The 288,358-nt window shown below is 44.2% G+C and overlaps 2 protein-coding genes across 8 annotated transcripts; both read left to right on the plus strand.

The window, feature by feature from the left end:
• Window positions 1-2,431: 2,431 nt before the first annotated feature.
• On the plus strand, window positions 2,432-136,542 carry UBA6 (ubiquitin like modifier activating enzyme 6). 5 transcript variants are annotated; one of them, XM_053260684.1, is made up of 34 exons: window positions 2,883-3,033; window positions 7,932-7,982; window positions 15,910-15,969; window positions 18,010-18,104; window positions 18,940-18,968; window positions 28,586-28,680; window positions 33,364-33,475; window positions 36,509-36,589; window positions 43,481-43,603; window positions 47,395-47,518; window positions 48,315-48,418; window positions 50,534-50,596; window positions 52,584-52,660; window positions 60,854-60,920; window positions 63,739-63,882; window positions 67,151-67,218; window positions 68,222-68,300; window positions 70,197-70,277; window positions 71,412-71,489; window positions 73,723-73,904; window positions 88,214-88,319; window positions 89,200-89,289; window positions 90,114-90,194; window positions 99,533-99,661; window positions 101,609-101,660; window positions 101,761-101,824; window positions 103,799-103,868; window positions 117,856-117,927; window positions 121,833-121,950; window positions 122,777-122,970; window positions 123,652-123,779; window positions 125,568-125,655; window positions 127,322-127,416; window positions 132,412-136,542. In XM_053260684.1, the coding sequence occupies exons 3-34, from the start codon at window positions 15,929-15,931 to the stop codon at window positions 132,545-132,547; spliced, it is 3,066 nt and encodes a 1,021-aa protein (XP_053116659.1). In that variant the 5' UTR covers window positions 2,883-3,033; window positions 7,932-7,982; window positions 15,910-15,928; the 3' UTR covers window positions 132,548-136,542. The 5 variants fall into 5 exon arrangements, with proteins under 5 accessions (XP_053116657.1, XP_053116660.1, XP_053116656.1 ...); XM_053260682.1 differs by lacking the exons at window positions 2,883-3,033; window positions 7,932-7,982 and adding an exon at window positions 2,432-2,703; XM_053260685.1 differs by lacking the exons at window positions 2,883-3,033; window positions 7,932-7,982 and adding an exon at window positions 2,706-2,788.
• Window positions 136,543-145,733: 9,191 nt separating this feature from the next.
• On the plus strand, window positions 145,734-211,884 carry CENPC (centromere protein C). 3 transcript variants are annotated; one of them, XM_053265747.1, is made up of 18 exons: window positions 145,734-145,779; window positions 150,221-150,264; window positions 152,479-152,546; window positions 153,615-153,709; window positions 157,208-157,304; window positions 177,138-177,210; window positions 189,441-189,641; window positions 190,780-192,003; window positions 193,129-193,167; window positions 195,468-195,544; window positions 196,515-196,580; window positions 198,621-198,725; window positions 201,594-201,680; window positions 203,257-203,349; window positions 203,942-204,096; window positions 207,034-207,124; window positions 207,799-207,871; window positions 211,726-211,884. In XM_053265747.1, the coding sequence occupies exons 1-18, from the start codon at window positions 145,738-145,740 to the stop codon at window positions 211,739-211,741; spliced, it is 2,646 nt and encodes an 881-aa protein (XP_053121722.1). In that variant the 5' UTR covers window positions 145,734-145,737; the 3' UTR covers window positions 211,742-211,884. The 3 variants fall into 3 exon arrangements, with proteins under 3 accessions (XP_053121722.1, XP_053121723.1, XP_053121721.1); XM_053265748.1 differs by lacking the exon at window positions 145,734-145,779 and adding an exon at window positions 146,023-146,175; XM_053265746.1 differs by lacking the exon at window positions 145,734-145,779 and adding an exon at window positions 147,057-147,224.
• Window positions 211,885-288,358: the final 76,474 nt, after the last annotated feature.

The following is a 288,358-nucleotide window of genomic DNA, read 5'->3' on the forward strand; positions in this document are numbered from 1 at the left end:
TGGAGAGGCACACAATGCAAGATGCTTGAAGTCCAGTGTGAAGTTTCCACAGTCTATGTTGATTTGGGGAGCCATGTCATCTGCTGGTGTTGGTCCACTGTGCTTCATTAAATCTCGTCTATCAGGAGATTTTGGAGCACTTCATGCTTCCTTCCGCAGACGAGCTGTATGGGGATGCTGACTTCATTTTCCAGCAGGACTTGGCACCTGCCCACACTGCCAAAAGTACCAAAACCTGGTTCAATGACCATGGGATTACTGTGCTTGATTGGCCAGCAGACTCGCCTGACCTGAACCCCATAGAGAATCTATGGGGCATTGCCAAGAGAAGGATGAGAGACATGAGACCAAACAATGCAGAAGAGCTGAAGGCCACTATTGAAGCATCCTGGTCTTCCATAACACCTCAGCAGTGCCACAGGCTGATAGCATCCATGCCACACCGCATTGAGGCAGTAATTGCTGCAAAAGGGGCCCAAACCAAGTAATGAATACATATGCATGCTTATACTTTTCAGAGGTCCGATATTGTTCTATTTACAATCCTTGTTTTATTGGTTTCATGTAATATTCTAATTTTCTGGGATTGTGGATTTGGGGTTCTCATGAGCTGTACGCCATGATCATCACAATTATAACAAATTAAGGCTTGACTTATCTCGCTTTGCATGTAATGCGTCTGTCTCATATATCAGTTTCACCTTTTAATTTGCATTACTGAAATTAATGAACTTTTGCACGATATTCTAATTTTTTGAGTTTCACCTGTATATTCCTAGAGAAGGCCTCGTTTGGGGTCACCACCAAACTAGCCAGTGATAACCACAACCGGACCTCCCCCAGTGATCTTAACAGGCTGCAGGGATCATGAAGAAGGGGGCACTCTCTTAAATACCCTGGGCCCAAGCCATGCAAAGCTACCAGCTTCACTTTAGAAACAAACTGCAGTTCCATATGATGAACAAACTTGGGCAATTGCAATTTGTTCTAATATATTTAATAAACCTAGATATCAAATGATGGTTCAATCTCTGTTTACTTTAACTATAGTTAGCACAAACCGCAGTTTCTGAAGTTTTATATAAAATTGTAGTTTATTTTTACCTTTAAGTGGAAGCTTTAAACCTTCTCCTCCTGCACATAAGGAGAGAAGAGAGAATATGTCTGCTTGTTCCCCTGGCACGAAATGATGCTTTAGCATCACATCTAAACAGACCTATGAGTAATGAGCAGTGTGGGATTAAAGATGATGATGATGGATGATGATGATGAACACCACAATAATGGTTGCTCCTGCTAGGATGTCTTATTTGGTTGTGCATTTGGGGAGAGGCAGTTCAAAGTGTTTGAGGATACTGTTTTGCTGGGTTTTTAAAAAGTGTTTTTTTCTATTACATTTTACGTTTTAGTACTATTTTAAAAACATTTTTTAAATTTTGTTAGCCACCTTGTATACTGTTCAAAGCAAGCCAAGACACATATTACTTTTCAAGAATGACATCACTTTCCACTTAAGGGGATGAGAAAAGAGAGAGGGGACCGGACCAGCAATCTCTTGTTTGCACCTTCATATGCTAGGAATAGGGCCATTCCTTAAAATTCGGCTTGTGTGCCTTTTTCTTTCCCCGCTGCCCCCCTCTCTCCACCCCATCCACCCCCCTTCTTGATGGGACTTAAAGAATTAAGTGCCTTTTGGTTGATTGTTTTGCAAAGTACCTTTCAAAGTACCTCCAAAAACTTCAAAGTACCTTTGAAAAACTGGTTTCGGTGCCTTTGACAAGCTAGCCCCTCTGCAAATGAGTAGAAGGGTTGGGGGAGAGAGGGGGGAGCAACCAACGATGAAGAAAGAGGCAAGAAGAGCTGCCGAGGGAAAGCGGTTGGTTCGGGTGAGAAATCGAGGAGAGAAGAAGATGCTTACCGTGGGGCTGAGCCAAGCCCGGCAGCAAGAGGGAGACGGCGAGGGCAGCAAGCGCCTCCCATAGGGAGCAGCCCCAGCGGTCACGGCCCCCTGTCCCGCCTGCTGCCAGCCGGAGTCACTTGCTGCTCCGCTCCCTCCCTAATTCGGGCAAAGGCGAGGGAGGAGACTGGGAGGGAGGAGGGCTGGGCCCAGCTCTGCCCGTCCTCCTCCCAGGGAAGGAGGAGGCAACTTCCTGCTTCCCTCTCTCTGTTGACTAGGAAGAAATCGGTGAAGGCTCATAGCAACTCTATAGCAGTACTTTCCCCTGCCCATCAGCGAGCCCGGCCCGGTGCATCTGAGCATGCTCATAAGCATTGGAGCATGCTCAGTAGGGGCAAATGAAACTCCTTTTCGTTTTCTGACCAAAACCCCTCTGATTTTCAGTCCTGCATAAAATATCAAAGAAAGGCAATCCAGGTTCTGCAGAAAAACATCAGATGTGGTTGTATGTGTAATTTTGTAAAAACTACTCTGAAACATTAAAGAATGACTCCAGTAGTGCATCCAAAGGACAAATGTGAATTTCTGTGAAATCCCCGGAGAACTGGCAAGAAGAGAGCATGCTCAGTCTCTCCAGTGAAGCCAGTGCCCTTACCCTGAAGGTCAATTCCGCTCGTTGATGGGTAGGGGAAAGTGGTGCTACACCGGCGCCTTGCTTGTTCCTGCTTTTTCATCCCGAGGCGTGCCTGAAGCGGGCTCCGCTAGTGCCTCCCTCCAAGGCCCACGAGCACCCCAGAGCAGCCACGGTGAGGAGAAAGAGCGCGCAGAGACTGGCGGCCGAGGCGGGGAGCAAGAAGGAAGCCGTTTCCATGCGGCGCTTGGGCGATAGTGGTGAGAGCTTCCAGGCAGGCCTGGCCGTCCGGCGGAACCCCGGTTCCTGGAGGCCGGTCCTGCCGCTTTCACACTGCCTTCATTGCTGAGGAGCGGGAATCAGCGTCTAGTCTTTGTTTATGCGAGGAGGAAATGAATGGGGGCCCCCCGCAATTATTGTTTGGAAGGGGATGGAGGGGGGCATATATGGGACGGAGGAGGAGAAATCATATAAACGGGGCGTATTTCCTACCCATGAAGAAAACGTGAGTAGGGGATTTCCTCATGTTCATTTTCAGATCTTAATCTCCAGAAAGATAAGAAATACGCAATAATAGTGCCTGTGAGCAGATGCAGAGCACACCGTCTCTCATCGCGTTTCCGAGACTCTCCGTATACCAAGAGATCACGGTAGCAGTGATTCCCAGTTGTGCTGGAGGACCACTATTAAGTGCGCTTTGGTTAAAGGCTGCCGGAAGTAAAATACCCTCTTACAGGGGAGGCTGCTATGGCTCTGTACGAGTCCCTCATCAGGTTCTTTTTTTCATGTAATCCGCTTGCTAATGGTGATCCTGCTGCTGCTCTACATTGGAGAAGATTGATTCATGTGGTCACTCCTGATGCAGGGATGCAACAGTCAACCTCCTTGGTGGGCAGGCAGTTTTACTGTATCTATGCACAAGTCACTGCTCCAGACTTGATGGGGGTGGAGGGAAAGTGTTAAAAGATTTAAGCAAATAAAGGCTTCATCTTGCACCAAAAAGACATAGCAGTCAGTGCCAAATGGAGCGTTTCTTTTTAAACAGAACTAAGCACTAGGCGGGGAGAAGCTTGATAGATTTCTTGGAGCAGGCTTTGAAAATGGGATGAATAGCAGTGGAAAACCAAGGCTTTCCTCCAGGCCTCTGGACAAATTGGTTTGTTTCTTTTACATCTCTCTCTTATGCATGGCGGGTAGCCATTGGGCCAGTTTATGCCTCTTGGGGGCTCTACTTGCCTATCCCTTGGATTAGAGAGAAGGGATGGTGTAGAGATGGTTTGAGATATGCCAAGAAATTCTATGGAGGAGGAGTGTGAAGAGGACATTATGGAGGTGGACTTACTGTTTTGAAAGGAACAGGGGAGTCTTGGGGCACCTTTGTATTTCGGAGAGAAAAGCAATATAAACAGTAGTAGAAGAAGTAGCAGAAGAACAGTAGTAGAAGAAGAATAGTGACAGTTAAGGTGGACAGAGCAGCCCTGATCAGTAACTAGTCTTCCTTGCCAGTAATAACTGTATTTGCTTGTGTTCATGGCTCTCTTTTTGTTACCCTTGCCTCTCCCTTTCTTTCTTTCTCTCTGTGGTTTGTAGTGGCGCAGCGGGGAAATGCTTGACTAACAATCACAAGGTTATTGTTTCAAATCCCTGCTGGTACTATATCGGGCAGCAGCGATATAAGAAGATGCTGAAAGGCATCATCTCATACTGCGCAGGAGGAGGCAATGGCTCATCCTACCAAAGAAAACCACAGGGCTCTGTGGGCGCCAGGAGACGAAATCGACTTGACGGCACACTTTTACTTTAGTCAGGGGCATAACTAGGTTGGAGTCGGCCCTGAGACAAGATTCTTAAATGGCCCCCCCCGTCACCGCTTACCTCTCCTTCCTCTGGCCCGATGTCTCTGCTAACTATCCCAACTAGTTGCAAGGTATAGATAACACCTTGGGGAGAGCCTCTGAGGGGCCCCTCCAAGGGTGGACTCGCGGAGACAAACAACAAGGAAATAGCGCCAGAACAAGGAGGAGAATTTTTTTTAATGACTTCAAAAGGAAGATCGGGTGGGGGAGAGCCTCTGAGGCCCCCCCCAAGGCAGGGGGCCCCAAGACAACGGCCTCCCCCTGCCTAATTGTAGTTACGCCCCTGACTTTAGTTCACAAGTGACATTCTTCCCACATAGATATCTCTAGTGAGAAAATATATACATGATCACTGTCATGTAAAGAACATGCAGTAGAATAGGCAGAGGGACCTGTTCTGCTGTATATTTATGCAATGTGTTTTCACTTTGAAATATGCAATTGGTGCATCTTTCCATTTGCATAAACATTAAATATAAACCAATGCAACTTTCCATATGCATATATTCTGCAGACATATGCAGTCGGCAAAATAGACTTGTGTCCTATTTTCAGACATGACAGAGCCCATGGTTGTAACATTTCCTGGTGGCGCAGTGGTAAAACTGCCCCTGGTGGAGAGCCCCTGGTGGCGCAGTGGTAAAACTGCCGCCCTGTAACCAGAAGGTTACAAGTTCGATCCTGACCAGGGGCTCAAGGTTGACTCAGCCTTCCATCCTTCCAAGGTCGGTAAAATGAGTACCCAGAATGTTGGGGGCAATATGCTAAATCATTGTAAACCGCTTAGAGAGCTCCGGCTATAGAGCGGTATATAAATGTAAGTGCTATTGCTATTGCTATTGCTATTTCCCCCATTTTTGCTACAGCTGTGTAGCAAAAATGCCATATGGGAAGTACCCTTATCTCTCCTTCCTTCTCCTTTTCTATATCGCCGCTTCCCCCTTTGTTCAAATATAGATTGTAAGCTCCTTACTGAGCTTACAAAAAACAGAGGCCTGCCTTTTGGGTTATGCATTGTATGTACTGATGGTAATTCTTGCAATACTGGGTGCCAAATATACTATAAGTAATTATTGCAATACTGCTCTTAGTTTGAATTCATGAGTCAATCACGGTTCTAGCCTGGTTTTGAGATAGAAACAACCTTGGTTGTTCTAGTGGACAATCTATGATGGAAGTTTGACAGGGGAGCGTATCCCGGTTGATTCTGCTGGAGGTGGCTTTGGGTACCATCAACCATAGTATACTTCTGGACTGCCTGGCAAGAGTGAGACTAGGAGACCCTGTTTTGAATTGTCTCTTCTTTCCTGTCAGCTAGGCTTCAGAAGGTGGTGGTGCTGGGGCATTTCTGCTTAATGCCATAACTTATGGCTTAAATGTCCTATAGGGTTCCATTCTGTTCCCCATGCTCTTTAACATCTACATGAAATTGTTGGCAGAGGTTGTCTGTGGGTTTGGTGTGGGGTGCTACCAGTATGCTAATGACACCCAGTTTTACACCTCATTACCATCCCCAGCTGGAGATGCTTGTTCGTTCTAAATAAATATCTGGAGGCCATGCTGGGATGGACAAGGGCTAAAGCTGATACTAAATCCAGTAGGGGTGTGCAAGATTCAGAGGCCCCCCGGACCAGCACAGGGGGGGCCTGTCGCTTTAAGCGGGGGGGGTGGTAGTACTTACCCCCCCCCCCCGCCGCTCTTCCCCCTCCGGCGCTGTTCCGATCAAGGAATCTTCTTGGGGCGGCAGAGTTCCTCTCTGCCGCCCCTGCCTGCCCCTGTCGTTGTCTTAAAATGCCTCCAATGCTGCCCTCGTCATTCCTAAAGCCCACAGACGAGCGCTAGCGGCGCGCATGCGCCCTGCGCGCCGCGCACTCGTCTCTGACGCTGCCGCGCGCGCCGTGACGTATGCGGCGCCGCATATGTCACAGCGCGCGCGGCAGCGTCAGAGACGAGCGCGCGGCGCGCAGGGCGCATGCGCGCCGCTAGTGCTCGTCTGTGGGCTTTAGGAACGACGAGGGCAGCATTGGAGGCATTTTAAGACAACGACAGGGGCAGGCAGGGGCGGCAGAGAGGAACTCTGCCGCCCCAAGAAGATTCCTTGATCGGAACAGCGCCGGAGGGGGAAGAGCGGGGGGGGGTAAGTACTACCACCCCCCCGCTTAAAGCAACAGGGCCCCCCTGTGCCGGACCGCCGGACCTCCGGGTCGATCCGGCGTTCTATGGAATGTTGCCGGACTGAACCGTGCACACTCCTAAAATCCAGATAAGACAGAGCTTCTCCTGACTAGGAGATCTGCTGACATAGGAATGGGATGTTGGCCTGTTCTGGATGGGATTACACTTCCTCTGAAAGAACAGGTTTGCAGCTTGGAAGTGCTCCTGGACCTGACTTTGCTGCTAGATCAGGGCTGCACAACTCAAATGCTCTAGTGGGCTGGAACCATTCACAACTTGGCGTGCAGGGACCAAAGTCAATTTTAGCACATTACATTAAAATTAAAAATATTATTAGTTACTTGTGGATCTATTTCCCCTGTCAATGGACCCATAGTTTCAACCAAGGATAGTGGCCAAAGAATAGATCCTGTCCCTGCTCAATCAGTGGGGTCCCTGGGGTGGGGTCCCTGGAGTGCATGCCAGCCCCAAACAAATGCCAAGTCTTCTCCTCTCCCTAAATTGTCATTGCTTTCAGGCTGCAATCCTAGGCATGCACACATGGGAGTAAGCCTCACTGGGAACACCATGGAACATATTTATGAGAAAACATGCATAGTATGGCACTATATGGTAGTTTCCAGATCCTGTGTTGCTGCAGGATACCTGGGGGCCAGTAAAATAGCCCCTGCAGGCCAAATCTGGCCCCCGGGCCTTATATTGTGCAGGCCTGTGCTAGATGCTCAGCTAGTGGCTGTGGCCAGGGTTGCTTTTGCCCAGCTTTGGCTAGTATACCATGTGTGCCTATTTCTGGGACAGGCAGACCTGGCTACAATGATCCATGTTCTTATCATCTTGTATTTAGATTACTGCAATATGCTGTACATGGGAATGGCCTTGAAGGCCCTTTGGAAATTACAGTTGGTGTAGAATGCTGCATTCTGCACATGTAACAAAACTATAGTTTAGGAGTCGGGGTGGATTTCATATGGTAAGGGAGTGTGTGATTCCATTGTCTGTTAGAAATCTCTTAATCATGGTTAGTGGCTGGATACAGTGGTCCCTCTAATTTTTTTCATCTATGTGTGGAATGAGTTTTGTTCTGGATAGCAGTATCAAGGCACTATGTGCACACATGCATTCAGAGTGGGACCTGCCTAATTCAACCTGAGCGGGATCTAAAATTAACTGAGCGGACCTCAGAAAACGTGAAGCACGTGCATGTGCACACCCCTTAGAGGGAACAGTGGATGGATAATGTGATGTCTACCCATCGAGGTCCAAATGACTATGAAACATTCTATATCACAATTCCAGTTTTCAAGAATTATAGCAGTGGTGTTCAATGTTTCTGTCTTCTGAGAACACTTTCTGTATCAACTTGGCTGTCTAGAATCCCTGGGTCTTGCTGAGAATTCTGCACATTGCTGTCATCCCACGTGAAGTGAGTATACAATGTATACAGTCCTGCAACTGCATATTGTGGGAGAAGTTCAGTAGTAATGAGAACACCTCTTTCAAGGAAGCTTGTCTGCCATTACTTACCTTCTTACAGGGGGGCTAGTGATATACTTCTGAAGGTTTGCTAGAATGTAGAATCACTGTAACTGATTGACCGAAAATGAAGAAGTACTCCTTTTACTATTAACACTGTACTCTGAAGCTTTGAAAGAATACCAGTAGTTCTGAGAGCATGTGTAGAGAGCCAGTGTGCTGTAGTGATTAGAATGCTGGACTAGGACCGGGGAGACCCGAGTTCAAATCCTCATTCAGCCATGATACTAGCTGGGTGACTCTGGGCCAGTCACTTCTCTCTCAGCCTAACCTACTTCACAGGGTTGTTGTGAAAGAGAAACTTAAGTATGTAGTACACCGCTCTGGGCTCCTTGGAGGAAGAGCGGGATATAAATGTAATAAAATAATAATAATAATAATAATAATAATAATAATAATAATAATAATAATAATAGTTCTATGTCTAATTTTGTTTCAATTTTCCTGGTATTTACTGCCCTATCCAGTACTAGCAACTTATTTGGACCAACTAGTCCTGCATAAAAATTGTACCATTCCTCTCAAGTAAATCTAGCAAAATTGGTCACAGTTCTCAGCAGTCATTAAGATGATGGAATTTTCAGCAAAACTATATTCATGCTTGGATTGCCTAAGGGGGAAGATCTAGAAATATATTTCTGTATGTTCTAAAGATTTTAGTAGTAATTAGCTTTAACTATTCTTAAAATGCTGATTAGAAGAAAGTATTAATTAATGGAGGGGAATAATAATCATAATAATAAGATGTCAAGGTGTACATATTACAGCTGAGGATGTTTGTCACTGCTCATTGTGATTTTGAAATGGTAGATGTTGAAATCCTACGGTGTATACTTGTGGTCCTTAAAGACTGATGCTGGTATTTAAGGACTTTACGTCATTTTTCCTAAACCCCTGCATGATAGGCTTCTAATTTGAATTATTTTCCCAGTCCTGCTAGAAGTGATCAATAGAGGATGCTGCACTCTGTTACTGCTTGATGGTTTGTCAGGGACAGAATATTAGCGTTATTGCTTAGCTGTATTTCATCTCTACTTGTAAAGTCTCCCACATATCTTTTTAGTCTAAAATTGACTGAATGGGGACTGTATCACTCCAGTGTCACTATGTACTTACTGTGTTTAGCACATCAGTCACTGATGTGTAACTGGGCACATAGCTCAGTCACAAAGCCAGCGGTCTACACATTTTGGTTAGTGTTGCTGACCATCCATAATATGTGGTCACCAATTGTACATGACAGAGAATTTGGGGAAGGAGAGGTGTGGTGTTGTTGTGTTGGGCTTTGGAGCACATGGAATCAGTCCATCTCTTTACTGCCTCTGGTTACTTCAGACCGCAGCAGTTGACATGAGATCCCTCCTTCTCTCCCTTTATTGGATTAAGGGTTTTCTCATGTTTTGCTGAACAGGGGTTCTCATCTAAGTTACTGGAACACTGGTGAGTGGATTTGTGGAGCCCTGAGTTTAAGACATGCCATCCTGACCTCCCCAAAGACTGTCTGAGTTGGTATATTAGAGTGGACAGTGGTACAAGGCAGGTACTCATTTGTTGTACTACTTGGTACAAAGCAGACTCATTTGTTGAAACAGAGTGCAGAAGTAGTTGTTTAGCTCTTGCTCTGACCCACTAGGATCCCAGCAAAAATGCTCCTTGGTCTGCCTGACCCCTCCATTTTCTAAAATAAAAAGGGGGTTGTGTGTTTAGTGATATGAATTGAATTAGTAAGCTTTTAGATCCTGGAAAAGCTTATATCAGATAATGGGTTAGAACAATGGAAGGTTCTGAGATGCATTGAAGGTTTAGCACAACAATGAGTGCATTTGTCACTGCTCTGGATGAAACCAGTGACCCACTTTAATTATATACACAGTATTGAAAATAACAACTATCAATGGAATAGTCCATGCAGAACAAGATCTGGTATTTAAATGTCTTGTGATGTGAAACCCGCTCACAATGATGTGGGGTGGAAAGATTGCCACTACTTTTTTTTTTTTAATGGAAATTTTTCCATTTCTAAAAAAACACAATTTTATGAAACAGTGCAATATAATGAATGGATGCTAATACAACATAAGTTGAATTGGGCAGTTTGAAAGTTATAACTAACTTCTTTCAAGTAATTGCTATTAAGTAATTGCTATTTCAAGTAATTAGCTAGTGCAAAATGTGGTATTTCAAGTAATAAGCTAGTGCAAAACATGCTATTTCAAGTAATAAGCTAGTGCAAAACGTGGCAGCTAGGGTTTTATCCAGAGCTGCTTGTTGGGAGCACATCACCCCCATTCTGAAAGTTGAACTGGCTGCTGGTTCGTTTCCGGGTCCAATTCAAGGTGTTGGTTTTGACCTTTAAAGCCCTTAACGGTTTGGGTCCGGGGTAATTGAGGGACCGCCTGCTCCCAAGGGTTGCTGCCCACTTGACGAGGACATCTGAGGGGGCCCTGCTCCGGGTGCCGACAATGAGAGAGGCCCAGCTGTCGTGCACTCGGGACAGGACCTTCTCTGTTGCTGCCCCCAGACTTTGGAATGCTCTTCCAGTGGCCATTCGCTCCTCAGACTCCATCACGGCTTTTAGAAAGCTTTTTAAAACTTGGCTTTTTATCCAGGCTTTTACATAATAGTTTTTACTGCTGCTTCTGTGTGTTTTTATCTGTTGTATTGTTTTTATGCTTGTATTTTATAGATTTTAAATTTGGTTTGTTTTTATATTTTTTAGCTTAATATTTTTATTGTCTTTTTATTGTATGTTTTAACTTTTGTAAACCACCTTGGGGTTGTCTTGTAACGAAAGGCGGTATATAAATGCAACAATAAAATAAATAAATAAATAATCTCCAGGGAGAGAGAGAGAGAGAGAGAGTGTGTGTGTGTGTGTACTCAATCTCCGCCCCACCATTGCTTTGTAATTGGGAGAGGGGTAAAATTGAACAAAATAATCCAGTGATTGTACTGGGACCAGTCCTTTTTAACTTCCTTATGAGGCGGGGCTACAGCATCTTGGGCTTTTTCACCTGGAAAAGAGGTGACTATGGAGAGACATGGTAGAGGTGTATAAAATTATTCATGTAGTAGAGTGAGTAGACAAAGAGACATCCCCCTCCCCCACAGCACTAGAACCAGGGTTCATCACGTGAAACTGAAAGCCAGGAAATTTAGGACCAACAAAAGGAACTACTTTTTCACACAGTGCATAATTAATCTATGGAATTCTCTGCCATGGGATGTGGTGGTGGCCACTAGCTTGGATGGCTTTAAAAGGGGCTGAGACATTGACTCATGGAGGACAGGTCTATCACTAGCTACTAGTCTGGTGGCTATGGGCCACCTCCAGCCTCAGAGGCAAGATGGCTCTCAATACTAGGGATGTGCACAGAACTGGTGGGGGAGGTCACTGTTGCCAAAACCTAAGGGGTATACTTGTCGGTCAAATGGGCCGCAACCCAAAATTTGGCTTTAAAAAAGCCAAATCTGGCAACAGAGGGGGAGGTTCAAAGGGGGGGGGGCATACCTTTAAGGGCAGGTGCCCTTACCCCTCCTGCCACATTTCCCCTGCCAGTGCTCCATTTTAAAAGTGTCCAGGGCGGCAGCGTACCTCCCTGCTGCCCCAGTGTCTGCCTCGCCTGGAAGTACATGGTGCACATGGGTATATATAACATAACATATATATTTATTTAGTTAAATGTTTCTTCTTTAAAATAATGCTCAGAGTGGCTCAGAAAAAACTTAAAACCCATACCTTAAAAACAAATACATCCAACAATATAATTGGAGGCAGCAGATCATCAAAGAACAAACTCCCCCACCGTCTCCCCTTCAATTTGGAGCAGAGATGATAGTGACTGAGCAGTAGTTACTCTTCCTCGTTAGGGATTTGCAGGGGGCTCTGCAACTACTGTTTGTTCTGCTTCTTGTGGCCAAGCTGTGGTCCTGCAAATCAAAAGGGTTCATGAGCATCAGCAGAGAGAGTGGAATGCTTGGCATTCACCTCAGAAAGCTTACCTACATCTGGGTGTGAATAACCACCAGTGCTCCCTCCCACCTTCTGCACAGTCCATGCGTACCCTTGTGTCTGTTGTTTGGGAGATACTGTTACTAGCTGCTGAGGGAAGAACTAAATGGTGAAAGGGCAAGGTGAAGAGCTATGAGAGACTTACGACGCGGCCACACTTTGAGGCAGGGATTCTCAACGTGTGGGTCCCCAGATGTAATTGGACTTCAACTCCCATAATTCCCAACCAAAGGCCAATGGGGCTGGGGATTATGGGAGTTGAAGACCAAGAACATCTGGGGACCCACACGTTGAGAAACTCTGCTTTGAGGCATAGTATCACTCACTTGTTGGTCTTCATCCTCAGCTGGGATAGAGGAGTAGAAGTTCTTGTTTGTGTCTGGCATCTAGAGGAGGAGATCTTATCAGGGTTCTGAGAAGAAAAGCATGGCCACCCCGCTACTGAGGCTCCGTGAAGCAGCTGGCTCAGGCTGCAGATTGGCCCACTGCCTCCCCAAAACCCCACCTAGTGGCTGTGTGTAACAGCCGCGACCACCGCCACCCTCCTCCTCCTCCTCTTCCCTTCCTGATCTTCAAAAGGCTGTGAGTGGCACAGAGCAGCAAGAAATGTCCTTGAAACTGTTCTGACTGCTCCATTCTCTGCTTTTTGTAGAGCAAGTGCAGTGACTCCTCCAGCATTTTTAACCAGGAGATTAACCAAATAAGGGGGGGGGGTTTCGAGGGGCAGAGTTCAGATTGTGGGGATTGAATCTGGCAGGCAGTACAAGCTTCCCACACTGTGGGGGCAGAGAGCAAGATTGGGGAAAGGGAAAATGGCATGTCTTGTAGGGGTAGAGGGAAAAGTGATGCACCATTGTGTAGAGCAGTGTTTCTCAACCTTTTTGGACTCAAGGACCGCTAAATCATTTTTGCAGAGTGTCAAGGACCGCTACATTCTTTGTGTGCAGTTTCCCGGACCAGCAGTTAGTAAAGGGGTTGCAAGTTTAATTTTATGTTATATATCTAACAGATATAACACCTAACATTGCAATTAAAATAATATCATAAAATAAAATTTGTTAAACAATAAACTGTATTTTATTTACATACTATTTACATACTCATCAAAATGCACACAAGAAATTAAGTTAATGTGAACATTAAAATTTTAAAACTACATGTTTACATGCTACTTGTTTACTTAACCTTTTCCGATTCTTTTCATCGTGTGTGCATCATCACTTATCGGGGGGAAGTCCCAGGCGCCCGATATTGTTGTGCGTGCGCGGAATCTTAAGACTTTCCCCTTCTTTCTCTGTAAAGGTGTTTGCTTGTTTTGCTGGGACGGGAAGGTTACACTGACGAGGCGATTGCACATGCAAGGGCTGGCTCGCTGTGGCGGCCCCAAGCCAGAGGAAGCGCGGAGGGGGCGGGACTCAGCAGAAATGTCCACTCCAGTCCCTGCTGCTGTAGTAGCTGCGGCTGAGGCGGGGCTGGAGAGCGGGGGAAGGCGGGATGGATGGCTATTGCTAAGAGATGAGGAGAGGAGCCGGGCTTGTTTGCCTTTAATATGGAGACTTTGAGGCTTAAGAAAAGGCGGGGAAAGGTGCTCCCCTCTCCTCCTGGCAGAAGAGCTCAGGGAGGTGGTGTGTGGCAGGAACCTGCATTTTGTCCAGCTTGCAAAGGGAGAGAAAGGGTGCCTTTTAAGAAGGTCCCTGGAGGAGGAGAGAGGGGAGGCGGCGGGCGTGTGTGGCGCTGTATAAAAGCGAGCCGGCAGCTGCGCGCACCCGGCAGTGCCGCCCCTTTGCTCGCATCAGGCGCCGGCTGTTGAGAAACACTGGTGTAGAGGGCAGTTGGCAGGCTGGGGGGCAGCAGTTAACCACATCGCTTCAGTTCACCAGGTCTTGGACCAGGCCTGAAGACAATGTTAGCATGTTAATAATCTGCGCTTCCAATATGTGTTCTGAAGTCTGACTGTGAAAAGTACATCTTTTTGTGTGCACAGTACCCTTCTTCCCTAGTTCCCATCACCAAAGCTCCCTTTTGTGTGCTCTAGTCTGTGTACATTAGACCAGAAGGATGCCTAGTCTAATGTAATGCTGATTACCTTGCCATCTGTGTTATGGGCTCCTTGTTGAATGTGTCTGCTGCTGTTGGTATGCTGTGATCATGTGTAGAATAGATCTGACTCTTATGCTTGGGAGAGGAGTTGTGGGGCTAGTGTGTTTTGATTCTCCTTTGAGTTCAGTACATAGGGAACTGCCATATACTGAGTCAGACCATTGGTCTATCTAGCTCAGTATTGTCTTCACAGACTGGCAGCGGCTGCTCCAAGGTTGCAGGCAGGAATCTCTCTCAGCCCTATCTTGGAAAAGCCAGGGAGGGAACTTGAAACCTTCTGCTCTTCCCAGAGCAGCTTCACCCCCTGAGGGGAATATCTTGCAGTGCTCACACTTCCAGTCTCCCATTCAGATGCAACCAGGGCAGACCCTGCTTAGCTATGGGGACAAGTCATGCTTGCTACCACAAGACCAGCTCTCCTCTCCTGATATTGTGAGGTGTGTGTTCGGGTAGCGGCCCTTGTGGACATCGTGCGTAACTCCAACATTTGTAAGCTGTAGGCTTTAAGGCTTGTAACTTAGCCCTCGCTTTCCTTCTCCTGTTGCACACGTACTCTTTTTAGTCCCATCAGTCTTTTTGGGATAGCTTGATCTCCTTGCCCCTGACCCTTGCTGCAGACTAAGCCTGCTCCATCCCTGGCATGTCTCTGCTGATGATGTAGCTCTGGCATTGGGGATATTCTGGCACAGCATCATATCTATCTAACATATTTCTGTTCCGCCTGACATGTGCATCCCTATGCAATGTACATTTTAAAATACAATTATTTCCCAGTGCCAGTGTGTCATTGTTGGTGTGGAAGACTGATTCTGAAAGGTGCAAGCTGGTGTTAAATTGGGATAAGATTGTGCTCCAAGTTAATCGTCTTCTGGTTTTTATATCCAATAACTTTATGTACATTAATATGCTGTGTAAAGAGTGAATTAGGGGTACCTTTGGTTTCCTAATACAGAATCTCAGTATTCGTGGCGGTTCCGTTCTCTGCAGTTAGCATGGATATGGAAACAGCAAATACTGAGTCATTGGGGCAATAGGATTGTGGGGTTTAGGTTCCCGGAGGCCTGAAATTTGCCCCCAAAGGGAGGAAAATGTTTAAAAGGGCAAAATAAAGTGCCATTCTCTTCAGGCCTCCAGCGATCCAGCAATGTCCAGCGATCCAGCAATCCAGCGATCCAGCAATCTCCAGCGATCCAGCAATGTCCCCCAGAACTTGGGTGAGTGACACCCAACCTTGGCATATGTGTAAAAAACCCCAGCCCATAAGGGGTTAATTCCACATATCTACGGCAGCTGGAAATTACCATGGAGATCATTTCTGGCTGCCATTTTGGGCAACAGAGCCGTTTTTGGGCTCATTTACTTGAAAACCCTCACCAAAAAAATTGCAGAAAATTTTCTGAGTTCTAGGGGGCATTGCTGGATTGCTGGAGGCCTGAAGAGCAAGATAGGGCACTTTATTTTGCCGTTTTAAACCTTTTCTTCCTTTTGCGGGCAATACATGGATCCGCTTATAGCAAGGTCCGCCTGTAGTTTGTTTTCTTTGTGCAACTGTACAGTATGCATTATATCAATTAGTCTTTCTTCCCTTAACCACATTTCTGTTCATATCTTTTAACTTATTAGTTCTGTTAAGAAAACAAAGTTGAGCTATATGGTGCTATTGTGTTCACTAAAGAACTTGCCTGTGTTGTAATTTGTCTTCCAGTCAAAGAAAATATATCATAATGGCAGCAGACTCTATGGAGATTGATGATGCTTTGTATAGGTAAGAGTTCTCACAAAATATTGATCTGTGTTAAATGTGCTTTCATAATAGTACCAAGTGTGGATTGGGCTTGCTTTCACTTAAATTTGAATGTTAGGGCTTCCTAATTCTGAGACTTTAGAGAAAGAAATTTTGCACTGTGTGATGGGCACATGAAACTTGACACATACAAAGGTTACCTACACAGTTCACATGACAATTGGGAGGCATGTCTAATCATCTCCAATTTCCAAATGGATGGTGGAGGTTGGGGGAGGGCTAGTTATTGGATGACTTTCCAGAAATTTTGAACATGATTCCAGCAGCTGGGTTAAGGGTGCATTTGCACCCTTAACTTCAGCTCAGTCAGACTTTGGCACTGGGTTTGGTGCTGCGGCACTGCTTCCCAAGCCCAGATTTGGACTGCCAGTGAGAACTAGTGGAATCCCAGTGGTGCCATCCCAAATCCCAGCTGCTGGCTGAGGTTAACCTGGCTGCTGGGATTGGGTGTCAGCATGGGCTGTTTGCAGCTCACGTTGACACAGAGACGGGGACCTAGAGTGCCCATCCGCTGGGGGAATCCCCTGGTGCACTGTGCTTGGTGTGCAGTCAGTGTTCCCTCTACTTTTTTAAATTAGTGAGTGGAAAGAGTTTTGTCGTGGGTGGCAGCATTGTGGCAGTGTGCACACATAACTCATGCACATGCACAGACACACAGAAAGCAGTTTGTTGTTCAATTTTTTACCTTTTTTCCCCTGCCAGGGGGGAGCTGCCACAACTTCCTGTCTTCTAGGGGTGTGCACGGAACTGGCTGGCCTGGTTTGGTCTGGCCCCCCTTCAAACCATCCAGTTCATGAAAAAATATATATAAAAAATTTATATATTAAATATATATATAAATTCTTAAATACAGTAAAACGGGCCGCGGCGGTGATTACTGAGGCCGGTGCGGGGAGGGGGAACCTTCACAGACTCCCCCGTGGTCTTTAGGAACCCCTCTGAAGGGACTAGAGGCACAGAAATTACTAGAGACTAGGGACTACTTTACTAATTATTAGATTACTAGGGACTAGAGGCACAGAAAGAACTGGAAGAGGAAGAGGCCTAGGTGGGGGGCGGGGGGAGGGAGGAGGAGGTGGTGGCATAGCGGCAGCCCAGCTGGGGAGAGGGGGAAAGCTTGGCAGTCTTCCCAGGAGGGGAAGTGTTCAGGTGGCACGGTGCAGCAGAGACTGTGTGCCTGCCAGAAACTTCTGTGTGGGGGCCTGCCAGAAACTTCTGCGCCCCTTAGAGGAACAATGTGCTCGGTCCACTGTGGGATATTCAGCGGCTGAGCTAATGAGTCCTGGCCTCAGAGCGATTTGCACTGCTTTGTGCTGCACAGAGCAGCGTGGATCGCGTGGGAGCATGCTCTGCACTCCCACCAAGCACAGGGTGATTGTCTGGGAGGAAGGCAAGGTTTGCAAAGCTGCCCACCTGGTAAATCATGTGAATGGCCCCAACAGTTTTTACAAGATGTTGGAAAACCTTCAAGAGTAAAGTGTGCTGGATCTCCACAGGGGTGGGAAAAGCTTCTGCTGCATGGCCAACAGCTGAGCCTCCAGAGGAAAAAGCACATGCAAGATGGGCTTCTCTGAAAGTTCTCACAAGATGGGCAGATGGGAGGAGATGGCCCTTCAAGTACGCTGCTATGAAACTGTTTAGGACTTTGAAGGTCAGCACCAGCACCTTGAATCATGTGCAAAAGCAAACTGAGAAAGGTGTGATATGTCCAGAGACTTGCTTTTGTCAAGACCCTTGCTGCTGCTTTTGGACCAATTGAAGTTTCTGGAGGGTCTTGAAAGGCTGGTAATGCTGTTTGTTGGCTTCAGTGTCAAATCTTGATACCTTGCAAATAATGGATGATCCTTATTTGCCAAGCTTCATTATTTCATTATTAGTGGTTTCTCGGGGTCTAATTGTGTTTTTCCCTATTGCAGTCATCTTTGTCCTGCATGAAACTTTCTACAGATTAAATTTTGCTGCTGCACACATTTTATGGCAATTTACTCTTTTCTTAATTAGTCGGCAGAGGTATGTTCTTGGAGACACAGCAATGCAGAAGATGGCTCAGTCCCACGTGTTCCTGAGTGGCATGGGTGGGCTGGGAGTAGAGATAGGTAAGTCAAGAAACCCTTATTAAAGTTGTTTTTCTTGTTGCATATTGTATAGTGTCAGAGTGTTAGCTCAAGCAGTTCCTGATGTTGCTGTAGTCCCCTCAGCCTGTCAGAAAGGTGTTGCCAAGGGATGCAGCAATGATGTGAGCTGCATCGTGAGTGACCTCAGGGGTAGAGGGGAGAGCCTGGGAACTGGGCAAGGTATGCCTTCCTATAGCAGAGCTCCACCTCGTTTCTGAGCTCTCCTCCTCTCCCTGTATCCCATGCATAGCAGAATCTGTGTCATTACTGAGGGTCTCTTAACCTTTGGCGATGCCTTTTGGGCAGGTTCAGGAGGCTGCAAGAGTGTCAACAATTGCTTGCTTTAACTCTCTTCTTCTGGTGGACTTACTGTGTGTAATTATAAATGTACTGTGTTGTAAGCCTCAAATTTAAATATACTCTGTGCTTAAGCCATAGTTATGCTCTTTGCTAAGTATAATGTGCAGGATACAGAAATGCAGTTTGTACCATGAGAAATGCTCCCAGGCAATGCAATTGAAGAGAAGAAACTATCTATTTATGCTTTCATCAATCTTATTATCTGAGGAAGGAATATGAGTCTGGTCCAGGAAATGCCTGAAATGGCCAAATACAGGCATATGGTATCAGAAGCCTCCCTAGGACCTTCAGCCTCTATTGCTGAATTGAAGCAGCTATGGAAGAAGTGATAGTTGTGTAATTCACAGGTGTAAAATGAGAAGGAAATACTGCTTGTGGAAGAATATGGAACATTAATAACTGAATTCTTTAATAGGAATCTTTATTAGAACTTCATACTGTTTGTTCTTTGTTTCAGCTAAGAACATCGTCCTTGCAGGAATTAAGGTAAGGATTTACTCCAAAATATTTTTTTTTTAAAATTTGTACAAATGTTTCCTAAATACTTTCATGGATTGAGCAACTCACATTTTACTATTAAAATGTTAACAAAAACTAACATTTATTTTCAGTGTTTTATGCTGCCTTATCTGATTATATCTTTGGAGAGGCAGGATGATAGATTTGTTAGTGAAATATGTTACTTGTTTAACACACCCCATTCTAAGCACTTACATGCAGGAACAGAAAGTTGTAGCTGTAGCGGATTTAACCCAGCCTTTTTCTCAAAGCAAGCTCATGTGAGGGGAAGTAAAAGATGCCGAATCTTCCCCTCTATGCTTTCCCCAGCAAAGGCTGTTCCCCAAAACATTCCTGGTAGATAATACGCTGCCACCACACCCTATTAACAGAGTTTATCTCTCCCATTCCTGGCTTGGGTGAATTTCCAGGGAAACTCTCCTTCTCTTACTATTGGAAAAGTACAAAAACCTTTCACGTGCAGCATACACGTGGTGAGAAACCTGGTAGAGTTGCTGAACAATCAAATTGAGGCATGTTTTGCACCAGAGACAAAAAACCCTTTCCAGCCTCCTTGTCGTGAGTTAAAAATCCACTCAAGAGGCTGGTTAAAATTGCAAAGAACAGAAAGAAAAATAAACTTCATCCAAAATACTACAGACTGCTTCCGTCTGAGGCTTTCTCAGCTTTTAGTTATAGGTAAAAGGAACACTCAGCAGCTATAAGAATACTTCAAAAAGCACCCCCAGATGATATTGGGGTAGCACACTTTAAAAATCATCATTACCCAGTTGCAAAGAACATAGATATAAGAAAATACAAAAAACACCTTTAAGAGTTTACAGAAACATGCAACGCCCTGGTTGCAGAGTTGGGCGCAGGCTATTGTTTCTTAGGCCTTATGGGGTTTTGTTAACTGTGGAATTTAGTTTCAAGAGTTCTGTCATGGTAAAGGTAAAGTGTGTCATTGAGTCGGTGTCCACTCCTGGCAATCACAGAGTCCTGTGGTTGTCTTTGGTAGAATACAGGAGGGGTTTACCATTCCGCCTCCTGAGCAGTATGAGATAATGCCTTTCAGCATCTTCCTATATCACTGCTGTCCGACATAGGTGTCTCCCATAGTCTGGGAAACATACCAGCGGTGATTCGAATCGGCAACCTCTGGCTTACTATTTGTTTATTTATTTGTTTGATTTTTATACCGCCCTTCCAAAATGGCTCAGGGCGGTTACTTCTCAAGTCATTTCCTGCTATGACATTAGGTGGCTTGTATTTTAATAATATAACAAAATCCTTTAGTAAGAATTACATTCACTATCCAAATAGAGCTAATACTCTTAGAAATAACCAATATCCATAAATGTTTTTAAAGTAGTACTAGCTGACCCTGAACAGAGCATCTGTGTGGTCAGGCACTGAGCTTGTGACATCCCCCCCACAACTCTCACCGCACCCTACAACTAGATGCAGGCATAATGTTTTGTGAATGAGGGCTGGAGAAGCATGGTGTTAAGAGTAAGAGAGTGAATGCTTTGCTTTCACTTTAGAACAACCCAGTCTTGTTACATGTGAACTGAGGGCATTGTTTGTTGAGTGTTTGAAAACGAGCCCAGATCAAACCATACATCTTTGTGGTGGTCCAGTATCCTTCACAACTTGGGTTATCCACCTGTGCAGTAGCCCCCATGGAACGATTTTCAAGCTCCCCAAAGCGCTCTGTAGCTCTGCTCTTCACGTGCCATGCACACTTGATACCTTCAACGGCGAAGCACCCTTCTGCTCAGTTCCTTCTCAACCGCTTACGTGTGCTACCCTCAGGATTAGCTCCTTGGTAATGTTTGGTTCCTGAAATAAAAAGATTCACAGTTTGAATCAGTTTTTTGGCTACAGTTTGCTTTATCTCTACTCTTTGCCTTACAATTTGGATTAGTTTTCTCAGTATTTGTACTGACGGACACTAAAAAAAGTTCAAGAGGTGTTCTTCGTGCCATGGAACGTGTACCTCATCTAACAAATATGATAATCCATCCATCCATCCATCCATCCATCCATTTTATTGATATTGTCAGAGACCAGCAAATACTCAATACAGAATAAACAAAGTAAGCATAATACAGTAGCACAATTAATACTGTATCTTACAATGTCCACCTGCTTGTTCTCCATCGTATTTTCCAAATTACCCTTGGAAAAAAAGGTACCATCCCTCACTTCCTTCATACTCCTTGTATAGAAGGAGGATGGACTGTTGGAGCTCATCAAGTGCTCTTGATCCAGGCTTTATCAGAAGATTAAGAAGCTTCAAAGACACTTTCCATATGCTTTTGCCTTCACTACCTTATGACGATAGAGGATTCAAACTTTGGAAACCTAGGAAGATGAAATCTGCTTTTAATTCACAAAATCAAGCCATCTAAGGAACATAATTCCTCATTCAGGATTCTTCAGATTTGCAAGATCATCTATTCTGCCATACTTCAGGAAAAATCCCATGTTCCTGAAAGAGAAAAATCAGATAATGAATATATGTCCACTTCTATTTCAGATGACAATTCTACCCACACAGAAAATCCATCAGACCCCTTGCCTGATGAAAATGTTCCCAACAACCCTTCTAATCTTCCCACAGAAGAGGCAAAATCCTATTGAATCTAAGTGGCTGAATTGGCCAAAGTCCTCGGTCTGGAACTGAAACCTCCAGCTCCTGAAGTTAAAGACACGGTGTATAACGTCATGTCTTCTATGACTGCCTCTCATCCTGCAGCCCTCCCTATGCTGCCAGTATTAGTGAACTCAGTAAGGTCAGCATTGGGGTGTGCCATCTACCTACACTTCGACCTTCGAAGATTTGCACATTTCTTTTCAAACATCCTGCACCTAATTCCTTAGCAGTAGATTGTGCTATAGATCGGGGAGGGGTGGGTGGGGAAAGCACTCCACCCCTGTTGAAAAAGAGGGCAGAAAATTAGATTCTGTAGGTCGGAAAATGTACTCTGCCTCTTCTTGATCCATAAAAACAGTCAATTGCATGGCCAAATACCATCTGATTTGGGAAAATTTCAAAAAGGATATTAAGGACACTCCAGAAACAATTAAATCTAAATTTAAGAAAGTCCTTTCCAAATCTGCAGATATGACTCGCCAACACCTGAGTACTGCTGAACACCTCACAGAGATGGAATCCCGCAACTTAGCAAATGCTATTTCTTTACCTGGCTCCGCTCTTCCTCTCTCCAGATGGATATGAGAGACAAAATAGAAAACCTCCCCTTTGACGGGGAAGGCTTATTCAGTTTACAGATGGATGAAACAATGGACCAGTCCAAACAAAGCCTTTGACTGCTTGTATCTTTTACCTACTTTTGGGACTTCTACCACCATCAGGCTTGCCCCTTTCACTCTAGCTTGGCATCACATTACATCTGACGTCTGGGTGCTTAGTATAATCTCCGCTGGATATACAATAGAATTTACCACCACCACCTCCGTTCATGGGGGTAAAATACGCTCACACAACTCCTGCCTTACTAGCAGAAGTGCAAGATCTGTTGGGAAAAGGAGCAATAGACCCTGTCCAAAGACCAATGGAGAAAGACCAATACTATTCAAGATACTTCCACGTCCCCAAAGTGATGGCAGTCTCCACCCTATACTGGACTTGCATTTCCTCAGTGACTTAATCCACCCAAGGAAACTTCTACCCTTCAAAATTCCGAAGGCCCTTGCGAGGTTGTCTTCCTCTCTTGGCAGAGGAGGAATGGCTTGTTATCCTAGATTTGAAAGATGCCTATTTTCTTATAGGAATGCGTTCAAAACACAGAAAATACCTTGGGAGGTCAAGCTTACTAATACACAGTTCTCCCATTTGGCCTCTCCACAGTGCCTCAAGTCTTTACGGAATGTATGAGCGCTGTTATTGCCCTTTTAGAAACCAAGGTATTTTGATATTTCAATACCTGGATGACTGGTTGGTGACTTTGACCAACAAGGACTCTCTAGTCACATAAAATCTATCCTTTCACTTCTCGAAAACCTAGATATTCAGGTAAACTGGAAAAAGTCCAACTGCAGAAGCCAGTACTCTACATAGGTACCATTCTGGATACCCAGATGAAACGGGCCTTCCTTCCATAGGAAAAAAAGAATCTCAGTTGTACGCTTAATCTACTCATTCAGAGCTAACCCATGGCAAAAGGTGCGGACCATCCAAAATCTCTTAGGTTTGATGGCATCTTGTACAGCCACCATAAGATAGGAACAGAGGAAGCTGCTGTATACTGAGTCAGACCATTGGTCTACCTAGCGCAGTATTGTCTACACAGACTGACAGTGGCTTCTCCAAGGTTGCAGGCAGGAATCTCTCTCAGCCCTATCTTGGAGAGGCCAGAGAGGGAACTTGAAACCTTCTGCTCTTCCCAGAGCGGCTCCATCCCCTGAGGGGAATATCTTACAGTGCTCCAGACTCTGAATGAGATGGCTTCAAATGTGGTTTCTGTTGGTGTTGAAAATAGAACATACCTGTGGCTTCTGATATACCTGTGGCTTCTGATTCATCAAACAATACTAGACTCATTGCTCTGGTGGACTTTCCAGATAACCTTGCAATGGGCATTCCCTTTCAACTTCCTTCTCCAATGATTACTGTAATAGACACTTCTCTAAAAGGATAGGATGCCCATTGTGCTGGACTCCATGTGCAGGGCCTGTGGAACCGTCGCAAGTCAGCTCTACATATACATGTCCTGGAGCTCCTGGCTGCTATTCTAGTGCTCAGATCTTTCCTTCCTCGTCTCAGAAACCAAATGGTTCAAATTCTTTTGTACAACACCACAGCCATTGCTTACATCAATCAGCAAGGTGGGGTGGGGAGGCAGTCTCCTCCAGATCCCTGTGCAAGCTAGCTATTCAGCTTTGGGACTGGAGTATACCTCACCAAATATACTCACTGGCTCACCAACAACATGCTTGCAAACAGTCTGAGCAGAAAAACAGATTCCTTCCATCAGCACAAATGGGAAATAAATCAAGACGCTATCTTAGATCTCTTCCTTCATTGGGGAACTCGCCAAGTGGATGTCTTTGCATTCACTACCAACAAGAAATGCATCAATTTCTGCTCAAGAACAGGTGTGGGGAGGCCTGGGGGATGCCTTCCAGGTGCTTTCTTCCCCTGGAGAAAACATACATTCTATCTGTTTTCTCCCTTCTCTCTACTGTCCAGGGTTCTCAGCAAAGTCCAACACAAGACAGGGTACATCATACTTACCCTGTAGTGGTCCGAGGCAACCTTGATTCCCTCTCCTACAACTATCCCAAAGATTCCATCGTCTTCTCCCTCAGTTCTTCAACCTTCTGTCCCAAAATGATGGTCAAGTCCTCCATCACAGTCTTTGAACCTTGAACTTGGCTGCATGGAAGTTGAACTTAGAGACAATATTCTATTGCATGAGAGGAAGGCTTCCACTAGACAAAATTACAAGTATAAATGGAAAAAGTTTGCCAATTATTCCAAGGTCAAAGACTTTAATCCCTTACAAGCTTCTCTACAAGTCCTCTTATATCTCAACTCGCTGAAATGCTCAGGCCTATCCAATTAATCTTTTAAAGTCCATATTTGAGTTCTCTCTGCAGTTTATGCAGGCTGGGATGCTAAGTCACTATTCTCTCATCAGGACTGCAAGATATTTCTTAAGGGAATCAACCTCTTCTCACACATTAAATCTTGGAGCCTCCCTCTAGAGCTTTCTATGCTAACTGCTCTATCTTCAACACCCATTAAGTTGCTGTTTTCATTGCTATCACCACAGCATGACGGGTCAGTGAACTCACTGCTTTGAGGACAGATTCCTCTTTCATGAAATTGTACCGACCCTTCGTACCTAAAGTAGTTTCTGACTTTCGTCAGCCAGGACATTATCCTTCCTGCCTTTTTCCTTTGCCCCCTGCTAACTGTGCAAAGAGGCACACTTTTAAATGTGGCGATTCTCTTTATTGAGCAGGGGGAGAGCAACTGGCCATATCTACCCCCAGCACAGCATCCCTCCAGTGGCTGTTGCTGGTGTTGATCTTGTGTTTCTTTTTAGATTGTGAGCCTTTTAGGGGGACAGAGATCCGTCTTATATTTATTTAATTATTTATCAATGTAAACCGCTTTGGACACTTTTGTTAAAAAGCGGTATATAAATATTTGTTGTTGTTAGTACTACCACTCCTTTGGAGTGCTCTCTCCAGTCCTTAGATGACCATAGAGTACTCTTCTTCTATATAGACAGAAGTAAATACTTTAGAAAGACCCGTAGGCACTTTGTTGCCTCCAGGGGCAAGAGCAAGGGCCAACCAGTCTCTAGGCGTAGACTTTCTAACTGGTTTGTTCAGCTTATTTTCACTTGTCACAAGAAACAAGGCATACAATCACAAAACATGGTTAACGCTCACTTGACCAGAGCCATGGCTACTTCTGCTGCTCACTTATCCGGAATAAATTTTACTGATCTCTCCAAGGCTGCTACTTGGTCTTCCAACTTGCCTTTTGTTAGACGTTGCCTTTTGTTAGACATCCTTAGACTTCAGCTGCAGCTGAGGCCAACTTTGAGCAGGCTGTGCTAAAGAAGGTTCTTTCAGAAACATCCTCCAGCCCCACTCCCTTCTATGGGGAGCTTGTTAACCATCCATGTTGGGAAGGATATCGGATCACTGCAAAGATAAACAGGCTGCTTACCTGTAGCAAGTGATCTTTTGGTGATCCTGTATCATTTACAACACCCACCCAACCTCCTCGCTTATCGGCTGTTTCTGCTTAATGTACTTACCTCATCATTCGACTGAAGAAGTTCCATCTTTACAGCGGTCATTGAAGAACTAAGCAAAAGGGCATTCTGATGCTGAAGATACCAAGTGTGCTTGATGCGCAAAGGGTGGAGCTATAGAGCACCTTGGGGAGCTTGAAAATCCGTCTGCAGAGGCTATTGCACAGGGACTTAACCCACATCTGTGAACAATACCAGATCACCAAAAGATCAGCTGTTACAGGTAAGCAACCCTTTTTTGAGTGTTCTGTTTTAACCTGTTGGCAGCTGGGCATACTGCTACATGCAGGTTCTTTCAAACATTTAGAGCCTGCCCATATGTTACTTTTTTGTAGTTTAAAATTATAGCTTTTAATTTTTTTTACCATGTAGCTGTATCTGGGACAGATAGACACAACAAAGGGAAATTAGTGTATGCTCTAGAGTGGGAGAATATGGTCATGTGAGAGATCTTTGTTTTTTGAAGACTTCCAATGGATTTCATATCTGCCCAGTATTTCACTGAAACAGGATCCTTTCTTTTGGGACTTCTGCATTTGAACTCTGTTCACTCTCTGGACTTTAATTCTGTCCTTTGCACTGGAAGATTTTATTTATTTATTTATTTATTTATTTTTAAAGGCTTCACATTATTCACTCTTTCTAGGTTATTAACTTTCATTATTGGATGTGAATTCAGTATATAGCCTTTCTTGACTTTTTAAAAAAAGGTAGTATCTCTAGTAAAAACCATGTGTATATAGGCTCTTGACATACTTAAAAAGATATATCTAGTAAGAATCATGAAGAAAAAATGTTCTATGGGATAAGGATGATAGAAATATAAGACATTAACCATACAAAATTAGTTTTTTCTGATACAACAGCAAAAGCAAGCTTCATGTTTCTAAAGTGTAACTGTGTGTGTAGGCTGCTGTGTAGATCCTGAATGGAGCAGCCTCTCTAGCCTTCTAACATATGAAGAAAAATTCTTATTTGTGAAGAAAAAACTTCTATACTGAGAAGGAAAAACACCTTAAATTTCAGAAAATGTATACCATCCAATATACCAGCAACAAACATAAGAGCAACAAAAATAATTTTTGGTATGGTAATGCGACCTAATCACTGAGGACTCATTACTATGCTATAAAGCACTGAGCAAGCATGAGCTGTGCTCTGAATTATGTGGGAGAAAGTGATGCATGGCTCATCAATACAGCTGTACCTTGTTACACGCAGATCCAGCATCTGTGGTTGTAAGTAACCCCTCGCAAATAAGGGTTAGTTCCATGTATCTGCAGGTCCGGGGTGGTCAGAAATGACCTTGGAAGTAGTTTCTGGCTGCCATTTTGTGGAGGAGAGCCATCCTTGTTAAACAACAACAACAAAACAAAAATGTGATTTTTCACACAATTTCTGTGGTTTGGGGGGGCATTCTTGGACTCCTGAAGGCCTGTGGAGCATGGTAGGGCACTTTATTTGGCCTGTTTTCACATTTTTGGGGCACTTTTTGTGTATTTTTTTAGAGTCTGGGAGCCTAACCCTGCAATCCCATAGACTCAGTGCCTCATTATCTGCCGTTTCGTTACCTGTGGATAAATGTGGGAATGGAACCCCTGCGGATAATGAGATACAGTAGGCATGTGCCCGAAACGTTTCGGAGGCCATTATGAAGGCCTCCAAAACGTTTCAGTGCTGGGGGCAGTTTCGGCGTTTTGGCGCCGGCGGGGGTAGCGCTTTAAAGGCGGGGGAGGGTGTACTCACCCCTCCCGCCGCATTTGCCCCGCTGGTGCATGTTTTTTTTAAGCCCCTCGGGGCGGCAGCGTTCCTCCCTGCCGCCCCATTTCCCCCATCGGCCGGAAGTGGCCAGAAGTCGCGAGTGCGCATGCGCCCGTCGTGCACGCGCTCACACGCAACAGGCGCATGCGCACTTGTGACTTCTGGTCACTTCCGGCCGACGGGGAAAACGGGATGGCAGGGAGGAACGCTGCCGCCCCGAGGGGCTTTAAAAAAATGTTCCGGCGGGGGAAATGCGGCGGGAGGGGTGAGTACACCGTCCCCCGCCCTTAAAGTGCTACCCCTGCCGGCGCCGAAGATTTCCGTGCACATCCCTAAGGTACAGCTGTATACTGAGAAGTATTTATAGTGTCGCTGTTTAGGATATTAAGAATCCCAGGGCCAAATTTGATGGTATGTGAAGTGCATACCTGCCATCAAAGCCAGCAGCGTGCACCTAGCTTTCCCCTGTCCCTCTCTAATATCTGACGAATTTACTTATGTCACGATATTCTGCATTTCTCCATTCCCGCTTCACTTTGACTGGCAAAGGGCACGTGAATCAGGGCCTGGGTAAACTCTAATACAGTGGTTTTCAAACATATTTTCTTGGAACCCAACAGTGGTGACACACAATTTATTCTCATACGAGTTTTATAAAATCACGGTAGGGCAGTATATGCTATGTACATTTACCTGACACATTTAAGAGACTATAACATTTTTGATTAGAAAAAGATTCAGTGCCTAATATCCTGCAGTCCAGTATTGTGTTGTGACTCATACTTTGAAAACGTTTGCTCTAATATATGTTATATAGAGGAAAGGGAGACTAGACTCTGATTTGACTCTAGAGTCTACTTGGACTGTAGCTGTTGCTGTTTTTGGCTGCAGTCTTGTTTTCAGAATAATTTCTAGTTTGGCTCTAAGTCATGAACTTGATAAATGTATATTGTTCTCTTTTAAGCCATAATTACAGGAATGTTATATAATTGCCACTTCAAATAAATTTTACTATTGTCATCTTGATTCTTTTTAAAGGCTCTCACTATTCACGATACCAAGCAGTGCAGGACATGGGATTTAGGAACAAACTTTTTTATTCGTGAAGATGATGTTCTAAATCTAAGAAACAGGTCTGTACAATTATTTTAAAAATACTTTGCCATCTTTGAGGTCCCTATCTCACTATAGAGAATTTGCTAGATTTTAAAACTCCCCCCCCCAAAAAAAATTAAATGTCATTTTGAGTTCCTTTCTTTAAAGGATTGGATTGTTTCTTTGTATGCCTATGATGTTTTAGCTCTTACAGTTAGTACCACAAATCCAGTGAGTGTGACGATATATATTTAAAGAGATAAATTGCACATCACCCCCTGCTAACTGAGCAAAGAGGCACCTTTTATGGATGTGCAAACCAGTTGAATATCAAACAGGTTCAATGTTGAACCAGTTTGGTTCAAAGGTTCGGTCCACTGCTGGCCTTTATGCAAAAACAGCCCCATTTCCCCCAGTGCCGTGGCCATTTTGGAGGCTGCTGCGCCTGCACAATGAGCCTCTGCACGGCCTTGGTCATGACCCAGCCCCACTGCGCATGTGTGGCAGCTTCCAAAATGGCCACCATGCCGGGTGGGGGAGGGGCGAAGGGAAGGCCTGAACAGGCTGAATGCCTGAACAGGGCCATTTTTTTGCATAAAGGAAGGCTGGCGGGGATAGGGGGAACCTTCACAGTACCCCCTGCCGCCTCAGAGAAGACCCCCCCCCAACTGAACGGAACCAGGGGGTGCATTCAAGTGGGCCTACTAGTTCCATGCACAGCCCTAGCACCTTTTTATAGTGGTAATTCCCTTTATTAAGCAGGGTGAGAGCAACTGGCCCTATCCATCCCCAGCACAGCATCCCTCCAGTGGCTGTTGCTGGTGTCTATCTTCTGTTTCTTTTTTAGAATATGAGCCCTTTGGGGACAAGGAGCCATTTTATTGATTTATTTATATCTATGTAAACCGAGAGAAAGTGGAGAGAGAGAAATTATTTTCCCTCTCACACAACACTAGAACCAGGGGTCACTCCATGAAATTGATTGCCAGGAGGTCTAGGACCAACAAACGGAAGTACTTTTTCACACAACGCGTGATCCACTTGTGGAACTCTCTGCCACAGGATGTGGTGACAGCCAACAACCTGGATGGCTTTAAGAGGGGTTTGGATGACTTCATGGAGGAGAGGTCTATCAATGGCTACTAGTTGGAGGGCTGTGGGCCACCTCCAGCCTCAAGGGCAGGGTGCCTCTGAGTACCAGTTGCAGGGGAGTAATGGCAGGAGAGAGGGCACGCCCTCAACTCCTGTCTGTGGCTTCCAGCGGCATCTGGTGGGCCACTGTGTGAAACAGGATGCTGGACTAGATGGGCCTTGGGCCTGATCCAGCAGGGCTGTTCTTATGTTCTTAAACCGCTTTGAGAACTTTCGTTGAACAGCAGTATATAAATATCCATCGTATTCAAATCCAAGAGGACCTTTTTAATCATGAGTCCAGCACTCATGGTTTCATGTATCTGTAGTTGGGTAATTGGCACCCAACTTCGTTACATGTGAGGTTAAACCAGCACAAAAAGGGTTATCTCTGTGGATCACAGGCAGCTAGAAATGACTATGGAGGTTATTTCTCGCTGCCATCATGGGTATAGGAGCCATTTTGTGGCTCGTCTTTGTTTTTAAAAAGTCTGTGGTTTTTCTTTGAGTGGGGGAAGGATTTTGGTGCTTTTGCGGGGCATTGCTGGGGTGCTGGAGGCCTGTGGACTACAGTAGGGCACTTCATTTTATTCCTCCCTCCATTTTGGCCTGTTTTTATTGTGGTTTTGCAGCCTCCAGGAACCTAACCCCTGTGATTGCATTGACTGCAATGACCCGGTATTCACAGTTTGCTTATCTGCGGCAATGTCAGGGAACGGAACCCCGTGAATACTGAGATTTTCCTGTATATTTTTCAAATGTGTATTGAAAGAATAACCAGCACACTCATGCTGCCCAATTGCAGAATTCCCTATTCCTGAAGAGGAAATCCCATGTCATTTTCTCTACTGACCTGCTGAGGTGTTGGGTCCAAGCAGTTACAGTAACTGCCACCTTTCTACAGTAATATTTTAAGATTAGTAGTTTGAACACTTGAAGTCTTCCAGCAACAGCACACCCAAACAGCTGTTGTCTATAATAATTGTATTTGTAGTTTAGTACATAGCAAGCACTGTCTCAGACAGCGGCCTCTTAACCTTTTTTGCACCTGTGAATCCTCAAGAGCTTCAAGTATCATCCATGGACCTCTAACCCATTTATAGAATATATTTTCTTAAGGCTCCAGTAAACTTAGAGGAAAAATAAATAGTTTGGATGGTTATTTTGGTTCACCAGGAATCAAACTACCACCTGGATCTCCCATGTGAGTGGACCTCCCATGAACCCCAAATGGGTTATATATCTAGGTTAAGAACACCCATTCTAAGATTAAATCTCTGTGGTAGACATATTTGTATTTATATAAGTAGAAACAGAAGTACCAGGCAAAGAAATTGATGCATCAGTGCTATCATTTGACTGAAAGCTTTCAGTTAATTATTTTCTTTCATCTATAATTTCATAAATGATCTTTTTTCTTCAGTACATCATGCTGACTGATACGCCAGAAAGACTGTTAGGCCAGATAGCATGGAAAGCTCTTTCACAGGGACAAATCTGACTAGAACCCAGTTTAAAAATCCCCATGTGCAAATTCTGTAATTGCAATGATCAGTCAGTGAAATTACTTTAAGTTCTGCAAAAGATCACTTTTGTGATGAACATCACCTTTGTACATACAATTCATTGAAAGGTCAGAAAAACAAGTAGCCAAGCAAAAAGTTCTGTTAACTTTGATTAGGTTAGGTAATTACATTTTTCAGAATTATCACATACAGTGAGGGAAATAAGTATTTGATCCCCTGCTGATTTTGTCCGTTTGCCCTCTGACACAGAAATGACCAGGCTATAATTGGAATGGTAGGTTTATTGTAGCTGTGAGAGACAGAATAACAACAAACAAACCCTCAAAAGCCCAGTGCCCAAAAGTCAGCGATGGATTTGCATTGTAGTGAGGGAAATAAGTATTCGATCCCTTCACAAAAGATGTCTTAGTACTTGGTGGCAAAACCCTTGTTGGCAATCACAGAGGTCAGACGTTTCTTGTAGTTGGCCACCAGGTTTGCACACAACCCAGGAGGGATGTTGTCCCACTCCTCTTTGAAGATCCTCTCCAAGTCAGAAAGGTTTCAAGGCTGATGTTTGGCAACCCGAACCTTCAGCTCCCTCCACAGATTTTCTATGGGATTAAGGTCTGGAGACTGGCTGGGCCACTCCAGGACCTTCATGTGCTTCTTCTTGAGCCACTCCTTTGTTGCCTTGGCTGTGTGTTTTGGGTCATTGTCATGCTGGAATACCCATCCACGACCCATTCTCAATGCCCTGGCTGAGGGAAGGAGGTGCTCACCCAAGATCTGACGGTACATAGTCCCGTCCATCGTCCCTTCGATGCGGTGAAGGTGTCCTGTCCCCTTAGCAGAAAAACACCCCCAAGGCATAATGTGTCCACCTCCATGTTTGACGGTGGGGATGGTGTTCTTGGGCTCATAGGCAGCATTCCTCCTCCACACACGGCGAGTTGAGTTGATGCCAAAGAGCTCGATTTTGGTCTCATCTGACCACAACACTTTCGCCCAGTTCTCCTCTGGATCATTCAGATGTGCATTGGCAAACTGCAGACGGGCCTGTACATGTGCTGCCTTGAGTAGGGGGACCTTGCGGGCACTGCAAGATTTCAGTCCTTCACGGCGTAGTGTGTTACCAATTGTTTTCTTGGTGACTATGGTTCCAGCTGCCCTGAGATCATTGACAAGTTCCCCCCGTGTAGTTCTGGGCTGCTTTGTCATCGTTCTCATGATCATTGCAACTCCACGAGGTGAGATCTTGCATGGAGCCCCAGACCGAGGGAGATTGACAGTTGTTTTGTGTTTCTTCCATTTGTGAGTTATCGTGCCAACTGTAGTCACCTTCTCACCAAGCTGCTTGGCGATAGTCTTGTAGCCCAGTCCAGCCTTGTGCAGGTCTACAACCTTGTCCCTGACATCCTTCGACAGCTCTTTGGTCTTGGGCATGGTGGTGAGTTTGGAAGCTGAGTGATTGCTTGCTTCTATGGACAGGTGCCTTTTATACAGGTACTGTAACAAGCTGGGATTAGGAGCACTCCCTTACAGAGGGTGTTCCTCATCTCAGCTCATTACCTGCATATAGTGAAAAGACACCTGGGAGCCTGAAATTTTGCTGGTTGATAGGGGATCGAATACTTATTTCCCTCAATACAATGCAAATCCATCGCTGACTTTTGGGCACTGGGCTTTTGAGGGTTTGTTTGTTGTTATTCTGTCTCTCACAGCTACAATAAACCTACCATTCCAATTATAGCCTGGTCATTTCTGTGTCAGAGGGCAAATGGACAAAATCAGCAGGGGATCAAATACTTATTTCCCTCACTGTACTTTAAAAATCTGTCTTACGTTACTGAGTTTGTATAAACCTTTGTAAATGACTACTTGGCTGGTTGTCTATGATGAGTAAACCTCTCGTCCAGACAAGGACATTGGTAAGAGAGTTGACTTCATGTCCCTCCCCACCCCGTGTCTGTCAGTTGCTAATTTGGTGATAGATAATATGAACAGGTGGGCTGGTAACATCTATGGCATATTTGCAACGTTTAAATGTTGAGCTTGTTAATATAGTTAGAAAATGTATTTTAGAGCTGAAGCAACGCTTCATCACATTGCGGAGCTGAACCCATATGTCCAGGTGACATTATCGACTGACCCACTAAATGAAACTACAGACATTTCGTTCCTCAGACAGTACCAGGTATGTAGCACATGTATATGAAACATCTGTTGAAACACTCTGTTCACTTATGAGGGGTCCATACACTTTGATTGGATTTGGCAGCCAATCATTATTTGTGGTCACCACTGACCCTATCTTTCTCCTGCTACGAGTTCTCTTGCATGCACAAAGGACTTGGAGGATGTGAAGTGCCAGGCTATGAATTTATGTCTGGGATTTAAAGGGATTCAAAAGCAATAACAATCCCTCTTGCTGCTTTCTGATTTGTGGCACAAAGTAAGCGGCTGGCCCCTCACTTCCTTGGAGTTCTTGGTGCATGCAAGAGGACTTGGGGAGGAAGAGGGTCTGAATATTCCTCCTGTCATGAAGTGAGATCCCTTCCCTTCTTCTGGTTCTCTGAAATATGTGGAGAAACTTGCCCGGGGTGTGTGTGTGTGTGTGAGAGGGGATGTCTCACCTTGTCCTGAATTTCGATGAGCAGTTGCCAAGAGTGATCTGGCAGCTGCATTTGTGAAAATCTGTCATTCAGAAGATACAGATATTGTGTATAAACAATAAGAGTTTTCTTTCAATTTCTGGCCTGTGAGACCTTCTCCCATGTGTTCCTCCTTGCTTTGTATTCTGTGCTTTAGGAATTTTAGTATGAACTATGAGGGCATGTAGTGGAATCTTTACAGTTGTAGCACCCACTTTCTGGAGCTCTCTGCTGAGAGAACTCTGGTTGGAGAACTTCCTGTATATATTTTGCCATCAGGTGAAAGCATCTGCTTTCCTGACGTTTCCATACTTCTTTTAATCTACATTTCTTTCTTTTTTCTACCTTTTTAAAAGGGGTGTTTTGGGGTCTGTTTTTAGATGTGGTTTCAATGTTTAAATTGATTAAATTGAATATGAGCCCCGGTGGCGCAGTGGTAAAACTGCCTCCCTGTAACCAGAAGGTTACAAGTTCGATCCTGACCAGGGGCTCAAGGTTGACTTAGCCTTCCATCCTTCCAAGGTCGGTAAAATGAGTACCCAGAATGTTGGGGGCAATATGCTAAATCATTGTAAACCGCTTAGAGAGCTCTGGCTATAAAGCGGTATATAAATGTAAGTGCTGTTGCTATTGCTATTGCTAATAATGCTGTTTTATTGAATCCTTTTATTATTTAATTTATTTATATTTTATTTACTTATTACATTTATAGACTGCCCCATCCAAAGGCTCTGGTTGGTGCACAACAAGTTTTAAAATACATAAAACAAACACTGTCTAAAACACACTGCTTAAAACAATATAAAAACCGTTTAAAAACAATTCATAACCATTTAAAAGCAATTAAAATGCCCCCAAACAATTTAAAAACCTTCCAAGGACAGGCCAAACCAGTAAGTTTTCAGGGCTCTCTTAATGGCCAACAGCGAGCCTAAACTGTGGATATCTGCCGGGAGTGCATTCCATAGGCCAGGTGCAGCTAAAGAGAAGGCCTGGTTGAGAGTCACCACCAGACATACTGGTGGTAACTGGAGACAGACCTCTCCAGATGACCTCAATGTGCGATGGGGATCATATAGAAGAAGGAGCTCTCTAAAGTAGCCTGGACCCAAGCCGTTCAGGGCTTTAAAGGTAATAACAAGCACTTTGTATTTTGCCCAGAAACATATCGGCAGCCAGTGCAACTGTTTTTTTAAAAAAAGGCATAATATGGTCTCTCCGGGTTACCCCAGAGACCAGTCTGGCTGCCGCATTTTGAACCAACTGAAGTTTCCAAACTATGTACAAAGGCAGCTCCACTGATGGCTGATGCACCACTCTTTTGAGATCATTCTCTTCAAGGAATAGACACAGTTGTTGAATCAGCTGAAGTTGATGGAAAGCACTCCTGGTCATAGCCTCCTACCTGAGATACTAGGGTAAGGCCTGGATCCAAGAGCACTCCCAAGCTGCGTACCTGTTCCTTCTGGGGGAGTGTAACCCCATACAGCACAGTAAGATCTAACTCATCCCTCAAATTCTGATCCCCCACAATGAGCATCTCTGTCTTGCTTGGATTCAGCTTCAGTTTGTTATCCCTATTTGTTAGCCCATTACTACCTGTAGGCAGGCATTTAGCACTTAGCAATAGCACTTACATTTATATACCGCTCTATAGCCGGAGCTCTCTAAGCGGTTTACAATGATTTTAGCATATTGCCCCCAACATTCTGGGTACTCATTTTACCGACCTCGTAAGGATGGAAGGCTGAGTCAACCTTTAGAAAGTGAATTTAGAACTTGGAAATGCAACCAAAATGATTTTAATAGTACAGTTACAAAATGCAAGCTTTTGATTGAGCAAAAATTGCTCATAGACCTCAGCTGGCCCAATCTCCCTAAGCAGGCAGCTGTCTGGCTTTAGGCTCATCGGACCTTGGTGATATCAAAGCAGAAGACCCATTGGTAGTTGGACTGTATCATCTTTGGGACTGTATCATCTTTGTGCATCTCTGTTGCAAATGGCCTTCCAAGCATGGTCTAGGTGACAGTGACTGCTTGTTGATTCACTGACAAGGATAACATCAGACCAGATCAAGCACTGGAATCAAGAGGGACAAAACAGGCAGAAAAAGATGGAAGTCCAAAAAGTGAATACTCTTAGATATGAGGGTGAGAACTGTAGGTGGGAGGTTTGGTGACATGTACTCAAACCTGAGTGTTCAAGTAAGTTTCAGAGCTCAGGTCTCCTGAAACAAGCAGGTCAGAAGAAGCTGAGATTAGTGAGTTGTACATCACAACAAATCTCGGCTTTTCCTGACCTAGAAAGGAAGTAGTCGCTTGTGTGGGAATGGGAGGGGATGCATTCCTGAGACTGAGGGGTGTTGCCTGGATCGTGGTATTAACAGAGGTTATATGCAGTGTCTGAAGCTGACCATAGTGATAGCTGAACATCAGAAAAATGTAAATCCTTTTTGGGTGTGGATATTTAAGTTACAAGGTGAAGAAAGTGGAATATTAGTTAAGTCTGTAAGTTTATAGGCTATAAACTTTCTTTGGTGGCCTAGAACTTATTTCTGGATCTTTCCTTTCAAAAGTGTGTTATAGTAACTGAGATGAAGCTTTCACTGCAGAAGAAGATGAATGACTTTTGCCATGCCCAGCACCCACCTATTAAGGTAAGACTAAACAGTAACAGTACAGTATATTAGATAAAATGTTTACTGCCGATCTTCTTTGAAAAATTTCCATAATCCATTTTGCCTTCTCCAGTGGTCAACACCATCCTGGATGGTGTTGACTAGATGCAAGTTGAAATTAGTGTCAGGCAGGCAGAATTATTTTTTGTGTTTCTTGTGCTGGTCCTGAATACATTGCACAGAATGCCACAGAAAGAGGTGTCTGAGCTTATGTTTCTGTTGCCTCCCAGAAACTGGAAACCTATGTAATTAGCAAAATTGAGTAGCTAAAAAGAAATAGGGATTTGGAGGAGTATAGAGGAGCATGTATGTGAAACTCAGAAGACAAATGTTTGCCTAGAAGAGCCATTACTATCATTTTTTTAAAAAAAGCTAGTGCTGATCTGAACCTCACCTGCCCACCTGGCCGTTTATGTTGCCTCTTTCTCAGGCAGTGAAAATGGGAGCAGATTTTGTCACTAGTGGTGACAGCATCTTCATTCTTTTTACAGAAAATGCTGCACTTTTTCAGGTGGTGGTGGTGGCAGCATCCATCTCTTGCCAACTGCCCCCCACCCCCGGAATGCCCCAGGAAATGATGCTATGTCTTTTTGATATCATTGCTCCTGGTGCCTTTGGGGGTAAAATAGCAGCCAAGAAGAGCAGGAGCACTTACAAAAGTGTGGCATTTACTGGGGGCGGGGGGCGGGACGGGACGGGGACCAAAAAGGTCCACACTACTGCTGCCAGCTAAGCCCCAACCTGTGAAGATGTAATCTCCTTGGAAACATGCCAGATTTCTTCCATCTCCAACTCTTCCTGCGCATCATGAAATTTGCTTTGGTGACTATTTCAGGTCATTACTAGTTCTAGCTGTATACTGATTTGAAGGGTTCTTGGATGAGGTCCATGTTTACTTTCCAATATAGTTGCACCTTGGTTTAAAAGCAAGCTGTTATTTGGGATTAAAAAGGAGAATAGCTGTGTTAGCTAACAAGTTAAACTATCCAGTTAGGGGTGTAACCCAGTATTTTAACTTGTTTTTCAATGTTTTCTAAATTGTTTTTAGCTTTTGGAAGTATTATGTGCTTGAGGTAAATATTTTAGGATAAGGCTAGCAATTGTCTTTAAGTTGATAGTATTTGCATTTTGAATCAACTTTTTAGAACTGACAGCCATCCAGTTTTTCATTCTATCTTGTGAAGAGTCCTATGTACAGTAATTCAAAACCTTGCTCAAACTGGGAAAGGGGGTAGTTAGAGTTGTGGGTTTTGTTTTGTTTTTAATTCCCTGACCGAAACCCCATTTTATTTATCTGTCCCTCAATGGGTCAAACTATTAAAAAACCTTGGTGGACTACTGCTATCGAGCTTTCATTAGTTAGTTAGAATGCCTTGTTAAAATCCTATGGCACAAGATATATATGTTTTCGGGCGCTCTCATGCCCGAAACCTGGGTTAAGCAATGGGCTTCGTAAGCGGGCTTGCCACCAAGCCGACACTGGGAGCTGCACAGCTCCCGTTGCTGCACATGAGCAGCAGGAACCAGGCTGGACTCCTTTAGCCTGGTTCCTGCTGCTTGTGAGACTTTTAGCCACTTTTAGCTTCTCTGTTCTGTGAGGGGAGCTAAGCCCTTCTCTGTTGCTGGGGTCAAGGACATCTCCATGGGTTATGCCCCTCATGAGCTCCAAGGCAGGACAGTTTTGATTGGTTAATGTAGAGAAAAACATGCCTATTTGAGCCTGATGGGGATTACTCTGCACCAATTCTTTCTGTCCTCGTAGCTCCAGGCAGCCTTAAAATCTCTCTTTTCAAAATTTTACTCTTAACCTTTATCCATTTACCTTTTTATCCTAAATACTTCATTTATCTTCAACTTTCCATACCTTCTTGATCTATATTTACACACACACAAACACACACATACACCCCTTCTATCGTATCTCTCCTGTTTCTTCCCTCTCCTTCCCCTGCTATTGTTTTTTCTCCCTTGTACCGTACATGATTATACTTGTACCAAAAGCGAACAGGCACAAGAGGGAATTTGCTGAGGAGACCAAAGCATTTGGAGCTCCTCTAACAATTCGGCCTCCGCAAATAGTGTCAGCACCGGCCGCCTTGGAGCCGCCCGGGCCATTCACTGCTGGGACCGCAGCGAGTCTTGTGCCAGTTGGCCGTGAAACTCACAGTATGGCGACCCAGTGCACCTTGCAAGCAGAGCAGACATCGGCGCGTGAGGGACGCTCGGAGCAGCGGTCAGTCTTTGCCCTCAACAAGGATCGGGTGCTTCCCCTGCCAAAGCCTCCCTCTTGTTGTGGAGGAAATCAGGGCTATTGGAGCTCCAAGACTTGCAGGCGCGATGGCAATGGCAGCAGCTATGCCCCACAAGATGGTGCGGGCTGCAGGAAATAGTGCTGTTTCGGTGCAAAAACCAGAGCGCTCCATGGAGGAGGGAGAGAACCTGCAGAGAGCCCTAGCACCTTTGTGGGAGGTAACGGGGGCAACTGGGACCAGAATATGAGTTTGGGGGGTAGCAGGGGGAGCTTCCCCCCCGGAAACAAATCCCCAGCTTGGTCCATCAAAAACGCTTGCAAGTCTCTAAATCTGTAGCCCCCAGTGACAGGCCTGGTTTAAAAATGCTATCATAGACACCATTCACCAAGTCAGGCTTCATAAGGATCAGAAGTCTAGAAAATATAGGAGGGGGTATTCATCTTCTGATAAATTCTCTTCTTCTGAATCAGCCAGCCTGCCTCCCAGGAAGGCAAGGCACGAAAAGAAACATATTGATGATCATAAATCTGACCAACTGGCAGGCTCTAAGAACTCAAAGCGCAAATCTAAGGGGTTGCACTCATCTGTGGCATCAGAGCAGGATTCAGGGGACCCTGATGTGCTTATCTCTAGGCCCCTGCTGACCAAAAAGCATAATCAAAAGGCTACCCCAGTTATTGAAACTGAGGTGGACCCAGAGGAGATAACTGGCTTAGACAGGGATAATTGGGACCCTGACACCTTTCCTGATAACTAGGAGGGGGAATGGTCAGGAGGGGAGAATACTGAGTCTGGAAACATCTCTCAACGTTTGTTTGTCTCGGAGGACTTTAACCCCTGCATGATTAGAGTTATTGCTACAATTGGGTTGCAAGTCAAGGAAAACTCAGGGTCAGCACCATCTGCAAAAGGGGACTTGGTTTTCCCCAGGGCGGAACCTAAAGACATGCTTTAACCTATGCCTGAGTTATTTATAGAAGCTGTCAAACAGGAGTGGTTGCTGCCCACCACAAATAGAAAGCCAGTGGCTTTGGCAAATTGTTTTTATTCTTTTCAACAAGAACCATCAGATTTGTTGAGAACACCCAATGCAGATACTCCCATAGTCCAACTGGTCTCTGGATCAGTGGTGCCTAGAGATGGAGAGGTCACTCTAAAGGACCCTGCAGATAAAAATGTGGAGTTTGCACTTGAGATTGCATGATAATGCTTCTTTGGCCACACATGCAGCAGCTACGGCTTCCATGGTAGCCAGGGCATCACTCTTATGGGTGGATGACCTATTTAACGATCCACCCTCTAATCCTGTCAAAATGAGACAGCAATTAGTAAAAATACAGAAAGCACAGGCTTCCCCCGACGGGGTTCCTGGAACCACCCATGTAACACCTACAGAGGCACTGGAGGTTACAAGCAGCCATTCATACAGAACAAGCAGGCCAAACCTCAGCAATGACTTAAAGACAATCAAGTTGGGAGGCCACATGTCAGTCTATTTTCATGCTTGGGAGTCCACCACCATGGACACATAGGTCCTGAATGTAATCCAACTGAGGTACAGGATACAGCTGGACCCCCCCCCCCCCACAGGTTTCTTCCAACTCTCAGGTCTTGCTGTTTTACCAAACATTCAGAGCTCCTAAAGGCGATTCAGCATCTAGAAGATATCGGAGCAGTGGAACCACTTCCTGCCTGTCAGGAGGGGAGGGGCGTCTTTTTAATCTTGTTCACCGTCCCAAAAAAGGACGGGTCGAGAAGAGCCGTGCTGGACCTGAAATATGTAAACAAATGGGTCAAACACGAATGCTTCAGGATGGAGACGTTGAGGTCGGTGGCAGAGGCACTTCTCCATCTGGACTGGCTGGCATAGATCTCAAGGAGGCTTATCTCCATATACCTATTTATCAGAGCAGCCGGCATCTTCTTAGATTAAAGTATATGGGGCGGCACTACCAGTATGCAACCCTCCCATTTGGACTCTCCTCAGCTCCCCGCGTATTCACAAAGGTGCTGGCAACACTTATGGTCCATCTATGTTTACAGGGAGTCCAAATATTTTTGTTTCTGGATTATCTCCTTCTTCAGTTGCACTCAAGACCTTCAGCACAACGTGACCTAGTAACAACCATCTCAACGCTGGAGAAGCACAACTTTCTAATCAACAAAGAAAAAAGTCAGTTAACACTGGCACACAGGATTCAGCATCTTGGTGTGATAAAAGATACGGAAAGGGATTGCCTGTTCCTTCCTCAGGACCGGTACTTGACCATCACATCAGAAATAAGGCAAGCACTTGCAGCACCGACAGTATTACTCACCACGCTAGCAAGGATTTTGGGCCTGATGGTCGCTACATTGGAAGTTGTGCCTTGGGCAAGGACCGCTGTGCCCTTGAACACAAGGACATTTCGGCAGCTCACACAAAGTTGCCGAGGTTCATGTCGAGGTTCCCCTGGAGGGAAGCAGAGAACGTGAATGCACTGACAACTCCATGGCCAGACAGCCTATTGTATGCCTTTCTGCCAACACCCTTGCTGGTGAGAGTGTTGAGAAGGATCATCCTGTTGGGTGCAAGGGTCATTCTGGTGGCCCCCTTTTGGCCCAGTATATGGAATGCTCAGCTACATTCAGAACAACAGACTCATTATTCGTCTCCTTCCTACCTGGATCCATGGGAATGGCCGTTTCATTGCCTGCAATTGTGAAATGGATCAGCCATGGTGTATGAGACGCAACATCTCAGACCTCCTACACACGTAGTGGTTCACTCTACAAGAACGGCAGCAACTTCAGCTGCATTCGCCACAAATGCTCCTGTACAGGAGATCTGCAGGGCAGCAATGTGGAGAAGTCCATCTACATTCACCAAGCATTACAAGATAGACTCTCATACTTTGGCCCAGGCAGCCTTTGGTAGGAGAGTTTTACAACAGGTGTTTCCCCAGGAATAGACAAGTGCACCCCCACCCTAGTGGGAGCAGGGGCATAACTATCATAGGGCAAGGGGAGACAGTTGTCTGGGGGCCCACTGCCTTGGGGGGCCCCCCAGAGGCAAGTCAAATGACTGACTCCCCCAGCAGTGCCTCCACCCGGGCTTCCTTCAGTTGTATTCATCCTCCAAAATTGATGTGAGTGTTAAGACCTGGAGCTACCAGAACAGCATGTCTTTCTTGAGTACCATTCAATGACTTGCACCATCCACAATTTACAAAACCTTTTGCAAAATAATTTAGGGTGATGTTCTATTGTGGCACGTAGGAGATAGACAGGTAGGTAGATTTTACTATGCTTTTTGTTACCACTATTCAGGCTTATTTAAGATTTCTTTACTTTGTGAGCTGAGCTTCAGTGAGTGGGGGGCATTTTTAAATCTTGTCTCTGGGCCCACTCCAGCCTTGCTACACCTCTGAGTGGGAGTCAGGCTGCGGTATGTCCCATGGAGATGTCCTTGACCCCCGCAACAGAGAACGGAGCATTGGTTCACTTACCGTGAAGGCTTCTTCTGGTTGCTGGAGCCAAGGACATCTCAGCCCACCCAGCTTGGTGCGCTTGTCTGTTCCTGGTAAAGAACATCTCTTCAGTACCAGTCGTTTTAATATGCCTAGTGCAAAACTTTATAGAACATGTGGTTTCCTACTGTGTTACTGTTTTCTTATCTCGTTTCATCTGTCATGATTGCCTTTTCTTAACTTGGTCTGAAAGAATGGAGTTATCCCTCTCAGGCTCAAGTAGGTGTGTTTTTTCCTACATTAACAAATCAAAACTGTTCTGCCTTGGAGCTCGTGAGGGGCATAATCCATGGAGATGTCCTTGACTCTAGCAACCAGAAGAAGCCTTCACAGTAAGTGAACCAATGCTCCATTCTCCTTCTCCTGAGCCTCCACCTTTTCCCTGCGTGGTCAAAGCTGACCAAGTTCCTTGCTCCCTCCTGACTCACTCTGCCCCTGCAAAAGATCACCCCGCTTTCACAGCCCTTGTCTTCACTGTAAGATTTTATCTAGGCACCATGACCTGTAGGCAAGGTTGCAAGATGGTGACCAGATTTATCCAGTCCTGCTGCTTTTGCTGCTTGTTGGTAGGGAAGGGGCACTTGCCGTAGGCAAGGAGGCGAGTGGGTTTACTGAGACCTGCCTCCCACCAACAAGAAGGTCTCTAGGCAAAGAGAATATCTGCTTTTGAATTTACCTGTGTTTTTTCTTTGTGATAGCTGATTCAATCATAATGGGTAGAAGGGACTTTTTTTTGCCAGTGAAGGAGAGGATTGGCTAGTCTTTCACTTTCAGAAGAATGAGCAAATAAGTTTTTCAAGTCTTGGGGGTGGGAGAATGACTTCATTGCGGCTACCTGACTGAGAATTAGCATCTGCGTACTCCACAGGAAATTGACTGTATAGGAGTGTGTTCAAGCAGGCTGTTTGAGACTGGGACGTTTTTGAGTTGTAGACAAAAATGGAGCTGGTCAGATTAGTTGACAAGAAAGCCAGATGCTGCGGGACAAGTCTGCCACTCATATAAACTATAGTGGATTACCTTCCCAGTTTTTCTCTTTTTGCTTAAAATGGCAACAAAACTCTGTATCCGTCTTGTGAAATCTATTTAACTGTTTGCCTCTCTTGCAGTTTATAAGTGCAGATGTGTATGGAATATGGGCCCGTCTATTTTGTGACTTTGGTGATGAATTTGAAGTTCTGGACACCACGGGAGAGGAACCAAAAGAAATCTTCATTTCAAATATAACACAGGTTAGGACAAAGATCTTCATTACTAAGTCTTGATTACTTTGTTTTTAGAATTAATGATCACTTTATAAATGTTTGCTCTTGCTTAAGTCAAGGTATTGGTATGTTTTTAAAACTCACAAATCTAGAGCATAGTGGTTAGGGCCATGTGGTATATTGGCAGCTGAATTGGTTCTGGATTGAATTAAAGCTACCTGCTCCGATTCACAACTGTCTGATTCAGTTGCAGGGCATCAAAGTGCATCTGCCCTGATTTGGCCCTCTTTGAATTGAATCTAATTTCAAGAGAGGAAGGGCACGGAGCAGGAAACACTCGCCTAGCTTCCCAGCACCAGCAGTATCATACTAGCTTCCAAGCTTGCTGCCACAACAAAAGGAACAGCAGAAGCCCCTTCAGCCAAAGAGGGCTGAAAGAGAGAGTTCAGTTGATGGTGCAGAGAGAGTAATATGACAATTTGGCTGTGTGGAAGGAAGTAGAACTTAAAAACAAAACTTTAGAACGTTAAGCTTTCAAACATGTGAAATTGACCTGTGCAGAAACCCCCTGTACCTGTTTTTTTAAAATTGTTAGACATCATGACCTCAGAAGAGACTAACATCCCTGCCATTATCATCCCATTCTGCCTTAAAACAAAAATGTTATTGGGATACGAGACCCTGAAGCTGGAAGGTTTACCTGAATAGGGACTCCTGCACTTATTTGTCTGCAATATGGGTAGCATGATGCCCTTGGAAGGGGCTACCATCCCTGTAATTTTCTGACAATAAATGAAGAAGCTATAGGCATTTTAGTTATTTCCTGTGGCCAAGGCTTCGGGTCTGAATTCTAACTCCTGCCCCCATCCTCCAAAATGGGACTGAACTGAAGTGCAACGTTCAGTTGAAGAGATGAATCAAATTCATCTGAAACAGCTTCCAAATCAATTTTTTGTTCTGTTCCGAAGCCCTAGTGGTTAAATACAAATGTTTATCCTCTCTACTGCAGTGATACATATGCTGAGACTTTTCCCTGTCACAGGGAATAGTTTATTACTTATGGAATGCTCGAAGTGGGGGTGATACAAGTTTCATGTTCAGCACGTAGAAAAACACACCGTACAGAACATAAAAGTGACATGGTCTCTGTCCAGAGAGCTTATTATTAGTATTAGAACAATACTAATACCAGCATTAGTATATATTGTTGAACAAGGCAGAAGTGAGGAGGGGACCTAGAAAAGCATTTGAGAAAGGTGATGGAGAAGGATTAACTAATAGCAGAAAAAGTAATGCCAAAGTGGATTTGGAGAATGTCTGCTTTGTCAATTCTTAAAGTTCCTTAAAAGCATTTTGCCTGTCAGCAGCAAACTGAGAAGTCATTTTAATATTTTCACATTAATTTTATTTTTTGTCAGTTCTGCTTCACTGTGGGTGAATTTATGTTTAAACCTTACAACATGGTTGTTACTGGAAGAATCACTTCTGCATGGTCTTGTCTCTGCATTGCTCTCTTAGGTGGGATTGTGGGGCTGGCTTGGTTATTTTAATGTGCATCTTCCTGGGGACTGTTGGTGCTGCTGTGGGTACTTGCTGCTGCAGTCCTACCAGTCCAGTGTGCAGACCAGGCCTACTCAACTTTGCCCACCCCCACAGCTGTTTTTGTACTACAACTCCCATAATCACCAGCCACAGTGTCCAATAGCCAAGGATTGTGGGAGTTGTAGGCCAACATCTGCAGGAGGGCCGAAGTTGAGCACCTGTAGACCTAGCGACACACAATCTACATGGGTTTTATTTGCATTAGTCATTAAGACCATAGCAAAGCAAAAACTGATAAAAAATATACAGCATAGAATAAAGTCATACCATTCATTAAGCCATAGCCACAATAAAATAAGAAGTTAAAACAGTAGCAATGAAACATAGCAACTATAGCCACCAATCCTCTATAATAAAAAGCTAAAGCGTGCGCCCGTGTCTTTCTTCAGCCCGTGTCTTTCTCGGCCGTTCTGGACATGCGTGGAGTGCATGCCCAGAACGTCCGAGAAAGATACGGCCGCCCAGACACGGGCGGCCATGTTGACGACGTGTTGCCTATGGGCAAAAGCGACAGCAGGGGGACTGGGAGGACAGAGGCAGCAGCGGGGGAACCGGGAGGGCTGAGGCGGCAGCGGGGAACAAAAAAAAAATGGCGGGGAGAATAGAGAAGAGTAAAAAGACGGGCCCGCGGGGGGGCTGGGAGAGCAGAGACGGCAATGGCGGAAATCAAAAACTGAAGTGGTGGGAGGAGGGGAAAGCCGGGTGAGCGGAGGAGGAAAAGGCCGGATGAGAGGAGGAGGGAAAGGAGGGGCGAGCGGAGGAGGAGAAGGCCGGACGAGCGGAGGAGGAGAAGGCCGGACGAGCGGGGGGGAAGGCCCGCCGGGGCCTTGGCTGGCTGGCTGTTGGTAGGCAGGTAGGTGAGCCAGGCCGGGCCCCGCGCTTCCCTCGCCAGCAGCGCAAGAGGCCAGACACAGTGCGGAGCTCCCGGAGGCGCACAGGCTAGCCCGAAGTGGGACCCAGCTGCCGCCGCCGCAACAACAGCCAGAACCGCCCCCCTCAGCAGCTGTGGGTTGGAAGGCAGCGGCAGCGGCGGGCAGGGACGGGGGAGCGGGAGGCAGGCACGCGGCGAGAGGCAGCGGCGTGGAGACCGGCCTGGCTCACCTACCTGCCTACCAACAGCCAGCCAGCCAAGGCTCCGGCGGGCCGAAGAGGTCTCGCTCGAAGGTCGGGCGGCCAGCAAAGAAGGCTCCTCTCTTGCGGGGGAAGGCTCCTCTCTGGCGAATCCCAGGAAGTGGGGTTGAAAACTCAACTAGCGCCCGTTAATTTGAAAGAGAGACAAGGAAGGAAGGAAAGAGGGAAAGAGAAAGAAAAAAGAAAGAAGGGAGGGAGAAGAGGGGGAAGGAAGGAAGGAAAGAAAGAAAGAAAGAAAGGCTACAAGCGCCCGTTAATTTAACGGGCTGGAAAATACTAGTCATATATAATCAGTAAGGAAAGCACATACTGTAGAAGTAAAATAATGCTATATCAATCCAATCAGGTGAAAATAAATAGTCTATATTATTAATTCTCCTGGGTGTGCTTTGGAATGTGCGTCCCAGAGCCCAGCTGATTGGCTGGGCAGCGGAGGCGCCTGATTGGCTGAGGTGCACTCAGGAGGATTGGTTGCAGAGGATTGGCCTCTGCCAAATAGGAAAACCTAAGAAACAAGAAATAATAGAATCATACAATCCTAAAATAAAACCACAACTCAAATTTCAGAATCCTTCTGGCAAGCACAGCATTTTCTTTATTAGCACAAACAAGGGAGTGCTGGGTAGAAACAATGCTGGAGTGGTAATGCTTTTTCAGTAGGACCTGTGTGTTGGTGTATGAGATCTACCCAGTCAAGAGAATGAATCTTCTGCATGTTCCCTCATAATCTTTTACATAAATTGAACAAACTACACAACGCAAACACTTGATAGTGTTGTGTGCTTTTTAATTTGAAGCTGAGAAAATACTCCTATGTCTTGTTAGGTATAGAATGCTCACCTAACATTGGCAGCAATCCGGTGCATGAGCAGCATCCAAGTACCTACCAGAGTTATTTGGTGAGCTGCCTAGGAACACAGGAAGCTGCCATATACAGAGTCACACCATTGGTCTGTTTAGCTCAGTATTGTCTCCGCAGACTGGCAGCAGCAGGGAAATTATGCAAAGGCTTGAGAATTATTGTGGTCATCTTAATTTGTATTAGATCCCCTCCTCATTTTATATCTGGTGGATTATAATTTCAGTCTAATCCTGGTATCATCACCTGCCTTGACAATAATCCTCATAAATTTGAAACGGGACAGTTTGTAACTTTCCGGGAAATTAATGGGATGTCGTGTTTAAATGGATCCACACATCAAATAACTGGTAGGTTATGTTTTGTATAGCTTCCTTGTGTGTATAGCAACATTTCTTAACACTTAGACATGCATTTTCCTTTAATATTGTTCTGTTGCATTTGTTGCCCTAACTGTATTGCCATTTCTTCATAACACTGATCTTCATTATTGCTCCATGTCTATTCCTGGTGACATTCAGTAATCTTCTCAATTGGAATGTACTAAAAAGTCTATGAACTTTTGGGACTGAGAAATAAATGTATTCTGATATCACCCTGAAAGTTGAACAACTAGGAGAATATTAACAGGACTATGGATGATCATTCTGGAATTTAATTTTGGGCACGGTCCCGATTCAGTATTCATTTATATGAATACCTTGAATTGAGAATACTGATTTGAGTGTGTGTGTGTGTGTGTGTGTGTGTGTGTGTGTGTGTGTGTGATTATCTTGGTCAAATTCTGAAGTGCATGTGTGTGTGCGTGCGAGAGAGAGAGAGAACAGGATTGTTAATGGTTACAGGCAGAAAGGTTATGACCTCATAACTAGTAGGATTAAAATAAATCATGCAAATATGTTACATTGCCTAATGTATATAGGTAATAGAATTCAGCTTTTTCTGGTACAGAACTGAAATATTCTTTTAAAGCCCAAATATTCAGTCCTTTTATGATACCTTCTAGTGCTGAGTCACTGAGAGTCAATTAGATGTGTAGGTTTTGTACACAACTGAAGCATCTTTCTGGTCTGTTCTTATGTTTGTTTATTTAGCTACCTTTCCCCAGTAATTTTAGACTTCTTCTTTTCTCTCCTTCCCTTTCAGTGTTATCACCGTATTCTTTTAGCATTGGGAATACTTCAGATGTGGAACCTTACTTACATGGTGGCATAGCTGTTCAAGTAAAGACACCTAAAATATTTCATTTTGTAAGTTGTGGAGACTTGAAGCTTGACCGGAGTTTGATAATGAGTAAAAGTCTGTTCTCACTTCATTCCGTATGAAATAACTACATAACATGCTCTTAAATGGATTGATGATCATTTTTTGTTATGCTGAAATATAAAAATCATTTTTGGATATTGGAACATTGAATCAGGAGCCCACAAATGCATTTGCTATACTCAGCATGACAAGTGTCCCTTGCTCCTTCTTCTGAGCATGAAAAGATGCTACGCGGGGAAAAGTTGGAAGATTATTCCCATGTCATGTTTCTGACATTGCACTGTGCTTCAGAGGTGTCTGGAGCCCTTTGATTCAAGATGAGGGTCCACAAATTTGGCTTGGTGTTTGGCTCAGAGCACCTCTGAAGCATACTGCAAGGTCATGGAAAATTCTCCACCCTTTCAGTTGCGCTGTACTTTGGAGTAATTTTAGTGCCTTGGAAGTGCAATGCAATATGGATGAGCTCTGTCTCTCCTCCTGAGCCAGAGAGGGGAGCTCCATGTGCCTCTAAAGCTTGTTGTGATAAGATCTTGCCCTTCCTCTGTACAAGAATTGGCAGGGACTTGGTGAACAGGAAGTTTGAGCTAGCTACCAAGGCCTGCAGAAACTTGAGGACTATTGCATGAATTGGAGCGAACCATTGAGCCCAGCTTTATGTCTGTGGCCAGGATCTACAGATCAGACTCCATAACTTTAACCATGGTGTGCTGCTGCAAGCAGAGAAAGAAATGAGAGATGCACTGTTCAAAGGTGCCTACAGAACAGACAGTGGGCACAGGACAGTGCATGAAGGAGTTATTTAAACTGAAGAAAAGCATACTATAGCTTTGTATTTACATTTGTAGAGATCAAATATTTAGGCCAATGGTTTGTACATATAGAGTTTGATTTCTGAAAGTGGTTTGACCCACTCAGTGTTGAGGGCAGGTTTTGTTGTTACCACAGCATTATCCTTGAGTATAATGCTTTACCTTTTCCCATAAAAGTGAATGGCTGTTGTTCTACTACTATGACAACTACTAAAGGTGAAGTGTGCCGTAAAGTCAATTTCGACTCCTGCTGCCTACAGAGCCCTGTGGTTTTCTTTTGGTAGAATACAGGTGGGGTTTACTATTGCCTCCTCTCTCACATTATGAGATGATGCCTTTCAGCATCTTCCTATATTGCTGCTGCCCAATATAGGTGCTTCCCATGGTCTGGGAAACATACCAGCAGGGATTCGAATCAGCAGCCTTCTGCTTGTTATTCAAGCATTTCCCTGCTGCGCCACTTAAGGTGACAGCATGATGACTATTAGTAGTAAATATTCTTAATGAAGAAGAAAAAGTACTACTAGTTGTAATACTTGTACTTCTTAAGAATCTTCTATATATTTATTTATCCTAGGTGTACCCATCGCTAATCTCATGTGTAGCAGCTCTCACGAGAGTTTGCAAGCAGCTGCCGATTAGCGATGGGGAGAAAACAGGCGGGGCAGTGGCAGGCTGGCCAGAAACCGCGGGGGGGAGGGAGAAGTGGGCTGGGTGGAGGCGCAGACGCTCTGCTCCTGGCCCAGCTAGAATTTATATATTGCTATTCAACAAAAAAAATCTTTTCGCTCATGCTCTCTCACTCTCACTCTCTCTCTCACTCCCTCACCCTACTACTATAGTTACTACTACTATTTACATACTAGTTTTAAGCCAAAAATGTCTCCATTCTTACAATAAAAAATAAGATGGTTCTGTGTCCCCAAAGGGCTCATAATCTGAAAAACCTTTACATGGGAGAAAGTAGAAAGCTACATTCCTTGAGATGATAGCTAAACCCTACTTGCTTCTATACTGGTGTCTCTAACAAGGGCAAACTTTGCCTTCACTCAACTGTCTTAGCTATCGAGTCTTTTTTGTTTGTCTCATGAGAACTATGGGACAAGGATCAGGTTCCCCCTTTTCAGCTGTGTCTGCAATTGCATCCTGCTAACATTAGGGCAAGTTATTGCTGTCAAGAGCAGCCTTGGAATTATCCAGAGAATTTCTATGGTGTTCATTTGTATGTACTACTTTTAGTCCTCTTTCTTAGAAAGTGTATGTAAACGTCACTTTTTCTTCTTCTTCTAGGAACGGCTGGAGAAGCAGTTGATTAACCCAACTTACCTTGTTGCAGACTTCAGCAAACCTGAGGTTATTTTCCTTCAGTTTTAAAAACAAGTATTATAGGTGTAACCCTTTTTTTGTAACTACTCACCATATCTCAGAAGGCAGAGACAGCTGGAGGGGGACCTTTGAAGACTATCTTAGTGCACAGGCAGGCTGATGGGAGCAGTTGTTTCAGCTATAGGAGGCATCTTCAGACTAATGTCTGGACTGGGTTTTAATTATTTTTAAAACTGGGCTTGTAAAATCATGAGATATAGGCACTCATATGTATCAGGTTATGCAAAGGAATATGCAGAACAGTTGATTGGTGTAACTTACACCGTTAATAACAATTTATATATTCTTTTGTGGTCTTGCTGTTTTGGAAATTTTAAATGTTAAGGGACTTGCAGTTCAGGTGTTGCTTGATGGTATTCCTTTTGTTTTGTTAATATGTTTGTTTTGTTAATATGTTTGTAATACCACCTTTGGGGAATTTTATAATCAATAATCCTTGTTCACTTAAAAGTAGGTTTGCTTTTAGTTCAGTGGAACTATATTTCCTTTAAATAATGTTGTTTGTTCAGTAAAAAATACTGAGGGACATGACTCAGTTTTTATCTTCCCCTCTTTAGAAGGATTTGATCGGCTTCGTGTTTGTCTAAGATTTCTCAGTTGTTAATAACAATAGTAATAATACTTAGCATTTGCATAACATTTTTAAGTGTGCGAAAGATGTGCATGTATTGTTAATCTCATATTGCAGCCAGTGTTCTCTCTAATTTTTTTTCATCTGTGTGCGGAATGAATTTTGTTCTGGGTGGCAGTATCGAGGCAATGTGCACACACATATAGAGTGCAGAGTGGGGCCGTGCTGATTCTATCTGAGCGGGTTCTAAAATTAACTGAGTGGGCATCAAACAACCTGTGTGTGCATGCCTTAGAGGGAACACTGCTTGAAGCTGAGACTGAGAGAGAATGACTTGCCTATGTCCACCTAATGACTTCATAGCATAGCTGAGATTCAAAGTGGGTCATTCCCGATTCCTAGCTCAGTTCCTTAACCACTACACTACACCAGCTCTCTCAGGTTTCCCTCAGTAATAAATGCAGATATGTATTTGCAGACATGCAGATAACAGTGTGAAGATAATTGTTTAGAAAGGAAACTGGACAATGGCCCATACACTGTACACTGTCACTAGGGCAATGCTGAACTGCTGACACTCCTGCAGGCAGCTAGCAAAGTGCTGGAAGTCTTGTGTTCTTGCACAAGAGTGTAAATTTGCGATCTTCACTCACTTTGCGGCAGGGGCCACTGGTGCATGCTCTCCCGTGGCACCGTTTGCCACGAGCCTGTGCTTGACCCAGCAGCTGTTCCAGTGGCATGTGCCCCAGTGGTGAGCTGGGAGGGTGTGCGCTGAAGGGGTTGCCAGGCACCTTTCTGTTTTCCCCGCTGCCACTGCTTCTGTGGGCTGGCAGCAGGCAGAAGGCACAGGAGAGGGCACGTGCCCAATCAGGGACTGCCACGGGCTGCCTGTGGGCAGTGCCATGAAGAGGACTGGTGCAAATACTTAAAGTAGCAGGCACCCAGACTTTTGGAAGTGCTACTTTACTCAGAAACATGTTGCTTGACTGGGATATGTTTCCAATCTAAAACAAATTATTGACAGTCGAACAACATGTTCTTGATCAAAATAGTGCTTCTGAAATCAGGGCACACTACAATAAAGACCCCTGGTGCTCTGCAGCAGCCTGGGTGGATGACACTGCCCTTATAATGCTGCACAACATATGGGTCAATACCTTTAAATTAAAATATATAGTTGACAAAAATAAGTGTGTTCTGGCACATTCAGGACTAATAGATTTAATGATGTAAACTTAGGCAAGAGCCCACTTTATTCAGGCACTTCCGTATTATTCTGAAGGATACATCTTAATTCATCTGAGGAAATGGGCTCTACTACTACCGGGATTGTGCAATTTTTGTGCATCTTGCTGATCATTGACTGTTTTCTTCTCTCTTCAGGCGCCTCTGCAGATTCACATTGCTATGTTTGCCTTAGATCACTTCCAGGAGAGTTTTGCTCGCATGCCAAACATTGGGTAATGTATCAGTATCAGAAGCTGCATAAATTTTATGCTAAGTGAGTGCAGTGTTAGAAGTAAAGAGAAGCAATCAGCAGTCTCTGCTGGGTCTATTAGCAAATTTAACTGACTAATTTGGGCTGTGATCCTTGCACGCACTAGGTTGCTTAAAAATCTTTTTTTCCCAAATTCAATTTTTATTAATTTTAACAGTAGTAATATTATCATTCATTGCAAATACACACAAAAAGGTGGACTTCCCGCACACATCTCTTCGTGAATCATCAACTATAAAATTTACCCTTGCTATAATAATAATTCAAAACATAAATTCAAACCCTTACAAACATAGCTAATCTACCCAACCTGCAGTTCTTTTACTCATTATAAATCATATCCCAATAGGCTTTAGCCTTCCCACAGGTCCACCACATATGAAAAAAGGTGCCTTCAGAATTTCCACACTTCCAACATTTGTTTGAAACATTTTTATACATTAATGCCCATTTTTTTGGTGTCAGATACCATCTATACATCATTTTATAATAGTTTTCTTTTATAGCATAATATGCAGTGAATTTTAAATCATTTTTCCATAACTTTTCCCAGGCTGCCATTTCTATATTACGCCCCACATCTTGAGCCCACTTTATCATAGTCGTTTTAACCACTTCTTCTCTTGTCTCCTCCAGAAGCAACAGTTTATACATTTTAGAAACTAATTTTTCATCATTTTGACATAGTTCCTTCTTAAAATTTGTAGTCTGATCCTCAAATCCAACTTTAAAGTCTTTCTTATATATCTCATTTAACTGATGATACTGAAACCAATCTCTAACCAAATCTTGTATTTCAGTTAAACTTTTTAACTTACAATCTTTTTCCTGAAAATGTAACAAGTCCCTATAGGTACCCCAACACATTTGCATATTAACTTCTTTACATGATAAGGCCTCAGTCGGAGATATCCATAACGGAGTTTTAGGTTCAAACCAATTTTTGTATTTTAACCACACCCTCATTAAACTCCTTCTCACATAGTGGTTCAAAAAGTCTTTATGTATTTTACTTTTTTCATACCACAGATATGCATGCCATCCAAACCTTCTGTCAAATCCTTCCAAATCAAGAATTCTAGGGTTCCTTAATATTATCCATTCTTTTAACCATGTCAAACAGACAGCATCAAAATATAACTTTAGGTCTGGCAAGGTAAGACCACCTCTTTCCTTTGCATCTGTTAAATTCTTAAAATTAATTCTTGGTCTTTTCCCCTGCCAAACAAACTTAGTTATGTCCTTCTGCCATTGCTTAAAACAAGTTAAAGTGTTAATTATGGAAATAGTCTGAAAGAGAAACAACATTTTAGGCAAGACATTCATTTTCACCACTGAAATTCTTCCCATTAAAGACAAATCATTTTAGACCATCTTTGTAGATCAATTTTCACTGAATTCCATATTTTAACATAGTTGTTTATGAACAACAAGGAGTTGTTATTTGATAACCAGACCCCCAAATATTTAACTTTCTTCTCCACTTTCAACTCACTTATTTCAGAGAATCTGTCCTTGGTTTTCTGATCCATATTTTTAGTTAAGACCTTGGTCTTAGTCTTATTTATATAGAATCCAGCCAGCTGACCAAATTGTTGTATTTTATCCAAGAGTCTTTCAATCTTGTCCATTGGATTCTCTAAAAACAGCACAACATCATCTGCAAAGGCTCTCAACTTGTAATCCTGTTTCCCAATTTTAGGACCATGTAATTTATCATCTTCTCTGATAGTTCTACAAAGCACTTCTAGAACCAATATGAAAAGCAATGGGGAAAGTGGACATCCTTGTCTAGTCCCTTTTTGTATTACACAATTGTCTGATAGTTCCCCATTTATAACAATCTTAGCATATTGCTCCGAATAAATTGTCTTAATTGCCCTAATAAAATTGTTGCCAGCAGTCATTACCTCTAGTAATCTCCACATAAATTGCCACGAAATATTGTCAAACGCTTTCTCTGCATCCAAAAAAATCATCGCCATCTGTTTATCATTATGTTTTTCATAGTACTCCAATACATTCAAGACTTTTCTGACATTGTCTCTCAGTTGTCTCTTTGGCAAAAATCCAGCTTGATCTTCATGAATAAAATGCCTTAATATAACCTTCATTCTTCTTGCCAAAATGGCAGCAAAAAGTTTGTAATCATTATTTAAAAGTGAAATTGGTCTATAATTTTTGACTGATGTTCGGTCTTGATCTGGTTTTGGGATTACTGCAATATTTGCATACTTCCACGAATCCGGCATAATCACTTTTTGTAGAATATCATTCATAGTCCATTGAAGAGGTTGTAGGATTTGATCTTTAATTGATTTATAGTACAAAGCTGACAGTCCATCAGGCCCTGGGGCCTTGTTGGGCTTAGCTTGATTTATTGCTTCTGTTACTTCCATAATTGTTATCAGAGCATTCATAATTTCTATTTGTTCCTTAGTGAGTTTTGAAATATTTTTGGTCCTGAGAAACTGCTCAATTTTTTAATCTTCAACTATTTTGCCTTTATATAATTCTGAATAATATTTTAAAACTTCCGCTCTTATTTCCTTTAAGAAAACCCATTTTTTGTAAATATTTTAGATATATAATTTTTCTTCTTCTCAGATCTAATTTTCCAAGCTAACAACTTGCCTGGTTTGTTTGCAAACTCAAATGTCCTTTGTTTAACATATTTCAAATTCCGTTCAAGTTCATTTGCTATCAACATAGAAAGTTGTTGTTGCAACAATTTGATAGCTTGAGTGACCGTCTTCTTATCTTTAGCCCATAATAATTCCCTTTCCTTTTTGGAGATCTGCATCAATAATATCTCTTTTTTCAATCCTCTTTGCTTTTTAAAGTATGAGTTTTGCTGTATAAAAAAACCTCTCATAACCGCTTTACTTGCATCCCAGACAATTTTATTGTCCATTCCCTGGTTTAAATTCAATTCAAAATAGTCCTTTAGTTTCTTTTTAGCTTTCTCCACAACATCTGGTTTTTTCAAGAGGTATTCATTCAATCTCCAACAAAATGAAGTCGTTCCTTTCTTCTTCCATGTAAAACGAATTGGGTTATGATCTGAAAAGATCCTAGGTAAAATATCCATCCTTTCCATACATGGTGTAATAGCTTTAGATGTCCAAACCATATCTATCCTTGAATGTGATTGATATCTTTCAGAGAAATAAATATATTCTTTTGCATTGGAATTTTAAATTCTCCACAAATCATAAAGATCCATGTGTTCTACTAAGTCAAATAATACTTTGGGAAGTTTACCTTGTAAGTTCCTATCCGAAATATCGGATTTTCTGTCCAAAGATGTCGAAACAACTCCATTAAAATCTCCCAATATAATCAAATTGACATTCGATAACTCCGCCATCTTTTGATCAAAGTAGTTATAAAATTCAACTTTCTTTTCATTAGGGGCATAAATTCCAATTATCACTGCTTTAATCCTGGAACTTAGAATTTCCAATGCTAATAACCTGCCTTCTTCATCTTTAAAAATCAATTTGGGTTCAAATTGTTGTTTGACATAAAATACTACCCCTCTTTTTTTTTTCCTTATCTGAAGAAACAAATTCTTGTCCTAAAGCCTTATTAACCAAAAATTTTCTATCTTGCTTTCTAATATGGGTCTCTTGTAAGCACACAATGTCCAAATTTTGTTTCTTAAGAAGATGAAAAACTCTATTTCTTTTAACTTTTGAATTTAAGCCATTAATGTTCCAAGAAAAAAATCTGTAATTTCGTTTGTAATCCATGTAGTCTAGTTCTAATTATGTGTTGAGGAAGCAGAGTACTCAGGGGATAAGTCTTTTTTGTATTTCCGCCAAAATTCTTGCACTTTAAGAAGCTCAGTGAATCTATTCTTCTTACCCTTGTAGAAGAAAGAAACTCCCTCTGGTAGTTCCCACCTAAAACGTATTCAGTTGGCATTTAATGCATCAGTCAAAAATTTGTAATCCTTACGTTTTCTTAAAATTCTAGCTGGAATTTCTTTCAGAATTTTTATCTGGTGAGCTTCAATTGTGAGAGCTGTAGCAAAGTGAGCCTGAAAAATTCACTCAGTAATTGATTTAGAAGTGAATTGCACCAAGCAATCTTTTGTTAATTTATTTCTTGTAGCGAAATCTGAATTTAGGTGAAAAGCTGTCTCAATCTGTGCCTCCATCTCTCCAGCTATAATTCCCAAAAGTGATGCAAGTTCTTCCCCAAGTAATTTCTTAATATTCTGGTCAGCTTTCTCTGGGATGCCCCTGAACCTTAAGAATCTCTCTTTTTGTCTTAATTCCAGCAATGCCATTTGATCTAATAGTTTTTCTTTGTCATCTTTCAGTGATCCCACATCCTTCTCTAAAGTGTCAACCCTTGATTTAAATTCTTTATTATCTTGTGCTAATTTTTTGACTGTTTCCTCAATATTTGATTCTCTATCATTTATTTGCAGCATGTTCTGTTTGAGCTGAGTCATATCCAAAGTAACTTGTTGGAGAACATTAGCGTTTGACTGAAGAATTTGTTTCATTTCTGACAGTGTCTGATCCAAATTTGCAGACATTTTGACTTCCCCCACACCTGGACTTGGAAGGGAAAGTTTCCTAAGCTGTGGATGTATCTGGCTTTGGTGTAGTTTTTTTGACATTATCTTTCTCTCTTTCTTGTTCTTTTTTCCCCCTTCTCCTTCCCCTTTCTTAGAGGAGAGAGAAAGGAGTAAAGCACTTTCACAGCAGGGTTTAATGTCCTTGATCTCAAAAGAGAAAGTAGAAGCCTGTAGTTATTTTCCAAATATAAACAGTTCTGCACCACAACTCGTATATCTTATCACTAGCAGTTCAGTTTTCTCACGGTGGCGTGAAACGCCTTTTGGCTGTAATTGGCTGAATCAGTAATAGACAGCTTGAATGGCAAACAGCAAATCTCCTCTTCCATAAACTTTTTCAAACAGCAAGAAAAATAGTTTCCACTAATAAGATCTTTTTCCAATACTGAAAGCTTTTAAACATCAGTTAATCTCTTAAGTTCCAATAATTGGCAAGAAGATTGGGTTCTTCTCCTTAATTATGGCCAAAAAGAACTTACAGCAGCGTCTTGTAGCTATCTTCCCAGTAAACGCAGGAGGAATTCCAGCAATTTATCATCAATCACGTTGAAAGGTGAGCTTCTTAAACTTTAGCAATTAATTAGATCCAAACCGTAGAAATTGGCTGCCAGCCAGCTTTGGTCAAAGAGATTTCTGCAGAAGAAGACAGCTTGATTTACATCCAGCACCCGCCGCTCTTTACCTAAGACAGAATTGCGTCCTTTGGCACAACTCTGAATTAGTGAGCTGGCAAAAGGGGGACAGTGGTTTATCTTGAGTCAACCCTTAAATCCAGGGTGAGGTGGGGGGGTTTTGAAGCCTCAAAACCCCCTTAATTTCTTCTTCTCGGTCCTCCCCTGTCAGGGAGACATGCAGCTGCGTTGGCAGTCCAACTGGAAGTCCGGTTGCTTAAAAATTTTAATGACTTTAGTGGGATTTAAGCTGCCTAAATGTGTGTAGGAATGCATTTTTGATTTTCTAGTACTTCTTCAGCCACTTAAAAATTCCATTGTTTTCATCCACTTAAAAATTGCACACGCAATTTAAGGTGCCTGCAGACCAAAATAAATTACTTCTTTTACACAGATCACAACCCACTCTCACAGTGTATTAATCTGGGTAAACCTATGTGTCCGTCATCTTTACTCTTCTACGTGTCAGTTTATTGCTGGAAGAAGAATCTGTCAAGGGTACTGGTTTACAAGCATTGGTTGATACGTTGCACAATCCAATGTGAGCGCTTCTGTGCATGTGAAAGGCAGCCCAGGCAGTGTTGCAGAGGCAGGTAGTTGTGCAACGACTTAAAACAGTGCGTGGGCACTTCTTCAGTGCTACTTGCATTGTTTCTAGATCAGTAGCTGGGAAAGGGTCTGCAGAGGGTGGGGAGGAGATTTATAATAGTTTCTGTGCATCTAATGAGGCTTGTGCTTGGAGTCCACACCCCCTTTCTAATAGAGTCCAATGGTGAGAGAGTAGCTGATAAAACAATACCTTGCCAGCAGCAGGGCAGGACAAATCAAGCTGGGACAGAATCAGCGCACTTCATGGGAGGGCAGGATCCAAACCAACCAAAATACAACTAAGCAAGCCAAGTTTTGAGAGTTATCTGTGTCACCAGTTCTGGTTTGTTAAATCAAACTACATGAAAATAAACTTTGGCTCAGTGTGATATATGAATCAGCCCAATTTGGAGAAGATTGGTAGTGTATTTGGAATGCTAAGAAGAATCTAAAAATAGAAAATTGATTTCCTTTGCTGTAGATACATGTTGCTAAGTTTTATATTGGTATGTTTTGCTGATTTGGAGTGGAAGGGGGAAAGATCAAATCTAAATGCACATGTCTACACATACTGAAGTTGAGAACTTTGTGTTCATTTCCCCCTTGCTTGCAGATAGGTAATTCAGTATTAAGGTACCACCTCCTGAGACTGGAAGTCAGGGCTAAAATAATTTGGTTCATCTGATATCTAGTTGGCTTTCTGCCTTGGGCAGGGAGACAAGGTCTTGAGGAGCTCTTCAAGAGCTATACATATGCCGCAAGCAAAGAGAGAAAGGGATGGAAGGGGATCATCACTTCAAGCAACAGTAGAATCACAAAGTTAGTGGGTACTTGACATCTTCAGCTCTCCCCACACTTCACTCTCTCAGGGCTGGATGAGATGGGCTGAGGAGAACTCAGCCTTGGTGACTGCCTCTCAAGCACTACCCCTTGTGCAATGCAGGGCAGTTGACCTCTTCCCTCCTCACCAGTTTTGGGCAGCATCTAAGGTAATCAGTGCACCAGTTCTAACAGACACCAAGGCTCACAGAAATGTCTTTGGGGACAAGTTGCTCAGTTTCTCTGCTCCACCTTTGCCTACTTTGACAGAACGTACTTCCTTTGGTCTGTTCCACTCTTGCTGCAATAAAATTGCAGCTTTGTAACCTTTTTCTGTTACAAATCTGGAGCTTGGAGGGTAGTCCTACTTAGGAACATAGGAAACTGCCATAAACTGAGTCAGATCATTGGTCTATCTAGCTCAGTATTGTCTTCACAGACTGGCAGCGGCTTCTCCAGGGCTGCAGGCAGGAATCTCTCTCAGCCCTATCTTGGAGAAGCCAGGGAGGGCACTTGAAACCTTCTGCTCTTCCCAGAGCGGCTTCATCCCCTGAGGGGAATATCTTGCAGTGCTCACACATCAAGTCTCCCATTCATATTTAACCAGGGCAGACTCTGCTTAGCTATGGGGACAAGTCATGCTTGCTACCACAAGACCAGCTCTCCTACTTCCCAGCAAATAGTTCTAAGTCTGCTTTCCCACCCTCGAGGTGGAACTTTACTCAGTATTGAATGATTTTCTGTCTGTGAAAAAAAAGATAAATTCACCAAGTAAGAACTACATTTGTTTGGTGCTTGAATGTCTTGTTGGGTTCAGTTCTTAAATTCACAATTCCAGATTTAGCAAGATGTCAATATATAAATCAAAATACTCATCTAAACAGTATTTCTTGAGAATCTTCACTTTTAGAAAGTGAATTTCCAAATTGTGTTGCTGACAATTAAAAATAATTTCTCAAAACTGATTTGCTTGCCTTTGTACCATGGTCTCAGTGACCAGACATTCTGAGAAGGTTTTTGTGGTTCAGCTGTGTACAGAGAGAGTCAGAAAATGTCTCTGAATCTGCTGCTGCAATCTTTGTTTATAGCTTTTAAGAAGTCACAGGCTCATATCATATAAGGGAGAAAGGAGGAATGCTGGGAATCATGTTGATTATTGTTTTGCGTGCTCTCCTTTCTACTTCATTTATGTTGCCTGCTGCTACATTAGCCCCACCTAATTTTCCCCATTGCCACCTGTGGCTTTAAAAAAAGGAAGGCCCTAGTGACATCAGGATGGCTGTGGAGACAATCTGCTGACATTGTAAGCTTCATCTCACAAGTGACTATCCCAGGGGGATAGCACCCTCTGGATTTATCTTTCAGAGCATCTGATAAAAACTGGTACCGCACCTGGATTACATTCATATTTTAGTACTGTCTTTAAAGTTTCTTAGTTTTAAAAATGGTATTACGCATCTAAGGTATTTTTGTTCGGTTCTAGGTGCCTTCAGGATGCTCAGGAGATGTTGAAGATGGCACTGTCATTAAGTGAAACATTGGAAGGCAAAGTGAGTATACTTTCCCTGAATAACTGTTGTAATATCTCTATTATTATGAGTTAAATCTAGAACAGAGTATCATGAAAAAAATTTCTTGCATCTGATTTAATTTTTATCCTCCATCCTGTGAGCATCTTTCTGGTACACCATAGTACCTATGGTGTCTCCATCTTTGTGATACACAATAGTGGATATAAAAACTTGTTAAACTATCATTCATAGAGCCCTTTCAAATGTTGCACAGATCCTCTGCTTATTTCAAGTAACCTAGGTTATTTTTTTTATCATCTGAATCCATGCCATAGGACTAGTCATGGTTTATTTATGCCTGTCTAACCAAATTCTGAAATCTAGGTTTGATGTTTATTATAACTAGATTAAGCTTATCTATAGTTCTGTGTTACTTACCCACATTTTGGAGTAAACCACAGTTTGTTTTGTTTTACTCCTCGTTCCAAGACCTGCTGTTCACAGAGATGCTAGCCCAGAGCAAACACAAAATATGGCCGCCCTAGGCTGCAAGCATATCTTACTGGTGCCCACTCAAAAACTCTTCAGTCTGCTTCATGACTTTTTAAAGTCATCTCTCCATGCTTTGCCTAGAAGCAAAGTTGCTGAATCAATTCACCATTCTTTTTAAATTCAGAGGCTTTTAGACCTCTGCCCAACAAGCACATGCAAACAAATGCAGATGAGTCCAATGCATCCCACTGTGATTTTTTTACTCTGAAACAAAGCATCACAGAAGGCTTTATCAATCAAGTATTCTGCTGTGTTAGGAATGGCTCCCATTTTAAACTCACCCCCCCCCAGTACCTCTCACAAAAGGGGCAGAAGTTTGTTTCTGACAGACTTGCAGTCAGTTTTTGCTGCCTTACAGAAAGCTACTCTCATCAAACTCCCCACTAGAGCTGAAATCCAGCAGCAGTCCATTGTCACTGTAATGGACTGTCACTGTCACAGTCCATTGTCACTGTAATGGCACTGTAACTATAAAAACAATTCAGGCTGTGCTGTAACCCAGCCTGGCTGGCTCAGTGATGCCTAAGAGAGACTTTTGTGAAGCTGTTGTAGAGAGGAAGGTTTGATAAACCTTTTAGACAATCCCATGGCTTCACAGCTGCATGAAAACTGGGAAAAGTCCAAAGGAAAAGTCCAAACTGGGAAAAGTCCAAAGGAAAAGTCCAAACTGGGAAAAGTCCAAAGGAACATGAGGAATTGATACTCATGAATGACGGTTCCCCATATGGGCCACCAACCTTCTTTCTTCCTCCCATAGTGCTAACACTTCACAATACCCCCCTCCTCTAAAATCCCCCTCTCTTCCCAGTAGCACTGCATCCACAACAAATTTCATCTTTCCCCTTCCACTCTTGCAACTCTACCTTTTCTGTGTTTCCTGTCAGGCTGTCTCCCCTTTGCTCAGGTACACAATTACTGTCAGGTTGTCTGTCTTCCATCTTTTGAGAATGCTTTCTTTTGTCTACTCTCTCCTGCCATTTAAACCTTGATCACCAATTCACAGTTAATCCTCTGCTTCCAATTCTTCACTCACTCTTCTGGTCCATGTCCTTGTCCACCCCCTCTCTGCTCAAATTGCCCACTCCAGGATCCTTAGGAACATAGGAAGCTGCCTTCTGCCATGTCAGGCCTTTGGTCCATCTAGCACAGTACTGTCCACACAGACAGGCAGTGGCTTCTCCAAGACAGGAGTCTCTCCCAGCCCTATCTAGAGATGCCAGGGAGGGAACTTAGAACCTTCTGCATGCAAGCAGGCAGGTGCTCTTCCCAGAGTGGCTCCATCCCCTAAGGACATCCCTCTTGCTTGCTAGTCTCTCATGTCTTTCAGCTTCCCCGTTTGGCATTAGTGTTGCCAGTGGAATAAAATAAGTGGAATAAAACTGATTTAAAGCAGTTTTTGGGGAGCAGTTTAAAGGGAAACCCAGGGCTCCAGCTCTTTCCATACAATTGCTTTCAGGAATGCAAGTGGGGTGTGGAAGGACACCACTGTGCTAGTGACTGGAAGGGCCTTGGGCAGAAGTGGCACCACCTTCTTCTGTACATGTTGTTTGCACAAGCTATGCAGTACTTCCATTCTAAGTCCATAAGTTTGCTTCAAGTTACTGTACACACCTAACGGCTGGCATGAATTCTGCCTGAAATACTGGTAAAAATCTTGGACTGTTTGGAGAAAGAACTGTTTATATTCTTCTTCTAATGTAGTTTTGTATACAGCTCTGAGTGTACCCATTAATGGAGTCCCCATTAATCCAGCTTGCCATATCCTCAATGTGACAGACATTGCTAGAGCATTATTCTGATGCCATGGTTTCTTGGGCTGCTGTGACTGCTTTATGGATTTTGTGACTGCAAGAGCAAAAAAGATAGAAACTAAGAAATTTGCCTGGGGAATGAACTCTCACCCCGATATATTTCTATTGCCTACCTATGTGCTTATGTAGCCACCAATTTAGTGAGCAAGCTACTTTGAAGAATTTAATTTGAGATCATCAAATGGTAGTTAGAAATATAAGATGCTGCCTTATACTGAGTCAGACCATTGGTCCATCTAGCTCAGTATTGTCTACCCAGACTGGCAGCGGCTTCTCCAAGGTTGGAGGCAGGAGTCTCTCTAGCTCTATCTTGGAGATGCCAGGGATGGGACTTGGAACCTATGCTCTTCCCAAAGCTGCCCCATCTCGAAGGGGAATATCTTTCAGTGTTCACATTTGGTCACCCAAATGTGGACCCTGCTTAGCAAAGGGGACAATTCATTCTTGCTACCACAAGACCGGCGTGAAAATTCTTACTTTGTTTCAAATTGCAGCCTCAAGTTAATGAAGACATCGTGAAATGCCTGGCGAGGATGGCTCAGGGATCTATAGCACCTCTCACAGCAGCACTTGGTGGTGTTGCTAGTCAAGAAGTCTTGAAAGCAGTGACAGGAAAGTTTTCTCCTCTGCAACAGTGGGTCAGTTTTCTTTGGTTTAAGCAATGTTCATATTTGTCAATAGGTTTAGAGAAGAGAGCATTGTGCTAATATGACACTGAGTTATTTGAGATGTAGGCTTGCAAATTTATTTATCTCAGAGTTGTCTTGCTTGTGGAAAATGACACTCATTGGTTTGGAAATAGATAATCTAAGTGTTACTAAATAAGGTATTTTTTTTGTTCTCTCTCTCTCTCTATTTGTTTATCTATTTAACATGTTTATATACCACCCAAAACCTGTGTGTCTGTGTTACTGTTTGCCTTTGGCCTTATCAAGGTGTTCCATCAGTAAGATGGAATGCACTGTTATCCTGAATGCACATAGATATGCTTATTGATCTGAATAATTGGTTGTCTGGATATTAATGTTCACAGTATCAAAGAGTGGGCGAACACTTTAGGAGAAAAACCTCTTCAAATGAGAAATAATAAATTTTGAGACCTAACACTACTTTGATAGTGTAGCATATTGTATGATATCAACTTGTTTTGCTACATGGATACTCGCAGTTTTTGGAGTAAGCAAGAGCTGATCTACACTTTATGGGTAATGAAGCAATAGATGGAAGTAGTAGAACTTTGCACTATATCACTTCTGATAAAGGGATACTGGATACTTCCCTTGGTAAAAAATCCCTGCTTGCGTTAAACTAACACACGGGAGATAAATGTTAATGTGGCTCTTTCCCCAGTGTGTGGGGAAATTTTGTGTGGGGAGAGTGTTTAAAGGTATGGCCCTCTCATCTGCAGTTTTCCAAATTGAACTTTTGACAGGGACTACTATTTTCCTTTTACAGTGATGGGCAAAACTCACTGAAGTGCCTACCAGTTTGAATTCTCCTGCCACTTTCCCCCAGAATATCTCCCAGAATGATGTCATGATTTTATATCTTTTGGGGCATTATGGGAAGAAAACACATGACAGCCTCCAACCAAGAGAAATGCCAGTGCATTTCACCCCCACTCTCAAAAATCATCAAAATGCCTTCCTTGCTTTTATGGATTCCAAACTGAGCTATGCAACTGTGAGAAGGAGAGTACTTTAACCTTTGGCACCACCCAAGTTTACCACCTTGTAAAAATACATCAAATTGTTTTTAAGGCAGAATGGTCAAACGGCATTCACTGTAAGGCAAAATGGTTGATCAATGAACTACCACTATACAGAGTGGATATTCTACTCCTTATGAAATCAAGATTCTTTGTTCCCACCACTGACAAATTACAGAGTAGGGATGTGCACGGAACCGCGGTGGGGAGGCTCGAAGGTGGCGGAGGTGCACAGGCAACTTTCGGTCATATCTGGAAGATGAGGGCAACGGGGCGGCAGGGAGGTACGCTGGGTCTTGAAACACACAGACGCTGTTGGGGGGGAAAGCGGCGGGAGGGGTAAGTGCACCCTCCCCTGCTCTTAAAGATAGACCATAAAGGGTCTCCAAACCGGTTCCATGCACATCCCTATTACAAAGTGAATCTGCACAGTGAGTGCTATAAGCAGACCACATTTTAAAAATCAGGTTAAGAAATGGCAGGAATGCAGCAGTTTATTTTCTTCTTGTATAATTTTTACCTGGTCATGACAGTTTTTTGCACAAGCAAAATATACCTTCCTTTTCCAGCTTAGAACTCAAAAATTCAAGAAAATAACAGGGATCTTGTCTTTTCTTGGTTGGTGAGAATCTGTTGGATATTCATAACAATATGAGGTTTTAAATTTCAAGTTTAAGATAATAATCTAAGTAAGGACAAGTTGTGTTGCAACACAAGCTCAGTGAAAGATTGACTCTTCCTTTGTGGAGTCTCTTCTGCTTCCCCTGTCCCCAAAGATGGTCACTGCCAGAGTGAGGAGGCTTGCAGTTGCTAAAATATTTTTGTTGGTGAAGAAATATCCTGATAGTTGGGTTGTGTAAAAGGCCTGTGTATGTATTTGTCTAATGGACAAATACACAGGGATTCTCCCTCCTCTTCCCGGATCTTACAGACACGCAAGCACACACTATCTCCTTCCATACCGACACTCAGGCACATAGAACATTTATTTTATTGATATAGCACTGACTTGAACGCCAATATTCCACTAACTTGCAAAGGAATAGGATTGTGATTGAAAGAAAAAGGAGCAAGTGTGATGTTTAGAAACTAAGTTGTGAGACTGAACACAAAAAAACACTATTTGGCACTGTAGAATGTGCTCTCTATTTTCATAGCGCAAACTTAAGACGAGCACCTTAAAATTTCCATGTATTTTGATGCATGACTGAACTTGCAAGTATCTTAATGGTTCTCTTAAACGGAAGATTTGAATAATATTTTTTTTTCAGGTGACATCCTATATAATAAAAGGCTTCAGCGTGATCCCGTGCGCCCGTGTCTTTTTCGGCAGTTCTGAGCATGCGCTCCGCGCATGCTCAGAACTGCTGAAAAAAATACGGCTGCCCAGACACAGGCGGCCATGTTGTCCAAGATTAGGGGAGGGAAGAACGGCAGCGGCGGAAGAGCCCTGCCTCTAAAATTAATGTGGGGGGGGCGGGAGGGAAGAAACGGCAGCGGTGGAAGAGCCCTGCCTTTAAAATTAATGGGGGGGGCGGGAGGGAAGAAACGGCAGCGGCGGAAGAGCCCTGCCTTTAAAAGTTAATGTCGGGGCCGGGAGGGAATAAACGGCAGCGGCAGAAGAACCCTGCCTTTAAAATTAATGTCGGAGGACGGAAGGATGAGAAGAGGGGAACGGGGAGGGAAGACACGGCAGCGGCGGAAGAGCCCTGCCTTTAAAATTAATGTCGGGGGGGGGCAGGAGGGAATAAACAGCAGCGGCGGAAGAGCCCTGCCTTTAAAATTAATGTCGGAGCCGCCCGGGAGGGAAGAAACGGCAGCGGTGGAAAAGCTCTGCCTTTAAAAGTTAATGTCTAAGACCCAAGTATGCACTAATCACAATCCCCCCCCGCCCGCCCAAACACCCGTTAGCCAACACACACAAAAAGAAAACAAGTGCTAACACACTACACTCCCCCCCCCAAAACAAACAAACAAACCCAGGAAAAAGTCCCCTCCCCCCACCAGTCAAGGGTGGGGGGAAAAGAAACGTTAATTACGTATGCGTAAAAAACAAAAAAACCCCTAGCGCCCGTTATTATAACGGGCTGAAAAATACTAGTATTACAATAAAATGTATGCTATTTGTTTTTTTGTTTATTATATTTGAACACTTTAAATATCAATTACGGATTATGAATTTCTCTCTCCTTCTCCAGCTATATATTGATGCATTAGAATTAGTTGCATCTTTAGAAAAAACCAGTGGTGAAGAATTTCTTCCAAGGTAAGGATTTTTTAAAATGGCACATTAGAGCTGCTTGTGCTCTCTCTACCACTCAGTTTTGTGGGAGGAATATGTAATTTTTAATAAATTTTAAAACAAATTAAGTTTTAACTTTTTGACCCATTGAAAACCCTGTTCAAAGCAGGAGAGGTACTTCCATATAACACAAAACCATCTTCAGTTAATCACTTCTCGGGTGGGGTTAGGGTGTTTTTACTATAAGTAGCTATGTCATTCTGTTTATAGTAAACACAAGTCTTGTTAAGGTGCAATTTTTTATGGACTAGAGCCCTCTTCAGCAGATATGAAGTGCATCATTTGGACGGACACACACACACACACACACACACACACACACACACACACACACACACACACACACACCATGAAGTATAAAGGATATGACAGTTGATCTGTAACCCTCTTCACTTTCCCTTACCAACTTGTATACTATACAGAGGCCATACCCCGTTGTTGGTGCACTCCGTTGGCCACACCGCCAACTGATCTTGTGAAAAAAAGGTCTCTATGCATAAAGGAGACTTTCGTGCAATTAGAAACTTTTTACAGTTGGGGTTTCTGATCTTGTGGAAGCTCAGCTCACTTCTCACTCATCCAGCCGAACAGATGGACATCTGACTGTATAGCTAGTGGGCACAGTCCACTCTCTTTCTTCTCTTGTTCAGTAAATGTGTAGAGGGGAATAGGGATTATATGAAAGTCATAATTAGTTATTGGGGGGATGTGGGGAGTTAGCTGGGTAAACCTTTATGTTTTACATCCTTATTAGTGGTGTGCACGAACTGCTCAATCCCGAACCAGGCCGCACCTAAACTGGGCCGGTTCACCGTTTCGATCACGAACCAGTCTGGAGGCAGACCAGCAGTTCAGTTCAAATTTGAACCGAACTGCAAATTAGGTTCATGCACAAAAATTCCAGTTTTCTTCCTCTCTCTTATTGCCGTTGTAATTTCCTTCTGTACCTTAAATCTATCTGATGTAGGGGAGATAGATATGATGCATTGAGGGCCTGCATTGGAGACTCCTTGTGCCAGAAGCTGCACAGTTTGAATGTTTTCTTAGTAAGTATGTCTTGTAGGATAAGTCTTTCATGATGATTTTGTAAATCAAAGAACACTGAATTATAATTGGCCTCTGTTGAATAATCTATTTTGTACTACAGGTGCAAAATCCAATGGATAAATAACTTGGAAAATCCAATTATTAAAATGTATAATCTGTTGTTATGTGAAGTGGTAAAATTTAACAATGGTAAAGTGGGTACAAGAAGTAGGTCATTATATTAATCTAGAGGTCTGGGAGAAGCGGTTGAAGAAAGATTTCAAATTCACAGTGTGCTATAATGTAAAAGAAAATTTGATAAAATTGATGTATGGCGTTTAATACCTAAGAAATTACCTTTAATTTCCAAAAATGTATCTAATAAGCGTTGGATATGTAAAGAAAGCGAGGGGTCCTTTTATCACATGTGGCAGTCCTGCAGAGAAGTAAAGAGGTCTTAGGATGTGACTTATGATGAATTTAAAAAGATTCTCAAATGTATGTCACAAGAGACTTGAACCCTTTCTGTTGGGCATAATCAATGAAGAAATCCCGAAAGAAAACAGAAATTTCTAAATTTATTGTATTAGTAAGAGATGGCCATTTAGGAAGTTTTCTAGAAGAAGACTGGAAACCCTCTTTGTGGTACAGGAAAAACAATGTAAATTAGGATTTATCAATGGGGCTTGAAATATAAAAATAACAGTTGGGGAATTTGTTTGAGTAATGAAACTAAAGGATTATGATGGTAAAATATGAAGAAAATATTTATATGAGAGCAAATATAGATGTTACAGTATAACTATGTTGAAAGATGAACTGGAAGTCACATTGGTATATAGTAAACTAATAAAAGATATAAATGTGAGATAAATAACTTGGAAATTCCTGTGCTGGTTGGAACTTTGAGCTACCTCTCCCTAAAGCAGGGGTGGGGAACCTTGGCCCTCCAGCTGTTTTTGAACTACAACTCCCATCATCCCCAGCCTTATTGTGGCTGAGGATGGTGGGAGTTGTAGTTCAAAAACATCTGGAGGGCCAAGGTTCCCCACCCTTGCCCTAAAGACTTAGTATGTATAGGGCAGCATCCAGACTAAATTAGTCAGGTCTCTCATTGAAACTAATGAGACAAGTTAAGTTGTGACTAGTCTAGATGCTGCAGTGTCTGCAGCTGCAGCAAGTCAGTATTCTGCACAGTGTGTAATGTGTGTTGTTGCAGTCTGCCATTTAGGGCAGTGTTTCTCAACATTTTGGAGTCATGGACCAGTACATTCTTTGTGCACAGTTTCCTGGACCAACAGTTAGTAAAGGGGTTGCCCCCCTCTCCCCCTCCCCTAGGCACCCCCCCCAAACAATTTCGAGCCGTTGGGGGCTGCCGCCAGAAGCTCTCCGGAGCTCATTTCTAGGTAGGCAGACCTTGCTGCTGGGATAATGCTCATTTTTCTTCCTTGAAATGAATGTAATCCCAGCAGTGAGGACTGCCTACCTAGAAATGAGCTCTGGAGAGCTCCTGGCAGCAGTGGCCTCCACCAGCTCAAAACTGGGGTTTTTTGCTGGGGGAGGGGCATAATTCATCATGGACCAGCACAGAGTGTGGAGTGGCACTCAGCTCCTCTCATGGACCAGTCTGCGGACCAGTGGTTGAGAAACATCGATGTAGGGTATCGGTGTAGAAACATCGATGTAGGGTACGGTGGTTGAGAAACATCGATTTAGGCTATCTTCTTTTTTTCTTTTCATGCCTTTAAAGGCTGTCTAAAGTTTTTCCATCCATTTGAAATGACTTTACTTGTCAATGTGCCTTTGTGGCCCTGACAATTTAGATTTTTTTTACAAGTATTTGCATGTTATCTAACCAAAGTTTGGCTGCAAAGAATTAAACACATAATATCCTTCATTTTACTTTAATTTTATAGGTTGGTTGTGGTGCAATAGGCTGTGAAATGTTGAAAAATTTTGCACTGCTTGGTGTTGGCACTGGCCAAGAAAGGGGTGTGGTACGTTTTTAATATTCTTTTTCTTTTACTATATTTGGATGTGTATTCTGCCAAGATCTGATGTGCTTTGTGTAGTGTAAACTGCATCCTCCTAAATTCCCCATATAACAGAGTGCTTTGATAGAACTACTCATTTTGATTACACCATTTTCCCATTCAGTTAAATGCTGTTTTTGCACTTCTGTAGTAATTAGGGTATCTTGGACTGTGCGTACTAAATTTCAGGTTTCTAGGTAGTGTTGAAGTACTCCCAACTATTTTTATGCCCCTGCAGTTCAGTTGGTTGGTGTAATGGCCCAGAACAGCCTTCACTTAGAGCAGTAACTTTGGGTCAGATGCTGAGGATGCAAGACCAGTACTAGCTCAGGCTCTGGATTATGATACTGGGCAAGAATATGAGGAGAGAGAACCAGCAATAGCCCTGGTGAATTATGACACCAGATTAGAACCCAAGAGAGCCCTGGGGCTGGAGTCCCCTGAGGAAGCTCCCTTGAGGCCTAGGCTTTCTAAGGCAGCACTGGTGTCTCCCTCAGAGCTAGTGTATCCTACACCATCCCTCCTCCAATATCTGCATGCCATTTCCAGCAATGAACTCAGCAGCAGCAGATAGAATGGAGGAGGAGTGCCAGACTCCAGAAGGCTGCCTTTTTAAGGTTTATATTCTCCAGGCAGAGAGGCAGAGCTCAGAAATATTTAAGAGCTCAGTCTGGCTCTGACTGGTGTTGTGTTGAGTCAACTCCAAAGTCCTGCAGAGTGGCCTGACACAGCCTTGCCTAATCTTGTGGGAAACCAGGACAGTCAGTGCCTATCAAGCTTTTCAGTAATTTATCACAAGTAAAAATAACTTTGAATTCATGTGACTGCATAGTCCCATTAGTTGGAAAGAGTTATGATGTATCATTTTGGATCAGGCTCTGGGTAGGAATGACTATTCAAGACAGAATGACTTATGCCAATTAGGGAGAAGAGATGGAGCACAAAATACTCTAGGAATATTCTGCATTAAATCTGAAGCATTTAGTTGACCAGGCTGAGAACTTCATGGGCTGATTCTAAATTTGGAAAATATTCTAGATTTTATTGTCTTAACCATGGCTTATAGTTTCAACCATATTTTTATCCTACCTCTCATAGGTTACAATTACAGATCCTGACTTAATAGAAAAATCCAATCTAAATAGGCAGTTTCTTTTCCGGCCACATCACATACAGGTAGGAGTTCTTCGTTGGTCATAGTGATCAGTTCTAAGAATGCAAATGCTGTTATGTGGATTTTTCACAAAATGGCAAGTGTGGTTATGGAATGAACTAAAGCTATTTTAATATATCTGGAAATATACTAATCCTGGGGAAATGCATTGAATTTTTTTTCTTTGGATGCTACAGTTGACTTTAGACCTGTGTCTATGGGCAGGTTCAGATATCATGCAGAACCACAGTATCTTTGTCATGATCCATTTTACATTCTTACTTCTGGGTAGTGTGCCTGTGCGGTACTCTTGTGGGTGGAAGTTCTAATTTCTTTGAGTTGCGCCAATCTCCACCCACAGTGTGACCATTATAATCAATGGTTTGAGCGCCTAACACTCAGTTCCTTTTTGTCTGCCATTGCATTGTCCTTGTTGGCCAAGGGCTTCTCCAGTAAGCTTGGTTCATTGTCTGAGAAAGAGAGTTTGTCAGATATTGAATTTTGACCCTGGAACAGCTTTGATTACTCCTAATGGACACTTATATTCTGTAGTACACAGTACATTGAGATGGGGAGGTAGGCAGACTGGAATGATTGTCCAATCTTTCAAAGCTGGTTTGAGCCCATTGGTTCAGAGAGGGGAAGGTAGGAGTGTGCGGCTGAGGGGCAAAGAAAAGTTGCTCTATGAAGCAGGTACTAGATGTAAAAATACTGCCCCTCTTTCCTAATGTGTATCTCTATATATCATATGCACCATGGACTGAGGTGGCTGTTAAAGTGGAAAGGGGGTGCATTATAATAAGAAAATTAGGAGCTGTAAGGAAATACTATCTTCTTTCAAAATCAATTCCCATCAAAGCTCCCATCAAAGTTGGTACTAGTTGACATTTACAGATACTTCAAATGCAGCCCCACATAGAGCACACTACAGTAGATGGATCTAGATGTAACCAAGGCATGCAGAAGTGTGTCAAGATCCACCTTCATCAGGAAGGGCAGCTGGCATGCCAAATGAAGCTAGGCAAAAGCACTCCTAGCAACAGCCTCCACCTGGCTGTCCCAGGAGCATCCGGGAGTATGCCCACACTGTGAGTGTGATTCTTGAGGGGGAATGTAAGCGTATCCAGGCTGAACACCTTATGCCTGGATTTGCCCTTCCATTAACCAGCAATGCTTCCATCTTATCTAGGTTAAGATTCATTTTGTTTTGCCCACATGCATTCCCTCATTGATCTCATATCAATCCCTTCACAGCCTCCTTGGAATCTGATAGAATTTTCGTTCACTTTTTGCATAAAACTGTACTCAAGGTGGCTTACAGTCAGATAGAGACAAAACACTTATAAATCAACAGCATAATGTACATATGTAAGCACATGTGCACGTGCACACACGCACACTCCAGTAGAATAAAACAAATTCCTGCAAGACCACTTAAAAAGATCTTAAAAGTTCACTTATAATCTTAGAAATAGAGATAGGTGTCATTGAGCATATTGATGCTGCTGCACTACAAATCTCCAGACAACCTCTCGCAATGGTTTTGTGTAAATGCTAAACATCATGGGGGCCAAAACAGAATCCTATGGAACCTCACAAGCCATAAGCTGAGTAAGCAGTACCCCAGAGCATTTTCTGGAATCTGCCCTCTAGAGAATCTGCCCTGCAATCAAACGGTGCTGCTAAGATCCATCCAGTCAGGTGGTCCAGAAAGGTACCATGTTGGAAGCCTCTGAAATGCTCGGTATAACTAAAAGGGACACACGCCCCCAACCTACTTCCAGATATAGGTTGTCAATTGGAGTAACCAAGACTGTCTCAGTCTCCAAACCAGCTAGATGTACAAACGGTCTTCCTGAGAATACAATGGCTTCACATTGATACGTAAGTGAGCAACAACATGTTTTAGACAGTTTAAGCTTCAGTATAGAATTTGTGCAGCTATGGAGAACAACTTTTTGTGCAGCTGTGGAGAACAACTCTTGCAATCCCAAATTACTGTAAGTACAGCAGAAATACAGCTTTTAGTCCTTTAACTTTCCAGCACTGAAGAGCATGACATTGTAAAAAAAAAAATGCTTTGTACCCTATTTCTGCTCAAGAAAACTGCTGTCAGCACATAGCATATTTCATGAACGAACTGATACTCGTGAATGAGTCCCCCCCCCAGTATTTCTGAAATTAGTTTCTAGTACATGATTATCTCCTGTTTCCAGTAATAATAATAACAAAAATGTAAATGTTTTAACTTGTTAGAAGCCCAAAAGCTGTACTGCAGCTGCAGCAACGCTTAACATCAATTCTCAGATGAAGATAGATCCATATCTTAACAAAGTGTGCCCAGGTACTGAGAATATATACAATGACGACTTCTATACCAGGCAAGATGTTGTTGTTACTGCACTAGACAATGTTGAAGCAAGGAGATATATTGACAGGTAAATGTGTGATTTGCGGGGAGGATCTGGTGGTAAACCTTTGTGTTGTGTTTCCTTTGCTCTGTTCCCCTTGACTCCTCTTCCACTACAGATTACTCCAGTGCTGGTGTAACACTGTAAAACCATGATTCTCTGTGTTACACAGAGAAGTGCCATCCTTCTATAGCAATTCTCCTCTCCCCTTTTTGATTCTAAGCATAGTTTTGTATTATATATCCACCAATGAAAGCTCTGGCTAGCTCATACACATTGCCTCATAAAAACAGGTTGCTCACCTGTAACTGTTGATCTGGAAGTGATCTGTTGCAGTCATAAGAGTGGGTTCTGTGTCTGTGCAGGACTATTCAGGCAGAATTGACTAGCTCCTCAAAGCGCTTAGCCCTGCCCCTTGCGCGTGGTGCGTTTTCTCAGTTTGGGCAGGCTAGCATTTTTTCCTCAGATCCTGGAGCACTGACATTGGAATTCAAACGTTGTATGGAAGCAGTGTACATTTCCACATGGTAAGTAGTGTCTTTTCGTATACTGCAGCGGGGTCGGTGGGAGGGTCTTATCACTGCAGCAGATCATTTCCAGATCAATAGTTACAGGTGAGCAACCTGTTTATCTGGATTGATGATTCCCATGGCTACCCAAGTCACTCCACCTCCAGACCTGCCTGCTCTGAATGCGATGTCGACTCGAGTCTCGATGTTGACTCAGGTCACCCTTTTGCCACCACCAGCTCCCTCTGTGACTTCAACATCGATGCAGGTTACCACTCCAATTTTAGAGGCGGGCACGGTATTGAAACATCCTATTTTTACTCTCTTGCATCTCCATGTGGAGGTGCCTCGACTTCAGAAGAGTCAACCAACTCAAACTAGTCCTTGGCACAACTTTCTCCACCACTCAGACAGTGTCTAAGAAGAAGGTCCCTGTCCCTTCTGGACCTTGTACCATGACATTCACGGAAGACTATGACTCTGATTCATCTACATCTTCAACCTCAAGTTCATCCGACCATCTTGATGAACCGCCTCTCAAAATGGTATCCTCCGATAATGCTTCTAATGAAGAGATGCATTTGTACCATTGTCAAATTTCTGAATTGGCATCAACACTCGGTTTAGAACTGAAAAGGCAAGCTGAAGACGTGGAAGATCCTGACTACAAATGTTTCAGTTCCATGCTTCAACACAGCCTGTTTACCTTCCCATGCTGCCAGTTATATCCAAGGCTGCTATATCTGCAGGGCAAACTCTACAAACCTCTGCTCCGATCCCCAAGTGAAGGAGAATTTATATAGAAATCAAGAAGAAGATTTCCTCTTAAAGCATCCCTCTCCCAATTCAGAGGTGGTGGATTGCGCATCCTCCCCCAAATCTGGGAGACGACAACTACTCTAGGGGACAAAGAGGGGCACAAGTTGGACGTCTTAGGATGTAAAATTTACTCCACTTGTGCCTGGCAGTGAAAATCACTAATTATACTGCATGCTTTGCTAAATATTCCCATTCCCTTTGGGATGATCTCTTCCAAGAGCAAGCCGACCTCTCGCCAGAAGAGTTCCTAGCAAAATTTAATGATCTGGATCGTGATCCGTTGCATTCATAAAGAATGGGTTCTGCGCCTGCGCAGGGACCTCACGGACCGATTGACTAGCTCCTCGTGCCACCTACAACTGCCCTGCACATGATCGTGCTTCCGTTAAACAAGGCAGTTGGGGCATTATCCTCTCGGTTTCTTTTAGACCGCCATTGCGTCTATACCTCGGATCAGTTTGCTCCTCGGAACATATATTTAAAATAAAGACTCTTCAGTAAAGACTCGGAACAGATTAGGACAGCGTACTGGTACTTGACTACGGACTGTATTTAAGGACACGGATTTGGATATTCCCTAATAAACACGGTGATCAGTGAGTCTCTCCTGAATTGCGGGAATTTGCTACCTTGCAGTCAGCCATCTGGCTGGTCGGGGACTATGGCGTCCAAACCGGCAATGAAGACAACATTTAAGAGATGTACTAACTGCCGGGCTAAATTACCGTCTACCGACACACACAACACCTGCTTGCTTTGCCTGGGAGAACCACATTACCCAGCCAATTGCAGGATCTGCTGCTCGTTCTCAAAACAGGCTCTAAAGAATCGGGCGCTGAGATTGCGGGCGGCGCTTTATGAAGACGCACTTAGACCCCCAACACCGAGACCTTCGACGTCGAGCTCAGTGTCGAGTGAGACGATGTCTTGTGAAGCGGTGCCTTCGTTAGTGGACTCTGCAGATACACAGTCAAAAGCCACTACGGAGCAGGAGTTCAAGCAGCCGTCTGGAGGAAACGGCACAAGCATAAGAAGCCTCGTTACTCCTCCACAGATGACCAGAGCGGCTTGTCACCACCTAGAAAAAAGGTCAAAAAGACACGAATACACAGTAGAACTCCTTCGCCAACTAATTTACAAAAGGAAGCTGAAGATTGGGATACCACCTTAAAGGTGACGCCATCCCCTTGGGTGCTGCAGAGTTCGCTGTTGTCTGAGGGCTCGCCCTCGACGTTGAGGTCGGCGTCAAGACCGACGGAGGCTTTGGTACCGATATCGGCATCGGTGCCGGGATCGGCGTCGGCAGGGGCTTCGATACTGATCTCGCCACCAGAACTGAATACATTTTCGATATCGTGTTCGACATTGAAGGCACCAAGTGCATCAGTATCGACAATTACCGTGTCAAGAGGGCTACAACCTTCGATGCAGCATCGTTCAGCAGTTAACTTGACTCCAGCAAGGACCCCCATTCAATCTCCAGCAGCAACGTCTCTGCGTACTTATCGCCCAGAGGAGTTTATGGACTTTGGAGAGGGGGCATTGGACGAGGAGGTAGCGCTACCTAAGGCAAGAACTTCACTGATGGCGCTCCTTGAATCTAGTGAAGACACACCGTCAGGTTCAACCTTTCAAGGCTTCACTGTTCCAGAGACGGCGGAGCACTTGATCGCTACTGAAGTGCTGAAAACTCCTTTGCTGTCGCCTGTGAGGGCAGGATTCGAGCCGCTTAGTGTCTGCTTCGACGAGTCCAGTTAGGCTTTTGATGGCCCCGGCAGCAGAACAACATGGGCTCACGAGGCCACTGCCTATTTTTACACGCCCTACTGTGACTTACCCGACTTATTCAGCTAAAGCCTCTACTATGTGAGGTGGTCATATTACACACACTTGTGGTTTCCGGCATAGTCCTGATGTGATTTACCCACCAGATTATGCAGAATATAAAGTTTGGAAGGCACAGCAAGAACTACGGTGTTACCAACCAGTTCCGCTGCTGCAGCACCCAAGAGGCGAACAGCTTCCATCAGAATCTTTATCGGCCACTGTCCCAGCACCAAGGACTGTTTTGCAGGAGAAGTCAAGAGCATTGTCCATGGTTCCATGCGATGAAGCCCCTAGGAATACTGCTGCCCCTGGGAGCACTGTCGCTACTCAGAACACCTCGCCAGAGGGTAGTGACACGGACACCTCTTATCGGACTGACACTGAGGGGGCAGCGTACCTGAACCTAGGGAGCCTGACCCCCTGGCAGACGTGGCACCTAAGACTTCCATTTCTCCAACAGAGGAGTTGAAAGCGTATCACGCTCAGATACGGCACATGGCGGAGGCTTTGGACCTCGAGATTAAGCTGCCTGAATTGGATCTTAAGGATCCCATATATAATATGATGGCGAAAGCAAAGCTTACCCACCCTGTATCCCTCCCAATATTACCAGCGATTTCAAAGGCAGCACAGTCTGCATGGGAAGTACTGCAGACTTCTACGGCTACTTTGAGAAAATTGGAAGGTTTATATCGGATACAAGAGGAGGAGAATACCTACCTGGTGAAGCACCCAGTTCCGAACTCGATGGTTGTAGAGTACGCATCTTCGAAAGGTGGTCAGCGACACACAACTTTCGCTGACATAGAGGGTAGAAAGCTTAATGTTCTGGGGCAGAAAGTGTATGCCACATCTAGTCTCGCTGTCAAAATAGCGAATTACTCTGCTTGTATGACGCATTACGTGCACCACCTCTGGGATGTATTCTTCCAGGACTCGCCAACAGTGTCCTCTGATGATTTCCAGAAGGTGCTGGCACAAACCTATGAGAAGGCAACGGTTGTCTCTAGACACTTGCTTAGTACTTTTAAGCACCTGGCAGAACAGAATTGTGGGCCATGGCCACGGCTGTATCTTTACGTTGCCATGCATGGCTCAGGTCGACAAGCCTACAACCTGAAATGAAGGATAAAATAGAGCACTTACCTTTTGATGGAAAGGGATTGTTTGCAGAGTCTACAGATGACACGATGGAGTCATGGAAAAAAATCAAGTTCATGGCCAAGTCCTTCATGGCAGCTACAACTTCGACAGGACAGCAATCCCGTAGTCGCACCTATGGGAGACAACAGAACCGATATTCTTATCGGCAGGATAGGAAAGAGTATAGAAAGCAGAATAGACCTTACCAAAGAAATAAGCCCTATTACCAAAAATCAAAGGGCCAAAAGACGGCCAGAGAGCAGATGAAGCAGTCTCTTTGAGGTTCAAGTCCATCCACAGCACGAGCACATGGTAACACCAAGTTCAGTACCTGGGGCTCCCAACACCAGCCTCGTGACAGCCAATGTATCCATCAAGTTGGCAAGCCATGCCCAAGCATGGCACTACATAACATCAGACAGTTGGGTGCTGAAAATTATAAACTCTGGTTACACAATAGAGTTCAAAGCTTTGCCACCTTTTCAGGGTGTGAAATACACCAAATCAACTCGGGTGTTACTGGAAGATGTGGAGGTGTTATTCGAAAAGCCCGCAATTGTGCAGGTGCAGTGGATGGACAGAATGAGGGGGTTTTACTCCAGATATTTCCAAATCCCCCAAAAGGATGGGGGGATTCGGGCGATAATGGACTTGAGAGATCTAAATGGCTATATAGACACAAGGAAGTTCAGAATGATCACTCTGCAAGGAATATTACAGTTCCTGACGAGGGAAGAATGGGCTGTCACTTTAGATCTGCTTATTTCCACATAGGGATCCGGGAGAAGCATCGAAAGTACCTTCGGTTCACGGTAGGTGATACATGCGGTTTTGCTGTTCGGCCTCTCTACAGCCCCGTGTGTATTTACAAAGGTGATGGCAGTTGTTGTGGCATTCTTAAGAACAAAGGGCGTTGTGGTATATCCATATTTTGACGACTGGCTCATTGTAAACAACGGCAGAGAAAAGTTACTTTCGCAGATACATCTTGTCTTACAGCTCCTGACCACCTTAGGAATCAGTGTAAATTGGAAGAAATCAAACTTGGTCCCTCAAAGAATGGTGGATTACATAGGGGCAGTACTGAATATGGAGGGAAAGAAAGCTTATTTGCCAGAATCCAGATACCAACAGATCAGAGACCTGGTGTTCTTGTTCAGAAGAGTGCCACGACAACCAGCAGAGTCCATTCAGAGGATGCTAGGGTTAATGGCGTCTTGCAACACGACTGTGGCCAATACCCATCTTCATATGCACGACCTCCAGTTGTGGTACCTCCGAAATTTTCGCCCGAACCTAGACAACCAAAAGAAGTTGTTGTTCATTCCAGATCATGTGTTGGAATCACTCCAGTGGTGGACGCAGCGCGACAACCTACATGCGGGGATAGCGTTCCAACCCAGGGCACCAATGCGATGGGTCACGACGGATGCCTCCCTTTGGGGTTGCGGGGCACACTGTGGCCCTCATCAGGTACAGGGTCAGTGGACCCAGGAGCAGAAACTCAAACATATAAATTACCTGGAGCTACTTGCGGTGTTCTTAGTGTTGAAGGCCTTCAGACCCCAGTTAAAAGGGGAAATGGTGCAAGTAAATCTGGACAATACAACTGCCATTGCTTATTTAAACAAGCAAGGAGGAACGGTGTCCCGCTCCCTGTGTCAACTGAGCCAACGAATATGGCACTGGTGCATTGCACAGCAGGTAACGCCCACAGCACTACATATCAAAGAGGAGGACAATATTCAGGCGGACGACCTGAGCATTAGGTTGCATCTCAGCCAACAGCACAAGTGGGAGATGAACTAGATGTACCTCAAGCCAGTTTTTCAAAAGTGGGGCTGCCCGGAGATGGACTTGTTTGCAACTGCTGCAAACAAAAAATGTCAGAGGTTTTGTTCGCTTGCAGGACATAGCAAGGACTCTCTAGGCGATGTATTCCAGCATCGTTGGACCACAGGCCACTTCTATATGTTTCCTCCGCAACCACTGATAGCCATGGTACTGTTACAAGTGCTCAGGGATGGCATGAGGGGGATCCTGCTGGCGCCATGGTGGCCCAGACAAGCATGATTTGCTCTCCTACTAAGGCTATCTCGCGGGCAATAACACCGGTTTCCAAATTACCCGGACTTGTTGAGTCAAGCCCATGGGATGATACTGGACCCTCAGCTAGACATGCTAAAGTTGACAGCTTGGCGGATAGGTTACTAAACAAAGTATTACTTAATAATAGAAACTGTCAACCAGGCGTAATTATGCAACTAAGTGGCAAAGGTACAAGATCTTTGCGAAACAGCAGGGATTCTTCCCTAGAAGAGCTTCAGTCAGACAGGTCCTGCTTTATATGACTACACTGAAAATGTCGGGGCTTGCGAACGCCTCTCTCCGAGTACATTTGGCAGCTATCTCATCGGAGCATAGAGGTTGGGATGGGACAACAGTTTTTTCACATCCCATGTGTAAAAAGTTCCTGAAGGGGCTAAATAACTTATTCCCGCCGTGGTGGCGCCCCTTGCAACAGTGGAACCTGACATTGGTTTTGAATGCTTTGACAGACCAACCATTTGAGCCTCTAGCTAAGGCCACATTGCAGATAACTACATTAAAGGCAGTGTTCTTGATTGCACTTACATCGGCACGAAGGGTAAGCGAATTGGCAACAATGCATGCTGATCACCCTTACACACAGATATACCCACAGAAGGTAGTAATGCGCCTAGACCCAACTTTTAGGCCAAGATTGTAACAGACTTTCCTATAAATGAGGATATTGTTCTACCTGCGTTCTTTCAGAATCCTCACTCACAATTGGAAAGCTGCAAGCACTCCTTAGATGTGCGACAAGCATTACTGTACTATCTACAGGCTACCAAGTTGATACAGAAGACAAACAAGCTATTTGTACTTTACAGAGGAAAGACCAAGGGCGCTTCAGTTACATGACAATGTCTTGCCCAGTGGATAACGAGAACCATAATGATGGCGTATAACTCTCAAGGGGTTAAACCCTCGAGTTCCATCAAGGCCCATTCTAAAAGAGCATATGTGGCCTCGGCTGCGAATCTGGCAGGGGTTCCATTGCGGGATATCTGTAGGGCAGCTACTTGGACATCATGTCATCCATTTGTGAAGCACTATGCACTGGACATTTGGCAGATGAAAGATGCAGAGTTTGGCCAGAGTGTTCTAAAAAGAGTCCTGCCTTGATGACCTGCCGCCAGGGGGGAGAGCTGGCTAGTCACCCATTCTTTATTAATGCAATGGCTCACGATCCAGATAAACAGGTTGCTCATCTGTAACAGATGATCTGGAGGTGATCCGTTGTATTCATAATACCCGCCCAGCCTCCCCGCAAAATCAAGGCCAGAAACACAACAAAGAGATACAGAACAGATCGCCAGTAAGGAGACAATCACTGGCGGTCTGCAGAAACTAAGAGGATAACGCCCCAACTGCCTTGTTTAACGGAAGCACGATCATGTGCAGGGCAGTTGTGGGCGGCACGAGGAGCTAGGCAATCGGTCCACAAGGTCCCTGCGCAGGCTCAGAACCCATTCTTTATGAATACAACGGATCACCTCCAGATCATCTGTTACAGGTGAGCAACCTGTTTATATCCACACCAAAGTGACACTCCTCACTCGACAACAGTAATCCAATGCCAAACACTTGGCAGAAACAGAGTCTCGGGCCCTAGCTGATGCTATTGTATTGAGGAGGAACGCCTGGCTATGCTCCACTGCTCTACAGCCCGACATGAGAGACCGAGTGAAAAATTTGCCCTTTGATGGGAAGGGTCTTTTCTGTGAGATGACGGGCTCCACTATGGAATCCATCAAGAAATCAAAATCCATGGCAAAAATATTTTTGGCACCTGCCCAATCATACACTTCTAAGTACCACCAATATGGTCCACAGCAGTACACTTATAAGCAGAATGACAAGAGAGACTTCTGCAAGCCTTACCAACATTTTGGAAGAAAGCCTTTCAATCAAAAGTCTAGAGCCTCACAGGGCCAACGTCCTAAACCTGCTGATTCTAACAAACAGCATCTTTGATCAGGGAGTCAGTACACCAATTCACCTCACCCAAGAGTCACCACCATCAGCTTCTCTCCAACCTTCCATCTCAGGCTGGCAAGTCATGCCTTCACATGGCACAACATAACATCAGACAGTTGGGTCCTTTGCATAGTCAAAACGGGCTATGCCGTAGAGTTTGAGACCCTACTAGCATTCATTGGGGTCAAGTACATGCCTGCATCCCCATTTCTGATGGAAGAAGTTCAGACTCTCTTTGACAAGGAGACCTGTTCGGTGGACAGACCAGTGGCAGGGTTAGTTCCCCAAATGAGACGTGGTTTTCGTTTACCACCAGTACAATGTTCTACCATTTGGACTGGTGACGGCACCCCGTGTATTTACAAATCCTTCCAGCTGTTATTTCTCTGTGTAAACTGCTCTAAGCCATTTTTGGAAGGGCGGTATAGAAATCGAATAAAATAATAATAAATAATAATAATAATAATAATAAAATGTATGGCCGTCATCGTGGCTCACTTTCGGGCACAGGGCCTAAACATTTTCCCGTACCTTGACTGGCTCCTGGCAGGAAGACAAAAAAGCGAGTTAGCTTCTCAGATCTTGACAGTCCTGAGTTTACTCGAGGATCTAGGCATTCAGATCAATTGGTCGAAGTCCAGACTAGAGCCTGACAAGTGCATAAATTACATAGGAGCAGTCTTCGATGCACAGATGCAGTGTGTGTTTCTACCCGAGGAACACTTCCTTCACATCAAGGCACTAGTAACTTCTTTCATGATACAACTCAGACAAAAAGCCCATGAAGTTCAGAAACTAACTCCCCTGTGCACTTTGCCAAACTATGTCTCCAGTTTCTTCAACTTTTGATTTCTGTCTGTAGTTCATCCAAATGTGGACAATGCACAGATGCTCTTAACAGTTCCACTGCTAATCCTTGTGTCCCTGCAATGGTGGACAAAATGCATCAACCTGCTGTCCAGAGTCCCCTTCTGGGTACTCCAACCTTCTGCCTGGTTGACTACAGAAGCATCCTTACAGGGCTGGGGAGCCCATTGTGGAGATCTTCAAGCTCAAGGCCTGTGGTCACAGAGTTAACGCCATCACAGAGTCAACGCACATCAACTTTTTGGAGCTCTTGGCAGTGTTTCAGGTTCTCATATCCTTCCAGCCGTCCCTGACAGGCAAGCTTGTCCAAATCAGCCTGGACAATACTGCAGCGATCACCGTCAGGGAGGGACGGTCTGCTGCTCCCTTTGCATGCTCAGTCTGCAAATTTGGAATTGGGCCATAATACAGCAAATAGACCGCAATCCACATCAAAGAAGTGGAGAATACCTTGACGGATCATCTCATCAGGTCCACACTTTATCTGCAGCAACATGAATGGGAGGTCAAACTTCAGTACCTCCATCCGTTGTTCCGGGCATGGGGTACACCAGAGATTGACCTTTTTGCAATGCTCATGAACATAAAGTGCCCCCTATATTGCTTGAGGGCTGGAATCAGCTGTGATTCCAGAGGGGATGCGTTCAAATTCACCTGGGGTCGAAGGTTTCTATACATTTTTCCGCCTTAACCTCTGAACAGAGTTCTAGCAAAAATCCTTCAGAAATCTGCAAACTGCATCTTGATTGCTCCATGGTGGCCCTGGCAGCCATGGTTTCAGCAAACATTCAGATTGTTGAAAGGTTGCCACAGGCATCTGACTCAACATGAGAATAGTCTCCTGCAAGAAAACAGAAGCCTCCGCCTTCCTGACCTAAGGACTCTGAACTTGACTGCAAGGAGGATAGGCTCCTGAGTGACATCCTTCTCAATGGCAGAAAGAAATCTACTCGTGTCAACTACAACAGCAAGTGGAAGCAGTTCAGACTTTATGCTCAGGAACATGGTTTCCTGCCTCGTTCTGCAACCTCCTGGGAGGTCTTGCTTTACCTCATATCTCTGAAGCACTGTAACCTGGCCAGTGGTTCCATCAAAGTTCCCCTGGCCGCTATTTCTGCTTGCCATCCCAGATGGGATGGGAAAATTGTCTTCTTTCTCTGGACTCTTAAGAGATTCTTTAAGGGGTTAAACAACCTTTAACCTCCTATCCGGCGGCCCACTGATCAATGGAGCCTATACATCGTCCTATCAGCCCTGATGGACCCTCCATTTGAGTCCATGGCTGCGGCACCTCCTAAATTAGTAACACTGAAAACAGCCTTTTTATTAGCCATAATGTTGACTCGCCATGTCAGCAAACTAAAAGCTCTTCGAATAGAAGTCCCCTGTGCAAAGTTTCATGAAGACAAAGTGGTGCTTCGCTTGGACCCTGAATCCAGGCCTAAAGTGCTCGCTGCCGTCCATATTAACAGTGACATTATCTTGCCTACTTTCTTCTGGAATACCACGACGCCTCTTGAGCGTTCATTGCATTCCCTGGATGTGAGACATGCTCTCCTCTTCTACTTGAAACTGACCAAGCCCTATAGAAAGACAAAATGGCTTTTTGTAAGTTACAAGGGTGACGTGAAAGGTTACCAAATATTAAGACAGAGACGCTCCCACTGGATTGCGGAATTGATTTTTCTGGCTTACAAGCATCAAAAGGTGGACTCTTCTAAAACCATACAAGCCCATTCTACTAGGGCTTATGCTACTTCTGCTGCCTATATGGCAGGAATCGAGCTCAGAGACATCTGCACTGCAGCAACTTGGTCCTCTGAGCATATCTTTTGTAAAGCATTTCACATTGGAAGTTGGCTCGGCAGCTCAGGCCAATTTTGGGAGGGGTGTGCTGAAAAGGGTTTTACCTTAGCATACTATACCTGCTCCTTGACTGACAGCTCGTTAGTCACTAACTCTTACGAGTGCAACAGATCATGATCCAGATAAACAGGTTGCTCACCTGTTACTACTGATCTGGAAGTGATCTGCTGCAGTCATAAGGCCCTCCCAGAAGCACCTCTGCAGTATGCAAAGTGACAATATGTATATTTGCAGAGTTAAAAAGACATTACTTACCTTGTGGAAATATACACTGCTTCTATATGACATTTGAGTTCCAATGTCAGTCCTCCAGAAACTAAGGAGAAAATGCTAGCCCGCCCAAACTGAGAAAATGCACCACGCGCAAGGGTCGAGGCTAAGCACTTTGAGGAGCTAGTCAATACTGCCCAAATGGTCCCGCAGAGGCTCAGGACCCACTCATATGAGTGCAACGGATCACAATCCAATTTCACAGTTTACAAACCATGAGTTCAGCCTCTTGGTTTATATATATATATATATATATATATATATATATATATATATATATATATATATATATATATATATGCTATATTGATTTATTTAATATATATATACACTGCTATATTGATTCTAATCTATAGATTATCTGCTATTATTGTAAATATACCTTGCATTGTTTCTCTAATGTGACAATTTTGTGTGAGGATGCCATGCTCAATAGTGTTTTTGCCATTTCTTTTACTACTTCTGTGAATTCTTGTCCTGCACCTTAAACTGGAACTTAGAATTGATTAAGAATATTAAAATGGTAAATGCGATTGTTTATAGCTGCACATGTCTCTGCAAGTAAGGTCTTATAATCAACAGTTACAGTATAGGAACATAGGAAACTGCCATATACTGAGTCAGACCAATGTTCTATCTAGCTCAGTATTGTCTTCACAGACTGGCAGAGGCTTCTCCAAGGTTGCAGGCAGGAATCTCTCTCAGCCCTATCTTGGAGAAGCCAGGGAGGGAACTTGAAACCTTATGCTCTTCCCAGAGGGGCTTCATCCCCTGAGGGGAATATCTTGCAGTGCCACACATCAAGTCTCCCATTCATATGCAACCAGGGCAGACCCTGCTTAGCTAAGGGGACAAGTCATGCTTGCTACCACAAGACCAGCTCTCCTCTATCTTGCATTTTATTTTACATTTACAATTATCAGCACAGGTTCTGACTGAGCTTCAGGTGCCTTAATGTGTTTGATCTTATCAGAGACAAAGGACTGGTTCACACGTGGCCAGGCCTATAGATAAAACATGTGCCAGGATTTGAAAGCAAGTTTTGGGCTTATGTGCCCTCCCCATAAAATATGTAACTTTCAATGTAAACTGCGTCTATATGCAAAGAACTGTCTGTGCAATCTGTCCTCCAAGAAAAGGTGGTGTAGGAGCTAGGCATTGATTTACAAGACGTTTAAATCTTGCCTCTGCCATGAACTCACTAAGAACTTTAGGCAAGCCTCTTTTTCTCAACACCTCACTATAGGGGTATAATAATACTGACCTACTTTACAGGGGTGTTGAAGGATTGCAACAATATGAAGTATGTTAAGTGCTTTGAATACTTGGAAGCTCTCTGTATAGTCTAATTGTGGTTCAGACACATTGTATGAGATCTTCGTATTTGATAGCCAACATCTTGTCCCTAGTTCAACATGTATCCTTTTACTTGATGTTTCTCAGAAAAGAACATCATTTTAAAAAATGTTTTAAAATGTTTGTGATGTACTTTATTCTCTGATATAAATATTCCTTCAAAGTACATACTTGCTCTTTTTTTGTAACCCTGCCTCCTCCTCCTCCTCCACCTCCTCCTCCTCCTCATTATTATTATTATTATTATTATTAACAACAGTTATTGTATATATATATATTGTATAAACCCCACTCCCGGTATATATTGGGGGTGGGGTCAGTTTGTCTTTTAATTCTTCTGGAATCCAGAAATTTTGAAATTTTATTTATTTATTTATTTATTTATTTATTTATTTATTTGATTGATTGATTGATTGATTGATTGATTGATTGATTGATTAACATATTTTTATACCGCCCAAAACAAGCAAACAAAAAGCCCCCCTGCTAACTTGGCAAAGAGGCACCTTTTAACGTGGTGATTCTCTTTATTTAGCAGGGGGAGAGGAACTTCCCCTACCCACCGCCAGCACAGTACCTCCAGTGACTGTTGCTGGTTGCTGTTGCTCCAGTGACTGTTGCTGGTGTCTATCTTATGTTTCCTTTTAGATTGTGAGCCCTTTGGGGACAGGGATCCATCTTATTTATTTGTTATTTCTCTGTGTAAACCGCCTTGAGCCATTTTTGGAAGGGCGGTATAGAAATCGAATAAATAAATAAATAAATAAATAAATAAATAAATAATACAACATTCGTTTAAAAAATGACAACAAAAACTTAAAACAGTAGTGAGAACATTTTAAAATGTTGTTTTAGAATTTGAGTTGTAATGTTTTAACTGTTACTATATCATTTATTTTGTTTTAAAAATAAATGATATAGTAACAGTTAAAACATTACAACTCAAATTCTAAAACAACATTTTAAAATGATGCTAAAACTGTTAAAACAATATTTAATTAAAAGCCTGGGTGAATAGGTATGTCTTTAAAGACATTTTAAATGTTGTCAGAGGTGGGGAGGCTCTTATTTCAGCAGGGAGTGCGTTCCAAAGCTTTGGGGTAGCAGCAGAGATGGCCCGTCCCTGAGTAGCCACCAGACGAGCCAGTGGCAACTCCAGACGAACCTCTCCTGATAATCTCAATGTGGGGTGGGGTTCATAATGAAGAAGACGTTCTCTTAAATACCCAGGGCCCAAGCTGTTTAGGGCGTTATAGGTTATGACCAGCACCTTGTATTTTGCCCGGAAACATATCAGCAGCCAGTGTAAATATGTCTTGCATAAGCATTTATGTGCATAAGATCCAGTTTACATTGAAAGTTATACCTGCAGTATGCAAGCCCAAGGCTCGCACCTGTACCCCACAGCATGTTCTATTTTCTCTTTAGTGTTGCTATAGGCATTTTTAGTTTCATTTTAGGAGTTTTTCACAACTGAAATCCTCTGTGCTAAACCTGCAACATTAAATGAAGTTGCAAAGCCATTTCATGTTTTATCTGTCCCCCTAAATTCCGTAGGATATCAACTAGGGTTTGTTAATAATATATATATAATATTTTGCTTCCTCTGTGTAGTCGCTGCCTAGCAAACCTGCGCCCTCTATTGGATTCGGGAACCATGGGGACTAAAGGACATACTGAAGTCATTGTGCCTCACTTAACAGAATCGTACAACAGTCATGTAAGTGTTCTAGCTACAACATCAAAGTACTCTGGGTTCTGAACCCTTTATCTCCTTTAAAGCTGCTAACCCTTTTGAGCTACCAAACATTCTACTGCAAAAACCAACTCAGTTCATTTGCCATGTTATAGATACAACATACATTCACAGAGCACATCCAGGAGTGTGGGCATGCTCAGTGTAATCTCTTTTAATTCCCCATCCCCCCAGTTTTTTAAAAAAATGTTTTCAATGGCAGATCCTCATGCCACATTACAAACTGCTTCTGAAAGTCACCTTGGATTTAAAAAATGCTTTCCATGTACCATGGACATGCAGAACTTGTTATCTAGTTCTTTTGGATCAGAGCTATAATTTTTAGGTACTTAGACCATTATTTCATTACTGTTATTTGCTATTAAATTAAGAATAGTAATCTGATCAAGCCAGAAATAAACTGTGAAATTTGACCGCTGGCTAATCTTAAGTACAAAAGGAAACTGTTGTTGTATTTCGGTGTTCCACATTTTGGTGAAAATACAACTTGGAATTGATGATTTTTCATGAGGCTATTACGACAATATGCTATTGCTGTATCCATACAGTATTTGTATAAACTTACATGACAAAGTCAAAATATGAGCTTGACTTTCTGTGTGTAGTCACTGTCTTGAATCTGTTTTATTGGAGATATTCTTTGAACTTCAAATGTGAAAATAAATACCATTCTTAGGGAAAATAGTAACTTGTGGGTATCCTATACTTGGTATCTGCTGAAAGGGAGTACAAAGGGGAAATTATCAGATGATAGAAATAAATAAGATTAGATTTTTTTTAAAAAAAAAACACCTCTTAGCCAAATGTGTATATCTGATGTAAATACTTCCTTATTTACATATAGAGAGATCCACCTGAAGAAGAAATACCATTTTGTACTTTAAAGTCTTTTCCAGCTGCCACTGAGCATACAATACAGTGGGCAAGAGACAAGGTAAGTTTATTGTGAGCATGATACATCATGGTTGTAATTCAGTTATTGTGAACATGAAACACTGTTGCATAAGTTTTCTATCTATTGTTTTATCTGTTTTCATTTTACAGGCAAACCCCATATCCACAGGGGTTCTGTTCCACGGGGTTGGGGATGGGGGGGTGGGGAGCGTGGATGCTGAAACAGTGGATACTGAGGCATTGACTCTTTTGGATGGAGTAGGTTCCTGGAAGGTGGAAAGGGGGCAGAAATATGAGTGTGGGGTAAGGTCCCCTACCATGCTCCGCGGATGTCCAGCTATCAAGGAATGTGCCCTCCAGGCCCAAATTCCCTGTTTCCTCCCTGTGAAAAATCATAGGAAAAATGCTTTTAAAAAAAAGAAATGAACCACAAAATGGTTCCTCCTGACAAAATGGTGGCTGGAAATGAGTTCAGTGGTCACTTCCAGCCCTCTAGGAACCACAGATATGTGGGTTTTAACCCTTTCGTATCAGCAGATAATGAAATCGGGTGTCAATTAGACACCAGTGAATATGTGAAATCGTAGCTATAGAGTCCATGTATAACAGGGCTTGCCTGTAACTGTATTTTAGATTTTTTTTTTAAAGTATGTTAAACTGCCTAGAGAAGTTTTATTAGGAAGTTTATCAATTTAAATAAATGTGTGAAGTTTTTCTGCAATGGGACCATGTAAATGAATAGGAGCTGTGCAAAAGCACAATAATACATAGAATTCAGTAAGAGTGCTGAACTGGTGTCCTGTGTGTACTGAAGTGGAAGGGTGAATATAGATCTGTTTCTCATAACCTTTCTTTTTATTTTAGTTTGAAAGTGCTTTTTCACACAAGCCTTCCCTATATAACAAGTTTTGGCAAACCTATCCATCAGCAGAAGAAGTGTTACAGGTAACTGAACTTCATGATAATTATTGCATGTGAAGCTTCTCTAAGGGTGTGTTAAACTCTGTTAAACCTTATGTGCCACTGGTAAGAGACTGGAATTAATGTAGTGCAGTGATCTTCACTATTTTTCAGACAGGAGCCACTTGGGGAAAAACCCTTCAGTGGGAGAGCCATTTCCTACTGTGCTGATCTCCATAACGTACTGCACTTTTCTCAGTGCCTTTTAAGAAAGACAGAGCCCTCACAGGCCCAATAGACAATTAGTTAGGGAGCTACTCTTTGGGGCAGCCCCTGGAGCGTATCATGAAGAACACTGATGTAGTGATAAAATCCTCTGTGTCCTTTCATGTGTTGAGTGCCCAAAGGTTTGAACTAGAGTTGCCACTGAATCCTACCCAAAATGAAACGTGGGGTGAATTTACAGTTTAAAATAACAGTAAAAACATATACAACAAAAAGACAATTTTTAAAAAAAGATTTAAATTTTAAACAAAGTAAGATAAATCAGCAGCAGGTTTAATGGGCTCAAACACAAGACACGGTGGACAAGTTTTTTTGCTCATTTTTGGAAGGCAGCCAATTATGGGGCTGAGTACCCTTCTGCAAGAGAGTATCTATCTATCTATCTATCTATCTATCTATCTATCTATCTATCTATCTATCTATCTATCTATCTATCTATCTGTCTCTAGAATTCTCTAAGGCATAGCCATGACTAATCGTGTGTGTGGCAGCTCTCGCGAGAGTTTGTGAGCAGAAGCACCGTGGTGATACCATATGCAGATAGGAAGAGCCTGTGAGAGCAGAAGCACCATGGTGATTGGGCAGTGGGGATTCCATATGCAGATAGGGAGGAGGAGCCTGTGGCACCATGGTGATTCAGCAGTGGGGATTCCATATGCAGATAGAGAGGAGGAGCCTGTGGTGGTTAAGGTCAGTTGGAATGCAACTGTTACTGGTTGGAAGATGTTCTTGATCGTAGAAGAGAGGAATCTTTTTATGTACAAGGCTAGTGGGCAGGGGTCTGCGAAGAGAGGGGTTGTGAGAAGGAGGCTGCTGTTGTGTGAATTAGATGAAGAAACAAGATGAACAAGATCTGTTAACTCAGGAAAGGGAGGGAGGAAGGGGAAGAGTGAGTGGAAGAGAGAGAGAAAAGGAAGGGCGAGGGACAGGCCCAAGCCTGTCAGTGGTCTGAGGAGAACGAGCCGCCATGGCGGCAGCAAGGAAGGGCCCAGTCAACCGCTGCTGCTCTGGGAGAGCCGGAGTGGGGCTCAGGTGACGGTGGGGAGGTCTCTGGGGATAGGGGGCTGCAGCTTTGCCAACAGGCGCTACAACTCTGCAGCCGCAACCAAGAGGGGAGAGGGGGATGAAGTAAAGGGATGGAGGAGTAGCCAAGAGGGGTGAGCTGGATGGAAGCAACGGGATGGAGGAAGAGGAGAAAGAGTGCGGCTCAGGTGAGTGGGGAGAGATCTCTGAGGTGAGGGGAGCAATCAGCAAGCAGATGCTCTGCACGGGTTAAGCTAGTTCTACATTGTTGAATGACTATTGAGAAGGTTCTGTTTTTCATAGAAGTCAATCTGGTGTTAGTAAAAAACGGAATTTGAGCAGAGCCTCTCTGGCAGAACTAAAAACATGGATGGTGATGGGGTGTATGGTGGCGATGAGCATGTTCACTGTTAGAAGTAATTGGGGGGAAAACCTTTCAAATCATGGTATTAGATTACAAATTATTCTATTAGACTAGTATTTTTAAGCCCGTTATAATAACGGGCGCTAGCTTTCCCTCCCCCCGCCTTTTTTTGTGTGTGTGTTTCTTTTTGTCCCTTCTGGGTTTTTTTTCACCCCCCCTTGTCTCTCTCTCTCTCTTTGTGGTTTTTGCTCACTGTCTCTGGGTCTATGTTTTCCTGCACCCTTCCCCTCCCTCTCTCCTCTCTCTTGTCTTGTCTGCTCTCCTTTTTGCCCCTGTTTCTTTGACTTTTTGCCCCTGTTTACTTTCCTCTCCCTTGCCCCTTTTTTACTCTCTCTGTTTTGTTTTCTTGTTCTTCGTTCTCTCTTATTTTGTTGTTACATACGTATGAGGCTATGAGGCTATGTTTTGTGTAATAAGTATTATTTATTTTTCTTGGTTTCCCCCCCTCCGCTGTTATAGTATTTCTTTATACACCACATTCTTGGTGAATATTTGTTCTGAGTCTGGTATTAGTCTTCCTTGTTCTGGCCCTTCCAGCACCCTGACCACGACGTCTTTAAAACTTTGCACTCTTGATAACGCGACATATAATTGTCCGTGGCTGAACACGGGTTCAGGCAGATAGATTCCGACCTTTTCCAGGGTTTGTCCTTGTGACTTGTTGATTGTCATTGCGAATGCTAATTTCACTGGGTATTGTCGTCTTCTTAAGGTGAATGGCAGGTCCGTGCATGTTGGTGCCAAATCTATTCTTGGGATGAAGACCATGTCTCCCTGTGCTGATCCTGTAATTACTTCTGCTAGTATGATATTTTTTTCCAGGTGTGTGACAATCAGGCGGGTTCCATTGCATAAGCCTTTTTTTGTGTTCAGGTTTCTTAGAAGCATTATGATTGCGCCTTCTTTCAGGGTGAGTGTATGTTTTGGCATTCCTGCGGGTGTTTGGTCATGTAGGAATTCTGCTGGGTAGTTTTTGGCATCTTCCTCAGTGGTGTCATCTATGGAGTCTGAGCTGAGATAAGTTATTGGTTCACCCTCTAATATGCGGAGCACCTGGTCGTTGATGCTGTCTACATCACTGTTTTTTGGGCAAAGGATGGATCTTTTTGCTATGTCGTGGATGTTCCGCACTTGTATTTTTTCTCCGAAAATTTCTTTCACGATATCTGTTCTGCATATGATGCTTGATGGGATCTCAATGATGTTTTCTTGTAATCCCTCAATGTGTGGTGTCTCTCCGTTGCCTACTGTAATTAGCCACTTACTGAATTCTGGGTCTTTTGATCTTATATTGTTGTGAAGTCTCAGGATCTTGAATGTGTTCCACAGTGTATTGTTTTTTATGCAGGCCTCTACAATATGGGTTTGGGTCCCGTGCGGTACTACGGGAAGTGTCTGTCGGAAATCTCCTCCAAGTAAAAAAAGCTTACCACCCATGGGTTTGTTGTTCTCCATGATTTCCTTCATCAGTTTGTCTACTGTTGTTATTGCTTGAGTGGGTGCCATCGTTGACTCATCCCAAATGATTATTCTGGCTTTTTTGATGTTGTTTGCATCTTGGGAATTGAGGCGCATGTTAGACACGGAGTTTTCCAGTATTGGTACTGGCAGTTTGAATTGTGAGTGATATGTTCTGCCTCCTTGTAGAAGGTTGGCTGCTATCCCTGTGGAGGCTACAGGGAGCGCGAGTTCATTCTGGCCACGAATTGTGTTGAGGATGGTTTTGTATAAGTATGTCTTTCCACTGCCTCCTGGTCCATCCAAAAAAAAGCAGCGGTGTTCAAGCTCATTGTTTTGGCTAGCTGTTAAAATTTCTTCCATGGCTGCTCTTTGGTCATCATTGAAGGTTGTTGACATATGTTTTGCTGTTTGGTTTTCATAGGCTTGGTCGTATGTTTCTGTAAGGTGCTCGGTATTATGCTTGTTGTATATCAGGCCGTAGTCTGTGCATCTCTTTCCATGGAGTGTTAAAATTTTTCCAATTTCTTGCAGGGCGAGGTCACGGCAGACTGTGCATTCTTTATTGTGTTGTAGATGTTTATGGGCATAATCCTCGATGAGGTAGTCTTCATATTTTGTAAATAGCTCCTGCATGTTTTGGAGGGATGCAAAGACACAGATGTAGGCGAAGAGTTCTCTGATTTGCGTGGGCATGTTGTACTGTGCTGCGTCTTCAAGTGTGCTGTCCCACACTGTTTCATCGTTTATGAGTCCTCTTGCTTTTGCTGCTTCTTGGAAAGTTGGGTATTCTTTTCCATCCACGCTTCTGAGGTTTCCATAGGATGTTGCTCCTGACACATGCAGCAGTAGGAGGCGTAGGCAGTAGCGCTCCTGGTCTGTTTGTAAATTTGCAGAATACATTCTGCCAATCATTTTTTCTGCCCCACGCTGTCTAATTTTCCATGTGCTGTTTGCTTTGTCAAAGACATAATATACTGGGATGTCTGTGTATAATATGTGTCTTGCCTTCTCATCTTGCTGGTTTAATTTGAACCATGCTGTCAGTTGTGTTTCATGGCTTGCTGCTCTGTCGGTTGCTGCGCCAATGTCTTCTGGGTTGAAAATTACTGCTTGTTCGTCTGGGAGATGCACTGGCAGTCTTTGTACTGTATGGGATTGGTAATGCATCTCGAATCCATTTAGTCGCCATGCTGCCTCTGGCGCGCTGACATACCTTGCATCCATGTAGGTTGTGATCTCATCATGGTTCAAAGTGTCTGGTTCTAGGATTTCCACTTTTGCGCAATCATGGCTTTTGTATACATATTTGAATAAGTATTTGACACTTCTGACTGATGCGCAGACTTCGACATTGATGTGGCAGTTATACCTTAGGGCCAGAAATGGATTATAGGGCACAACCCATCTGTTATCTATTGGTTTTCCTCTCTGTGTTTTGCTGTTTCCAGAGTTTCTTCTTCTGTATTTGGGGTATCCGTTGATGTTTGCAATAGTCTGGTCTTGGTACTCTTTTGGGAATTCTTTTGTACATTTTTCATTCGACATACATGGTGAATGTCGATTGTGAGTACCACATGGACTGTGGATCATATGCTTTGTTACTATTGGATGCAGACGTGGTGTTGTTTCGATGTTCGGGATTTCTGCAGATACTATGTTATCGATGGATGTTTCAGTCTTTGGCTTATAGTGTTCAGTTAGGATGAGCAATATGTGGGCATGTGGCAAGCCTCTTTTTTGGAACTCTATGACATATACAATGGCTGTTGGTGGGCCAAATATATGGTTTTTGCAGATGTCATCAATTAGGGATCTAAGTTTCAGGTGAAAGACTCTTGCCACTATATCTGGTCTTGCTGCAGCATTTTGGCCCTGTTCTAGGTTGTCTTCTATTTCATTCCACTTTGGGTTGCATGTCATTGTAATGAAGAGGTCTGGTTTTCCGTATTTTCTGACAATAGCCATGGCATCCTGATAGTTCTGTAGCATATTTCTGGGGCTACCTGCAAATGAGGACGGCAAAATAAATGTCTTTCCTGGGAGTTGGCCTGTTGTATTGGCTGTTTCGTTTAAGTGGTCCATCAATCCTGAGTATTTTTCAACTCGCAATTTTGGTTGATTGTGTCGGACGAAATTGAGTCTATTGGCCTCTGTTTTTACATATGCATCAACCATGTATTGCTGCGTTAGGCGGCCTGCATTTAGGAAGGCGTTAAAGTTGTCTCTGATGGATAAACGGTGGCCATAGTACTGCATCTGGGTGACTCGTACTCTCAGTGAACATGGTTGCTTTGATAAATTCTTTAAGGCTTGTGGCCTCAGTTGTAAAGGTATGTCTATCCCCCAGCTTTGTTCTCCATTGGGGAATAGTAATGGGTATACCATGGGTTCTAGGTTGGGATCGAGGACACTTATTCTTTGTGTAATGTTATGGTCTGGGTTGCCTGCTCTAGGTTTACAGTGAATTAGTAGGTCTCTTTCCAGTGGTGGCTCTCCGTCATTGTTTTTGAATATAAATGCGACCTCATTATGCTGGGGTGCATTGTAACGTCTTTGGTCATTTTCTCGGTCTTGGACTATGGTCATGGTTACTTCCCTAAGTGCTTCGCCTGTCTGTTCTGCGTCCTCTTGGCACTCTGTTTCTACTTGGTGTAGCATCTTGCAAGCCTCAGCAAAGGGATTGTTTTTTGAAAAATGTGTACTTAGAGCTTGCATAAGTTGTGGGTTGATTTTTGTGTTGGATTTATTATGTAATCTTCTTTCTTCGGCCTCTGTGGGGTCTAAGATGTATAGTTGTGCATATTGTCTGTCTTGGCCCTGCTGTGGGTGCAGTGTGCCTGCTCGGTGGCAAATTGTGCCGTGTATTCGGAAGCAGTACGGCCCGTGGCCTGGTGGTGGCACTATGTTTGCTCCCATGGAGGCAAATGCTAGTGCACTGTTTATAGATCGGACATTCTCCATGAAGTTCTTGCTGTTTTCATGTTGTCCCGTCATCAGGTGCTGGATGAGCGGGTCGGTTTTAATAGGGGCAAGGGTCACTTTTCCCTTTGAGCAGCACTGTGTGAATTTCCGGTCTGTGGGTCTTTCTCCTTTGAAATGTTTTGCATTGCAGAATTCACATCTCTGGTCTAAATGTCCACATGTGTGTGGTTGGATGTTGTCTTCCTGGATGTTTGCTGTGTTGTTTATTGGTTTTGTTGTGTTTATTGCTGCACATATCAGTTGTTGTTGTTGTTGTTTATGTTGGCTTGGGGTTTTTATTTCTTTCCTCTGTTTTTTTTTTCTGTCTGCGTCTTGTTTGCGTTGTAATTGTTGCTCCTCTGGAGTCTGGCTTGCTCTCTTTTCTCTTCGTCTTTGAACATTTCTTTGATGTTCTTTTTTTTCTCCTCCATGGTTTTATGTGCTCTTCTTTGTTTCTCTCCTGAGTTTTTTTAATTTTTCAGCTGTTCTTGGTGTTCTGCTGTCTCCCTCTCTCTTTGTTGTGTGTCTATGATTTCATGTTTCCGTCTTTTGGGTTTGGGTTCTTGGTCCTCTCTCTGTGTTATGTCAGTGTTTGTGTTCTGCTCTAAATTTGGACATGTGTGTGTGGCAATGTTGTTTTTAGTTTTTATTGTTATGTCATTTGGAGATGTTGTGTGTTGGGGTGCACTGTCCTGTTCCCCTTTTTTCAGGTTTGTTTTTTGACGTTCTAATTGTTGCTCTGCAGCAGTCTTTTGCCTTTTTCTTGCTCTTTCTGCTTCTGCGTATTGCTTTTGCTTTAGTTCTCGTTCCTCTGGACTCTGCTCTTCTCTTCTTTCTCTGCGTCTTGCCTTGGCTCTGTCCTTTCTTTTTTGAATCTCCTCATTTGATCTTGTTGCGCATTTTTGTTTTTCTCTTGTGGCCTTATTTTTTCTATGCTGCATCTGCTGCGCTATTATTTCTTCCTCTATTGTTTGGTTGGCTCTGGTTTGTTTTGGTTCTTGTGGTTTGACATGTTTGTCCTGTTTCTGGTTTTTGTTGGCCATATTTGTTATTTTTTGCTGGATTTTGTGTATTTTATATTTGGCTTATGTGTAAATTTTCTTTCTGGGTTCTGTAATGCTTCTGCAAGATGTTTTGTTTGTTTGTTTGTTTGTTTTATTTGCTACTTCCTTGGCTGCTGCTTTAGGCTGTTTTTTTTTTTTAGTGTGGTTTTCCCTTCAGAGTTTTTTCTTGGTGTACTCAGCACAGCAGTGTCAATTTCTTTCTGTTTGGTTTTGGGGTTTTTTTTGTTTTTTTATATATATATAATTGTTTACTTTGTTAGTGGCTTGCCGGTAGACAGAGTCAGTCAGGATGTTGGGGGTGGTCTGTATATGCTATCTCTCGCCTCACCTGAGTGTGTCAAGACTGCCTTTTTCTCAGTCTTGGCAGCTTTGAGGTATTTGGGTGGAGTAGGGCTATTTGCAAGAGTTTGCAGCTCTTTCTCTTCTCTCCGCTATGTTGCTCGTCTGCTGTGTGCTTATAGCACTGTAGGAGTGATCTGTTGGCGACCGTTACTCTGACAGTCTGTGGGTGCGCGTGTAAATAACGGGTCCCCCCCCTCCCTGGCTGTGGGTGGGGGACTGGCTTTGATTGGTTTGTTTTTATTGGGGGGGGGGATGTGGGGACCGCCAGTGGCCGCTGCTCTATTTAGTGTATATCTTTTGCGTTGTGTTGTATGTGTGTAGGGTATTGTGCTTTGTGTCACTATTTTTTTTTATTTGGTTTATTGGGGTTGTGGTGTAGTGCTTGATGTAACTTTATTTATTTATTTTTTGGTTCCCGGAGCTGTTCGTGAATAGGAAGTGAGGAGCTTGTGAAAAGAGTTCCTCTCTATGAGTTGCTGCTGCCCAGTCTGTTGCAATGGGCGTGAATGACGCAATAGGCGTCCTTCGTGTCCATACCGGCAGTCTGGGCAGAGGCTTACCACAGGGAGGAGCTCTATCTGTAAGCTCTTCCCTTCTTCTTGGAGGTTGTCTGTTTGTTTGCTCGATGCAGTGGGTAAGTTGGGTTTCGGCAGCTGGTTGGGCGGGAGGGCGATAGGCGGGGGCGATGCAGTTTGCAAGGGGTTTTTGATCCTTAACTTGTGGGGGGGGGGAAGCGGGGGAGTTGATTTTCGGCACCTTGGAGCATGGGTGTGTGAGGACTATTCCTCTGGTGCATCTTGTTTTGTTTAGCGCGGCAGGTCTCATTGGCGGCTTCGCCGCCCTCTCGCCCGGCTTCCCCGCTCTCCTTCTGTTAATTGGCCGCCTTGCCCGTCCTCCTTTTTGTTTTGTTCGGCTTCCCCGTCCTTATTTTTGGTTTTTCCCCGTCGCCATTGCTCCTGGCGTATTTGGGGCGCCTGCCTCTGGCCGTCTCGGTGTTGCCCGGCTTTCCCGTCCTACTTATTGTTTATGCCCCGCCGCCATTGCTCCAGGCATTTACGGGGCTGCCGTCTCTGGCCGTTTGGCGTTGTTTCGGCCGTGCTGTTAGTGGCCGAGGCGGCGGCAGAGCTCCCCTCCACAGAACACCAGGCTTGGTGCTCCCCTCCGCCGCTCACCCGGCTTCTTCTGGGCGGCCGTTTTTTGGGCGTCCAAGATGTCCGCTGGGTGCTGGCGGTCGTGTCTCCCTTGCCCTGTTCTGGGCCTGCGCTTTGCGCAGGCGCAGAACAGGGCAGGGAGGCACGAACACACGCTTGGTGCCCGTCCACGGACGGACACCAAGCGTTTTATTAGAGAGGATGGGGTTTCGTGACCTGCAACTAAGTTAAAGCAGGAACTGAATTGTGACTTTGGTGGTGATTAGTTACTGTAAGGAATAATTGAGAATTTGCTCTAACATCAGCTACTGAGTTCTTCATTTTGTCTTTAATGTGTAAAATGCTACATGTAAAATATAGAAAATAAGTGTGCATTTTCTCATGGATGTATTGTACAGGTCCAAGCTTTGTGAAGTTGGAATTGGTTACAGCTCTAGGCCAGGGATTCTCAATGTTGGGTCCCCAGATGTTATTGGACTTCAACTCCCATAATCCCCAGCCCCAGTGGCCTTTGGTTGGGGATTATAGGAGTTAAAGTCCAGTAACATCTGGGGACCCAACGTTGAGAATCCCTGCTCTAGGCCACATACACGATGGCGGTAAACATGTGTTTGCCACCACATGAGGTGATATGGCACTAAGTTTGATCACTTCGGGTTTTTTGTTTCGTAGAGAATAAAGTCTGGAGAGAGTTTAGAAGGTTCTTTCCAAGTGATTAAGTGCCTCAGTAGAAGACCAAAAAGCTGGCCCCAGTGTGTTGAATTGGCAAGATTAAAATTTGAGAAATACTTTAATCATAAGGTGAGTATATGAGATCTATTTAATTCTGATAGTTGACAGGTGTTTGTTTTTTAAGTATGGCTATGTGTTGTTAAAAACCTCTTTCTTCTAATTCTATATGAGTATCAGAATAAGAAGGCCATTCTCTTTAGGATATCTTGAGAAACCAACATTTCTGAAATGGTCTTTTGTTTAAAATCTTTCTATGCTGCTTAAAAACAACACCAAAAGTGTTTTCAAAGTAGTGCACAATGATTAAAATAGTTATGATACCAATTAAAGCAGATTATCAAAGTACAGAATTGCATTTGCCCCAGCTCTTTATGCAATAGAGGGGGAAAGTGTGTGTGAGACAGCTCCAGAAAACCATAAAAAACGGGAGGAAAGGAAAACTGAATAATTATTCAAAGGTGCTGAATAATTCATACAGTATTAACTTTATTCTGAAAGGCCTGACACATTTTGAGTTTATGCTCTTCTTCAGAGGCAACATTATAAAAGCATATAACATGTATGAATAATCATGATCGTATTGCTTGTCTAAAAAATTGATAAAACTTCTAAAAATAAATCATTACTAAATTAAAAAACCCTACATTACTGACATTATTTTTATAAGAAGTTGCCCCCTCAATATTTTTTAGACTAGCAATAGATCATGTGATCAACTTCATCACAGTTCTTAGAAAGCATGTCAAATCGTGGCTTTTTACCCAGGCTTTTATATGATTGTCTCCACTGGTGCTTCTTGCATTTTGTACTGTTTTTATGCTCGTGTTTTAATTTAATTTTTAAAAAATCAGATTTGTTTTTATAATTTTAGCACAATATTTTAATGTGTCTTTTTTATAATATTGTTTTTAAATTTTATTGTGAGCCGCCTTGGGATTTTCTTAATAAAAGGCGGTGTATAAATTTAACAATAAATACAATGTGCAGATTGTTTAATGCTTTATATGTGGGTGTTTTGTGATTTTGTATAATCATGTACGTTTTAGTCATACATGTTATATGCTTGTAAACGGGTCAGCCACCAGTACCTCGAGGCTTTCTCCTTTTCTCCTCTGCCGGTTGCTGCCAGGGATAAGCCAGGCCTCATAACTCCTGGCCCTGGTTCTCTCCTTAAGCGGGCCTGTCACTTTACAGGACCCGCTTTATGGAGAGCATCTCCCTTTAGCCTTGGAAGGGATGGGGTCATTGGGCTCTGCTACTCCTTGAGCTCTACACTGCACGGTCTCTTGCCTTCCCCCTTCTGCTGACCCATTGTCATTGTTCAGCTTTATATAGTCTCTGACAGTCCCGGCACTTCTTGCGAGATCTCGGGTCCAACTGAAGTCTCTCCTCGCGATCTCGTGTTTTGAGGCACAGGGGCACGGTGTTGCTGCTGAGGTAGGTCCACGGCAGCACCAGGTCCACGGCAGTCCCCCGTCATAGTCTGTGCTCTCTGTCAGCCCATCCCTGGGTACCATTGGGGCGATTCCCCAACAATGCTTTTACTGTTGCCTCTGAAGAGGAGCACATACTTAAAATGTGTCAGGCCTTACAGAATAAAGTTTACAGTGTGTTGGATTATTCAGCACCTTTTGGGTTTTCCTTCCCTCCTTTTTTCGTGGCCTTTTGATGAAGAAGAACCTTGACTTGTCTATGAAAAGATAAGAAAGAGTGTTTCCTAAAGATTGAGAAAGAATGCCATTGCTTTTGCTGGGAGTAAATAAATTTCTTGAGGTATATTTTCATTATTTCTACTCTTAGATATTGAGTTCATAATGATTCCTTGAAGGGAGGAATTTTTCAGTAAGAATTCTGTAGTTGTGTGTATTAATAGTAAACGAGGATGTCTTTTCTCTTTTTGTTGAAATAAGCTTGATCTTTAGAGCAGTATAATGAATTCCAAGGTTTTGTTAATGTGATCAGATCACTGATGGGTCATTAACTGATTCTAATTAGAACATTTCTTTCCTGTTGTAGGCCCTCCAATTACTTCATTCATTTCCCCTTGACACACGATTAAAAGATGGCAGTAAGTACAGTAAAGTTTTAAACTGGTTTTGATGTGATTGATGCATTGTATTTCACTTGATTGCTTTTAAGATTCAATTTATTTTCTTTTAAACTCTCAGGTTTATTTTGGCAGTCACCAAAGAGGCCACCTTGTCCAATACAATTTGATTTCAGTGACCCTTTGTAAGTAAATGTGCCTCCTTGAACTTTGTTTTTGAAATGGGAGTTGGCAGGGAGGAACTTTAGTGATAGTTTGTGGGATTCTTGTCAAGCTTCCAGGGCTAGAACTGGAAACCTTCTGCTATGTATGCTGTCTGCTCTCTATGAATCACCAGGATTGTGGGCTGGAGCATCTTGTTGGGCAGTTAAATATTCAGGCTTTGGATTCAGGCCGGCTATTGGTCCTTGTAGACTGGAATAGCTATAAAAATCATCCTTTCTGACTGGAACTCCTGATTCAGTGACCTCCTGGTTCAGTTTGTGTTTGATTTGCTCTTGGTCAGTGGCTTGTGTTTTGGCTCTGCTCTGACTGCAGCTTACATTCTTATAGACCCAGTACAGTGTTTGTGTTCTTATATAGGGGTGGTGTCATGAAATTTAATCGCTTTAAAACAATATGGGTTTTAGAATGAGCTTTGACTCATGACTATGTAAAATAGTATGTACATTCAGAGCTTGCTTTTTAAAAAAAGAACTATGATCTCCTCGTATGTGATTCAGAATTATGTGCTATAGTTACATTAAACATATTGTAGGCATTTAATGGGAACTGCCTCATGTATGTCTGTGTATGTGCTTGCTGGGTCCACCCCATCTCACTACACACACACACACACAATTTTTCTTATTGGCTAAACTTGAAAATAACATAGGGCCCTATGTAAGTACAGGATTTGGGGGATTTACCACAATGAGCTCTTGCTATGAAAGTTGCTCAAACAGGCAAAAAAACCATGGACACCCTTATGAAAAGTCATGTGTGAGTCTGGATCATACCTACTGAATTCTAAGCCAGACTCACTGAGAGCACAAATTCTGGATCAGCAACTTTTGAGCAAGATTAATGGCATATAGTGTGAATTTCCACCACTCCAATGCTCGCTCACCCATTCACTCACACCCACCCACCCACCTTCTATACTCTGCTCAGCTTTACTGTGCTTCTGTCATTGCTTCATTTGAAAGGAAGGAGATGCAGAAGGCCTGCATCTTCACTCTGCTATGCTAACTCCAAATCTGGTTACATTCTTTAATAAGGTTCTCTGCCTCTCTTATGCCTGCAACCTTGGAGAAGCCGCTTCCTGTCTGTGTAGCCAGTACTGAGCGAGATGGACCAAGGGTCTGACTCCCTATGTTCTTGTGACTTTGCTGTTTTTCTTTCTTTCTTTCTAATTTCACTTTTTCTTTGCTCTGTTCCACACATTCATCAACTGCCAGCTTCCTCTACTTGTTTTATTCTGCTTCTCTCTTTTGTGACTTCTGCCAGACTCCTCTCTGTACCTTGAGTAGCATCCTTCTTTGTCTGTCAGGCCTCCTCATTATGTAGCTTCATCCTCCCTACTCTTCTTAGTTTAAACTTTTTTTAAAAAGTTTATATCCTGCTCTTCCTCCAAGGAGCCTAGAGTGCTGTACATGGTTATGTTTATCCTCACAACAACCTTGTGAGGTAGGTTAGGCTGAGAGATACGTGACTGGCCCCGAGTCACCCAGTGAGTTCAATGGCTGAATGGGGATTTGAACTCGGGTCTCCCAGGTCCTAGTCCAACACTCTAACCATTACATCACACTGGCTCTGTTCATCTTACTTAGATGGATAAGCCCTGTGGGCCAGATCCACACACTTCTCTATTCTGTACAACATCTAGCATTATGTAATGTCTAAATATTCATTCATAGTCAGAATCTGAAGATATTTATGTGTTAATTTTTTCTAGGTGGGTCTAGTTTGAATCTCTTCTTCTAAAAATAAACAAACATATACATTCAGATATGGGTTTACTCAAAGGCAGAGTGCTTGAGCTTGTTCCCTGCTTCTCTAGCTCCTCTCTCATAAGAGTACTTGTGCAGGTTTTCTCTCCGAGCAAAATTGTTGGCCAAGTTTGTAATATACATGGTTGCAGAGTACCCCCACTTCTATATAGTTCTCTGTTCTTACAGGCACTACAGCTTTGTATTGAGTACAGCAAAACTCTTTGCAGTAGTTTATTGCATTCCTGTCACAGAAAAGGTAAGTCTCCATTTTGAAGGTTAAAGCATTTCTGTTAATTTTTCAAAATTATCCACCCAGAGACGTGAGTTTGGGGTGGTGTACAAGTATATTTACTAAATAAATTAAAATATTTTGAAAAATCAAGCATATTTGTGATTGGTAGGCGAATATTGATACTAGCCTTTAGCATGATGATGAAGTATTTGCTCTACTACTGATAGCAAATGAGTTTTCTTTTCAAGTATTTACACTAAGCATAGAAATGTTTGAATTCACGTGTGAGTCTAATATTCCTTCACTGTTTATGTTCAGAGCCATTCTCCATGATGTGATGGTTTCTCTTGCTTATAACATCTTTCTGCAAATGAGTCGTAGTACTGTAAACCAGTGAATCTGGATCGAGATCCATAAGAGTGGGTTCTGCGCCTGTGCAGAGACCATGCGGTAGCCCTGCCGAAGCTTGTCCGAGGTGCCCCCATGCCCCCGCGTGCTATTTAAGGGCGGGCAGGACATCCAGTCCTCAGTTCTCCTCCGACCGCCTTTGCGTTTAGACCTTCGGTTTGCCGCTAGTCGGGAAGTTCCTCATAGCTTTTTCATGAGTTTTTTCATGATTCCTTACAGTTTTTTGACTTGGATTGGCTGACGAACTACTCTCCTGTTTGACCGGACTGACTGACGTACCTCTCTCCTTCGACTGACTTTGGAACGGCTTACGGACTACTCCGGAATTTGACTCAGACTGCCTGACTACCCCTTCGTCTTTTTGGTCATGGCTGAAGAAAAGAAATCCTTTAAGAGGTGCGAGAGCCGTAAGGCTAAACTCCCCTCTAAGGATTTGCACGATTTGTGCCTTCTCTGCTTGGGCACACAACATAATGTTGCCACATGTAAGATCTGCTTATCGTTCTCAAAGCAGACTCGGAAGAACAGAGCACTCCGCCTTCACGCGGCAATCTACGACGATATGCTAAGCCCCTCGACACCAGGCATGCCGAGCCCATCGGTTTAGAGGTCTAAGACTCCCCCAAGACCTTCCTCGACCCCGCCATCGACTTCAACTGAGCGTAAATCGAAGTCGAAACAGCATTCAAGTTCAAGTCCAGAACATTCTGCGAGAGGCGCCTCAGGAAAGCCTGGGAAATGAGCCTCGACATCGACCGCGACCTCTTTGGCATTGGATAAAATCGGCTCTCTGAGAAACCTCGAGAATCAGTCGTCAACATCAACCATAGTTCCTTCAACATCCAGCTCAACATCGACAAAAAAGTCTCCCTTGCCACCGATGCCCACGGTTTAACACACTCCAAAACGTCGAGAATCTAACAGTGTTTCGACCTCGACGGCAATGCCAAAGCAACTACCACCTAATGCTTCTACGTCAACACCCAAAGAGAGGGCTCATTCATCAACATCGATACCGAAGTTGACTCCATGCCATACATCTGGGAGCAGTTCTTCAACGTCGACTCCCTCGAAATGACTCAACCCGGATCCCGCTTCGACGCTGGGTGAGAAATGGCAGAAAATTATTGACCTGATGGTGCAACGCACTCCTTCCCCGTCGGAAATACGGCTGGTCTCTCCTGCTGTGCTACCGGCCACTACGGATACCACTCCTTCGGAATCGTGCAACGCGCCACCGTGCCTACCCTTGACATCGACTGCTACAATGCCGAGGGCCCATTCTCTCTCGCCGGCCCCGACTCCGGTTTCGTCGTCCCCACCGCCAACGCTGATGGTGCATGGTCCTCGTCTTCCAACGTTACACACACTCTCCATCTCCAGACAAGTTTCCCCTCGGTGTCATCCACCTCCTCCATCCTTCGACATCGAGGACGACGATAACATTGATGCTACTTCGGCAGTTGTTGCAGGTGAAACAGATGTACTCCTCAAGCTGCTCGACTCACATTCCAGCACTCCATCGACGTCAATGTTTTTGGGCTTTCTCCCGTCTGAGACTGGGCTCCAGGTGGCTCCCTCATCCCTCGTCCACCCATCTCCTGCGTTATCAGTTGCCCACTTGCAGAGTCCACTCGCATGGCATACCTGTAATTTTGCCCACGAGGCACCAGCTCGTCAGCCAGGCTCTTCTCCACCATTGACAGTGTGTGTTAGTGAACCAAACAGGGCATGGAGGCCGGTGCCTCAACTTCCATCTACACCATTGCCTATTGCACCACGTCCACTTTGGGTCACTGTTGCTACCCAGACTCTCTCTACATCCTTGCAATATCATACGACCCAGACTCATTCTACCATGACGTGTGGTGACTGCTGCAACTGAGACCCAAACTGTAGTTCCTCTTTTGCCATCAGCTTCCCTCTCTGACCATTACGGTTCATCTGACTTTGAGTCTGACCGAGAGGAAGAGGAAGAAATCGTTGTGGAACCACCGGCTGATGTCGCCCCTACTACCTACGTGTCACCTAACGAAGAACTCAAGGCGTACCATAAACCTGTCAGGGCTATGGCTGCTGCACTAGGTTTGGAACTCCATTCTGAATTGACAACCATAGACTATCCAGTTTATAATTTCATGTTAAAAACACAAACAACAGTGCCAGTGGCTCTGCTGATGCTCCCGCTTATCACAAGAGCAGCCAAGTGCGCTTGGGAGGCTCTCCACACTTCCACCCCCACATCTAAGTGTTTAGAGAGCCTGTACCATGTCCAGGACAAAGACAATGCATACCTTCTTAAACATCCTGCACCTAACAGCCTGGTAATTGACTGCGCTTCCACCTCCAAGGCTGGAAAACGCTACACAGTGCCACCCGACAAAGAGAGTTGAAAGCTGGACCTTTTAGGAAGAAAGATATATTCGACCTCATGCCTTTCAGCCAAGGTAGCCAACTACTCTGCTTGTACAGTGAAGTACAGCCATAGCATCTGGGAAGACCTGCTAGCAGACCTAGACACATTGCCACCAGAAGACTTTCGGAAGAGGTTCACCAAAACTCTTGAAGGGTCCGGCGACCTCACCAGACAACTGCTTAGTATTGCCAAGCATTTAGCTGAGAGCGATGGTTCCCGCGCAATGACTGCAGCCATCACCTTGCGTAGACACGCATGGTTATGCTCTACAACCAGACATGCGTGAGAAGATAGAGGCCTTAGCTTTTGATGGAACTGGCCTATTTAGTGAGGCAACAGACTCAATGATGGAGCAGTTGAAAAAGTCGAAATTTACAGAGAAGACTTTCACAAATCAGCCTTCCACATCCTCTTCATACCATCAAAAGTACCGCTCTGCTTTTCAGAGACAGCGGCCTCCATCCAGACGTCAGGAATGTCGGGATTATCGGAAACCCTACTCCACTTATCAGAGGAGACCATATCAGAATAAGTCAAAGTCGGGGCAACCTCAACGCAAGTCCACCGACTCGCAAAAACGTCCCTGAAATATTCGTCCGATCACCAACACCATCCTTCCCCCCATTCCCGCCTACGGGGGCTCCACTACCATCTCTGCTGCCTCATTCCATCAGGCTGGCCAGCCATGCCCCCTCATGGCACCACATAACATCAGACCGTTAGGTCCTGAAAATCATATCAACAGGATACGTCATCGAATTCAAGACAGTGCGATGGTTCATGGGAATGAGACTGATCCCTCCGACAGAAGCCCTACAACAAGAGGTGAAAGAACTGTTAGAGAAGGGGGCGATAGCCCCGGTGTCGTGGGTGGACAGGCAGCGTGGCTTTTACTCCCGCTACTTTCAAGTCCCAAAGCGGGATGGGGGGGCTTCGCCCCATCATGGACCTCCGACATTTAAACAAGTTTGTGAACGTCAGGAAATTTTGAATGATGGCGTTGCAACAAATTCTACCTCTTCTGCAAGGGGAAAAGTGGCTTGCGACGCTGGACTTGAAAGACGCCTAGTTTCACATCAGCATCGGACCTCATCACCGGAAATACCTACGATTTACCGTAGGAAATCAAGCCTACCAGTACAATGTATTGCCCTTGGGACTGTGCACTGCCCCGGGGATCTTTACAAAGTGCATGGCCCCAGTGATTGCCCATCTGAGAACTCTGGGAGTTACTGTATACCTATATCTGGACGATTGGCTCTTGACCTCAAAGAGCAAAAAAGAGTTACTTTCACACATCCGCTGTGTATTGGACCTTCTGGAAGATCTGGGCATTCAGGTGAATTGGATGAAATAACACCTGGATCCAGTCCCGGTGACCACTTACATAAGAGCTGTCTTGGATACAGAACACCAAAGAGCATACTTGCCAGAAGAACGTTTTCAATCCATTCGAGACCTAGTGGACCTCTGCCAATGCTCTCCAGTCCAAACAGTGCATACAATCCAGCACCTCTTGGGCCTCATGGCCTCCTGCAATGCGGTCATCTGTTTTGCGCGATTAAAAATGAGGAAGCTCCAGTTGTGGTTTTTGACAGTATTTCGACCACTCAAACACAGTCAAGGGAAGCTCCTGGATATCCCACCACGTATCCTGGACTCGCTTTCCTGGTGGAAACAGCGACAGAACCTCCTCGAAGGAATCTTCTTTCAAATCCAGATGCCGACGATATGGCTGACAACAGACGCCTCCCTTCAAGGCTGGGGCGCCCATTGCGGGCAACACCAGACTCAAGGCAGATGGACTCCACAACAGACCAAGTTACACATCAATTTCCTAGAGTTGCTGGCAGTGTTCCTTGCACTTCAAGCTTTTCTTCCACTCCTACGGGGCTCATCAGTCCAAATCAAACTGGACAACATGACAGCCCTAGCTTATATCAACCGCCAAGGTGGGACGGTGTCTCACAACCTTTGTGCCCTGGCAGTTCAGATATGGAATTGGTGCATTCGGCACCAGGTCTCACCTGCAGCAGTCCACATCAAGGGCCTGGCAGACAACCTCAGCCGAGTTTTTCCCCAGGACAAACACCACGAGTGGAATCTCAAACCAGAATATATCACCCCTTTCTTCAGTCGATGGATTCAACCGACAGTGGACCTTTTTGCTACCTCCTCGAATGCTAAATGTCCCCAGTTCTGTTCCAGGGCAGGACACGACCCCCTGTCCCTAGGAGATGTGTTCCAATTGGATTGGTCACAAGAAGTGCCATACATGTTTCCTTCACAGCCGTTGATAGCCAGGGTAGTAGCTCGCTTACTCTCAGACCCAATACCATGTCTCCTAGTAACCCCATGGTGGTCAAGGCAACCATGGTTTCCACAGGTACACAGACTGTCCCAGAACCAGCACCAACATCTTCCACAGGCAGTGGACCTCCTTTCCCAAGACAACGGTCAAGTCCTACACCCAGATGTTCACACATTCCACCTGACCATGTGGCGCATAAGATTTTGAAGGAAGTCCTTTTGAATCGTAGGAAAGCTTCCACGAGGTGCAATTATGCGGGTAAATGGATGCGCTTCAAGGCTTATGACAGAACTAGAGGTTTTCTACCCAAACATGCGTTGATCTGACGAGTTTTACTCTATCTTTCTTCGTTTAAAAGCACAAGGCCTTGCGAATGTTTCATTAAAGGTCCACCTAGCTGCACTTTCATCTCGCCACCCAGGCTCCGATGGGTCAACCCTCTTCTCGCACCCAGAGAGTAAGGCTTTTTTGAAAGGCCTGGCTAACATCTATCCTCCGGTCATACGTCCGGTGGAACCTTGGAGTCTATCGCTGGTTCTCTCCACGCTCACTGAGATTCCGTTCGAACCCATGGCAACGGCACCTCTACAGCTAGTTTCCTGAAAGACTGCATTCCTTGTCGCCATCACTACCGCGGGGCGTGTAAGTGAGCTTACAGCACTGAGAATCAATTCACCATATACCAAGTTTTACCAGGACAAAGTTCTTATACGTCTGGATCCATCTTTTCGACCCAAAATTGTGCAGTTTTCATCTAAACCAGGATATTGTCCTTCTTTCCTTCTTCAGGAATCCATCATCAGCACTGGAAAGATCTCTGCACTCACTCGATGTGCGCAGAGCTCTGTTGTACTATTTGGCTCATACAAAGGACTTTCGCACCACAGTAAGACTATTTGTTGCACATGCAGGTTCCACCAGGGGCACCTGCATTTCCCGCCAATGTCTGTCCAGATGGCTAGTGGAGCTCATATGCCTGGCATGCCAGATACAGAACAAAACTCTACCGGAAGCCATAAAAGCCCATTCAACCAGGGCACACGCTTCCTCGGCTGCACACCTTTCCGGAGTGACCTTCGCGGACATTTGCAAAGCAGCAACCTGGTCCTCCAAGGCCCCTTTTATTAAAGACTATGCCATAGACATACTCTCTGCGGCACAGGCTAATTTTGGGAGGAGTGTTTTGAAGCGGGTGTTACCCTAATTACTACTGCACCCCCCTCCTTGGGGAGCTTGCTAAACACCCACTCTTATGGATCTCGATCCAGATAAACAGGTTGCTCACCTGTAACTGATGATCTGGTAGAGATCCGTCGACATCCTTAAGACCCTCCTTGCCTACTCCTCTGCAGTAGTGTATTCCTCCTATTGGCATATGTTTTTAGTGTGCAGCCTGTCTCTGTGGTGTTACTCTACTTACTCTTCAATGTAAAAAAACCAAAACAACTCACGATCTATCCTGGATGATCGTCCTCCACGGCGGTCATCCAAGAACTGAGGACTGGATGTCCTGCCCGCCCATAAATAGCACACGTAGGGTGTGGTGGCGTGGTCAGGACACCTCGGCAAGCTTCGGCAGGGCTACCGCATGGTCTCTGCGCAGGCGCAGAACCCACTCTTATGGATGTCGACAGATCTCTACCAGATCATCAGTTACAGGTGAGCAACCTGTTTTTTCCCAGCCTTTTCCTTTATGTGGACCACTACATCGTTGTCAAAAGCTTTCGCAGACAACCACATAAACAAGCAGTTTTAAATATTTAATCATAGCCTACGCCTGATGGGAGTCAAATTTATATATCAGTTGTTATTAAAAACAGTAATTTCTAATAACTTATTATGCTCACTTACAAATATATAGCACTCCTCACAGCACGTCTGTCTGTCTGTCTGTCTGTCATATTTTTATGCTGCCTGATATGTACATCTCTAGTACAAAATTTAAAACACAATATAAGGCAGAGTAAAAACAGTTAAAGATTCACAGAATGCAGTAGAAACTTATCAAAAAACAAAAACAAATTAAACAGTTGAAAATTAATTTCAGTTAAAAGCCTAAGAAAACAGTTGCGTCTTGAAGGTCTTTTTACCTCCAGAAATGGGAGTAGCTGACATATCAGCCGAAGCTGATAAAAAGCACTCCTGGCCACTGTCTCAGCCTGAGAAACCAGAAACAGTTTGGGACCCAGGAGCACTTCCAAGCTACATATCCGATCATCATTGCCATCTCCCACACAGTATGAGGTGATGCCTTTCAGCATCTTTCTATATCGCTGCTGCCCGATATAGGTGTTTCCCACAGTCTGCAAAACATACCTGCGGGGATTCAAACCGGCAACCTCTTGCTCCCTAGGCAAGTTACTTCCCTGCTGCGCCATTAGGTGGCTAACTTCAGACCTTTTATGTTTCCCAAGGCTTTTTAAAGATCTGTTATCTTTTTGTCTGCTGTTCTTTCCTGCTTCCTTTTTGTATTTTCTTCACCATTTTATATCCTGATTTTTAATCTTTGTGGGGTATTCCTGAGAGCACTTACTTGTTGAAGGGTGGGATACAAATCCATATGTTGTCTGTGCCACAGGTTCCCAAAGTTGGGAACATCATCCCTGACTATGTTGGACTACAACTCCCCGTGGTTGAAGGCCATTGTGGATGGGGATGATGGGAGTTGTAGTCCCAACATCTGATGAGCCAAAGTTGGGAACCCTTGGCCTAGATTATATGAATGTACATCCTGTCCCTTTTCTATTTCAAATAAGCATATATCTTAAAATAAATGCAATTCTCCCTCAGAAGTGGGTTGTATCTGCAGGCAGTGTGGGTTGTCACAACCTCCTGCTCCAGACAGGGCCAATCAAGAGCTTTGCCTCCTATCAGGAGGGAGGGGCAATCCCCTCAGATTCCATTTCTTCACCCTTTCTTGCTCCAAGCAGTTGCTGTTTTCTATTGCTCCGATTTTACCTTGCCTTTCTCCTTGCCTATCCTGCTCCCTTCCCCCTTTGTCCTTCCTGTGCCCTTTTTAGTGCCAGTCAGGGGGAACCAGGGAGACAGGTGCAGTTTTAAGTTTTCTTCTTTAAAAAAAAAAATTCAGTTAATTATTTCCTCCACTGTGGCTACTAGCACACTCTTTCAAATGGCTATGGCTGCCCAACGCAGTGAGAGAGAAGTCTCCCTCTCTCTCGGAGGATTCTGTGGCACACTCGGAGTGCCAGGCCGAGTGGGTGGCGGCGACCTCTCCCGCACCCGCAGCTCGGTCCCACAAGGCGGCAAAGGCAAAGAAGGCCAAGAAAAAAGACAAGAAGTTGGGCGCCACCTGCACTAAGCCCCCCGGAGCAGTACTGACTGGTACAACTTTATCCAGGGGAGCCTTGCCTCAAGAGACGACGATGGTCGCGATTGCGGCCTTGCCGGGAGGGGATTCTTTGGCCCAGGCTCCCTCAGGGGGCAAGGCCACACGAGGCCAACTGCCCGCCAGGCGCTTCTGCTTTGCTGGGGTTTGGGCCGCTTCATTGGAGGAGGATGAGGAGGAGACTCCAGCGAGCTTCACTGCTCTACTTCGCCGCATTGTCACTTAGGAGCTGGGTAAGCTCCCCTGGCCTCCTGTTCCCGCCATTTTCATGGCCCCCTCCTCCCAGCCCGTGGTGGTGGCCATTTTGGGCTCTACTTCAGGGTCTAATGCAGGAATCATTGCTGCCCAGCCCTTGGGAAGCCAGCTCATGGGTTCAGGCCAGGTTACTCCCATTCTCTCCCCATGCTGCTCTCCTTTGCCATTGGACAATGCAGCAACTCTGCGGCCTCTGGACCTGGGTTCCAATGACTATGCCGACTCTTTGGAGTCAGTCAGGGAGGAGGGGGAGTTGTCCAGAGACGAGGGGGAACCTTCTGGAACCCCTCAGCCTCCTTATCGCCTATTTTCAAGTGCAGATTTTCCTGTCTTGTTGCATAAAGCCTGCAAGACCTTCAAGCTGGAAGGGGTGGTTCAGCTCCCCTCAGAGGTTTCCGAGGGAGACGCTGCGGTATTGCCCTTCCTCAGATCCCCTGAGGTCTCTGTGCCTTGCCCACAGCTCTTTTGGGATCTCATACAGTCTGAGTGGGGGAAACCCACAGAGAGTAAGGGGCCTCTTCCAGCTACTAGGCGTTTCTACATCTCTAGCAATGTGATTATGGATAAACTTAAAGTGCCACCTGAGGATGCAGAAGTGGTGGCTTTGGTGACGGGGGCTGTCCTTCCCAAGGATGGGGAAGACGCTTTGAAGAACATGGGTGATAAGAAGTGCGACATGCACTGCGCAGGTCTCACCAGGCCACAGCCCTTTCTATGCGCGCTTCCATGGTGAATTCATTATTTGCTAGGGCAACGACCCTTTGGGTCAAGGAATCTATCCAATTGGTTCCACCTGAATTGCCTGCCCTGTGCCAGGGACTCAACAAGCTGGGGAAAGCTGCCGCTTTTATGGCAGACGCTTACCTGGACACAGCCCAATTGTCTGCTAGGGCCCTGGCTTCTGATGTAACCGTCAGCCACCTTCTGTGGCTTAAAAATTGGAAGGTGGACCAGAAGTCCAGAAGCAATTTGGCTAACTCTGCTTTTAAAGGGGGCAAGTTGTTTGGGGAAGTGCTGGAGCCAATTTTGGTTGAAACCAAAGATAAGAAAAAGGCTATGCCCTCTTCAGCACAAAGGCAGGAATGTAAGTCCTTTCCCTCCACTTCCTCTGCCTCCAGGGGGTTTAAGTCCAATTTTCATCCCCACCATACCAGGCAGGACAGGTTTTCGTGGTCCAGACCGCAGCAGCCCCTTCGTGACAACGCCTCCCAGAGGCAATAGCATTCCGGCTCCAATTTCAAATCCGTCTCCAAGCGCAATACCTCCCAATGACTATCCTCCCCCTGTAGTGGGGGGCCGACTGCAGGCCTTTGCCCACACTTGGCTCCAACGTGCACGGACGTGTGGGTCATCTAGACTGTCTATCAGGGGTACTCCCTGGAACTAGCTCCTCAGCCCCCGGACCGCTTCCTCCCTTCTCCTCTGTCCCGCTAGCTGTCAAAGCATCAACTGATGCTGCAGGCCATACAACATCTGGTCAACATTCAGGCAATCGAACTGGTTCCCTTGGGGGAGCAGGGGCAGGGTATCTATTCCATTCTGTTCCTGGTCCCCAAGAAGAACAGCGAATGGAGGGCGATCCTGGACCTGAAGTTCATCAGCCAGTTCCTGTGAAGGAGGAGCTTCCATATGGAGATCCTCCGTTCCATCGTCAGGGCTCTCCAAGGGGGAGACTTTCTGGCCTCAGTGGATCTCAAGGAAGCGTACCTCCATGTTCTTATCCACCCCCAGGCCAAGTGTTTCCTTCAGTTTGTTTATCATCAGGACCACTTCCAATACCGGGCACTTCCCTTTGGTCTTTTGATTGCGCCATGCATGTTTACCAAGATCATGGTGGCACTCATGGTGCACTTGAGGACAAGGGGGGTTCACCTGTACCCCCAACTGGGCAATCTTTTGATCCATCCTCTTTGCTACAGAGGGGACAGGAGGATGTTCAGACGACCCTTTCTGTTCTGGAGGTGCATAATTTTATCATCAATCACCAGAAGAGTTCGCTTCTGCCCAAGATGGAAATTGTCCATCTGGGGGCTACCATAAACATGATCAGGGGCACCACGTCCCTTCCTCCTGACCGAAGGCATAAGTTGGCAGCCAGTTGCCGGTCACTGATGTCCTGGCCCAGAGCGGACATACTGTCCCTGAGTCAGTTTCAAGGGTTGATTATATCCACCATGGGCATAGTTCCTTGGGGACGGTTTCACTCTTGCCTCTTACAGTGGGCCTTACTGCCCCACCAGGAATGGATCCTCCAAAGGTCCAGACTGAAAATCACCTTCCCCACCAGGTCCAGCGGTCACTGACCTGGTGGACGTCCTGAGCCATCCAAAAGGGTATCGGTTTTCTCCCGGTGAATCGCATCCAAGTCACCACAGATGCCAGCCTCCAGGGTTGGGGGTTCACTGTCAGCACCTGGTGTCACAGGGGGTCTGGTCCAGTTCCAAACAGACAAATTCCATCAACTTGCTGGAGCTGAGGGTGATTCGTTTCGTCCTCAAGGAGTTCCTTCCTACCATTCGGAACCAGCAGGTGCTGGTGCAGACCGACAGTGCCACCGCCAAGGCGCATGTCAACAGACAGGGCAGGACAGGGTCCTGGTCCCTGATGTGGGAGGCACTGGCTCTTCTTTCCTGGACAGAGAAACATCTTCTCTTGCTGGAGGCCAACCACGTAAGCAGAGTCTCAAACACCATAGCGGATTGGCTAAGCCAGTGCCAGCAAGACCCCACGGAATGGTCTCTGGACCCCCTGGTGTTCCAACTGATAGTGTTAAGGTTCAGTCACCCAGTAATAGATCTGTTCGCCACTCCAGAGAACACCAAGGTGACCCGGTTCCTGTCCAGATCCTGTCCAGATCCTAGAGTCAAGGGGACGGATGCCCTGATGTCCCCCTGGCCTCACAGTCTGGGGTACACCTTTCCACCATTTGCCAAACTCCCAGACAGTTTGGCAAATCCTCCGATTGCGGGCAAAGGTGATACTGGTAGCACCATGCTGGGCATGCTGGCCCCACCGGCCCTGGTTTTTTGATCTAGTGGAGTTGTCCAGGGGACCTCCTCTGCCCCTAGGGTGTCACAGCCTTCTTCTCAGTCAGGGTTCAGTGTTCTATCCTGAGCTGGAGTGGCTCAAAATCTTCGCTTGGAGGTTGAACAGGAGTCTCTAGGAGCCCATGGGTAATCTACTGTAGTTCAGGCCACTATCCTAGACTCACGGCGTCCCTCCACGGTCAGAGTTTACCAGTCTACCTGGAGGGCCTTTTCATACTGGCACAGTCCTCAAGGGCTGTCTCCTCTCTTGGTGTCCATGGCACAGGTGCTGGGGTTCCTGCAGAATGGCTTGGACAAGGGCTTCCGACCAACACTACGTTGACAGGTCTTTGCCATTTCATCAGTCCTGCTGGTGCAAGGAGCCCCATCTCTAGCCTCGCACCCTCATGTCCAGAGATTCCTTAAGGGTGTGGCTATTCTGAAACCTCCCACGGTACACAGGTTTTCCAGCTGAGACCTGAACCTGGTTCTCCGGGCCCTCACTAAGCCTCCCTTTGAGCCCCTGAGGTTTATTTTCTTGCGGATACTTTAGTTTAAGGTTTTGTTTCTGGTCGCCATCACCTCCACCAGGAGGGTTTTGGACTTGGGGGCTCTGTCAGTGCAGAAAGAGTTGTGCCTAGTTTACCCTGACTGTGTTCTGTTGCGTACGGACCTTACCTATATCCCTACGGTCAATTTGGTTTTCCATAGAGCCCAAGAGTTAATGCTTCCCTCCTTCTATCCTAGCCCCTCTTCCCCTAAGGAAAAGGAGTTGCACACTCTGTATGTGCACAGAGCAATATGGATTTATTTGAAGCACACCAAGTCTTTCAGGGCTTCAGAGTCTTTCTTCGTCTCTTTCAGAGACTGCTCCTTGGGTAAGAAGGTGTCCACGTTCTCCCTAGCCTGCTGGCTTTGTTAGTATATAGCAGGCATCCCCAAACTGCGGCCCTCCAGATGTTGCTGAACTACAACTTCCAGCATACCCAGCCACAAAAAATTATGTCTAGGGATGCTGGGAGTTGTAGTTCAGCAACATCTGGAGGGCCGCAGTTTGGGGATGCCTGGTGTATAGAATTAGCTTACGCTGTGGCTGGTACCACCCCCCCCTCCCCGAGGGCATCACGGCTCATTCAACCAGGAGTGCGGCTTCTTCAGCCGCCCTTTCCACCTTGGCACCTCTGGTCAATATTTGTTGGGCTGGCACCTGGGCCTCATTGTCTAGCTTTGTGAGACACTATATAATACACGACTGGACCTCCGCTGACACGTCCTTTGGCCGGTGCGTCCTGCAGCACGTGGTCCCTACCTGAGACCCAGACTTCCAGACTCCCCCCCATTATTGGTAGCAGCTATGGTAAGTCCCAAACTTCCTGCGGATACAACCCTCTTCAGAGGGAAAATGAATTATTGGTACTTACCTGAATGGTCATTCTCCTCAGAAGTATGGGTTGTATCTGCCCCACCCACTTGTTTGTCTGGTCCTTCTATCCTACCTGTCCACTTCACTGTCTTCCATATATCCGTGTGTGTGTGTGTTGGGAGGTTTTCTTCTGGGGCGGACTGTTCTCCCTGGAGGGTGTTGAGTTAGTTTGTTAGAGTTTTTGTCTTGGGGTACCCTTTCGCCACATTCACCAGGAGGATATTCTTCCTCTGTTAATTAAGTAGTTTTTTATTTTAGTGCTTTAGAGCTGGCTACAGACTGGAATCTGAGGGGATTGCCCCTCCCTCCTGATAGGAGGCAAAGCTCTTGATTGATCCTATCTGGAGCAGGAGGTCGTGGTAACCCAAGCTTCCTAAGCTTCCTGCAGATACAACCCATACTTCTGAGGAGAATGACCATTCAGATAAGTTCCAACGATTCAATTTCATTTTGGTATATTCATCTCTAAAGTGTGACAGTGAGTGATAATAGATTTGCTTTAGTGTATCCATAATTACAATTTACTTGTGAGAATTATTTTAAATGATGAAATGTGTGCAAGGGGCTATACAAATGTGGAAACGTTCATGTGTTAGATAATATGTTATTGGTTGGTTTAATATCACTGTTTATGGAGATTAGAGCTCTCCTCATAATCATGAAGATTGCATGGTAAATAGGATTAAGTAATTTCAATGAAATATGTGAATTCTTTTCATTTTGTTTTTCACTTACTGATTTTGGTTTTTTTGGCTTAAAGTTAAGAGGTAATACAACTTTACCCACTTCATAATAACTTGTGATGCTGTTTTAAATAAAAACACAGGATATGTCAGAAGAAACCATTTTTAAGGTAATTTCCGGGGTGAAGATTCAAGAGTTCCGACCTTCTAACAAAGTAAGTTTTAATAACTGAATGATGTGCCTCTTCACTCTGCCTCTTTTTTTGATGAGCAGTGTCAGGACTCCACCTGGGGCCACTCCAGTTCCGGGATATGCTTTGTTTTGTTTTATACCAGTTAAATCACCACATTAATAATAACTAGCTGGGCCGGGCACAGAGCATCTGCGTCTCTAGTTTCTGCAGCCATTTTTTCTCCCCCATCTCTGCTTATCAGCCTGGCCGGCTGGCTGGCCAACCTCCTTGGCCCGCCAACCCAACACCTCCACTGGCTGGCTAGCCCGGCATCACCTGCCCACTCCTGCGTCTTCTCGCACACCCAGCTGCACTTCCTCCAGCTGCTGGCTGGCTGGCAGGCCTGCCGTGTCCTCTGGCCCGCTGCTTTCTCCTGCCGGCCTGCTGCACTTTCTCTCCAGCCAGCTGCTGGCCGTCATGACTGTTTTCTCCCCCATCGCTAATCCCGCGGCAGTTGCTCGCAAACTCTTGCGAGAGCTGCCACACATGGGATTAGCAATGGGTACGTTTAAGAGAATTATATATAAAGAAGATTATTAAGTTCTTACATCCTTGTGCTGCCACCATATGATAATGTTTGTTACCCTGTCTTTAGCCTGCATGGTTACGTAGCCTTACAAGCCTTGCAATAGGGGTATATGTTCAGTGTATAAAAGGAAACAAACCTTAAAGTGTAAAAACAAATAAGAACAAGTTTATTATTTACATAAGATGGAAGCAGAATATCTGCTAGGCTGGACACATAGACCTCATTACAATGCTGCTGTTTCAGCCGGCTGTTAAATACAACAGAGAGTTTTAGCCTTTTTTTAATATATAGCTTTTAGGTATACCAAATAACTTAGGATAAGTATATTTTACTTTGTTTGTGGAACTTGGTGTAATGACCCAGACTTCACGTCTATTTAACGTGGAGTTTTGCCCCTAGATATCTTTCTCTCATGAATCCCACTCAGGCTTTAAACTCCACACTCAGAGTACTGCTCTAGTTCACTACTGGCCTCTTACAGACTCCAAACAATAAACTACCAAGATTTCTCACAAAACCACCCTAAGTAAACATGCTTGTTCACTCTCACACAGGAGTCCTTGCTCTCAGCTCCTTCTTCTGTCCCAACCAGTCCCTATCCAACTCCTGTCACCACCTGTCATTATTTGAATCACTGCCTGGAACATTCTATACATGGTTTCCATGACAACCTCTGCTCTCTCACTCTCCAAAGCACTCTGCTTGTGTACCTCTCCTTACAAGCAGTGATTCTTTATTCTCTGTGTTATGCACTTTGGTCAAAGGTTCTGAAGCCTAGTTACTAGTTGCCAAATATTGTAGCAATTCTTATGAACTTGTATGAAATATTGTAGCAATTTGTATGAGAGCAGCTTTAGTTAGGAAGGCCGCTGTCTTCCATCCAACTAGAGTGTTCTTTTTAAAATGGATAGCCAGGGTAGAAATCCCTGAAATAAATATAGAAGTAATAATACTGACTTATCATGCAAAATGGTCATTGTTAAAAATATTCTATATACCACTTTTCAACAAAGACATTCACAAAGCAGTTACATAGCAATAAGGAGGATTATAAGGTAGTTTTAAAGATCATAACAAAACTAGCCGACCTGCACAGAGCATCTGTGTTCTCTTTGGGGCCAGCTGTTCTCCCCTCCCTCCCTCCCCACTCTCCCTCCCACCCTCCTGCCCCACTCTCTTGCCCGCCCTCACTCCTTCTCCTGCCCAACTCCACAGCTGAGTGTGCCACCTGGCCTCCGCAGCTAGGTGCGCCTCCGCGGCCCGGCCCACCACTTGCCTCTGTGGCCAGGCTGGGCCCGCTAACACCTCTGGCCTCCGTGACTGGGCCCGCCGCCATGGCGACCCATCCTCCTGGGTGCACCTCAGCCAATTAGGTGCCTCTGCCGCACAGCCAATCAGCTGGGCACTGGGACGCACATTCTAAGGTGCACCCAGGAGAATTAATAATATAGATAATATAAAGCACTTTGAATATTCTTAAGCATTATATAAAATGCAGATGGCCCTCGTTATACGTGGGGGTTCCATTCTTGCCTATGGGCGTGAGTATGGAAACCACAAATAGTGAAACTTTGAGTCAATGGGAATTGGGGAATTCCCCCCCCCCAAATGGGACCCCCCAAAAAATGGCAAATGGTAATTCCCACCCAAAAAAAACAACTGGGGGAAGGCAAAAAATCAAGGGGGACAGAAATAAGAAAAGGACAGCACCTTATTCTCCAGGCCTCCAGCAGTGCACCTCAAAATACCCAAAACAGTTGAATATTCACCTCAAAAATATATATTTTTAAAAGAGGCAACCAGAAATGACATTGAAAATCATTTCCGGATTATTTTGGGCTACTAAAAACCATGGATAGGTGAATTTCACCTATTGTTCTACCCACGGACAATGAAACTGGATCTCTAAGACCCAACTACGGATATGCAAAACTGCAGATATGGAGTCCGCAGAAAACAAGGACCACTGGTATAATACTTAGCTTTTATATCATTTTTAATAACACACACATGTGCGCGCACTAACATCATGCATGGCAAGCCCCGCCACGAATATGTGTATATTCTAAAATTTCAATTAAGTGCTACTGAAATAAAGAGGATAACTTGGGTAATACTCCAATTAAGAGAGATGGTACATACACTAAATTAAATGGGGGAAAGAGAAAAGAAAACAAAAAGTGGTCAACTTCTAAAATGACAACATGCTGCCCAGAATAGTGTGTTCTGTCACACAAGAGGTGATGGGTGATTTCAATTAATCCTCCCCCTACCACCACCACAGCTGACTGTACTTCTTGAGGGTTTTCAGAACACACATGCAGCTGCAAGGGGAAAGTGGCGGTCACAAAAAATCATCACTCCCTCCTTGAGTGACAGAATTTTCTCTCCTGGCAGTGTGTCGTTAATCAGCGTGTCATTGATCTGTATTTTGGCCACTGATTTATGTTGCTTGATCATAATATGATTTTCTTAATTCATTTGTAAATACAGTGCATAGCACCTCCTTCAGTTGTGTGTTCTTAGGAATTCAAATCCAGAGTTTATTAATGGTCCACAGATGTACAGTCACGGCGGAGCTGTAATAGTGCCATTGAATTCAAATAACCCATTGTGCCCTGTGTCTGGGAGCTGCCGAGCTTCTGGTAGGAGCTGTTGGGCTCCCCGCTCCCACAGGCTGGTGCTGCTGCCAGCCACCTTCGGCCATGTTCATATGGCTATGTTCATCCTTCTTCCAGAGGCTGGGTGCCTGTCAGGTGGAAAGAAGATGGCCAGCAGTGATGGGAGCCCTGGCCTAGCTGGAGGTGCTCATTGGCCCCCTTCCCGGGGGAGTAATTGGGGGTGTGTGTTCATGTCTGAGTGCACATGCTGTGTGGCACCATCGTGAGTGGGAGGGCCACCCATGTTCTGAACACGGGACCCACTGTCTCCTTGCTGTGCCCCTGCCTACAGTATTTATGTTCTCAGAAATCACTAGTGGCATGTGCTTTACATGTACATGTAGTACCAATTAAACAGAAAACCACAGACTCTCTTATTGTGTTAAATGCACACACAAATGTTCTCTATAGTTTGTATTTAAGTAGCTGAAAATTGTGTTTATGTTGTGCTGCTGGTTTTTAGAAAGAGTTTATAGACTACTTTGGTATTTCTAAAATGTGCTCCTTTAGCTAATGTTGTGGCTAAAAATTGTACTATTGCTCTGGTTTTTAAAAAAAGTTGTACCTTTAGCTTATATTGATTATCAGACATTGTAGGGCAAGCACTTCCTCCAGTCCTCATGATGAGTAAATCAGACTCCTGTACAGAAAAAAACTTGTGCAGTAATGTTTGCTCTAATTATTACGAACATTCACAGGTTGTACAAACAGATGAAACTGTGAGGAAACCAGATCCTATTCCAGTAAGCAGTGAAGATGAGAGGAATGCTGTTCTTCAGTTAGAGACTGCCATATTGGCTAACCAAGCTACAAAACGTGAGTCAGTGCTCGCACTGTCAGATTAATAGTTTGTTGTATCCCATAGGTTCAGAATGAATAAGAAGGGTTTTTCTTAAATTCATATGCTATGGCACTGTGGCTTTCCCTATAATTTTCTCCATTCTTCAGATAGTATGTGTTTTGGGGTTATTGATATACCTAACCAGATCCCTTCTAGGGGTATGCACAAAACAAATTTTACATTCTGTTCCAAGCTTGGAACAGAATGCAAAATCTGATGGAATGACCCCATTCTGAATGGAACGTTTCAAGCGCCATTTTGGATTCTAAAATTGTGCTCTTCTGGATTCTGCGCATGCGTGGGCGCCACTTTGGATTCCAAAATGGCACTCTTCTGAGCTCTGCGCACACACACACACAGAGTCGCCATATACATGGTAGTGAGGACCACGCAAATGGCTGCTGTGTGTGCACAAAGCGGTGCTTGGGTCAAAACATTCCGCCTTGGAACGGGTCATACTGTTCTGAGCTCGAAAACAAATTCCCATATTTTTAAAGGGGTTTTGTTTCGCACATCCCTAATCTCTCCCCATATACGGGTTTAACTCTAGCCTGAGGGGAGCTTCTCCATCCCATCTTTTTGGAAATTCCTTCTCTATTCGAGAGTAAGGATCCTATCTATTGCTTAACCATGCCTCCATATTTGCTGTATTAGTTTTGCCACTTCTCTAGCCGCACTATCATTGTGAGTCAATAACATTGGTAAAGAAAACTGTCTTGAGGAAGGGAATGAGCATTTCAGTAAAATAAAATGCCCAGGGATTCCTAAAGAAGTCTGAGTAGTGATTTTGTTTCTGAACAGATGATTTGCAGATGAAGGAACTTGCTTTTGAAAAGGATGACGACAGTAATGGGCATATAGACTTCATAACAGCAGCTTCCAATTTGCGAGCCAGAATGTATAATATTGAGCCAGCAGATAGGCTCAAAACAAAACGTATTGCTGGGAAGATTATCCCTGCCATTGCAACTTCTACAGCAGCTGTGTCTGGTTTGGTGAGTGAGGTTAAACTTTTCTTCATTTGCACATAAAATACGACTGATATGAGTTCCTCTCTTAGGGCTAGATTGAGCAACAGTTGGGTGCCAGAAGAAGGCCCTGTTCATATTTATTAAAAGCCCATAACTTGCGATGGGACTTGGAGGCAACCCCATTTCAATTCTGGGTTCTATTTGTCATCTGATGAGGATAATACTGCTTTTATGTGCTGCTTGTATTCTTGGGTGTCTGTTTTTAACTCCTTAACACGTGTGTGTGTGTGTGTGTGTGTGTGTGTGTGTGTGTGTGTGTGTGTGTAATACTTGACTTGTGACCTGCCTTGGGATTATTTTCAGTGAAAGGCAGTATATAAATTCAACATGAAATGTGCCAATTGTAGAAAAGAGGGCCAAAAGACATGCATGAGGTCAAATTAAAATGGTATTTTTTGCAAGCTGGAGGCTTGAAACAATCTCATATACAATCTGGGAGAAATTTTGAAACAAAGCAATTGGAAAACATTGATGCTGATTGTCTTTCAGCATCACCATATCTTTATCACTCCAATATAAATACCACCCTGAGCTTCTTGGTGTGGTAGGATTCCAAGGGGACAATTCATGCTTGCTATCAAAAGACCATATCTCCTACCATTATGCTACTGCAGTGTGTTTTACGCTTATACGTTTCCTCCATAGGTTGCTTTGGAATTGATCAAAGTTGTGGGGGGTTATCCTTTTCAAGCATACAAGAACTGCTTTTTCAACTTGGCCATTCCAATAATTGTCTTCACAGAAACAGCTGAAGTGAGAAAAACAGAAATCAGGTAAATAGCAAATTGACATTAAAAAATGAGCTGTATTCTAAGCAGTTAGTGTTCCAATAACTAATCCTATAATCAAGAAATCCAAAGCATTTGTACATGTTGTAGTTGGTACAGGAGAACCTCATAAATCACGGACGTTTTTGCGTATCTGCGGTTGGGTAATTGCCACCTGACCTCAGTATACGTGAAATAATTAGGCAATTAAAAGGTTAAGAATGTGTATCTGCAGATCGGGGGTGGGTGGAAATGAACTTGAGGTAATTTCCACCCACCTTTTTGAGGACAGGAGTCATTTTGTGGCTCATTTTTCTGGTTTTTTTTTTCTTTTTCTTTTTTTTAAGGAAAACAAATTGTTCTAATAAGAACTAATCAGCCCACTTTCTTTTTCACTGTCTCTACATCTGGACTAAATTTGGTGCAAATCAAGGTCCACAATTTAGATCTCTTGCGCCTCAAATATGCATGTGTTGGCCATCTTGGATTGAGGTGGATGTCATCATTACAAACTGCACCATTGAGGTGTCCCTGTGTGTCACGCACGACAGCTGTCCCTAATTTGGTTCAAATTGGTTAGATAGTCCTCAAGTTAGTGCACTTGTGCCTCAAAGGTTTACGCGTTTGCCATCTTGGATTGGGGTGGATGACATCATTGCAAACTATGCTGTTGAGGTATCCCTATGGGTCCTTACAACTATCCGATTTGGTTCATATTGGTTCAGGTGTTGCAAAACTGATAGGGGGGTTGGGGCACACAGACACAAACACGGACACATACACTAAATGCCAAATGATCTCAAAGCCTACTGGAAAGTGGGCTAAAAATGTGATTTTTTTGCAGCAACAAAAAAACAAAAAAAAAACCCACAATCTTTTACTTTTGGGAGGCATTGACAGCTAGGGACACACAGAGCATGTCTCCTCTTTCAATCCATTTTTAGCCTACTTTCCAGTAGGCTTATGAGGTCACCCAGCATTCTGTGTCTGTCTGTCCATGTGTGTATTTTCCCCCTATCAACTTTGCAATGCCTGGACCAATATAAACCAAATTGGGTACAGTTGTTGGGACACATAGGAACACTTCAACGGCATAGTTGGTGATGATGTAATCTATCCCGATCCAAGATGATGGATGCGTAAACCTTCGAGGCACAAGTAGGCTAACTTGTGAACTGCCTAACCAATTTGAACCAAATTTGCTACAGCTGTAAGGACACATAGGGGCACCTCAATGGTGTCGATTGTGATGATGTCATCCAACCCACTTCAAGATGGCGGACACGTAAACTTTTGAGGCACAAGTGCACTAACTTGTGGACTGGCTAACTGATTTGAACCAAATTTGCTACAACTGTATGGACATATAGGGATACCCCACTGGTGTAGTTTGTGATGATGTCATCAACCCTGATCCAAGATGTGTGAACTCGATATGTGAACTTTTGAGGCACAAGAGATCTAACTTATGGACCACAATTTGAACCAAATTTAGTCCAGTTGTAGAGACAGTGAAATGAGAGTAGGCTGATTAGTTCTTACTAGACAACTTGTTGGTCCTGTTTTTCGTCAGCCGTTTTGTCCTGCTGCCTCAGGCTAACCCTGCATTGCTCTAATGCACCATTATCTGTGGTTTCACTATCCACCCCACTCCACCCCCCATTGAACCCCCACGGATAACATGACAGGGTTCTCCTGTATAACTAAACAATAGACACACACCCTGCCCGATGTGAAAATGTGTTAAAGCAATGTGTCTTATGGAAAATCTATTACATTCTTATTTTGTGACAGAAATGGCATATCGTTTACCATCTGGGATAGATGGACTGTTCATGGAAAAGATGATTTCACGCTCTTGAACTTCATAAATGCTGTCAAAGTAAGATATGTGCATTAACTATGTAATAGAGATTATTGGGGAATATAATGCTGAGGGTCATCACTGTTTTCTTTTCAGATTGCAGTTTGGTCAATCTGAAACAATCAATGATTTTTTAAAAATCATAAAGAACCGTCAAAGATATCATCTTGAATATTAATTCTAATTTTCTTATATGAATATGTTAACATCAGTATATGGAGATGAGAGATAACAGACCTGATCAGTCCTATTCTGCAGGTGGTGTACATGCAGTGCGCGTGCACGCACACGCACGCACACACACACACACACACACACACACTCTCTCTCTCTGTCAAGCCCTTGCTCTCCCTGCCCCCAAAAATGTCAATGAATGGAGAATTTGGGGGGAATGGAGTAGATCTGAGCAAGGAGGATGAGTTGATATAAATGCACAGGATAGGGAGGGGAGTGGAATAGAAAGTGAAACCAAGAGTGAACAGAACATACCAATGCAATAGAGGAAACCTTTTTTGAGTGTATTCTCCATTGTTGAAGGGAAACACTTATCATCGCATCAGGCTGTAAAAGAGATCCAACTAGGGAATATTTTAATGAAGCTGTGGGTAAAAAAGGCTTGCGTACAAAATGCAAACAGTGCAACAATGAAATGCAAAGCCTGGTTGCCCGAATGAAACAGCATTATAAGTGTGTATCTACCTTCTAAAAATGAAACCTACATCTCTCTCTAAATATGTATTAAAGTTATATTGGACAACAAAAATGTATTTTTATAGAAAATGAAGTTTAAACAGGATCTTCCTGACTAGTAATTTAAATTGTGATTTAAATAATTAAAATTGAGTCTTTCTGTAAAGCGACTTAAGTGTGGTATAGATATACCACTTTTAAAGTTGTAATCCACCCTATTGTTGAAGTTCATGGCACAGAAGCATATTGAAGGAACATGTGCAAACTGTAAAGCTGCATGTACAGCAATCACAACATAAAAAGGAAACACATTGAACCAAGCTTTGTATTTTTCTATATGAAAACACTTATTGGTTCACATTCTGTTAGTATAGTGGACAGAGCACCATGCCTGCAGAAACCCTGGTTCAGCCAGTGTGTCAGAGCAACCAAACACATGGAGAGGGATGGGAGCAATTTTTGTGGCTTTCTCCTCCCTCCAAAAAGAGTTTTTGACATCGCTGAGGATTACACAGCCATACTAACGCTTTGCAGAATGTGATTCATTGAGTAATTCTTTAGTGCTATTCTATCTATGAATGGGCTTGAAGTGTTGTTTTTCAGATGGAATATATTGGCTTTCTGTGTAATGCAATTCAAAATATTTTTCAATCAATCAAAGTTTATTACGGTCTATGACCAGCACAACAAGGGGTAAACAAATACAATTAAAATATAAATAACAATTAAAAAGATAACAGATCAACAGTCTAACCCACCAACAATGTTATAACTGAAAAGTTATAGAGCAGCACTAGAATTATTAATTAAAAACTGACGCAGTCTTCGAGCTGCCGCACAAAAGCCCACCACTCTCCGAGTAATGGCAGGAATGCTGTCCTCAAGCAGGGAAGCCACTTGTTGACTAGACAAAATTCCTGGGAAACGAGCCAGCAGTGGAGATATTAGTTCTAAATGCAAGTCCCTATAATATTTTTGCATTTCTCTCTTACAGGAAAAATATGGAATTGAGCCAACTATGGTTGTTCAAGGAGTTAAAATGCTATACGTTCCCGTAATGCCTGGGCATGTCAAAAGGCTAAAGCTGACGTAAGTATTAAGTAGTAAATCTAGTAAGACGCAGGTGAGACTCGGAGATTTCTGATAAAATGTCCCAGTTTCCTGGGTACAATGTCAATTTTGCTTTAAAGGAAATAATGATATGCCTTGTGTTATTACAGGACAAAGTCAAATTACAGGATAAAGTCAATGCAAAAATATTCTACTAAAAGTTGGATTTGAATTTTCTGGGTAAACTGATGGTAAAAACCATGTGTTAGTGTTTGTCCAGGCTTTATGTAATAGGTATACTGCCCTATAACTTTGGGAAATATCAAGGCCCACGTAACCTTTGCAAAGAATTCTACCAGAAACAGCTGGTCCAGATATGAATTGGACTGATCTACCTCCTGTCCTAACAACTCATTGATCTGGTTTGTGATCAGTTGAATTTGTTAGAAATGGGTTCTGTGCCTGCATGGAAGCCAGTTGGTGTGGACTACCACAGCTCCTCTTGGTGCTTGTGCCCCACCCCAAGTGACCATATGGCTGTTTACGGTGGGAGGAAGCATCAGCACTTCAGTTCCTTTGCTACCGCCATAGCAATCGGTTACTCGGTCACTGTGGCTCCTCATATCCAGAAAGACATTGGACTAGGCAAGAGAGACTGGATCCATCCCTTCCTCTCTCCCCCTCTCATCTGTCACCCTAATGTTAGTGAGATGATTCAAAGCCATCCCTTATCCAAAGCCCATATGAAGCTGCAGGTTTCTTGACTGGAGTTTATAACGGGGATTCTAGGATGATTATTCTGAGCTGGAGCTGCTTGAACTTGTGCTCAAAGATTCAGAAATGTATGGACTTCTGTATTTTCTATGGTACTTCAGTCTAGACTGCCTCTAGCATGATTTTTGTTGTTGTGTTTTCTCCAAACTTTATGGGGCTTTATGATTCAACTGAGGCCTGTTGAATCATGGGGGTCTTCTAGTACCCCCTAACTAGCTCAGCATTCTTGACTTCTTGTGCTACCTGTCCTGATGAACTTACTACTGCTTGCATGGTACCTGCTCCAGCTGGTATTCAATGAATTATAGATCCCTTCCCCTCTTTTCTACTCTGGGGTTGTGGGATAGGAGGGAGAAAAGAATATCTTCATATGATCCATTGGCCATTCCATTTGCCTCTAGTTGGCCTGCATGAAAGTCAAGGCGAGGTGAGGAGGAAATACTGCAGTACGATGCCTTGAATGCTTGCAGCCCTGACCCCCTGGCCTGGTTGTGGGGAGAAGGCTGGGATGGATTAATTTGATATTTGCATTGATACACTAGATATTCACACTTATTTATTTTATTTATTTATTTTTACATTTTATATCCCGCTCTTCCTCCAAGGAGCCCAGAGTGCTACATACTTAGGTTTTTCCTCACAACAACCCTGTGAAGTAGGTTAGGCTGAGAGAGAAGTGACTGGCCCAGAATCACCCAGCAAGGATCATGGCTGAATGGGGAGTTAAACTCGGGTCTCCCCGGTCCTAGTCCAGCACTCTAACCACTAAACCACGCTGGCTTGACTTACTATGGCAAAAGTGGCTTGTTGCCTGTGGGCCTGGCAGGAACAATTGAGGAAAGTAGCCCCTTGGAGCACCATTCCAAGCTCTCTCCCTCCTTTACCCATGCCCCGTCTCTCTCTGTGGGCTGGGTTTATTGATGGATGGATTGATTGATTGTTACATTTATATACTGCCTTTCATTAAAACAATCCCAAGACGGTTCACACAGAAGAATTAAAACAAGACTATAAAAAATGCACAATTAAAATATTAAGCATATATATATATATGAATGACTAAAAAGATTTAAAATACAAACATAAAATAACCATATAGAATACAAAAAAGCAGCAGTAGAGACAATTAGGGGTATGTATGGAACCAGCTGGCCAGGTTCAGTTCAAGTCTGGACTGGACTCGAACCAGACCAGCCAAGTTTGGTCCGGTCCCCATCGACCCCCTGTCCAGTCTGGTCCGGGGGGTGCAAGGATTTTTTTAAAAAAATTATAACAATAAAATAAAAGTACCTGTAGCCCGTTCAGGGGGCTTCCTGTAAGCATTGGGGGCGGGGGGGGGTCTGCAAAGTTTCCCCTCCTCCAGCTGACCTCTGAAATCACTGGCCTCTGAAATCACCGCGGCGGCTATTCCAAAATGGCCACTGCACAGGCACAAACGATCTCTGTGAGGCGGTGGGCCATGCCAGGACTCTCAGAGGCTATTTACACATGCGTGGCAGTGGCCAGAATGGCCGCTGCGCGCAGTTACAGAGGCCCAAACGGGCCAAAAAGAGTTGTTTTACCTGGGCACGGCGGTGATTTCAGAGGCCGGGGGGGAGGGGGAACCTTTGCGGACCCCCTCCCTCGCGGCCTACAGGAAGCCCCCCAAAGGGGCTACAGGTACTTCTATTTTTTGTATCTTTGTTTAAAAAAAAAAAAAAAACTTCTAAAAATTCATGAACTTGCCCAGAGGTTCAGTTCCAATCTAGATGGAACCGGGGTGGGGTTCGGTTTGATCCCGAACCTCCGGACCAGTCTGCACATCCCTAGAGACAATCATATACAGTGAGGGAAATAAGTATTTGATCCCCTGCTGATTTTGTCCGTTTGCCCTCTGACACAGAAATGACCGGGCTATAATTGGAATGGTAGGTTTATTGTAGCTGTGAGAGACAGAATAACAACAAACAAACCCTCAAAAGCCCAGTGCCCAAAAGTCAGCGATGGATTTGCATTGTAGTGAGGGAAATAAGTATTCGATCCCTTCACAAAAGATGTCTTAGTACTTGGTGGCAAAACCCTTGTTGGCAATCACAGAGGTCAGATGTTTCTTGTAGTTGGCCACCAGGTTTGCACACAACCCAGAAGGGATGTTGTCCCACTCCTCTTTGCAGATCCTCTCCAAGTCAGAAAGGTTTCAAGGCTGATGTTTGGCAACCCGAACCTTCAGCTCCCTCCACAGATTTTCTATGGGATTAAGGTCTGGAGACTGGCTGGGCCACTCCAGGACCTTCATGTGCTTCTTCTTGAGCCACTCCTTTGTTGCCTTGGCTGTGTGTTTTGGGTCATTGTCATGCTGGAATACCCATCCACGACCCATTCTCAATGCCCTGGCTGAGGGAAGGAGGTGCTCACCCAAGATCTGACGGTACATAGTCCCGTCCATCGTCCCTTCGATGCGGTGAAGGTGTCCTGTCCCCTTAGCAGAAAAACATCCCCAAAGAATAATGTGTCCACCTCCATGTTTGACGGTGGGGATGGTGTTCTTGGGCTCATAGGCAGCATTCCTCCTCCTCCACACACGGCGAGTTGAGTTGATGCCAAAGAGCTCGATTTTGGTCTCATCTGACCACAACACTTTCGCCCAGTTCTCCTCAGGATCATTCAGATGTGCATTGGCAAACTGCAGACGGGCCTGTACATGTGCTGCCTTGAGCAGGGGGACCTTGCGGGCACTGCAAGATTTCAGTCCTTCACGGCGTAGTGTGTTACCAATTGTTTTCTTGGTGACTATGGTTCCAGCTGCCCTGAGATCATCGACAAGTTCCCCCCCGTGTAGTTCTGGGCTGCTTTGTCATCGTTCTCATGATCATTGCAACTCCACGAGGTGAGATCTTGCATGGAGCCCCAGACCGAGGGAGATTGACAGTTATTTTGTGTTTCTTCCATTTGCGAGTTATCGTGCCAACTGTAGTCACCTTCTCACCAAGCTGCTTGGCAATAGTCTTGTAGCCCAGTCCAGCCTTGTGCAGGTCTACAACCTTGTCCCTGACATCCTTCGACAGCTCTTTGGTCTTGGGCATGGTGGTGAGTTTGGAAGCTGAGTGATTGCTTGCTTCTATGGACAGGTGTCTTTTATACAGGTACTGTAACAAGCTGGGATTAGGAGCACTCCCTTACAGAGGTGTTCCTCATCTCAGCTCGTTACCTGCATATAGTGAAAAGACACCTGGGAGCCTGAAATCTTGCTGGTTGATAGGGGATCGAATACTTATTTCCCTCACTACAATGCAAATCCATCGCTGACTTTTGGGCACTGGGCTTTTGAGGGCTTGTTTGTTGTTATTCTGTCTCTCACAGCTACAATAAACCTACCATTCCAATTATAGCCTGGTCATTTCTGTGTCAGAGGGCAAATGGACAAAATCAGCAGGGGATCAAATACTTATTTCCCTCACTGTAAAAGCCTGGGTAAAAAGCCAAGACAACACGTGTTCTAAAAACTCTGATATAGACTGAGTAGCGAATAGCCACTGGGAGAGCATTCCAGAGTCCCTCATCTTCGGCACCTGGAGCAGAGCCCCCTCAGTTGGTTTGTAAAGGAAGAAAGAAGGGTGGGGGAGAGGAGGAGGAGGAGAAAAAGCTTCGCAAGCAAGAACGGTGACCTCTGGAGAGCTCAGCCTAAACATTGCTTTTCTGTCATGAAGCTGGGCAAGTTTGCAAAGCATAGAGCCCCAATCAGTAGCATCCAGCTTCCTTTGCCACCTTCCAGATGGGAGGTGCAATCCAAAGTATTATTAGGATAAGTTCTTCTGGATGGTCTCTGTCCATCGCACAGATGGGCTTTGCACCGGCGTGAAAAAACATTTGGAACCTCACAGGCTTTTCTGGAACTGAGGAGGAGAGTGCGGAACACGTAACCTAGGCTTGGAGGGGAGGAGCCTAACTGGTGGCCTGGAGAAGAAAAAACAGAAGAACTTGTGAGGTTCTAGATGTTTCTTCACGCAGGCACAAAGCCCATCTGTGTGAGTGTGACTGGACAGATGACCATCAAAAGAACCCTTTTCAGGTAAGCAGCCTTAAGTTTAATACATTTTTATCTTTCAAAATTGGCCTTAATTATATCCCTACTTGCTAAAGTTTTCTTTTAGAGGATTTGCCTGATCCACATCTTTGAAAAAGTCTCTTGTGAATGTTAATATTTCTTCCTAGTCTTGACAAGTGGCTTGACTCTTTTATGCTGCTTTTGCTGTTGCCTGATATTTGATTCCTATCTTGTAGGATGCAAAAACTTGTGAAACCATCAGCAGATAAGAAATATGTGGACCTCACAGTGTCATTTGCTCCAGAAACAGATGGTGAAGAAGACTTGCCAGGACCACCAGTTAGATATTATTTTGCCCATGAAGACAATTGATGCAAGTACTGTTCACAGTGTAGCAGGACCGCATGGAAGTGTGGCATCTGTTTAAAAATAAAAGTGGTACTACATACTTGGTGAAGCCTTAATTCAGATACGAACAGTAGAAGTTGGTAAACTGCACTGAGGAGCTCCATAGCAAATTGGATTTGCAATTTTGTCTGTCTTTAGCATTTTCATAGCTTTCTGTACCTAAAGAGGACTTGAAGCTTGCTGAACAGTATGGTTCTTTTAAAAGAGAACAGATTTGTATTGAACTCTGCAGGAAGTCCAGATTGGCAAACAGAAAATCTTCATTGCAGAAGCCAAGAATTACATGAAATGGCAATCAAGATTTGGAGAAACTGCCAATTTAAACCATCATAACTGATTTTTTTTTCCCCTGGCAGTGTTTCACTGCATTTTATTCTTGAGCCAGTTCATCATCCTACTGATGTTGTATTACAATAGCATGACTCCTTTTTGTTTATGTTGTTCCCTTTTGGAAGTGATTAACCATCGTTTTGCAACATGCCCAGTGTGAAAACATTGCTTTGGAACCGATTCACAGTGAGAGAAAAGTTGAACTACTGTAAAGTTGTAGTTTTCTCTTTTCCAATGTGTCTGTCTTTTCTTTTCTGTTAGACCCAAAGCAACACAGTCTGAAGGAAATGCAAATTCTATTGTAGGCATTTCCTCCCAAGAAATAGAGTTGTAGGGACTGCCTTTTCTTTTCTGTTAGACCCAAAGCAACACAGTCTGAAGGAAATGCAAATTCTATTGTAGGCATTTCCTCCCAAGAAATAGAGTTGTAGGGACTGCTTTTTCATAGTTTTAAGGAAGCTGGATAAATATTACTTTAAAGATGCTGGATGACTGGCCAACACCTTGGTTCGAACTGAAAATACAAGTGTCAAGCTTTCAGCTGAAACATATCACATCTTTCCTTCACAGAGCTTTGAGGTGATATTTAGCCGAGAGCCACATACTCTTAGTATATTGTTTATGTTATGCACTCCAAAGCAAACTAGACATTTGACAGCAGATCAATGTGAGTTTAAATGTGTTAGTCTGCCCCAGCCACATGGAAAGAAAGTAGGTGTGTGCATGTGTGGGTCAGTGTATGTCTCCATCCTATCTAACAGCAAAAGAGGCATGCCAGTGAAGAGTGCATGCTTCTTCCACCAACTACTTGCCACAGACTCTTACCCCATGGCCCTCCTCTTAGCCATGTTCACTTGCAGAATTGGGATTTTGCTAGGGATGAATGCACCTGGAGAGTGCATCTGGACTGCAGAGTGGAAAGCTGCAAGCAGGAAGATGGTTTAGCACCCCTTGCCCACACTCCCCCTTTGCAGTTAAAACTATATGCACATGCACATACACATAGATATGACTGTGATTGGTGCGGATCTTAATTTTAAGTTCATATCTACTGCCATCATAGCTAGTTTGTAGGGATGTGTGAGCCGGCTTGATTTGAATCAAACCAGCCCAGTTTAGCCGGTCTGAGTTTGAACTGGCCCGGGAATATATTGTAAAGGGAAATTCCATTTTATAAGGTGGAGGTGAGTGGGGGGACACACAAGCAAAAGGGTACTTAGTACCTTCAATTTTCAGGCAATGACGGAGTCTCCAAAGACATTTGGAGACTCCTCCTCCAAGCACCCCCATCGGCTCCCTGAAGGCCCAGGCCATCCACAATTTGCATGGTAACACAAATGGCCTCTGCCCATGGGCGGAGAACCAGGCTGCAGCTGGCCCGGCTGTCCTTCAGGAGGCCAGAGGGGGAGGGGGGGTTGGGGGCCCTGCTGCCACAGACTCGTAGACTCACCTGAAAATATACGGTACTAAGTACCCTTTCAGCTGTTCCTCCAGCCTTATGATAGAGAGTCCCCCTTTACTTGTAAAGGGGAATCATTACCAGGATTGCTCTTTACAAGTATATTGCCGGACCCGACCCAGTTCAGCCAGACCCGGGACTGGGCCAGTTTGAATCCAGTCCAGATTCAAACCAAACCGGTTCCGTACACACCCCTACTAGTTTGACCCTCAAATAATACCTATACGTATCTTCAGACATGATTTTTCCATGGAAGTCAGCCCCTATCTTCGAATGTTGTAAGAATAGTTCTAGATATACAGAATATGTTTTTACAAGTATAAAATTGTTCATCATCTATGGTATTGATTTCTGTAAGTGTAGAGTGAACTAAGCACTATAGTTAGTCACAATGGTATTTTTGTAGTGCATAAAAGTTCACCAGAAACTGAAAAGGGGATACTATTATAGAATAATAATTAACTCCCTTTGGTACCAGTGAGGATAGGTGGTGTACAAATTTAATAAGCAGTTAAATAATCAGTAGGTTTTTATTACCATTCGTGCCATATTCAGCTTGTGCTAGGTTTTTAACTCCAGACTAGTGCTTAGCTGCTTGTAGAATCTAGGAAATTTCTCCTTTAAAAAAAAAAGTTAAAAACAACATGTCCAAGATGCTGAAAATACCATTAGTGCAATTGCTTTGCCACTGGTACTATTTGGTTGTGCAGAAGGCCTGTGGCACAATCCAACTTTTGAAGGTGACCACAGCCAGGTGTGGACCTAGAAATACTTAAACCCAAACCAATAGACTTTGTGTTGGATTGTAACCTCTGTGTGTCTGTATTGCACATTTCTTTTAAAACAACCCCCAACCCTCTTGTTACAGTCCTGTAAAGCATCTCAGTACAACATATGCTTCAGTGCAAATGAGTACAAATAGTATAGCTATCTAAACTTAAATAGAATCCAATACTATTTATATGAACATCCAACATTAGGAGCGGTGAGAAATAACTTCAGCTGTGGCAGTTTGTATCAATGGGTGGTATATTACAGAAGCATTGCTGGCTTTCCTTGTGCACGTAGATGGGTATGCTGTTACTTTTGTATTTTTCTTCTCTTCTAGAGAGGTACAATCAACTTCAAACATGTTTGGCTCTTTAAGGGTAAAAATTGCTCCTAAAGTAGTTCATCATGAGATATCTGATTATAACAGTGTTTTATTATTTTCCTAGACTTTTATGCAGATTATGACATATGGCTTGTCAGTTTTCCAATTTCTGTAGGCACTTGAGCACCAAAGATGTATGTACTCTGTGAACTAAAACCCCATATCAAAATTATTCCAATATTTGAGAATTAGTCTTAAAATGTAGTAAATCTTCTTAAGTTGTATTATATTTTTCTACACAACACACAGTTTACAATTTATCATTTGTTATAATTTCATTTGAAAACCAGCTGGTTAATTTATTTTTTTAAAACAACTTAAATATTTTTAAAGGCATTTAAGGGTTCAATATCCAGTGATTAGAAGGGGATGGGGGGCACTACAGATTTGATGGGTATTGTCATGCCAGTAATAGAGGGATACATTTCAAAAGAAATGTTTGGTTGATTTTTATCTTTTATTTAAATGGCTTTGGACAAGACAAACTACTGTAAATGTTGAAAGACTTCGAGGATGAGTAGTAATAAAAAAAAGGACTGCTGTCATGAACTTTCAGTGGGATGTAATGAGTGCTTTTCTGTTGCTGTTTTTTTTTTTAAACAATCTGAGTACAGTCCCACCTTGGGCTTTGTGTCTCTGGAATTACTAATCAGTATTCATAAGTAGCAACAAGACTGCCTTTGCATTTGCAAACCACATTTGATGTCATACATCAGTGGGCCTTGAAACCGAAGAACCTATTCCAGCAAGTCTTCCTTACTGTATAGAAACTTACAGAACAGGAGTCAGTCAACCCAACTTCTCTCCCCTTTTTGCAGCCCCTTTGTCAATTTTGAGGATTATGCATAGATAATCTGAGTGTGTTCAGTTTAATTAAATAAGGACTCTGTATATTTTCAGTTTTCCAATATACTTTGAAGTAGCTGTGGTTTTTGTGTACACAAAATATGATGTATAGTCTAAGGAGTTATGATAACTACTTTTTGTCTTTTTCGTATTAAATAATTTGAAAACATACCATCAAAAATGTGCATGGCTTTGGCAGTATGCTTGTTCCTTGTATGTGGGAGAGGGTATGCACATACCTGGTAAGGAAACAATCACCATGGCATTCCTGATGTGCATAGGTAATGGAGGGACATAGTCAGCAAGCAATTTGAGTGTTTTCTGATCTTTTTATTGCAGGTATATCCATGAGGGAGAAGCTCTACTGTTATATGCACGACATATGTGCACAAGGGCTCCTTTCAGACAGTACAGAGAATTTCTTTATTGATTGATTTCTATACTACCCTTCCTAATGTGGTTCAGGGTAGTTTACACTAAAATAAAAAATACATCATAATTGCAATAAAAAATAATTAAAAGCAGATTAAAATTACAATTAAAACTAGATATCATTAAAATGTGTCCAGTGAGGAATTCACCATGAAGGTGGCAGCCTTTCTCACCTTGTTAAGTCCTTGGGCGGCCAGTTCAGGAGGGACCAGTGGGGTCAGTTCTCTAACCTACAAAACAGCTGCCCTGGCAAAAGTGGAACTGGACTTTGAAGCATGTAGAGAAAGGGCGGTGGCCTCGTGCAACCTACGCAATGCAGCATTGCATTTTTTGTCATTGAGATTCTTTAGCACATCATCCCCATCCTTGGGAAGGATGACCCCTGTCACTAAAACTGCCACCTCAGTATCAATAGGTGGCACTTTAAGCTTATCCATGATGGTCTTGCCTGAGTTATAGACCCGCCTAACTGCGGGCGGGCGGCCCTTACTCTCAGTAGGCTTATCCCATTCTGCCTGGATGATATCCAAGAGTAACAGCAGAAAGGGGACTGACACTTTGGGCGCTCTAGGGGAAGGAAGGACTGCTGGGTCACCCTCAGCATTCTCAAAAAAAGGCTGGGCCACCCCTTTCAGTCAGAGGCTTTTGTGGGCCTTATGCCCGCAAAACAGTAGTCAGCCTGAGAAAACAAACAGTAAGGAGGCTGCTGAACTGTGACGGACTCAGCCTCATCCCCTGAAAGCTCTCCCTCCGTGCCTGAATCAGGAGCCTGGGTCTACAAGATTGAACCTAATCGGCAGTGAAGGCATTGCAGGGCCAGCAGAGGATGAGCATGCTGGAACAGTAGACCCATAGGGTGACAAGTCAGGTGGCCCCTCACCCAAGGATCTGGGAGCCGGAAGGCTGGCCATGCACCCCCCTGATTGTGTCAGCCTGAATGCTCCCCAAAATGGTGGCACGCAAGCGCGCATCAGGTAATCTGTCTCCCTGGTCCCCCCTAGCTAGCTGTAATCCATGCAAGAAAACTAAGGGGGAGAGAGAGACAAGTCAAAGGCAAGAAAAAGCTAGTGTTTAATGGAGCAATAAATTTTGGCACCTGCTGGAGCGAGACAGGTGAAAATTTGGGGGCTGAGGGGATTGCTCCTCCCTCCTGGTAGTAAGCAAAGCTCTGTGATTGGCCCTGTCTAGGAGCAGGAGGCCGAGGCAATCCATAATAGGCAGCGGATACAACCCTCTTCTGAGGGAGAATTCTCTCTCATCCAGTCCATTACTGCCTGTAGGCAGGCATTTAAGGGACTAATGCCATTTCTTGATATTGATGACGAGAAATAGATTTGGGTGTCATCATATTGATAACTCAGCACCAAATCTTGATGACCTCACCCAGCTGTTTCATGTAGATGTTAAAAAGCATTGGTGACAGAATGGAGCCCTGAGAGACACCATATAGTAGCAAAAATATAATTTTGAAGAACTGTCACCAAGCACCACCATCTGAAATCTACCTGAGATATAGGAGTGGAACCACTGTAAAACCGTGTCTCCTATCCCCAAATTCCTCAGGTGATCCAGAAGGATGACATGGTCGATGGTATTGAAAGCTGTTAAGAGATCCAAATGAACCAGCAGAGTGAATGTGTGATGTCAGTGTCATCGACCCTTTAGGGAACAGTGACCATAGTGCTATCAAATTCAGTATACATGTGGGGAGAGAATCACCAAGGAAGTCTAACACAGACATTTTGAATTTCAGAAGAGGAAACTTCTCTAAAATGAGGAGTATGGTGAAAAGAAAGCTAAAAGGGAAAATCAGGAGAGTCACTTCGCTCCAGAGTGCATGGAGTTTAATCAAAACCAAAATACTAGAAGCCCAGTTAGACTGTATACCCAAAAAGAGGAAAGGTACCACTGAGTCCAGGAAGATGCCAGCATGGCTAACAGGTACCGTTAAGGAAGCCATAAAAGGGAAGAAGACTTCTTCCCAAAATTGGAAGGCCTGTCCAAATGTAGAGAACAGAAAGGAACAAAAACTCTGGCAAAAGAAATGCAAGGTGACAAAAAAGTGGGGGGGAGCTTTTGACAAAGTTCCTCATCAAAGACTCCTGAGGAAACTTAGCGGTCATGGGATAAGGGGACAAGTACATGTGTGGATTGCGAAGTGGTTGAAAGACAGGAAACAGAGGGTAGGTATAAATGGAGAGTTTTCACAATGGAGGGATCTGTACTGAGATCAGTGCTTTTAAATTTATCCATAAATGATCTAGAAGTAGGGGTAAGCAGTGAGGTGGACAAATTTGCAGATGATACCAAACTCTTTTGGGTAGTGAAATCCAAAACGGATTGTGAGGAGCTCCAAAAGGATCTCTCCAAACTGAGTGAATGGGCAACAAAGTGGAAAAGGTGGTTCAGTGTTGGCAAGTGTAAAGTGATGCACATTGGGATGAAGAACCCCAACTTCAAGTATATGCTGATGGGATCTGAGCTGTTGATGACTGACCAGGAGAGGGATCTTGGGGTTGTGGTGGACAGCTCATTGAAAGTGTTGACTCAATGTGTGGCAGCTGTGAAAAAGGCCAGTTCTATGCTAGGGATCATTAGGAAGGGGACTGAAAATAAAACGGCTAATATTATAATGCCCTTATACAAAACTATGATGCGGCCACAACTGGAGTACTGAGTACAATTCTGGTCACCACATCTAAAAAAGGACATTGTAGAACTGGAAAAGGTGCAGAAGAGGGCAACCAAGATGATCAGGTGCCTAGAGCACCTTTCTTATGAGGCTACAACACCTGGGGCTTTTTATCTTAGAAAAAAGACGACTGCGGGGAGACATGATAGAGGTCTATAAAATCATGCATGGTGTGGAGAAAGTGGATAGAGAGAACTTCTTCTCCCTCTCCCATAACACTAGAACCAGGGGTCATCCCATGAAACTGATTGCCAGGAAATCTAGGACCAACAACCGGAAGTACATTTTCACACAATGCATAATCAACTCGTGGAATTCTCTGCCATGAGATGTGGTGACAGCCAACAACCTGGATGGCATTAAGAAGGGTTTGGATAACTTCATGGAGAAGAGTTCTATCATCGGCTACTAGCTGGAGGGCTACAGGCCACCTCCAGCCTCAAAGGCAGGATGCCTCTGAGTACCAGTTGTGGGGGAGTAACAGCAGGAGAGAGGGTATGCCCTCAACTCCTGCCTGTAGCTTGCAGTGGCATCTGGTGGGCCACTGTGTGAAACAGGATGCTGGACTAGATAGGCCTTGGGCCTTATCCAGCAGGGCTGTTCTTATCCTCTATAATAAAGTGCCTGGGTGTGCGCCCGTGTCCTTCGGTGTCTGCGCCCGTGTCTCCCTCGGCCGTTCTGGGCATGCGTGGAGCGCATGCCCAGAACGGCCGAGGGAGAAATGGCCGCAGGCACCAGGTGGCCATGTTGGGACCAGGAGGAGGAGACAGGGCCAGGAGGGGAAATCACGGGGGGACAGAGGCGGCCCGGCCGGAGACTGGGGCAGGGAACAGAGACGCCGAGGCCACAGGAGAGCGGCGGGCCAAGAAGAAGCCGGACCGGACCAAGGGAGAAACGGCACCAGGCGGCCATGTTGGGGCCGGGACTGGACGGGCTGTGGGGAGGGCAGAGGTGGCAGCGGCGGAACTGGCCCCGCCGTGGCGGGGCGATGGGGGGGCGATGGCGGCGGCGACTGGGGCCCATGTCGGCGGTGGCTGCGGCGGAGCAATGGGTGGTGGTTGCGGGGCCGGCCCGGCAGCGGGCGGGCAGCCCGCAGTGGGCCCCGATACCGGGGCAGAAGGTGGGAATGGGGGGAGCGGTGGCTGTCCGCCGGACTGACACCCGCGCCGCAACCTCACCCAGAAGTGGTCCTTGAACAGCGTCTCCCGCATGGCGGCGGCGGCTCCTGCAAGGGCGGCGACCCTCCCCAGGTGCAAAAGCACAGCGAGCGAAGAGGGAGCCATGGAGGCTGCAGCGGCTCTCAAGAGGCGCCACTGGCCACCCCAGCCAAGTTCCTCTATTCTTTTTAGCACCTTCAGCTGCCTGCGTCCGCTGGGCCCTAAAGCCCTCCATTTCCCCGATAGCAGCCAACTTTTAAAAATGCAGGGGGAGGGGGAGGGCAAGGGGAGGGAGCAGGGGGGAGGGGGGAGGCCAAGAGGGAGTGGGTCCGGGGGGAGGGGAAAGGGCAAGAGGGAGTGGGGAGGGGGGGCAAGAGGGAGTGGGTCGGGGGGAGGGGGAAGAGCAAGCGGGAGTGGGGGAGGGGGAAGAGCAAGAGGGAGTGGGGCAGTGGGGAGGGGGAGGGGCAAGAGGGAGGGGCAGTGGGGAGGGGGAGGGGCAAGAGGGGAGGGCAAGAGGGAGTGGGGCAGGGGGGAGGGCAAGAGGGAGTCGGTCAGGGGGTGGGGGAAGGGCAAGTGGGAGTGGGGCGGGGGAGGGCAGGAGGGACTGGGGCAGGAGGCTGAGAGGGAGGGGAGGGAGAGAGAGGGGGTGGGAGGGGGAGGGAGGGCAAGAGATTAGGGGGAGGGAGGGGAAGAGAGGCAAGAGTGTGGGGCCAGAGGCGGTGGGCCCGGCCGGGTGGAGGACGTGGTGTGGCCGAGGCCGCGGCGGAGCCGCGGCCTCGGCCAGAGGAGGCGGTGGGCCTGGTTGGGTGGAGGCGGCGGAGGAGGTATGGAGGAGGAGGAGGCTTGCCCCAAAGGTCTACTAGCGCCCGTTATTTTAACAGGCTTAAAAATACTAGTGTTCTTAATAAGCACAGATTATGGAAGTTGCCTGTGGCTGCAATGCCATCCTCCTTATGGTAGTCATTGTACATATGTCTGAAAAGCGCCATAGTGACTGGTGTCCAGTGGTTAGAGATGCTATGTGTCTCTGTTACTACATTAGCTTTTGTTTCCATATCCTACTGGTTGACATAGGTTCACTACAACAATTTGTGGGTATTGGTCCTTGCATGGCCATCAGTACAAGATGACCATAGGATACTTAATCAAACATTTTTCTAAAACAAAATTTTAGGAGAAACATATTTGGCTTTACATTGACTGTGACTGAGGTTATTCAGCCCCTTAGTGATGCAATCAAATTTCATGCCATATTATAGGAAAGGGAGCTTGGTATTCACTGATGAGTAGATGAGATCTTCATAGGCTAAACTGCCACTTCATCTCTCTCTGAAAGACTGATAGGGACAATGGTTCAAATAGATGACAAGTCACCATTGAATAGACATAAAACATATATCATTTAGGACCAAGCAGCTGACTGCAGAGGCTTGCTTGTTGTGCTTTGGGAGCATAGCTTAGCTGTAGAGAGAGGAGCTGAGTGGAGAAGAGCAAAGGCGTGGGGAGAGACCAAGCACATTTTGAGGTTGACAGGCCAAATCCTAAACATGAGCTTCTAGTTTTCCATTCTATAATATTCATGTGTGTTTTCAGTACAGTGGGATCCTTTTGAATTTATTATTATAGACCCATTTACAGTCTGCCCTTATGTTAGAGCAGGCTTATAATCTAACGGCTTAATCCTATTATATGTAAATTCCGGTATGTTCAAATTTGGGTTTCATCTCTTACTCCCAGGTAGAAATGTAAAATTTCCAGAAATTTTGAAGTTATTTTAAAAAAACACCCTTATTTTTTCTGGGTTAGGGGTTTTGTTTGTTTGTTTGTTTGTTTGTTTTGCAGGTGGGTGGGTGGAAAATGAAACTTTTGGGAATAATTGAAATATATGCAATATTCTCTTTTTTTTTCTGGTGCCCTTTACGGGTCTAAAGTCACATTGTTTCTTTAGGAGCATTTATTATGTATAACCTACTTTGCTCATAACATTGATCATGTTTGGTATATTACAGGGTTTCTTAACCTTGGGTCCCAGATGTTTCTGGACTACAACTCCCATCATCCTCAGCCACAAAGGCCATATCTGGGGATGATGGGAGTTGTAGTCCAACAACATCTAGAGGGCCAAGGTTAAGAAACCTTGGTATTTAAAAGTACTTAAAAAGTACTGTATCACTATCAGCACGTTCTGCTTCTTCTGATCTAATGGCTTATGAAATCTGAATTGCCTGTAATGAGACAAGTTTCTCTACCTTTTCTCATGTTCCTTTATCTCTTGATCTGATATATTTCCAAACATAGACCAGGTTCTTTCACATGCTATAGAAGAAGGAAGGAATCTGAAGCAAGCAAGAAGCTTGCTTCTTGCAAGAATTGCATAACACCTTTCATGAATCCTTCCTTGGATTGCAGAACACCTTTCCTTCTATGAATATATCTGAACACCTTTTCTTATTTGTTTCATTATTCCATTTCATTTCATCATTATTTCATTATTCCATTCCATTCCATCATTTCATTATTCCAAAAGACAATATTTCATAATCCATTTCCCCCCACCAAATTTTCGGAAAAAACCAAGTCTGTGTTCCCCCTCTGAAATTTTCAGTTCCCACCCCACCAGGCCTTCACATCTCTACTCCCAGGTAAGTATGCATTGGCTATCAACTAGTGGCTGTGCTGGCCTTAATAAACTATGCAGCCTGCAGATCACAGGCAACTTTCAGACTCACTGAATCTCAGACCTTATCAGAAGCCAAACACAAACAGTTTATCTGTAATAGTAGGGGTAGAGGAGAACAAAATTAAGCAGGTCCACTTTAGATGATATATCCCAACCAGTCCTAATCCCTTGAGGTGTGTGTGTACACGTGCCCCCCTTCTCTCAGTACAGTCAACCCTCGCCAACCGTGAGGGATGACTTGGCAAAGGTTTGGCAATGGCTTGCCAAACCTTGCGGTTGGCGAACCATTAAAATCAATGGCAAACGGGGCTAGGGCAATCACAGTCACAAAAGGACCACAAAATACTGTAAAAAACAGAAAAAAATTACTCCAAATCCCCGCAAATCACCATGAGTCAGAAAGAGGAGTGAAGGGTAACTCCCCTACACACACTATTGCCAAAAATTCTTGCAAAACTACAGATACTTGGGTTGTGGTTGGCAAGACTTGCCACCATTTCCCAGTCGCAGATACTCAATACCGTGATTGGAAAACTCACAGTTGGTGAGGGATGACTGTACACCATTACACAGCCACACATCATATGAGGGTGTGGAGTGCGACAGTCCAACTCCCCTGCTGCGCCCCCCCCATGTGGTTAGAGGTCTCTGGAACATAAAGATGTTGTTCACATGACTGGGCGGACAGGAAGGCTTGTTTAACTCACCTCCCCCACAGACAGGTACTTGACCTTGCTGAAAGCGCAGACTGTGTGTCCAGAAGATCTGTGTTGTATGGTTGCAGCATGGAGCTCTGGAGGCCGGGATGCGTCATCCTGGCCTCCGTAAATCCCACAATGCACCGTATGACATGCACAATGCATTAGGGGATTTCCCCAGGAGATGGGTGCTCTAGGTGTCCGTCTCTGTGGAAGCAGCCTGAGGTCGCACATGAGTAGGAAGCTCGCTCCCTTAAGCTTGGCTAAAGGTCAGGCTAAGAAGCAGGGTGAAAAGGCTGAGAAGCTAGGACTAGGCAGTGCTGCCCTGTTGAGATTAATTCCGGTGGTTCTTACGCACAGCCTAACCCAGGCTGGGCTTCCCTAGCCTGGGTTAGGCTGTGTGTGAGAGCAGCCTCAAATCTTTGTTTTGTATTTCCTAATTATATCCAATGTCCCCATAATAAATGAAGAGGTTTCAGCCTGCTGCAAAATAGGTTGTGTCCTTCCCTTCAGCAAATAATATTCCCTTCCATATTATTTCACCCAATACAATCATACAAAGGGCATTCCATCATTGAATTCCTTGTGTTCAATAATTCTTAATTTGGTCAATTATGAATTCTTAATTTAAGGGCAATATGATTGTAGGAACCTCACTTCAACACTGTTGAATGGCCACACACATGATTGTCTGACTAAGCACCTATTCCTATCAATTTATGGAGTTCCTGGTGGTATTTGGAGTTTCCAGGTGGTTTCCCATCTAGACTCTGGGCAACTTCAGCCCTGCTCATTTGTAGCATGTGTCTTCACCCCTTCTAAGGTTTACCTGGACATCACAATAAATATATCTGAAAACTTCAACTTTATTTGGATCTACACCTCATGTCTCCTCAAAAATAATTGTGCACAGGATTATAGTCTTGATCTCTTCATGTTGTTGGACCTTGAAGGAAAATGATATGGAACATGTCTTCAGTAGCCCATTTTTATCTTCTGGACTACTTACTACAACAACAACAAATATTTATATATGGCTTTTCAACCAAAGTTCACAAAGAGGTTTACACAGAAAAAACAAACAAGATTGTTCCAGAGTGGAAATTATCCCCGAGTAAGCAAACCATCAGACTGAATATATGTAAGTTTCAGGTTGCATCGAAAAAGCTACATATTTGTCTGTTTTCCAGTGAAGACTAAACTTGACTGAAGTTTTCAGGCGATTTTTGCCTCGCCAATGGCTACAGTGAATGCTGTTTATTTGTGAGCAGCCTAGAGCCTTCGTAGTCAGGTGGTATATAAATTAAATAAATAAATAAACTAATTATTATTATTAATAAAATCCGTGGTGAAATCTAGGATTTTAGTGTAGCTGATTTTGGGCAGCAGTGCTCACTGAGCAACAAAAGCCAGAGCGGGACAGAATGCGCCACAAGGACTCTCCTAAAAATCAAAGTGCATCCCCGAAACAGCGGGATATGTTACACACTAGAACAACATTTTAGAACTGAAAAATCCAGTGTTATAGTTTCATCCACCTTTTCCCTCGTACCACTGCAGGTGATCATATCGGAATCAATCCAGGCTGGTTTGGATGCTCAGCTCAGGCTGCAGCAAGAAAGTCGATCTATTTAAATTGCCCTCAGCCCAGATCCAGCACTCAACTGCATGCGAACCTTATACGCTCCACGCGCACACACGTATGAAATGAGAGCTGCGCTGGGTGGCCCCGCTGCTGCCTCCACCCATGTATGCGAAAATCGTGGATATAGTCACTCACTCCTACGGCAATCTCTCACTTTCCCCAAGGGAAAGTGGGTGGCGGGAATTCAAAAGAATTTGTACCAGAAGTCGAGCCCTCTACATCGGTCTAGGGCCGGCGTTCGTTATAGCTAAGCTAGAGCTAGAAAGAGCTAGAAGGGTTTTTCCTTATTCCTTTTTCTTCCCTCCTCTTCCTCTTCCTCTTGTGACGTTCGGTAGGCTGACCAATGAGAGATCTCCTCCCTTGATGCGCGTGCGCCGCGGAATAGGTCGAAGTTTTCAAATACTGAAGTGGGTAGGAGAGTTTGATTGCTTTGGTTTCGCGCGTTTCCGGTATTGTTTGTTGTCATCGGCGGCCTGAGGCGCGTCGCTATGGACTCGCTGGTAAGCGCGGGGGAAAGGGGGTTCTACGGCTCTGCGGATTTCTCTGTCCCAATTTTCCCATGTATTTTCCCTTACTCAGAAGTAAGTCCCTTGGCTTCAGTGGCTCTTGAGTTAAAATGTGACCAGGCTGGGTCTCTTGGTCTCTGAGATAATTCCTCGCAGCAGTAGCCCGTTGACATTGTGTCATGATTCTCCAGCAGGTCCAGGCGGCAAATTAGTTATCTCGTATGAAGGGTCACTATTAGGGCTACTATTTGTATGCCACATTTCAATGGAAAGTTCCTAGCCACCCCCTGGGCAGTGCTGAGTGCTCTTCTTCTGTGGTTTTTCCCAGTAGTGACCTGTGACGGCCATTTGGTTGAAAGGGAAACTGCACCTCCCCCCCCTTAAAGGCAGCCCTAACATTTCCCCAAAAGCCAAAGCAGGGGGGAGGTTTTTTTTAATCGAGGGGTATACTAGAAAATAGGGTCTGATCCTTGAGAACAGTTGGAGTGTACGATGAGCATTTTATTAATAACTCTATAGTGAAACTTTGTCATAGTCCTAGTTAAAGCAATTGGATGCGCGAGAGTGCATGGAGGCAAGGTGGTGTTCTGGTCAGAGGCGCTCTTACTCCTCGACTTGGGCCTGAAGTCCAGGGCCTCCACACACCCCTGGGGGCCTCAAAATCCTTTTTAGTCTGTCCCAGGGTGTGTGGTTGTGTTAAAAATGTGTTTAAAATACTGGGTGGGTGGGTGTCTCCAAGGGCCTTTAGGTCCAGGCTCCAGAATTTCCTAGGTGCACCTCTGGTTCTGGTATCAAGTGTTTATGCTTGTCTATTTACTTGTACACTGTACACTGAAGTCAAGATGTACCTGTTCTCCTTCCAAAAAGCTGCCTTCAAAAGACTTCAAAGGATGAAGTGGAAATTTGAACTCAAGTGGATGTGTGCATACCAAGAACACTTTTGGCCAAATATTTATTTATTTATTACATGTATAGCCTGCTCTTTCTCTGAGGAGCTCAGAGCGGTGTACGTGGTTATTTTATCCTCACAACAACCATGTGAGGTAGGTTAGGCTGAGAAATACAGTACATAACTGGCCCAGAGTCGCCCAGTGAGTTTTATGGTTGAATGGGAATTCAAACTCGGGTCTTCCCAGTCCTAGTCCAACACTCTAACCACTACGCTATGCTGCAATTGATTTAAAAGAGATGGGACTAAAACTGTATTAGAGGATCAAGTTGGTATCCTTGATCCTCTTATTTCATGTACTGGACATTATACCCCTGCATATCCTATATGGAAATTTATTTTGTTTATTTAGTCAACATATTTTTATACCTTCCAAAACTTTCGTCTCTAGGTGGTTTACAACAAAGCAAAATAAATAACAGAAAAAATTAAAACATTAATTAAAACAAAATAAATAGTGACAGTAAAAGTTAAATCATTACAACAACTTAAAATTTTCAAACAATGTTAAAACTAGTAAAACAATATTTAATTAAAAGCCCGGGTGAACAGATGCATCTTTAAAGACTTAAAGATGCAACCTCAGTTATTTGAATGAATATCAAAGACCACATGTTAAATTTCTTCAAAAACAAAATACTTTTAATTCTGTTTTAAGCATTCTTTTTGCTGCTTATCAAAGCTCTTTTTACCCAAATGTATTAAGAACCCATGCATATCATGAGTAGGTGGCAATTCTATTTACAGCTGACCATACACCTATGGTTGGGTAACTTCTTATTCACCTACAGTTTCCCAGCCAGCCAGGTTCTGTTCTGTGGAAATCTCAGGCCTAGTTCGCACATACATCTGTCAGGAACAAGAAGACGGGTCTGTGGTCTCTGTCCATACACAAGTAAAGGCTCTGTTAATTCTGAGCTCCCCCAAACAAAACAAGCAGGAACCTCCAAAGGCCTATAGAATACAAAGATCTTTTCTTGTCAACTAAATACTAGCAATATATGCTACAGCTAGCCTTTTTTTGAAGATTTGTGAAGGAGAGTCTTGTCAGACCAACCTTTTCAATAAGTTCAAACAGTCATCATTCACACTATCCTTAGTCCCCCCCCCCCTCCTCTGATATGAGCAAGGCGAGGTCTCCGGGCGTGGGGGGTAAAGATTGCTGTACTACTCGCAATCTGATGTTTTGGGACTATTCAGTTTCCTTATACAAGGGTTTGCTATAAGGCCCAGGGACCAGTGACAGCCCCCATCAACCCTGAGTGCACCTCCCTAATTGGCCTCTGTGAGGCTTCAGCAAAAACTTTCTGAAGCCCATAAAGCTCAAAGTAAAAGTTCAGAACTGGAAAATATGGAACTGATATATGAGACAGACGCATTACATGCAAAGCAAGATAAGTCAAGCCTTAATTTGTTATAATTGTGATGATCATGGCATACAGCTCATGAAAACCCCAAATCCACAATCCCAGAAAATTAGAATATTACATGGAACCAAGAAGACAAGGATTGTAGAATAGAACAATCTCGGACCTCTGAAAAGTATAAGCATGCATATGTATTCAGTACTTGGTTTGGGCCCCTTTTGCAGCAATTACTGCCTCAATGCGGCGTGGCATGGATGCTATCAGCCTGTGGCACTAATGAGGTGTTATGGAAGACCAGGATGCTTCATTAGCGGCCTTCAGCTCTTCTGCATTGTTTGGTCTCATGTCTCTCATCCTTCTCTTGGCAATGCCCCATAGATTCTCTATGGGGTCAGGTCAGGCGAGTTTGCTGGCCAATCAAGCACAGTACACTGTATACTTTTCAGAGGTCCAATATTGTTCTATTCTACAATCCTTGTCTTCTTGGTTCCATGTAATATTCTAATTTTCTGAGATTGTGGATTTGGGGTTTTCATGAGCATCACAATTATAACAAATTAAGGCTTGACTTATCTCGCTTTGCATGTAATGCGTCTGTCTCATATATTAGTTTCACCTTTTAATTTGCATTACTGAAATTAATGGACTTTTGCATGATATTCTAATTTTCCGAGTTTCACCTGTATAGTGTTTGTGTATTCTGAACTTTCTCTAAAAATAATGTATATGTTCTGTTTCTGCATGACAATATGCAGGAGGAGGAGAGCAAGCATGACTTCTCCCCTTTGCTAAGCAGGGTCTACCCTGGTTGCATATGAATGGGAGACTACATGCATGAGCACTATAAGCTGCTCTTGGAAGAGAAGGTTCCAAGTTCCCTCCCTAGCATCTCCAAGGTTGTACTGAGAGAGATTCCTGCCTGCAACCTTGGAGAAGCTGCCATCAGTTTGTGTAGACCATACTGAGCTAGATGGACCAATGGTCTGACTTGGTATATGGCAGCTTCCTACTGAGGTCTGCATAGTGTTTCTAAGACCAAATAATACCACCAAGTCTCATTTTATTTATTTTTTCTGTGTTCCTTACTGGCAAAAAATAAGACTAGCTTATTGGCCAACTTCCAGACTAAAATGTGCTGGCAGAAGATTGTTGCACAAGAGGTTGGGGAGGGTGATTTCAGGGACATATTTTCAGGACGTACAAGTAGCTGCAGAGAAGGGAGGGTTACTGAAAATCATGGAAAACAATCTGCTACTAGCACATTGTTGGTCTGGATCAGTTGGCCAGTTTCCTTAAGATGCAGCATTCTGCACCTCCATCTGACACTGCGTACATGTGTAATATAAAATAATTTGTAAATATTGTTTGAAAAAAACTAAAGCATTTGTTTTTCTACACTTCAAAAACATACCGCTAATAGGATAATTTTAAAGTACTAACAAAATTATAGATGATACAGTTCACTTTACTAAAATAAGAAAACAAATTGGTTTGATAAGAAAGTAATGAATATATTTCAGAATTTCCAGTGTTTACACCTCTATGCAGCATCAGCTGTCTTAGTATTGTTATTTTGTCATCTGTGGAATTGAAAGAATGGTCACCATCTCCTTCACATTAAAACAGAAAGATCTCAAATGCAGGGAGGCATATAGAAATGGTTAATTCAATTAATTTTCTTACTCAAGAAGCATCTTCATGGTTGTTTCTTTGTTTTCAACAGAGCCATTTAAAAAGCTACAGAGCAAGATACCGCCTCAGAGAAAGGTAAATTACATTTTGTTTGCTTCTCAAACTTTGATTCCCTATTTCTGAAACAGTTTAAAATGTAGATATTTTGCATTGGTAAGCTTGCAATGTTTTTTATTGGCCATAATCCAACAAATAAAAGAGCTAGTTTTGCACTTTAAAGGAAGATTTGAACTTGAACATTCTTGAGCAGCAGTTGCTGCGTGCACCCCGCTCCCCACTACTATACCACACAGCAGATTGAGCTTGCTATTCAAACACTTTTGTGACATGGCATGATGTCAAAAGAAAAAGTCCCACTGGTCATGCCCAAGCCCTTGGGTGCTCTGAAAGTAGCTCTTTTGATCCCATGCATCATTTGTTTTTATTCTATGTATTGTATAGTTAGAAATTCTTGTTGTTTGTTCAAACCTTAATATATGTGTTTCTTAATACATTTGTTTCTTTAAATCTGTTTCATGATAGCTTCCTCAATTATGTTGGAAGTACTCTTGTTCCAAACTAGGAATTCTTTTGCAGAGCATGCTTAGATGCATGTGTGAAAAGTTCTGTCCAAGAGTTTTCACATTTTTTTGAAGGTGGGAGTGTGGGCAGCTTCACTCCTCCATATCTTTTTTTTTTTTTTTTTTGGTAGGCTTGGAACTGTCCCGTTAGATGCAATGAATGAGCAAGTTCTTGTTGATACAGGTTCACTATATAAAAGGAACTATATAAAGTGGATGTGGGACTTCAGATGACTGCTTTGTACCTTTTCGCACATCCATCTTCTGATCTTATGACCTTGTTTAATTTTTATCTTTCCCATTTATAAACTCAAATTTACAGTAGATTTTTGCCGTTTGAGAATTCCATGTGTGGGGCTGAATGCTTGCATTTTCTATAGGAGAAATGTATTAAAAAATGTGCTCTGCATATCTGTCCCAGAAATGAATTTTTATTTCTTTGATCAATTAAAACTAAAACAAAACACAAGTAAAAATATGCACACTTTTGTATTTCTTTCCTGTAGAAAAAGCATATTCAATAATTGTTAGATTAGCATAGTTGCATTTTTGTATTGCTACGTCTTCAATAGGTTTTATACAGTATGCTGAAGAAAAAAGAGGGTGGGGAGATGTGCTGTTTTCTAGGTTAGTGGAACAGCCAACCTTTGGTTTCTGCCATCAGACTGAGTGCAGCAGTGCAAGATTGCAGTGAATCGATAGTGAGTGTGAAGGCAATGTACTGGCCGAAAGAGGAGAAAGAAAGACAGTAGGAGATTGTCAGTAGGAGATTGTCACCAATCATATAAGTATTTATACCTGAATGAGATGTGTGCTTGCATTTGTGTGTGGAAACCAGCTAATGGAGCATACATGGTAACAGTTTGTGGGATGCAGTGAGGACAACACCCCACATCCCTTCATGCATCAGTGTCAACAGCAGATTGTGTTAAAAACTACAGATGCATATAAACTGAACTTGTTTCTAGAATCTCTAATTGCAGATATAGAGGTATCTTATTTTGGCTTTGATACATTTGTTTTTGAATTGAGTAGGCAGCATGGCTACTGTCTGAATAGAGGTTAGTTGGTTGCACATCCATCATGAAGTCAGGACTAGGGATATGCACAAACTTGTTCAGAGGCCCTTTTACGGGCCTCCGAACAGGTTCGAACCCCGGGGCCGGTTTGATGTTTGAAGGCCCCGGGGGTGGGGCTTTAAGGGCAGTGGGGGGGGGGTGCTTTTACCCCTCCTGCCGCTTTTCCCTTGCTGGCATAATTTTTTTGTAAAATCCTTTGGGGTGGCAGCGTCCTTCCCTGCTGCCCCGTTGCCCTCTGTGGCCGGAAGTACTGGGCACGCGTGCACATTAGACGGGTCCGCACGCGATATGCACCCAGTACTTCCAGCCGAGGAGGGCAACTGGGCGGCAGGGAGGGATTCTGCCGCCCTGAAGGTTTTTACAAAAAAATTATGCCGGCAGGAGAAAAGTGGTGGGAGGGGTAAGTGCACCCCCCCCTTAAAGCACCACCTACGCCGCTTCCGAACTGCCCAGCCGCAGTTTCGTGCACATCCCTAGTCAGGACTCTGCAGTTTTGCTTCAGTATCTGGCTCTATCTTGTAGAATACACCATAAGCTTGTTTGGCAAGGTAAAATTATCCCTTCTGAACTACAACTAAGACAGTATTTGCAAGTTGCGAACATTTTTGATGTTGCTGATTTCATGTAACTTTTTCTCTCCCTTCCCTTAGTCAAAGGCAAGCTATTGATATACAGCAAGGACAAAATGTACTGAAATTTATTCAAGATTGTTTTGAAAGTAAGTTCCCTTTTTTGTATATAGATTTACAATGCAGTGTAGAACATGTGAAATACTTTATATTAAAGTGTACATTTATTTTAAAAATTTGTATCCTGGCTTTTATTTGGCAACATGCATGGTACAGTACAGTTCAACATGGTACAGTACAATACAGTATAGAATAATAACAATAAAATAGTTCAATGTATAGTAAAATATACAGTAAAAATGCACCAGACACAAAAGAACTTATAGCTATTTAATAAGCAGTTACTCAACTGATATTGGTGGAAAATGTCTTCTGAAAAAACTGAGTCCAGAGGGCTATCATGATCTATGGCAGGGTTTCCCAACCAGTGGTACTCCTGATGTTGCTGAACTACAACTCCCATAATCCCCATCCACAATAAATTGTAGCTGGGGATGATGGGAGTTGTAGTTTAACAACATCTGGTGTTCCACTGGGAATCCCTGGTTTATGGTATCAAATGTCACTGAGAGATCCAGCAGAACTTGGCCATATGTAGTGCACTGGAGAGACCAGAGTTGTTTCAGTCCCAAACCTGGGCTGGAAACAGAATTGAGAAAGATCCAGATAATCGGTTTAATGTAGGAACCTCTGTGGCTGAGTCACCACTACATTCTCAAGCATTTTGCCCAAGAATGGTAGGTTGGAAATTGCTAATTGCCAGAAGATCCTGCTTCTAGAGAAGGCTTCTTCTTTTTCAAGAGAGAGAGGGCAGATCACCACTAACGTTAAAGCAGATGACACCACATCCTCTGCCAAAGATATGATTATCACCCTCCCTGCCCATTCAGACAATCCCCCTGCAGCCTTGACTAACTAGAATGGACAAGGGTCTGAGCATGCATGTGATCAGTCTTGTTTCCACCAGGATCGTGCCCACAGATTGCACAAGAAAAAGCCCTGAAGGGTTTTTTAAACCCAACAAAAAGGTTTTAAAAAGGGTCAACTTTGATAAGTACATATATATTCTAAGATAAGATGTTCCTATCTGGAAAAATGGTGTAATGCATATTACTAGACCTTTCCTTTAACAGTGTGGGGTTCTTTTTCCTCTGTAGCTTGTGCCAAAGAATGTACAGTAAACTCCCCTAGTTCATCATCATGTTCATCACCAGATCTGAATCAAATTCAGGTTCCATCTAACAGAAAAGAGGTAAGTTTCTGTTAGTAATATAACATTTTATTGAGTCCTGTGCATACACTGTGCAATCTCATTTATCCAATCAGCTTAGGAAAATACGTTTGGTCAGCTGAAGGTGGTTTGGTTGTGAAGGAGTTAGTTTTTCTTTTCTTAGTTGCTATTGTCTGATTTGAAAATCATGCTTTGCTGTTATGAAAATATGTTATTGATGGGCACACTGTAGCTGGTTTTATTTAGTCTAACTGATGTGATGATTCTTCCACTGAAACTGCTACTCGTATAAGAGGGGGCAGGGAGTCTTCTTATAAGGGGGGTAGATTCAAGCTGCTGCTATACCTCTGATACAAAATCATATTGATGTGATTATGTGTGGGCTACAGATATTCTACATGATGATGAGTTCCTGGAGTTTTAGAGCAGGATGGATTGTTGCTGAACTAGCTAAGACAGAGTTGACGGACCACTTATTGCCTCTGAAGGAGACAATGACGGGTTGTGTGGCGTAGGGGTGGTTCACCTTTGGAGGACGCTACTGACGTTGAGGGCACCTGACTCTTTCCTCTTGATTGTGAGAGGAGTGGACATTGTCAGCTCAGGAGTGAAAGTTCTCGTTTGATCTAGGAGTGGGCATTTGTGAGTTGTTGTTGTTGGGACTACACGTTTCTTTTCCTGAATGCCAATAGCCTGGTGTTTTCCCCAGCGGGCTGGTGAGGTTGGGTGGGATGTTATCTGGGATGTGTTTCTCTTCGCTGATTGAGGGGTGGGGAGATATGGCAGTGGGAAATGGCTAGCCATTCTAGGGGGTGAGAAAGTGGATCATCAGGTAGTGGCCACCTCCATTTAGTCCCTCTCCTAACCCAAGATTAGAAACTTTCATAATTCTTTTGGCAAACTCCATAGTCCTAAAGTGCTTCTGGTAAACTCTTGGTCAGTAAATTAATAAACATCTAATCATCCAGATTATAATCTGGGATGAGGAATCTGACCTAGCTTGTATCACTGAGAGCTGGTTGGACCAGCTGTGCAGGGTTACCTTCCAGTGTTTCCTCTAAGGCGTGTATGTGTGTGTGTGTTTACAAGTTTTTTTAATGTCCACTCAGTTAATTGTAGATCCTGCTCAGATTGAATCAGGAAGGCCCCATTCTGAATGCACATGTGCATGCACTGCCTTGATACTGCCACCCAGAAAAAAACTCATTCTGCACACAGATGAAGAAGATTAGGGGGAATACTGTTGCCCTCTCTCAGTTGTGTTCTCAGGGCTACAGGATACTGAGCAGCCTCACCTGCAGGGATGGAGGGGTGGAGTTGCAATACTCTTGTCAATCCATCCCACTATCTAGATATTCCTTTTGGAAATCATGTGGGTTTGAATACATATCTGAAGCTGGTTGTTTGGGACAAGATAAAGATTATGTTGTACTGCCCACCCTACTAGTCTCTCTGCCTGATCTGACCAGGTTGGTCTCGACGGTGGTGTTGAAGTCTCCCAGGCTTATAGCACTGGATGATTTCAGTGTTCATTCTGGAGAACTTGCTCCAGGTTCAGCTCAGAACCTCATGGCCACCATGGGCATGTCCCAGTTAATAACACCGCCCACTCATAGGGCAGGGCACATTATTGGCATAGTGTTTCTGAAGAGAAGGTAGTGAAGGAAATTATCTACCCTTTTCTCATTGACATAACTTCCTGAGGGCATTCAGGTTTGTCATATTCTTTAACCTCCACAAGGGTGGGGGTTCTGTTAAGATGGTCTGTACGTCCCTGGAGGTTTATGGATCCAGATGGATTTCTGATGACTATGGGGGATTTTACCACCAATAAATTTGATGATTCTGCTGAGGCCCCAGTCATCCTGTTGATATTGGTGTGATATGAGCTATTGATATTATTGCTCTTAAGCATCCTGGCCACAGCCTCAGGAGCTGCTAGTGATGACTCCATGGAGGAAGATTTGAGACAAACCCTACCATACATGGATTAGAGGCTGTTCCTGGAAATATATGAACAGGCATCTACAAACCCACTTGCCAACTCACCAGTGGTGAGTTTCCCAGCCCTTTGGCAAGCAGGACACACAGCACCGCACAGTTCTTCTCACCAGAAGTCTCATTTCCACTGCCATTTTGAGAAGGTAAGAAACAGCAGGAATCCTTCCTGAGCAGTAGGAGAGAGCTCCCACTGTTCCTTACCATCTCCATACTGCGGTGCAAATTAGAGAAGACTTGCTTCTCTCCTAAGCCATCTGTCTGTTTGTCAGAAAATGAGCTGAGGGAAAAGAGGGGATTGGTGGTGACCACAAATAATGGTTGGCTAGTGAGCTAAGCCTAAATTTATGGATTCCTGTATGTGATGATAATGGCAATGAAGATAAATTACATTTCTGTCACCATTGTATCCAAGATAGTAATTTGGAGCTCTTTCAAATTATGCGTAGCCCCTCTGATCATCTGGTGGGCACTTTTGTGGCCTGCTGTGACCAGTTTGCGAGGCACTTTGCACTTAATATAGCTCACATTCACTATGACCTGGATATATGATATACCAGCAGTGACTGTCTGCCCTGGATTATTTTAACTTGTTCAGCCTCAGGATGTTAAAATAATATTGTTTTCAGCAGACTTAACATTCAGTCATCAGATCAATTCTTCCAAAACAACATCATGCCCAAGAAAAGCAGGAACCCTCTTCTTCCCTCCTTTACCATCCACTCACTCCTGTGGGGAGAAGGCGATTCCTGTTGCCCTCTTTCTTCTTCCTCCTCCTTTCTTCCTACCTCTTCCCCTCTCCTTTGCTGAGAGAAAGCACCCCATGCTGTCTTTGTTTCCCTCTTTCTCCCCCCTGCCACTTCCTCGACAAGTGCTTCATGGAAGAGCCCATGAGGATGCCCACTAGGGGAGGAGTGAGGCAGCAGCAGAAGGAAGAAAGCAACCCAGAAAAATGCCTCCCCTGTAATGGAGGGTAACATTCTAAACTCCACCACAAGCTTATACACAGATATACACACAGTTCCTGTCAAGAACAAAGACAATGTATACACACATAAATCCCAACATCCCCTTCAGTGCACGGGGTGGGTGGAGAGAAATACTGGTGGAGGCAAGAGGGAAGGAATCTGGCAAGCAGGGAGAAATGCTGCCACGAGTCCCATCATCCCCAGCCACAGTGGCCAATAGTTCAGAATGATGGGAGATGTAACTCAGCATCTTCAGGAGGACCGAAGTTGTGCAGCTCTGCAATAGATGCACCAAGAAGTTTGTGTCCTTTGCTTTGGCCTTTGGAGCAGTGTATTTGTGGCAAATTACACTAGTGTTGTATAAATGATGATGTAAGCATTTTTCTCTGCATTAAGATTATCTCCATAGAAGAAACCCAAAGTGTATGAAATGGCCATAACACCACAGTTGGTTTACATGTAAAAAACAAAATGTTCTTTACCAAATGTTTGTTTTACTGTTGTGTCATTAACAACTTCTCTTTCCATTTCTGCTGCACCCTCCGATCGTCAGAAAGAACAGCGAGGTCCTGATAAAATTAACTATGTGATGAGTGCCTTTAATACCTTCACTTTCTTACCATCACCAGATAGAAAAGACAGGAGTTCAGGTAGGCAGCATTATTGAATTGCTAGTCATTTGAATATGGTTTTGTAAAGTGTTCAAATTCGGTGGAATTAATGTTTTCTCAAGTAGGAAAAGGGGAGGGGGATAATTTCTGTATAACTTAAAATGCAAACGTAGCAGTTCCAATTCCTGCTATATAGCTGTCACCATGTAAGAGATGTGTGTCATGAGGACTAAGCTTGCTTTGGAGGGAAGGTAGGTTTGTTTATATGTATTGTAGGAGAAGTAAATTCCAGTGCCTGATTTCTGAGAGCAAGCAGGGTGGGGGAAATGAATGAGAAAACCAAATGGAAAAGTAGTTCTTTGAAATGGAGTGGAATGTGACTTCTCTAAATGGTGTGGGCAGGTTGGAGGAAAGAGAGCAGATGGAGCTGCCTTGTATGCAAATAAGAATATCGAATTTGTGAGAAATTCAGTAGATGGAGGGTATCTTTGAAGAGGTTGCTCCCCTCACTCACTTCATAAGAACATAAGAAAAGCTCCACTGAATCAGGCCAGAGGCCCTTCCAGTCCAGCCTCTTGCCTCATGCAGTAGCTGGCCAAGTGTATTTGGGAAGCCCACAAGCAGGAGGAAGAGGGCAACCACCCCCTCCTGTTGGTGTTCCCTAGCAGCTGGTGTTTAGGGACATGCCACTTCTAATCCTGATGGAAGTATACAGCTACCAAGGTTAGTAGCTGTTGATAGTCCTATCCTCCATGGATTTGCTTAATCCCCTTTTAAAAGCATCTTAATTGGTGCCTTTGGTAGGCAGAGTTATACATATTAGACCCTTTCTCTTCTTTTGTGGGAAAGAGCCCTTTACAGTTTCAGAATGGAATGCAGAGGGGTCAAGAAATGTTGGCTGTGTTCACCAACCAGACAAAAAAAATTCTCGTCAAGCTGTGTTGGTACATTACTTGTCTGGCTTGTTTTCACTTGTTAGGCATCATTTTTTTACTTGTCAGAAACAAGTAGACTAGTGGATTTCCCAAGCCCTGGTAATGTAAGTGAGAGGTAAAAGCTATGAATCTATCATAATGATTGTTATAGCTCAGCTATAAGAGACCTTCTAGTTGTGGAGAGGGGGGAAAGCAAGAGATATAGTGGACTTCACTGTTTCAGAAGACATTTGACCTCTGAGTGTGCTGCTCCCTGGTCAAACAAACCTGAGGGGGCTTAGACAAAGGTATGGTACTTAGATTCTTTTACCAATTATTTTGATAAGCATATTTTGAACTCTAAATATATTCAAAGAACACCTTCTGGAGGAATTGATAAAGTGCCATATTACTAATGAAAGCAGTGCTGTGCAACTGCTCAGAAGTGGGTTTAGGTTGTTCCACAGCTACCCTGTTGCACTACATTGTTGCTTTCACGTTCCACAGCTGCCCCAGGAAGTCCCTAACATAGATGTTCCTCTGCGCTTTTTTTTTGCCAAAATCAGTGCTTAAAAAGCAATGTTTAAAAATGCAAAACATCAAATTAAAACATTCCCTTCAAAATGATCAAAAATAAGTATTATATATTCATAGAAATAAAATAACAAGGGAAATAAAAATGAGACTTAAGTTTCCACAATAAATATAGAATAATACATTCTTCACCAAATGCGTTTTGACCTGGGAAAAGAGCTGGTCTTCTGGTAGCAAGCATGACTTGACCCCTTAGCTAAGCAGGGTCCACCCTGGTTACATATTGAAAGGGAGACTATAAGTGTGAGCACTGTAAGATATTCCCCTCAGGGGATGGAGCTGCTCCGGAAAGAGCATCTAGGTTCCAAGTTCCTTCCCTGGCATCTCCAAGATAGGGCTGAGAAAGATTCCTCTACCCCTGCTAACTGGGCAAAGAGGCACCTTTTATTGTGGTGATTCTCTTTATTTAGCAGGGGAAGAGTAACTGGCCCTATCCACCCCCAGCACAGTACTTCCAGTGACTGTTGCTGGTGTGTGTCTTATGTTTCTTTTTAGAATGTGAGCCCTTTGGGGACAGAGAGCCATCTTATTTGTTATTTCTCTTTGTAAACCGCCCTGAGCCATTTTTGGAAGGGCGGTATAGAAATCGAATTATTATTATTATTTTCTTGTTTACACAGTCAGACAGGTGTTATTGACTGGTTTGTTTTATCCAGACATCGAGTCCTTCCCAAGGACCTGGGATGGCTGAATTTTATTGTCAGTTGTTATAGATATCGTCACAGCATATAGGCTGTTCCCAGTAAAGCTGCTTTTTGTAATTGGCTGATGGTGATTTCTGTGGCCCCTATGGTGTTCAGGTGCTCTTCAAGGTCTTTTGGAACTGCACCCAGGGCGCCAATTACCACTGGGATGATTTTGGTCTTTTTCTGCCACAGCCTTTCAATTTCAATTTGTAGATCTTTGTATTTGGTGATTTTTTCTATTTCTTTTTCTTCTATTCTGCTATCCCCTGGTATTGCTATGTCGATTATTTTCACTTGTTTTTCTTTCTTCTCAACTACAGTTATATCTGGTGTATTGTGTGGCAGATGTTTGTCTATTTGTAGTCAGAAGTCCCATAATATTTTTACATCTTCATTTTCTACCACTTTTTCAATTTTATGGTCCCACCAATTCTTGGCTACAGGTAGCTTGTATTTTTTGCAGATGTTCCAGTGTATCATCCCTGCTACCTTGTCATGCCTTTGTTTGTAGTCAGTCTGTGCGATCTTTTTACAACAGCTGATTAGGTGGTCCACTGTTTCATCTGCTTCTTTACAAAGGCGGCACTTGCTGTTTGTTGTTGACTTTTTGACTTTTGCTCTTATTGCATTTGTTCTTAGTGCCTGTTCTTGCGCAGCCAGTATTAAACCTCTGTTTCTTTCTTCAAGTTGCCATTCTTAAGCCATTGCCAGGTCTTGGTGATGTCTGATTTTCCACTTATATTGTGCAAATATTGACCATGCAGTGGCTTATTTCTCCATTTTTCTGCTCGGTTCTTGACTTGTTCTTTCTTGTAGGCCTGCTTTGTTTCATTGGTGTTGAATAGTTTCTTGTTCTTGACCATTTGAAGTGCATCTTCTTCACTGTCCTTTATATATTCTTCAAGGCCTCTTTTCTCCTCCTCTACTGTTTGATGGACTTGCAGCATTCCTCTTCCACCTGAGCTGCGAGGGAGGTATAGCCTATCGACATCACTGCGGGGGTGCAGAGCATGAATGATGGTCATTATTTTCCTGGTCTTACGATCCAGCGTCTCTAGCTCAGCCTGGGTCCAGTCTATTATTCCTGCAGTCTATCTGATAACAGGTATAGCCCAGGTGTTTATGGCTTGTATGGTGTTCCCGCCATTGAGTTTGGACTTGAGGATTTTTCTGACTCTCCTGATGTATTCACTTCCAATTTTTCTTTTAACTTCAGTGTGTGCAATGTTATCAGCCTGGAGAATGCCCAAGTATTTGTAAGGTTCTTTCTTTTCCAGGTTCTTGATCTTGCTTCCATTGGGCAGTTCTATTCCTTCTGTTTTTCTTATTTTTCCTTTGTTCATTATTAATGCAGCACACTTGTCTAGTCCAAACTCCATTGCTATATCACTACTTAATATGTTGTTGTTGTTGTTGTTGTTGTTATTGTTGTTGTTGTTGTTGTTGTTGTTATTATTATTATTATTATTATTATTATTATTATTATTCCTGCCTGCAACCTTGGAGAAGCCACTGCCAGTCTGTGTAGACAATACTGAGGGGGTGGACCTATGTTCTGACTCAGTATATGGCAGCTTCCTATGTCCTATTTCAGGTGGTCTTCAGTGCCTAATAAATAAATATTCCAGAACAGATGTTGATGAATAAACTAGTACAAATCCTCAGTACGTAGTATTTACTCAGTTGCTCCCTTCAGCTAGTTAATATCACAGTTGCAGAGTACAGGAGAACCTTGTTTTCTTGGTTGCTGGGGTCAAGGCCATCTCTACGGGTTATCCTCATCACATGCTCCAAGGGCAGGACTTAAGTTAGTTAGTTGAAGAAAGACCCGGGCTGAGGAGGATGACTCCGTCCAGTTCTTTCAGTCCTGCGTAGCTCCAGGCAGGCTTTTCTCTCTCTCTCCGCGTTTTATAGCCTTTTCCTTCCACAACTTTCTTCCTTGCTAATTTCCTGTGCCCACTATTGCTTGTTTTTCCTTCTGCTTACCTCTCCTGCAAAAAAGAAGAAAAAGATCATTCTTCCTTTGTTTGTCTTCCCGCTTCCCCCTCCTCCCGCCCCCCCCCCATCGAGCTATCAGGAACCTCTTTGCATATTTGCATTCCTGCTGGGAAGCCGAAGAGGGACTTTGCAAAGGGCACTAGAACACCCGGTTCGTCCCTTCCACTACCGCCCCCACTGGCTGCTGGAGTGCTGTCCGAAGGGGAGCCAGCCTCAGCATGTCTCCCGCCCTTGGGTGCTGGAACACGCCCCTCAGCGGCTCAGCAGACCTCCTCCAGCCCGGGTGAGACGGCGGAGCCCTTTCCTCCCCGGGTTCCGTGGAGCAACGCAGCAGCAGGGAGCCTGATAATCTACCCCCTACCGCTGCAGAGGGAGATGAGAGTGCCAGCAGAGGCCAGCATGGAAGCGGCGCCTTCCCCAGCGCTCCAAGAGGGTGCCCGCCCCGAAAAGCCCGCCAAGAATGCGGCTGCTCCAACGGAAGTCCTCTCAGCGCCTACTCTTCAGAATGTGGTGAGCTCTGCCCAAGGGGGGGGGGTACCTCCACCGCGGGGTCTCCGTTTGCTGCCTCCCCCTGCCTCTATGCCCACAGAATGGCAGGCATGACTAAAAAACGCTATGGTGGATACCTTTTTGTAATTGTACCCCCAAAAGCGTAAAAAACGATCCAGAAAGAAGAAAAGGGACTCTTCCTCTGAGTCCAGCCCTCCCCCTCTCCCTCCCCCAAAAAAGCCAAAAAGAAAAGGAAGCACACTAAGGCTTCATCAAAACAGTCTAAAGCCTCCTCCCCTCAGGCCACCAGGGCTCACTCATCTGAACTCTCAGACCGGGATTCTGGGGAACCAGACCCCTTAAAGCGCAAGCCCGCATTTCCATTGCAGTATGCCAGACCTATGGTCTCTGTGGGTGGGGGGGCTGTGATGTGGAGGAGGTTCAGATGGACTCAGGAGAAGAGGCACAGATACCATACCCCTTTGGACAAGGAAATGGTCGGGGGGCGAGGGGCCTGAACCCTCTCATGTCTCTCAATGCCTGTTTGGCCCAGAGGACTTTAACCCTTTAATGACTAAAATCCTTACAACTATAGGCTTGCAATCCAAGATCCAACCTGACTCTACCCCCGCTTCTAAGGGTGACTTAGTGTTTCCCAAGGCAAAACCTAAGGACATGCTTCTCCCCTTGCCTGACTGTTTCACTGAAAGCATTAGGGAGGAATGGGCCTTACCTGCCTTGGTGCGCAAGCCCACGGTGGCGGTGGCGCGTTTTTACTCTCTTCAACAGGAACCAGTGTCTCTCCTGAAAACGCCAAATACAGATGCACCAGTGGTGCAGCTGGTCTCAAATTTGCTGCTGCCGCAAGATGAAGTCTCCCTCAAAGATCCATCTGACAAGAAAGCAGAAATGGCCCTGAAGCGGGTGCATGACAACTCTTCTTATGCTACCAGGGCGTCAGCTGCGGCATCCATGGCCACCAGGGCCAGCCTGCTCTGGATCGATGACCTCCTTGCTGACTCCCAGACGGTCTCTCCCCGCCTTAGACAGCAGCTGGTTAAGCTGCAGAAGGCCCAAGCCTTTGTGGCGGAGGCCACTCTCGACGCCAGCAGATTCTCTTCTAGGGCTTCTGCCGCATCAGTCGTGGGAAGGAGGCATTTGTGGCTTAAAAGCTGGCAAGCGGACGCCACCTCTAAGGCTAACCTGTCAGCGGTACCTTACGACGCCAAGAAACTCTTCGGGGAGGCTGCCCTTCAAGAAGTCCTTGTAGAATCTGCTGACAAGTGGAAGACCATGCCTTCCGCACCCCGCAAACAGGACAAGCCAGCATTCAGACAATCCTTCCAGTCCTTTCGGCCCTTTCGTGCTTCTTACAGGCCCCAGGATCGGGACCTCAAGCAGCAGCGAGGAACCTGGAACCGGCAGTGTTTCCCCGTCAGAACCCAGGGAAATAGACAGCCTTCCTCTCAGGCGAAGCAGTCCAAGCAACAGCTATGACTCAGGCCAGGTGCTCCTGGGAGGTCGCCTTTCCGCCTTCCTGCATGCTTGGGAGCAGACCACGACAGACAAATGGGTGCTCAATGTGATTGAGCGAGGCTACAGAATAGTGTTAGATGCCCCCCCTCCCCCCAGATTCCTTCCTACCCCACGCTCAAACTCTTCTACCAAACACTCAAACGTGACACGCACAATTCGACACCTTGTGGAGATCGGAGCCGTGGAGCGGGTTCCTCAGGACCAGGTGGGGAGGGGTGTTTACTCTATTCTCTTCACAGTGCCAAAAAGGGACGGCTCATTCCGAGCAGTACTGGACCTAAAATTGGTAAACAAGTGGGTGCAGTACAACAGGTTTCGGATGGAGACGCTCAGAGCCATCACGGAATCCCTACATCATGGGAATCTTCTCTCATCAGTGGACTTGAAGGAGGCTTACCTCCATATCCCGATCCACCAAGACAGCAGATCCCTCCTGAGATTCAAGTACGTGGGCATCGATTATCAATACACTGCCCTTCCCTTCGGGCTGTCCTCAGCCCCCAGGGTATTCACAAAGGTCCTGGCCCCCCTCCTGGCGAACCTTCGCCTGTGGGGGATCAGGGCCTTTGCATACTTAGACGACCTTTTCCTGCAATCGCGCTCCAAGACACTGGCCTCCGTCGATCTGCAGACTACCCTACTCACTCTACAGTGCCACAGCTTTATTATCAACGTTCAAAAAAGCCAACTGGTCCCCGCACATCGCCTTCGCCATTTCGGAGTTATAATCGACACTCCAGGATCGTTTATTCCTCCCACACGACAGATTTCTACTCCTGACTTCAGAAATCCGACAGGCACTGTACTCTCATGCAGTACCCTAGATGTCTCTCACAAGGATCTTGGGCCTCATGGTCGCCACCCTCGAGTCAGTTCCCTGGGCTAGGTTCCATCTTTGGACCCTCCAGTGGTTTCTCCTGCCTCACCAGACAGCCATATCTCTAAAGAGGCCAGTTCTGCGGACCCTTCCTTCACTGGTACGTCACTCCCTCCTCTGGTGGCTTCGCACCCCAGAACATCCTGCAGGGCAAACAATACATGGACTATCCACGCCTGATAGTAACCATGAATGCCAGCACCAGGGGATGGGGAGCCCACTGTCTCCAACACTCTGCTCAGGGCCAATGGTCTCCGTCGGAGCAGAAGCATTCCATCAACTGGATGGAGCTCAGGGCCATCCGCTTGGCGCTCTCCAGCTTCCAGGACATAGTCCATGGAAAGGATGTCCTCGTGAAGACAGACAATACGACGGCAAAGGCCCACGTGAACAGACAGGGGGGCACCCGGTCCAGATCACTACATCAAGAGGCGACCCTCTTACTCTCGTGGGCGGAGGAACACCTCCTCTCCATCACAGCACATCATGTCAAAGGTGACCTCAACTCTCTGGTGGACTGGCTCAGCCGAGAGGACCTCCTTCCGGGCGAGTGGTAACTTCACCCCCATGTTTTCGATCAATTGGCACGCAGGTGGGAGACCCTGGAGGTCGACCTCTTCGCAACTCCCATCAATGCAAAACTCCTGAGGTTCATCTCGAGGTTTCCATGCCCGACCGTGGAGGACACAGATGCCCTGTCCACAACCTGGTCTCCAGGAGTCCTTTCCACCTTTCCACCTATCCCTCTCCTAGCGCGCTTCCTCAGATGCATCAGGACCTCAAAGGCAGAGGTGATACTGGTGGCACCCCACTGGCCCCGTCATCATTGGTTTGCCGAGCTCCTCCATCTCAGTATCACGGAAACTTGGCACCTCCCAGTCTCCCCCGACCTCCTATCTTGGGGACCAGTACACCACCCAGATCCAGGTTGGTTTCGGCTAGCCGCATGAAGACTGAGCGGAGGAGGGGCTCCCCCAGAATGTCACCACTACTATCTTGGCCTCACACAGAGACTCCACTAACAGAATATACCAATGCACCTGGAGAGCTTTTCTACACTGGTCCTCCTGCCATCATATCAAGAAGGGCATGGCCTCTATGACTCACCTTTTACAATTCCTCTAGGAGGGCCTGGATAAGGGGCTCAAGCCCATCACCTTGAAGAGACAAGTGGCATCGCTGATTGGCTTGATTGCCGGCACCTCTCGCAGGTCTATGCTTGTCCATCCACTCCTCAAGTGTTTCCTCCATGGAGCGATGCTGCTATCGCCTCCGACATCTCACCATTTTCCCTCTTGGGATTTACACACCGTTCTCAGGGCTCTGCAGCGGACACCGTTCGAACCCATCAAATCAATCTCTCTCAAAATGCTCTCCTTCAAGCTACCCTTCCTGGTGGCTGTTACTTCCGCCAGACGTGTGTCAGAGCTACGGGCCTTGTCAATTCATAAATCTTTCTGTGTGTTTGCAGAGGACTTTGTCCGCCTCATCCCGGACCCCTTTTTCAGACGCAAGGTCCTGTCACAATTCCATCTCTCTCAGGACATATTCCTACCTACCTGCTGTCCACACCATCTGCATGCCCGAGAAAAACTGTGGCATAAGTTGGACATCCGGCGTTGCCTTAAAACATACATAAAGAGGACTGCTTCCTTCAGGAAATCAGAGACTATGTTCGTTTCATACCTACCAGTCTCCATGGGTGAGGCGGTCTCCTCAGCTACCATCGCCAGATGGAGTCGAGCCTGCATCGTCTCGGCATATGAATCCCAACAACTGCGACCCCCAGCTAGGATTACAGCTCATTCCACTTGAGCGGCAGCTGCATCCGCTCAACCTTCATGCGGCACTACAAGCTGGACACCTTTGCCTCTGCCCAGGCAGTGTTTGGCCGACGTGTCCTTCAGAGTGTTCTTCCCTAGGATTAGTCTAGTCCAGTCCCTCCGCGAGACGTACAGCTTTGGTATGTCCCGTAGATATGGTCTTGACCCCAGCAACCGAGAACGGAGCTTTGGTTACTCACCGTGAAGGCTTCTTCTGGTTGCTGAGGTCAAGGCCATCTCGACACACCCGTTCTGTTCTGGACTGCGTCTGGGGGAGACGTTCCTGATCTCGGCATAGCATGGAGCTGTCACCTGCAGACTTGAACGCTGGGGGTCTCTCTTCTCACTGCCCCCTTTCTCTACCTGTAATACCTTCTCTACTGCAGGCTACTGGGCTTGTAAGAACTGGGCGGGGTCATCCTCCTCAGCCCGGGTCTTTCTTCAACTAATTAACTTAAGTCCTGCCCCTGGAGCACGTGATGAAGATAACCCGTAGAGATGGCCTTGACCTCAGCAACCAGAAGAAGCCTTCACGGTGAGTAACCAATGCTCCGATTCGCACTTCTGCGTATCCATGGGGTGTCTCATTTACACCCTTTTAAAGTATCCACAGATATGATGGGGTTAAAACCCATGTATCCATGGTTCCTAGAGGGCAGGAAGTGACCACAGCCACCGTTTTGTGTCTCAGAGCCTAGGAGGAGACAGGAGGACCCATTTTGTGGCTCTCTCTCTCTCTCTCTCTTTTTAACGGACTTTCCTCTGTGATTTTTCATGGCTTGGGGGGCATTTTGCCCTTTGGGGGGCATTCCTGGGCACATTGGGAATTCGCACATTGGGAATTTCACTTGAAATGTCCCCCCTCCACTCTGGAACCTACCCCCCCCTTCCCCATAGCCCTAATGCCTCATTACTCGCAGTTCCATTACTCATGGCAGTAGGTGAGGAACGGAACCCTCACAAGTAATGAGGTTCTCCTTACACTGGTAATCATTTCCAAGGTAGATTCCAAGATCTGACTAATGTTTCATTAAGGCTCTTGCTCTATATCACTGTGACCTCTTGGTTGGCACAGCAAGGAGGCTTTATGAGCAAGTAGCATATTACTGACTCCCTTCCTTATTATTATTTTATTCCCTTTATTAAACTTCAACTAAAAGAATCAATAGCATAATATAATCAAGAAAATAACGGGGTGGGGGGCAGTGTTCTCTCTAATTTTGTTATCTGTGTTCAGAAAGTTGTGTTCTGGGTGGGAGTATCAAGGCAATGTGTGCGCACATGCATTCACAGTGGGACCTTCCTGATTCAGCCTGAGCAGGATCTAAAATTAATTGAGCGGACATCAAAAAATTTGTGAGTGCAGGCATATGCACACACCTTGGAGGGAACACTGGTTAGGGGGAGTATTCACAAAGGAAATCTTAACCATTAACAAAATATATGCATATTATAAAAATTAAAAATAAAGACCCAGACACCTTCCTGGGATGATTTCTTCGAAGCACAAACTGTTGATTAAACTTACCAATTCTTTGAAGACTTCTCTTCTTTACTACTTTGCTGAAATGAAACCAGTTCAAATACAGTCAGGGAACACATGTCAGTTATCCAAAGTTGTGAATCAGGAATAGGTTTGTCCTTCCAGTGTTGCATAATAATCTTTTTAGCAGCTCTCCAAGCATGAAGAGTCCATAGTCCTTGTTGTAAAGATAAATTTCATATACTAGGAATATAACTCAAAAGTACATGAACATCTTTAACCAACAATTATCACTATAAAGCCATATTTACAGTCTTATAAACTTCAAGCCAGAAGGGAACAATAACAGGAGAAGATATGTGTAAATGTATGACTCTCTTCCTACCCTGACTTGCTAATCTATGAGAGGATGGGAAGAAAAAAAAAATCCCTTCCTGCATTCGATGGAACACCATCAGTGCCCTTCTGCCTAGAGTTTGGCAAGACTAGGCAAGCCTCTCTCCATAGGAGGCAAGGTGTCTTGCTTTGCATAGCCTTTTTATTTGAGAAAGTCAAAATAGCAACTTCTTTAAGTATGCCCTCTTTCAGTGATGGAAAATTATATGCTTAAGTTCCAGTTTAGTGTGTATTTTATAACCCTCAGGTTCACTTCTTTGCCCTGCTGAGTGTAGGTTTTACATAGGGGCTATATGGGAGCAGACTCTCAGTTACTGCACAATTATGGAACAGTCTTTCCTGGAACTTTGCCTAAACCCTGAGCATCTTTATTTGAAGGACCACTTTTTTCTGTATAAACCTGCTCATCTGCTGTGATCAAGCTAATCGAAAAACAGGTTGCTTACCTGTAACTATTGATCTGGTAGTGATCCTTTGTAATCCATAAGAATGGGTACTGCACCTGCACAGGGACCTCGTTGCCGAGTGCTCTAGCTCCTCTCTGTGTCCAGGCTCCACCCCCATGTGCTCATCGTGGGAATATAAAAGGTGGGGCTGGACGCACTTCATTGGTTCCTGGACAACCGCCGTGAGACAATCATCCTTATGATGAGCAGAAGAGAACAGGTGAGTTTCGAAGTCCACAAACATGTTTGAAGGCTACTGCTGCAGGGATGGTCGGAAGGGACTTATGTATTACAACAGATCACTACCAGATCAATAGTTACACGTAAGCAACCTGTTGATATGGACCGTGATCCGTTGTAACCCATAAGAATGGTGTTTAGTCAGCTGCCTGGGGTGGAGGGTGCAGTAGCTATTGCAACACTTTTTTTATCACACTTCTCCCAAAGTTAGCCTCCACTGCAGAACGAAGGTCAGTAGCATAATGCTTCACAAAAGGCAGCTCTGTAGACCAGGTTGCTGCCTTGCAAATGTCATTAAAGGAAATTCCTGACCTGTGGGCCATTGAAGTAGCATAGGCCCTAATAGAATGATCCGGGATGTATTTTGCGGGCTTGACCTTCTGAAGTTATAGGCTAACAATATCAGTTTTACTAGCCAATGAGAGAGGCGTTGCCTAGAAACACAGTGATCCTTCTATTTCCTTTTGTAGGAAAGTTCTTGAAAGCCTGAATGGCTTAATACTGTCCAAATAGTATAAAAGAGACCTTCTAACATCTAATGTGTGCATAGCCTTTTCTAGAGCTGTAGAAGGAGCCCTGAAAAAGGTGGGTAGAACAATGTCCTGGTTTTAATGAAAGTCTGAAACAACTTTCAGGAGAAACCCATGGTCCATATGCATGACCACCTTATCTGGGTAAAATTTCATGTAAGGAACGTCAATCCTGAATGCAGTTAGTTCACTCAATCTACGTGTTGTGGTGATGGCCACTAGAAAGGCTGTCTTTAGAGTCACAATTTTTAGTGATGCTGAGCCCAAAGGCTCAAAGGACTTTAGAGTCAAGGCTGACAAGACAAGAAATATGCTCCATTGGGAAATAGGTAGTCTTAGAAGAGGTTATAGGTTATTCGGGCCTTTTAAGAAGTTATTGTAGCTTGGATGAGTGAAGATACTCTTCCCATCCCAGCCTGAGTGTCTTGAGGATAAGGCAGCCAGGTATACTTTGATAGAGACATTTGCCAGACTGGAAGACTTCAATGAAGTTAAGTAGAGTAGGACCAGACGGATGGTAGCATTCTTTGGTTTAAGTCCTTTGTTAGTGGCATAAATCCTGAACCGTCTCCACTTGCTTGCATAGTTAGACCTTGTGGAAGGTTTGCATTTGTTTAGTAAGATCTTTTTCAGCAGCTGATTTTCCAGACTATCAGGTGCAGAGTGGCCATGTCTGGGTGAAGCACTAGACCGTGGTCGTGAGACAAGAGATTTGGTAGTTGAGATAGCTGGCAGTATCTGTGGTGAGACAGTTTGAGTACCAACAGAAACCAAATTTGGCGTGGCCACCAAGGTGTTATCAGGATGCCTGACACTGGTTTCATCAATAGTCTGGCTAACGCTCTGCCATATAATGGATGTGGAGGAAATGTACAGAACCTCCTCAGTCCAATCTAGTTGTAAAGTGTCACCTAGAGAGAGAGGGTTGTGACCCAGTCTAGAGTAAAACTTTTTGCACTTTGCATTTTGTGCTGTTGCAAAGCGATCGACAGTGGGGTGACCCCAAGACGCGAACAGTGGTTGCAGGACTTGGTCATGGATTTCCCATTTGTGTTGATGTTGTTGAAGGAAAGACTGGCTGAGGTCGTCCGCAAGCACATTGTCCGTCTCTTTTATGTGGATGGCAATGGGATGTATCTGTTGACGGATACACCAGTGCCATAGCTGAAGGCTGAGGGCATATAGTGATCTTGAGACCCTGTCGATTTATGTAAGTGATGGCTGTAGTGTTGGTGAGTTATAGTTGGACTACTTGGCCTTTAACTGGGGTAGGAAGGCCTTCATTCCCAAGAATACAGCTAGGAGTTCTAGGAAATTGATATGTAATCACCTTTGCTGTGGGGTCTAATGACCTTGCACTGTGTGGGTGTTGCAGTGTGCTCCCCATCCAGTCAGGGATGCATCTGTTGTGACCCATATTTCTGGCTCAGGAATTGGAAGGGTACCCCCTGTAACATGTGGTGTTGATTTGTCCACCAGGTCAGTGATTGTAGGATCTGAAATGGCACCACGAGTAGACAGTTCTGGCTGTCTACATTGGGCTTGAAGACTGATAGAAACCACAGCTGGGAAGACTGTCAGCCCCATATTCCTTAGGTGAGCTACTACAACAGCCATGCACTTTGTAAATACGCATGGTGCTGTTGACAGTATGAATAGCAATACCATATATTGGTACATTGACTCTCCAACTGCAAAGCGTAGGTACTTCTGGTGGTCTTCCCTGATGCCTATATGGAAGTATACATTTTTGAGATCCAGCATTGCCAGCCACCGCTCCTGGTAAAGAGTGGCAGTATATCCTGTAATGCTATCGTTCTGAACTTCTTTGTGCACACAGATTTGTTCAGGTGATGCAGGTCCATAATTGAGCAGATTCCCCAATCCCTCTTTGGGATTTGGAAGTACCTGGAGTAGAATCTATCCCTTCTTCATGTCCACTGTACCGGGGCAATAGCCCCTTTCTCTAGGAGTTCCTTGACTTCATCCTCCAGTGGTGGAGTCGCCCTTGTGAAGCAGATCTCCAAGAAGGAGGGCATAGTCTTGAACTCTATCGCATACCTCACCAAGATGATCTTGAGGACCGAGTGGTCCGATGTTATGTGGTGCCATGCGAGGGCATGGTGTGCCAGATGGATGGAATTGGCATTTGGTGGTATATATTGACAACTTGCCAGGAAATGGTGTTGCTGGCGCAGTGGACTGACTGATCCCTCAAAGATGTTGCTTTTGCGAGTCAGCGTGCTTTTGTCATTGCTTGTTCTGGGTTTTTTGTTGTAATGGTCAATTATTGTAGGGTTGATATTTCCTGAATTCCCTACAATCATGCTGATGGAATTGTGGTCTTTTCTTCTGGTAGGGCTTGAACCTCTATTGAGTATACCTCGAAGTGGACGGGGCAGTGAAAGTTTTTGCTGTATATTTTGATTTTTTCATCTTTTCCATTGTCTGGTCTCTATCTTCACTAGATAGTCCCTTTCCGTCAAAGGGCAGACCCTCAATCCTTTCCTTCATGTCGCTTTGAAGGGATGCAGAACGTAGTCACACATGCCTGTGTTAGGAAACAGTCACTGTCATGGCTCTGGATTCGTTCTCTGCTAGCTATTTGACTGTGCTGAGCTGGTATCTTGTAATGGAAGCTGACTTTGCCAACATGACTGTAAATTTCTGGGCAAATTCCTCAGGGGAGAGACTATCCATTTCCTGGTGGAGAGTTTCCCAGAAGGAGTGGCGGTATTTTTCCATAAAGTTGGAGTAATTGGTGTTTTTTATTGAGAGATATGCTTTGTTGTTGACTTTCCTCCCCATTATGTCTAATTTTCTCCCTTACTTATCCAACATAAGAACAGCCCTCCTGGATCAGGCCCAAGGCCCATCTAGTCCAGCATCCTGTTTCACACAGTGGCCCACCAGATGCTGCTGGAAGCCTACAGGCAGGAGTTGAGGGCATGCCCTCCCTCCTGCTGTTACTCTCCTGCAACTGGTACTCAGAGGTATCCTGCCTTTGAGGCTGGGGATGGCCTATAGCCCTCCAACTAGTAGCCGATGATAGACCTCTCCTCTATGAGTTATCCAAACCCCTCTTAAAGCCATCCAGGTTGTTGGCTGTCACCACATCTCATGGCAGAGAATTCCACAAGTTGATTATGCTTTGTGTGAAAAAATACTTCTGTTTGCTGGTTCTAAATTTCCTGGCAATCAATTTCATGGGATGACCCCTGGTTCTAGTGTTATGGGAAAGGGAAAAGAAGTTCTCTCTATCCACTTTCTCCATACCATGCATGATTTTATAGACCTCTATCATGTCTCCCTGCAGTCATCTTTTTTCTAAACTAAAAAGCCCCAGGTGTTGTAGCCTCATAAGAAAGGTGCTCTAGGCCCCTGATCATCTTGGTTGCCCTCTTCTGCACCTTTTCCAGTTCTACAATGTCCTTTTTTAGGTGTGGTGACCAGAATGGTACACAGTACTCCAGGTGTGGCCGCACCATAGTTTTGTATAAGGGCATTATATTATTAGCCGTTTTATTTTCAGTCCCCTTCCTAATGATCCTAAAGGCATGGAATTAGCCTTTTTCGCAGCTGCTGCATATTGAGTCAACACTTTCAACGAGATGTCCACCACGACTCCAAGATCCCTCTCCTGGTCAGTCACCGACAGGTCATATCCCATCAGCGTATACTTGAAGTTGGGGTTTTTTGTCCCAATGTACATCACGTTACACTTGCCAACATCTGCAGGGGTTGTGTGTCATTGGGCGGACTTGGAGGACATAGCACAGTTGATGATAAGAGAGTTCAGAAGGAGATGATTTAATATATATGTATTATCCCCTTCCTAGACCTGATATAGTCCTTCTAGGTGTTTTGATGGGGTGGGCGTATTGACGACCGCATGCCGACTTAGCAGCCTTTGAAATGAGAGGGAATAGAGGCAGAGCCACTAGTTGAGCGGCCTGTGATGATACCATGAAGTTGTAGACCGGGTGTTTTGGCACCGGTAGCTGGCTAGTGTCCAACAGATTGTTTTTGGATTCGGAGGCAATAAACTCAAGCCAGCGTGACAGCTAAAGAGGTTTTTATTAAACAAAGCTGAATAAGTGGTTTAAAGAGGATCACAGAACAAAAGATAAAGCATATGTTCCTGATCTGGCGAGATTGGGTTCATCGGGGAGTCCACTGGATGATGAACGGAATGTGACCCCTGGAACGCCAGCCTATGTGCAGCGCCTGTCTGGACCTCAGCCTACGCTGAACTCCAAAGTTACTAGTGTCTCTGTGTGTCTTTCTAATACCTTCACATTTCCTATACACAGCACCAAAGAATGGGCTGTGCCCACCCACCCCCCTTATCAGCAGTGTGAGTGAGCCTGGTGCACTCGGCCAGAAGCCAAGCACATTCCAAACTCAGGCAGAGCATCGCTCATCTTCTCTATATGTTGTAAATAAGCCCCATCCGTGCCTAGCTGCGCTAATTGGCATAATATAAACTTACAGGGGTGCAGGTGGATGTGCAGTTTCAACGCAGAAACAAGTTAAGTGTACAGGGTTATTACAGTTAGGCCTAGAAGGAATCCTTTACACACATGACTGTAAGCAGTGCATAATGGTTAGCATGTGCAGAGGGGAGAAAGGGATCATACTACTACTTCTCCTTGCCCGTATCTTCCACAGTGTGCCACTAGACTGGGTCATTGACGGTTGTAGACTGTGTCTTAAGATCAAGGCCCAAGGCATCCACCATGGCCTTTATCTGGATGTGATATGCCTTTAGTTCTTCGCCGGGTGATACATGTATAGAGGGCTGTACATCCTGTGTAGGATCCTCTGGTTCTATGGTCTCTGGATCTGATTCAAAATCGGAAGAACCATGGTGCTCCTCCTGTGGAGACAGAGGAGGGGAGGTGGGATCTGTGTTTTAGTCACTTCTGTTGTCTTAAGCTTTTAAGCTGTCCTTTGAGTCGAAGTTTTAGGTGCCGCTGGTAATGGTAGTGTCTGGGTTTCAATAGTGGTTGATGGCTTTGGGGCTTTAGGTGGTTCAGTCCGTCTGAGTGGTTGAGGTCACTAACATAGGCTTTTCCAGAGGTTGGACAAGAGGTGAGATATCTGTAAGAGATACAGCGGTAATAGTAAGCGCCTTTTGTTTTGGGGCATCTCCAGCCCCAAGAGTGTGGGCTTGCAATGGGCTAGGAGGACTCGTGGCCAAAGCAAAAGCACTGGGTACTCTACACTTGATCTTAGCCAAAAGGCTGAGAAGCGAAACCACACTGGTTCCATGATGAAACTGATGGGGCAGTCCCTAGTAATTAGCTTGCTGAGAGCATCTTTGGGGGTACAAGGGGATCCATCCCTTGTGGGGTGGTTGGAGGGACATACACCATGTCCTGATCGTCCATCTGTTCGCCTGGTGTACCTGACAAGAACCGTTTAAATGTAGTAGAAGGTGTGCTGGAGTTGAGGATCTAGAGCAAGGTATGCGTCATAGATGGGTACAGTTCCCCATCAGTATTGTCAGGTTCAGTTTCAAGACTGAAGATTGGCATCGGAGAAGTAGTTTGGTATTGAGGGGTGACGTTCTTCGATGCCGAAAGAATCTGAGTGTATAGCTTCAGATAGGTAGCCCTCACTATTGCTGTCGGTGTCAAAGGTCCTGGCGAATCTGCCGGGGATCTGATGGGTGTAACCACCTGAGAGATGGATGCTGGGTGGGGTGGTGCTTGTTTCAACCCCACAGGTGTTGAGGGTCTGGGCACTGGGCGTCTTGATACCAATGCACTTGGTGTCGAAGACCTAGGAGTTGGAGTGGGCTTTGATATCAGGGGAGTCGTCTGATAGTTTATATCAGGGGAGTCTTCTGATAGTTTATATCAGGGGAGTTGGAGACGGGGTCGACTTTGAGAGCCCATCTCAATGCTTGTGCTTCTTCAGTGCCGTAGTCTTTCCATCCTCCGAGTGTGATGCATGTCTCTTGTGATCCTACCTCGGAAGGGAGCCATGCGGAGATTTGGACAGCGGGGTTGGGGTTTTAAACTGTTTTAGTTGTACAGACCCCAAAGCCAAGTGTCCCGATGCCTTTGGCTTCAACACCTTCAATGTTGAAGTCGTTTCAGTTTTTGATGTCAATGGATTCAGGGCGTCGCTATACAGCATATCACGCAAACTGAGGGCCCGGTATTGTCTTGTTTGCTTTAAAAAAGACATGCATATCTTGCATGTTGAAGTATTATGTTGCTCCCCAAGACAGATCAGACAAGAATTGTGCCTATCTTGGGAAGGCAACCTAGTTCCACACTCCCCACAACGTTTAAAAGACCTTTTTCGAAGCCATGTCTGTTCCGCGTCTTAGCCCACAAATCCAAGATCACAGCAAAATAGTCCATTTTCCAAAGAATAGTCAAAACCAGTCTGATAGTTACAGATAAATCCAATGAGTAGTTGAAAAACAGTCCTGATCAGAGGAAATAATATAATGCTATCTTTTTAACAGAAAAACTCACAAGGAACCAATTCAACAAGGAGCAGGAGCAACCAGAGTGTGATCGCTACAGTGGTTGAAAAGGAACCGATGAAGTGCGTCCAGCCCCGCTTTTTATATTCCCATGATGAGCACGTGGGGGCGGAGACTGGCCACTGAGAGGAGCTAGAGCACTTGGCTGTGAGGTCCCTGCGCATGCACAGTACCCATTCTTATGGGTTACAATGGATCATGATCCAGATCAAAGAAGCACCTTTTAAATTGATGGTTCTCTTATATTTAGTGAGGGGAGAGCAGCTGGCACTATCCAATCCCAGCATAGCATCCTTCTAGTGGCTGTTGCTGGTGTCCACCTTATGTGTCTTGTGAGCTATTTGAGGGCAGGAAACCATCTTGTTTATGTATTTCTTTTTCTTGCAAAACTCCTTGTGAACTTTTGTTGAAAAGCAATATATAAATATTCATAGTAGTAGAAGAGATCCTAATCTAAGACTTTGGTTTCCACTTTTGGTAATCAAGCAGATGTCTACCAAGGACGGAGCTTTTTCTAAGTGGTGCCCAACTGTCTTGGCATCTGCCCAAGACATGTTCATTGGGCTCTGAGACTGTTATCTTTTCAGTGCCAGGCTAGAACTCTCCTGTTCTTCTGAACCTTTAATGGCAAATAACTTTTTGGAGGGTAAATCTTTAGGCTGCTGTTTGGTTCAAAACTTCTCAGTGCTTTGTATAATATAGTAAACTAAAAAATAGATATCATTTTCCATTTTTGCTATTTGTTGTGCTCTTCTTTGTTCTGCTGTTTATTGTGTTCTTCTTCAACAACTCTAGGCTGTTATAATTTGTCTTTGGCATTTTCTCATTTTGGTATGGACTGCTTATGGGTAGCTGTGGAATTATTTTAGCCTAATATACCCTCCACATCTAGCTTATTAAATATTTTAATGTGCCCTGTAAGGTAAAGTTGTGCTGTTGAGTTGATGTTGACTCCTGGCGATCACAGAGCCATGTGGTTTTCTTTGGCAGAATACAGGAGGGGTTTACCATTGCCATCTCCCACACAGTATCAGATAATGCCTTTCAGCATCTTCCTATATCGCTGCTGCCCATACTCTTGGAGTAATCTGAGAGTACAAACGAAAATTTTAAAAATCAAGTTTTCATGAGATGCACTTTTAAAATGTGTAGCAAATGCTGAGCTGTCAGGTGTGGTTGAATCAAATTAGGGTAATTTTCCTGATGTCATTTTTCTTGTTTGTGACTTGGAATCGTGTGTGTGTGTGTGTAAAGAGTGAAGATATTGCTAAGCTGTTTTGTTTGTAAAAGTAAAACAGGTGGTAATGTATTAAAAAGTGCTGAAACAATAACCAACAGCCTTGTGTTTTTTATAGATGAGGATGCTGATGTATCCTTGGGATCACCTGCTCTTCTGGTGGAAGAAGAACAGAAATCATCAGTATGCAAGTAAGTTACTTGTACTGATCAAAACCAAACATTGTACAACAGTATTTTTATTCCCACATAGAATTTCAGATAAGAATTTCAATGCTCAACTGCACTTTTTGTGTGACTGCTTAATCAGAATTCCACAAATTTTGATGAGCTTTTGTACCAGTCAAAGCTTGTGGCCACCACTGACGTTGCTCATCTTGCCTGTTACGTAATGCTGGTCTTCAGAAGTTCTTGGGGGCTTGGCAGATCTGGGAACAAGACATAGCTCTCTTCTATGCTCTCTGCGCTAGCTGGAGCTTAAAGTAAAGTGTGCTGTCGAGTCGGTGTTGAATCCTGGCGACCACAGAGCCCTGTGGTTGTCTTTCGTAGAATACAGGAGGGGTTTACCATTGCCATCTCCTGCACAGTATGAGATGATGCCTTTCAGCATCTTCCTATATCGCTGCTGCCCAGTATAGGTGTTTCCCATAGTCTGGGAAACATACCAGCGGGGATTTGAACCAGCGACCTCTGACTTGTTAGTCAAGTCATTTCCCCACTGTGCCATTAGGTGTAGCTTAGAGAAGTGAAATTTTCAGAAATGTTGAAGCCATTGGAGAAAAATTGTGTTCTCTCTCTCATTTTCAGGGAAAAAGATGCATATGGGGGTGGGGGAGGGTGTACTCCTCCCACCGCATTTCCCCCACCAGCGTGCTGTTGTTTTTAGGCCCCTCGGGGTGGCAGCGTTCCTCCCTGCCGCCCCGTTTCCCCCGTCGGCCGGAAGTTGCAAGCGCACGTGCACCCATTGTGCGGGTGCGGGCACAGCCGGCAGGTGCGGGCGCGGCCGTTGGGCATGGCCGGCAGGCGCGGGCACACTTGTGACTTCCAGCCGACGGGGGAAACGGGGCGGCAGGGAGGAACGCTGCCGCCCTGAGGGGCTTAAAAACAACAGCGTGCCGGTGGGGAAAATGCGGCGGGAGGGGTGAGTACACCCTCCCCTGCCCTTAAAGCGCTACCCCCACCGGTGCCAAAACAGCCCCCAGTGCCGAAACATTTTGGAGGCCTTCATAATGTCCTCCGAAACGTTTCGGGCACAAGCCTAGCTCTTGCTCAATTTGGGTAATCCTATCCTCAGTTCCTGAAGGACCGACATTGTGTCAGCACCTCAGACAGTGAACTCCTCGGACTGGAACCATTTTATTCGTGGAAATCAAAAATCTAAATATGATTAAGACATTATCCTTGGACTATTCTTTCTCTCAACGTTTTAACTTTGTTCTATCTAACGGACTGTTTTTCTTGGACACGATTTTGGACTGTTTAATGGCTTACATACAGAATGGACTCTTGCTTGGCTTTTGAGTATTATTGTCATTTTATTTACGTACTATGGATAAGAAAAAGACTTTTAAATGCTGTCTCTGCTGTAACGCTAAACCTTTCTCAGCGGATGACCACAAGCTCGGTCTAGTTTGTCTGGGGAAAGGGCACATTACTTCTACCTGGAAGATTTGTCTTACTTTCTCCCACCAGACCAGAAAAAATAGAGACCTTCGTTTGCGGTCTGCCCTTTATAATGAAGTCCTGTGCCCTGGAACGCCGATGCCATTGTCTCCAGTGGACGCCCCTGTACCTTTGACATCCGGTACGGTATCGAGATCGACCTCGAGTTCATTGTCAAAGTCGGCGTCGGGGTCTGCCACTATGTGGTCTAAAACCTCAATGTGGATTGCTCTGATGTCTTCCATTGACATGTTTAAGGCACCTAAATCATCCTCTGAATCAACTCATCAAAAGAGGCATAAGTCTCGACATCGGGGCTCCGATGCTGAAGGCGCCATATTCCAAGAAGAATCAGGAGAAAGGTGCTAAGACTAGGTGTGAGCTGACTCCTGCCCTTTCATGGGCTACGCCTTCCCCAACAACGCTTCAGTTGGCCCTGTTGGCCCTTCGATCTTGCCCATCAGTGCCAGAAGTTGTAGAGCTAGGTACTCCCGTGTCTACAGCACGATGCCCAGCTTCGACACAGATGGTGACAATGCGGTTGATGCCAACTATGGTATTGACCGCTTGACGCCATGAGCGCTCCCTGTAACCCGCAATGCTACCAGGACAATCTCGATCTCCAGCCACTCTCCAAATACAACGTGCTCTCTGTCCTTGCATCTTCCCCAGTCTCTTTCAACACTGATGCTGATGATGACGATCTAGAAGCTAGCTTGGGACCCAGTGCTGCCCAACTCCTCTTGAATATGCTGGAATTCACTGAAAGTACTCCGTCGGCATCAACCTTGTATGGGTTTTTTAGCTAACGTATTGATGCCGAGGAGGAAGAAACATCTTTTTCAATACCAAGAACTCTGGGGACTTCATAATCTCTCTACTCATTTGGCGCCTTTGGCTTTCCAGCCTTTCCAAATGCAAACTTGTCCAGATCCATGGAAAGTCCCAACTGACTGTGTTACCACACAAGGCTTAGCTTGTGGAGGCAGAGGAGGGGATGCACTGCAGGCACAGCGAAGCTCCCCCGGGCAACCATCTGATTATCAGGAATATAGACTTTGGGAGGCCCTTCACCAATCCTCAGCATTGATGGCACCTATTGCCATACAAATCACCCCTCCACTGGAATTGCCAAAGGCTGCAGCTGTAATGGTCTCAATGTCACCCCAGGTCACCTTGGTGCCTACGCCAACCGCTGCTGTAGTTTCGATGTCAGTGCAGGTTACTCCACCGAGAAAAGACAATTCCTCGGTGCCTAGACCTCCTATCCAGCTAACCTGCATGTCTACTCAGACAGTCAATTTGCAAAACCTTGCCCTCAAAAGAGTCAACCAGCCCAGACGGTGGCCCCTGAGGGGCATAATGATAGGGAGGGCAGGGGGGCATGTGCCCCGGGCGCCACCCCGGCAGGCCACGTGGGGGGTGCCAAAAAGTGGCTCCCCCCTGGGTCGCCCGCCGAGTGTGGCGGACGGGCGGCGGCGATGTGGCGGGCGGCAGGTCACCCGCGGCCCGCCAAGTATGGCGGTGGCTGGCGGCGTGGCGCCGCGATGATCTGTAGCGGTGATGATCTGTAGCGCAGCCCGAGCGGCGGGGAGGAGTGCAGGCAGAGCGACGCCGAGGCTCCTCCTGGCCCGGCGTCGCCTCCCAACTGCACTCGGTGGGCGATCGGGGGCGGGGGAGGGGGGAAGCCACTCCTTGGCGCCCCCCCACATGACCCACCGGGGTGGTAGTCGCTCGCGCAAGTGATCCGGGCAGGGAGGCGGCGAAATCGAATTGCAAAAAGGATTATCAAGGAGGAGGCGGCGGGGGCGGGTGGGAGAAGCCTTTGCTCCCTCGCTGCGCTCTCCCATATCGGTGTAAATCTCTCCCCCCGCCGACCCCTCACTCTCTCCTAGTGATCCTTCAGCATTGGTGGCCCAACAGCCAGCAAGGGCTGGAAAATCAAAACGTGCTCAGCAATCTGCAAGAGAGATCAGGAGGGCAGGGGGAACGCGCCAGCCAGAGAGAGAGAGTCATTCGCTCCTAATCTTTCTCTTGCTCACCCGCGCACACTCTGATCTGCTCTGCTCTGGACCTTTCCGAGGCACAATCCTGGAGCAGAAGGCTGAAAAGAGGATTGCCGGTTTTTCATCTGTACTTCCGCGCTTCTTAAGGGTCTGATTTTTGTAATATAGTGTGCGTTGCCTGCCTGCCGTGTGTGTGTGCGTGCGTGCGCGCGCAAGGCGGTGCGGCGAGAAGTGGGAGGAAGAGATGTCTAGGCTCAGAGGGAAAGTTGTGCTGATTCTGAGCGTTGTGGTTCTGGCAACTTTTCTGGCTGCGGTGAGAGGGCTGCCCTTGAGGAAACAACGCAACCACAGTCCGAAGGGAAGGAGCTATAAACTGGTGGAGGTGAGTGAAAGCAACGGCGCTGCTGTTTTATCGTGATACTAGAGGGCTGAGGGCTTTGTGAGACTCGCTTGCATCTCATTGATTGATTGATTGTATACATCAATAATAAATGTATAAAGGAGCGCGGACAGGAGGATATGTGCAAAACCTAGCAGTATTAACTCTCGGTTAGTGTTCAGTTCTGTGTTCAAGTAATCAGGCTCCAAAAAAATCTCTTTTTATGGGCCCCCGAAAGCACAGTAGCAACTAGTTTGGTGCCTTGCATGTGCTGGAAGTCTCTAAATAGTGGTTAATTAGCACTTTGTCAAGTCTGCTTTGCAATCATGGAGACTGGATAATGGGATGGATTTTGCCACCTTTTTGGTGTACCGTATGTGGATTCTGCTAGGCCACTACAGAGCTGAGGGCCGATGTAGGGTGTGATCTTGTATGTGGAGTGGCTGAGACCAACAGAGCAATTGGGCTTGTAGCTACAGGTGGCAGTTTCCCCTCCCTAAAATAAAGCCCACAAAATAAAACCCATAGTGGACTAGTCCACTGCATTGTTTAACCAAAAAGGCTAATTCTGGTCCTGGCTGGCGTTACACATGAAAGTGAAACAGCAAGTGCTTGAGAGTGATGTGCAAGTCTATTCCATGAGGGTCAGCAGCTGACGGGGTGTAGTGTGGTTAGAATTGCAGACCAGGACTGCAGAGGTCTGAGTTCAATTCCTCTCTCATCCTTGATGTTCACTGGGTCACATAGGAACATAGGAAACTGCCATATACTGAGTCAGACCATTGGTCTTTCTAGCTCAGTGTTGTCGCCCCCCCCCCCCCGCCGGCGATCTGCAACCTGGGGGGCGCCGCCACGCCCTCACAGGTATGTGGGGGCCGGGGGGCGCCATTTCAGGGCTTGCCCTGGGCGCCGTTTCCCCCCGGTACGCCACTGGATGTCACTACTTCTTCAACTCAAACGGCCCCTAAGAAGACAGGATCTGTTCCTTCTGGGCCTCGTACCATAATTATAACAGATGATTGATTAATCTGCTATGGATTCCAGTTCCCCTGAACATCCTGACGAACTTCCTATCAAGGTGGTGCTAGGTGACAATGTATCTCCTAATGAAGAGATGTGTTCTTATCACAAACAGATCTCTGAGATGGCTGCTGCACTTGGTTTGGAGTTAAAGAAGTAGGCTCAAAATGTGGATAACCCTGTCTACAAGTTCTTTAACTCAGTGACTCCCACCCAGCCAGTACATCTCCCTATGCTGCCTGTGATCTCCAAGGCTGCTAAGTCTGCCTGGGAAGCTCTCCAACCCTTTGCTCCCACCTCCAAGCACTTGGAGATTTTGTGTAGGATTCAGGAAGAAGATAATGACTTTCTACTAAAGCATCCACTGCCCAACTCTATGGTAGTAGATTGTGCCTCGTCTTGTAAGACCAGCAGGCATCATACCACACCAGGGGACAAGGAGGGACGAAAGACTTCCTTAGACAAAAAATCTACTCTACCTCCTGCCTGGTGGTAAAAATTGCAAATCACACTGCCTGCTTTGGTAAATGTGCTCACTCCTTTTGGTATGAGCTTTTTCAAGAACAGGCTGACCTTTCACCGGAGGAGTTTCTAGCCAAGTTCAATGATATCCACTTCAAAGTTACTCTCTCAACCAGACAACAGCTGAGTAATGCAAAACACCTGGCAGAAACAGAATCTTGTGCATTGGCTACTGCTGTTTCTTTACGGAGACACACTTGGTCAACCTGACATGAAGGATCATGTGGAAAACCTGCCTTTCAGCAGAAAGGGTGTCTTCTTTGAAACCACAGACACCACCAAGGAATCCATCAAAAAGTAAGAATTTAAAGCCGAAAAAACCTTTTCAGCTCCATCACAGACCTATAGCTCTAAATACCGCCAGTATGGTAGAAAGCAATACTCCTACAAACAGATGGACAGGAGTTACTTCTATAAGTTATAGGAACACAGGAAGCTGCCACATTCTGAGTCAGACCAATGGTCTATCCAGCTCAGTATTGTCTTCACAGACTGGCTGCAGCTTCTCCAAGGTTGCAGGCAGGAATCTTTCTCAGCCCTATCTTGGAGAAGCCAGGGAGGGAATTTGAAACCTTCTGCTCGTCCCAGAGCAGTTCCATTCCCTGAGGGGACTATCTTCCAGTGCTCACACATCAAGTCTCCCATTCATATGCAACCAGGGCAGACACTGCTTAGCTAGGGGGACAAATCATGCTTGCTACCACAAGACCAGCTCTCCAATATCAAGGCTATAATAGGAAGCCCTTTAACCAGAAATCGAGAACCTTTCAAGGTGCCTGTCTGAAGACCACCAATATGGGCAAACAACATATTTTATCATGAGGTCAGTCCACCAAATACCCTAGTCCAGGAGTCAACACCATCAGCTTCTCTGCTACCTTCCATCCTAGCCGCCTCCAACCAGGCTATCAAGTCATGTCTTTGCATGGCACAACATGACATCAGACCGCTGGGTTCTTTGTATAGTCCAGATGGGCTATGCGATAGAATTCATGACCCCTAACATCATTCAACAGGATCAAGTACACACTTGCATCCTAACTGCTGATGGAGGAAGTTCAAACTCTCTTGGACAAGGGGGCGATATCACCTGTTCAGTGGACAAATCAGTTGTGGGGTTTTTACTCACTACTTCCAGTTCCCGAAATGGGATGGAGGCCTATGACAGATTATGGACCTACAGTGGCTGAACCCCCCGCGTGGATGTGTGCAAGTTTCTCATGATGACGTTGCAGAGCATACTTTTTCTCCTTCACAGGGAGGAGTGGTTTGTGACGTTGTATCTCCGAGATATAGCGTATTTCCACATCAGGATCCAGCACAATCACAGGTAGTACCTCAGGTTCACGGTGGGCCACTAGATCTACCAGTACAACATGCTCCCATTTGGTCTGTCGATGGTGCCCCGTTTACTTACAAAATGTATGGCTGTGATCATAGTCCACCTTCGAATGCAAGGATTAGCAATATTTCCATACTGGTCCATATGCAAGGATTAGCAATATTTCCATACTGGTCAAAGTCCAAACCCATCCACTGAAGCACATAGACTACATAGGGGCCATTCTTGACACTGGAGCATAGCGTGCATTTCTGCCCATGGAGCACTTCTTGCGCATCAAAACCCTGATACCCACCTTTGTGGTGCATCCCAGACAGAAGGCTCTCAAGATCCAGAAATTACTGGGCCTGATGGCTTCATGCAACTCCACTGTGCATTACGTCACACTTTGACTGAAACGTCTACAACTTTGGTTTCTGTCGGTTTCCCGACCCAACATTGACAATGCTCAGATGCTAATGATGATTCCGTACCCGATCCTAGTATCACTCCAGTGGTGGACAAAGGAGGTCAATCTCCTGGTGGGAGTTCTCTTCCAAGTACCACAACCATCTGCCTGGGTCATGATGGAAGCTTCTTTGCAAGGCTGGGAAGCCTATTGCGAGGATATGTGCACAAGGCCTGTGGTCTCCGAGCCAGTACCAACTACACACCAACATTTTAGAACTCCTGGCAGTGTTCTAGGCACTCCAGTCCTTCCAACCATTGCTGACAGGAAAGGTGATTCAGATCAGCCTAGACAATATTATGGCAATCACTTATCAAAACCGCCAGGAAGGGACAGTTTCCCGCTCTCTTTGCATGCTAAGCCTTCAAGTTTGGAACTGGGCCATAGCTCAATGAATGACCCTAACTGCTATCCACATCAAAGGTGTGGAAAACACCCTAGCGCATCATCTCAGCAGGTCACAACTTCTTATGCAGCAAACACGATTGGGAGGTCAAACTGACATACCTTTGACCGCTGTTTAGGGCCTGGTGACTCCAGTTCTCAACATCGGTGAACAAGAAGTGCCCCCAATATTGCTCGAGGGCCAGTCTCGGCCCCAACTCCAGAGTGGATGCCTTCCAATTCAACTGGGGTCAGAAGTTTCTATACATCTTTCCTCCTTACCCACTGTTGAACAGAGTTCTGGCGAAAATCCAGCAGGAGTCTGCAGATTATATATTGATTGCTCCCTGGTGGCCCCGACAGCCATGGTTTCAACAAGCACTCAGACTGTCGGAGGGTTGCCACAGGCGTCTGCCTCAACGTTAGGATCTTCTGTTCTGGGAGGATGGAAGACTCTGTCATTCTGATCTGAAAACCCTAAACTTGACTGCCTGGAGGATAAGCTTTTGAACGGTATCCTCCTCAACATCAGGAAGAAACCGACTCACGTCAGTTACAATAGCAAGTAGTAGTGATTCAGGTTTTCTACCTCACTCTGCAACATCTCACCAAGTCCTGCTGTACCTCCATGAGCCTTATGCAACAAACTAGCCAACATCTCCATTAAAGCTCATCTGGCTGCTCATCTGTCATCCTGAATGGAATGGATTTATGGTTTTCTCACAGCCAGACTTCAAAAGATTCTTAAAAGGCCTGAACAACATATACCTGCCTATCCATCAACCTAATGAGCAATGGAGCTTGTCCTTAGTTCTTTCTGCTCTAATGGAGCCTCCCTTTGAGCCCATAACAATGGCCCCTCCTAAACTTGTAGCACTAAAGACGCCCTTTCTGTTGGCCATAACGTCAGCTTGGCAGGTCAGTGAACTAAATGCCCTTTGCATTGACATTCCCTATGCTAAATTTCATGAGGACAAGGTGGTGCTTCACCTAGACCCTGAGTTTAGATCTTAGGACTTTCATATAAACAGTGACATCGTCTTACCTACCTTCTCCTGCAATCCCACAATGTCTCCGGAGCGTTCACTACATTCCTTGGATGTGAGGCCTACTTACAGTTGACCATGCCCTATAGGAAGACAAAGCACCTTTTTGTTGGTTACAAAGGCAAAGTGAAAGGTTGCTAAATTTCCAGACAAAGTTTGTCCCACTGGATTGTGGGACTCATTCTCCTGGCATACAAGCACCAGAACGTAGAGCCCCCAAAGAGCATACAGGCTTACTCTTAGGCTTAGGCTACTTCTGTGGTCCATATGGCTAGCATCAAGCTCAGAGATATCTGCTCCGCACCTTTGTCAAGCATTACACCTTGGACCTTTGCTCTGCAGCTCAGGCCAATTTTGGGAGGGGTGCGCTGAAAAGGATCTTACCTTAGCATACTATACCCGCCTCCAGACTGACAGCTTGTTAGCCACCCACTCTTATGGGTGCAACGGATCATGATCCAGATAAATGGGTTGCTCACCTTTAACTATTGATCTGGAAGTAATCCGTTGCAGTCAAGACCCTCCCACTGACCCCGCTGCAGTATGCAAAGTGACAAAACAAGAATACTTCAGGCGACTTACCTTGTTGTACTGTGGACTGTTTTCATGAGATGAATTGCATCCAAATGTTGGTCCTTCAGGAACTGAAGCCCAAACTGAGCAAGAGCACCACATGCAGGGGGCATGGCTAAGCCCTTCAAGGAGCTGGTCAATTCTGCCTGAATGGTCCCACGCAGGTGCAGAACTCCACTCTTATGACTGCAGTGGATCACTTCCAGATGAATAGTTACAGGTGAGCAACCTGTTTTTTTAGTTGCTAAATACTCTTGATGTATTACACAAAATATAATAGCATAGTTGCTGTAGTTATATTCAAACAATAATTACAATTTGAGATGGAGCAGTAAGTTGCTACACCTGAAGGTAAGTAAGCACTATATGTTTGTGGGGTAAGGGTGGGAGGGGAAAAATCCAACTAGAAATTAAAATAGAGGCCAACTTTAAGAACAAACAAAAGGAAGCTTTTATTATCTTAACTAGAAACAGTCTCCTTCTCTTTCTATCAGCATTATCCAGAAACTATTTTAAAAACCTGCAAGATCTGTTTTACCAGGGATAAAAGTAGGATTGAGTCTACACATCACAAGCAATGATCCAAGCTTCAAATTGCAAAACTTGAAACGAGAAGCAAAACTAAATAACAGCAGCCATGTAAAAGCATGTCAGTTGTGCTAAGGAGGTGACAGGCCAATTTTTCAAGCAGTATCAGATTTATTTATTATTTATTTATTCGATTTCTATACCGCCCTTCCAAAAATGGCTCATGGAGGGCTCACGGAGAAATAACAAACAAATAAGATGGGACCCTGTCCCCGAAGGGCTCACAATCTAAAAAGAAACATAAAATAGACACCAGCAACAGTCACTAGAAGTACTGTGCTGGTGGTGGATAGGGCCAGTTACTCTCCCCCTGCTAAATAAAGAGAATCACCACATTAAAAGGTGCCTCTTTGCCAAGTTAGCAGGGGCTTATTTAACCAGTTTTTACTTTCATCTGCATCATCAAATTCACCATTAGTAGTACTGGACAGCTCAAGAGCAAGCATTCCTCATTCCTGTGCTTGCTAATGAATATCAGAATGAAAGAAAGGTAAACTTCCATCTATTCAGTGGTGCTCTTGACTTCATGCAATGCTTGATTTTAGTCAGTCATTTGACAATATTTGATTGGTCAGTTGTTTGGCATACCAGCCATAGGAATTCCCTAACACTCTCAATTGCCATAGTTGTTAGAAAGTACTTTGAGAGAATAAAAACACCGAAAACAATATTTTAAAACCTTGTCCTTTTTCCCACTCATTTGTTTGGTGTGTTTCCTGAACTTGGACATCTAATGGAAGCAGAGCTTATCCCTCTAGTGCCGAGTCTTGGAAAGCAATAAAGCATTTTGATACTGTATTTACCTGAAACCAAGACTAGTTCCCCCTGCCCAGTACTTTGATGTCAGATATCAGAGGGTCATCTTAAATCCAGAGTCCTCTTCCTTTTGGGTAAATATAGGTATAACCTATATTTAATCTCTGTTTTTTAAGGAGCATGTCTTGAATTCGTAGTCATCTTGTATTTGAGTAAATATGGTGTCTCACTGCTCCTGCCTCTGTTAGGTTCAGTGCAAGGTCTGAGGATTGCCCTACACTTTTTCTAACTCGGAGGAACATATGAAGCTCCATATGCTGAGTCAGATCACTGGTCCATCTAGCTCAGTATTGTCTACACAGCCTGGCAGCGGCTTTTCCAAGGTTGCAGGCAGGAATCTCTCTCAGACCTATCTTGGAGATGCCAGGGAGGGAACTTGGAACCTTCTGCTCTTCTCAGAGCGGCTCCATCCCCTGAGGGGAATATCTTACAGTGCTCACATCAAGTATCCCATTCCTATACAAGCAGGGCGGACCCTGCTTAGCTAAGGTGACAAGTCATGCTTTCTGCCACAAGACGAGCTCTCACTGAGGGTTCTCATGAGAATGAAAAATCTACTGGTGAGTGCTCATGGACCCCTGTGTTGAAAAGTTCATTTTCCTTCCAATCTAGGAAGAAAGATATTTTTTCAGGCCTTTGTATTGTATTCTATGAGAGTATTCTCGAAGCAGTCTTTGGGAGAAAAATCAGGAGACTTTTGCTGAGATGCCGAGATTCTTGACCTTCATTTATTATTTTTTCCTTAAATCCCATGGTTGTAGAAATGTGATAGTGTGGTGCTAATATTTCATTTGGTATTAAAATTTAAACAATTGCTAACACATTCATCTGCTAACCCACATTTGTAGTCATTTATTTATATCCCTTACCTACACTCAAGGCAGAATACAAACTAGATTAAAACAATATCTCATTAAAATAAAAATAATTAAAATGAACTTAGAGGCAGTTGAAAACAGAAGCAGATTACACTACCATCAGGGCCTTCAGGTACAGATAAAGGCCTATTTAATAAATATCTTTTAAAGAGGTGCAAAAGCAACTAAGGGGGAAAGACAAATCTCCCAGTCAGGGGGTTCTGCAGCTTGGGGGCACTGATAATAGAAGGCCCCCTCCTGTATATTTGCCAGCTTCCCTCCCAGAAGTGGCGAAACACTCAGAAGGGCCTTCCCAGTTGACCTCAGGGTTTGGGCAGGTTCATACTGGAGGAGACAGTCATTTAGATACTTTGGATCCAAGTTGTTTAGGGCTTCAAAGACTTCAAACTAGCACCATCAGTTGAGCCTGAAGGCTAAACTGTAACCAGTAGAGTTGTAGTAAGATCCCTGTTATATGGTCCAGTGGACTGACTCTACTCAACAGCCTTGCTGCTGCATTCTGTACTAGCAGGAATTTCTGAACTCTCTTCATGGACAGCCCCATCATAGAGTGCATCACAGGAGTCCAGCACTGATCCAAGTTGACTGCATTATGACCAGGTCATCATTTATTGGCTAAAATGTAGCTCTTTAAACTTTGGATTATACAGAAAATATTATATGAGGACTTCTGAGGTATATTGCAGAAAAGGCTATGTGAGAAGTGTTGATAAAATCTGGAAACAGAGATATGTGAATGGTTTCATTTCTCCATGTAGATTAAATTTTGAGGAAGATGCAGTTGTTACAGAGATGCAGAAAAGCAGAGATATTAGAGAATCTCCGGAGTATCGTGCAAGCAAAGAAATAAAGGAATTTTCTGTTGAAGAATCAAAGTGTTTTGCTGTATCTTCTACTCAAAAAAATAAGTCCAAATCCTTGGAACCATTAGAGAACATGCCAAGATCTTCTATGCAAAGGTGAGTTGGGAAATTATACGTATAATATTTCTGTTTAAGGAGTATTTGTAATATATTTGACCATTTACAATCAGAAGCATAGCTATCAAACTAGTTCTGTGGTATTAGTGGCAGGCAAACCTTGCAGATAGTCAATTGCTAAGAATGATCAGAGTCTTGCTTGTATCCATCCTGGCACACCCTAAGAATAAGGCCAGTCTGCTGACCCAACTTTGATGAAGCTATGGTGTAGAAAGGGTAGGCATGGCAACTGAAAACCAGCTGCACCCTCTTGGGTGTTGGTGCCTATGTTTCATAGCTTGAGTCACCATCAGGCATAACTTCTTCAGTCCCTATGGTACAGATAGTTCGAATAGCAGAACTTTTCATTCTAATGCCTGTATAGTTGTCGCTTCTTCCTTTTGTTGCCCCTTCAAGCTCTACTGTAACAAGCTCCAATCAGTGCTTTAATTGGGTTTAGTGTCAGATGTGAGCACCTCTATTCCTGCAAAAACTCCCAAACCAGTGCTGGATCATTTTCATTGGTTACTTAATGGGCCTCATACCCTATATTACCAAGTCACAGCATATCTTCTACGATCCAGCTTGTGACTTGCTAAAGTCACAGTGAGATTTTAGGATATCAATGCCTTTACTCCCACAGACCTTCCAGACCCTTGTAGACTTCTTGCTTGACTGATGAGAAGTAGAATAGCTCTCATTTGGGTTGGGGACCACTCCCAAAATTGTTGCTTATTTTACAGAGATTATGACTCTGACTCTAGGGATAAATGGTACTTCTCACTCCCAATTCTGCTATTTCTATTTTTTGGATCATTATTACTTGTATGATTCTGACTACAACAGACATTAATTCCAGGAATCAATGCTTCTACAGGTACCAACCTTTCCCTATGGGAGTATTCCATATCATGACTGGCACTAGTCCCAGCATTTCCTCTTTCAACAGCAATATTTGCAGTCCATTTTCACTCTATCAATGTAAGCCTCCCCTTGGGCAGTCCTGATACTTAGGGCTCCCATGTTAGCACAATCTCTACACTACTGGAGTGATGTTGGACACTTCTCTGGAAATACCCTATTTGAATGTGTCCCGTAGGTGTTTAACTTCTCTAATATTTCCATTTCCCCCACCTAGGAACACAGTAGACATGGAGCCAGAAAATGAGTGGGAATTCTTAATAGAAGAATCATTTGGGATACCTTCTACATCTTGGATTTCAGTCCCTCAGAAGAACAAAAAGCCAGAGAAAAGGCGCTTAACAGCTACGTTATCTGAAGAAAAAAAGGCAGCCAAGCAGCAGAGCATAAAAAGGAAAGATAAAAGGGCATCAAAGAAACCTACTGTTGCACCAACCCCAATAAAACAAACCAAAATGAAGTTAACAGATGTTACTGAAAGAACTGTTGATGAATTCCAGAAAGTTTCAAGGACAAGTGGAAGAACTCTGGTAAATGATCAGCCCCAGCTGTTTGCAAGAACCACTCAACAAGCTAGGAAGCAAACTCATTCCAAAGGTGAGCCATCAGTAGAAATACATAACAAAGACTCCCAAGAGTCTTCAAGGGAAAACCTTCACTTAGAAGATCAGGCTGCTTATCTGGAAGAGGACCACAGTCTTCCAGTGCAGCCACCGACTGTTGTACGTTCAGAAGTTAAGCCACTGGTGAAAATGCATAATGAACTGCATCAAGAAACTAGAAGCATAGATATGCACTTGGAAGACAAGGTTTCTGTTTTAGAAGGTGACCACAATGTTTCAAAGGTATTGCTGCCTGTGCCAAGTACAATTCAGCAGTTATCTTGCAGTAAAAAAGCGATGAAGCAAACGTGCTCAAAAATGGAAGATGAAACATCAGCAAAAACGCCTAGTGGAGATTACCAGGAGTATCTACCTACAGACATGTCCTCAAAGGTTTGTCAAGAGTCTAAAGATACAACTGCACACTCTGAAGACCAGGATTCTGTTATAGAACATAATCGTCTTTCAGTACTGCCATTGATACCTTTATTCCAACAGTTATCCAATTGCAAACCAGTTAAGAAGCATAAGTCTTCAAAAGAAGCAAAAGCTTCTAAAACAAAGCTATCTAAACAATCGAAACCTCAAAAGAACAATATTAAAATATATAATGTTGGAACAAAAAGAAGAAAAATCAGAGTACTGACTTCGGAGGAGAGTTCCGAAAGTGAACATGGAGAAGAACAGTGTGATAAATGGGCCAATAACCCTCATGAGCAAAGTAGGCAGACTGACTTGAGAGAGACACCTCATATTAGTCCAAAAGTAAGACAGACTTTTTTGGTAAGTCCTGATGATGATCATGGAAATGCATCACACCAAGAGGATTCTTGCGAACGGTATGTGGCAAAAAGATTAAATGCTTCCACAAATATGTTTTGATTTGCACTAAGTGATTTCATCCTCTATTGACTTCATATTAATTTAATATTCTCCATTTTGGGGCAATGGTCATTCCCAATGTATATAATAATATATGGGTTGTATACTTTTCTAAAATTGAGAAACAGTTGCAAATGAACTTTCCCCCTCTATGTGCAAAAATGGGGTAGAATACTGCAGGTTCCTTTGTTCAAATTGCCTCAAGGATATGAAGCTGATATGTGTGCAAATATTAGACTAAACAAATGGAGTTCTGTACCCGTAACATTTTCTAGTTTCATCTTCCTAATCATGTTAGATCTTTGAGTGTTTGGTGTGTGTGTTTTGCTGCTCCATCCTCCTAACCTCCTCACAACCCCTTTGGAGGGTTTCTGCCCAGCAGTTTGGGTATTAGACAGTTTTTAACCATTTCCCCTTGATCTGTTTAGTGCTTCAGTCACTAGCCATCACACATGGAATAAACTAAAGCAAGCAAAGTGGCTACTCTGTTGAATCCAGAAATGATAGTCTTGGGGAACTTTAGACTTTATTGAATTACTAGTATGTGTAAGCCCGTTGTAATAACGGGCTCTAGTGGGGGGGCGGTTCCCGCTGCCGCCTCACCCGCCTCGGGCGCACTCCTTGGGCCGACACCTCCGCCGCCGCCTCGGGCGCTCTCTCCGCCCGCCGTTTCTTGTGGTGGCGGCCGCCGCCATCGGAGCCAGTCGCCCCGCCACGGCCACCGCCTCCTTGGCCCGCACTCCTTTGGCCGAGGCCGTGGCTCCGCCGCCGCCTCGGCCGCACTCTCCGCCCGCCGCTTCTGCTCCTTCTGGTCTCCCGTGGCGGCCGCCGCCGCCATCGGGGCCAGTCGCCCACCGGCGGCCGGGTCCAACATGGCCGCCCATCTCCGCACATGCCCAGAACGGGCGAAAAAGACACGGGCGGCACGGACGCACGCCCAAGGCTTTTATGGGTAAGGATATGTTTTTGTTAGATCTAGCAATTGTTTTTGCTGTAACAGACTAAAACAAATACTCTCCTGCTGCCTGTGATCATGATGCATATGAGGAGTTCCAGCAAGCTTAACGTTTAATCTCCCTTAGGTTTTCTTGTTCACCAGATGCAAAGCTGAATGACCTCAGGTAATTTCCCTTTCTCTCTCTCTCACTCTTGCGATATATGTATATACTGTATATTTATATGATACTTACTTGTACACATCTCCCTGGCCCTGCAGGGAGGCAGTAGCTTGTGGTGCTTGCCTCAGTGCAGAGTGCTCCTGTGCACAGCACAGAGAAGGCTCATTAAAGGGATTTGGAACTGTGGGAAGCCCCAGTGATGTCCAGGAAGGCCTGTTAAAGGGAATTGGAGCTTCAGGAAGCCCTAGCGATGTCTTGGAAGCAATGTGGGGAGTGCTGGTTTCCTCATAGAAAGGAAGCTTTGAAGCTGAATCTACACAGCCCGTGTGTGTGTGTGTGTTGTGTGTGTGTGTGTATAACATATCTATTTTTTTCAATGCTGTTAAGTGTCTGCAACTTGGGAAATGATAAGCTGTCCCTACTGTGTTTTCTCCTCATAGACGTCTTTTGCATATTTCCTTATAAATACATCTGATAGCAAAACTTTTCTTTTACCCTTGCAGCTTTGCTGGATTTATTGCATAATTCTTATTATTCAGTAAACACATGTGCATTCTTCGTGGGGGATAGCAAATCTGCTAATAACAGGGCATTAAAATGAATGCAAATGGTGGGGTGGGTTCTTGCCCCACTCCAAATTGTCCCCCAAATGAACAAAACGGGCTGAATAAAATGTTCTACTGTGCTCCACTGCTATCAAGGAATCCGGATGCCCCCCAGGAGTAGAAAATTGGCCAAAGATTGTTGTTTTGCCTCATTTTTTGTAAGAAATAAGCCACAAAGTGGCTCCCGAAGTCAAAACGGGGGAGTCTTCCATTTTGCACTCAAAGGTCATTTCCGGCCACCCCCAACTTGCAGATATGTGGGTGTAACCCTTCTCTTGCTGTTCCCCACCCACATATACTGAGGTCGAGCGTCCATTACCCAACTGCGGATATGCGAAACTGCTGGCACTGGAACGAGGTTCTCCTGTTCAGGCATTTTGTGAGATTTTTCAGAGATCACAGCCTGATTCAAGATTCAGTATGGCATATTTAACATCCTAAACTATGTGAATGGTTCATGTGCCATGCAGTAGTCCCAACCTGGACTGCTATATTGGATAGCAGCCATTTCTGCCTGGTCTTGAAAAGCCTTTTTGTTGTTTTTTATGGCTCATTTGTTGTATCCTATACTGAAGGATAGAACAAGAATAATAGATTGGAAGTATTCATACTGATGGACTCTCATAGCAATAGCAATAGCACTTACATTTATATACCGCTCTATAGCCGGAGCTCTCTAAGCGGTTTACAATGATTTAGCATATTGCCCCCAACATTCTGGGTACTCATTTTACCGACCTCGGAAGGATGGAAGGCTGAGTCAACCTTGAGCCCCTGGTCAGGATTGAACTTGTAACCTTCTGGTTACAGGGCAGCAGTTTTACCACTGCATGCCTGTATAGTAGCTCCATCGTGTACTTTCTAAAGCTTTTTCTCCCTGCTGCATTTTTTATGGGAGCCCCGCCCCCCTAGCCACCACTAGGTGCCCTTCTTCCCTCAGTTTGTTCATTTGATCAGTTCATATGATCAATAGCTTTGTCTCAGAGGTGCCTTCTTTGCTCTAAAACATGAAAAGAAAAACTATTTATGCATACCATTAAAGCAGCTCAGCTATTAAATGTGCTTCCATGAGTGTTTTGTAGGGAAGGCTGGGCAGGCATCTATTATGTGGATGTTTGTGTTTATTATAAACCTAGATAAAAATACATAAAACATATAATACACCAAAAAAACCCCCATATAATAATGTCTCATATATCACAGAGATAGTGTCATATCTTTGAAAATCAATGAGGATATACACAACCTTGTACCATTCTAATCCAATATTTGATGACTACAGTCCAGTTTTTCACAAAGTTATTTTCTGTCACTTGTTTGAATTTTAGTAAGGTGTGAGGTTGACCATAAAAATTATTTTCCAAATATGCTGCAGCCTGTGCTGCTGCATGTGCCTAAAACTTCACCTGCCGTGTTGCAGAACAGCCCTGTTCTGCTGCAGCTTAAAAGTGCACAAGCACAGTTGTGCAGTGCAACCCCATCGGAAATAACGAGTGTCTCGTTGCACAATTGTGTGTGTGTGTAATTTTAAGTTGCAGTGGAATGGGGCTGTTTTGCAACACTGTGGGTAGTGTTTTAGACACACATCAGTTGTGCTGAATCACCCACATTTCACTGTAAAATGTTCAGATTGTAAAATCTTATTTGTCTTTGTTCAATTCTGTAATTATTTCCCCTAAACGTGGACTTTTCTTTAAGTGGCCCAGTTTTGAAGCAGAATTATAAATCTTCATCCAAATGTAAAAAGTCCTTGAACACAGAGTCAACAACATCAGGTAAGGCTCAGTACTGTTTGTGCATTCTTTCTTTAATATATTTGTACATATATCTTTAATATATTTGTGCATATATCTCTTTTGTTGGCCCCTTCAAAACAATTTTCCTGCACAATGGACAGATCTTTTGTGGCAGTTTCTTAGATTCTGAGCCCCTTTGTGATCTTTTCATTCTTTTTACTATGTAAACAGCTTTGAGAACTTCAGTGATACTTGCATACCAGAAATACTTTTAATTATTCCTGAGCTGAAAGAAGAAAGAGTTGTGCATATGTGTTTCCATTCATGCCTCCTCCAAAAAGCCACTTCCCTTCTGCAGGGAGATAGATGACATTAAAATGGGGACTGCTCCTACCACACCACATAAAAAGCTCTGTCTCCAGTATGTCTGCCTAATTGCTGAAGGCAGGAGTAACTGCAGAAAGGGTCTCAGAAAATTATTAATGATTCATAAAGTTCATATGAGAATAAGCAGAGCCAGTGTGGTATAGTGGATTGGTGTCTGATTTGGACTAGGGAGATCTGAGTTCAAGTCTCCTTGGGCCAGTCACCTATATTATAGCATGAAAAGGAGCATGGTCAATAGTTAAAATGACCACGTTTTAACTATTAATGTTCTCAGGAAAATGTTAGCGCTCAGTAATCATAATTGAAAGACAAAAGAAGCAGAAGATCTTCCTCAGATTTAAAGTTTACTGTGATTAAAATTTACTAAGTACGGTAATTATTCAGTAAAATAAGTAATGTTTGAAGTTGAAATCTTACAAATTTAAACTGTTCTTAGCACATTAATAAAAAAAAATTATGGTATCTCATTTCTTGAATTTTCCTATAAGTGTAACCTATGCAAAATGATTCTGTCTGGTTCACGACAGGCCTAGCCACCTAGTTTGTAATATTTGAAATGATGTATTATTACTAAGGCAGTAGACCTAGAAGCTTCTATACATTTGTTTCCCTTTTTAAAAAGATGAATCTATGGACTCAGAGGAAGACTTGGATGTTTTGGTTACAGATTCACTAAAGCATAAACTGGGTAAGCTGTATTTAAAAAAAGCACCTGCATAAAATGTCCTAATTAAAACTAGGGCCCTATGATGGGATAATTAGATGCTATATTTTATATTCTAGAACTGGGGATAAATATCAATACTTACAAGCTTTTATTCTGCATAGGTGCACATAATTTTGTGCTGTGGGACTTCAGTCTGAAAATAGCAAAAGACTTCTGTGCTTGCAAACAGGGTTTATTCAGTCAGATTTTCAATATGTTCCAAGCTCAAAACAACTAAAGACCCTAAAATGGCAGCTCTTATTTTGAGTTCCTTGAACTGCTTATGTGAAGGGCTTCTGATAACCAAGTGAAAATTTTTTTTCCTCTCATGCCAATCACAAAACTGCTTTTGAAATTCCTCCTTTATGAAAAGCTGCTATGTGAGGAAAAGCATATCTGAAGTCTCCTTGGGCTCATGAATCTGGGCTTCTCCAACTCCAATTCTGAGGCACCAGCATTGCATCCATATGCTGGCACTGCAGTTTCGGCCCCATGGAGCTGGTGATGACTCCAGTCTGTTTGGCTGTATGGGCTATTCTTCTGTTAGGAAGGAAGCCCGCCTAGCCAGCTTCCTCACCACTTCTGCAGTCTTGTTGACTTCAGAGGCATCTCTCCTGCACAGAGTCGTATCTACGGATAATAGCACCTATGGCAAGCAGTGAAATTGCGCCCCTATCCGAGCACAAAAGGAATGTGCCTCAGAGTAATTTGGCTTTATTGGTGGGACAGGAGGGTTAAGTGCCTGTTTCCATAACTTGCAAAAGGGTGGGGCATCTAATATAGAAGGGGAAAACATTAATTCCATCTTAGCTTGAACTTGTACCCATTGCTCCCATTATGCCAGAAGGTTTCAGGAAGTCTTTAAAGAGATTTGTATTAGGAACATTGTCCCTCTCCATTTTTAAAAAGGTTTTCAAAATTCCAATGACTTAGTTGTCAGCTTAAACTTTATGAAGGGGGGGAAGAAAACATGATCCTCTAAGAGAAAATTATGCAGGGATTCTAGAAGATGCAAGAAGAGAAATGCCTGTCTGAAATCACTCCGAAGAGCTTGCTCAGGCTCTTCGAAGCTTGAGGCCATGCCCTCTTTGACATCACATGCACAGAGGCGTGGCCTCAAGCTCCAAAAAGCCTGAGCAAGCTCTTCAGGCGTCATTTCAGGCAGGGTTTCCTGCCTGAAAGCATCTATTCTTCCTTTCTCCTCCCTCTCTTGAGGGAGAGAAAGGGGAATAGACGCTTTCAGGCAGAAAACGCTGCCTGAAATAAGTGGAAAGTCCTCGCCGGGGGGGGGCGCTCTCCAGACTGCAGTTGGGGCGAGGGTGGGGCACGGCAGGCACTTTGCGCCCTCCTGCTCTGGCACCCAGGGCATATGCCCTGCCTGCCTTACCCTTGTTACGCCCTGCTCCTGCACAACTGAAAGCAGGCGGCGTGGTGGGGGTGCGGTTCCACGTTATGTCTGAAGGGGGCCTTTAATATATCTGTATAAATCCGTTTTGTTAGCCCTTTCAAAACAGCATTGCTTTTCAGAATTAGTGTTTTCCCTGTAACCTCCTTAGCTATAATGGCATCTTTACAAATATTGGTTGAACTCCATGAAAATCTGACTTCTGCAATATGGAAGGAATGGGGGGAATTGCCCAGAGGACAATGTAGTATAGTGTCTAGGACTTTAAATCAGGAGGATCCAGGTTCAAGACCCTGCTTGACCACAAAGTTTAGTAGGTGATCTTGGGCCAGCCATTCTTTCTCAACCTAATCTACCTCAGCAGGTCAAAGTGGGAGACCGTATATTGACCCGGGTTTCTTGAAGGAAGGGCAGCATGAGGATGAGCTGCTAATGCTACCTTAACTGACAGTATTGTTGCATAGTATGTATATTTTAAGTTGTGAAGTTTAGTTATAAGGTGTGTTGCATAGGAATGGTTCATGTCAGATCCAGGGCCTTGTTATCCATTTGTACTTCCTTCAACTGCTTCTGGATTTATTTAAAGCCACTGTGTGTGCTTGTTTCATGCTTATTAGTGATGCCTACCAACACTCCGAATGTTCGTCGAACCAAAAGAATGCGTCTTAAACCACTGGAGTACTGGCGAGGAGAACGTGTGAACTATAAGACGAGACCTTCAGGTGATAACTTATGTAGTGCATATCTGTTTTATCTGACCGCAAATGAAGTGCAGCCCATACTCTTGTAGGAATGTTTTTAAAGGAATGTCAATCAATGGAATGGAAAAACAATACATTCAGTAGTATTCAAACTGTACACATGTAGGCCATTTCCCTCTTCCTCTCACTGCAGCTGCCAGAGTTTCCAAAAAGCCATTTCGAGGACTGAGGGATCCTCAGCAACAGTATTTCTGGCATCAAGGATGGCTGCAGGGAGAGGGAAGAATTCTTGGAAACTGGGTGAAGAATCATTCTGTAAATGGGGGCTCTGGCATTTGCCATAAGGGAAAGGGTCAGGGGAAATGTTTTGTGTGAGCACCACTGTGGATGCTGTCCAACGTTTAACACCATGTGTAGCATTATATTGAGTTTCTCTTCTCTCTGTGTACATGCACATGCTAGCATTAATTTGAACTCTGGCCCCATTTGTAGATTTGCTCTGCCAGCCAATTCCCCCACTGTGCTAGCGGTATTGACTTCCAAAGGCACTTTATCCCTGCAGTGTCTGCCCTTCACTGAGTTCTCCGTGGCTGTTATAGCTGCTCTAGGTTGCTTTTGATGGTAGGCACTATCTTTGTAGGAGCTATCTTTGGTGAGAAGAGCTGGTCTTGTGGTAGCAAGCATGACTTGTCCCCATAGCTAAGCAGGGTCTGCCCTGGTTCCATATGAATGGGAGACTTGATGTGTGAGCACTGCAAGATATTCCCCTCAGGGGATGAAGCCGCTCTGGGAAGAGCAGAAGGTTTCAAGTTCCCTCCCGGGCTTCTCCAAGATAGGGCTGAGAGAGATTCCTGCCTGCAACCTTGGAGAAGCCTCTGCCAGTCTGTGAAGACAATACTGAGCTAGATGGACCAATGGTCTGACTCAGTATATGGAAGCTTCCTATGTTCCTATGTCTCCCCCAAAATGTGTAGTCTAGAAACCTCACAAAATGCCAGTTGTGCACTTATGGTATTGCCAAAGCTTTTATCTCCATTGGAGCTTCTGCAGGTGTTGTCCCCTGTGCCTGTTCCACTGCTGAAATGGATTCAGTTTCAAGATTCCAGCTTTCCTATCTTTTTTAACCTGATCTTCTGCCTTCAAATTCTTGTTCTGCTTGGAAAGCTTTGTCCACCACAGTCACCTTCTGAGACTTTGATAAGACTAGGAGGGTTCTTTTGCAGAGTGGAGAGACACCAGTGAGAGCTGATTCAGAATTCTGAGGATCATAACAGGCTAGTGGGGCAGCTCATGAAGCAGGTTCCTAGAGGTTAAAAGATTTCTGCTACTGAGAAACAATCAAGTGGGGAGGGGCTCCTGACACCTTACTGAAAGGTGTTAGGAGCTGCATCATGCAGGCTGCTGATGGCATTAAGATGGCCTATGCCTGTGCTGGGCATTGCTATCCACATAGTGGCTGTGTCCCTGTATGGTGCTGAGATAGCAGACCTTAGGCCTCCTGTCACGGATCGCCTTGTGTTGCTACCACTTGTCACGGCCTGGTCTCAACCAGCCCCATGACATTTGGGTTCAACCACTGCCACCAAGTAGACTTCTAGGCTTTCTCTGGCTGAGTCTACTACAACAGCCTTCCAAACTTCTGTTGTATGAAAAAATATATTGTAGAGTGGTGAAGGTTTTAAGCATGGGGTTGAGAAATACAGAACAGAAGCTATGATTTTTTATTATATAAACAAGCAATTTTAATTTGAAAATAGTTCAGTTTTAATCCAATAGTTCCCTTGAAAAGTTGTTATTGAAAAAGCAATCAAATGAGCATAAGGAAGAAATGAAAACACATCCAAACAGACCTGTCTAACACTGGGCCCTCTGTCTAACACTGAGTCTTCTGCTGTCATCTCAGTTTTCCCAGCAACCCAGTTTTGTCCCTTGTTCTGCCTCAGGTCCTGCCCTCCTTTACAGTTCTGGGGTTTCAGCCACTGATGTTTTCTTCTTGCTGGTAAATGAGTTAGCTCTCCAGAGAGTTCCCACCCTCTGCTCTTTCCATTCCCGGCTCTGATTATCTCTTGGACTGTGCCAGCAATTCCTTCACTTGCTGTTCAGTTCTACACTCTCTTCTTCCAACTTGGACTGCACTCTCTTGGACACTTCTTCCAGTCCCAAACTTGTACTATACTTCCAGCATCAGACTTGAACTCATTCCTTTACAAGCATTGAAACTCTGCTGAAGACAGACTCATCATACACTTTTTCCTTCTACAGTTTTTTAAACAAACCAATCAAATCAGCTTCCCTCCATTTTTCAAAACCTAACCAATAAAATCAAACCTCCACTTCCCTCCAAAACCAAACCAGTACATTTCATCACCCCCCCAAATGAAACTGCTGAACAGGAGCCATGAACTTTTGACTCCTGCACAGCTTTCTTTACACAGTCACTGATAGGCAATGGCAACATAAAATCCCGTATACATAAAGGAGAGGTTTAGGCCTCCTTCCTTCACACCTCCACTGCAATATTGTGACATGATCCAGTAAAGGCATTAAGTCCACTTCTCCCTCAATTATCACACAGTGACAGAAGCCCTTTAAACCTCATAAAACTACCTCATAAGCTGTCCTTGGTGCCCAGCATTAACTTCTGCATTGGAAGGTATGATCCTGAAACTGTGAAGCAGACAAAGCCTAGGAAGAGGCACTTTGGGAGTCAGACTGTATTTCCTGTAAGACAGCCTAATGGGATATCATTCTCATCCGTTTCTAGACCTTAAAAGAATCAATTGCCATATATCACATTCTTACCTAGTCCTCCCTTGTTTTGATTTTCTCGTAGATAACTTAAGATGCTTATTGGGCAGAAGTGATTCCTTAACTCCTCTTTTGTTTTAGGAGGTTTTGTCGTCAATGGGATAATATCACCTGAACAGAAACAACCCAGAAAATCTAAAAAGACAATAAAACCTGTTTTGCAGTCTGGTATGGACCTCATTCCATCTTTTTGTTATATAGAGCCTACTAGAAGAAACAAAACTACACTGTTGGTAGCAAATGCTTACATTCTGCTTTTTGAGGTTAACAACAAATTGTATAGAAATCTATATGCTCAAATGGGCAATTCCAAGGGTAATGGAATCAGGCATGTTATCACCTTTTCAGTGACTGTAGCCATAAACAAATGTTCAAGTTGATATTATATTATAATAATCTCATTATTTCGGTCAGCGACCAGCATGAGGTTAAAACAAATGTAAAAGAGAAGACAATCAAACTTCTATTACAAACAATAATACCAAATAAATTTTTAAAAGTTCTCCTCAGCATAGATCAAGGTACTGATAATACTACTAAAATAATTAAAAATAAAGGAGGCAGTAGTATTTCATACTTATGAGACTATTACACACAAATCAAAACTCAACCAGTTGCCTTCTCGACTCCTAAATCTGAGAGGGGTTAAACAATTTAGGAGCTTGGGAAAATATTGTCATTAGATTTACTGATGATATACAGGTGATACCAGTACCTGCGTGCCTACCTGCAGCTAGCCATATTATAGCTACAAGTTGCTCTGGCCTTAAATCCATCACCTATTTTCCCATTATTAAGCTCTTACGCAAACGGAGGGCTGCACTACAAAATTTAGCTACCTGTCTGGTGGCGCAGGAATTGCTTCCTTCCAACAGCCTGTCAATCATCTGAGGAGAATCAAGACCTGGGCATTTAGCTATCAAAGGGTAAATGAGATCCCGACGCAGGTCTCTATAGAACAAACATTCCAATAGCACATGGGTGACTGTTTCCACTTGACACATGGGCAGAGCCTCGCCCCATAGGGAATCCCTCTATATCGGCCCGATATTATATATATTCATTGGCAAGAGAATATATAGCTCTGTATATATATATATATATATATATATATATATATATATATATATATATTTAAAATCCTTAAATATTGTAAGTGTATGAGACATGCAAAATACATCTGTAAGAATGTATTTTTGGACATAATTTCTGTTCCATTTCCGATCTATTTTGCATGCTTTAGACACTATAATATTTGTAAAAATATGGCCGGGTAGTAGTAGATGTTCTGTTGCCAGTGGGCACATATAATATCAGCTTGAAAATCTGGCTTATGACTGTAGTCATTGAAAAAGTGGTAAGATGCCTAGAGAGAGGAAACAATTTTGCACATTTGCATCAAAACCATTTATCTGAGGCGAGAGCCTGTAGGGTTCCCAGGGCACACCTCAAAGCGGTTTTGCAGTTGTGTTTAAGCCATCAATTTTTCCTTTTGCTGACCCAGTATTTGACTTGACAGAATGTCTGCCTGTTGCTCAAACTGAGAGATCAAGTGATAGCTGGACCCTCACCATGGTGAAACTACTACTGTGATTTATCTTTAAGTATGTCAGTCTGTCTTCATCCTGAACCACCTCTTGGAGGAAGACAACTTCCAGGCTTGCCTCTTTCCTTTTGTCTGGGGGAGCAGTAACCACTGCATGGCCCTAGAATCTAGCTTTCTATTTACATTTCTATTTTGCAGAGAATTTATTGGATGACGTGATGGTTTCTATAAAAGATCCTTCTCAACCAGCTACTGTGTTTGATGCAGCATCTAATCAAGAGGTTCTTCTAGGTTAGTGGCATAACACAAATTTCAAGATTTCTGTAGCAAGTACAGGAAAACTTCTTCAATTCCTGGGTCATTCAGGAAGCAAGTGGATATTTCTCCTCCCTATGTTGAGTCACTTCCATCATGCCTGTGTTGCCTTTTGAATACAGTATTCACATATAAACAATATAGGCCTCTTGTTTGACACTGCCTATGTGTAGTGGTTAGAGTGCTGGACTAGGACCAGGAAAACCCGAGTTCAGATTCCCATTCAGCCATGAAAACTAGCTGGGTGTCTCTGGGCCAGTCACTTCTCTCTCAGCCTAACCTACTTTCACAGGGTTGTTGTGGAAGAGGAACTCAAGTATGTAGTACACCGCTCTGGGCTCCTTGGAGGAAGAGTGGGATATAAATGTAATAATAATAATAATAATAATAATAATAATAATAATAATAATAGTAATAATTAAATGTTCAGTACACTTAGAGTCCTGTGCAATTACTTGTAGTAAAGTAAACATCTTTTTGCCTATGACTTAAAAGTGGGAAGACTCAACATCTGACCTTGTCAACTCATGTGAATACTTATACTTACTGTATTTTGGTTTTGTGACAGAATGCGTGAGCAGTGGCAGTTCACACTTGCTTTTCGTCAATAATGAAACAGTATCGGTATATAAATATCTGACTACACCATTCTTTTCTGCTGGCAAAATGATATTGAAGCCATTAAAAGAAAAGGGATATCAGTATTCCCACTCAGATACACTGGTGAGTATGTCAGCACGCGCGCGCGCGTGTGTCTGTGTGTCTGTGTGAGACACAGAATCCTAGGTGTCAGTTCTTTCAGTTCAAGTTTATACTTAGTATCTCATCATTAGTATCCCAATTTTTATATAGTATTTTAGTAAGAAAATTTATAATGAAAAACCTTCCTCCACAGAGGAAGCTGCATCTGCATGATTTACTGCTCTGGCCTTTTCCCAATCAGCCTGTGTTGGGGGCAGGTAATTCTGTGAACTCCTGATGCAGACCCAGAAGAACCAAATGCCAACAGAAGGCTGCATTTTGTATCTCTAAATGAGCAACTGCTTTGAACTTGTCTCCTTCCTGTTGGGAGGCATGCTCAAAATAGCGACCTGCAAAAAGCTTAACCCATCAAATCAGGTTAGCTAGAGGAGTAACAAAACAAGACACATTTTTGGAGATATGGTTTCCACTTACTGAATATGCCAATAAGGGATGGTCAGTTTGTAATCCTCCATCCACTCAAATCAAATTTTGGAATGATGTTATTTCTTGAATTTTGTTTTCAATTGTCTTCTATCAGGTTGTACCTGCATGCTCAGCAACCAACAATCTTGTCTCAACACTGGACTTGTGTATAACCTCAAATAACTCTTAATTTCTGGCTTATATTTGAGTTTTTATTCTTTTCCATTGCTGCACAGTTTTTACACATGTGCTGTATTTGTTGAAAATAAAAATAAATAGTGACCTGTATAGAAGGTGGGCGACCTGCATAGAAGATGGGCTTTTCTAACAGTGGGTAATTCTTACTCTTTCACATGAGAAAGTAAACCTTATCTGGTATAAAAATAAAGTGTGCTGCCATTATTTTTATTTTGCAGGGGTAGGGGTGTACCTCTGCTATTGGAAGCTTGAGAAATGCTATGTGGGGACATAGGCTTCCGTGTTGAACCACAGTCATAATAGCTGAATGATCAGTTGTGTTATCTGTGGAATCTTACCTTCTGACTGGTCCTCAGCTGTGAAATTTTTAAAGGAAAAGAGTAGCGGTCCCTCTAATTTTTTTCATCTCTGTGCGGAATGAGTTTTGTTCTGGGCGGCAGTTTCAAGGCACTGTGCGTGCACATGCATATTCAGAGTGGAGCCTTCCTAATTCAACCTGAGCGGGATCTAAAATTAGCTCAGCAGACACAGAAAAACTTGTGAGCACTTGCACATGCCTTAGAGGGAACAGTGGAGAAGAGGTATCCATCAAGTCCAACCTATTATCTGGAATGTTTCAAGGGCATTTACATTCAGAATTTTGAAGTTTAAAACTGAGATGCATTTGCAGAAATTCTGTGTTTTGCAGATGTTTGTCAAAATGGGATAAAATATGGGAAGCAAGTAAAACATTTGTGAACGCAAATCTGATTTTTAGTTCAAGGGTGCTAGCTCAAGAACTTGGAAAGGCTTCTGTTCTGTTATGCAAGTCTTAACAGCAAAAAATATGCCAAATACAGCTTCAGCTTTGTTGTGGGGGGGGGGGGAATTAAACCCAAGTTAATAAGCTTCCTTTTTATACAACTCTTGCGAAGTTACTGGGGTTGTCTCAAGATCTGGACCTGGCAAAGCAAATTCTGTCTCTTTCTTTCATATGGCTACAAATATTAATGAATCAACCAAGTTGTAGATAGCAACTCTCGCTAATATTTGCAGTGCATGGTATATTTACTCTTTAGCTTTTCATCCTCATAAGTGTCCATTGTTGGATTAATAATTTATTGCCTATTAATTTTCTCTTTGAAGCAATGACAGTTTGTTTTTGCTTTAAAAAACAAACAGCTTTTCCCATCTCAATGAAGTACCAGAAAGTGAAGTTGTTCAAACGCTGGATTGTCTCTTCAATGTTTTGATTCCCTGATTGTGCAGGGGGACTATTTACTGGGGGTTTTGAGCAGCAGATGCTGTAAAAATTTATGCAAGGTAGTGTTTTGTTTTGTTTTTGTTGTTGTTGCTGTGTCTTGTTTTCCTCCAAGCAAGTAACTGGCATCAAGGTTAGTTTTTCCAATAATGGCACGGGAGCCAGAACTGACTTCATGGCAGGCATGTGGCTGCCACTGAAAATAACAGCCTTGTGTGTCCTCTTCTCACTGGAGTGCCATGAGTTCCTCACTCTTCTTCATTGGGTGTCATTTGTAATGGAAGGAAAACCACAGAATGTAATGACATCACACTGCATTTTGTATGAGTAGGAAGAGCGGGGAGTGAGACGCACAGGCCTGCTGGTTTGGGTGACTGACTAACATGTGCTGTAACAACTTGTTCTGGTTAGAGCCATCAAATTCTGAGCAGCTCAGGGTTGTAATTTGGGCAAATACCAGCTTGTGTGTGTTTTTAAGATGTTGGCTCTTTGAGATAAAACCACTGTTTGAAAATAGTGAATAACATCAGCTTGCTGAGAGTATAGTGTACTTTCAAAGAAAACATAATGGTAATGAATGCCTGCTTAACAAAAATGTGTGAAAATCTCTTGTACCCAGGAATTCTTCACTCTGCAGGTAGCCTTTGTTCCCTGTTACTAATAAGGTCTGTGCTTGGTTTCTTGTTACATTCTGAGTGGAGAAACAGTAGGACTATGTTCAGTACATGGGAGCTGAATAAAGTGCTAAACTTAACTGGCACATTTCTAATTTCAGAGGTCTCTAAAATTAACTGCAGGGGGTGCTTGGGTATGAGGTTCCAGTATCTTGCTGACCAGTGAACATATTTGTTTCTGACCATTGATATTTTGTGGTAGTAAACTTTTCATTTTGATCAATGTCACCAGAAATCTAAAGCCTCACCTTTCTCCTGTATTTCAAAGTTTGGGAGACAAGTTTAAGGATTAAAGGATGTGTTTTCCTTCATCTTACTAACTGCTAGTACATAAGCCATGTTGTGCCACTGAAATGATGCTTATGGTTTTAATTTCTGCAGGTTTTTCACATTATTTGTGGCAAACTTCTTTTGATGCTGTATGAACAATGTTATTGTTTGACTGCTGGAGACTATTTCTATATTCCAGCTGGTAAGTGTACTGCTTCTGCTTCTACTTCTGCTAAAAGAGTGGTGTTTGTGTGCTAGAGTGCAAAGGATATTATACATCTAGAAATGTATGTATCAAGCGGTATATAAATATTAAGTATAACTAAAGGAAGGAAAGAAGGAGGGAACTCAGAGTATCTACCAAAGTGGAGAATTTTATTTTCTTAAAAATGCAGACAACAATATTTTGCATACATATAGCTATGTGACCAAGGGCTGCATCATATGTTCCACAGAAGCAGTAAGCAATTTCATGAGTCACTTGCATGTCCTCTCACCATTGTTTCTGGGTCTCATTCACAGTGGAAATGCATATTGTGCCACATTAGTAAGACTGTATGTGTGCCATGCTCCTAAAAGGTTGAGGTTTTAGGATATCTGCACCAATGAAAGTTTCCTCTAAATTTTTTCATATGTGTGCAGAATGAATTTTGTTCAAACTGCCTACAGTATCAAGGCAGTGTGTGCATACGTGTATTCAGAGTGGGGCCTTCCTGATTGAAGCTGATTGGGTTCTAAAATTAATTGAGTGGACACCAAAAAAACTGTGTGTACATGCATGTGCAGCATGCCTATTTCAGTCATAGGGGGAAATCTTCTGAATTTATAAAGCAGGAAGGCTGTTTCATAATAGAAATTGCCTGTGTTTGATTGCAGGGAATGTATACAACATACGTAACCTCTTGAATAAGGAATGTGTGGTCCTGTTCACACAACTGAAAGGAAAGAGGTAGGAAAAATGCTGTTGAATGTGGTAGTCTTCAGTCTTTTCAAACCAGGGCTCACCTTTAACTCCTCCTTACCATGTTGGACCCACTTTCATTTTTGACTATCTTGGGGAAAAGAGATCTTTGTCTCTTCTCTTGGGTAATGCTCTTGGCATCAAGTAAATGGGGAGGCCCCACCCCATCCCCAATACCCTGTGAAATCCAAATTTCTAGCATGGAATCTGGTGGTATAGGCAGATATCTGACTTGGCATTCCTTTTTCTCTGTTGGTGAAGGAGGGCTTCCACATTGAGTTCTTTACACCAACTTGTTTTAGAGGCAGGACAGTGTAAATGAAGGAAGTCTAAGAGCCTAATGAGAGATCTTTCCCAATTCTTCTGTCACCCTCTAGACACTTTCTCAAACCTCCCCGCTTGTTTCAGGTTTTTCTCTTGTCTTCTTTCTTCTTCCTTTTTCTTCTGGGTATTCCTGATCTCATCTGCGTTACTTCTGAAAATAATTTTTTTTGCTACTGCTTTATCCCTTTTCTCCTTTGACTCTCCCACCCCGTTTGAATTGATAGGCCGTGATCCCCCATTTCCTAGAGGGGTTTTTCTTCTGCAGAGCTGCTTGAGTGGGCCAGAAGCACTGTTTTGTGACTCCCTCTCTGCTTTTTGGCTATTCCTGCACATATGCTACAGAGTGCCAAGGAGGCTCCTAGAGGCTCCTTGAACTTGTATTCCTGAACTTGTATTCCTCGGCAGCCCATTATTTTCAACTCACCAACTGTTGGATCTGACCTTGAATTGGTGAGGCCTTGCAAACTTAGTTTAATTGATACTATGCAGGGGATGGTAGCAAAACTGGAGGGCTACGTTCACACTCTCCCCCAACCCTAGGGCATGCAGGTTTCTGCTTCTACTACTGCTCTGGTGGCAGCAGGCTTTTCCAAACCTCCCCTCCTTGGAGTGGTGATTCTGCTACCAGTGAATTCTTCTTCACCCACTATTCAAGTTAGACATTCTGTCTACCCTAATTTGAAAGAACTGATTAGAAATGTAATTAAGGGTTTGAAGGCTGAACTGTGGGGATGGGAGAAGAAAGCTGCTAGCACAGTAGGTATGCACATACTCATCTGCTTCTTTGCCCTCCCCTCTTCCTCCCTCCCTACTGGAGGAAGCGGAGAATTCCACATAAGCACAGATCTGCTCACATGTGTGGGAGACCTCACTTCTCTCTCTTATCTTTCTCTGTGGTTTCTATATTTGATTCTCCAGATTGCTGCCATGTCATTACTGGATTACATTCTTATTGGGATCCCCTTCCACACCCATCAACATGAGTTCTGCCAGGAACCCCTTTCCTACTGCTTTACTATGGTATCTTTCTCCAAAGGACCCTTCTCCTCAAACCTGGCATCACTCACCGATTCCTAAGAAAATGGGGAGTGGTCTGCTGAAGTTGAGTTTTTTTCTCAGTTTCTTGCAGACTTTTTCATGCCGAGGACTTCACTCTGCTTTTCTAGAAGGCCAGCTCAGTTGTTGAGTTTGATCTTAAAAGTGCAGGATTCACAACCAGTGACCTCAGGTTTCTTCGTATTTGCTGAGACCAAGGCTCCTCAACAGACTATTCCTGAATTTTTGGAGGAAGCCATTAAGGCTGAATGGAAATATCTGGCTGTTTCTGAATGTTTAGATCCACTGTCTACAGATTTCTGGCTTGGGACTTGCATAAGATTATCTATGTGCCACATAAACCACCACTTGAGGCAATCAAGCCCCTCTTTCTCCTTTCCTTTTAAGGTGGCCTTCCTTTTGGCAATTTTACATCTTCCAGGAGAACTTCAGAACTTCATACCCTGCCCATCAGCAGTCATCTTTGCACTTCAGAATACTGTCACCCTTTGGCCAGATCCTACCTTTTCTCCTAAGGTCAACTCCTATTTCCACCACATGCAAGAGATCATAATCCCCAGCCACAGTGGCCAATAGTTGAGGATTTTGGGAGTTGTAGGCCAACATCTGCTGTAGGGCCAAAGTTGAGCAGCCCTGCTATAAGGCAATGGGAATGTGCTAAAAATGCCTCTCAGCACTTGCAGAATGCCATTTCCTTTTCACTGAGCAAGTGCAGCCAGCCCCTCCCTAAATGGATGTAAGGAGAAAGTTTTATAGGATGGATGATGTGCTCTTGCACAAGCCTGAGTTCCTGCACCTCTTTAAACAGAAACTAAACGCATGTCTCTTAGCAACTGTACACTCCATAGCTAGACACACAGACCCTTCCTCTCCTCCCAAAATCTCATCCTGGGGTGGAATCCAGACTGTTAGTCATTAATAAATCCCACTGAAATTAATAAGACTTAACTTAATCTGATTTATTCCAATGATGATTACTCATGACTAACTTAGTCTGGATCTTGTCCCTGCTTTCCCCCCAACTCCCATCCAGCAGCTCTTTACACTAAAATATGCTTTCCCCCATTCCTAACTCCAACTTCCTTGCCATAGGCAGACTTTTCACTGTTTGCATTCACTCAGACACAGGACTTCATCTGTGCCAAAGTACAATGTAACTACAAACTGTTTTTCATTATCAGGAATAAAAAAGCTCCTGAGGACAGTCCACTTCAGGTTTTTTGTCAGCCTAAAATCCCAACAGCAGATATCTTTGAGGTTTTTTTTTCCTTTCTGTTATTTGCCTTGGAACATAGAGGAAGCTTTCTGAGCTGGGAAATTTTGTCCAAAATTTGTTGTATGACACCACAGATGTGTTCATGTGAACCTGTCCACAAGAAAAGTCTTGTTTTATTTGGCTTCCTGAAAGTATATCTACTTGCTTTGCTTTGGCATTTGTGTTTTCTCTGGTGTGTAGATTTGGAATGGAAGTGGGTGGGGGGATATTAGGATTGCTGGGCAACATCAGAATGGAATGATGAAGAATAACACCAAGCATTAAACCTGTGTCTCTGTGTGCATGGAGTAAAAGCTCTCAGTCTAGCCTGTTGCTTCCACCTTTGTCCCAGCCTGATGGAGAGAGACTTCTTTTCCTCTCTAAATTGTCTATAAAGAAAGGAGAGGTGGGTTTTTTTCTGCCTCTGGCTGGGTTCCTGCAACAGAGCAGATTCCTTCCTCTTCCCCAAAAATCTAGTCCTTGATTTTCAAACCCATCCAGAAGCTGAGAAGGAAATCTTCCACTCCCAGAGAGGGCCATCACCACAAGTCACCAAAAGTGACTGTGTTTCTTGAAGCCTTATTTTGCTTCAGATGTTTCTGGATCTAAATGGAGCATACAAACAACATGGGGAATGTCTCTCCATATTGAATCCAAGAAAGTGCAAAGGGCAGCTGAAGTGAGTTCTTTCGGTTGGTTGATTAAGTGCCATCAAATCGGTGTCGACTCTTAGCAACCACATAAATAGATTCTCTCCAGGATGATCTGTCTTCAGCTTGGCCTTTCAGGTCTCTCAGTGGTGCATTCATTGCTGTCATAATTGAGTCCATCCACCTTGCTGCTGGTCGTCCTCTTCTTCTCTTTCCTTCTTTTCCTTCTTTTCCTTCAAGTAAGTCCTTACCCTTGTTTAAACTAGCTGGGCAAGAGAGTTCCTTCCTATCTGACAGATATCAACAAATTATGTGTATTTGAAGTAGCTTTCATTTTGGGTGGGCTAAAGTCAAATACACACAGAAGTGTGCTTAAGAACCAAAAGGCCGTCCTAAGTGATTACATATTTTATTTTGGTGCAGGCAACTATTTTAATATAAAAAGATCAATGCACTACCTGCTTACAATCTGCCTTTACTGTCTGATAATTTTATGGGGTTAATGATATGGGCCAGGGGGGAGAAAAGGTGTAAACTAACTAGGTATTTCATTTTAGGCAGGAAAATGAATAATTCATCCTTGTCCATATTTCTTGGAGCAACTCTAAGATAATTTCATGCTAAACATCGGAGGGATTCTCAGGAGCCCTACTTCATTACAGACACTTCGTTATGCTGTTTCCAGGACCACAAAATAAATGTTCTTTTCCAGCAGAGTTGTATGTTTTTTGTAATTATTTGCATTTCACAAGTTATTTTCTGGTTTTGTAGCAAGTATCCATAACACAACCCTAAAAATGGTACAATCCATTAAGAGAAACCTGGGGAGGGGGGATTTCAAGAGTCGCTTGATTTCTTCCTTTGAGTCTTTCTTGAAACATAGGAGATGTGGTGTTTCTAGAACAATGTGGCATTAAGTAGGTCTCAGCTATCAAGATCCCGCCTCAGCAAAGGCTGACACTGCAGCAGCTATAAGGCTCTATCCTGCATTGGGCAAGTAGGTCACAGCAAGGCAGTTCTCACTGGGTGCTTTAAAATAAAATTGCTCCTCTGTTTTGTTGGTGCAACACTGTAGCAGTCCCAGGGAAGTAGACGGGGCTGCATGACTACCATACATGAGGCCATCTATGGACAGAGTAGGGAAGGGAGAGACATCCGTGCAAGAACAGCTAATGCTTGACTCTGTATTCTGCTCCTAACTGTTCAGTACAGAACAAGCACCTAGATCTTTTTTCTTTCTATGCTACTTGTTACTTTTTTGTATGTAAATTTTAAATAGCAATAAAATTGTAATAATGCAGCTGTGGTTTGATTCTTCCAAAGATAAAGATTTATTTAAAATATTTATACCCCGCCCCTCCAGTGCAATACTGCTTGGGGCGGCTTACAACAATAACATAGATACAGATACAAGTAATAAAATTATTTTTAAAAAATAAAAAATAAAAATCTAGATCTGAAACCTTTTCAGCCCCTTCACAGACTTATAGCTCTAAATACCACCAGTACAGTAGGAGACAAAACTCCTACAAACAGACGGAGAGGAGAGACTTCCGTAAGAAATATCAACTCTTTAATAGGAAGCCCTTTAATCAGAAATCTATAGCATCTCAAGGTGCCTGACTGAAGATCACCGATTCAGGCAAGCAACATCTTTGATCACAAGGCCAGTCCACCGAATACCCTAATCCAGGAGTCAACACTATCGGCTTCTCTGCTACCTTTCATCCTAGCCGCCTCCAACATCAGGCTGGCAAGTCATGCCTTCGCATGGCACAACATAACATCAGACCACTGGGTCCTTCGCAGTCATGACAGGCTATATGATAGAATTCACAACCCTACCATCGTTCACCAAGATCAAGTACACTCCTGCATCTGCTCTGCTGATGGAAGAAGTTCAGATGATCTTGGACAAAGGGGAGATATCGCCTGTTTGGTGGATAGATCAGTGGTGGTGGTTTTCCTCTCGCCACTTTCAGGACCCAAAATGGGATGGAGGTCTACAGCCTATCATGGACCTATGGTGGCTGAACCGCCATGTGGCAGTGCACAAGTTTTGCATAATGATGTTGCAGAGCATCCTTCCTCTTCTCCACAGGGAGGAGTGGTTCATAACGTTGGATCCAGCACAGTCACGGGCATCAGCTTCACAGTGGGCCAACAGATCTATCAGTACAATGTGCTCCAATTTGGTCTGGCAATAGTGCCCCATGTATTTACAAAATGTATGGCTGTGATCATAGTGCACCTTCAAACACAAGGATCAGCAATAATTCCATACCTCGGTGACTGGCTCCTGGCAGGGAAGGATAAAAGGTCTGTTAGCTTCACAAGTCTCAACAGTCCTAAGCTTACTGGAGGATCTCGGCATCCAGGTCAACTGGTCAAAGTCCAACCTCCAGCTGGTGAAGCACATAGACTACATAGGGACCATTCTAAATGCAGAGGTGCAGCAACCTGGTCCTTGTCAAGCACTATGCCTTAGACTTTCGCCCTGCAGCTCAGGCCAGTTTTGGGAGGGGTGTGTTGAAAAGGGTCTTACCTTTGCAAACTACACCCACCTTCAGACTAACAGTTCGTTAGTCACCCACTCTTATGAGTGCAACAGATCACAGTCCAGATAAACAGGTTGCTCACCTGTAATGATTGATCTAGTAGTGATCTGTTGCAGTTATAAGATCCTCCAACTGGCCCCACTGCAGTATGCGAAGTGACAAAGCATATGTTTATAAAATATGAAGTCCTGCTTACCTTGTCAAACTGAGCTGGTTCCATATGATGGTTGAATTGAAATTTTGGACCTCCAGGAATGTCCGAATGTTCAGGAGAGAATGCTAGTAGGGATGTGCATGGAACATTTAAGGGTGGGGGAGGGTGCCCGTATCCTTCTCACTGTGTTTTTCCTCCCTGCCGTCCTGGTGTCCTCCTCGGCTGGAAATAAAAGGAAGTACCTGGTGTGTGTGTGTGTGCGTGTGCGCGTGCATATATTGTTAAATAGAGTGCATTTGGGGGAAATGTGGCAGGAGGAGTAAGGGCACCTTCCCCTGCCCTTAAAGGTATGCCCCCCACCTTTGAACAGGCGGAACTACCAGTCCATGCACATCCCTAAAAACTAGCCTGCTCAAACTGAGCAAGTGCACAAAGTGCAGGGGGTGGGGCTAAGTGCTTCAAGGAGCTAGTCAATTCTGCCTGATTGGTCCTGCACAGGTGCAGAACCCCACTCTTATGACTGCAATGGATCACTTCCATATCAATAGTTACAGGTGAGCAGCCTGGGTTTTTTTCTATTGAATGAAAGAACCAGAATAATTATTCCTAGTCATGCATGTTTATTAATAGACATTCCATCAATTAAGTGCCATCGTGTCGTCATTGACTCTTAGCGACCACATAGATTCTCTCCAGGAGAATCTGTCTTCAATTTGACTTTTAAGGTCTCTCAGTGGTGCATTCATTGTTGTTGTAACTGAGTCCATCCACCTTGCTGCTGGTCTTCCATCTCTTACACAAGATAAAAACAAATTAATTTCTTTAAAAAAAAAAAAAGGAATTATTTTCTGAAAGACACCAGCAAAGAAAGGGTCAGTATGGAAACCATACTGCCCATTCTGATTGTTACCATCCTTGTATATGTTGTGCGTCTATCTTTCTGGCTCTTCAGCTGCTTGCTAAGGTCATAGAAGCAGGAGTCTGTATATGTTTAGTTTACTTGTCATAAATTCATTCCTAACTGGGCAATTGGGCTCCTTTTAAAGTAGTCTTCTATGTAATGGGAACAACTTTTCCTATTCAGCTGTTTGGTTGTTTGGTTTGTTTGGTTCATAGCTGTTTGGTTGTTGGTGAATTTTTTGTTTAGATTGTGAGCGCTTTCAGGATAGGATTTCTAATACCTCTTGCTATGCAAACCACTTTGAAAACTTTGTGTTGAAAAGCAGCATATAAAGCAATCAATGGTGAGTAAACACTAAAATAAAAAGAGAAGGATCCCAGTTCTTTCAAGATTCCTGCACATGGAGCAGGTGACCTCAAGTATAAATATTAGGACTCTTGACCAATTAGAGGCATCTTGATTGATTTTGCATAAATCAATATATGAATCAAGTCAATGTTCCTGAAGAAAAAGAACATGTTGCTTGGAAATTAGTCCCACTGATTTCAGTGAGGCTTACCTCCAAGATAATTGGCAGAATTGTAGTCTTACAGCCTACTCCAAGCTCAGTGTGATGTCTTGCCTTTTAATGGTGGAGCAAGTTAATCGCACCTTTCCATGGCTGAGTCACTCTCTCCAAGAAATGAGGTGATAAACTGCAATTACAACCCTAAAAATATGTATTTAAAATGTATTTTACAAAATATGTATACCCTACCTTTCGATTCACTGAATGCACAATGTAACTGATAAGTTTTAAAAATTACCATCAACCCAGTTAAAACACAGAGAGAGAGAGAGAGAGAGAGAGAGAGCAAGCTACAAAACTGGGCTCATGGAAATTGCTGTTGGGAAATGGCATGGTCTGCTAAGGGATTTTTCTGTGTATGAACCTGGGTTACCTCAAGTTTGTTTCATTTCTTGCAAGCAAGGCGCTTCATCTCGAGTTGATCTCCACTGTTTCATCATATTCTGCACTAAAGCTTCTTTGTTTCATTGTTAAGACTCACCCAGTAATGGTTTGGCCACATTTTGCAGAGTTGGAGTAAGGTGCAAGGAAAGTGGGACTGAAATTTTTAAAAAATACATTAGGACTACAGGCTTACATGGGTTGGATGAAAGAGGTTGTGCACTGATGGTGAGGGTGAATTCTAATTTATGGAAATGTCTGAATAAGCATGCCTAGGATTGAGATGTTAAATGCTTTATATCATGATCCTTTGCAGGTGCACTCAGAAATAAATTGCATTGAGTTAAATGAAACTTACTTGCAGTAAGTGTGCATAGGACTTCGGCCTTCATCAGCTTAAAGCTTCTGTTGATTAAAATGGGAGGAACAAATTTCAGTTTGTAGGGCTGCATGTTAAGGACACTTCTCTTGAACCTATGGTTCTGGTGTGTTACTGTAATAGGGAATGACAGTCAAAACAGTACAAATAGCTTTTCTAACCATCAGTGGCAGCCTTTAAAAAATTGAATTGTATGTTCAGGCTGAGGGACATAACGGGGCCGTAATATGGAAATGTATTTAAAATTGATGAATGAATTAAAAAGGCAGATGATTAATCAACTAAAAATTATTTGATCATTTGGTTTCATGTTTCCTTTGTGTTTTAAATACTGTTCCAGATAATTAAAATGTTAAATAAGCAAACTAACCCAAAGCTGGTGTGTATGTTTTGCTGATATCCTTCAAATATATAGTATGCATGGTGGAGGAATTTATTATTCAGACGCAGTTTGTATTGGAAACTGAATAAGATACTGTACTAACTTCAAAGGGAGATCTTGTTACGGGATTTAGCAGTTATATATTATTAATGTATACTTGGGTGAAGGAGGGTAAACGATTAAGTGAGACCTGAAGTTTAGTTTTGCTGAGTTGTAGAGTACAAAATATTTTCGTATGCTGCCAACTAAAATGAATGCAAAACATTATTTAATGTGTGCCTGTTGGGAACAATTTACATGTAATATTTATAAAAAAAAGGTTCCCTTCCTCAACTGTAGCTTAATGGACTGCATACTATTGGCCACCCTAAAGCTGTGCTTTGTTCTTTGCTGCTTAAAAGTATAAATTCTCCACTAGAAGCTTGAGAAGCTCTCAAGATGACATTCCATCTTGTTCTCTCAGCAGTTGCTGGGTGACATTAGCTTCCAGGGGAAGTATAGTCAAAGGAAGCTGCTTGCTGTTTTCTGCCCATAACTCCTATAGAATTTTCTTACTTTTTAAAACGAAAGAAAATCCAAATTATACAGAAAAGCACCAGGAGTTGTTGCATGTGTTATTTTGCAATGAAATAACTCTGAAAAACAAAGAGGGAAGGGCTATAATGGTGTATTTAAAGACAATTTGAAGTGCTGTGAAATGCCTTGAGGGCCAGCAAGAAGTTAGCATGCTCAGTCTCTCCATTTGTAGCTAGTTCCCTTACCCCGAAAATAAATCTGCGAGAAACCCTGCATCTTAAATGGCACTTGTGGAAGAACGAAACCTAGAGCTCTTGTTTTTTGTAAACAAGCCCTTGTATTATAAATGAATTTTAAATTGTATTAATATTCTCAAACCTCTTGTTGTAAATAAGCCCTTGCAGTGATATTCCTAAAACTCTTCTTATTGTAGATAGTATGTATTAGTTTTTGGAGGGAAGAAATTTTTTGAAAAATGGAGGGAACGTTGTGTTATATGGATTGGATTGTTTAAAAAAGAACTGTTGGGACAATTTGTGTATATATAGGACAATTTGTGTATATATAGGAGGTTGCTTTAGCAGAGAGTTAGTCAGAGTCGAAGAGAGTCCAACTGTTGAAGTTTGAGCCCTGGAGAAAGTCAGTGTGCAGTTTTGGAAAAGAGAGAGAGGAGAGTCTCTCTGAGGACAGTTGGAGAATCAAGAGTTGAAGAAGTAAATGTTGCAGCGCTGAAGGAACTGAGTCCAGTCCAAGTGGAGGAGCTGGGGCTGAAGAATTGCTAGCCTAGGCTGAGAGAATCAGTGCTGTGGCTGTAGCAAGAGCTGAAATCACAAGAACCAACACACTGGATTGAACCCTAGGCCTGTACTGTGACCAGGACAAGAGACTGTAGATGGAACAAGCCCAAGTTGCTAAAGGTGTTCATCAAGGACTTGACTATTCCTTATGCTCTTCTGCTTAATGGTGGTGGTTGTACTAGACTTGTTAGGCAACTATTAATTTCAAGTGAACTAACTGCAAAGTAAAATTTCTTTTTTATAGAAAAATTGTAGCTTCTGTTGACCCCACCCCTCTATGCCCTATCACTCTACCAAAGTTTAATTTTTTGTATCAGAAGTTTGAAAGGCTGTTGTGGTAGACTCAGCCTAGAGCACAAACATCTACTTGGTGGCAGCGGTTAAACTAGTAATATTCAGGGAGATCCATGTCTCGTGTTAGCAGCAGGGCAGATCCTCCACACATGGTGGCACAGCAGTGAGATAGCTATTCCTTCACAGCACGATTTTGAATTGCTCCTATATTTTATTGTGTAGAAATTTTCCTTTCTCATTTCAATACAGGAATCCTATATTATATTATTCAAATAATATAGTATATTTTTATATTTTATAAATTGGTTACAATACAAGCCACTTTTTGGTTTTGTAGCGAATGGTGGATTTAAGCCCAGCCTTTGTCTCAGAGCAAGTCCACATGGGGGAAAGAAAAATGCTGATTCATTCCCTCCATGTTTGCTCAACAAAGGCTATTTGCTTTAAAACTTAACCGTTTATTTGGTTATCGCTGCTACCACACCCAAATTATTAGAGTTGCCCCCCACTCTGGATTTGGGTGAATGTTCAGGGAACTCTCTCCTCATTTAGCAATGGAAAAATACAAAAACTGTCCATGAACAAACATGTTCACCTACCACGTGCTGGGAAAACTTGGTAGGTTGCTGAACAATTAACCTTGAGATGTGTTTGTACCAGAGTAAAACCCCTTTCCCTGTGTTAAAAATCCACTCAGAGGCAGGTAAGAGAGAAAGAATCAAAAAGAGAAAAACTTTATTCTAAATATTACAGACTGCTTCAATCTGAGGTTCTAGCAGCTTCCATTACAGGAAAAAGAAACACTCAGTACTTTACAAGATTATTTCTGAAAAACACTCTGGCCGATTTGTTTGGAGTGGCACACTTTAGAAATCATGGTTACTCAGTTGCATAGAACATAAGTGCAAGAAAATACAAAAGCCCCCATGTTGGAAAGAAAGGGTTCAGGCTCTTAGCTTGTTATGTTACAGATAAAAACACAACAAACCAGTTGTAAGGGCTTGGAATGCACAAAATCAAAACAATCTAACACAGGCTCCCTAACACACAATACCCTGGCTAAACCTTTCCTTGAAGTCAAAGCCCTGGCTTCCCCCATGAACTCATCATTTCCATGGCAGAGGATTCAAGCTTCCTACAATCCTATCTCTCTGGGATCTGCAGATGTCCTTCCCTGAGAATTCTTCAGGCTCGCTTTGACCATGGGGCAACAAAAGCTGCATTGCTCCTCACTAAGCCTTCCGCCCATCTTCTCTCATCTCCTGCCTGACTGCTTCTGCCAGAACAAAGGACCCCTTCACTTCCTGCCACCAGACTCTCTCTGTCCCAGTCACCGCAGGCTGAGTGGCTGATCCCTAGAGGTCACTGCCTGATGGACAGGACAGGGTTCATCTCCAGATCACTCTTTAGGGGAGAAGGAAAAGCTGTTCCTGACTGATCACAACAGTTTTAAATAGTATTGTCTCTGTTGCCACCATAACAGCAGCATCCTTTTCATCTGTGACTAGGCATTTGTTTGAAGGATTCCTTTGTCCTGACAGCAAATCTTGTGCACGCTTAACTTCAGTTAGTGAAGAGACTTGTGTAGTCCACAAGTCAGTGAATTTAGCAAAACTTGGAAAAAGATTTTCCTGTTAGAGCAGGAGTATCACAGGTTGAAAACCCCTGTATTAGATTATTGGTTATTAACATCAGAAAGAGTTTACAATCATGCTAATTCAATGCTTCATGTGCAGGTGAGGAGCTGTTATGCAGAATAACAGAAAATGGAGTACTGTATGAACCTGCACGTCCTCAGTTCCAGTTGTTGACTGGGTCCCATCAGTTTTCAGTACTCCTAATTTTAGTTCTGGAACAAGGTTTTCTGATGTACTAGATTGGAAATTTTCAGTGCCCACTCAGATTTCATGAGAACATAAAAACAGCTCTTCTTGGGGCCCTGCCAGATTCTAATACTGAGGTACACTTTTCTGATGGGTCATATTTTCTCTTTCTTTCTTGTTGATTTTTAAAATTTTATTGGTTTTTACAATATCTTAAAAATCCCATTACATCTAATTAAGTAAATATAGACTTCCCGCTCATCAATCTGTGCGATTCATTAACTATACAAGTCAACCATTGCTATAGTAATTCAAAACATATATCCTACACATTACAAACTCGATTTTGCTCTACCCAACCTGCTATTATTACTAAATTTCAAACCCTGCTGAAAGGTCCGTATTAGAAAAATAGTTCTTTAAGTATAGTAAGAATGGTTTCCAATCTTCTTTAAAAGATTCCAAGTTTTCATCCCTTATCAGTACTGTAAGTTTTGTCATCTCAGCATATTCCAAATTTTTTATCAACCAATCTTCTTTTGATTTCATTGTCTTGCCATTTCTGTGCATATACTATTCTGGCTGCTGTGCTTGCATACATAAAAAATGTTATGTTTCTTCTGGAAAACTCTCCTTGCGTTATTTTCAGCAGGAAGGATTCTGGCCTCTTAAGAAATGTCATTTTTAAAATTTTCTTCAACTCATTATATATCATATCCCAAAAGGCCTTTGCCTTCCCGCAAGACCACCACATATGAAAAAAAGTTCCTTCACAATGTCCACATTTCCAACGTTTGTTTGGAACATTTTTATACATTAATGCTAATTTTGGGGGTGTCAAGTACCACCTATACATCATCTTATAATAATTTTCTTTTAAAGTATAACATGCAGTGAACTTTAAATCCATTTTCCATAATTTTTCCCAGGCTGCCATATCTATATTATGACCCACATCTTGAGCCCATTTTATCATTGTCATTTTAACCACTTCATCTCTTGTCTCCTCCAAAAGCAACAACTTATATATCTTAGAAAGTAATTTTTTATCATTTTCACACAGCTCCTTCTCAAATCTCAACATTTGATTCTCAAATCCAACTTTAAGATCCTTCTTATAGATTTCATTTAACTGATGGTACTGAAACCAGTTACTAACCAAATTTTGTAATTCGATTAGGTTTTTTAATTTACAGCCCTTTTCTTGGAAACATAACAAATCCCTTTAGGTACCCCATTCAAATTGCATATTTGTCTCTTTACGCGCTAAAGCTTCAATCGAGGATAACCATAATGGAGTTTTAGATTCCAACCATTTTTTATATTTTACCCACACTTTCATTAGACTCCTTTTTACATAATGATTAAGAAAATCTTTATGCATTTTACTTTTATCGTACCACAGATATGAATGCCATCCAAACCTTCTATCGAATCCTTCCAGATCAAGTATTCTGGGATTTCTTAATGTTATCCATTCCTTTAATCACGTCAAACAAACAGCATCAAAATACAACCTTAAATCAGGCAGGGTAAGACCTCCTCTTTCTTTAGCATCTGTTAATTTTTTTAATTTAATTCTTGGTCTTTTCCCTTGCCAAACAAATTTGGTTACGTCCTTTTGCCATTGCTTGAAACAAGTTAAGGTGTTAATTATAGGAATGGTCTGAAAAAGAAACAGCATTTTAGGTAAAACATTCATCTTCACAACTGAAATTCTTCCCATTAAAGATAAGTTTATTCTAGTCCATCTTTGCAAGTTGGTTTTTACTATATTCCATATTTTAATATAATTATTTGAAAACAACAAAGAGTTTTTGTTTGTCTACCAGACGCCCAGGTATTTAATTTTCTTCTCCACTTTCAGTTCACTTACTTCAAAAAATCTATCATTATATTTCTGGTCCATATTTTTTGTCAACACCTTCGTTTCGGTCTTATTTATATAAAACCCGGCCAATTGGCCAAATTGTTGTATTTTTTTGCAAAAGTCTTCCAATCTTCTCTAATGGATTTTCTAGAAAAAAAACACCACATCATCTGCAAAGGCTCTATGTTTATACTCTTGTTTCCCAACTTTTGGGCTTTGTATTTGATTATCTTCTCTAATATTTCTGCAAAGCACCTCCAGTACTAATATAAAAAGTAATGGGGAAAGTGGACAACCTTGTCTAGTTCCTCTTTGTATTTTACAATTATCTGATAATTCCCCATTTATAATAATTTTAGTGTATTGCTCTGAATATATTGTCTTAATAGCCCTAATAAAATTATTACCATCTCCCATTACATCCAGTAGCCTCCACATAAACCGCCAGGAGACATTGTCAAATGCTTTCTCTGCATCCAGAAAGATCATAGCTATCTGATTATCATTGTGTTTTTCATAATACTCCAGTACATTCAGAACTGTTTTCACATTATCTCTTAATTGCCGTTTTGACAAAAAATCTGCTTGATCTTCATGAATAAAGAGTCTTAATACAACCTTCATTCTCCTTGCCAAAATGGCAGCAAAAAGTTTATAATCATTATTTAAGAGTGAGATTGGCCTATAGTTCTTGACTTGCATTAAATCTTGATCCGGTTTTGGAATTACTGCAATATTGGCATACTTCCAAGACTCCAGCATAATTCCTCTTTGCAAAATATCATTCATCATCCATTACAATGGCTGTAATATTTGATCTTTAAAAGATTTGTAGTATGAAGCTGGTAACCCATCGGGCCCTGGTGCCTTATTAGCTTTGCTTTGATTTATTACTTCTGTTATTTCCATTATTTATATCGGTGCATTCATAATTTGCATTTGAGTTCTTGATTCTCCACAAGTCGTAGAGATCCATATGTTCTACTAAATCAAAAAAAGCTTTAGGTAGCCTGCCTTGCAGATTCCTTTCAGACGTATCAGATTTTCTATCCAAGAATGTAGAAACAACCCCATTAAAATCTCCCAGTAAAACTAAATTAGCATTCAATATCTCAGCCATCTTCTGTTCTAAATATTTATAAAATTCTACTTTTTCATTGGGTGCATAAATTCCAATTATCACCATTTTGATTCCGGAAACTAAGATTTCCAAAGCTAGCACCCTACCTTCTTCATCTTTAAAAATCAACTTGGGTTCAAATTGTTGTTTCACATAAAGCACTACCCCTCCTTTTTTTTTTTTCTTGTCAGAGGAAACAAATTCTTGTCCCAAGGCCTTATTAACCAAATATTTTCTATCTTGTTTTCTAATATGTGAATCTTGTAAGCATACAATGTCCAAGCTTTGTTTTTTAAGAAAATGAAAAACTTTTACCCTTTTGGTTTTGCTATTTAATCCATTTACATTCCATGAAGCTATTTTATAATCCATCTTGTTGTGTTAGAATTATGTGTTGAAGGCACTGGGTGCTCCAAAGTTAAAGTTTTTTTGTATTTCCGCCAAAATTCTTGTGCTTTGAGGAGCTCTGTGAATCTATTCCTCTTCCCCCTTCAGGTACTTCCCATCTAAAACGTATTCCATTGGCATTTAAAGCCTCTTTTAACAATTTGTAATCCTTACGTTTCCTTAAAATCCTGGATGGCATTTCTTTCAGAACTTTTACCTGTTGAGCTTCAATGGTAAGGGCTTTGGCAAAATGTGCTAGCAGTATCTGCTCTGTAACTGATTTGGAGTTGAATTGAACCATGCAGTCCCTAAATAATTTGTTTCTTGTGGCATATTCAGAATTCACATGGAAAACTGCATCTATCTGTTGTTCCATGTCTTCACTTCAAATTCCCAAAAGTAGTGCGAGTTCCTCCCTAAGGACTTTTTTGATATCTTGACCAGTTTTTTCTGGGATTCCTCTAAACCTCAGGAAATGCTCTTTTTGCCTCAGTTCCAACAAAGCCATCTGATTTAATATTTTTCCCTATAATCTCTTAGTGATCCCATGTCTTGCTCCAGGCTTTCCACCCTTGTTTTAAACTCTTTGTTGTCTTCTGCCAATTTTTTCACTGTCTCCTCAATATTTGATGTTCTCTTATTAAGTGTTTGTATATCCTGACTTACTTGTTGGAGGGTGCCAGTATTAGCTTCTAGTAACTGTTTCATAGCAACTAGTGTCTCATTTAACTCTGAAGACATTTTCCCTTCACCCAGGCCTAGGTTTGGAACAGAAAGTCTCCTAGTTTGTGTTTGGGTCTGTGTCTGGCTCTGCTGCTTTGCCTTTTGCATTATTTACAACTTCTCCAGCAACACAGCTCTTACAGCAAAATTCAGCCTCCTTGTTGTCCAAGAAAGTAGAGGCCTGCAATTATTTTCCAAATAAACTCAGCTCCAGACCACAACCTTTCTATCTTATCACCGCCAGTTTAATTTTTCCCACGGTTCAATAATCCGCCTTCTTCCTCTAATTGGCGCACTTCATGATAGACATTCAACAGCAAACAGCAAATCACTTGTTCGTTGAGTTAAACTCTCTCAGAAGGTACTGAAGAAGAAAAAATAATTCCAACTGCTTTGCTTTTTTGTTTTAGAACTTTTAGCCATCAGTTCAATTTTTAAATTCCAGCATTTACAGGTGAAACTCGGAAAATTAGAATATCGTGCAAAAGTCCATTAATTTCAGTAATGCAAATTAAAAGGTGAAACTGATATATGAGACAGACGCATTACATGCAAAGCGAGATAAGTCAAGCCTTAATTTGTTATAATTGTCATGATCATGGTGTACAGCTCATGAAAACCCCAAATCCACAATCTCAGAAAATTAGAATATTACATGGAACCAAGAAGACAAGGATTGTAGAATAGAACAATATCGGACCTCTGAAAAGTATACAGTGTACTGTGCTTGATTGGCCAGCAAACTTGCCTGACCTGACCCCATAGAGAATCTATGGGGCATTGCCAAGAGAAGGATGAGAGACATGAGACCAAACAATGCAGAATTGCTGAAGGCCGCTAATGAAGCATCCTGGTCTTCCATAATACCTCATCAGTGCCACAGGCTGATAGCATCCATGCCACGCCGCATTGAGGCAGTAATTGCTGCAAAAGGGGCCCAAACCAAGTACTGAATACATATGCATGCTTATACTTTTCAGAGGTCTGATATTGTTCTATTCTTCAATCCTTGTCTTATTGGTTCCATGTAATATTCTAATTTTCTGAGATTGTGGATTTGGGGTTTTCATGAGCTATACGCCATGATCATCACAATTATAACAAATTAAGGCTTGACTTATCTCGCTTTGCATGTAATGCGTCTGTCTCATATATCAGTTTCACCTTTTAATTTGCATTACTGAAATTAATGGACTTTTGCACGATATTCTAATTTTCCGAGTTTCACCTGTAGTACACAGATTGAATACCCATCCTTAATTTATAGTTGGCAGACTTACGACAACTTCACAGCATCGGCTTGAGATCTGTCCAATCTTTGCAGCAAAAGCAGGTAGAATTCCAGCAATTTATCACTAATCACACTGAGAGGTGAGCTTCTTGAACTTCAACCATAAATTATAATCCAAACCAAAAGAAATTGGACACCAGACCGGCTTCTGTCCATTGGATTTCCGATGGAGTGTAGCTTGATGAATCCCAGCCCCCACCGCTCGACTTAAATCAAAGCTGTACTTTCCAGCGCAGCCTTGAGATAAGGAGCAGGCTCCAGGGGATACAATGGTCAATCATGATCCAACCCTTTAATCCAGGGTGGTGAGGGAGGGGGTTGTGAAGACTCACCCCCCCCAAGTAACTTCTCCTTGGTCTCCCCTGTTGGGAAGCATGCAGAACTGATGGGATATGGGCTAGTCCAAAGCAAGGAAGGACTTGAACTTGAGACCTACAGGTTCATACAGTACTTGCTTTCTGTTCTACACAACAGCACATAAAGGAATTTGACAGATGCAGTGCTGAATTAGCAAACTTACAAGTTTATAAAGCTTGCCCAAGATCCTGCCAGACTAAACATTTCTAGATATTCCCTGATAGCCAATGCAAAGAAAAGGAAACATGGTTACCATCTGATATTAATTGCTAATCCTTTAGAAGGCAAAGATGTTTCAATTTTTTCCCCTAGTCTTACAGACAGTCTCTAGCAAACTTGTGGACTATACAAGTCTCCTCACTAACTATGAAGTTAGTAAAGTTAAGCACACACAGGCTTTGCTGTCAGGACAAATGATTCCTGCAACCAAATGTCTAGCCACAGACAAAAAGGATGTTTATGCAGCTTGGTATTCAAAAAGATAGAGTAGCAATTCAAAACTCTCCCATGAACAATAAAGGGTAAGAGTTTCTGATAGATTTTTCTTCAGGCTAAGGGCACTGTCTAAAAATGGAGAGACTGAGCATGCTCAGAAACTGCATCCCTTGGAACTAAATTCTGAAAGAGTCCTGCAAATGTATTTTCTTGGCTTGCACTTGGAAAACAGTACTGGAAGAAGAAAATATGATGGGGTAAACAAAAATCATCTTATTAGAAAACAGTACTGGAAACAAGAAGCCAATAGGAGAAATTTATTCCACACCAAGAGGCCTTGCAACCACTGTCATTCTAAACTTCTGGTGCCACTACCACTAGGGTCATCTCGGAGAGACCACATTATTCCTTTACTGATGAAGCTACACTGGCTGACAATAGGTTTCCGGACAAAATACAAAGTGCTAGTTATACAAAGTGCTAGTTATAACTTATAAGGCCCTCAACGGCTGAGGTCCTGGGTACTTAAGAGAGCATCTTCACTACACGCCCCACTGCCCATTGAGGTGATCTGGGGAGGTCCGTCTCTAGTTACCGCCAACTTGTTTGGTGGTCACACAAAGATGGGCCTTCTCGGTCACTGTCCCAAGATTGTGGAATGCGCTCCCTGCTGAGATACGATCCTCCCTATCTCTGGCAATTTTTTAAAAACACCTGAAAACCCATCTTTTTGCCCAAGCTTTCTCAGTTTTTTGAAAATTTTAAGGTTTTAATCTCTGGCTTATTTTAAATTGTTAAATTGTTTTAAGTTTTTGTATGTGTTTTTAACTTGTTTTATGCTATTGTTAACTGCTCAGAGCTGAAAGTTTGGGGTGGTGTACAAATTGGATAAATAAATAAATAAAACCAGGAGCAACCACCAGCTTTTCCACTGTCCTAGGTCCAGTAACTGAAAGAAGGGTAGCATCTGGTGCGGTGATGCCTGCGTTTCAGAGCATCTGTCCGGACGCTGCCCTGATTCTCATAAGCCTATAGAACATCCATCTAAATAACCAACAGGTATCTCTGTCCACATCTGCAGACTGGAGCCTCTCTGTAGACACTCAAAATGCAGCAAAGGAAGCTGGCAGCAGCCTCTGAAGGAAAAAAAGAGAGGAAGAGGATAGATTAAAAATAAACGGCATCAGCAGTGAGTGGGCTGGGTGGTGTTGGTGTGTGCATTTACAGCTGGGCTGCACAACTTCAACCCTCCACCTGTTCCTGGAGTAAAACTCCCTTAATCCCCAACTACAGTAGCCAATAATCAGGGGTGATGGGAGTTCATCCATCCATCCATCCAATTTGTAGGCCACCCCAAACTTCCATCTCTGGGTGGTTTACGACAACATAAAATAGATTTAAAATGAAAACCTTAAAACAATTTAAGAACACAGTCCAGTTTAAAAGCTTGGGTGAAAGAAATAAGAATTTAGATACTTTAAAAGTTGTAGGAGATGGAGAGGCTCTTATTTCAGCAGGGAATGCATTCCAGTCTCACGGGGCAGCAACAGAGAAAGCTCATCCCTGTGTAGTCACCAGATGAGCCAGCGGCAACTGCAGATGAATGGGACTCATGGCGAAGATGTTCTCTTCAGTACCCAGGGTCTAAGCTGTTTGCCCAGAAACTTATCAGTAGCCAGAGTAAAGCTTAGTATAGGAGTAGTATGGTCCCTCCAAGATGACCAAGAGGCCAACCTGGCTGCCACATTCTGTACCAACTGCAGTTTCCAGACTATGTACAAAGGTAGCCTCACATAGAGCGCATCGCAGTAGTCACCTGGAGGTTACCAGCAGATGTACCACTGAGATAAAGTCATTTATCTCAAGAAATGGACGCAGCTGGTGTGTCAGCCGAAGGTGATAGATCAACATCTGCAGGAGGGCCAAAGTTGTGCAGCCCTGATTTACAGCAAATGTGTTTTATTTGAATTTATTATAATCCACTTTGAAACTTTTTTGGGGAAAGCAGGTTAAAAACTATTGGAGCTAGGACCCTGGCAGCATCAGCTCTTAGCTGCACTGTCTCATAGTGACCACAGCAGCTGCGGGGAGCGGGGGGTTCTTAGGTTATGGGTAAAAGTGCTGGACTCCTCCCCTCTTTGTTCTTCCAGTGTTAGTTTCAATTTTGTCTCTCTAGAGATGGCTGTTTGTTTTGGTCTCCCTCTTCAGCCATGAGCTACAGCTGAAATTAAGCAGCAGACTTTTCCACATTTGTTTGTAACCTTTTCTTTAAATAAATTCTTGTAGTTCTTCAATACTAAAGAACTGTCTCAAGACCTTTTGCTTTGCTGCTTTCTCACCAAACTGGTTTTGCTTTGCTATTTGGGGACTGGTGACTGCCATTCTTCCCCTACAAAAATGTTCCCAAAAATGAAACACCTGTATGTGGGACCCATAAGAAAGTATGCATTTCATTTAAAAGTAGTCATGCTTTTTGATTTTAAATAATAATAATAATTAATTAATTAATAAAAGCAGAAGCTCTACTAAATGAAGACACTAGCTTAACAGGACAAAAAATTGTAGTCCAGCCCCTTTAAAAACAACCAAGAATCTTGCAGCACTCTCAAAGATTAATAAATGTATATTAGCATATGTTTTCATGGGACCAGAGCTCATTATATCAAGTGCAGGAAGTTGTCAGTTAAGTGGGTGGGCATCATGCATTTGATAAAAACTCTCCACTGTATTTGAACAAACCTCAACACTAAGAGCTATATCCCTTTATGACCACTAGAGGTCAGTACAATTCCAGAGAACAAGCATCTTACATGTCAGCAAAGTGCAGCCTCTGTCTCCTTTTTGGTTTGAATAACTCAACTATTCAATTTCCACCTTGGCAGTTCAAAAAAAAGCAGAAGAAGAAGAAGAAGAAGAAGCAGCTTTCTTATGGAAGTGGCTCATGCAGTTCAACAAAGTGGAATTAAATTGCCTATGCCTAGTCCCCCACTCAGGTTTTTTCAGAACATTTTTCTCCTCAGTTGATTCTCATTTCATGCTGAAGTAGAATGGGGTGTCCTTCCTGATCCACATCATTTGCAGGAGTGGATTGTATGCCACAAGTAAGTCTGTGTGGTCTACACACATTAAAGGTAATGTTTAAAGATAGAATATTGTTCAACATATAGTTTTCATCTTCTTACCTTTGATTTCAACTCTACTATCCTCTGCCACTCAGATCTCATGTTCTCCTAAAAGGCATCTTCTCCCGTGCTTCTCCTCAGAGGTGCACCTAGGTAATTTTGGAGCCTGGTCCTAAAGGCCTTTGGAGGACTCCCTGCTGGCTGGAGGACACCACCCCACTGCAAGTTAAGCATAATCACCTAAAGGCCTTTGGAGCTCCCCCCAAAGACCTTTAACATATTCCCACCCCACATATTTCTTTCTCTACTCCCTCTTCTGTCTCTAAACATCTGTCACAGGCCACAATCACACATGGCTGCCCAGCACAGTGAGGGGCAGCAGCGACCACATCACCCAGGATAGACTAAAGAGGATTTGTAGGCCCCCAGGGGGTGTGGAGGTCCTGGACATTGGCCCCGAAGTCCAGGGGTAAGAGCACCACTGCTGCCCCTTTTGTGGAATTCATCAGAATCCCTACATGGTCCTTCTCTCTTATGCTGTTCTATCTCACCATGATTTCCATGAAGCCTAAACTACATTTGATTTTTTGATGTTTCTTTCCCCCCACTTCTCTGATGTCTTCCCCACTATTGGGTGGCAGGCCCAAAAGAGTTGTTTTTTGTTTTGTTGTCACTGTACCACAGGCCTCTCAATGGATCCTTTGCAGGCATAGCAATGCTCCTGATTGGGACCATGCCCAATCAGCATTAGGAATGTGCGTTTCATTTCGGATACAAAATGTTTTGTGCACAAAACAGGCCATTTCAGCTATTTTGTAGCCAAAACAAAACACCCAATGCTCAAAACAGAAAACTTTGTAGCCAAAACAAAACGTCCCTGTTTCGGATACAAAACATTGTGTTGTTTCGGCTGTTTTGGAACTTCATTTTGCAATCTCAAAAAGTCTTTCTCCTTCAGTCTCCATTTTGAGTTTTGACATATGTTTGAATTTCCAGCCCTTCAAGCCCACAGACTGGCCAGCGAAAGCATGGGCTGATTTGCTGGCAATTGCCTCCTTATTCCTTTTAAGCAAATTTAAGGGTAAATGTTACCCTCATTGGCTAGTGGGGCAGTGTGCATTTACCCTCATTGGCCGGGGGGCAATGTGCATTTCACTGTTGTTGTTTCACACTGTTGTGTGTAGATCAATTGCATTTCAGGTGGGAGGGGCTGTAGATGTGCATGACCTTTAGAAATCTGCCTGATTTTTCCCAAAGCTCTACTGTTGTTAATGTGTGATGTTGATGTTATTTGGGGTGGATTCAGGGCTTTGGGGGCAGAAGAGTGGTTCAGGTGGTAGTGTCCCAATGGGTGCCTGCTGCCACCCAGATTCCAAAGGAATTGGGAAAGGGCTGATTTTAAAAGAATTTCTGAAGTTAACATGTCTTTGGGGCAGATTCAGGGCAGAAAGGGGGCTTGAGGGGCAAAACAGTGGGTTGGGTGGCAGTGCCCCAAGGGATGCCTGCCACAACCCAGATTCCAAAAGAATAGGTCAAAGGGCTGATTTCTTAGGAATTGTTGAAGTTTATGCTTTAAGGTTTACCCCCTAGGGAATAATGGAGATTTCAGCAGACCCATAACTCCACCTGGAGGCACTGGGGTGGCCAGGAACGAGTGGTGGTGTAGTTCACATAGGGTGTCAACCACCCCCATGGGTTGCTAACCCATGGGGTGCTGGGTTCTGTTGTTTCTGAGGTGTTCTGACTGTAGATTCTTTGGTAGCATATGAGATTTCAATGACAAACCATGAATCCACTCTCATGCTACCAGAGAATCTGAATCTACACTCAAAACATCTCAGAAACAACAGAACTCAGTACCCCATGGGTTAGCAACCCATGGTGGTGGTTGGCACCCTATGTGCTCTACAACAACACTCGCTCTGGGCCACTCTGGTGCCCCCCAAGTGCAGTTATGGGGTAGGAATTATGGAGATCTATCTTTCCCTGTGGGGAAGAACTTTACAGATGCGCAAACTCCATTACCTCTTTAAAAATCAGCCCTCTGCCCAGTTCCTTTGAAATAATTCTGTCAGCTTCCTTGCCCCCACTGGGCACTACCACTCAACCTACTCTGCTCGGGGCCACCCCTTCCCCCGCAACATGAAGCTATACTTTTGCTGAAACCTCCATTCTTCCCTATGGGAAAAATCCTATTTCAAAAATTCACCAAAAATCAGCCCTTTGCCCAATAATCCTCTGAAATTTGGGTGGTAGTTTCCACCCATTGGGCACTACCACCCCCACCCAGTAGTTTTTCCCCAGGGCCATTTTTTAAAATCCAAAATGTTTCGGATTCGGATTTTGCAATTTCGAACAAAGAACAAAAAACTGGGGTGTTTCGGATTGGCTGATTTTGAACAAAGAACAAAATGGGGGTGTTTCAGATTCGGGCCAAAAACAAAACAGAAAAAAAAACAAAATGCACAACCCTAATCAGCATCAGAAGAGGAGGTTTTTTAATCTCACTAAAGCACTTGGAATTGCGCTAACAGGGCAGTCCTTGTAGTCAGAGGTGCTCTTACCCCTGGACTTCTGGGCCCAAGTCCAGGGCCTCCACACCCCCTGGGGCCCCCCAAATCCTCTTTAGTCTGTCCCAGGTGGTGTGGTCGCCGTGCCGTGCCACTGGCCTGCGCTGCACCAAGCAGCCAAGCATGACCTCTGCTTTAGAGACAGAAGGGGGAGTGGGGAAAGAAATATGTGGGAGAGGAATATGTTTCTGCTAATGCATATTTGCATAAATAGACCTGTTTTATATTCTTGCATTCTTATGAGTTCAGTTGCTGTTAGTCCTCAAGAACCTATGTGTTAAAATACTGTGTGGCATGTGTCACGGGGTGTGTGTGTCTGTGTGTGTGTGTGTGTCTGTGTGTGTAGGGGGATGATGCTTAACTTGCATTGTGGGGGTGGGGGTGGGGATCTGAAGGTCTCTAGGTCCAGGCCCCAAAATTACCTAGGTGAACCTCTGCTTGTAGTAGCTCTCTTCAAAAGAAGTATTGTCAGATAGGTTTCCTTTCCTTTAAACATGAATGGGCCTTCATGTTAATTAGGATTTTCTGTTCCTGTCTACTAATCAATGCATGCGTAATTCAAGACATTTTCAGTGACATTTATGCTCTTAAAAGTCGAGAGCATTTGATCCATACTAATAAAACACTTATATAGGCAAAAAGCAGCTGTTTTATTCTTCACTGAAAACAGGGATGAAATGACTTTAAATACTTTTTTTTTTTGGTCAGCACTGAGGTTGGTGTATTACACCAAAAGGCTTGCTCGTTTTTGTTATAGCTTTCATGTTTTGTGTAAAATCTGTAAGTTATTTTAATATCTTTTACACATCCAAGAGGTCATTTTGAAGTTTGTCTTTGGAGCACTTCAATGCATATTTCATCACTGGTATATCATCTTATTCAAATGCTTTGTGCAGGGCCCTGAGGTATTTAAACCTTTTCTGGATGTTGAGGTAGATCTCTAACCTAGCTGCATAAACATTAGGAATGTGCACAAAACTGGTTCGCCTGGTTCAGTTCAAATCCGAACCGGGTTCAAACCAGGAGGGGGTTTTGTCTGAACCACCCCCTGGTTTGGTTCGAATCCCGAACCGGTTCAAATTCAAACCGAACCGATTCGGACTGGTTCGGACCTCGAAAGGTAGCTAGGATGAAAGCTAACCTTGGGTGCCACCTACCAACCAAACCTCAAATTGATTGGACCTCCCTATGATTTTTTACAAATTTTAAAAATATTTTCAAGTTTTGCCCATATTTTTGTCCGGGGCTGCCCCAAATCCCCATTCTATCCAATGGGAATTTTTTTTCTTTTCAAATAATCCACCAACAATACTAGGGGCACCCATCAATTGCCACCCCAGCTTTTTTGCCCCTCTCTGGGTGCCCTAACACGTAACACCCAGTCAGTCCACCTTACCTACCACCTACCCAAGGAACTAAGATGACACACAGAGAGACACCAACTATTGACTCTCTGATCTAACAAAAAGGCCACTGCTGCTGCTGCCTGCCAGCAGTACAGCAGCACAGCACACACACAGAGAAGAAGCAGGAGGCGGAGCAGAGCAGCAGACCTGCTGCTCTGCATGATGGATGATGTGATGCCCAAAGAAACCACTGCCTCACTCAGTGCCTGCCACTGAGGCCACCACAGACAGACAGACAGAAGCCAGCCAACCTGCTCTGCTGCTCCTCCCCTCCATGGATGATGCACACACCCCCTACATCCGAGTTTTGATCTGAGAATGAAAAGGCCAAGAAGGCGTCCAGGCAGGCCAGGGGACCGATACAAACCAGACCAAGCGCAGAGTCAGCACAGGCCAGCAGCCAGCCCAGCAACAACAACTACTACTACCACTACCAGTGCAGTGCTACACCAACATTGCCAGTCACACACACCACAGCCTGAGCATAGATAGCACACAGCCAACAGCTGCTGCCAGCCAGTGCCTAGCAAGCCAAGCCAACAAGAGGAGAGCTAAGTAGACGGCGCACGCACGCCAACCTGTGAGGACGCAACTTCAAGGGGAGAGGGCACAATTACAGGCAGGAGGAGGCGAGACAATTCTAGCACAGATTTGAAAGTTAAAATTCAGGACTTCTACCACCAGTGTGTATGTAGTGTCTGTCTACAAAGTGCAGTCAGTGAGTGCAGCTGAGCTGAGCTGCGTGTGTGAGGATGATAGTTAGTTAGAGCAGACTCAGAGCATTGAGCATGGGCAATGACATTGGCAAGCAACACAACAGAACACTCACCTGCTGCTGGTTCAGTACTACTAGTAGTTGTCTCTTGTCCAAACTAGTGTCTTCATCTCTTCTTCATGTGCTCAGTGAGTGCATGCCTTTTGCCTTACTTGGGGAAAGAAATGGTTCTCTAGTCCACCACATATTTGCTCTAGGACACAGAGAGGCCCAAGGCAGGTGGTGGCACCAGTGTGAGTGCATGCGTGTTGGTGTTTGCCAGGTGTTGTGTGTGTGTGTGTGTGCTGCTAGCTACGAGGGGGAAGGGAGGGAAGGGGAGAGGAAAGGGGAGGGGAAGTGGGAGGGGGAGAGGGATGTAGCAGGGGGATTGAAGGGGGAGGAGGGTCCAGCTCAGAGTTGGTCAGCCACATATTATGCACACACGTGATGTGTGTTCTTCAGTGGGAGAGACCAGATTCTCATCAGCTTGCCAGACCAGGGGCAGGTGGGTGGTTGTGGAAGGGAGGATGGAGGGTGATGAAGAGGAAGGAGGGAGGATGAGGGGAGGGATGGAGGGAGGGTGGGGGGAGGGGGGAAGGAAAAAAAACCATGTAGACACACACAGCACAGACAGAAGACAGCACACTACACAGAAAGCATCCACACACACAGACAGTGCTAGGCATCCATTCACACACACAGACAGAAACAACAGAAAGAAACAGCCTGCACCACACACACACACACACCAAATTCCCTCCCCTCCCCACAAATAACCCAGACAATCAAAGCAAGCAATAGTTATCAATCAATATATTGTGTTGGCAGCCAGTTCATTGCTATTATGATGGTTTGTGGTTTTTTGCCATCAGCCAACATCAACAGTGACCATAATCAAGAACATAAGATGAGAATTCATTCGTGAAGCAAGGAGGTAGGGTAGCATTAAAAAGATATTAAACTCATTTTTCATGTAAACCAACGCCCCACACATGATTTTTTTGGTAACATTTCCCAGAAAATCAATTCAGTCAGCAGTCATTTTATTATTCCTTTGTTACCAATATGATTTTTGAAAAATTTTGATGGTTGATTTTAACATGAGATTTTTCAAACAAATTATTTACATATTTATTTACATATTTATGTACATATTTACACTACAGAACGTATACCCGCCGCTGCCGCTGAAAGTCTAGTACTATTAGGGCTGTGCTACTTTAGGTGTGTGTGCCATGACCACGCCAGGTCCCCAAATGCTGACAGGTGGAGAGATAAGGGCCTGTGGTGGTCAGCATTGATTTTCTTTTTAGGTGGGCGTGGGCATTGTAAACGTTTGGCCAGTCGCAGCACTACTACTACTACTACCACTGCATTTGTGTGGGCACTGCACGCTGCGACTTGGCTGGCACGGCTCAGCATCTGTCACGTCAGCTCAGCTAGAGGTGGAAGGGGGGAGGGTAGGGATGAGCACAGAGGCTGAGCCAGGCAGGTGACCAACCATGGGGCAACCATGGTAATCACTCACCCAGCTCAGTCTCCAGCTTGGGGTAGCCCAGCAGGGGGAGGTTGATTTTGAGGAAAACCAGATGCTCCACCAGACCAGCGTCCAAGCGGGAGCGAGAGGGTGTCACCACGTCCCTGGCACATGAAAAGACCCGCTTGCTCTGGACACTGGTCGGGGGGCAGGAGAGGAGGCGCACAGCAACCACCGCCAGGTCCGGCCATACTTGGCAGTGGGTCGCCCAGAACAGTGCACAGTCCACGCCATCTTCCTCCACATGCTCCTCCAAGTACTGCACAACGCATTGCTCAGCACACCAGGCAAGGTGCCAAGGCACACCCTCTGAAACCACTGGGCGGATTTCACGGCGGGAGCAAGTGGCTGCTGCGTTGGCGCTGCCTGGGATGCCACGCTGCTTGACTGGGAAGAGGAAGGGGAAGCTGACGCCGGCTGGCCGCTGCTGCTGGGTGCGCATTGGGTGGCGGGGGCTGCCCCTGAACCACTACCAACCTCCTGGTCTCTGTGGGCCCTAGCAGCCTCCTCCTCCCTCACCTTCTGTACCAGGAGGTCCCTCCACCCGGGCAAGTCGCCAGCACTAACAACATTTCCCTTGATGGCTGGGTTGCAGAGACAAGCGAGGACATACTCCTCCCTGCTTCCCAGCTCACCAACAAGCCGCTTGGCCACCCCAGACTTCAGCCTCCCAGCCAGATCACGACCCTCTGGAGTGGTCAGAGAAGTCTGGAGTTCGCCCATCAGCTTCTCCAGACCCAGAGCTCTGGGCAGCGCCTGGCTCAAGGGAGTGGTGTCGGCACACAAGCCCTTCATGGCAAGCTGGAAGGGCTCGAGTGCCGACACCGCCTCGGACATCTGCTTCCACTCTGCGTTTGAGAGGTCTCAGACGGCCAAGGGCGCCAAGGGCTCTCTCCTGCTCCAACAGGCGCTGGAACAGGAGGAAGGTGGAGTTACACTGCGTCTCCACATCCGTTGGGATGAGATGGCGAGGAAGCCCAAGGTCATCCTGCTTCTGGAGAAGCAGTCTCCTGGACTTCTCGCTGCGGTGGAAGTGGACAGCCAGCTTGCGAGCCTTCTCGACAAGCGTGGCCGTGGCAGCAGCAGCACCTGGGGGGGGCAGCCCTTCTCCTGGGATGCCTTCAGCTCCTTAAGGACGAGGGCATCCCTGACAGTCAGATGGAGCGTGTGTGCCATACACCATATGTTCACACAGCCCATGACAGTCTCAACAGCAGCGGTAACGTTGGATCCATTGTCAGTGACAATGAATCGCCTGGAGAGGTGTGGACACCCGCCAATCCACTCCTCTATCTGGCGGTCAAGTACGGCCGCCACCTCCTCCATGGTGTGCCTCGTGTCCATCGTCTCCATGTGCAGAACGGCCCACCTGTGCCGTAGTGCAGCGGGAGCCTTGCCGGACCCAGAAGCATCGCCCAAGGAGGTCCCCTCACTCTCCGGTCCCCACCAGTGGGCAGTGAGGGCCAGGAAAGCAGCGTGCATCCCACTGACATTGGTCCAGAAGTCAGTCGTGAAATGCACGCTGGTGCCCACCGGAGCCGCACGCAGCCCGGCCGACACGAGCTCCCTGCACCGGCAGTACAGGTAGGGCACCACGTTCCGGCTGAACGTGGTCTTTGAGGGGATGATGTATTCGGGCACAAGGTACTGGAGTATCCGGTGGAAGCCGGAGGTCTTGACCACCTGAAATGGCTGGTCATCAGTGGAAATCATCTCCCCTATGAGGCGGGTGAGGTGATGATGATCCACACGAACAGTACGCTGGCTGCCTGACACCTGTGTCCACTGCTGGACTGGCCGTGTAGCCTGCTTTTTGGCTGGCGCAGGCACACTGCCCTTGTCCGCCCTAGTGGCAGGTGCACAAGGCGCACTAGCGCTGCCAGCCTGGCCAAGGAGACCTGGGTGGTGACGTGCCATGTGCCTCCAGATGGGTGTCGTACCCAGGTGCTTTGCATCCTTGCCATGGCTGACCTGCACCCTGCAGTTGAAACAGCGGGCATGGTATGGGGCATTTTCAGGGACCTCAATATGCTCTCAGACAACACTGCCCTTGGCCTCCCGCACCCTAGGCACTGTCTTAGGCCTCTTTTGGCTGGGTGGCTGAAGTCCTGGGGGGGGGCGGCCGCCGCTGCCTGCCCACTGCTGCCAACCAACCCGCCCCTTCCGCCCTCCATGAGAGAGGAAGGGCCCGGCTCCACTCGCCTCCACCACCTCGTCAGACCATTCCTCAGAGTGGTGGGCTTCACGGGGGGGACGACCCACTTAGCGGCAAAAGGATGGGGGAAGGGCCCCAAGAGGGAGGGAGAACCTGGCTGCATCGCTGCCAGCCGTAAGATCCTCACCGCCCTCTACCTGCTGTCCCACACCAACAGTCTCCTCCACCACCACTGGTGGTGCTCCAGCAGCACCTGGTGCCGCCGAGGAGGGACCCGCCACAGCCCTAATGCCTCTGCCTCTGCCGCAATTGCCAGCAGCAGGCTGGGGGAAATGGAGCCTGTGGACAAAACCCGTAGCTGGGGCAAGAATTGTGTAATGAGGAGGACCAGGGTATCCTCCAGCTCCCCATGTCCTCTTCCTCCTCTCTGCGCCACAACCGCCGCAGGCACAGCCTGCACCTGGCCTCTCCCACCTCTGCGTGGCAACCTTCTGCAATCCCTGCCCGCAACACGGCGCTCGCGTTGCTCAGACATGTTAGATGTTTTCTAAAGGAGGGACTTTAGGAGGAAGGCCAGAAAGGGGCAAAAAATAATTTGGAAGGGGTGGGAAGGGGCAAAAAAAAGCCAATTAATTGGGAGGCAGCGGGAGGGAAATTTGAAGGGAAAAAGCCAATTGGGGGAAAGGGAAGACTTTTTGATGTGGGGGGGGGGAAAAGCTAATTGAGGTGAGGGAGAGGGTAACCTTTTGAAATTGGGGTGGGTCAGGTGTTAAGCCAAATGGGGATGGGTATGTGGTTTTTTTTTTAATTTGGGAAAAGGGTGGACCCCTGGGTGGGTGGGGGGTGGCATGAGCCATTAGGTGGAGTAGTTGTTGGGTGCGGGGCAAGTCTGTGGATTATTATGGGGGGAATGGATGGGGGGAGGGCACAGCACCTACCGGGGGGGAGGGACGCAGTCAAAGCTTGGGAACCTAAAAATCAAAGGAAACCCTTCTTTAGTGAACTGAACACAGTGTGTGGATGGATTGGGTTGGGAGGTGGTGGATTTCAAGTAATGCTGGGGTACCAAGCATTAACCTTGCAGCCTATTTAAGAAATTGCACTTTCACAGAACCCAAATTGCACTTTCACAAAACCCACCCACTCAACAGCAAGCAAAAACACATGATGGCATGGCACATCATATATCTTCAAAATGTAACAATGACCCCAGGAAACCCTTCTTTAGTGAACTGAACACAGTGTGTAGATGGATTGTGTTGGGGGGTGGTAGTTTGCAAGTAATGCTGGGGTAAGCATCAACCTTGCAACCTGTTTAAGAAATTGCACTTTCACAGAACCCAAATTGCACTTTCACAAAACCCACCCACTCAACCCAAGGCAAGTGAAGCAAGCAAAACACATGATAGCACATCATATATCTTCAGAACATAACAACAATGACCTGGGATGGGGTGGGGAACCTGTTTAAAACAAGAAACAACCTGCAAGAAAAGCATGCAACACAACACAGCAACAATTTCTTCAGCAAGACACAACAACAGTACATCTCCAAGTGTCCCTCCCCACACCCAAATGCATTTCAAAATACAGGTGTCCCTATTTAAATCCGCCAACTAGGGAGGGAAAGGGGACAACAAAAGGTGCACACAATTGCACACGCACACTAACCCCTCTTCTTCCGGTCCTTCTCCTGCCGCACACTGCTGGTCACGGATGTGCCAGCCAGCCACCCCTGGGCTGGGACACAGACAGGGCGGCCACACGGGGCACAGGCAGCCGGGGTGAGTCAACGCTGGAGGGGCAGAAATGAGGAGACAACACTATTTGTGTTGCTCAACTCACCCCCAAGCAGAGACAAATGAACCGATGGCAGGGACCAGGTGAGGTCGGTGGTGGTAGGGTACTGTGTGGCTGCAGCTGTGGGAAGAAGTGAAGGGATGGAGGAGAGAAGGAGAGAGAGAGAGAGATAGAAGAAAAGAGAAGAGAGAAAGAGCAGCACGGAGGGGGGTGGGTGGAGGTGTGATGTAGCAGGGAGGGGGGATTCAGGTGGGGACAGCAGCAGTGGTCCCAAGAAGAGACCAGAGGGTGTGTGTGTGGGAAATCAATGTAGCAAGGGGGTGGGGTGTTTGGGGTCAGGGGGCAGCAGTCCCAAGGAGAAGAGACCAGAGGGTGTGTGTGTGGGGTTCAATGTAGCAGCAAGGGGGGTGGGGGGGTGAGGCAGGGGGCAGCAGTCCCAAGGAGAAGAGACCAGAGGGTGTGTGTGTGGGGGGGTTCAATGTAGCAGCAAGGGGGGTGGGGGTGTGAGGCAGGGGGCAGCAGTCCCAAGGAGAAGAGACTGGAGGGTGTGTGTGTGTGTGTGGGTTTCAATGTAGCAGCAAGGGGGGTGGGGTGTTTGGGGTCAGGGGGCAGCAATAGCAATAGCACTTACATTTATATACCGCTCTATAGCCGGAGCTCTCTAAGTGGTTTACAATGATTTAGCATATTGCCCCCAACATTCTGGGTACTCATTTTACCGACCTCGGAAGGATGGAAGGCTGAGTCAACCTTGAGCCCCTGGTCAGGATCGAACTTGAGAAGAGAGAGACCAGAGGGGGTGGGGTGGGGTTAGGGTATCAATGTGGCTTGGGGGTATTGGGAGGAAGGGGAGGGGGCAGCAACAAACGGCAAACAACAAACAATGGGCAGAAATCTTAGGAGGAGCAAAAAGACCAATATAAAACCAAAATAGATAATAAACTGGCAAATTGGCTATGTAATCCTTGGAACAAAAAAAGCCCAACTCAGGCGGGCAGCAACAGCAGCAGGGAGCGTGGGTGGGGTGGGTGGGGAATCTGGATGGGAGGGGGGAGGGGGAGGGTGGGAGCAGAGGGGGTGCAGCAGGAGTGGGGGGGCAGGACCCAAGGGGCACAAGGAAGGGAGCAATCAGATGGATTCAGCAACAGAACAGAAACCCAAGAAAATCAATGTGAGCAAACCGGAGACACAGAGACGGGCAGAAATCTCAGGAGGAGCAAAAAGACCAATATAGAACCAAAATAGATAACAAACTGGCAAATTGGCTATGAAATCCTTGGAACAAAAAAATCCCAACTCAGGTGGTCAGCAACAGCAGCAGGGAGCGTGGGACCATGGGTGGGTGAGTGGGGGTGGGGTGGGGAATCTGGATGGGAGGCGGGAGGGCAGGAACAGAGGGGGGGGCAGCAGGAGCAGCAAGCAATGGACACACAAATTAATTAACAATTCAACCAAAGCAGCAAATATATAAATTAACAGTAGCAGCAGAAGCAATAAATAATCCAATTGAATGAAAATCAAAGGTGGAACAAAAACAAGGCACAAATAATAACAGCAATAAATGAAAGCAATGCATATGGGTGGGGGAGGGGAAGCCAAATGATAAAGGAGGAGGAATGAGAGAAAAAATGGAGGGTGAGGAAAGGAGGACAACAGAAGAAAAACAATAGGAATATGGGAAAAGTTGAGAAAAAAGTAAAGCAAGTAACTTTAGACAGACAGACAGACACAGGGCAGATGGACAAAAGAAAGCACAGCACAAGGAGGTGGTACACACACAGAGACACACAGACACTATAGGACACAGTCAGGGACTCACAGACACCAGCAGCAACGAAGCAAGCAAGGGTCTCAGATGATGATCCCACAACTGCAGCCAAAGAGAATTTGCCAGGCAAGAGGTTTGGTTTAAATAGGTTTGAAACTCCCTCCTTTGGGAGCCCCCACCTTTGCAATCCCCCCCCGCCCCAGCCAACAGGGTGCCAGCTCTCAACAGCCAACAGCCTACCAGAGCGCAAGACTCATTCTGGCCAACCAAAGGATCAATAGCGCAGCCAATGCAATGCCTGAAAAATAGCCTCACAAAATGGATGCCAGGAGCAAAAGTTGCACGAAGGAGCCACAAAATGGAGGACACACTATTCAATGAATACAGACCCAATAGAGCCCTGTGGCACATCTGAACTGGTTCAAAACGATCCAAACCGGTTCGGACCGGCTCGGTTCGGATTCGGTTCGAATGCGAACCGGTTCGGATTCGGAACAGCCCGGTCTGGTTCGAAATCGAACCGCCGAACCGGGCCGGTTCGAATTCAAACCGGTTCGCACATCCCTAATAAACATGTGTAAACTAACAAACCACTGCACTCCCCGCTATGCTTTTATTGCCAGACTCTTATCTGCACTCTGGTACACAATACATCCACAAGTATGGCCCCTCACCACTAATGATATTTCTGTTGTTAATAAAAATATGACAGAGGATAGAAAACTACCCCAAAATGAATGGGCTCGCTATGGTGGGCTGGTTTCTATCCCATTTCCATTATAAGTCAATTGGGAGGAAAACCACCCCAGGAATGAATGGGCTTTCTATGGTGGGGTGGTTCTATCCCATGCCCGTGTTAAGCTATTTGGGATGGGGGAGAACACTCTGCTTCTCTTTAGAAACTTCAGTTTTGTTTCCCCTGGTGATGATAATGTCTGAAAAGTAGTTTGAAGCACTGCAAAGTTCTGTGCTCCCAAGTTAGGGCAGATGAAACCAGCCCGTCCCTCAACTTCAGCCCTAGTGTAAAGTAAAGCATTCAGAAGCATCTAACCTTGCAAAAGCAGGGATTTTAGCTGGCAGAACAAGCCAAAAGGATCATAACAGCAGTAACCACAATATGTCAGCTTCAGTCAGCAATATGTTGGCTTCAATCATCCACAGTACATCTCTGGTCTTTGCCCATTTCTCCTAGTGGGATACAGCCCAGAAAGGTTGGACCTTGGTTCCAGATGGAGAAAGCAAGATGTAGAGGTGGGATATGTGGCACTGAGCAGTCTGCTGAACCTCACTCACCTGCCAGCGAGATAACAGGTTACATGACAGACAGAAATGGCAAAAGCTGGTCTACAACCAGTCTATCACTTGCCCTCTGCACAGTGCTGGTGGGGTCTGGGACCTCCAGTGAGAAGCCAGACCAAGGGAAGTTTTGTTCAGTAGGAGGAAGCAGTGAGTGAAACAACTCCCTTCCCTGCAATCTGAGACGTGTGTGCGCGCACACACATGGAAGACATAGGAACATAGGAAGCTGCCATATACTCAGTCAGGCCATAGGTCCATCTAGCTCAGTTTTGTCTACACAGACTGAATGCAGCTTCTCCAAGGTTGCAGGCAAGAATCTCTCTCAGCCCTATCTTGGAGATGCCAGGGAGGGAACTCGGAACCTTCTGTTCTTCCCAGAGCAGCTCCTTCCCCTAAGGGGAATATCTTGCAGTGCTCACACATCAAGTCTCCCATTCAAATGCAACCAGGGTGGACCCTGTTTAGCTAAGGGGCCAAGTCATGCTTGCTACCACAAGACCAGCTCTCCACAAGATCAGCATGACTACTACATTTGTGCACAGTACAAAGAATACTTGGGAACACCACTGTGATTAATTCACTGAATAATATCCATATATTGTGCTCAGTGTTTCCCCTCAGGGAATCCTTTCAACATTAATTTGTCAGGCAGTGAATCTCTATACATGTTTCTGGGATGCATTCAGGCGTGTAACAACGATCGGGCAAGGGGAGACAGTTGTCTGGGGGCCCCACTGCCTGGAGGGGCCCCCCAGAGGCACCTCACGTGACTCCCCATTGCCCCCTGCCCAGCCCCAAGTTCCCTCAGCCACTTGCCCTGTTCGCTGTCTCTCCAGCTTGTTCTCCTGGCCGGCAATCGAGGCAGCAGACAAGCTGCAAAGAGCTCCTTTTCTCCCGCCTCTCAGCTGATCGGCGGGTGGGCGGGGCTTCCACGGAGGCCTCGTGTAGGCCTCTGTGAAGCCTGAACTCGAGTAGGGCCCAAGCCAGCCAGGAAGGAGGAAGCAGCCAGAGTGGCCACCACTGTTCTCTGCAGCAGAAGACCCCTTGCTGCCAGGTAGAGTGTGAACTCCTTTTTGTGGTTACCTTCCCCACCCCCACCCCCGGATATATAGGCATCTGCTTGCCATAGGGCTTTGATATGGGGGGGAGGGACTGAGAAGTCTCTGAATATTTATTTTTAAACAGCTTGGAAAATTTGCTGGCTTAAAAAAAAACTATCTAAAAAGTCCTATAAGTGGCTTGTTTCATGGCAGAAAATTACAAAAACTTCTGGAAGAAACAGTATTATATTTATTTTATTCATTCATTCATTCATTCATTTATAAATGCACTTATGTTCAAGTTGTTTTGCAACCCAGAAGGTCTGAGTGAGAACTGTGAAGCATGTCTTGTGCTTTTATTTTATTTTATTTTATTTTATTTTATTTTTCTTGTGTGTGAACTGCTCCCCAATAACTTGCAGGGACTTCAGGGTAAATCTGGCCAACATGTGAATGCAGCACCTCCATTCCAGAGGAGATGTGTGTTAAAGGGCTTTAAAAGCCTCGTGTGAAAAACCTCCTGGAATCAAACTTGACTGAATTTGTTCAGAATTCTGAGAAAACAAACATAGGCTCACCCTGCATGGTTGAAAGTCTCCTTTGCTAATCTGCAGCAAGGGGTCCATTTTAATCATTCATCTTTCTAGTGTGTTCTAGGCATTAAAAGTAAAACAAATGTATAGTACTCAATGTATATCACGATATATTGTGACGTGTGCATGTGTGTATTCAGTGAAATGTATTTCCAGGCAGCATACTTATTTTGGAATATCAGACTTAAATCCTTGGGGGCCTGGGGTGTGCGGAGGCCCTGGACTTTGAGTGGGGGGGGGCCCATTTTAAAATCTTGTCTCTGGGCCCATTCTAACCTTGCTACGCCCCTGGATGCATTCATATTCTCAGTTCACAATGGCACTGCAGGGAAGTAACTTGCTTAGGGAGGAAGAGGTTGCTGGTTCGAATCCCTACTGGAGTGTTTCCCAGACTATGGGAAACACCTGTGGGAAAGACTATGGGAAACACTGTATCAGGCAGCAGCAATATAGGAAGATGCTGAAAGGCATCATCTCATATTGTGTGGGAGATGGTAATGGTAAACCCCTCTGTAAACCCCTCTGTAGACAACCACATGGCTCTGTGATCACCAGGTGTCAACACCAACTCAACAGCACACCTTTATGGCTCTTTACCTTTATGGCTCTTTACCTTTATGGCTCTTCATAAACTGAGAACATGACTTAGGATACACTCAACATGTTCTAAGTAATTGCATCTCCTGTGTATTACTGGTGTTACATAATGGCAGTCAAGCGGTCTTCCAGATAAACAAGATTACCAGTCTAATCTTTGAGGGAACTTTCACTAGTCTTCCAAGGAGCTGTTGGTTTCCTAGGAATGCAATATAAAAGGAACACCATAAGAAATATAATTTTTTAAAAACAAAAAAGATTCACTAAATGACTGTGCACGTCAAAATGGCAGCTGGAAATGGCACCAGAATTCATTTCTGGCCGCTCAGGAACCACGGATAGGCGAAAATGGCCTAAATTTCATGCCACAGATTTGAAAAATGGGTCTCTAAGATCCACCTGCACGTACATGAAACCACGATGCATGAAACCACAGATAACAAGGGTCTCCTGTATAGTCCCAAAATATGTGTCACTTAGGGATGAAAAATTAATTGGTAGAACAGTGGTCCTGTTTTAAGTCTGAGGAAATTTTTTATCTTGGTACATTAAATCCAGATCATAATGAACCACAAATTGAGATGTGGCCTCACTTGTTCTATCTGCTGCATATAACTTTGTTGCAGTACTAAGTAGGCAGAAGAGTTCTTTGTGTGCTTTTGAAGGGAACAATTGTGGTGGAAAATCCAGCAGAAAATGGTCAGAGAAAGTGGAAGCTGTGATTGAAGGATAGCTCACATTTGAAAATGTATCCTTAGTCCAATTTTTTGCAGAAACAGGCACATCCACCACGAGTGAAAAAGTGTACCTTTTCGATTGCATCCCTTCCAGCATTTGGAAGGGAATATAGCTGAGAGTCTGGTAGGAGGAAAAATGACATCTTGTTAAAGTTTTGGAAGCAAATTCTCTTATGTTTAAGAAAGAGGATCACAGTGAATAAGACGACCATATCTGCCTCCAGGTTGCTTCAAGTATATCCATGTCCAGATCCTCCTTCCATTTCTTTAAGTATGATGGAGAAATGTTCCATTTGGCAGAAGTAAGCAGATTGTAGATTTTGGATAAAAACCTGGGAGGGTGGTAGGTGCAATCTAAAATATTCTTGAATATGGTGAAAGCTCTGCTTAGGAGAGAGAGTCAGAGGAGCATGTCTTCAGAACAACTTGCTCAATTACTTCCAAAGGCCAAAGAAGAACTTCTTTAGAAAAGTCTATATCTAGACCACAGCCCTTTATTTTGGTTATATGCAAGCAGGAAATAAGATCCAATAAAAGTTCAAGAAGCGTAGATGTAAGTGTCATCTGTTCTCATGAATATCTTAGCCAGTGTTTTAAAGAAAGTATTCACATGCCAATGTTGCCTGCCACCTCTGAAGTTCTGTGGCAAGAGAGATATTGATTCTACTTTTGAAATTCCTTTGTGATTACTCAGGGGGAGATATTGTATTACTAGTAATTAGAACTAGCGTCTGCTGGAGAGGTTAAGGCACTAAGAACAATCTGATTGCTGAGATGCATCAAAACAAAGAAATGAGGCTGGTTGAGTGATGGTGATATTTGCTTTCCAGGTTGTTTTTCACACAGCAGGCTTTACCATGAGTTTACTGCAAGGCTCTACTGGGAGTTCGAAGTTGCTTCCAAAAACCGATGCGAAAAGTGAATTTTTTTTTTAACCCTGGATATAAATTGGGCTGTAATCTAATGCACAATTAAAAAAAAAAAAAACCCAAATCATGTGTGAAGTGCTCCCTGATAGCTTGCAGGGACTTCGGAGCAAATCTGGCTGATATGTGAATGCACACCCAGCATTCTGAAGGCGATACGAACTAAAAGCCCTGTGTGAAACCCCTCCTGCTGTGGGAACTGATTTACCAGCTGATTGGCAAAGTGTTCCTAGAAGCTCAAGTTTGCACCTTGGTTCATTTTTTCCTCAATAAAAGGTGTGACTGAAATGAAAGCTTGTTATGTTTGTAAAATTGGCAGATGAGCTAGAGCTAGGATAATTTTTTTTTTAATGCTTTGCTTTATATAGCACTTTCACAGTTTAGTGATGGGTGAATTTCCTTCAGCTTGATTTGGAAAAAGATCACCAGTCATGAGTATTTATAAAGAATTCAAGAGGGGAAAATTCATTTATCCAAAAGTTCTGAACTGACTTTGGTTGCACTACATTTAATTGGCTTCAAGTCTGATATCAATATCTAGGATATTCAAGTCAAGTCAAGTTTTATTTACGGTCCTAGACCAAACAAACTAGGATATTCAAGATTTAATATCCTAGATATTAATATTAGCTTAAACAGACCAAACATACACTCTCTCACATTTTCAAGGCTCCAGGAAGCAAGCCTAGTGACACTCCTAAGGCATTGTGGGGGGCGGGAGGAGAGCATGCAGCCAAGAAAGAGAGCTGCAGTCCTTATAGGTATGGGTGCAATCCATTCTCACCTCAAATTCACAAATAAATAAATAAATAATGAAATAATGAAATAAAATTGTCTCCGAGCTCCGCCAATCAGGTAGAATTCAGCTCATGTCATGAGCCATTTCAATTTTGCCCACTGGGTTCTTGTAATGAATGTAATGCTAGTTTCAGGTACATGACAGCTTCAGTTGCATAGACTGCATGTGTACATTTAAGTATAGAGTCAAATCTGGAACTTTGGCCTCCCCATTCTGACACTGCCACCCATCTAGTTCCAAAGAACTGGTGAAGCTGGAACTAGCCACAGTATAGGATACCATATATCATGTCTATATTGCCTACATACCATATATGTTAAGGCTGCAGCCTTAACACACAATTTTCTGGCAGTTTGGAGCCTGAGTGAACGTGGCAAGTCCTTAACATAACAAGTTAAATTAATTGAATTTCATCACTATTGAATTTCATCACTTTTTAAAAACACTTTCTCATCAGCCTAATTCAATCTTAAAATGGAAATTGAGAAATTAAAAAATTGAGAGAGAGCATGATCAATACAGAACACCTTTTAAATGGTGTGGAGTTGGAACATAGAAGCTGCCATATACTGAGTCAGACCATTGGTTCATTTAGCTCAGTATTGTCTACACAGACTGGTACCAGCTTCTCCAAGATTGCACTAGTTTCCATACCAAGACTCAAAGGTTTTGAGCCAAAATGCCACATTCTTATACTGTCCAGCTTGTAATGCTTAATGTAAAACTTACCAGATTAGCAATAGCAATAGCACTTACATTTATATACCGCTTTATAGCCAGAGCTCTCTAAGCGGTTTACAATGATTTAGCATATTGCCCCCAACATTCTGGGTACTCATTTTACCGACCTCGGAAGGATGGAAGGCTGAGTCAACCTTGAGCCCCTGGTCAGGATCGAACTTGTAACCTTCTGGTTACAGGGCGGCAGTTTTACCACTGCACCACCAGGGGCACCAGATTAACTTTGTGTTTCAGCTTTTGTAAAATATAAATGAGGAGTTTCTCTCAGCCATATCTTGGAGATGCCAGGGAGGGAATTTGGAACCTAGATGTTTTTCCCTGAGTGGCCCCATCCCATAATGGGAATATCTCACAGTGCCCACATGTAGTCTCCCATTCAAAGGCAGGCAGGGCAGACCCTGCTTAGCAAAGGGGACAATTTATCCTTGTTACCAAAAGACCAGCTCTCCTCCTCCATGCATGGAACCTCCATGTTCAGAGAGTATACCTATCAATACCTGATGCTAAACATGTACAATGGAAAGAGTGTTAACATAAACTTGTAATGTACTCCAAATGAATGTTCATTGTGAATTAAGTGAGAAGAGACACAGGGACTTAGGGTGGTTGTGGTAAGAGCAGTCCAGCAGAATTCATGTAATTTTCACAACTCTGTTGGTCCAAATCCTATGTGTATTTGATGAGAATTAAGGGCAAGTAAAATGAATGACTGACATCCTGACTAAATTTACTAGAGGAATTTATAGTCATTCCTGTCCACCAATGCCCTCACTTCACAGTAACTTCTTTGACACTTTGCTGAAGGCTGTGGTGGGGAAGAGAAAAATGGCCTCAAGTTCTAGTCTGAGGTCCTTGGTTCCAATCCCAGCGTGGTGTAGTGGTTAGAGTGCTGGACTAGGACTGGGGAGACCCGAGTTCAAATCCCCATTCAGCCATGCTACTTGCTTGGTGACTCTGGGCCAATCACTTCTCTCTAAGCCTAACCTACTTCACAGGGTTGTTGTGAGGAGAAACAAGTATGTAGTACATCGCTCTGGGCTCCTTGGAGGAAGAGTGGGATATAAATGTAATAATAATAATAATACGAATATTTATATACAGCTCTTCAACCAAAGTTCTCAAAGCCAGCGTATTGAAGTGGTTAGAGTGCTGGACTAGGACCGGGGAGACCCGAGTTCAAATCCCCATTCAGCCATGATACCTGCTGGCCAGCTACTCTCTCAGCCTAACCTACTTCACAGGGTTGTTGTGAGGAGAAACTTAAGTATGGAGTACACTGCTCGGAGCTCCTTGGAGTAAGAGCGGGATATAAAATGTGAAAATAAATAAATAAATAAATAAATAAATAAATAAATAAATAAATAAAGTGGTTAACGTAGAAAAACAAATAATACACAAATAAGGTGGCCCCCTGTCCCCTAAGGGCTCACCATCTAAAAAGAAACATAAGAAACCAGCAACAGCCACTGGAGGGATGCTGTGCTGGGGTTGAATAGGCCCAGTTGCTCTCCCTCTGCTCAATATACCACTTTAATATGTGTCTCTTTGCTGAGCACATACTGTACACATTTACTCAGAAGCAAGTGCTGTGAAATTAATGAGGTTTCCCCCCTCTGTAAGTTCTTTTCTTTGTTGAAGGGCCAAAGGGGAGCAAAAAGAGGACCCACATTTATGTCTAGGATCTCTGCCGGTCCTGATCCTATCTGAGTTTACTCAGAAGTAAGCCCAAGTGGGAACCCCTGGTCAAAATGAGAGGCACACATGCTCCTTTAGAGCACACCCATACAGCTTGCAGAGGTGGGGTTAATGTATGCCTGCTCGGCCTTGCAAACATGCGGTAGGAGTACTGTCAGAAATGCATTTTCTCAAAGTTTAGTAGGCTCATAGAAGCCCTGCCTCCATGAGCTGCACTGACCTATTTTACAGAGACTTGGATCGAGCACACATGCCTCTCAGTATGATTCGCAGTTCCCTCTGCAGTATGGGAGTCTTTTAAAAAAAACACCTTTAAAAACCCAAGGGCCAGGTCTGACCAAGAGTGTATGCTTCCATTCTCTACAATACAAAAGACCCTGTAAATAAAAGTGTCCCAGCACTGAAAAAATGGTTTCCATAAATCGGTGCCTGACATACTGTACAGCATCCCATGGGGGTATATGAACACCATAGGAATTGAGCATGCTCAAAAAACTGTGTTTAACCCAGGGATGCAAGAGGACTCTTGTGCAAATACAGGGAAAGCACAAACCAAGTTGCACAATTGACGGCCATTATTTCATTTGCCCATAGCAAATAGCATAGCATAGTCTTTATCTCGGTCTTTGACCAGCGTAACAGCAAAACAGACAAAAACAGTTCAAACAATCTACACCTACAAAATAATAAAGAGTCTCTATAAAATTGCTTTATATAATAAGTAGAAACTAAAAGTTAAGACTATGAACATAAAACTATATATAAAAGTTAATCAACACTAATATCAGAATGACACTGAGTATAAAGGTAGCAAGACAGCAAAATTATATTATTAATATAGAATGGTGCTAAATCTCATACCATATTGTATTCTATACTATGTATGGCAAAAACATATCCAGCAAGTGGAGGCAACATACATATAGGCATTAGAATGTTTAGTTCTTAATTAACTCTAAATGAATTTTGCTAGCTATAAGGCACAACTTAGCCACATTATAGGATCTAGAGTCATTCTGATCTGTCAAGAGGAAATTTAGGTAATGGGAATCTGTGAAGTATGTTGGCCAGTGTGTTTTGAACAAAACGGGGGGGGGGGGACCCTCTCAAAGCCACTTTTTGATGAGCTGTACTTCAAAGGACTATAATGCAGCCATTTTTAAATCTGTTTAATCTGAAATGACACCCATATAATCTTTAAATGAACTTGTCCTAATATGGGACATTTCATTGTCCCTTTCTGCAGACAATATCAGCTGAAGAATGTCATGGGGGTGGAAGCAAAGGATTAAGGCTTGGCTCATAACTGGTCCCACTTTTCCAAATAGAAATAGTTCATTTCCCAAGCCCCTTATTTCAAAAATCTTGTACCATCCCTGTCCCTAACAATTAACAGTTTTACTGTTTGCCACCTTGAAGAAATATGTGACAAGGTGGTATATAAATCTTATGAATCCATGCATGCATGCATGCATGGGAAGGTAAGGTGCTTCCAAGCTTGAAGGACGCAATAATTAGACCGTTTCTTAAGAAGCCTTCCCTAGATCCCTTGGTGATGGATAATTATAGGCCAATCTCTAATCTCCCTTGGTTGGGCAAGGTGATCGAGAGGGTGGTGGCCGACCAGCTCCAGGTGGTTTTGGAGGAAACTGATTATCTAGACCCATTTCAAACTGGCTTTAGAGCGGGCTATGGGGTTGAGACAGCCTTGGTCAGCAGGCATTAATGGGCTGGATGAGGGATAACAAATTGAAGCTGAATCCAAGCAAGACGGAGATGCTCCTTGTAGGGGCTCAGAATCTGAGGGATGAGTTAGATCTCCCTGTGCTGGATGGGGTTACACTCCCCTGGAAGGAGCAGGTACTCCTTGGGGTACTCCTGGATCCAGGCCTCACTCTGGTATCTCAGGTGGAGGCTGTGGCCAGGAGTGCTTTTTATCAGCTTAGGCTAATTCGACAGCTGTGTCCATTCCTAGAGGAGATGACCTCAGAACAGTGGTGCACCAGCTAGTAACCTCCAGGCTTGACTACTGTAATGCGCTCTACGTGGGGCTGCCTTTGTACGTAGTTCGGAAACTTCAGTTAGTTCAAAATGCGGCAGCAAGGCTGGTCTCTGGGGCAACTCAGAGAGACCATATTATGCCTGTTTTGAAACAGCTGCACTGGCTGCCGATATGTTTCCAAGCAAAATACAAAGTGCTGGTTATTACCTTTAAAGCCCTGAAGGCTTTAAAGGCTTAGGTCCAGGTTACTTTAGAGAGCGCCTTCTTCGGTCTGATCCCCACCGCACGCTAAGATCATCTGAGGAGGTCAGGCTCCAGTTGCCACTGGCTCTTCTGGTGGTGAACCAGGGGCAGGCCTTCTCTGTAGCCGCTCCTGGACTGTGGAATGAGCTCCCTGCAGACATCCGTAATTTGAATTCTTTATTGGAATTTAGGAGAGCCCTAAAGACCTACCTGTTTGGCCTGGCCTTCCAGTGCTCTTAAATTGTGTTAAAGGGTCTTTAATGTATCAGGTTTTTATAAGGTTTTGAATTGTTTTATTTTTTAGCTCCTTTATTGTATTTTAAAAATTTTTATGCCTGGTCATTGATTGATTTTAACTGTTTCATGATGTTTGTGAACCGCCCTGAGCTATTTTGTAAGGGCGGTCTAGAAATAGAATGAATGAATGAATGAATGAATGAATGAATGAATATGGCACTTCTAAGTCAAGTACTTGGAGAGCCCAGAAAGTTTGAGTTGATCTTGCTCATAGCTTTCTCCAGTGCATATCCAGGGGGTGGGGAGGGAAGGGATTTTTTTCATCAGAACACTTGTTTCATTTCTTCTTCCCCTCTCATGCCTTTTCATATACCCTATTCAGACCTGAACATTAGTCTTAGAGACGGGGTGTGTGTGTGTCCCAGTATTTGAATTTTCTCTTTTTGCAAATTTAAACTTGTCCCTGTGATATTAATTATTTGTATGTATGTCAAGTGCCAGGCAGAAAGAAATATGGCCCTTGAATAATTAAGTAAGTTCCCTCCCTGTAAATGCAAATTCATATGCCAAAATGAAGCCCTGTGAACAGTAGGAATATATGCATTAGGGTAATTATTTAATTTGCTTGCCGCCAGTGAACTGGAAGCAGTCACTGCCGTGATGACTGTGAAGATATTTTTAAATGTGGATTACTATTTGTGGGTAGCAGGAGGCAGCCTAGCACATTGTGTTTGTAGCAGAGGATACATCTAGTGGGAGGAAATTATTCCTACTGCTGAGATTATTTCCCATATTTAAATAGCTTTGCTCCCACCTGAATGGCTGAGTTTCCTATGTGTTCTGAAGTTATTATTACTAGAAGCATATCACTGAGCAAATACTTGATAATATCATGGTAAAGGTAAAGTGTGCCACCGAGTCGGTGTTGACTCCTGGCAACCACAGATCCCTGTGGTTGTCTTTGGTAGAATACAGAAGGAGTTTACCATTGCCATCTCCCACACAGTCTGAGATGATGCTTTTCAGCATCTTCCTCTATAGCTTCTGCCCAATATAGGTGTTTCCCATAGTCTGGGAAACATACCAGCAGGGATTCAAACTGGCAACCTCTGGCTTGCTAGTTAAGTCATTTCCCCGCTGCACCATTAAGTGGCACTATGGTATTATCATTGTGATATTAGCACTATGACAAAGATGGGGCAAGAATAAATCTGATTCCAGCTAGCTCTGAGAGCAGGTGTAGCATAGATGGTTGAGAGAGAGACTGAACTGTAACCAGCAAATCCTTACTTCATCTCTACCATAAACCAATTAAGTGGCTTTAGGCAGGTCACTCTCTCCCCCTCAGTTTTCCCATCTGCAATCTGGGGTTAAGAATACTACCTTCACTTGCACAGCTGTTGTACGGGCTGTTGTAAGGGTTATTGTCACATTAAGTGTTTCAGACACTTAGAATATGCACTAAGTATAAATGCTGTTGTGTTTTGTTAGTGCTTTGCTGCCCCTTAAGTGAGTGAATGACAAAGGAAATTGATATTCTCAATTTAAGGGGGGGGGACTTGTGACTATTATCAAGCATCATTTATGCCAAAGATGCAATATTTTAATACAAGAGACATCCAGAATTTGATATGAGGAAAAGGAAAGAAGATAAACAGGCATTCCATGTTCTGCCTGGCATTGACCATATCACCCTTAGTCTTAGCTGAGTGACCAGATGCAAAGGATAAGAAGGTGTCACACCTTTAAAGGCAGCCATATGGTTTGTGTGGAGCCAGTTCCCAGGCACTTCATAACCATTTAAAACAAGAAAACCTGAAAAAGAATACAAATTAAAACAAATAGTGAACACAATACTCCTAATAAAAGTTCAATGTGGTCCTTTTTCTTTTCAGGGTTGAGCTGTAATGGCACCAGAAAATCACCCACCTTATCCCATTCCCTAGCACAATTTTAAGAAGTAAGATGAATGCCTGAGTGAGCACAAATGTGGCATTTAAAAGCTACGTTTTGCAGAACTCCAGCAGGAAGGGAATGAAACTACCTCTCCTTTCATTCACAAGGAAGAAAGGATGCAATGCTACCTGACAGCTGGCTTTTTTTCTTGAGGCAGCAGTGAGGCACAGCTGGGCGTTTTTCACACAGCAGGCTTTACCAGGAGTTTAAAGCTGCCTCAAAAAAATCTACGCAAAAAGTGGATTCTTTTTTACCCCAGAGGGCCCAGACATATATTGGGCTACGCTCTAACACACAATGGGGCTATTCTGACAATCAGCAAAAATCGGGCTAGCATCCGCTAGCCCGATTTTTGCTGATTATCAGAACCACCAGGCTCGCAGCAGAGCCCGGTGGTTCTGGAGCGGCTAACCCGCTCTGGAACCACTGGTAAAAAGCAGGTTTGCGGAGCGAGTGTGCCGCAAACCTGCTTTTTACAATTGTGAGTAGCCGCGCTGCGCCTTCGTGGCACACCTACTCATGAGTAGACCCCCAGACAGGAGGCAAAAAGCTGCCTCCTGGCTCCAGGGGTCTCCCCAGTATGCCCTGCGCGGCCCCCACTCCCCCAACCCCCGGCGGCTCCGTCACGGGGCCGGCCATCATGTGGGCGGCCGATCCAGCCGCCCAGGGCTCCCTGCCCGCTCGTCTGCGGGGAGAGCAGGCTTAGCCCGCTCTCCCCACAGTTTCTAAAAAAGCGGGTCTCATGGATCATGAGACCCGCCTCAATGAAAAACCTGAATCGTGTCTTTAGATTGTGAGCCCTTTGGGGACAGGGAACCATTTTATTTATTTGCTGATTGTTTATATCTGTGTCAACCGCTTTGGGACCTTCTGTTGAAAAGTGGTATACGAATATTTGTCATATCTGTATTCATGTTTGGAGTGCTCCCCGATAGCTTGCAGGGACTTTAGGGTAAATCTGGCCAATATGTGAATTCATACCCTCCATACCGGAGGAGATGCAAGCTAAAAGCCCTATGTGAAAAATGCCCTGGTGCATTTTTCAATGACCAGTTCACAGAAGAGAAACAGCCTCTCATTTCCTCCACGCAGAATGGGGAAGAACAAAGAAGTAGCTTCTGCCTCATCGCTTTTCCTGGAAGCACTGAGGTACTACTCACCAGCAGGTGAGGGGACCTCTCTGCTGGCATGGAGGCAAAGAGATGTATTAATGTGAAGCCTGTTCATCTGTCTTCACCCTAAGAGTTGTGTGGGAGTATCAGCAGGCAGAGCATATCATGTAGGGCTGAGAAAAGCTGCACCTGATTTAAAAAAAACCCTCTTCTGCACAGCTCTTAATGATAAAGGAAACCTGCTCTTCTCCTTTAGAGGTCACCCTAGTCAAAGCTTTCATTCAAGAGCCCCCATGCCTAGGAAAGGTTATACCCACACACTTCCCAATCTCAAGTGATATAGGCCTGTTTTCTCCTGTAGGATTTACATGATTTATGCTGATAATATCCAGCTAATCAGAGTTTCAAAGAAAATTCTTTTTTTTTGTCAGAAGTGCTATGTCAGCCCAGTAATGTGTGCACACAAGTTGTTTGTGCAAATGATGTTATTCATTCATTTGATTTCTATACCACCCTTCCAAAAATGGCTCAGGGCAGTTTACACAGAGAAATAATAAATAAATAAGATGGATCCCTGTCCCAAAGGGCTCACAATCTAAAAATAAAAAATATTGCACAAAGGTAAGCCTATTACTTCTAATGCACAATTATGCATTAGAAATTCTGCACAAGTTAAACACTACAGAATTATGCATTACTGGACTGGTTTGTTTGTTTAATGCATTTGTATACTGCCTGCTACAAAAGTCTCAAGGTGGCTAACAAAAAAGTAGAAACAGCCAAAAATTTTAAATAAAGACCAAAACATATACAGAATTGATTCAAAAATAATTTAAAACAAGTAAATATTCAACTAACAACCTTGCTGAACAAGTGTATCTTTAATTGTTCCCTAAGAGCCATCAGATATGGAGCAGCATGAAAACAAGAATTGTATTTCACAGTCCTGGAGCAGTTTCGGATTATCTAGACCCATTTCAAACAGGCTTTTGAGTGGGCTATGAGGTTGAGACTGCCTTGGTTGGCCTGATGGATGGTCTCCAATTGGCTATCAAGAAGGGAGTGTGACTCTGCTGATCCTTTTGGATTTCTCGGTAGCTTTCAATACCATAGGCTGTGGTGTCCTTCTAGATTGCCTGATGAGGGTGGGATTGGATGGCACTGTTTTACAGTGCTTCAATTCCTACCTCTCTGGTAGATTCCGGATGGTGTTGCTTGGAGACTGTGTTGTTAGCACTGTTCTTCTGCAGGCTCCCAGTAACATCTCTGCTTATGCTTGAGACCACAGGCTTGTGGATTCTCACTCTTGACATGCTCAGGAGCCTCACAGGATCATGAGCTCTCTGTTTGTTGGCATATTGGGGATCAGTAACTTAGTAAGCAGTGGGACAGTTACACCCTAGATTAACAGCTACCAAAGCCAAATTGAAAGGGAACTAGCCTCGCACCTTCCAGATACTGAATACCTAAGTAGACTCTAGATAACTCGCAAAAGTTAGCTGTTTGTTCAAGGTCTCTCTCTGCATGGAGATTGACCCCCCCTTTGGTCTTCATCCCCTCCATAGATTTCTCAAATGAGCTAAAAACCAATTACCTCAGCAGGGGAGTCAGATAACGCTCTGTGATGCAAACTCCCTCCCTATCAGAAGAAAGCTAAGCAGACGATAGAAACAGAGGTGTTCCCATTAGCTCACTAGGTTCTTCTGACCTAAGGAGATACCGTGTTTGAATGTCCATTCACTCCATTTACATAATATGGTACGATTGACCCATTCAAACATTGTGTTGTAGTGCAGCACAGCAAACACACATAATTGAACCTTTTGAGGTTCCCCAGAACTACCCTATTCAAGAAATAAGAGCAACTGGAATGTTGCCCCAGGACACAATTTGGGTGTTAATTGCCCCTGGTTCCTAAAGCTAGTATGCTCCTCTGTGTGCTCCATTTGGCCTCCTGTGTACTCCCATGTGTGCTCCATTTGGAGCCCAGTGTGAGTCATCCATGATTTGGGCACTAGACCTAACACCCATCATCACTCTCAGCTGTGTTTTGCTCTGTGTGCCAATCACACTTCCAGCATCCAGATCAGCACTCCTGCCTGGCCTGAAGTGCCCACCCAGCCTTAGGTCCACCACCAGAAGTTGGCTACTCAGGAACATTTTGGATCTATCTTTGCCATCTAACCCCCTGGGCTCCCCGCTGCTGTCTGCTACTTCCCTGTCCATCCCTGAGGAAAGAGGTCCTTCGGTTGCGCTTGAACCACAAGAATCCAAGGAAGGATGAGGTTGTATAGTAATCCCTGCGCCCCTCTGGGCTTCTTATTCCTCCTCTCTTCTTGAGAAGCCCAAAAACCTGTTTCTCTCCAGCCTCCTTTCTGTGGCCAACCTGGAAATTATTTTAATTCGGACACTAAACTAAATTTTCTCTTTGAAGTTATCTGGTTAATATTGTAACATATTTTTAGTAGTAATATTGCTTTAAATGACTCTTATTTTGTTGTACCACATACCCTCAATTAAAACCATTTTTGTTTTTGAACTTCAGCATCTCTCTCTCTGTTCATTTCCCTGCCAGCAACACTTTGCATAAAATTATTCTGATGAGGAACTGCTCCATTCTGAGCTAATTTCCCCACATAAAGCCTGAATGCAGTTTTGGGGTTTTCACCAATCACCCCGGGGCAGATACTTTAACAAATGCTGCTCTGCAAAGCAAGAACTAAAGTATGGAGTTCCTTAGGCTCCATACTGTCCCCAATGCTCTTTAACATCTACAAGACCAATGGGAGAGTTCATTAGGGGGTTTGGTGCAGGGTGTTATCAATATGCTGTTGACACCCAGTTCAATTTCTCCATATCAACCTCATCAGGAAATGGCATAACTTCCTTAAATGCCTGCTTGGAGACAGTAATGGGCTGGATGAGGGATAACAAACTGAAGCTGAATCCAAATAAGACAGAGGTACTGACTGATGGGGTCAGGATCTGAGTGATGGTTTAGATCTGACTGTTCTGGATGGGGTTACACTCCTCCTGAGGTACACAGCTTAAGAGTGCTCAGGTACACAGCTTAAGAGTGCTCCTGGATCCAAAACTCTCTCTGGTTTCTCAGGTTGAAGCAGTGGCCAGGAGTGCTTTTTATCAGCTTCTGCTGATACATCAGCTACGTCCATTTGTGGAGGTAAATGACCTTTATGTATATACTGGTGCATATGCTGGTAACCTCCAGGCTTGACTACTGTAACACACAATACTTTTACTCCAGATGAACTAGTAGCACCCTCACCTCCTTTGGCAACCTTAGTAGGTGGCAGAGTTCATAATGAATCAGGCATTCTTTTTAATACCTTGGGCCTAAGCTGTTACAGATTTTATAGGCAATAACCAGCACTTTGTATTTTGCCCAGAAGCCTACTGGCAGCCAGAGTAATTGTTTTAGAGCAGGAGTAATATGGTTTCTGATACACCTGTGCTTGGTGTGTCATCCAATATATCCAATGACTGCAGATTTGTTCCTCTCTCTCTGGTATAATTGCTGATCAATAAAACATGCTCTGTTAAATATATCCTGGACACCCACAGCTTTCCTTGGTTGTGCTGCTTCTATTTAAAAAATCAGGGGGGCTAATTTATGCAACAAGGCTTATCAGATATGTCTTACATGTAAAGTGTAGTTTGGGCTTTGATAGCAGCCATTCTGAACAAGGAATTGCAAATTTACGTTGATTTAATCACCCTCAAAAGGAATGGCATTTTAATTGTTTCCGATCTTCATAAATATTACTTGATTAATATGCGGGAGGGGCTTGTCAAAAGCAGCAGGAGGGGAAGGCAGAGCAGCATCAATCTAATTAACGTGAAGGATGTTGGATGATCCTTCATCACATAAGTGGCAGTGATGAAATGTATGAAACCCCATGGAAAATGTATAGAACCTGTCTCAGGCAGCAAGGAAATGTATGGTGCCTGTGTGTGGTAGAAGACAGCATGTGACTCTCATGAAGCCCAGCAGGAGATGGTCCTTTAAGGTTCATTGGAACTAAAAATATTCTCTGTACTGGAAATGCATGAAGAACGAGCAGGCTAGAGTTGCCCTTTCTGCTATGAGACAGAGCTGAGATTCTCTTATGGTGAAGATGATTTTAGTAGGTCATTTATCACCTATTACCACTTTGTGGTAACTGGAATCACTCGGTAACATGAGTTAGGTTACTCCTAGCAAGATTCCATATGGTCTTTAGACTATCTACTGTTATGGAACTGTTTCTTAGCTTGATCTAATGACATTGTTGGGATGCCACCTTACCTGGTTACCTGCGTGGCCCTATGGAGTCCAGCAGAGAGGGTGGCATCCCTCCTTTGGTGCTTCTATGTTCCCCCAAAGGGAGCAGGGGTGAAATGGTTCCAGGCAGGTCAGGTCCTGGTGGGGTTGAACAGGAGAGGCAGGGAGACCTACAGGGGACAGCTCCAGTGGGACAGCCATGTTGTGCATGGCAGGAAGGAGGAACAGAGACCAGGGAGGTAGTAGGTTTTGGAGTAGGCTTTAAGTCCTGAAAGTTCTTTGATTGATTGATTGATTGATTAAGTGCCATCAAGTCGGTGTCAACTCTCAGCGACCACATAGATCGATTCTCTCCAAGATGATCTGTCTTCAACTTGGCCTTTAAGGTCTCTCAGTGGTGCATTCATTGCTGTTGTAATCGAGTCCGTCCACCTTGCTGCTAGTCATCCTCTACTTCTCTTTATTGTACTGCTCTGTACTGGGGCATTTAAGGTCAAGGCAGCTGATGATGAGGGCTGCTCTTGAGCATGGGAGTCGGACGTTCTCCTGGAGAGGGGACCAGATGGATGCAGCAAGCCAGGAGGAGGGCTGAGGTGATGAAGTAACCTCCTCCCCTGGCCTTCTCCGAGGCTGACCTTGAAGCTCTTCTCACGATCGTTGAGAAGAGCTTATTCTTAGCCCGCTCTCCCGACAGGCGATCAAAAGGCAGCCCTGGGCAGCCAGATCGGCTGCCCACATGACTACCGGCTCTCATGGTAGGGGCTCTCTCTACTGGCAGGGGCTGTGGGGATCGGGGGCCATATGGCCCCCGGAAGTTCCAGGATGCCCCACGTGAGGGCATCCTGGAGAGATCCCCGAGCCCAGTCAGAAGGGTGTCTACTTGTGTGTCGCTACACACTGCAGGAACACGAGCAAAAAATGAGTTTAAATGAGCACTTGCTCCATTAATCTCATTTAAGGGGAGGGGTAATTAGGTGGGCTAGCCACCTTGGGAGCACCAGGCTCTCCTGGAAGCCCAGTGGTTCCCACAGTACCTGGAAAGTGGGCTAAGTTCCCTTAGCCCACTTTCCATTGATCGTGGGAATAGCCTCCTTGTCTGTCCCCATCCTGTAATTCTGGGTTCAAGACAGGCCAGGAACACACTGCCTCCCCCTTGGAGACTTACAGAGATGTTTGCTTTTGCTTTTGCATCCCCAGGTTCAACATTCCATGAACAGACCATGCAAGGACCTGTAAAGCCATGGTCCTTGCATGGTCACTTGTGAGAAACCGATTGTAAGGACTCCTATTGCTAGGAAGTTTCCTGAAATTTTCGGTTTGGTTGCAGGAGATACAAACATTTTTGTTCTTCCAGGTGCTATGGGTGTGTATTGTATTGCATTGCATTGCATTGCATTGTTAGCCTACTTTCCAGTAGGCTTATGAGATCAGCCAGCTTTCTGTGTGTGTGTCCATGTGTCCCCCACTATCAACTTCGCAGTACCTGGATCAATATGAACCAAATCAGGTACAGTTGTAGTGACACATAGGGACACCTCAACGACATAGTTTGTGATGATGTCATCCACCCTGATCCAAGCTGGCGGATGCATAAACTTTTGAGGTGTAAGTGGGCCAACTAGTGAACTGCTTAACTGATTTGAACCAAATTCAGTTCGTAGGGATGCCCAAATGGCATGGTGTGTGATGATGTCATCCACTCCAATTCAAGATGGCAGCCATGAGAACATCTGAGGCACAAGCGGGCTAATTTGTGGATTGCATACAGTTGCAGTGAGTGACACACAGCGATATCTCAATGGCATAGTTTGTGATGATGCCATCCACTGTGATCCAAGATGGCGGACGCGTAAACTTTTGAGGCACAAGTGGGCTAACTTGTGAACGGCTTAAGCGATTTGAACCAAATTTGCTACAGCTGTAAGGACACATAGGGATGCCCAAATGGCATGGTGTGTGATGATGTCATCCACTCCAATTGAAGATGGTGGCCATGTGAATATCTGAGGCACAAGCAGGCTAATTTGTGGACAGTATAACCCATTTGAACCAAATTGGATTCAGTTGCAGTGAGTGACATGCAGGGACAGCTCAGTGGCGTAGTTTGTGATGATGTCATCCACCCTGATTCAAGATGGTGGGTGCATAAGCTTTGGAGGCGTAAGTGGGCTAACTTGTGGACCGCTTAACCAAATTTGCTACAGCTGTAGGAACACATAGGAATACCCAAATGGTATGGTGTGTGATGATGTCATCCACTACAAGTACTGTATTGTATTCACCCAGACCACTGGGTGAATGGGTGGAATGGGAGGCCCTTCAAGATGACCTGCTGACACCACAGTATGACTAGTACTGAAACAGTAGTCGGGACTATGCACATTCTCATAGATTATGGGAACCATCAGAGGGGAGGGGATTTAGTTCAGTTGTAGAGCACATGCTTTGCATGCAGAAGACTGCAGGTTTAATCCCTGGCATCTCTAGGAGGGGCAGGAAAAGACCCATCTAAATCCCAAGAGAGCTGCTACCAGTCAATGAAAATGCTACCAGCTTAGGTGGATCAGGGGTCTGGCTCAGGATAAGGCAGCTGCAGATGTTCATGTTCTCAGAATTGCTAAAGCAAATCAGAATTCTTCTTCAGATAATGAGGATATACAGTCATACCTTGCCAACCGCTAGCGTTTCATTCTGGCAAAACCTCGCCATTGGCAAATTCGCAGTTGGTGAGGCATTAGTCTATGGGAAATGGGGTTAGGGGAACCCCAACTGCAAAAAGATCTAAAAATAAAGGAAAAATACCGGGGGGGGGGGGAATTACTAACAATTCACACACAAAAAAGTCCTGTAATATCACCAAGAGTCACCAAGAAGAATGAGCAGATCGAATCTCTGGAAATTTTTTGAACCCCCCCAAATCACTCAAAGATATTTTAAATTGGAAAGGGACAGAAAAGTCAGCAAGGATCACCAAGAGGAATGAGCAGATTGAACCTCTGAACTGCCCCTATTGCTGATTCCCCCATCACTAAAAAAACTCACCAACCGCAGATACTTGGGTCGCGGTTGGCAAGACCTGTCACAATTTCCTATTTGCATAGACTCAAAACCGTGATTGGTAAAACCGTGGTTGGCAAGGGATGACTGTATTGCATAACCATCAACAGTAGTAACAATAGTAAAAGTAACATTTGAAACAGGGTCACACTTGCTAACTTAAAAACATCCCTGTCCTCTTGCAAGTAGAGCTGCTAAGTCTTCAGCATTGCAAAGTGTTTTGGAATGCAAGAGGTACAATCTTTGACAATTCTACATAAAGCGTAAATGATGCGTACAGTGACAAGAGGTGTGCATGGGCGATTTTGTGAAGTTTGGTCAGAATTTGAACCGAGTTCTGACCAAACCGTGTATCCACAAACTGGTTCAGTTTAACTGACTGGCTGGCCCAGTCTGTTCGACTAACCAGTTTGAACCGGTTTGGAGGTTCATGCTGCTATGTAAAGAGGAATCTGATGGGGATTCCCCTTTGCTTGTAATGGTAGGAACAATGTTGCCTTTATGAAGAACATATAATCTTCTCTAGTATCTGTTTAAAAGTCTGTCACAGTCACTGTGAGAGAATACAGAAGAAGCCAGCCCACAGAAGAAGGGAAGGGAAGAGGAAGCAGAGATAAACTGGGGAAGAATATGTAATTATTTCATGCACATGGAAGCCTTATTCACACAAGATGCTGAACACATGTATGGCAGTACACTTCCTGTCTATTCCTGTTTTTGAGGGGTCTGTACTAGGGGTGTGCAATTCGGATTTTTGGTGTTTCAATTCGGATCCGAACCGAAACACCCCTGTTCTGTTCTGTATCTGAATATGGCCCATCCGAATCACCCCTGATTTGATTTGGATCCGAAATAATCCGAATCTGAATCTGAATCGATTTGGATTAAAAAACAGGTCCCAGGGGCAAAATAGTGGGGTGGGGTGGTAGTGCCCAATAGGTGGAGGCTAACACCCAAATTTCAGGGGGATTGGGCAAAGGGCTGATTTTTGGTGAATTTTAAGTTTTAGTGTCTTTGGGGCAGATCGGGGGCATAACGTGGGATCTGGGCCAAAAGAGTGGGGTGGGGTGGGGTGGTAGTGCCTAATGGGTGGAGGCTACCACCCCAATTGCAGAGTGATTGGGCAGAGGGCTGATTTTTGGTGAATTTCTGAAGTTTACACATTTTTAAGGTTTTTCCCCATTAGGTATAATGGAGGGTTTATTGTTTCACATCGGGGGGAAAGGGGTGGCCTAGAGTGGTGTGGGGTTGGTGGTAGTGCCGGGTAGGGGCAAGGAAGCTATCTGAATTTTTTCAAAGGATTTGTGCAGAGGGCTGATTTTTGGTGAATTGTTGAAGTTTACGCGTCTTTAAGGTTTTCCCTCATAAGTTATAATATAATGGAGCTTTCAGCAGCCCCATAAGTGCATTTGGGGGGTGCTGGGGTGGCCCAGAGCGAGTGGTGGTGTAATGCACATAGGGTGCCAACCACCCCTATGGGTTTCTAACCCATGGCATACAGGGTTCTGTTGTTTCTGAGGTATTCTGAGTGTGGATTCTATGATAGCAAATGAGATTTGCAATGAGACACCATGAATCCACTCTAATTTGCTATCATAGAATCCACACTCAGAACACGTCAGAAACAACAGAACCAAGTACCCCATGGGTTAGAAACCCATGGGGGTGGTTGGCACCCTATGTGCACTACACCACCACTCGCTCTGGGCCACCACCACCCCCAAGTGCACTTATGGGGCTGCTGAAAGCTCCATTATTATACTTTCATATTATATTCATATATATTATATTCATATTATATTATTATATTTTCATGAGGAAAAACCTTAAAGATGCGTAAACTTCAACAATTCACCAAAAATCAGCCCTCTGCACAAATCCTTTGAAAAAATTCAGATAGCTTCCTTGCCCCTACCCGGCACTACCACCAACCCCACACCACTCTAGGCCACCCCTGTCCCCCCGACGTGAAGCGATACACCCTCCAATGTGCCTAATGGGGGAAAACCTTAAAGACGCATAAACTTCAACAATTCACCAAAAATCAGCCCTTTGCCCAATCACTCTGCAATTGGGGTGGTAGCCTCCACCCATTAGGCACTACCACCACACCCCATTGCTTTGGCCCAGATCCCACGTTATGCCTCCGATCTGTCCCAAAGACACTAAAATTTCAAAAATGCACCAAAAATCAGCCCTTTGCCCAATCCCTCTGCAATTGGGGTGGCAGCCTCCACCCATTAGGCACTACCACCCCACCCCACTATTTTGCCCCTGGGACCCAAATTTCGAGTAGAAGTATTTCAGACCTTTTTGCATTGAAGTCAATGGGAGGCAAAAAGGCGGGAAATTCAAATAGACGTCAAAATCCGAATATTCAGAGCCGAAACGGAGGTGATTCGGTTCGGCTACGAAAAATTTCGGAGGGCCAGAAGGGTGATTCGGTTCAATCCGAATCACCCGAAATTGGCTGTTTCAGGTACAGATCGTTCTGTGCCTGAAACATTTCGCACATCCCTAGTTTGTACCCAGGTTGAGTTTTAAAAGGAACACATGTACAGCCATTCACTCACAAACATGTCTAAATATACATACACCTAAATGTACATAAGATGTCTGAATAGGGCTACATTTATTGACAGTATTGTAAGTAATGATTGGTTACTTAATATAGTGCAGCACAGCAAGTAACGCATTAACCCATATGAATCTGCCAGTGCCCTCAGATAATCGAATGGAATCCTTGTGATCATGAATTGTATGCTGCTACTGTATGTTTTTAAAAAATGATTGTTGTTAATTGCAATTTTGCTGTATTATATGTCACCCTGAGTATTTAGGAAAGAGCTGGGTAGACATCTTTTAAATAAATAAATGATATCCCCTTTTGAAAACAGAAATGAAAATTTGTATTGGTACTAGATCAGGCTAGCACCACAAGTGCAGTACTAAGGGGGAAGTCGTACAAGCCCAAAGACTTCATCATATGAGCACAGTCTACAAAGGCTGCATTGAAGGCACGTTTTGGGAACTGAAGTCCAGCCTGGAGATTATTTGAGCATCTGATTTATAGTTCTGTTTGTCAAGGGGACCATAATGTTATCTCTCTCCACTTAGTAGTGGCCTTTAAAATCTAGGATTATAACCTAGGGGGAAAGTGGCAACCTTGAACTGGCAAATGATTTAGGGCTGCTGCTTGATAGAAAATGGACCAAACACCTTCACTGCACAAAATGTTCTCAGTTCCAGAGAGGATTAGAAAATGACTGAAAATGCTTCTTCTGCTTTTTAAAAAGAGAGATGAGATAAACAGTGAACAAACTGCAGAAAACAAGGAAGCAAAAACACCTGGGATCAAATAGCTCTTTACTTCCTCTGACCTCTGTCTAAGAATTTGCTTCCACCCCCCTGATTGTAGTTATAGTGGATAAAGACAAAAGCAGGTTTCACTCACTCTCCTGCCTTTTTTGGAAACTCATAAATATGAAAAATACCGATACAATACAATAAATGTGTCTGCTGATATCTAAAATGAGTTCATACATCAGGTCCATTCCAAATCAGCAATGCTCTTTTGTGCTCCCAGTGACAGATGCTTGAGAGTGTGATGGGGTTGAGAGGTCTCCCTGTAGTCTGTGTCCATTGCCTTCCTCCAAGTCCCTTTCCCAGGCTTACGTAGGGGGAGGTTGGGCTGGCTCCCTGAGAAACCCTGGATGCTGCTGTGCATGTTTGTAAGAGCATCCAGAAAGCATGCCTGGCAGTGACCAGACATGCTGGGAGGAACCATGGCAAATATGTTTCCTTTGGTTCCCAGTGTCCCTAAAGCATAAGCAACCATGCAGAGGCCCTTTCTACAGCAGTTCCAGGAAGCCCTTGGCACAGTAGGCTTGGGGAAGGGGGTTTCAGGGAGGACTCTTTGGAACCCCTGCAAGCCTGGAAATCCAAATTTGGATTGGATGAAAACTCTTCTGGGATCTGGGTCTGTTCAAGAAGGGATCTGGCACCTGAGCCCCATTTTCTGGCATCAGAAATTCTGGTATCTGAGTCCCAGTTGTAAAGTTTGCCACATCAGTATAAACAATTGGACTCTTCTTTTGCACATTTCACTTCCTGGTTTATTTATCTACTTCATAAGTAAGGGTTTCTTTTCTTCCTGTAGGCTGGTAAATTTGTAATGGACATGGGAGGATGATGACAACAAGTGTCGGACAATTGATGGCTGCTGGTGGAAGGGGAGGGGAAAGTGTGTGTGTGTGTGTGTGCGCGCGCGCGCACCAGAGGATTAGTTCAACACCACGTCCTACTGAGGTTGATTCAAGGACACCTATCAATCAAACTGGTGACAGCAGGCAGGGAGATTTAATTGGAGATTCATTGAACCTTTAATGATGTGACAGAGAAAAATTGCTAAAGGACTCCATTGTATAGTTATATAGCTAAAGGTCTTGATTGTCATAGTTTCTATCTATGGCAATAAAGACACTTTGAGAGCAAGCAAGGAGCTTGGAGAACTTTTCTACTTGAACAGAAAATGGACTTGTCAAAAGATCTTTGCAGTTTTCAAGCCTGCTCTGCTCAGTGTTGCTCAGATGACATGAATTCAGTGAATGGAAACTGAAAGTGTTACAGACATGTGCCCTCAGGACTTTGTGTATGATATGTAAATGTGTCATTTTCCAATTTTATAATTATAAATATAGGAACACAAACATTCAGCACAAACTATTTATGAGGAATTTAAGGTATACAAACAAAAACATCAACATAAACTAAAAAGTATGATATTCAGTATCAACAACATAAATGACATAAATGCACTGCATGGAAACTGAATATATTACAGACATGTGTCCTAAGGACAATCGTGAGAGAGGCCTGTAAGTGCTTATTCACATGTGCAAAGTATGCAAAACTGAATCTGTTGAAAATGATCTGTTGTTCTGCTTACCACTCCCACCTGCCTGCTGCCTCTGTTCTATTCTAGCTGTTAACTTCAGACAGTAAGGTCCTTGGGGCAGGGGGTCTGTCTTTTTCTTTCATTGTGCTATAAATTAGTACAACAGGAAGAATCCAAACTGATGTTTGAATGCTCCCCAAAAATATGTCCTTGAGGGTTGGGGAACTCTCAGGGACATATTTTCAGATGACACAGAGGGCTACAGATTGGTGAAAATTGCCTCCATCCTCAAAATTGTGGGGGGTGGGATTTACTTTCCTGAGCAGAGCATGAGTCTGGATACTGCCCTGAATTCATTCATTCATTCATTCATTCATTTATATCCTGCTCTTCCTCCAAGAATCCGAGAGTACATGGTTATGTTTATCCTCACCAAACCCATGAGGCAGGTTAGGCTGAGAGGAAAATGACTGGCCCAGAGTCACCCAGTGAGTTTCATGGCTGAATGGGGATTAGAACTTGGGTCTCCCTGGACCTAGCCAAACTCTCTAACCACTACACCACACTAGGGATGTGCACAAACCAGTTTGGAAGTTTATTCACAGACCTCCAAACTGGTTCAAAAGACTGGCATTTGAGCTGGTTCGGAGGCAGGGAGGAGGTTGCTTTAAGGTGTGGGGAGGGTATGCTCGCTCACCTCCCCCGCTGCATTTCCTCCACTGGTGGTGCTGTCAAAATCACTGGTGCGGAGTGGCTGTATGCTCTCTTACTGTCCTGATCAGTATAATACCAGAAGTGGCCGGATCACATGTCCGTGTATGACGTGCACACAAATGCCAACCACTTCCGGTATTACACTGACTAGGGTGACAAGAGGTCAGACAGCCACCCCGTGCCAGTGATTTTGACAGCAGCACCGGTGGGGAAACGTGGCAGGGGAGCCACACCCTCCCCATGCCTTAAAGCAAACCCCTACCCTCCCGGGAGTGCATGGAACTGATTCCGTGCACATCCCTACACCACACCAGTTCCAACATTCCATCACAGTGTGAGAGCCAGTGTGGTGTACTGGTTAGAGTGCTGGACTAGGACCAGGAAGACCTGAGTTCAAATCCCCATTCACCCATGAAACTAGCTGGGTGACTCTGGGCCAGTCACTTATCTCTCAGACTAACCTACTTCACAGGGTTGTTGTGAGGAGAAACTCAAGTATGTAGTACACTGCTCTGGGCTCCTTGGAGGAAGAGCTGGATATAAAATGTAATAAATAAATGAATAAATAAATAAATAAATAAATAAATAAATAACCAACCCCCTAGGGGACCATGAAACAGAAACTAGAGTGGAGCTAAGTAAGTAGGAGCAGCCTTGATTCGTGGTCACTGCCTTGGGCTACTGGGGCAGGAAAAGTGATGTCCTTTACTACTACTATGATATTTAAATATAAATATTTATATATCACTTTTCAACAAAGGTTCTCAGACTGGTTTACATAGATAGATAGATAAGGTTCCCTGACCCAAAAGGGTTCACAATCTTAAAGCAAAATAAGGTAGACACCAGCAGTCGCCATAGGAAGAATGCTGTACTGGAGCTGAATAGCACCAGTTGCTCTCCCCCTGCTAAATATGAAGAATATCACCACTTTAAATGGTGCCTCTTTGCTCAGTTAGCAGGGGTTACATAGAAGAAGAAGAATATATAATGGGCAGCATCCATCCTCAAGGATACCCATTTTCTTTCTCCCCATAGCAATGATGTTCCTTCAGTCATTCCTATGGGGAAAAGTTGCACAAGGGCATAATGTTTCAGTGGAGGAAAATTTGCCCACTGACACTAGGTCAGTGTGTGTGCACAATACGGTTTTTCAGAGAGCGGAATGCAAAATCATATGAAGACCCAGAGGTCTTTCCAAATACAGGCCCTCCCTCATCCCTTCAAATTAAGAGTGTGCATGGAACCAGTTTCTGCAGTTCGGTTCAAATTTGAACGCAATTCAAACTGGACTGCTGGTTCAAGAACCAGTTTGATCAAACCAACCACTGGTTTGGTTCAAATATGAACTGAATTTGAACCAGTTTGACCATAGGGAATAATGGGGGACTTGAACCAGCCCATTATTCCCCATTGTTAGTTGGTTGGGTGGTAGGGTATGATGGGTGCTACCTATCACTCAACCCGCAAAACTATCAGGCAATTGGGTGATTTTTAATGATTTTTTTGAATGTTTTCTGCATCAGTAGGACAACACTAACTAAGTTAGGGACAACCCTGGTCAGTGAAGTCTGGAACTCACCCATTGTCTTCTCCAGGAGAAGAGAGGTGGGCAAAGCCTTGCTCAGCACTGCTGCAGCAGCACACAAGCTGCACGTCGCTAGAAGGAACAGTTTGAGTGTTAAGAAAAGGTCAGAAATGAGCTTCATGTCTGCACTGCACAATTTGCACACTCCTAAGCTACAGTTCCTCACCAGAGCGTGGATGGCTGCCTCTTGCTCCTGCAGATGCTGGTGAAGAGAAAGGTGAAGTTCCACCGCGTCTCAACACTCCTAGGGATGAGGTGTACAGGTAGGCCGAGATCACACTGCCTCTCTCTGAGCATCTGCCTACCGTTCTCGCTGCGGTGGAAGTAGACTGCTGTCTTTCAACACTTCACAACAACAGCCATGGCAGCAGCAGACCCTGCAGGGGGGAGGCCTCTACATTCCCTGGCCCTAGCCTCCTTGATGCCAAGTGCATCCATCATGACCAGGTACAGAGTGTTTGCCATACAGCGTGTGGACACAAATTACAGCTGGCATGTTGGCACCATTGCCAGTGACCAGGAAGCCTCAGCATAGGTTTGGCTGCCTGGACAGCCATTCCTCCACCTGGTATCTGATGACAGTTGACAGCTTATCTGCTATGCAGTGCTCCCTCTAAGGCGTGTGTACTCACATGTTTTTAAATGTCCGCTCAGTTAATTTTAGATCCCACTCAGGTTTAATCAGGAAGGTCCCATTCTGGATGCATGTGTGCACACACTGCCTTGATACTGCCGCCCAGAACAAAACTCATTCTGCACACAGATGAAAAATATCTGTGTGAACATTGCTGCTGAGAGAACACTGCTGCTGTGTGGTCTATGTCCAGCAGCTCCACATGAAGCACAGCCCACCTGTGCTTTGCTGCATGGGAGGGGCTGGCCAGGCTACCAGCAGCAGATGATGTCCCCTCTCTCTCCGGGCCTCACAAGTGCACCATGAGGGACAAGAATGCAGGATGCATCACACTCCAACTGGTCCACACATCTGTAGTGAAGTGCAGCCCCAATACATCCTCCCTGTATGCCTGGTACTGGGAGGGCACCACCTGCCTACAGAAAGTGGTGTGTGAGGGGATCTGGTAGTCAGGGGCAAGCAGCCAGCAGAAGCTGGCATTCTCCACCATCTGGAATGGCTGGTCGTCCAAAGCCATCATCTCTCCAATGGGTAAGGAGGTGTGACTCTGGGCGACCAGATTGTTGCCCACCAACTGCAGCCACTGGGTAACTGGCAATGTCTCCTGCTTGAGAGCAGGAGCAGGAGCATGTTTCTTGTCACCGCTAGTTGAGGGCACACCAGGCAGCTTAGCACTGCCAGCAAGAGCAACGATGCCCAGATGATGCTGTTCTTCAAGGTGCCTCCACATTGACGATATCCCAAGATGCTTGGTGTCCTTGCCCCTGCTGACCTGTGCACTGCAATGGATGCATAAAGCACATGTAGGCTCACCTTGGCAGTGATGCTGCCAAGTGGTCCCACATGATCCCACACAGTGCTGCAGTTGCTGGTCCTGGACCATTTTGGTGGCGGCGGTACTACTGGGCCTGCTGCGGACAGCCTACCCACTCCTTCCAGGGCTGAGAAGGTCCAAGTATAACAGGAATGACTTCCTCCTGTTCCTCAGTCTAGGAGTGGGTGGGGGTCACAATGAGAAGGGGGATTAGTGGGAAGGAGAATGGAGAGAGTGATCTGGCTGCTGGACTAGCAGCCGATGACACCTCCTCCTCCACTCCCACCAAGGGAAGAGCTTCTTCCCTGACAGGGCCTCTCCCTACTTCTACCTCAGCTGCCGCAGGTGGCTGCACTGTAGGAACAGGTGGCACTGGATAGGTGAGCTTGCACACAATGGCCTCTAGGGAGACAGAGGCGACTTGGGAAGTAGGTCCCTCTTACAGCCCTCACCCCCCAGCAGCATCACCCCTCCCTCTGACCCTGCTCCTAGCTCTGCCCTACATCCTCCTGGAGAACACCCCTTTCCCCAAACTAGGTCCTATTTGAAAGTAAGTACTCTAACTTGAAATCAAACTCTAACCCTAAAAACAAACCAAAAGTACAAAACCTAAAACCAAACTCTGGTGATGGGGCTTACCAGTCTGACCAGGAGGGAGTTCAGGAAATCAGGCCAACCAGCACACACTGACACTCAACATCTGGGGGGAGAGGGAAGGAACAATAAATAAATAAATAAATAAATAAATAAATCCAGCAGAGCAGGGGTCCAGCAGCAAGAGAATCCAGCAGAGCAGGGGGTCCAGCAGAGTGGAGGTCCAGCAGAGTAGCGGTCCAGTAGAGTAGGGGTCAGGCATCAGCAGAGCAGGGGATCAGAAGAGTGGGGGATCAGCAGAATGATGGTCTAGCAAAAGCAAATCAGCGGCAGTAGTGGCAGCAATAGAATAAGGCACATGCAGCAATGCAATGCAGGCAGCAGCAATGTAGCAAGGCAAGGCAGCTTTCTCTCTTCCTCCAGAATCCAGAGGCAGAGTGGTGAGGCAGGCACTGCCTGGCTTTAAATACACTTTGAAACACCCTCTTGCTTCCCCCCATCTTGTGTCCCTCCCATCCTCAGCCAATGGGGAAATTGTTGCCCTGAGAACACTATGATTTGAATGATAAAAAGTCAATCTGGAGATAGGTGATTGCTAGCCAACTGGAAAGCAGTGGCAGAAAACCAATCAGCAAAGGAGAAAACTCACTAAACACACCACACAAAATTCACTAAACAAACCAGCCCTCCATGCTTTTCGAACCATGAGTTTGAACTGGTTTGATACAAACCGGGCTTGGCTTGGTTTGAACCCGGACTGACTCCCTCTTTGTGGGGCCCAGTCCAGTTCAAGTTTGAACCAGCTGAATCGGCTTGGTTTGAATTGAACCAGTTCCACACACCCCTATGGCACATAAACTGTCAATAATATTGGACATGTTGTTATTTACTAATCAAATGTGCTCTGCCTTTAGATCTTTTCCAAGTACTTTATATCCTTACAAAGTCACTTCTGAATATTACACATGATTAAATTAAAAATGCTTATTAAAGCAAATGTTTTTAAGATGAATTACTTGCAAACCACATGAGCACTGAAGGATAATTTGCTTTTGTTTGGTGCAATGCTGATGCAGTGTTCTTAATGCATTTGCATTTATACCTGATCTCACCATCTGTTGTTCCTGTATTTGAGTTTAAAGAACATTTTGTGTCTAGATTGGTTATGTTGTTATGGGGAGAATTGGGCTGTTTCTTAGGATGCACTAACAGAGTTTGTTTTCCATCTTGTGCCAAGGGCCTCCTTCCTTAACATCTTTAGGAAGAATTGCAAGTTTGGCAGATTGTAGTCACACCTGCTTCTTTTATGAAAGTTGCGGGGTTGTTTTTATTTTCTTCATCAAGAAAGCTATTGTGGCTGAAAGCAACCCAACAAACCTTACATTGTTTGGAATGTGGGTTAGCAAAATGATAGTCCTTGAAGCTATTCACATGATTGCTCAAAACCGGGCTGGGGTCCTTTAGCCCAATTTCGAGCAATTGTGAGAACCATCGGGCTCACGGGCAAGTCTGGTGGTTTTCTGGCGGCTAGCCCGCCTAACTACCCCTCACCCTAAATGAGGTCAACAAAGCGAGTGCTCTGTTAACCTTGTTTATTTGATCATGCTGCAGCTGACACATTGGGGTGTGGTGGGAGAGGGGAGGGGGACCTCAGGAAGGCACTGGCCTTCCTGGAATTCGGGAGGCTTGGGTGCCGCACAGTGGCAATCCCCTTTCCCCGGAGCTCCCGAAGGAGTTGTTTCTGGGTGCGGGAGCACCTGGGTGGCCGATCCAGCCACCTAGCAACAAGCAACTACTTGTGTGCAGGGAGAGCGGGCTAAGTACAAACCCCATCTCGTACTTCACACAATCGTGTGAAGCGCCTCCTTTCCTTTTGATTCTTATTTATTTTATAATTATTTCTTTATATTGATATATATCCTGCCATATCAGGATGACAGGTGGGCGATATCAGTCTGTCTCTTGAATGAGTTCATGCCTCTTAAAAGGCTCACAATAAACAAAACAGAACAACATAAAATAATACATCCACTGGAAAGTATTCTAGCCCACTGAAATGAATTGATGCTGCACAGAATTAACACACAGTAGGGCTTCCTGGTGGGTTGTGCTCCAGCATCAACCTTGAATGCTGTTTCAAATCTAAGGTCTCACATAGATGTCTCACTGAGCTTTATGACAGGATGGCCTACACTCTCTAAAGGCTCCTTCAGGGCTATGTGACATGGCTGTGCAAACATTGGCTGACATCTGGACTAAGTAACTCAATAGTACTACTGAGGAGTTACTTTAGAGGACTACGTAATTTCAATAGGACTACTCAGACATTATTTAGATGTCATCCACAGACTCCATTTAGGCCACTGCACACCTTAGAATCATTCATAGGCTACTTACTGTTGCATTGATTGAGGGCACCTTTCAGTAAGTAATGTGTCATTTTGACCCCAAACTTAGCTCCATTCATCATAACAACTGTAAGGTCATGTGGAAAGTGATGGGGATTAGGGACGTGCACGGAACTGGCCGGGGGTGGTTTGAAGGTGGTGGGGGCATACCTTTAAGGACGGGGGAGGATGCCCTTACCCCTCCTGCTGTGTTTCCTCTCCCGGCACTCCATTGAAAAAGTCTCAGTTGGGGTGGCAGCATATCTCCCTGCTGCCCCGGTGTCCTCCTCGGCTGGAAGTAAAAGGAAGTACCCAGTGTGCATGTGCACACCGAGCACATGTGCGCACATGTCATGCTCCTCGTGCACCTGCCCAGTGTGTGTGCAAGTGAGTGCTACATGCGTACACATGCACCCATCGTGCAAATGAGCGCCGAGTACTTCCTTTTACTTCCAGCCGAGGTCAACCGCACCGATGGATACTTTTAAAAAGCAGCGCTGGCAGGGGAAATGTGGTGGGTGGGGTAAGGGCACCCTTCACCACCCTTAAAGGTATGCCCCCCGCCTTCAAACCACTGGAACCTCCAGTCATTCGAACTGGTTCGGAGGCCCATAAAGGGCCTCCGAAACGGTTCCATACACATCCTTAATGGGGATAGGGTTTAAGTGGAAAACATCAGGCTCCAGTTCACCTTCCTCTAGTGTGAGAAGTCAACCCTCCAGCATGATTTAAAAAATGGAAATCACCCCCCCCCCCCGGCTTTTCTTGGTAGCAGGCTGAGAGAAGCTGATATAGGACAAACTCCAGTTGCAGAGCAGATGATAAAGCACTACACAAGCTAGAATTCAATTGCAGTCTTATCTCACCTTATTTCTCAAGGCAGGATTGTCTGCAAATAAAGGAACAGGATGGTGAGAAGCTGCTTGCCCTGACCTCCAAACCACCAGCCTCCATTAGTAATAATGGGATAACATTATTACTGGCTTTCCCCCCATCCCATCAGTAGAGAGGCAGAGAGCAGAAGTATAAACCAAAGGAATAAACCTCTTTGTTTGGCCTTATCTGGGTAGTCTTTTACATCAATTTGTCCTAGGGATAGTGCTTAATTTGTGTATGCGTCTGTGTGTGAAAATGGAACTCTGCCAGTTTGAAAAACCCAAGCTGATTTGAACGGAAGCCAATTCATGTCCAAAGCTTGGCTTCCCTTGTAAAACCTTGTATTTCACCCCAGCAGTGCCACCCACAACCTATCAACTTTCCTCTCACAGATAAGGCAGTCTCACTTTGAATCAAGCAAAGCTCCTTTGAGCTTGCTCCCCCCAATCAAATTTGGGCTCACGCACTGCTTGTTATTTGTAGCTTGAGTTCATGTGGCTTGTAAGCCCCATTATCTATGGCTGCAAATGATGCTGCATGCAGCTGAGGAGGCCCCATAGGCCTGCTTGTGAGACAAAACTGCAAATGGTGTCAGCCTTTTCAGGCTGATTTAAATGTTCATCAAGCACTCAGAACCCCTGCAGGTTTTTCAAGTGTTCAACTGGAACACTTGTATCAGCCTGATTTATTTTCAGGGCAGTAGGAGTGGGTAAGGTGCATCACTAATTAGCTATGATAATGGAGAATGCTCAGAAAAAAAGTTTTTTTTTTTTTTTTTAAAGTTCTAAATAGTCTCATGCTTTGTTGGCCACAATCCATAGAGCCCCTAAAACCCCTTGCCTGGTGACTGCTGGTGAACCCCCTTGCCTGGTGACTACTGGTGACTGTTTTAGCTTAGTGACTGGAGAGGAACTGGAGAGGAGAGCTGGTCTTGTGGTAGCAAGCATGACTTGTCCCATTAGCTAAGCAGGGTCCACCCTAGTTGCACATGAATGGGAGACTTGATGTGTGAGCACTGTCTGTGAGATATTCCCTTTAGGGGATGGCAGAGGCGTATCTAGGGAAAATAGCGCCTAGGGCAAGCATTGAAATTGCGCCCCCGTCCAAACATCTGACACCCATCTTTCAGATAACTTTTTACCATAATATCAGCTAAAAAATACAAGTCTGAAGGTCACATACAAGTCATATATCTGAATATGTGTACAGTGACTTATATTATATTAATTTTTTTTTTAAAAAAAATTACCTGTAGCCCCTTTGGGGGGCTTCATAAAGGCCATGGGGGGGGGTCTGCAAAGGTTTCCCCTCCCCCCTGCTGGCCTCTAGGGCCCCACAGGGACCATTTGAGCATGTGCAGTGGCCATTAAAAAAAAATTAAATGGCAGCTGAAAACAAAATGGCCACCACACATGCTCAAATGGCCTCTGTGAGGCCTGGTATGGCCTAGGGCCTCACAGAGGCCATTTGAGCATGCAAGGTGGCCATTTTGTTTTCAGCAGCATTTAATTTTTTTAAAATTTTTTTAAAAAGGTGCCCCCCTTCCAGTGGCACCCAGGGCACGTGCCCTGCCTGTCCCACCCTAGATACGCTCCTGGAGGATGGAGCCGCTCTGGGAAGAACACTTTGGTTCCAGGTCCCCCCACTCCCCCGGCATCTCCAGATAGGGTTGAGAGAGTCTCCTGCCTGCAACCTTGGAGAAGCTGCTACCAGTCTGTGTAGACATCCCCGAGCTAGATGGATCAATGGTCTGACTCAGTATATGGCAGCTTCCTTTGTTCCCTTTTCACTTATATAGACCAAACTGCACAGATACAACTGCAACAGAGGTTCTCTCTCTCCTCACCTCTCACTTTCCTCCCAGTCAGTGTCTCTGAAAAAGGGAGAGAGGTCTCTCTTACTCATCTCCTCCCTCTATTTGTGCCCATAATGCTGCTATGGCATGTTACAGGTGCCAGGATGGGAAGAGAGCTGGTCTTGTGGTAGCAAGCATACCTTGTTGCTAATCAAGGTCTGCCGTGGTTTGCATTTGAATGGGAGACTACATGTGAACACTGCAAAATATTCCCCTTAGGGGATGGGGCTGCTCTAGGAAGAGCACCTGCCTGTTTGCATGCAGAAGGTTCCAAGTTCCCTCCCTGGCATCTCCAAGAAAGGGCTGGGAGAGATTCCTGCCTGCAACCTTGGAGAAGCCGCTGCCCGTCTGTGTAGACATTACTGAGCTAGATGGATCAATGGTCTGACTCCGTATATATGGCAGTTTCCTATGGGAAGGGGAAGGAGGGAGGGAGAGGGTGGGGGCTCTTTCCTTCCCTCTCTGATACTTTTGAGGCAGAGAAAGAGATGCTAGTGGAGCAGCAGCAGGAACTTGCGAAGTGGCAGAAAGTTTCTCATCAGCTCAGAATAAAATTTAAGCTGGAGAAGAATTCAAAGCCAAAATTCCTGACTTCCTGCTTACAGTGACGTATTTGCAAGTTCAGAAGTGCAGGCGATCTCCATGACAGCCCCCATGGACATGCCCACCACAACAGCCAGAAAAGCTGAGAAGTACCAGCACTCTGTCCCTGAGCGATGTTCAGCCCTCCACTACATCTCTGCCTGCTGGAGGTGAGCATCATGCTGCTCTCTCTATAGATGCCATCTTTCCAGTGACCGAGGATCCTCAAGATGACACACGTAAAACCAGAAGAGGCGCTTCTCTGTCATCTTGAGGTTTCTCCATTCTAGAGGAGCCCATTACATACCTGCAGCACTCAAACTTTATGAAGTCAAGTTGCTGGCACAATTTTTATATGGCGCCCACCCAGGATCTCCATCCAACCTTGTCATACTGGAACGTATTGAGGTGTCATCAATATGCAGATGACACTCAGTTGTATCTCTCTTTTTCATCAGACTCAGGTGAAGCAGTGGCTGTCCTAAATCAGTGCCTGGATGCAGTAATGGACTGGATGAGGGTGAATAAACTGACACTCAATCCAGACAAGACTGAAGTACTGCTGATCAGTGGTTCCTCTGCTTGGGTGAATGATGTTCAGCCTGTTCTAGATGAGGTTGCACTCCCCCTGATGGACCAGATTTGCAGTCTGGGGATGCTAAATAGATAAGGTTCTCTGACCCAAAAGGGTTCACAGTCTTAAAGCAACATAAGGTAGACACCAGCAGTCACCATAGGAAGGATGGTGTGCTGGAACTGAATAGCACCAGTTGCTCTCCCCCTGCTAAATATGAAGAATATCACCACTTTAAATGGTGCCTCTTTGCTCAGTTAGCAGGGGTTACATAGAAGAAGAAGAATATATAATGGGCAGCATTCATCCTCAAGGGTACCCATTTTCTTTCTTTCCATAGCAGTGAAGTTCCTTCAGTCATTGCTGTGGGGAAACGTTGCACAAGGGCATAATGTTTCAGTGGAGGAAAATTTGCCCACTGACACTAGGTGGTACAGGCAGTGTGTGTGTACGATATGGTTTTTCAGAGAGCGGAATGCAAGATCATATGAAGACCCAGAGGTCTTTCCAAATACAGGCCCTCCCTCATCCCTTCAAATTAAGAGTGTGCATGGAACCAGTTTCTGCAGTTCGGTTCAAATTTGAACGCAATTCAAACTGGACTGCCGGTTCAAGAACCAGTTTGATCAAACCAACCACTGGTTTGGTTCAAATATGAACTGAATTTGAACCAGTTTGACCATAGGAAATAATGGGGGACTTGAACCAGCCCATTATTCCCCATTGTTAGTTGGTTGGGTGGTAGGGTATGATGGGTGCTACCTATCACTCAACCCGCAAAACTATCAGGCAATTGGGTGATTTTTAATGATTTTTTGAATGTTTTCTGCATCAGTAGGACAACACTAACTAAGTTAGGGACAACCCTGGTCAGTGAGGTCTGGAACTCACCCATTGTCTTCTCCAGGAGAAGAGAGGTGGGCAAAGCCTTGCTCAGCACTGTAGCACACAAGCTGCACATTGCTAGAAGGAACAGCTTGAGTGTCAAGACAAGCTCAGAAATGAGCTTCATGTCTGCGCTGGACTATTTGCACACTCCTAAGCTACAGTTCCTCACCAGAGCGTGGATGGCTGCCTCTTGCTTCTCCCCACAGGAGCAGCAGCAGCAGTTGACTGGGCCTTTCCATGCTGCCACCACTGCCATGGCTGCTCGTTTCCCTCAGGCCTCTGACAGGACAGGGCCTGTCCCTTGCCTGCCTCCCCTCCGCCAATAGGCGCCACCATGGCCACTCGTTCCCTTCAGGCCAGTGTCTCGGGCCCATCCCTCACCCTTCCTTCTTTCTCTCTCTTTCTCTCTCTTCCACTCACACTTCCCCTCTGTCGTTCTCCCTCCTTTCTTTTTTCCTTTCTCTCTTTTCGCTCCCTTTCTGAGTTAACAGAACTTGTTCATCTTGTTTCCTCATCTAATTTGCACAATGGCAGCCTCCTTCTCCTGGAGGGGCTCTTTCCTCCCTCACAACCCCTCTCTTCACACTATCCATATCTATATCTATAGCTATATCTCCCTCTCCTCTACAATCAAGAACATCTTCTGACCAGTAACAGTTGCATTCCAATCACAGGTTTCACCTCCCTATCTGCATATGGAATCCCCACTGTCCAATCACCACGTTGCTACAGGCTCCTCCTCTCTAGCTGCATATGGAATGCCCACTGCCAAATCACGATGGTGCTTCTGCTCTCACATGCTCCACCTCCATATCTGCATATGGAATTGCTACTGCTCAATCACCAAAGTGCTTCTGCTCGTGAACTCCCATGCAAGCTGCCACGCACAGGTTTCCACAAGCACGCCTTAGAGAATTATATGTAGAGATATTATAAAGCTCAACTAAATAACATTTATATTATCTAATGCAAAACCCATGGAAAATATGGATATTGAATAGAAAGGCACTTATTTTCATTCCCTGTCCACAAAGGGCAAAATGGACGGTTGGGCAGGCTGTACGTCTTACTGATTTACTAAACTCCTCAAAAGCCCAGTTGTTACGGAATGTTATTATTCAAGGGACATCCGCCCCTGATGGTATCTGCCTGCTAGAACACTATGATAGCCTCTTAACCTTAATACACCCAATGCTCATTAACACTAGGCCAAAAACCGGACAGAAAGTTCTTTCTCGTCCCTGGTTTGATAGAGACTGCCAAGAGGCGAAAGGTTCATTAATAAAGGCATTTGATAGATACACAGATGATACAACTAACTTCAATGTACAGGGTTTACTAATAATGAGGAGGCAATATAAGAGACTATTAAAACAAAAGAAATCTCAATGGATGATACAGAGAGGGGAGGAGTTAATAGAAGCGGCCAAACTGAAAAATCAAAGCACCTTTTGGCGCTTGGTAGCACCTTCATTAGGAAGAGCCCCCACTTTACCTGATTGTATAATTCCAGCTGATAAATGGGAAAATCATTTTCACGAAATGTATAGACGAAATGACGCCATAACGGTGAATGTCGAGGCATATATAACTGACCCCCCAAGATGGGACTCGGTCTCCTGCTCGGAAGTAGAAGGTCTTGTAAGACAATTTTAAAAAGGCAGAGCCCCTGGAACCGATTATATTACTATAGAGGTGATTCTGTCTAACCTAGACTGGTGGGTTCCAGTTTTAGCCTCACTGTTCACGTTTATTGATAATACGGCAAAAATTCCACCACAATGGGGAGTGGCGATAATAGTCCCAATATACAAAAAAGGTAAACGGAGTGATCCTGCAAATTATAGGCCTATAAGCCTCCTGAGTGTGATTAGTAAAATTTATGCTAAACACTTAGCAATTAAGCTGGTGGACTGGATTGAGGAAAAGAACATTCTTGCAGTTGAACAGGCTGGCTTTCGAACAGGTCGTTCTACTACAGAACATGCCCTGACCCTCCATTATCTTGTTGAAAAATATACAGCTAAGTCGGGTGCTGTACTTTATACTGCATTTATAGATCTGAAATCGGCATTTGATTCCATATCAAGAGACAGGCTCTGGCAAAAACTAATAGATTTGGAAATTGATAAGAGATTACTATTATTAATTTATAAACTATATGAGAAGTCTCGATTGCGGGTCCGCTGCAACCAGTATGGTTATTTAACGTCAGATGTTCCAACTAGTAAAGGGGTAAAGCAGGGTTGTATTTTGGCACCTACTTTATTTAACATCTATATCAACTCAGTGGTGAGCTGTTTATCTGACATGTCTATGCACCCTCCAAAACTGGCACAGAAACACATTGCAGTCCTGCTGTATGCAGACGATATGATCCTTTTATCCCAGACGCCCATAGGACTACGTCGAGCACTAGCACAATTAAGTTCATTTTGTAACAGAGAGATGATAGAGGTAAACCACCAAAAGACAAAAGTGTTGGTGTTTGCTAAACGGCCAAAGAGATATACCTGGCACATGAATGGGAACACAATTGAACAAGTTCAATCTTATAAATACTTAGGTGTTGTATTCCACTCATCTGGTTCCCGTATTGCGCATCAAAAACATATTATTCAGAGCGCCCAATTATCAATCAATCTGATCAAATCATTTTATTTTTCATGGGGAGCTCTGTACATCCCTGTCGCAATAAAATTACTATTGGCCAAAGTGTATCCTCAGATAATGTATGGTGCACAATTGGGCCCATTTAGCAATTTTGCTCCGTTAGAAACACTGCAAACTAAGTTCATAAGAACTATATTACAGCTGCCATGTTGTGTCCCAAATACTGTTATTAGAAGGGAGGTGGGTCTGGTTAGATTTGAATCACATTATTGGAGATCTGTCATACTCTACTGGTTAAAATTGGTTTTCATGAAAGTTGGCTTAGTGCATTTAATTCTGGAAGACCCCTTTAAATCCAATTGGAAATTGGCGATTACAGAAAAACGTCTATTATATGGATTCTCTCATGATGATTTTATTAGATTAGGTTTCGATCAGGCCAGAAGAGAAATTGTGCAACGTATCCATGACGTGGAGTTGCAGATGGATCATGCAAAGTTACCGAGTAGCATTTACATAGGTAGCCAGTGCACTGAGCTCAAGCCTGCTACATATCTAAGTAGCATTTTAATTCCAAAATTTAGACGAGCTCTAACACTTGCCCGTGTAAATGCTCTCCCAACAGCTGTGCTCCATGGGAGATTCCAGGGTATACCATACACATCAAGATTATGCCCTTGTGGATCTGGTAACGTTGAAACAACTGCTCATGTTTTACTGCATTGTGAATATTACAGAGACATAAGACGCCAACAAATTGCCCCACTTTTGATAAATTTTCCGGGTCGTGGAGAGGATTTCTATTTAAACTATTTGCTCACCAATCCTAATCCGGATGTTATTCATATCGTGGCCAAATATTGTTATATAATATGCCAAATGCGTATAAATGTAGTCTGATTTTATATTATCATCTTACTATTGTTATTATCATTACTATTTTAATATTGTTGTACTGCTGGTCTACGACCGAAATAAAGTTTTATTATTATTATTTTCATTCCCTGTCCAAGCCTTTGATGATTTTATATGTTCTCAGGTTTTAAACCCACTCTATTATGCCTTTAATGATGTTTCTTCTTAGACAGTCATAGTTATATTTTAAATCCTTTTTATTAGCCAGCGTGGTGTAGTGGTTAGAGTGCTGGACTAGGACTGGGGAGACCCGAGTTCAAATCCTCATTCAGCCATGATACCAGCTGGGTGACTCTGGGCCAGTCACTTCTCTCTCAGCCTAACCTACTTCACAGGTTTGTTGTGAGGAGAAACTCAAGTATGTAGTACACCGCTCTGGGCTCCTTGGAAGAACAGTGGGATATAAATGTAAAAATAAATAAATAAATAAATAAATAAATTATTTTTATTACTTTTACTACTGATTTACATTATATGCTTGTAGTGTGTATTAAGGTGTAATATCTACTGCCACTCTGGTTTTTAAAAATGGATTATGCGATCGCCCCTCTTACTTTATGCTGGTAGATGACCATAATAAAGATTGATTAATTGATTGATTGATTGATCATTCCCTGTCCAAGAGAATTGATTTTAAAAAATGAAAACTGACAGGTATATTTTTCAAAAAGCAAGAGTGCTGTGCCACATTGTAGGCTAACAATGTTTTTGTGGCATGAGTTCTCACAGGCTAGAATCTATCAGAGGCAGTTTTTCCAATCTAGAACATTGGAATAATCTGTCAACAAGGTTTGGAAAAGGTAAGAACCTTCATTTAGGCCCAAAATTTCTATTAAATATTTGAGTAAAAGTCTCTGCTTAAAAAGGAGGAAGGAGATCTGTTGTATTCCAATTAAAATACTTCCTTCCTTCCAGTTGTTCATGACCACAAACGTACAACATTATCCTACGATTGCAATCATATACTCACTTACCTGGGAGTAACTCTGTTAAAATCAATGAGGCTCAATTCAGAATGAACATGCAGAGGCTCATTTCTAACAAGTTAAATAATTGTGCAAAGAACTGTTACCATTCCTAAATGCATGCTCTATTTTTTCTAAGAAGGCTTCCTCAAAGAAACAGAGAGAAATATCTAGCCCAGCCCTGCATGATACTTTCTGACCTTCCTTCCCTGCCTCTCCCCATCTGTCCCTTTCTCCATCCATCATTTTCACTCTCTGATCTGCAAGGTTTTCCAATCACAGGACTTGCCTTTTGTGTTTTTAAACGGGAATCCCTGCTAGCTCCAATAGTGTGACAGTTAAATGAAAACACACACACACACAAGCTGAATCATTCACAGTCATAGGAGCCAGAGAATTGCCAGATATATTTGTTTTTAGAAACTAAAGATTTTCACGACAAAAAACTCAATATGGTGGCTAAGAGTAAATATGGTGTTGTGATGGAAAAATCTAAAACATGTAAAAAGATCATGTTGTGGTCCAGGCCTGATTTATATACTAAATATGCTCATTAGCTAGCATACAAAACTAGGCCTGTCTCATAGTGTCACCAAGTGACCAAGTTCTTTTATATAGTGACCATGTAGGATCTGGGCGCAAGGAAGAAAGGAGATCAAACCAATCCTAAATGATTCAATGGGCTTTATTGAGTATAAAAGAATAACAACATCAATCTAACTGAGCCAAAAGCAGAACATTCTATCAGTATTACTAACAGTATTTCAACGCTAGCCAGCACCAATATTCACCCAGTGTTCCTAACTAACATATGTGTGTGTATTAAATCTTCTTAGAGCCTAATACAATTCAGATATAGAAGGAAAAGGGGGGGGGGGGTAAGGAAGCCTGAGGGCTGGCATGGTTTGGGGAGATCAGGAATTAGTAGAGGGACGAGGGGAAAGGAGAAGAAGGGGAAAGGATGGAGGGATCCAAGGCTTGTAGAGGCAGCATATTACCAGGATCAGAGGCTTGAGAACGGTGGATCTTTCATCTGAAGGAGCGAGGCTTTAGCTGGGGACAGGAGCTTTTGGATCAAGCATGCAGTTTGCTCAGAGCACGGCTGAGAGTCAAGGTCCCATGGCTGGGGAAGTCTAGACTTCTCACTGCGCAGTGGAAGTCACAGACAGTTCCTGTCCATGGACAGAGTTCCTGCCTCTAGCCACACGGCTGGGGCAGCAAACTCTTGGATTACTCATGAGAAAGTCTTGCTTGTAGGCAGAAGATTGCTTGTAGGCACAAGACTGCTTGTAGGCAAGAGACTGCCTATCTGCCATGTCCAGAGACTCCTTATTCTTTATAGTTATATCTTCCTTTGATCTCCCATCATCTTTCCTGGGTCCCAAAAGGTGACAACTTGCTGCTACCTTCTGGATAATGTCTTTAAATTATTCAGGATATTGGCCAGTCCAGAGAGATCTGGATCTCATCTTCTGTAAACTGTGCGCTTAGAAGGGGGGGGACATTGCCCAAAGCAAATCTGCATCTCTGAGCTGCAAATGGGCATCTTCTCTTGTCCCAGATTTGCTAGCCTCATCCCAAAAAGGTATTAAAGTGTTAGTAAAGTAAGAATTAAAGTCTATAGGTGTTTTCTTTGTATGCATCTACCTATGTTGAATTTCTATAGAGAGCAATTGAGTCAATCATTGACAAGGATTAACATGGACTTCTTGCAACAGGAGAGGGGAGATCAGCCTCTGGCCTCTTCCACAGACATTATCTGATAGTGAGTCACATTTTAGCATTTGGATTGTTCTGGCCTGGCTTTTGTGCTTCCTTGAGTACCCATTTCACAATACAATGCTGGATCGCCTCTTCCCTCACAGACCAGTTGAGATCTGGGGTGTCAATTCACCCTGAGTCCAGGCATTAATTCATTTCTTAATATAAAATGAAACTAGACACAGGCCTGAATTCCATATAATTCTGGGCCTCTGGATCTAATGTTGGGGTGCCCAAGAATCATAAGAATAATTCAAATAGTGATACCGGCCTGAGATATGACAGAAATGTTGTCGGATATATTTGTTTTCAGAAAGTAAGGGTTGTCCTTGAGTCTGACTTGAAGTACCAGTAAACTAAGTGTATAAAGAGCACTATACCTGTATACTTTGCTAGAGCAAATGTCCCAGGAATAGGGTTGCAGGAAGCAACACAGCACCAAATGACTGGAAAGAGATTCTAGCAACAAGAGTGAGTGAGTTTTTAGTGGGCAAGATGGCAGCACTCAGCACAGAGAGCACAAAACGATAAAATATCTTAAGCAACCAAAATACCTGCAAAGATAATTTGGCTCCTTCCCCACAAGACAAGGCTGACACTTGCATATTTGTCAAAAATGCAGTAACATGGGGTTGCAAGGATGTTTTGATCAAAGCGAATGACACAGATATTGTTGCCATTGCCATATCAGGTCTGCCATCACTGAAGGAGATGGCAGACCTTCAGATCACATGAGCTTCTTATGTTGGGATTTTGCCATAGACATTGTTTCAGTTCTTTGTGTGGGGCATGCTTGTTTGTGTGAATGTCTCTATGTACTGGCTTGGGGGTGGAGTCATGGTTTTTTTGCCTCTCACTTGCTGTCCTGAATTCAAACTGAGAGGTTCTCCCTTTCTCCAAAAAGCTCTGATTTTTTGCAAAGGGGGTTGGAGAAGTCCAGTCCAAACTGGGCTGGCCAAGTTCAGGTTTGGACTCTCACCAAACCCCTCTGATTTTGGTAAAATCAGACATGGTCTGATTTTACCAATCCATTTTTGCACAGGCCTAATATGTGGTACACTTCAAGGTACTATCTATCTATCTTTCTACACATACACACACACACACACAGGCATAGCAAGGTTGTAGTGAGCCCAGAGACAAGATTTTAAAACGGCCCCCCTCCTTCTGAAGCTCAGCTCACGAAGTAAAGAAATCTTAAATGAGGCTGAATAGTGGTAACAAAAAGCATAGTAAAATTTATATATATATATATATATATATATATATATATATATATATATATATATATATATATGTGTGTGTGTGTGTGTGTGTGTGTGTGTGTGTGTGTGTGTGTGTGTGTGATGTGCCACCATAGAACATCATTCTAAATTATTTTTTAAAGGGTTTTGTAAATTGTGGATGATGCAAGTCATTTAATGGTACTAGAGAAAAACATACTGTTCTGGTAGCTCCAGGCCTTAACACTCACATCATTTTCGGAGGATGAATACAACTGAAGGAAGCCTGGGCGGGTGTGCAGCTGGGGAAGTCAGTCATGTGACTTACCTCGGGGGGGGGGGGCCAAGGCAGTGGGCCCCCAGAAAACTGTCTCCCCTTGCCCTATTATAGTTACGCATGTGTGTGTGCATTTAAAAAAATTGTTCAGTTAAAACATTACCTTTTTAGTTTCTTTACACAGCAAAAGCTAGAACACAAAACAAGTATCAAAAGAGCATATAGGAGAAAAGAAAAGGTTGGAAAAATGCATAAGCTGAGCTACCTAAATGGGTCCCTATTCAGAATCCTCTGTATTTACCCTCTTCTCAGCAGACAGCAACTGGCTTGTTGTGCAGTCTTGTATCCTGGTCACAGCACATGCCTGGGGCTAAATCCAGCCTGACTCTTCTGTGACTTCAGCTCTCCAACACTGGTTCTCCAACTGTGTCTTCAGAGAGGCTCCTCTGCTGACTTTCCCCGGGACTCTCCTGCAGACTGAATCTTTGCAGACTGAACTTAAACTCTCTCAAACTCTCTCTGTATATGCACATTTTTGTCCCAACAGTTTTTCAAACAATCCAATTAGAACTCAAAGTTCTCCCCATTTTAAAAACACACACATATCTTTTCCCTCCAAAACCAAGCTGTCAACTGACATTCTAACTGTGAAACTAAACAAAAACAGGCATGAACCTTTGACCCTGTCAGCAACACAGAGTCCAGCCAGCATTCTAATATATACTATTTATGATAATAAAGAGGTATGTGCCTCATTCCTTCACACACATTTATGCCATTTTCCATATTTGTCCAAGCCAAAAATGTATTAACACTGGGTTTTTCACAAATTGTTACATAAAAGTAACCCCTTTGGAAAGAATGGCCTTAATCTTGTGTAACACAGTTTGCGCAAACACAGTGCTATAGGCATCATTTTTTATTTCTACATGGGAATTTTTTAAAAATTAATTTTTGGAATGTATACATTTGTTTGTTTGTTTGTTTAACATATTTTTATACCACACAAAACTTACATCTCTGGGCGGTTTACAACATTTATGCCAAACTCCATGCTTCTATGAAAAGGTGAGCAATACCATACACTATCTGTTGGTTGCTTGGTTGGTTGTGCCGTCAAGTCGTTGTCGACTCCTGGTGACCACAGAGACATATGGTTTTCTTGGAAGAATACAGGAGGCATTTACCATTGCCATCTCTCACACTGTATGAGATGATGCCTTTTGGCACCTTCCTATGTTGCTACTGCCTGATATAGGTCTTTCCCATAGTCTGGGAAACACACCAGCAGGGATTCAAACCAACAGCCTTCTGCTCTCTATGCAGGTTGCTTCCCCACTGCGCCATCACTATCTACCCCACTATAATTAGCAAATATAAGATAATTACTCCCACACTCAAAAGCTCCTTCAGAGTAACTTGACCCTCTTTTGGCATCATCAGCATTTGTGCTAAAGATTCATGCAAATAACAATAAAGCCAGCCTGCTGAGCCTTCTTATCAGCTCATTGATTGTACTATTCATTGTACTTGCCAGAGTTGGGAGGGAAAATGAGCATGGCTAGTGTTTTTGTGAAGTCCTGTTCAAGAGTCTAGACAAGTCCGATCTAGAATGAAGTGGCTCACAGAATGAGGTGGATGAATGGATGAATGAATGAATGAATGAATG

Source organism: Hemicordylus capensis, chromosome 6 (genome assembly GCF_027244095.1).
Source record: "Hemicordylus capensis ecotype Gifberg chromosome 6, rHemCap1.1.pri, whole genome shotgun sequence".
In the NCBI taxonomy this organism is placed as follows: domain Eukaryota; kingdom Metazoa; phylum Chordata; class Lepidosauria; order Squamata; family Cordylidae; genus Hemicordylus; species Hemicordylus capensis.

Bases quoted from the DNA above. Each gene is read 5' to 3' on its own strand.
- UBA6 (XM_053260681.1), top strand. From the start codon at position 2,921: ATGAATGGGGGCCCCCCGCAATTATTGTTTGGAAGGGGATGGAGGGGG. The intron at 18,969-28,585 runs GTAAGGATTTAC...TTCTTTTTAAAG, and splicing joins TCGTCCTTGCAGGAATTAAG to GCTCTCACTATTCACGATAC. The intron at 71,490-73,722 runs GTAGGAGTTCTT...TTAACTTGTTAG, and splicing joins TCCGGCCACATCACATACAG to AAGCCCAAAAGCTGTACTGC.
- CENPC (XM_053265746.1), top strand. From the start codon at position 147,072: ATGAAGTGGAAATTTGAACTCAAGTGGATGTGTGCATACCAAGAACAC. The intron at 177,211-189,440 runs GTAAGTTACTTG...TTCTCCATGTAG, and splicing joins CAGAAATCATCAGTATGCAA to ATTAAATTTTGAGGAAGATG. The intron at 192,004-193,128 runs GTATGTGGCAAA...AATCTCCCTTAG, and splicing joins CAAGAGGATTCTTGCGAACG to GTTTTCTTGTTCACCAGATG.